Source organism: Phalacrocorax carbo, chromosome 1 (assembly GCF_963921805.1).
Source record: "Phalacrocorax carbo chromosome 1, bPhaCar2.1, whole genome shotgun sequence".
Taxonomy (NCBI): Eukaryota; Metazoa; Chordata; class Aves; order Suliformes; family Phalacrocoracidae; genus Phalacrocorax; species Phalacrocorax carbo.
In genome coordinates this window covers 93,132,962-93,421,319 of record NC_087513.1, presented here as the reverse complement: position 1 = coordinate 93,421,319, position 288,358 = coordinate 93,132,962, and the positions used below count along the sequence as shown (strand labels likewise).

The 288,358-nt window shown below is 41.2% G+C and overlaps 2 protein-coding genes and 1 long non-coding RNA gene across 12 annotated transcripts; 1 reads left to right on the top strand and 2 right to left on the bottom strand.

Moving 5' to 3' along the window:
- Positions 1-117,387: 117,387 nt before the first annotated feature.
- Positions 117,388-211,745, top strand: COL8A1 (collagen type VIII alpha 1 chain). 4 transcript variants are annotated; one of them, XM_064467130.1, is made up of 6 exons: positions 117,388-117,454; positions 133,925-134,055; positions 143,808-143,866; positions 176,594-176,709; positions 206,014-206,329; positions 208,212-211,745. In XM_064467130.1, the coding sequence occupies exons 5-6, from the start codon at positions 206,017-206,019 to the stop codon at positions 210,116-210,118; spliced, it is 2,220 nt and encodes a 739-aa protein (XP_064323200.1). In that variant the 5' UTR covers positions 117,388-117,454; positions 133,925-134,055; positions 143,808-143,866; positions 176,594-176,709; positions 206,014-206,016; the 3' UTR covers positions 210,119-211,745. The 4 variants fall into 4 exon arrangements, with proteins under 4 accessions (XP_064323200.1, XP_064323194.1, XP_064323216.1 ...); XM_064467124.1 differs by lacking the exon at positions 143,808-143,866; XM_064467146.1 differs by lacking the exon at positions 176,594-176,709.
- Positions 211,746-213,183: 1,438 nt separating this feature from the next.
- ST3GAL6 (ST3 beta-galactoside alpha-2,3-sialyltransferase 6) lies at positions 213,184-262,220 on the bottom strand. Of its 7 annotated transcripts, XM_064467185.1 has the most exons (13): positions 262,104-262,220; positions 261,844-262,011; positions 261,611-261,748; positions 240,893-240,992; positions 240,025-240,093; positions 238,682-238,759; positions 235,147-235,250; positions 233,738-233,801; positions 227,089-227,184; positions 224,705-224,891; positions 223,470-223,607; positions 219,703-219,855; positions 213,184-217,978 (listed from the first exon to the last, which is right to left on the bottom strand). In XM_064467185.1, exons 3-13 carry the CDS (start codon positions 261,675-261,677, stop codon positions 217,898-217,900), a joined length of 1,137 nt encoding a protein of 378 aa, XP_064323255.1. In that variant the 5' UTR covers positions 261,678-261,748; positions 261,844-262,011; positions 262,104-262,220; the 3' UTR covers positions 213,184-217,897. The 7 variants fall into 7 exon arrangements, with proteins under 7 accessions (XP_064323255.1, XP_064323248.1, XP_064323264.1 ...); XM_064467178.1 differs by having other exon boundaries at positions 261,844-262,215; XM_064467194.1 differs by lacking the exon at positions 261,611-261,748 and adding an exon at positions 261,356-261,554 and having other exon boundaries at positions 261,844-262,215.
- A 15,538-nt stretch (positions 262,221-277,758) lies between these two features.
- LOC135315966 (uncharacterized) lies at positions 277,759-286,916 on the bottom strand. The gene is made up of 2 exons (XR_010375456.1): positions 286,815-286,916; positions 277,759-278,816 (listed from the first exon to the last, which is right to left on the bottom strand). It is a non-coding gene; the product is annotated as an uncharacterized LOC135315966 (long non-coding RNA).
- Between the last annotated feature and the right edge of the window lie 1,442 nt (positions 286,917-288,358).

Genomic DNA, 288,358 nt, shown 5'->3' with positions numbered 1-288,358 from the left:
TTGTATATTAATTACACAAAGAAACTCGAGAGCCATTAAATATGGAAGTACAACACAGATTAAATTCAAATATATCGTATTAGAAACGCACATGCAATTTTGAAAATGCTTATATCTATATGGAGACTGAATCTCTCTGATTTTCAGTCACTTAGGCCCCCTGAAAAAGGGAGAAAAAAGCCATCCAATTTTATGCACCTAAAACAGCAGAACAAAGGCCTCCCTAGGTTCTCCCTCTGATGAGAGCAAACAGAGCAGCTCTTCCAAGAGCAATTGAGAGCACTGGTGCTCTGGATCAATCCCTCCAGGATCCTTTCTCTGAATACTGACAAGAAGTATTGGTGAAACTCAGGAAGCAGCTAATTAACTTGGATGATAAAAGATAAGTGGTGAAGATAACATATTAATACTTCCATGGCTTTTACCCAACACTAGCTACTGACTTTTTGTTTTATTTTCTCTTTAATGTTTAGGATATGTACTGACCTCCCAGTGGTCAAATACTACAACTGCTAAGTGGTGATGTGCAAATCAGTGCATTCCCAGACCAGTGTACAGAGAAAATACACTTTTTGTACTGGTTTTGGCTGGGATAGAGTTAATTTTTTCATAGCAGCTCCTATGATGCTATGTTTTGGATTTGTGATGAAAACTGTTGATAACACAGGGATGTTTTAGCTATTGCTGAGCAGTGCTTACACAGAGTCAAGGCCTTTTCTGCCTCTAATCCCACCCCACCAGCGAGCAGGCTGGGGGTGCACCAGGAGTTGGGAGGGGACACAGCCAGGACAGCTGGCCCCAACTGACCAAAGGGATATCCCACACCATATGGCGTCATGATCAGCATATAAAGCTGGGGGAAGAAGAAGGAGGGGCGAACTTTTGGGAGTTATGGTGTTTTGTCTTCCCAAGTAACTGTTACATGTGATGGAGCCCTGCTTTCCTGGAGATGGCTGAACACCTGCCTGCCAATGGGAAGCAGTGAATGAATTCCTTGGTTTGCTTTGCTTGCACACACACCTGTCTTTATTATTAAACTGTCTTTATCTCAACTCGGAAGTTTTCTCACTTTTGCCCTCCCAGTTCTCTCCCTTATCCCACTGGAGGGGAGTGAGCAAGCGTCTGGGTGGGGCTGAGCCACCTGACAGGGTTAACCCACAGCACCTTCTAATGTGCGTGTTACAGTACATGTTTCCTCTCTGGTACTCATTGTACATGCACATCTATCATGTCACAGCTCAGATGCACTTAGAAATCATCAGATTGTTATTTCTGAGCTTTCCCAGCTTCTGTCCTCCAGGGTGACATGTAGATTACTGCTGTTTTTCACAGTCATAGATACCTACTGTAAGAGAAAGCAAATGAGCCTCTGAAGGGCACAGTTTTGCTACTGTGAGCTAGGAATGGAGGTTGTGATGTGAATTTACCAAAAAGAAAGCTCGTACACATTCTGCCGAAAATGTACAACCAATATCTAGTAAACCAAATCAGCAACCAGAGAAATTGGAAGCTATCCAGTTAATAGTCATTGTTAGAAAGAGACAAATGCATCAGCATGAAGAATTTGTACAGCTTGTTTGCAACATGTGGTCAGCACAAAAGTTTGATGGATCCTTGGCAGAAATTAAGTTGGCAGGGCTTTAATCCAATAAGCAAAAATCAAACACTGAATTCTGGATATTGAAATATTTGGTCAATGACCAGAGAGCTCTGCCACTGTTTAGCTAATAAATGACTCATCATATGCCAATCTAAGCTATTCACTTTCTGATTTCGTGTTGATTATGCACGGAGTGAATTATTATCCATTGCTGATCAGTTCCCTTCCACAGAATACCCCCAGCAGCAAAAGCAGATGTCAGAAGCCAGTAGATGGCCACTTACAAAGCCAAGCTCAAATGCAGTTTGCTGGTTTGGAAGTCTGTAAAGATAAATCCATGCTCACCAGCTAAACGATCTGGTCTCTTAAATTCTTGAAGAGGCTACTCATGTACACATCGATTGGGTTACTTCTTCTGAATAAAAAGAGTTTTCTTTAATGTTTTGGAACTGTGGCAATCTCATCCACTCCTTTTGGTTCACCTGTTGTGGTGTGACTCCATGAGTGAGCTGCAGCTCATTTCCTCCAGGGAAGAGAAGCAAGGACTTGCTGCAATTACTACCTGAAGACATAAATAGTCTTTGGACATTGCAGGTACTAAAATTTTACATGGGTTCAAGGGGAAATCGAAATCCACTGAGGACTGCTGAATTCAACCACATGTAGCTCAGAAAGTCCCTGAGCTGCAAATGGCTGGCAGCAGGGAGGGTATCTGAGGAAAGTACTATGTATGCCTGCTTTCTTTGTACAATTTTGGCTTGTGTTGGAGGCAGGATACAGTGCTAATAAGAACATTGGTCTGATCCAGAATGGCTGCCCGTATATGTTGTATTAGTTAAATGCTCACATCTTCCACGCAGACAAACTGTCTGCAATTAAAGTCAATTTGTAGTTTCCTGGCTAGTCTAAAAACTTCAGCAAGTCATGACAGCCTTCTCTTTCCCTGACCCTGAATGAACTAATGCTATACGCTCCCAACTGGTGGTTACGTTGTTTAAATTGGTGTCCACAGCTTGTGTACTCCCCTCTCAGTGCTGCTTGTTCTTACCCTGTGCCACAGCCTGCATGAAACCAACACACACTTTCATATTTTGTGTCTGCATGGTGAACTGGGCTTGGAAACAGGTCTGGCTGTAACAGAGTGCAATGTTTGCTTGGCAGAGCATTTCATCAGCCAGGTGGACCCCTTGATCTGTTTCACAGTGGTGTGGCTCCATAGACACATAGTGGAGCCACCCAGAGGCTTATGTGCAGGAGACAAGCTCACAGCCGAGAGGAAGGACACGACAACTGTTGCACCATCACCACGGTCAAAGCAAAACCAGTGGAACCACAGCTGGGGCTGCTAGTGATTAACACCACTTCTACTGCGACTTCCGAACTACTCTTTGCTCCTTTCCACAGCCCTCAAGGCGACCATGACCTTCACTTCGAAAAACACTGCTGCAGCACAGCCAAGCTGAGAATGGAAGTCCACTGACAATATGCAGCTGTAAAGCTGGGTTAAATAACAAGTTATCCTGGATTAATGGCTGCTTGCTGTTCCTGGTGCACAGATTCGAATGTGACCCGTTAACAGCACATGTACATTTCTTTAAATTAGCCTGCTAAGGTAAAACCCAAATGTAAGCGAAACCAAAAACAAGCCCTCGGGCTTTAAAAGGATGTGAAAGAGAAGAGTGTAGACACAGAAACTCTACTGCAATAAGCCATTTTTTCCTTAGACAGAAACAAGCACAAAGGTTAATAATTTGACCAATCAATGCTAAAAATCAAGATGATAATTTTGTTTATACTAAATTTACTACTTTTTTTTTTTTTTTTAAATTAATAGCCACAGTCCTTTCCCCTGACTTTTTCCTCCTGGGTAACATAGAGCGTAGACCTTAGGGATATCAGCTCCTGAAATGGTACTGTTCACTGATAATTACTGTGTGCAGCCATTACTGTGTTGGCCACCTGATGCTCCTTGTAGTTTTTTCTGTTATACAACACAAAACACAATAAAATGGATACCATCCCTCTGCCATCAAAATTAGATCAGGTTGAAAATGACACTAAAATATTTCACAGAAAATGCAGCTTTCCAGCTGTGGGTGGAAAAAACCAACACTGACTGATATGCAGTACATATAGTCTTTTGTGAGGACATGTCCAATTGTAAAAACATAATAACCACAGTATAAATAAATCAGCAGATAATTAACATGTCTTTTCTGGAAGGTGGGTGAAATGTATTGTGTCATGTCTGGCTAGGTCAGTAGCACATCAACCTAGTGAAAACTAGCCCATTTTTTTGAAAGTTGTCTCTGTTGATAAATACTTCTTAGAGCATCATTGTGTCTCCCCCCAACATCTTGCATGCTAGACCATGTAGGATTCCAAGGGTCCGAGCCATTTACCAGGGAGTTTCTGAAGACATATCTTCCATGTCTGCTGCCCAACTAGAAAGCAATCTGGTTTTACCTCGTTCAATAAATGTGCACATTTAGAAAAGAAAATCTTGGCAAGTGGGAAAATATTATGATGCATTCCACTGTTCCATGTTAAAGAGACAGTATGAAATTAAATTAAGCCTTTTGGGGAAAAGTATATTGGAGGACAAATTAAGCCCAAACCTAGAGAAATATCCTCAGGGAATTAAATATAACTACATTCCTTTCTTTGGAATATGCTTTTCTACTCTTTTGTCAGGATGTTCTGCATTTGGCATACCACAAAGCTCCACTTTCATAAAGACTTTCAGACAGGCAATGTTGCCTAAAGGACTGTATCCTGTGTGGACTGGGAATTATTCCTTTCTAGTTCAACAGAAGAAAATATAATTTTTTCTATTGTTGTACATTCTAACTCATTACTGCTGAAAATGCTAGAAGTTGCACCAATGTCTATTCTGAGGTCCAACTGGATTTACAGCTGGTTGCACAGAGTCTTGGGTTACTGGTTTTTTTTTTTATTAAAATAAAGCTCTAGGACCTGGGGGAAAACCCATGGCATAGGATAAGGGAGCAAATTTGGCTGACAGAAAAGATTGGTTGGAAGGGACCAGCCTGAGTGGATACTCCCCTAAAGACATAAATAGCTCTTCCAAAAGCAGGTGAGAAATCAGGTGTACGGTTATTTTTTTCTACCCAAGAACTGCCTAATGAGAAGGCCAAAGTGTCTTATTTGTATGGATGTACATCCATATAAATCACCTGCACTGCAGATAAATAATAACAGGGACCAAGAATCTGTGTAGAGAGTTACCCCCGAATCCTAGTCAAGAGCAGGTCCCAAGAAACAGGGAAATTCAGTGGTTTTGGTAGGTTCGGGATTGAGATCCCCAAGTACTGTTGAACTTTCATAAGCCACAGTATGGCTATAGTATATACCACAACAGTAAATGGTTACCCCATCTTTGTTGCTAACGCACTTTGCTCCTCAGAAGGAAAGACTACCTGCCAGCTGGTAGACAAAGAATTTCAGCTGGAGTCTGTTCATCTTTGTGAATTCCTAGTTACTTTTTGCTCTGATGCAAAACTTGTTTTGGATATAAAAGAAAGGGAATCTGTTCTTCATGTTTCAGCAACAGAAAAGAGGACACATCCACTGTGGGTGAAATACATAGGTAAAGTAAGTGCAAGAGAGGGTTTCAGAAAACTTAATCTGTGCCATGGTGCAGAGTTAGAATCATAGAATCATTAAGGTTGGAAAAGACCCTTAAGATCATTGAGTCCAACCACTAACCTATTACTTTCAAGTCCACCACTAAACCATACCCTCAAGAACCATGTCTACCCTTCTAAATACATCCAGAGATGGTGACTCAACCACTTCCCTGGGCAGCCTGTTCTGATGCCTGACAACCCTTTTGGTGAAGAAGTTTTTCCTAATGTCCAACCTAAACTTCCCCTGATGCAGCTTGAGGCCATTTCCTCTTGTCCTGTCTCTTGTTACTAGGGAGAAGAGTCCAACCCCAACGTCGCTACAACCTCCTTTCAGGTAGTTGTAGAGGGCAATAAGGTCTCCCCTCAGCCTCCTCTTCTCCAGGCTAAACAACCCCAGTTCCCTCAGCTGCTCCTCATAAGACTTGTTCTCTAGACCCTTCACCAACTTCGTTACCCTTCTTTGGACACGCTCCAGCACCTCCATGTCCTTCTTGTAGTGAGGGGCCCAACACTGAACACAGTATTCGAGGTGCGGCCTCACCAGTGCCACAGGGGCACTATCACCTCCCTGCTCCTGCTGGCCACACTGTTCCTGATACAGGCCAGGGTGCCGTTGGCCTTCTTGGCCGCCTGAGCACACCGCTGGCTCATGTTCAGCTGACTGTCAACAACAACCCCAGATGCCTCTCCTCCAGGCAGCTCTCCAGCCACTCCTCCCCAAGCCTGTAGCATTGCATGGGGTTGTTGTGGCCCAAGTGCAGGACCCAGCACTTGGCCTTGTTGAATCTCATACCGTTGGCTCCAGCCCAATGATCCAGCCTGTCCAGGTCCCTCTGTAGGGCCTTCCTGCCATCCAACAGATCGACAATTCCACCCAGCTTGGTGTAGTCTGCAAACTTACTGAGGGTGCACTCAATCCCCTCATCCAGATCATCAGTGAAGATATTGAACAGGACCGACCCCAACACTGAGCCCTGGGGAGCGCCACTTGTGACCAGCCACCAACTTGATTTGACTCCATTCACCACCACTCTCTGGGCTTGGCCGTCCAGCCAGTTTTTAACCCAGTGCAGAGTGCACTTGCCCAAGACGTGAGCAGCCAGCTTCTCCAGAAGAATGCTGTGTGAGACTTTATCAAAGGCCTTGCTAAAGTCCAAGTTACACTAGTAGTGTCATCCATATCTAACAAACCATACATTACATCAGAAAGGTTGATTTACAAGTAGTTTTGTTTCCTGCAGTGGAGAGTTTTCTTTGCCATGGATGGCAGAAATAGAATCTTATACCAGTGCAATCGGAGTGGCTGCCACAGAGTTAACTGCTATACATTAGCCTGGTTTACAAAAATGTCAGACTGGAATGACAAAGTCAAAAGATCACCCAAGATGATATTCCTTACCCATGAAAAGCCTGGATGTTTGAAAGCATTCCTGACTTTGTCATCACTTTGAAACATTCCAGTGTGTTTTATATTTTTCTTACTGTAGGAAGGATGAGGTTAAAGGTTATTAAGTATGCCACTAACATTTCTTATGATTAGAAAATAATATATTAGGAAAAGCAGACTCTGAAGTGCTTTCTAAACTTTTCCACAACTCCTGTATCTTGTGTGTGCTACCTATTACTACCCACCATTCGTTTGTTTCCATTTAATCCTTCTGTGATGTTATTTGTTCCCTAATCAATCCTCCATAGAAATACTGGATTTGCTTTACCATTATCCTATTGTTATTAAGAGACTTTTTGACATTTCATGCTATAAGACACTGTTATAACTTAGTTAAACTTTTACAAGTTCAGCTGAAATTTTCCATGCCTGGTGTTTGCTCCAGGCTGTTGTTATACATGTGTTTTTAAATTTCAAGAGTCATGGTTCGGTTGTTTCTGAGAAGAAACTTAGGGAAAAATCAGTTTTGCCCACATATAAAAAATTGAGACCATTTCTTGTATGCATTTCTTGTTAGCAGGGGAAGGGGCACTCCTGCCAGAAGTCCTTTCTGCTGTCTTTGTGAAAGCTTTTTTAAAAAATGCACTTCACACATATTTACTAGAACCCTTGGTTTTCTAGTAGCTTTGATCTCTGAGGGCTCTTGCCCCACAGAGCATATTCAGACTGCTCCCAGCTCCTAGTGATAGCTAGCTGGGCTGTGCTGCCAAGCCAGGCTAGGTTTACTAGGGTCAGGACAGTAATGGCAACTCAAAATTATTGTAGACTATGTATAGGAACTTAAAGTAGGGAGCTTTTTTCTCTCTCTGTTAATAACTTAACTGCCAGTAACCAACAGTGTGGAAGAGGAAACCACCTGAAGCAAATTCAGAAGGGATATGTTCTGGACAGTATAGGATAAAAAGGAATAGCTGAGAGCAATGATTCTAATGACAGAATGAAATCAGTAATAGTTGCCTCTGAGAGACTGGATGAATTGAGAGCCAACTGGCTGAAGGGAAGGTCAGTGGGATCAGGCAGCAAGCAAAAGGCTTGTAATCTTCAAGGCTTTTTGTCATGGCCTTACTGTTAAAACTGAAAAATGTTATGTCTAGAAACCAATGCCTGATTTTTATATTAGTCCAGTATAACAATTTTGCTTCTTTTAAGTAGAGTTATGCTCACTTTTCATTGGCAGTATGAAGAGCAGAATCGGATCCTTCAGTTGCGCTGGAAAACTTTCTGCTTTCCAAATGCACCGGTTAGAGTTACGGCTTTGCATATGACTGTTATGAGTGCGCTTGGTTCTGGAATGCTTCAAGTTGTTCTACAAACCTACAACAGTTCTCAAATGTCATGTGTGTGCAGCAAACTAGTGGGGGTTTAGCAAGAACAGTCAAGCAGGGCAGAAATGCGTGACCCTTCAGAAGCTTTAAATCATGTTTCAAGTGAATGATGACATATTTGGTCTGCTACATTTTTCTTTATATTGAAGATCCCCTCATAGCAGATGAAGAAAAGAAGCAAACTGGTGGCTTATTGTACAGGTTAAGACATACAGAAATGTTTGAATTAGAAATGTCATGAAAACACTGACTTAGAAGCTTTGTTTCATTACGGATGGTATTAGTGTATTTAATCTACTCTGATGAGTGTTTGTATTCAGAGCTACATGAATAGGGTATCTATACCTAAGTAAAACAAATAAAACTGCCACATCTGGCCATAGTCTCAAGAATATATACAAAGCACTTGATGTGGTGCAAAGTTCACTCTGGGGTGGAGCTCTAGAGTAGTTGCTGAGAAGGACATAAGGCCTCCAAGCCCTGCCTCACAAAGACCCCACATTCTGCTCCCTAAGCATAGCTGGCTATCAAGCAGACCTTGCCCACAAAACTGGAAGCTGAATGGATTATTGAGCTCAGAGAGGCTCCATCACTCAGGTTTCTGTTAACACTGCCTTCCTCACCTGACCACCCATAGGGGAAAATGTTATGACTTCCCAAAAAAGGGAGACCATAAGGCCTGGGACTTGCATCCATTTTTAGTGAAAGAGATTTTTAAAAGAAAAAAACAATCCCCCCCAAACAAAACCATAAGACACATACAATAGAATTTGAAAACACATGCTGGGCCAAATTCTGATCTCAGTTGAACTCAGGAACTCTGCTAAAACAGAGGGAGCTGGAAGAGAGAGGAAGAAAACAGATGGGAGAAGCAGATGAAACTAAGAACAAATGTAGACAGGATGATTAATTCATTTCAGAATGGACAGAACCACTTATCTATAACTGCCTGTAATAGAGCACACACGTTTTTCCATGTACACAGTGTTTTGAGCTGGTACAGAGACATTATGTGATTGTGAATGGGAGGGCAAGAGGGAATAAGACAGTCAGTCTGGCCCTGGTTCAGAAAAGGATATGCTTTGTTTTCTGTGGGACTTAACAACATGCTGTAACATTTTCCTGAACTGGAGTTTCTATCAAGAGATGCTTCTTACTATTAAAATGTTCAGAAGTCTCTAGTTAGTTATCAGTGGTATTTTGCACTAATAACCAAATATTTTGAAACTTACTGGGTGCTGGTGTGTCACTCACTAACATGAAAATAGATTTGTTTATACAGTCTAGGCCCAATATATCACTTTATTGCTCCAGTTTTATGCTGTTATAATTCACATGAGTGGACTTAAGCTAGGAAAACATGGTGCAGTATGTATGTAGAACTTTTGATTAAAGAAAATATCCAGAAACAACACTATTAGGAAAATAAAATCAAGCACTAAAATGTGAGGGAATGTCAGAATCAAGTGCTGCTTGAGCAACATGAACCTGGCCCTCCTGCATGCGTGCATTCTTCTGCAACATTTAATCATAGATCATCCATTACATTTTCCACATGGAAACTTTATCTCCTTCCAATGGACAAAAAGGATGGTGACAACTTTATTTAAACAAAATACTGAATGGCTATCTTCATCTGATGTGCAACTGTCTCACTCCCAGAATACCTCCATTTCTCAGAGCAAATGACATTGATCTCTCAGCAAAGTACCGCAAGTCCTGCTGATTAAAGCACTATACACAAGCTAGGTATTGCTACTACCTTAAGATAAAGCTAGATGATAACAGAGAAAACAATCAGAAAGATATTATGGAGAACCCATTAATGACTGATAGAAGCAGCTAAAGCTAGTTAAGGAAAATACAGATTTTTAGCCATATTCTGGAATTTGTGTGGAATGGCACCAAGCCACAGGTTCTGCCCATAATCCCCTTGCTTAGCTGATATAAAACTATTAAGATGTCACTATCATGCTATTTGACATCTGTCAGATGAAAGTCACATGAAAAGTGCTGTCTATATTAAGGAAAGGAAAAGGGCCTACACAGATGACAGGAGCTCCTCTGGAAACAGCGTCGCTGACTGCCTCCCCTTCAGCAAAGCTGGATTTCAAGGATAGTGATTTTTGATAGCTGGCCTTTATAGCATTGGCTATAGGCAGACATGGCTTTTTTGATCAATGGATTTTAAGACACCTTCTTAGTAGCAGCAACAGAAGCAGTACTTCTGGTGGTGTTAGCTCTAATTTTAACATCATGTAAGTACACATTCTCATATTCAGAAGACACTCATTCCTGTACTCTTCAAAAGTGACAAACTGAAAGATGAAAACTTTTTGTGGATGGTTTTCAGAGACCAGCTGAGAACTCCTGTGCTTGAAAGGAGCAAGAAGAAAGTAATTGACAAGGGAGGATTCTTTCTTCCAGAACTGACTCAATAAGACATCAACTTAATCATCACCTTCTCTTAGTACAGACACTCTTCTAAGTATGTTTGGAGAAGTGATCGCCTGACCACCTTCTTTCTACTGAGTTTTCAAGTGCTCAATTATCAGCAAGGCAATAGCCAGAAGCCACTTACTAAAAATGCATAAGAGGATGTACAGTACAGGAGGTACAGTGTTGGCACAGGGATTGTGAGATCTGGATTTTACTTTTCGTTTTGGTATGGTCTTTCAGGATTATTTTGTCAAGATTTTCTCCAGATGAAAATCTTTGAAGGGCTAGGGCTTACATCTCTTTGTAAAACAACCTTCCTCTTTTCCTTCTCTGACATGTATTTTTGTCATGGCAGAGACGGTTTCATAGTTTTGGGGAGATCTATTACAAGTAGGATTCCTAAGTGGCCCTTTCAGCAGCACAAATGGTTAACAGAAGTGATTTCATGGATATTCTTCTTGAAGTCCTCTTATCAGTTACAATGTAAAAGTCATACCAATATGAACCATGTATCACATCATGACTGATTCTTTTATTATTACCTAGATATATCCAGATTTGTTGTATTTTTTTTTCCCTGTGGCATACTGTGAACCATTTGTGAGAAGTAAAAATGGATCTAACAGATAGTGTGATCATGCAGAATACAGCTGTGGAAATTATTTCAGAGATGAGTTTCTACTGAATGAGATCAAAATCATTTTGCCTGATCATGAAGTCATTCGGCATGGATTAAGATTTCACAGACTGTTATTAAGTTGGGAGCAATACCAACACAAAACTTGTGTACTGTTAACAGAGTAAGTGTGACCAGAGTCACTCCACATTCAAGGGTGTCTGACAAAATGAGGCTTTCTGATTTAAACCTGGAGCATCAAAAAGGAGTCCTACCTGCAGAGGGAGGGGAGGGGGTTTCAAACACCTGTTGCATCAACTTATCTTCCTGTCTATTATGCCTTGTCCTCAACTTGTACCACCCATTTCTTGAGCTGTCTTTGCTGTCCTCATGTCTTGGGATATATTCTACAAATTGATGGATACAGCACAGTTCAGTGTTGCCAGCTGTTGCACTGAAAAGTCTTTGTGGGTACGTATGTTGTGGCTGTTGGAGTACAGCTTCCCAGAGCTGTCATCCTTTCTTTTTCAAGGCTGAAATACATACATGGCCAAACTCTGTGCTGTGGAAGGTCCTAGAAATTCAATGCAGTGTCTTATGGAGAGCAAAATTTGCAAAGACCAATAATTCATAGTGTAAATCTAAAACATTAAGTCAATATGTACTGGGGAGCCTGTACTGCAGAGAATGCTGCAAAACCCGAAATATTTCTGGAAAACTTTCTGTTCAGCACATTGTCTGCATGGATCTACATTTTGTCTTGAAGGAATGTGTGGAATTATTTGCTTTCTCTGCCTCTCAAGCCTTTTTAGGCCCACTAGAAAAGAGTGCTTGTTTTTTATGTTTTCATCAATAAATGCACAAATTCCCCATTCCGTTAGGTGTCCATTCATGACCCTGCTTCGTACAGACAAAGGTCATCTCTAGGCACCTGGAAATTAATTGTATGGATGGAAAAACACATTCCACTTTCTCACATTTTTCTGAAAAGTGTTTTTAAAATCCTGAGATTGTTAGTCAACTAAATATTGCATTTTATGAGGAAGGCTGTCGGGAAAATTTCCAGCACATGTTTTCATGGATTTAGTAAGAAAGAAACATCAAAGTATTGGCTGTATTTCACTTTTATTGCAGGTTTGGGGAATAGTTAAAGACATGTTGCAAGACTTAGTGCAGAGCCCAATATCGCTGGGTACAGATGATGCAGAAAGGGAAGCAGGGAATGGAAGCACATCAAGCTACCAGTTACAGTTTCCACAAACTAGAGCCACTCCAGTGCTAAGCCCAGCAAGGATTAGTGATCCTGTTCTTGACTGGGAACAGTATCCAGGAGGCCTTCTACATGGCAGGGGCCATGAGAACGCAGTATCTTTATATCTATGCTCATTGTATCAGCACCTTCCCTTACTGCCTGCCTGAGAGAGACCTGAAGTTGATGGGGTGGGACAAGAGCTGGAAGAACAACTGTGGGAGGTTCAGCTACTGGGGTTCCATTGTGCCCTTCATGAAATGGCTTAAGAGAAAGTTAGTGGCTAAATCCATCAGTAATATTTGGCATGGCTCTAAGACAGACCAGGCATAGAGAACAAAAGTAACCTGGAATTGCAACAGAGTTTTAACAAGTTGTCTAATAAGATAAAAAGTTGATAATGGGAACCTGGAGATACCTGGAAAGATTTCAGTCAGAGACACTAGAAAAAGAAAGGTGATCAGAAGAGAAGACAATTCCAGGGGCTTAGCAAGGGCAAACTGTGCCAAGACACTTAGGAAAATAAAGTAGAAATAATGTAATTTCACCTTTTCTTGTCTTGTGGGGAAGTTCAGCTTAACACCAAAATGCTCTGAGGCAGGCTCCTTTTATGTCCAGCATGCTATGGTATATGAGGAATTGTGTTAATCATATACTTAATACTATATTGGATACAATATAATGGTGGGATATTCTGCAGGTATAACCTAAATGTAAGATAGTCTGTCACATCCATCCCCTTTATTCACTGCATTTTTGTCAAAGGGCTTGTGCTGGTTTTGCTGGGATAGAGTTAGTTCTCTTCACTGTAGCTGGTAAAGTGCGGATGGCACATTGATGCTTAGTTGTTGTTAAGTAGTAGCTAAATGTCGCTAAGTAGCCCTATAGCAGTTAGGTATCTTTCCAGCTTCCCATGCTCTGCCACATGGGCAAAAGGCTGGGAGGGGAGGGGCCATAGCCAAGACAGCTGACCCCAACTGGTCAATAGGACAGTTGAAGGGTGAGTGGGTCTTACTGATGACTCCTGGGCTCTCCAGTTGGTGAATAAGCTCATGGATGGTAATCAGGGGGTCTTGGTTGGCGCAATACTGCCGCCAGTGCACTGTTGTGGTGGCAATTCCCTTAGATACTGGATACCTTTCTCCATGGTTGACCATTTTCCAACTTCTTTGTCAATGCCCCCTTCCCCAGAAAGGGATCCCGTATCTAAGGGAATTAGCTGTGCTTGAGGTGATTTATGGTGACCTGGACAATCAACAGTCATCCAAAGATCCAGATGAAGCCCAGTGCACACAAGCCATGTGGCAGAAGTTTGTACAGAGCACACCATCCTGTATGCAAACTCATTGGCAGCAATGTCCTGAAAAGACAATGAAGCACCAACAGTGGCGGATGTGATTGATAAACTTTGGGATTACGAAGCAAATATCTCTTGCTCCCTCATCTCTACTGTGCAGAAACTGTCCCAAGAGGTCCAGCAACTCAAAGAAGGTACATCCCACTCCCCGTCTCTACAGCCTAGTGTCTCAGCCGTTAGGAATAAGCATCTTTTTGCTCAAAGGAGAGGATACACACCACGGGCCACCCTATGGTTCTACCTGCGTAACCACAGAGAGGAGGACATAAGGAGGTGGGACGGCAAGCCTACCTTGACCCTAGAGGCACGGGTATGTGAGCTGCAAGGAAGCACAATAACTCAGGGAGGTCCTTCCAGGAAAGCTGCTGCTCCAGTTTCCAGTGAGCAGGTCCCCAGACAGATGAGAGAAGCACTGATTTTATTTCTGAGCTTAATAGAGAGATTCTTGATTCACATTTACAGGAAGTGAGTCGTGAATGCCATGACTGGGACTAGAGGGGCCCTGCCTGCAGCCAGGTGGAGGAAAGGGGCAACAGTGTTTACTGGACTGCGTGGATCCAATGGTCTGGCACATCTGGCCCACAGGAGTATAAAGCCTTAGTGGACACCGGTGCACAGTGCACCTTAATGCCATCAAACTGTATAGGGGCAGAACCCATCAGTAATGCAGGAGTGACAGGGGGATCCCAAGAGCTAACTGTACTGGAGGCCAAAGTGAGCCTAACCGGGAATGAGTGGCAAAAGCACCCCATTGTGACTGGCCCAGAGGCTCCGTGCATCGTTGGCATAGACTACCTCAGGAAAGGGTATTTCAAGGACCCAAAAGGGTACTAGTGGGCTTTTGGTGTAGCTGTCTTGGAGATGGAGGAAATTAAACTACCTTGCCTGGCCTCTCGAAGGACCATTCTGTTGTGGCGTTGCTGAGGCTCAAAGAACAATAGGTGCCGATTGCCACCACAACAGTGCACCAGCAGCAATACTGCACCAACCGAGACTCCCTGATTCCCAACCATGAGCTCATTCACCAACTGGAGAGCCAAGGAGTGATCAGCAAGACCTGCTCACCCTTTAACAGGATTATTAAAGTACAAAGAGAAGGAAGTATGTAAATATTATATTGATATATTTTCATTATCTGACACCTGTTACCCAAACTAATAAGTTTTTCAAAATATTTCCATGGCTGATACCTTTTTATAATTGCATGTGCATAATACCCTTCATCTTTCCACATTCATCATGTAAGGCTCATGAATCTGCTGTGGAGTAAAGGCCCAACTCAGTGATGCTCCCACTGCTCGCAGCTTTACTCATGTCTCAACAGAGCAAGTGGATCCTGAGCCCCAAATGCGACAAAACTAGAAGAATGCTATACAACCCCTTCATCTTCTGCAGTGGTACAAATAAGCCAAGGTTTAACAGGTTTGGTGCTGCTGTCAACAGCATTTATGATGGTCATCTTCTGCCTTGGTTTCTCTGTGGACAGCTACCAGCTTAGCTCTCGCACTATTTCTGCTCAGGAAGTGGGCAGCTTTCTCAATGCCTGTGGGAAACCAGATCCAGCACACCTGTGGGCCTCAGCCATCATCACCATGCAATGCTTGCCCACCCAGTGTTCCTAGATCCTAACCCCATCATTTGCACAATCTGCAGCACTGATTCCCACCTTGAAGTCATACCCTTAAGAGTAAAAACTTACTGAGTAGTGGGTTTAATTAGCGCACTTTTCACCACATGCCTTCATGCTGTGCTGCCTTGCCTGTTTTGCTGAAATTACAATTACTGGGGCCAAACTCTCCCCTTGGCAAGAGGCCAGAGTAACCACCTATTTAACTGTAGTTCCTTCAGATTAACATAGGGGCAGCAGACAGGAGAATGTTGCTCAGCAGTGTAGTTCTAAGCAACTTTTAGTGTAGAAAAATAAAAGACAGGCATATTTCAATTTGTTTTTTTTTCCTCAGAAAGCAGAATTAAGGTCAATGTGATTTATGCCTCTTCCTGGCCTCATCTGCCCACCTTGCAGAAATGTAATTCCAATTTGTTTTCTTGAAGTCTTGCAAACACATTCTTTGTGCAGCTTTCCTCATCTACACACATCTTTTGAGTATAACCCATTAGACTTAAACACAACAGGTGAAACATTTCAGGAAAGAGATGTCAATAGCTAATAGGAATGGATAATGCCCTTTCACCTTACTTTCTTTTCTGTCACATTGATATGCAAACTGTGTCAACCTTGATTTCCTCATGTCCCCATTCTAGAAATATGGGGATTGTACCAGCATTCCTCAGCATCTCAATTTGACTCTGACACAGGACGTGGACAGATGAAGTATGCGTAATGGCTGCCTTTCCAGGTTACTAACAATTAAAAGGAGAAATGAAGCTCCATCTATAACACCAAATCAATAAATAGCAAATGGAAGCATCATCTCTAATAGGCTGTAAATTAGTTTTGAGAATAAAGTCTTATCAACTGAGATATTTGAGTATTACTGATAAGAAAAAAACCCAAATGTCCAAGAGCTCAGTAGTATGCACTGAGGATTTAAGAAGTGGCCTAGCTCTCCTTGACAAATGATCACATTTTGTCTAACACAAAAATATCCAAGGGAAGATCAGTGATTCCACAGGAATACCAGCAATCAACTTGATCAATCTAGTTAGCCAAAGAGGTAACATCATATCTCCTACTAGAAGGGGTCCTTCCCAGGGTTATGATCCTAAAACTGCCTTTGAGCTGGGGCAATTTTATCAGGAAAATATCACCTTTTGATCATTCAAAACTTGGATAGCCAATAAGAAAATAAGCACGCATCCCAGCTGGACCAAAATTGCGAATGCCAGATATATCAGTCACTAGGGTCATTACCCATGACTCCAAAGACTATCACAAGGCCATTTTTTTCTTTAAGCAGTAAGAATAATAATCTCTCCAGAATAATATATTTGGAGGTGGTTTTTTGCAGGCTGCTCACATTATACAATCCTTTTCATTGATTTTCATGCTGAAGAGAGATGGAAAGAGGGAGAGGAACTCAGCCAGGGGAGGAGTTGCAACATATCCTACCAAGGGCTGTCTTTCCCCAGTTGCCGTAGTGTAAAAGCCATGAAGAGATTTACTAAATTTTGTGGGAAGAAGCAAATTTTAGAAACACGTTTATTTGTGGTCTCTTCATACCAATTTGTCCTTCTACAATGTTCTAATTTAACTTAAACAACTCTTCCCCTTCCATAATATTCCATATGTGAAAAGAATCATATTCCACTCTCAAAATTAATCTCACTAAGCCAAACTAACCCAACTCTTCTAATCTTCCCTCCTAAAACGTGTTCCTCACTTCCCATTTTATTCACCAACTCTCCTCTACATGTCTTCCAGTATGAATTTATCTTCCTGGAGCGCAGACGACTTGAACTCTTCACTATTCCCTTGAACAATGTCATGCAAGAAGAGGTGCTGTGTTGATTGGAAATGCTTACCCAGCACCACTTTTTTAATGACTTTCACTGTGACAACTGACAGCCATCTTCAGGCTGGCAGGTCTGTCCTCCTTAGATATTTTGGACTAATGGGCTTCTTGCTTATAGCAGAAATTCCTGTCAGACCCTGGGGATGGAATTATAGCACTTGACTTTAAACCACCCAACAATTAGGTTTCTAATCCAATTTAGTCATCTAGGTTTCCTCTGCTGTCAGTGGTGGGAGTGTCACAGGATCTGCACTACAGGGGAATATAGTTACTGCCATGATTTTTAGGCATCAGGTTTTCAGAACAGGAATTTACGGCCCCAAGTGAGTTCTGTACTTGGGGAATGGTGAAAAGCTAAGCACACAGGAATACAAGCAAGAAAAAACAGTGTGCTGAGCAAGAGCTGCCTAAGCCAGATGAACAGAAATGATCAAAAGAGAGGAGCACCTATAGTCCCGCCACTTACATGATTATGTGAGAACAGCAGAAATCTCATGGTTTTAGCTACTTGATTGGCCCCTTTTGGAAAGTGGGGTTACTGCTGTTGGTTTTTTAGGGAAAAAAAAAGATACACAAAGGTGAGAACAGTGCTTTGTTTCCTATCGCAGCACAAGGAGTGGAACACAGGCTCAGAAACGAGAAGCCCCACAGGTCCAGGGGGTTTGACCCCACTTCTGTCTTCTCCCAAGGTAGCACTCTTGCCCCCAGGGATCTAGCTGTAATGTGGAAACTGCAATGCTGAGGAAAACCATACAAGGCTGGCAAGACCAGAAAGTGAGCAAATAGAGAGGACCTGCTTTTTATTTCTTTTCTTTTGCTTGCTTGTTTTTGTCTTCCTCCTGAACACAGGCACCCAGATTCCTGCTGTTTTTTCAGACCAGGGGCCTTGGTTTTTTCTGGATTTCAGCCCTCAGTTCCTTACTCAGCAAAGTTTTGAAGGATGTTCTCAGGCTTCCCTGGATTGCTGGGACTGCAACCCCATTCCTAAAGATCTAAAGAGGCTGCCAGTTTTTTAGAACAAATGAACAAATTTACAGACTCTGGAGAATTGGGTGGAAAACACAAGCTGTTCCACACCTCTCAAAAATCAGACCCCTGTTTATTTTGATGCCTAATGCAGATTTAAATGTTTAACTTCAGACTGTGTGCTTGAAAGCTCTGGCTTTATAACCCCTTTAAAATCATTTGCTTAGTGCTTTAGGGTCACCAACTCTCATCCAGTCTTCCCATAATGTGCAATTTTCCCCTTGATGGCTAACAAGCAGCAGAGTACTGGGACGGCCAAAGAGCCAGCAGCCAGGGAGGCGGCTGGCAGAGGGTGGCTGGGAAAGGCCAGTGGTGAGGCCTGGGGCAGTGGCGGTGGCGATAGCAGGGCCCAGGGCCCACTACCCTCACGTGTCCCCAGTGCTCTGCTGGCTCTCATCCGTGGCACAGGCCTGTGGGCAGCTGCGCGGTGACAGAAACAACCCAGAAGGGAGAAAGGACAATCTGCCTGTTCTGCGGTTTGTCATAGAAATAATCTGATTTGGATTAAATAAACCCTGTGACTTTTTTTTTTACGAAACACTGTGGTAAAGGCAACACGAGCCTTTTGAGGTGCAGTAACACTTTCCAGCAGCTGCAAAGCCCCCAGCCAGGCAATCTGTAACAATCCCCCATATAATTTGGTTTTGGGTTTGGTTTTGCTTTTATTGGGTGGCCTGATCCTGCCTGTGTGTGCCAGCCATGTGAGGAGAAGGAGGCTCAGTCCTGCCGGTTGGCCAGGGCAGGAGCATGGCAAGACCCTCCAATGCCTCCACTGCTGCATAGGTACCGATAGCTGTGCAAAGAGGAGTACAGGCTCTCAGCTCAGAGTAGCAGGGCCACAGAATCAGTCTGAAGGAGCACTAGTTCACTGGCTGGAAAAGGACTAGGCCACCTGGAACCAGATAAAAAATTTGCTTATACTCAACTTCCATAATTTTTCATGCACTCACCTTGCAGAAATTCATGGTGGCAGAAAAAAGGAGAGAGGTGGACACAGGATATCCATCTTGCTTTTGCTCAGAACACAGAGCATGTTACTGTTCTCTAGATGATGTTTTGGCAATAACTGCTTTTAACATTTTAAAGTAATGTCTTATTTTTTCTCAGCGAAATGTGCCAGGCTGATAGTCTTTAGGACTGAAGCCCGTAATTGAACACAGAGCACTTGCCAGGATGACACAGCCAGAAGTGACACTGTCCCCTCCCATTTTATACTGCACAAAATGAAGAGGCTGATGTACAACTAATGTAGGCTGTATCCAATTACAAATAAAAATACTATATTCCCACCACTAAAGCTGTTCCTGGAACCCCTCAGGGTTCCCTTATGTTCATGACCTGCCTGTAAGCAGTTACATGAACCCTCTGATGATATTTATAAACTGATATACAGCACTATAAAAGGTAGCCTTCCTTTACAATTCTGGACAATTGCACATGGGCTTGCAGTCCCTCCCTCACTACCCATCATATTATTCCCCTTCAAGTACAATATTCACTATGTAAAGCTTACTATTCAGAGCATGTTTGGATATCATTCACTGGAAATCACCAATATACTCCCTATCAATTCCTCCCTGGACTTCTTGGTGGGGTGGCTACATTACATTGAGCAAGGATTGAGAAAAAGTTTTCAGGCCTCAGGAAGAACTGGGTTGGTGCCAGAGCTCAGGAGTATCAGAGGCAGTTGGGCTTCTACCATACATAATCACAGAATCACAGAACGGTAGGGGTTGGAAGGGGCCTCTGGAGATCAGCTTGTCCAACCCCCCCTGCTTGAGCAGGCACACCTAGAGCAGGGGGCACAGGACCGTGTCCAGGTGAGTTTTGAATACACAAACCCAGAGAGCGCGCTCCTGACCTGATAAACCTTTTGGCTCAATGGGTATTTCATCTTCTTGTATCCATTCCCGCAAATTGTGGCTGGTCTGCCTAGCAGGGACTTCCCTAGAAGATCCAGTTCCTGAAACTCTCACTGACTACAGTTACACAGGATTTGCAGCACCTTCAAAGTCAAAGAATGAGTTTGGACGAAATATCCCAACCAAAGTCTGAACTTAGGGAACTTCTGGGCTTCAGTTATATTGTGGTATTCTTCTAAACAGGTGTCATTTCACTCCCCAGTTCTACAAATCTGAACTCATCCCTAAAACAGTCCCTCCTTGGGCTTCAGCTCTAAATATCCGGTAATTCTAAGCAATCATACTTGGAGTACTGGACCTGGCCTAGCTATAATCTTCACCAGCTTCCTGGAGTGTTTCTAGCAATATCAACAGGATCTTCTTCCTCCAGAGTCAGATTACCATAGCATCATATATCCTGTGAGATTCACTACTGAAGCAACAGCTCTCTTCCATTTTCCATATGCCTTCCATCCAGAACATTTTCTGGAGATGGAAGAGGTGGCCTGAACATGCAGCCCCTGCTTGGAACTAGCAAGGACAAACTCCTTAGGAAGCATGGGGTGGGGTGGTGGATCAGCATTTGTCTTGAATAAATTGGCAGGGGAAGGAATATAGGTAAGGAGTTTAAACCTTTTACTTGACCCAGAGCAGATCTTTTAAATATGAGGACCTGACACCTTATTTGGCATCTAGGTAAGATTATCCCTTTCCAGAAGTCAAGAGATGTTCAAGCCACAGGCTACAGCTTTAGTGAACAATGAACCAACTTGAAGGACCATTACATTGCCAAACTCCCAAACAGTCCCTTGCGGAGCCCTGTTCATGTAGCAGGTCATTCAGCTGTATTTTAATGAAGTTCTGCCTAGACTTCCTGGCCTAGTGAAATAACATTGCTTAAGCTCTCACAGCACTGGTTAGGAGGAAAAAACCCAGACTGGACTATGTTATCATCTGTAATACTATAACACACATTTTTCTTTTTTGGCAGTTTCAACAGCATTTGAAATCTTGCTGTAAAATCCAAGGAAATCAGAATATGAGACCTTTGTTGAGAACTTTTCTTCTGACATATATGTTTCTCAAAAGAGTGCTGACATGGAGCTCAGAGAATTGAGAAAATTGAAAATTACACAGTGTAAAGACACTGAGAATTGCTTTTTTGCTTTGGAGACCTGGGCAGGTTCAGGGAAATGTTAGTATAATAATGCAATAACTTTGCTGATGAAGACCTACTGGTAATGGCTGATCTGTACTTCATCAGTGGTTTAAGAGCACCAATCCCCCCAGGCCTAACTTCTGAGCTGGAAACAACATTACTTTTTTTTTTTTTTAAGCAATTTTGTCTCATAGAGGCCAGGCGTCATCTTCTGTGCCTTTGTTGTTACTTTGTTCCCATGAGTTAAGTTTGGACATTGAGCAATCAAATCGCCAGTGCTCATGAGCTATAGTTTTCAGTTTTCTAAGGAAGATACATGAAATGGAAATTGGCAAACTTGTGATTCCATTTCAGGGTGTCTGGTGAAAATATTTTGGATCGGTAACATATCTGAGAGAAGACTGGAGAATTGGCCAGACGTCCTGTATGTAACATGCCAGAAAAGCCAGAGCTGCATCCACTCACAATTCCAATGCTTTTTAAGGTTTTAGAAAAGTTTAATTAGAAGAGTATTCATTCTTTATGAAGTATTGCTTATAGAACAGGGTTATATAGGAAAGCTGAAATTATCCATTAATTGACAGCTCTATCCTGTGGATTTTTCCCCCTTCAGTATAAACATTTGTCTTGAACATTTTTTAAAAATTACAGTAGACTAGAAGGTTGCCAAATATTTAGTGGTTTTGTGAAGTTGTTTGGTATTCATGTCTACTGCAGTTCCACAGAAAACAGTTCTAAGAGCCATTTCTTTCACCATATGGCAATCTAGAGAGGGGTGCAGGATAACAAATTTAAAGATGTGATAAAGAAAAATGTGATTTGAATGGCTTTTATAATTATTAAAAAAAAAGAAGCCTTTGCAGAGGCTGGATTCATGTCCTGCCAATATTTATTACAGTGTTTATCATTAGGACAGTGATTTTGCACATGTTCAGTCAATTCCAAAAGACAATGCTGTAATGTTTTCGGCTCTCAGGCTTCCCGCCTTCCTGAGACTAGATTGGCAGCTGGCGGAAGCTCTCCCCTTCCCCACCCTTGTTTACATCCCCACCGTTCCATGGCAGAACCAGGACAGCAGAATGCCAGAGCTCCAGCTTTCTTTGGTTCCCCTCCAGACACATCCCACACAGAGCACAGGTCGGGCCACATCTGGCCTTTGAGGAGCGTGGGCAAGGGGACAGGGTGCGAAAGAGGCCTGTCCTGCATGTTGCCCTGTGGTGTAATTGGGTGTAAACACAGACAAACACAGGTTGCTTGCTTCTCATTCAGGCAATGCAGAGGTTAGTCACTTCGTAGCACAGTCACCAACTCAGAGCTGCACTGACCCACCTTCCCTTTTAACCAGACAAGTGACTCGATCCACCTTATTCACAGACCTCTAAATCATTGCTTTTGCCCTGTAACTTCCGAGCTGGTCAGAGCTGTAGTCTTAGTGCTGGTCACAGTGACCAGCCAGCTACCATTACATTTAAAGCAGCAGCCTAGATACAATGCCAAGGACATGTTCCTCATCAGCTAGTGCCTGTTGCTGGCTGGGCAGGACAGGGTATGTCACACTCCCACACCTGCACACTGCAGAGCTCTGAAAAACAGTTTCCTGCTGTTCTGTGATGGCTCTTTACAACCTTCTTATTTTACTTTTTTAAGTGCCAGAAAGGTGCATGACAACAGGCTCAGCTGGTAAGCTCTGGTACAATAATTTATTCCACTTGAGTGTAAAAGTTAAAATTGGAAGCATCAAGGACAGAACTGAATTTATTTTAAACTGTAGCTGGGCTCTCAAATTAGCTATTCTGTAATCCCAGTTCTGTTTCAGGAATGCCTGCCTAGGAAATCCTGCAGACCATCGGAGGACAGCTTTCAGTAACCACAGATTGCGTGGAACAGAGTTTGCCTGGAAAACCTGAAGAAAGGTCCCCAGGGACAGTGATATCTCAGGAAGAAGTAACAACCCATAAGAAGTGGTACAACTCATTACTGTCAGCGTAGTTTTTAATTCCCTGAGGGGCTCAAAGGAAGATTTCTGTTATGCCACTGTGAATCATCTCACTGGAGGCTCTTCATGAAGTGTCTTAGAGACTTACTATGGTCACAAATGAGCAAACTTGTTTCTTGCTACCTGCATTTTAAAAATCAGGTGCCAAGTTTTTGCATACATCCACTATAAACTCTGTCATATACAAAATACCCATAATGTTTTTGTGGAAGGAATGAATGAGAGCAGGCTTTGTTTATTTTTATCGAGTAGTGATGATATGCAAAAGCAGCTTTTCTATTTACAGGCCTGGCCTTTTGTTCTCACAGACTGTTTGGAAAGACCATGACAAGAGAGGCCAGATTGCAGAACAGACAGCAACATTTCCTCCACTGTCTCTACTGCGAAGAGACAAAGCATCGGCTACTTACCAAAGAATCACTACTAACTAAAGAATCACCAGTTCACTTTCAGGTCTTAAGCATTTGTCCTTAATTAGTATTTACTTGCACATTCAGGAACATGGGAGTGGCCATAGACAACAACCCTTACATTCACAGTCTTTGACATTTGGTGTTCACACTAGCAGGCAAAAAAAAAAAGAAAACCAACACTGACTTCTCTCAGTGCCAGACAGCTGTTCGCTTTTCTCCCTCTGTGTCTGACTTCAGCTTTTGATACACCATCATTCAGCTTCTGCTGTGTCCTCTCCTCCTGCTGTGCCCTCCCACCTCATCACAAGAGCTGACATGATACACAGGCTTCCAGCTTGGCTTGCAGAATTTAAGGGGTCATTCAAGACCATCTGAGAACTCCGTGTCCCATTCCCATCCTCTACTAAAGAGCTACCACACTACCACATCTCTCTGAGACATACAGATTAATTATTTAAACAACATGATTTTCCACTTGTTAGGTATTCAGATTATTATTTATTTCTCTCACCAGCATATGATTGCTGGGCTTTTTGTCTGGCTAACTCTTTACCATGCTGTGGTTTCAAACATACGTACTACCTTTCCAAAAATCCATTTCTGATTTGGGATCTCAGCAACTTGGTTTCACAGGAAAGATAAAGTATAGAACTACTGGTGGATTAACTGCATCCTAGCTAGGCCACAACCAAAGGGTTTTCATTAACACCTAAACATGTTTTGTCATTAGCTGACTAATTGCCAGTGCTTTAAATATGTTCTGTGCTACTCCCTGCCAGACTCCTAAAGCCTGGCATAGCTCTTTATACCTGGTATGTAATTCATACTTTGTGAGAGATGATTCTTGAAGACATGCAGCCAAACCTAGATTCAGAAGTCCTAACACCCTCTAGAGCTTTACTTCCTTCCACAAACAAAAGAAATATTTGCTGTCTGTCAGATGCCTGTATCTGACAGAACTTAAATCAGTATTTATGTTGGTGCAATTCCACATCCTTTACTAGGAATAGGACCAGATATGCAGCAAGCTTCCCTGCTGGAGGTGTTCCACAGTATCTGGAGCAATACACCATAACTACTATAAATGTCAGCAGTGATACTAGCTGCATTACATATATGGGGTAAAAAGAGCAAAAAGGGTAAAATTCAGGAATCTCATGTCTGTATATCCCAATCACTGCACTTCAGCTAACACAGGCTATTAAGTTAAAATATGTAGTGGAGATTAAAGGAATAATTTGCACTACTGTGAAGACATGTAAGGCCAGAAAGTAATCTAATATGTATACAATCAGATTATCATAAGATATATTTAATTCAGGGCTTGATGACAGGCGTATTCCTAAGAGTCTTCACCTAAGGAAAAACGAAACCTCATTTTGAATTCATAAGGACTTGCAAGACTTTGGAATGCAAGCCCCTCTGATAAATCTTAAGATTTCTCATTTTCTGTACAGTAAATCAGATCTCTTTTACTTCCTACCTGGTGCTGAGTATTTTCTTTTCTTACTGAAGATAGTGGAAATTCAGGATCTTCTTCAAGTCCAAGGGGCTTTCAGCACCTCTCAAGGGCAGTACCTTTGTCAACACAAACACAGTCCTAGGTTATACTTTAGAAAAAACATATTCTAGGAGATGCTTGATCAGACACCTTCTATGCATGCCTAAAGTCAGATCCAGATGCAATAAGATTCTTTTAATTACTTATGAATTTTGGTCCTTTATGTCCATGAACATCTTAATACTAAAGCAACTCCCTAGTCTTGCCACGGTCTCTGACACAAATTGGAGACAACTCCATTCTTCTCCTCCCCATAAACTCTATTCCAGGGTTCGTCTTAAAGTTGTGAGCTTGTTCATCTCTCCCTGAATTCAACAAGAGAGGAGGAGCAGCATGAATTAGAGCATTCTGCCTACTGTTGTACTTACTTCAGGATCTGGCGCTTCCATATTATAGATGAAGTTTTAAGCAACAACCTCCTTCTGTCGACGCTCTTTAAAATATCTGCAGACATAGGCTAGTCCCCAGAAAAGACACTGACATTTACAAGTGAGTCCTTGTACATGCATTTGCAGTGGTGGCAATAAATCTCCAATCCTTGCAGTACTGAAAATGTTTCATGTTTTACTGAGACTGCAGTAATGACTGCACAGAGAGATGTACATTAGATTTTTCATTCTTTCTAAACACAGGCAAAATTTTTCCTGGTTATGTACTTTCTCCCTTACATACTTTTAATGCATTTTCCTTCCCCCTCCTTGTAACATTGGTGATGGTAAATCAGTTTCCTAGGCTATGTGGAATCGAGGGGGAAATCACTGTCATTCTGAATTCTTTGAACATTATTTCATGTTTTGAGATAACCAGAATTACAAGAAATACAGTTGGATGATTTGTGACAAATCAATAATACACTGACACACCAAAGGGAGATATTAATATCTTCAGTCATCATCATTATTAGCATTGGGCAACTGGATAAATTTCAGAACCTGAATTCTCAGGGTTTTTTTGTTAACAGTTCTAAATTACATATACATGACGAGGGGAGTTAGATCTCAAGTTAGCTAGCTGATTCTAGATTTATCAGAACTGGATTTTGGCAGTTGTGTTCTGTCCTTAAAATCTCAGCTGTTATATCTTGCTTTTTGCTATGACAAAATTAAAAAAAGCTGATCACAGGACTTTTGTCCTATAAGAAAGAGAAACGCTATGCTCTTTCCAGTTTTGTCATCAAATAAAACATTAATTATTGCCTTTTAAAAATATTTTTCCATAATTCTAAGACAATGTCAGGCATTACATATGGATGCTACATGTACCTCACTAATACAAGTGTAGGTGCTCACATCTAAAAATAACCCCAAACACCATCAACCTAAATATAGGTGTGAGTGATTAATAAACTGGCTTATTGATCAAATACACAGAAAAAAAACCCACTGTTCAGTAAGGTTGCAGTTACAACAGCCTTCTGAAATCTGTCTCCTAAGTTTAACTTGGGTGAGATGTTATTCCTGTACTGTATTATTTACTATTCAAATTCCAGATTTGTTTCGTCTCATCCAGCCTGGATACTTCCTCACCCCAGATTCTGTATTTTCAGAACAATAGTGCCTGCTATACAGAAAACCTGAAGGACACATCTGCCAAGTAGCTATTTCTATATAAATATCCTAAGGACTACTTAATTACCAAGGTTTTTGTTTTCAGCATAATCTTCACTCTGCTAGGAGTTAGAAGAGTTTCTCTTAGATAATCCACAAGTTTTCTCTTATTTGTTTGCACATGTAAAAATTTGCTGCTCTGGGGCAGTGTCAGGCTCTGAGTAATTGACACTCAAATGCAGCAGATGGAGTTATCATTACAGTCTGTTCCCATGGTTATATAGAGCTATCAGTATATCTTTTCAAGTAACAAATTAAAGAAAAACTTTAGCAGAAAGGGGAAAAATAACAAAAATTGCATCCTGTAATTCCAGGAAGGTACAACTGCAACTTCCAATTCATTTTTAACAAGATTAATCCAAACAGAGAGAGATGCAGAATGCCCTTGCTGGTCCAACGGAAGGGCAGACTGGCTGGCTGCCTGCAGCTTCAGCCGGAGTAGGCATGCTAGGGGCTTCTGTGTGCCGTTACAGCAAAGGAGCTCCAGGTGTGTGCTGGCTCCTAGTCAGGAGGCATAAACAGAAGGGGAGCTCACCTGCGAGAAGTTGTGTTCAGCAGTCCTGGCTGAGCTCTTCTCAAATACTCCATATTCCTTTTTAAAACAGTTTTGGTTTTTTTTTTAAGGGAGAGATGGGATTTTCACATAGATTTTTTTCCCGGTGTTGTAAGGCATTGCCGTATGTATGTAGGTTGGAAATTATCAGGCAAGTCTTGGCAAAGATGTTGTATAAAGACTCCATGCGCTTTATATTTTGTGCTAGTTCTCCCATGCAACTGTCAGCCTTATGGTTAGCTAGTCCAGCACTGAGGAAAAACAACTGCAACAGCGGCAGTACTGGCAGGCTTGCTATTTCTGTGTATTGCAAGGAGTTCCCTCTCCCATCCATTCTGTCAGGGAATGGGAACAGTTTTGTGCTTTCTGCCCTTATAATCATATACAACAAGAGGTCATGGCTGCACTGTGCTTGTCTACACCCTGCAATAAGAGGGCTGACACTTAAAATGCCTGAGACTGGAGATGCTGAGTGTGCTGCTGCATTTGCCTTCTGCATAGTTTTGAATGGGGCATCCCTATAGTCTTTACTTCTGTCAACAAGACAGAAAAAATTGTAGCACATTGGCTAAGAGAAAGAATGAAATGCTAAGGGGTTTCATAATGTTAGTATTGAGCTTTTCTGCTGAATGTTTCAGGTTTGTGTGGTTAAATTTACAAGAATAAGGGAAGTTACTGAGTGGGTTCAGGTATGCTTGTTTCAGTACACACGCAGAGATGAAGTTTGCTGAATTAGCAAAAATTTAAATGTTTTGGCCCTTCTGAGGGCAAGAATAGGGACACAAAGCTGTTCATTTCAGTAGGCTAAAATAAAAATCTGCTTGTACCACAGCTTCAAAATTTTCACAGTAGCAAAATAGTTTCCATCCAAAACTTAATGAAATTAGAATACAAGTGGACACCAGGGAAATAACAGCTATTTGGCAACTGCTTTCTTGGCTATTACTTCTCAAGATCATCCCTTAGTTTCCATTTGTTTTCCTTTACTCACCTTAATCAATCACTAACCAACTAATTATCTGAGACGACCTTCTCAATTAATTCTTAGATCGTTACCAAAAAATCGTACTTGAGATAAGATTTGTTCCTTCTGTTTCAGAGACTGAAAACTGGGCTTGAAAATTTGGTATATAACTGACCTCAGCATGGAACAAGTCAGGTCCTCCACTAATGGGAACAATCCTGGTCTCCTGGGAGAGGAATGTATGAGACAGAAGTGCCCTTTTATCTCATGGCTGTATTTTCCTTAGACAGAGTAGAAAAATACTAAATGAGAGAGGTTAGGGCATAAATACAGATTCCACAATGCAAAAATAGAAAACAAAGTTAATAAGAAAAACCATAATAAATGAGTGGAAGTGACAAAAAGTGACTACAGACAAGAAACAAAGAGAACAGAAAGAAAGTACAGATGAAACCAGTAACTTGAGAAGGATCTAGACGTTATGGGAAACAAATCAGTAAAATATCAAGAGGAAAAATAAGCAAAAAATGAGATGCCCCTGTGAACTGCAGGTTGGGGGAAGGAAAACTACGAACAGGGAGCTAGTCAGGAGTAACAAAGATCAGAAAATGAAGCATGTATTTGAATTGGCACCAACAAGAGAAAATGACTACAAATATGGCAAAAATATTTAATGCCCTGTAAAATACCAGCTTTATGCGTATAACAGGCTGGCTGGTATTAAAATGTTTTTCTAGCTCCAGGCTTCACTTGACATTAAGAATTCTTGGAAAGATAGGCTAGAGCTCTGCTTTTTCTACTCCAGGCCTTTTCCAAACATGCTAGGAAGTACACGCTGCTTTTTCTGAGCAGTCTCATGTGGGTGCCTCACTTTGACCAGCTCGTTAAGCATGCTTCTTCCATAGTAACCTAGACTATAGAAAAGTTACGTAATCCTAGATGAGCTGACTGACCAAACACAGAATGTACCAGCCCAGTACATTGCTCCAGTAAATTACAGCATTTGTGAATACATGATGATGAGTTTTCCATATGTACTACAATCAAAATAAGAACCATGACCAAAGGAATACTCTCCTAGTGGGAACTCCTAGCTATTTCTATGCAGTCAAAAGTATTTTAAGACCACTTCATGATTCAATTGCCTATTAAATATGCAATACTTAGCACTTCTACTTTATCCTTAAAAACCCTAAGAGTTAGAGTAACCCCCATGAAAGCAAGGAAGTTAGTGAGAGGACTCAGCGTCAGGGTCAGGGGCAAATATCAAAGTCCACTTCAGCCTTCACCAAATATACTGACTCGGGCTTTTTATACGTGTTCCAGTTCTCTCTGTTGGAAAACAGTCCTCTTGAAAATGTCCTTAGAATACTGTGATAGAAGTCAGGAGTTTGTGTCGTTGTTTTTTGTTTGTTTGGGTTGGGTTATAAGGTTTTGAATACAGCGCCTGTACTCTGACATGACTCTCACATTCATGGTGTGAATTTTGGTGTTGTCCTGTGCAGGGACAGGAGTTGGACTCGATGACCCTTGTGGGTCCCTTCCAACTCAGAACATTCTGTGATTCTATGAGCCATTTTCTTGCTACATTAGTACAGTCAGGTTTGAGGGTATGGCATGGTGTCTGGTTACATGAGCTCCTCATTGAACAGAACATAAAGCACATAGGAAAGGGGAGCTTTCCAAAACCTCACTGAAGCATATGATGTTTTATGTTTTCCTGATGGGTAAGCCATTATCCAGCTTTGCCCTGAGTTATAGAACAGTAAGTTTTCTCAAGGAAGGCCTGAAAGATGAGGGCACTAACTTGCAGATGTGCCGTCACTGCACTCATGGTGAGTCATTCTGAGAAATAGCTTGGGTTTGGGTTGTTTTGGGTTTTTTTTTATAAACATTGTATAAACCATGGAAGAAACTACCCTGTAATTCACAGAACTGAGATGCATGTAGCTAGCCATGATTTTGTAAAGACAGGCTTTTACCTTTAACACCAGAAGTTGTCCTAAATTTACATGAAGAGAATTTGCTAATAAAATGCCACCTAAAATGACCAAAGTACAAAAATCCTTAGCATTCTTGTCACCACACATACAAGAGGCTGCAAATCAAGGGTCTTTTCTCATCTTTGCTACTACACCAAAACTCTGGGACAGGGTTTGCAGAAGTGATCAGAAACTGACAGTTTTTACCACGTTGTAGGCACCGAACTTCCAATGGGCACAGCACTTAAGCTAGCTACTGAAGTCAGATGGTGTTACAATTTGAAATAGTGCAACTTCCAGCAAATTAGCTCCCTGGTTTCTAAGCCCGTCTTCCTCCTTAGCGTTATCATACTACTCTTATAATGAGTACAGCACCCAAGAATCATGAATATCTGGATAATCTGAGCCACTGTATAAATGCCACCTATAAATGCCACCTATAAATGCTCCATATAAAATCAATTTTTTTCTTGTTGTTTTGTGGACACCCCATAGTTCAGACAATTCTGTCTCAGTGTGGAAATACAAGAAGGAAAACAGCATTTCCCTGGCAGCCTTTCTGATGTATGCTGCTGACCAATAAAATGTAAAGCAACTCTCTGATCATTTGCCAGGGTCACATCTGGGTGCAGAGAAAGCAGTAAGATCACAGAAAGATATTTTTACTTGTTCTTATTACCTGGGTGGATTATGACATGTGTTTTATATTGGATAGACAAATTGATTCACATAAAATAAAAGCTTAAATTTAGTCTGTTTTTTAAGCCATGCTTTCCTAAGGTTTGTTCAGATTCAGAGAGGTATGTCTTACTCTCCTTTTCAAGCCTTCCTGCTTGCTGCCTGGGCTTATCAAAATATTTTCCTAGGGGACTGAGTTGAGGAAAGTTTCACTATTTTTAGCTGTTTCTGCTTCTCTCCAAGTATAATGGGATATCATTATGAGCAAAGAAGCCCATGAGTTCTGTGACCTTGACCTTACAGGTTAGGAGAAGCAACTGTGAGAAAAGATTGTTTAAATGCTAGAAATAGATTAAACCCAATTAGGAAAGGCTCATACCTATGAAATACCTTTTTTAACTCTATCCCAGCTGAAACCAGGACAGCTACTTACTTAGCATTTTTTTAGAAGAATGTAAGGAGATATAGAGTCTTCCTAAAGGTAAATATTGCACTTGAACTTCAGAGCACTATTTCTATTTGTCTGTAGGTCACTGGCCCAAAGTCTATTGAATTTGCTTGGCATACTACCAGATGGCATAATGTGGACTCAGTGGCCTCAGACCAATTCCCTGCCACAAAACATTCCATGGCAAAATCCATTAACATATTGGGAATGCTGACAATTCCTCTGGCAACGTCGGTGGTAGAGCCAGAAAGTCACTTAACATTCCTTGCCTTCGATTTCTCTCTTTGCAAGTCAGACTTTGGGCACATGGAGTGCTTTTTAATGCAGGTTTGCCTGTGCAAATATAAGCTGCTGCTATAATACAAGCCACACAAGAAATATGAAGATCTCCTGTATTTGTGACTATATAAATGACTAACACTTATGTGTCAAGAAGGGGTAACCTGCACCAATGGAGTAAGGAGGGCTCCATACACACCCAGGCATCCTTGCACGGACACGCAACAGGGCTTACAAAACTGTTCTTTGCACTCATACGTAATTTTTCTTCTTTTTGGAACTTAAATATTTTTTATTAGGTTACTCAATAAAATTTAATGGGATTGGAGTTTCATGCTGCGCTGAAGAGTTTACAATGTACAAAATACTGGCACTGAGAGAAAAAAATGACAAACTCATTAAAATATTTGGACATTGTACTGATGTAGCCACTTTCATTCAAGAGTTTCAAAAAAACATTCTGATCATTAATCACCACTCCCAGATGCCATGTATTTAAAAGTATTACTGAACCAAATACAGATGAGACATAGGAAAGACGCTAATTGTCTTGGCTGAGCTCATTTGGGATCTAATCCAAATATTTTGTTCAAATATATGGGTATTGCTATTGCTATTGCCTTAAAAGGGATCCAGAGGATTGACTACAGCTCTGGAAAAGAATCGATGAATCCATACCCCCAGCTAGCCTGCTCTGGTCACCATAGCTGGCCTGATCCCAGAATTAACAAGGGGAATGGGTATTGCAGGTCTATGCTGAAAAAATTACTTAAAAGTCGTCACTGTGTGATTTTTTGTTTTTGATGGATCTCCCATTTCTAAGCAGATTTGCCATGTGCACATGCACAATCTTCTGTGGTTTCTTTCTTTTTTGTATATCATTCTGGGAATAATTCCCCAAGCCAGGTACCTTGAACCTGTTTGCAACCTGATGAAGGAAAAAAGAGTTGGCACATGTCTGTGAGGGCACAGTTCAGCCTGGAGCCCCACTAATGATGCAGGCTAAGACAAAGAGATTCTTAGCTCTAAGCCTGAACTAAGTCTGCATCTCTAGTAGTTAGGGACAGCAAGCTTTCTGTATAAAGTCTGATAAAGCACCACTGTCATGAAGTAAAATCTGCAAGCCATTTTGACCACCATCCTCTAGAGAGCTGTACTGGAGTGGAACAATGAGTCAGTTGTGAGCGTGTGCCATTTGTTCCAGGCAGGAAGAAGGTGGAGGCAGGTTTTTTGGTAATATAGATGACATCCCATTTTCTTGGTAGTAAGCTGCTGAGGTTCCTGTAGTCATCATGTGTTGCTCCCTATTGCTGATAGAGATGCAACAAGGTAGTAACTGACAGGTTGGATCCAGGAATATGGCTGCAGTGCTTCAGATGGATGCAGACTTCCCTGCATGGACCAGCAACAAACCTTTGGAGACCATCCTTTATGCTCACATTTCTGGGAGTTGTTTACAATTCTGTATGCAAAGCATTTCTGCTGGACCTCAAGCATAGGGCACTTATACATCCAAATGGCTTACTTTATTCTCAGGCTTGTTTGTGGTAAAGCTGTTATGGTCCAAGAAGACAAAGTCCAAGAAGCACTGCAATGACAGCTAAATGCCCTCTGGGGAACTGCACACCCCAGGGCGAGACCACAGGTACCATGTCACACACTGCTGCAGGTTCTTTCTGTGTCAAAACTCCCCAGGACAAGCATACATTCTTCACACAGATGCTGTGTATTTTGATTTCCATCCTACATAAATTCTCAATATAAAGTCAGGAAACCATGTACATGCATTACCCAAATTCTTATAGACCATTTCATTTCTTGGAAAAAACCCAACAGTCTGAAATGGTGATTATATTTTTTCTAACCTTCTCCCCCCATTCTCAGTGACTTCTGCTGGAACGAGGAAAACAGCTAGTCTTAGGAGGTCAAGATTTTATGGTAATCTGTCACACAAGGTGTAAAGCATGTAAAAGTTGTTCCACAGGACTCCTTCAGAAGCTGTTAATTCCAATAATGTCACTGTCTAAGATGTGTCAAAACTTACAGATGGCCACAGTGAAAACCCATGGGAAACTCATACCAGAAGAATGGCTGCTAGTACAGCAGTACTCCTTTCAAAACAGAAGTGGGAGCCAATAGGTTGACGGGATCTGTTCTTGACTGAAGACAAGTTTATTATTTCAAACTGCTTTTGAGAATTTGCCTGAGTTTTAGTTGGTAAAAATAGCAAACTCTGCAAAGACACAACATAAGAATTACAATAAATAACCCATTTTAAAATAATTGGTCTTATTGTTCCTTCACAAGTCTAAAACCCGAAGAGAAATTTGCTTAGGGCCATGGTATCATTCACACTAATATCCAAAGCATTAACAAAATAACTATGTTTGTGTGTTCATAAGTAATTTAGCCTTAGTCTGTGAAAGTAACTCTCAACTGCGAGAGGTTCAGGAAAAGGTGGTTAAGAAGTTACTGCCAAAGACTCAGGTGTTACAAATGCCCCTCTGTGTTGAAAGTGTATTAAGTAACAGCAAGACCTTTCTGTTTTGGAAACTGTAATTTTCATCTGGCTATCAGTTCCTAAGAGATTATTACAGATGATCTTTGGCCCACTCAGTGGGACTTATGGTATGTGCTTGTGCTGTCAGAAACAGGCCTCCATAATAAATGCTGGACCTTGAACTGAACTTCACAAGCAAACTGGGGTCTCTACAAAGTGCAAGGAAAGCACTGCTGTAGTTTTCACAGTCCCTCACACTGAACTCACGCAAAATATTGCTGCATCCAGAAGGATCCTATAAGAGGTTCACAAATCTCATTTGTACTGTGTATTAGCAATTGCTGTGTATGGTAAAGATGTCAGGTAATGAGGATCCTGCAATGAGATACTCTGCTGTTAGCTTGTTTTGTCAATCAGATAATGTTCTCCTAGCTCCTACACCAGAACACATAAGTCTTTCTCCAGCCTTGTCAAGGCTTGTCTGCTGCATAAATGCTGCAGAGGATTAGGAGTCAAGGACAGAAAAGGAAGTTACAATTTGAAAAAATATATGCTTAGGAGAAAGCATAGCTGATGTGCCTCCTTTTTGTTGTGACCTCAGCTGTATAACAACATCTGAATGTAATTGCCATGCCATTTCTGCATGCCAATAAAGAACTGCAATATGGACACAGGTGGGCAAAGGAAGCACTAATAGATCTACTGCTGTGGAGGTTATGCGTGCAAGAGCAAGGGATGCTCCTTTTGCCTTTTAGCAGGAGGAAAAAGCGCAGCTTCCACCTCTGCTTCACTGACAGCACTTAATGGGTGTTAGTCTCTGTAGATTGTTTTGCTGCCTAGACAAGACACCCATGCAGAGCTCCAAGGAGATCTTTTCTTTGATATTTCTTCATCTTCTTAGACATTGCATAACTTTGTGGCTGATGTAATGGAACAACCACAGGACAGGCAAACGCTGACAGCTCCACCATGCCATAAGGCATGAAGAGTCCCGGTCTACAGGTACAGCCAAGTATTATGGCCCATGACCAGTCAGAAACAAAGAACAAGGGAATCAGAGGTAAGTGGAGTTTAGCAGTGAGGACACTCCCCAGTGAGGGCAAAGACAATTATCATACTGCATTGCTGGGATTATCATATGATGTAGGAAGGCTTGGCTCAAGATCATGCTAGTTGAGCAGGACCAGTAGCACAGAGGACCAGGGAGAAACTGGCCAGAGACAGGATTCATTGCTTCACCTTACTGCGTGTCTTCCATATTTGTAACTACAAAACGGTGCCGATCAGACACCAGGGTCAGTAGTGGTACAGATGTGGCTGACTGCAGCCAGTTGCAGACCCACATGTAAGTGCAAGTTCTCATATTCTGCTACCATAAGCATCTTTACACAGCTGCACCCCCATTCTCCTTCAGGCAGAGAAAGCAGACAAATTACTTGATTCCTAAGAGCTACAAGGCACGTGAGCATCCAGTCCCAAAGTTTTTGATGATGCTCAGGCAATATGAAGAAGCCTTAAAATGAATTTAACTTACATTGATTCGCTGTGGCCCTTCACTCTACCAAAGAAGAATAAAGTCCCTGTAGATAAACTAGTAATTAGGCCCACAGTGGCTCTGAACTGCTTCTGGAGTACTGGTTTTTGAAATCTTCTTAGGAAAGCAAGGAAGGTCCATGGTCACTACTGGCAGGACTATAGGACAAAACAGACTGAACCACCCAGTGCTCAGCAAGATTGTGGATGAAGCTAGCCTTTGCTCCTACATCATACATCCAAGGCAAAAGGCAAACCTCTGAATGTATCAGCTGAAAAAAGGATGAGATTTAGGTCTGTATTATAAATAGTAAAAATATTTGCAAAATATGTAGATGAAATATTATTATTATTATGATGAAATATTATTATTGAAAAGTAGATCACACATTATTTTATGCATCACATAAAAAACTTCAGGTAAGAATACTTCTTATTCAGAGGTGGAGCATAGGTAGCAAGCAACAGCAGGCAGTCAATATTTGTATCCAGACTTCAAATATGAATTGCCAAATTAATGCTGGGTAAGCTTTCTTACTTCTTTCCTACCTCCTCTAAAAACACCAATATATTCTCAACCTAATGTCAATGTTACTTACATTAAGGACCTTGAATCAATTAGTATTTGAGATTTTAAGATCATCAGGTCCAACTGTCAATCCAACACCACCATGCCTCCTAAACTGTGTCCCGAAGTGCCACATCTACACGTTTTTTGAACACCTCCAGGGATGGTGACTCAACCACTTCCCTGGGCAGCCTGTTCCAATGCCTGACCACCACTCTTGCAGTAAAGAAGGTTTTCCTAATATCCAATCTAAACCTCCCCTGGTGCAACTTGAGGCCATTTCCTCTCATCCCGTCACTCATTATTTGGGAGAAGAGACCAACACCCACCTCGCTACAAACTCTTTTGAGGTAGTTGTAGAGAGCGATACGGTCTCCCCTCAGCCTCCTCTTCTCCAGGCTAAACAACCCCAGTTCCCTCAGCTGCTCTTCATAAGACCTGCTCTCCAGACCCTTCACCAGCTTCATTGCCTTTCTCTGGACACGCTCCAGCACCTCAATGTCTTCCTTGTAGTGAGGGACCCAACACTGGACACAGTACTCGAGGTGCGGCCTCACCAGTGCCAAGTACAGGAGCACCATCACTTTCCTACTCCTGCTGGCCGCACTATTCCTGATACAAGCCACGATGCCATTGGCCTTCTTGGCCACCTGGGCACACTGCCAGCTCATATTCAGCTGACTGTCAACCAGGACCCCCAGATCCTTCTTCACTGGCAGCTCTCCAGCCACTCCTCCCCAGGCCTGTAGCATTGCATTGGGTTGTTGTGACACAACTGTGACCTACTAGAATAGCGGTTTCATGGGAGTTGTTAGCTTTGCAAATACACTAGAAATGTGATGCACTGAAGTGTTGCCAGAGCTATAGCCTTTTGTATCATCGATTCATGTTAAAAGGACCTGGAAACAAACCTGCCTTTTGCCATTGTATCTCTGACACCATTAAAGCCAGGCAGAGAAAAAGTGAGAGTGAGTTTATTCACAGGTTACGTGAGCTGGATGATTAGCTCCTCTGCTGAAATCCCAAACCAGCTCTTTGACTGAAAGGCAACAGATTATTTGGAAGGGATCCTGGCTTGGAATCTGTTTTTTTTTTCTCCTGGAATTACATGATACTGAAGAGTCATTAAAAATGCTAAAATTCTTTATATTATATGGGAAGTCAACCCAAACATTTAGAAAACCTGAAGTACTTTTCAGTCTGAGCTTCAGAAAGAAATTGATAGGCAAAATCTTTCACAATTGCCCAGAATACCCATGGTTGATTAGAGACTACTTGATAAGTCTATGATTTAAAGGAAATTACAAACCTCTATAATTAATCAGCTGTGAAAGGCCACTTATACTCAGGCAAAAGCAGAGAAGATTCAGTGCCCTTCTATTAACCAAGAAAACAAAAGAAACCGTCATGATTTGGAGATGGATTTGGCTCTAGGTGCAAACAGCAAGGAGAAAAACAGAAAAAAGGAGACAAACAGCATAGCAGAGCACTGGCTTTTTAGATTGCAGCTTGCCAGAAGGACAGGCGTGGAGCTACAGGCCAAGTAACTGCTTTTGTTCAAATACAGTCACATGAACGTGACTTGTGTACATCCTTTACGCATAAGCAGGACTGCATCAAATGTGTACCCTACCATCATCAGGTCACTTTTTCCAAATGGAAATAACAGGAACTTTTTATTGCCTAATTACTGGCATTTAGAAAGGGATATCGGCTTTCCTTACAAAAGGAAATCACTTTCTTAATTCTAATTCTCCCTACAAGAAAACAATTGTAAGATTATACGGTTAGCTATTTGGTTAAATGCCTACATTAAAAAGGGGTATGAATTCCGACAGCTTCCAGGATAATATATTATAGTCTGTACTGAACATAGAATAAAATTACAAACCTTCTCAGAAACCTTCAGATTATAATCAGAGCAAGGCTGTTGAGCTCCACCCCCAAAACAGTTTGCAAAGAATAGTGATATCCATAGAGCTAGTAAAAGCTGTTAGCAATCATACTGGACATCGCTTAATTATCAATGCACCAGGAGGAAATAAAGTGAGAACATAATAACAAACCAAAATCAGCCAGTATATTTGACTGGAATACAAGTGAAAGGCATCACACTGCACAATTAGCAAAACACACAGTGAGGCTGAAGTGTTACGCATGCCACACAAAGCAAGCATTTGGAACTGAGTATGGGGAACACAGGAAAAATAACATATTCATATTCAGTAACTGGTCAGTTGGAGCTTTGACCTTGAAATTAACAAGACACAATAAAGGACACGCAGTGTCATTTTTGCTGTCAGTTTTTGGAGCAGGAGCTAGGAATTGCTAACCAAGAGAAAGCCTGCCCCTTCAGATAACCATTGGGTTTCTCAGAATATAGTGTAATTGTTTATAGGATAGCTTTCTTAGGTGTTTGCAGAGTTCAGTATAGACCATTAAGAAAGAGAGAATATTTTAATTGCTACAGTGGTAGCTCTACTATAAAAGGGGCCAACCACTCATCACTAATACAGTGCCAAAGGGTAAGGATAAAGGAAGGGTGGTTGTGGCCAATTTTTGTGAAACAGGGTTATTGATAATGCGGAAGTGAAATGATGAAACGGCTTTCCCTACTACTTCTTTACTTTCTTCTCAGTGCTTTGAGATGTCAAGCCTTCTTAGTTTCCTATATTATGCCATGAAGATGGCTATGGGTTTGTTGGGGTTTTTTTGTTTGTTTGTTTGTTTTTTATCCTGTTTCCATGTCCCCCAGGGAGAGCAGGCAGGTAAGCCTTCTCACGAGTATCAATGGATTCCCTTCCACCATAATACTTTAAACAGGTGTAATTTCTTTTGGATGTTGATTCTTCCTCATTTTTTCTGTTAACAAAAGGCATATCCCATTTTAAGTACGTTCTACTTATTCTGTGCATCTGAACTTTCCCTAAACCTTCCTTGCTAGGGAAACTTTTAAAAGTGTGTGTGGCAGGTTCTTTAATTCATTTTTAGCTGTAGCACAATATTGTATTTGGCTGCCTGATTAAGACTAACATTTATATGACATTTAGGGCACAGTATTTTCTAGACTGTCTGTCATGAGTTGATGGACGGCAAAAAAGCCTGGATGTGAAGTCTTGTATATTCATCTGGAAGCAGGGAGTGGGGACTGCTTGGATTGGAGGAGGAAGAATCTGGGGCTTGGAAAGCCCTATTCTCCTGAGTGCAAATGTGTGGGGAAAAACATCTGAACGGAACTGGTATTACTATCCTACACCCAGATCCTTTATCACTTGAGATGAATACATCTTTCTTAAAAACTTTGGAGTATCTTTTAACATTTTATAGACTAAACCAACATATTTAAGAACTGTGGCTGGGAATTTCAAATTGAGTTTAAGGTAATCAAATCTCACTAAAATGGGTGTTTGGCACCCATTTCCCTTTGCAAATTCCAGTTTTCATTCACTCACTAACAGTACCTGTATATTACAACAAACCAAATAAAAACTATTTGCTATAAACAAATTATTTCAGTCTCAAATTCTTCACACTGTTTTAACAACTTATCGCATTTGATAGATGCTAATGTTAAGACAAAAACATAAGAATTTATTTAAACACTAGACTCTGTGTGGACTGTTGCTCATTTGCAATCTGATTTTCCCATGAGAACTTGAGACCTGCTTCTGAAACGATGCACAGGAAGCTCTACCTGTTTGTCAACAGATACTGTCTGGTATTCATTTTAGCAAGTTTCAAAGAGAAAAAGAGACAGAAGGAAAAGGGAGGAGGGAGAGGGCCCTATGATTTTGAACTCCGTGATGAGTTAAATTCTTAGCCCGTCTAGCTAGTTAGTTAAGCCAATACAAAAACAGGCAAGAGAATTGATCTGGACATAAGCAGGAACACTCCTTACCTCTCTGCCTTTTCTCAGATACTCAACCAGAGCGAGAGCAGAGCACCAGCATGTTATGCAAGGCAGCTTTACAGGGTGTGCCTGTGTCTTACTTAGTACTTTGAGACTCAAAACTAGCTATGCTCCATGCCAGATGGACAAGACAGAAGTAGCAAACAGGGTGACCCTAATAGCTTGTCTTCTCCAGTTCAAAAAAATCCCCATTGTATTTTTTACCCAGGTATGTTCTCTTTCAGATGGTGAGTTATGCCTAACCATTGTGCTCAGAAACCTTTCCTGCTTGCCACACTACAGGGATTTTTTAACGTATCTTCAGTCTGTTTGGTCCTTCTGCTGAGCACAGAGAACATGCAGACATACAATAAAAGATACATTCCTGCTGAAATTCCAACAAATCACATTATCTTCCACCTCTGCCACTTTATGTCCATTCAAATCTTCCATTTGAAAATGCATATTAGAAACGACTTGCAAGTATAAGCATGTCAACCCAAAGCAACATACACCCTTCCACACACTCTATTAAAAGTTTGATTCATTCTATACATGCATGCACAGTTCCAAATTAAAAAACAAAACAAAACACAAACATCAACTTTTAAAACGAATAATAGAGTCAAACACTTAAAAACCGGGAAACATTAAAGGCAAGGTTAAGTTGGGCTAGTTCTGCACACGCATGATATGATCCTATCTTTTTTTCTTAGACCATTACAGTGTCTTTGCTATATCTCCTCAACCTTCTGCCTCATCTTTCCCGATAACCTTTCTTCCCAGACTTTTCCCTTTCCTTCTTTTGGGCTTTTCAGGCTTGTCCTTTTCATTGTATCCTGATAGTTTATCCTTAGGCTACTTCGGCAACTTTGAGAACAGCTGCTCTACTGCCATTGTGGGACACAACTGGTTTGGGTAGCAGTGTGATGTGGTTAGGGCTGCAGGTCCTGTCTCTGTATCTGACTTAGTAAAGTATGTTCAATGGATGTGAACTCTGGCCTCCATGTATTCCTGAACCTCTTCCAGACTCAGATATCTTCCTCACAGGAAATATAAGTTTTGCTGATCTTTGGTTATGCTTTGTGGCAATGCAGATCTGTGAAATATGCTGGACTACATCAAGGGGAAATGTTTTCTAAGTGCCAGTTTTCTTCCCCGCAGTCATGTGGGACTAAGTAAGCCAAGGATGCAGAAAGTGGTATCAGAGGTGATAACAACAATAAAGTTCCTGGCCTTAAAAAAAATAGAAAAAAGAAAAAAAGTACCCTGAGTTGTCTTTGTATTATTGATCTGTTTAGAACTGTGAAACAATTTTCTTTGACAAATTTCTTTTCCATTACATTATTTGTCCTAAAAATTGAACTACAGAACAAGGTTTCCCCCTGCCAATATGCAGCATCTTCTTTTCTTCCTGGCTAATGCTTTGACATTTATTTTGGTGGGAGATTCTAATTAGCGAACAATGCAAGACTGAAACATGTGTGTCACTCAGAGTTGCCAGGGAAAAATACCAAGCTCTGCAGACATAGTGGTATTCTGTTGACTACAGTATGAGATATGTTGCAAGATACAAAGGTTCTGCCTGCAAAGGAATAATGACTCTTTATGTGTTGTGTAAAGACTGAAAACTCAATGTGAGAAAATGTCCCCTATGAAAATAATACATGCTGAGGTTTGTTATCTTAGCATAAGTCAGCATAAGTCAAAGCTTAAAAAAGAAATCGAAATATTTTATCAGAGATGGATGCAGGAATTAGAAAGTTTTATTTACACGTGACATTACAATCTCTTATGCTGGTAAGAGCCATCTGAAAACAAGTCCTCATATGAGCCCTATTTCCAGTCTTTCATTTTTCCTAGACAGAGTCTATAGCTATGAAATAGCTTTATATTAAAAAACCTAACAATTATTTTATATACCTCCTTTGTTTAGCTTTATATTGCCCTTGTGACCTTCTGCTCTACTATTCTCCCTGTTGCATCAGCCCTTGCACTAAAATATGGGCTCTCTATGGAAGTGCATTTCTTCAACTTTGCATTGCATTAACTGCATTTGGAATACCCTCATGATATAAACTACATGCATACCCATACAAAAGGAAAAAACGGTTAAAATCATCTTAGTTATAAACCAAAGCATTAAAAAAAAAAACCAAAGAGGAAATGCCAGAATGAAGACTGCCCAAGTGACGTCAGCATGCCCCTAAAAGAAGGTAATAATGATTTTCCAAAACATCTCATAACTAATGGTGGAGAGCAAAGGAAAGGAAACACTTGGGACTCATGGGTTCAAAACAACATTCTGAAGAGGATTGTTTAGATAGACCGTTTGATCCCTTAGGGCTTGTTTCCATCTCATTTCTTCTTGCACCTCGTCCTCATGGCTTTCCTCTTATCCTAGTGCTTCAAGTCTTTGCTCCAGAGAATGAAAGACTCTAGAGATTCCTGATGCACTTACGAAAAAAATCAACAATGGAGAAAAACAATGCAGTTTTCCCAAATCTTTTTCTTGGAAACATCTGTACCATTTAATCTGAAACATTAAAACAAAAAATTCAGGCTAAGACAGACATGGAAAATATCAGTATAAACAGTTCAAATCTGGCAAAGTTAATTCAAATGAAAATAGAGCCTTATAAAGGGATCTCTTAGGAAACCTTGAATTTAAAGAGGGGGGCATTTAACAGCTTTACATGTAATAAAAGACCATATAAAAACAGTGTAATGATTCTACATAACAAGCATCACAGCAATGCATTAGTCATTTTTTGTAGACGGTGTGGCCCCGAAGTTCAATTTACATGCAAGTAAGAAATAAAAGATTGTCCAGACTTAGAAAATACCCAGATTAATAATGACAAAATAAAGACAAATCTGATGAAAACCTCAGAAATCCCAAGCCAACCATTACTTTAAAAAGCAAAGAAATTCAAGGAGTGAGTCAGTTTTTAATTGCTGGCAGTAATCTGCACGAGTAAGAATTTCAGTCTAAAAGAAAATAATGCCACAAATTGGCAATGCACCAGCTGTGTTTGTCAGTTTAGAAGCACTTTTTTTGAAAATGTGCAAGTAGGACTCTCCAGCTTAAATGTTATTTTCATCTTAACAGATGAACATGCAACCTGGAAATCTATCAGATACACAAACAACTAAAAATCTTCACAGGCAAATCACTTTAAAAAGTATTAGGTATTAAGTGGAATGCATTTGCAACAAATGCTAGTATCTGTCAGAGCTAAATGTTTCCTTATCTTTTTGTTTAATGCACAAAAGATGATAAAAGTATTCAGACCAGACAGAAGTATGAGCCCAGAATATGTGCCATGGGAAACCTAAACCCAGCTGAAGGATCATCCAAAAGGGACCAACCCAAAGAATCCCTCCATCACACAGCAACTGAAGAGTAAAAACGGATGGGACTTGCAGACATAAAAGAAGCATACTGAGTCCTGGGAGACGCAGAGAACGGTGACAGATGTTAAGAAAACCCCTGTGTTACAGGAATATTCCAGAAAAAAGCTATTTGATTTCTAACACAGCCTCTGTTCTGGTACCCAGGACATACCCTAAGCAGTGGGACATGCAGTCCAGTAACTAGCACTGGGGAATTAAACCACTGGGGAGATGCTTTTCATTCTTAGGACTGTAAAACCCCCTGCATATTGGGCATGGTGAGGGGGTCGTCTGAGAAACTTGATTTCTCCCTCTGTAGTTGTATGCAGGAAGCTATCATGGAACTTCATTCTTACAGAGGAAGTCAGCAGCAACAAAAATGAAGTAGTCTCTGAGTACTGTCTGGTTACCCTAGAATAGCAAAACTGCACTGATCCACTTCTCTCAAGAAAACAGTGAATCCCTAAATCCTACCCCTGAAAATTACCAGAGTGGTTACATTGCAGGAGAGGCATTTTAGCCAAGGCACTATGATTCCTCTCACTACAGCTAATGCAGATATATAAAAATCAGATCAGTCTCAGCTGAAGCCAGCAAGAAGCTATTGGTCCCAGTTTCAGTAGTTCGGAAGAATAATTCTTATAAGAGCTACATGCGCAGCACTTGGCCAACATCAAATACTGCATCATCACCTGCGCCTAGTGTGAACAGAGGTCCCTGAAAAACCACAGCGCTGACCTGCTAAGTGATACCAGAGTATGAGATACGTCTTGTGATGAGTGAATCTTGTGGAAAAGAATGAAGCTCAGATGGACTTCTCTCTCCCCTAAAATCTGAAGGGCTGTCACCTCAGGTCAGAAAAGGAAAGGATAGAAAAGTCTGCATTTTACAACCATGAAATTACAGTCCCTTCTTACTCTGTGTGCCTAATAATAATGTATGTGTCTGCTTCTTGGCTGGCTGAACAAAACTTAGAATCTAAATCAGGGGAAATACATCTGCCAGTATAAGCCCCACAACAAACAGGTAAGTACAGACACTTAAACCTGCTAGCCAGAGTTCCCCACTATTCTTCAGTATTTATTAAATTTTCCTGTTTCCATACACTAGGAAATTAATTTATAACAAGGAGGGTAAATTCACCTTCCTCTGTAAACTGCTCATTTGTTAATTTGTGCTGGCATCCAGGCATTTGTCCAGCTCTCATGGGTAAGCATTGAATCTCTTGGCATTGGATCTATAAGTAGGTCCCGTGTTGGACCAGGCAAGAGCCAGCGCTCCCATTTATTCAACAAAAGGCGGTCTCTCTGTCAGAGCGTGGAAGTCCTACAGATCCAGTGGAATATACTTCCTTCAAATGGGTTCTTGAAAGTCTGTTTTTGTCATAAGTCTCTGGCAGTTCAACTTGGAAAATCCAAATCAAATTTCCTCTTACTTAATTAATTACAAAAGCAAAAATCAATGCCGCCGTAAAGTCCAATAGAAAGTCGTCTTAATTCTAGTCAAGTGACAGGCTTTCTCCTCACCTTTTCAAGTGCGTTAAGTTTCTTTTTCATGCGATTCTTTTTCATCCTCACAGAAAAAAAACACGTCTTGAAGTTATTACTCATTTAATCACAGTACTTGGTTTACAATAAGGTCATATACAGTGTCTTTCTTACAATTCCTGGAGAACCACACAGCTCTGAAGCAGAGACTGAAACAGTGTTAGTGTCTGTTTTCACTTATCCGATTCTAAAGTTCCTTTTTACTTAAGCTGCGGCTGGCTCGCTTGGCATAAAACTTCCTACTCGCAGTGCTCATCAGTGTTTTCAGCCAAATACTGAAGGTGGGGTACAGTTAGCAGGCTTGGTATTCTAGGGTAAAAGCAAAATTTAGCTACTAATTTGGGGTCCATCTTTTTTTTTCCTCTTATGTAAGACCAGACATTAGTCACTTTGCATGAAAAACTATTCATGTATTCAAGGCTACGCGTGGTTTCAAAGAACTTGCTGTTTGGCACACCATTTTTTCTGCAATATAACATTAGAAGACACAGTTACACTATAGTACCTCTAGTTTTCCCTCAGCAACTCCTCCTCTCAGATCTCACAGAACAAAATGCATGTGGAAGTTACCCAGGCAACAAAAACAATGAATCCAAATTCATACGCTCTATGTGTGAACCAAAGAACATGTACGTGCGGTTGGATACTGTGTTTGTGTGGATCTCCACTGGAAATGCAGTGGATGCACGCCTCTAAAATCTTTACAGAAAAGGGGGATTCAGATGAAAATACTGGGTACATGAAACTACAGTCTAGGTCATTATATTGTGCTAGTTGTAGCACTTTTATTTCTATCTCATAAGAGTGTCTTCAGGGAGACTATATAGCGTCAATACTGCGCATGCTAAATTGAGTACCATAATGAATATTACTCTTAGTACCTGTTTATTTTTAGACTGTGAACTTAGGGCCACTGAACTGCTTCACTGGTGCCTGCAAAAGGTGAAAAGGGAACTTACAGACAGTGTAAACTACACCACGATCTCGATACAAAAGGGTCAAAAAATCAGAGTGTTGAAAGCAATTGCTTGAAATTAATAAATGGTAGCAGATCACAAAAGCTAGACATCCACCCTCACCATGGTGTTTTGCGAGAAGGCTCTTCACACAAGGCAAAATTAAAAGTTTACATTCCTACTGAGATATAAGCATTCTAACATTTTATTTTTAAAATAAAACCATACCTTTCTATCCTAAAATTTATATTCTTAGTTTCACTGTTTTAAAAAGTACAAACCAGATTAGCTGAAAAGCAATTTGTGTTTAGTTTTGTGGACAATTAGACCTCACCAAAATTAACTAATTTCTAACATACCAAGCTACTCTCTCCTGGATATGCTGCTGTCAAATTCCATTTTTCTTGAAAGACTTTTGGGAGAATATTAATTTTTGCAAATATTAAACACAATTGCAAAAAAAGACTTTTTTTTACAGTTTGCAGGAAACAAAACAAACAGAAAAAAAATAAAACAAGACCTGAAGCACTGTCAACTTTGCAAGATTTTATTTTTAAAGAATTAAATTACATTTCCAAATATATGTTGTCACTTTGAGTTAAAAGAATATTAAACTTTTTATTTCAAAATTTCAAAATTATTCTCTTATTCTACTATAGAACACAATCTGATTAATTTGGATGGCCTTAATTAGCATTTTTTTTTCAATAATAATATATATTTTTAAAGCAATATCCTGAACATTTTTTTAGTCCACCTCGAGTTGTGCATGTGTGTGCAGGCATGTTCTGCACAGCTGGTGTAAAGTGAATAACTTCTTTGGTGTAAGGTAGGACTTTTCCAACACTTCAATAGGTACTGCAAGCCAAAGCTCTTTAACAAGCTTCATATACAGTATGAAATCTATATATCCCCATCTGCAGTTCACACATAGCACTAATATCAGATTTAACCAGGGCAAATTGGAAAAGCCATTAAGCAATATAAAACACTGACGACAATTTGAATTAGAGCTTCATAAGTCCCTAAAAAAGCACATACAATTATCAGGTTGTAAAAGAGGCTGAAATGCAATTGGTGTTGATACTTCTTGTGAGACGGTAGGTTTATAGAAGTGCTTAAACGTGTGTCTGCTGGAAGGATCCCAAAAGGAGATAGCAGTGGAACAGAAGTCCTCCTTCTTTCCAATTTTTTTCTTATGCTCATCTACTCAATAGTGGTTGATCCCTACCTTGTAGATGAGATGCATACCATTTGATTGTAAATATTAAAAATTTGATAAGAAGAAAATGCAAGTTCTTTACCATATACAAACTGATTTTCCATTATAAAACTGATTAATATATCAGCCAAGCTTCTTGGCAGATAAATATAATGGGATGATATACAGAGAGGCCTTCAGTGATCCACTGGTTTAATGAAAGGCATGAGGTCATTCAGAGATATTAGATTATCACTTAATTTAGCTCATCTAGTACATAAATCTCCACTGTATCCCTTTCTGTGAATGCTGAAAAGGGATATAAAAGGTGAATTAGGAGTTTCTGCTGTTAGCACATAGCTTTTTGGCCTTATATAGTATTTCTGTAAAGACTGTAGTCTGGATCTTGTGCTCTGACCTCTCCTGTTGCAAGTGGTAATATATATTGCTATTTCCAAGCAGTGTAATATGGGAAGGATAGTGCAGCACCAGTGCCTGTTCTATCTTTTGATTATCATTCCTTGAATCCCTACCAGTGGACATACATAAGGCAAAATCAATCACACATACGGAAAGAAATAAAGGAAAACATTAGAAAAGCAGAGCACTTAGGTTTCAGATCTTGGTCTTGCTGTCTGATCCCTGGTTGAAACCGTAAAGGATTCAAGCTACGATATTGGCCTCTGCGCTCTAATTCACTGCATGTCTGAAGATGTTTGAAGCCAATAGCCCAGTGTGGATGAGGTGTTGGTTATGGTTTTGTGTGTTTGGTTGTTTTTTTAAGGGGATTGACTGTTAAAACCGTGGTTTCAGATCTACCTCAAACTGAAGAATATTAACTTGTATCTACCTTTCTCAGGATTCCCAAACCAGAAACACAAAGGCTGCAGAAACAACAGATAATTTTATGTTTTCTACAAAATGAGATGTAAGGGTAGAATAGTGAGTCCAAGCATTCAGAGAGGAGAACGGCAGAGCTGAATTTTGAATCCGTCAGTTTTTCTGGCTGCCAATATAATGCTCCTACATTGTACAGGTACCTCTGTCTTTCTGCTTTTTCAAAGGATGCCACTGTTATACTCAGCACCTTCAGGTCTCTTTCCTCTGTGCATATATTGTCCCACACACCTATAGCCATGCCCATCACGATGGTATTGGGTAGATTCATGTATGTTGATGCCTGTACTTGTAGTCAATTGCCCATTTCAGGACATGTTTTAGGAGACGTGTTGGGTTGACGGTTGGACTTGATGATCCTAGAGGTCTTTTCCAACCTTAATGATTCTATGATTCTATGATTTTTATCAAGGTAAGAAGGCAACAGCAGTTAAGATATACAAACTGCATCATAGTGTATCTGTGATTTCTCCTACAGGATCTGAAGTGAATTCAGAGGATTATTTTTTTTTGCTGGGGACAGCAGTGCTGCAAAGGCCAGACTTGTTCAGGTCTCCCTGTCCTTATCTATAGTGCCTTGACTACTATGTGGAGACTAGTGAAACTATAGCTTGTCTGTGTATCCAGCAGGCATGTCTTTATGGATCATAGACATGAAAAATTTAATGTGGCTTTGATAAATTCCTGACCTATATACCCTTTTCAGCAATTCTCATTTGCAAGTGAAAAAGAACATATCCTAAATTGATATGCCACCGTTCTTGATGTTCTCAGCAGGCCACCCAATGGAAATCAAGGAAGGTGGTTAAATAGTGAAGCTCATTATTCCATTTTGTTCCTAGTTTGTATGTGAACCGTTCTCCCATATCCCCTTCCCTGACTGCGGCCCTTTCTCAGGATCACTTTCCACTGAGCGGGGAGGATGATAAGATGCCAACTTTCCAAATGCTTGCAACAGCTCTTGCACATGGTCCTGGGAATGACAACATGGAAATGGATTTGGTGATTTGTCAATACTGAGAGAGAAGATGGGGCTATGCAGAGTACTGATGTGCAATCTTCTTGGGAGGATTTAATAAGAGACCAAGGAGACAATGTCACCTGACTTAACAGTCTACAAGGATTGAAAGTAATATTTCCTAAACCCAGGATATATGAACAAAAGTGCTTTTTGTGTCTCCAAGGCACGTATCTTCTTCCACCTTCACTTCAGGTCTGGCTCCTTTGGGCCAACAGCTACGAACATCAGTTGGCCATCCAAATCTGTTTTCTTTTGTTTGGTCCATCTCTCTGATACCAACACTTTGTGAAACAACACACTTAAAAACTCAAACATAGACTTAGCTATTAATTTTTTTTCTGGTACAGTGGGACCTTCCACTGTCACTAGTCAATACAAAGATCAAACATACCATGTCCCTCAAAAGCCTAGTCTTTCCTCTTATACGAGACCTTTTTCTCCAAATTATCTGAACCTAGTTTCTGTTTCCTCTGAAACTCCTCCTCCCTGGGCCACCCACTGCCCTTTAGACAGTGGCACTTATCCAATAACATGCTGAGAAAACTTTTCAAGTGCTGGCTTTTCCTCATCTATAGGCTCCCAGATCCTGTTCTTCTACCTACTAGAGCCATTGGCAAAACTCCATATGACTTAATGGAAGCAGAACTTGGTTGCTGATGGATAACTGCACTTCTTCCATCAAATACCAAAAACAGGTATAGAGTTGGTAACTGTGTGGGCCAGTTATTTTTCTCTATTATATTATAAGAATACTGCAAAAGTATTGTAACTGAAAAATTCTGTACGTGTCTCTAACACTATTTTTTGAATCTTACATGAAGTACTTGGCTTCTTCCATTTTATTTCTTTTGATTTCAGGTTCACATGCCAACAACCACTTGCAGAAGAAAAAAGGACTGACCCTCCTGGCCAAATGAAAAAGTACATTCCTGATACTGGCATCCAGCTGAGAACTTGAATAGGAAGCGATATACTCAACAGGCATCCTGTGTCTTCCTCCAACACGTCAACAATTTTCTGTTCTCTCAACACTCTCAGAGACCAAGCATCAGCAGTTCCTTTACAGGATGAGCCTACTCCAAGATATTTTATTACCTTAACCATTTGTTTGTACCGGTGGTTGCCGAATGCAACCCTACAAAGGCATGGAAAGAGAGAGGAAAAGCTTTGAATACAATAAGCTGGCCTGTATGTCAGCCTAGAATGTGTGCTGAACTGGTTGAGTTACATGTTTAGGAAGTGCCACTGCATCCTCCTTTCTCAGTGCATTGCTTGGTTGCTTTTGTTCACCTAGTTCTGCATGGTTAATGTCAGGTACTGGTCTGCCCAACAGAACTTCCCTGCTCTTGGCCTTTCCAGTAACAGCCCTTTTCTGCAGTTCCTATCCCTTGTCCTGCTGCAACAGCACACATTCCTGATGAGACCAAATAGCACATTCCTTGCAGGAATGTGTGTCCATGATACACCTACAAGCTCTAGCAAGACTTACAGGCCCTTCTGAATAGTCAGACATTTATTTTGCAGTGATTGGCAAACTTTGCTGAAAGGGGGCGTAAAAAGAGTCATATAAGCTCCATATTGGGTATCATCAAAATGGCCATCAAAGTAAACTCTAGAAGTGAGCATAAGCTGTGATAGTTAAGACTTGTGCTGTGAGCCTCCACCAGAACAGAAAGACCCTGGATGTGGGAGTTCTCCTCAATCTGTTACGGAGCTGATCAGTTAAACAGGGGAAGTTTGACTGGTCCCATCAGAGATTTTGGTATGCCTTTAATCATCCCAAAGTGCATTAATTATGGAGACAAAAATCAAGTTTAATTGCCAAAATGTCATTATGGAAAATCTAAAATGTGATGAAAGGTAGACTGACATTCCTGTAGGCTTCCTTAATCACATATAAGTGTTTTATTTACCAGTGAATTCCAATGAATGTGTTATGATGTCAAGGGCACATTTTAATGGGAACTAAGATTATCCAACCAATATCTGTGAATTTGCCATGTTGAGTAATTCTCACTGCTGGTTTTTGTTAGTAACATCCTGTTGCAGAAGAGTCAACAGATCAGTCTATGCTCTACCCATTTTCAATTTTGGCCAAAACTGTTTTCAATTATTCCATATCCAAATGAAGTGAACTGTTTAGTTAGAGTCAGACAAGATACCATTACCACCCCCTGCACTTCTGCCCCATTTAAGCATAGTTGCATAAAGATGAATGTGGTTTTTATATATTGTCATAAGTCAAAAAGAATTAAAAGTACTTGGGTTTTATTATTTTTACTATAATTTTATTTTATTGTAACTATTAACTAATATGGCTTTTATCTTGCAAAATAATCACTGTAAGGCATAGTTTGGATTTTGGAAGTAAGAGCTATGAACTCTGTCTGGAGTTCTAATAAAGCTCAGAACTAAATAAACCCCAAATTAAAACAAACAAAAAAGGTCTTCAAGTTTTTAAGAAAATTCCAATTGTGACAGACATTTTGTGTCTGGGGTCCATTTTGGTACAATACTCCATGGAAGCCCTAGCAGACCTAGAGTTAGTGACCCTAGAGCTTTTACACACAAGAACTCAGTAACGTGCCACAAAGAATTCAAGAAAACGCATGTCTTTCTGCTTCTGGTCAGCTTCACAGGCAGCCAACTTGGCATCTCTAAACTTGGCACTTACCAAAAAAGTCTTGGGGATATAACAGATACGGCAGGTCACAGGCCATCAGAGATGTGGCACTGTCACAAGAGCAGCAAAATGTTACATGTGCCAGACCCACAACCTCTGCAAGATGCTGTGCAGGTATCAGACCTCAGTTTCTTTTCTTCAGTAGCCTTAATAATTCAAGCACAAACCTCCACAGGTTGACCACATATCTATTTTGGCCTCCTCAACATTAATAGAGCAAGATTTTTTAAAAAAATCTCACCATAATTCTCCTTTGTTCTTCCCATTGCACTATCTCAGTCCCACAGGAGACCCAGAAAGAATCTTACCCTACAGTCATAACAGCAACAAAATTATTGCACTTTATCAGGACTTCTCCCTGTGGGAAAAATCCTCTTTCACGCATGCTTTGACATCTAAGCAAAACTTCTAGCTGCTTCAATCCGCTCGAGACCTCACTCTTGTTTTTGTAGAGAATACCAGTTTTACTGAGAGGTTACAAAGAAAGCCCAAACAACAAATACAAAAGAGAGAGTGAGAGAGAAAGAGTAGTTTGACCACTGAGAAAACATGTGATACAGCATTTGAAACCAGAACTGTTTTCCCTCCTGATAGAAGGGCACCAGCCACACTGTGGCACTCAAGCAATATCAATACCAATGCCAAAGGATATGCAATAATGAGGAACAGGAATATGAGTTTTTCTGTGCTTCACAATGGGGCAAGAGTTTCCAAAACAAATGTTTCAACGTCAGAAATGGCCATGTGAACCACTGATGTATAACTCAGCATGCTGAGTGATAAATAACCATCTGGGAATTTGCTCTACAGTGGCTATTTCTCTACAAGCAGTGCACTTTTTTTTTTTCCTTTTTTTTTTTTTTTAATATTAGTATCAAAACCTAAATTCAGATGCCCCAAATTTCCTTTAGAGCTAAATAACTCTTTTAATACAGCTGATTCCACAACACTGCACTGGGTATGCCTCAGGAACTGTGATGGCAACTTCAGCATCCTCACAGACTCCAAGTGAATCAGGACTGGAAGTGTCATTTGACTTTAGTCCTCTGATTCCCTCTGCATGCTGTCTTTCTCTCCTTAACCCCCAGAAAGTCAGAAAAAATGGCACAGATTGCTATTCAAGCAGAAAGGCAAAGATTCTGAACAGTGCAGTAATTAGTGCAGCGAAATCCCACTGTAATATTTGCACATTTCTAAAGCATTTTACATCAGGGCTGCTCTCTCTGACCTACAACAGCAGTGTGATTTTGCAGAGCCATGGCTATATAAAGAAATTTTTGCTCATACAAGTGTCACTCCATTAGATCACAAAGGGAAAATGAATGGGATATGTGAACGGCGGGGTAAGGGAAAGAAACAGCCGGACATCATATGGTGACATGCAAAACAGCTGGACCACACTACTGAAGGCATAAAGTCATTTCAACAGGACTATGTCCTATCAACCTCTAAACCTCTGCCAGACACCCCAAAGGAAATTAATAACATTATAAACCAAAAAAGTGAAAAACACAAACCACACCCCTTGCAGCTTTTTGATATTCAAGAAGTTAATGACAGACTATTTAATGTAAAACGGGGTCCCCATTAGTGACGTGAATGTGACTCTTGTACAGTATGATGATGGGCTGCAAGCAAAACAAAAAAATAGACACTAGCACTCAGGAAAGCATGGGAGGAGTATAAATACTAGCTAGTCCTGGAACGCTAAGAAATTGGAAACTGAGTTTCAGTAGTTCACAAAGTAACTGCAACACCTCATTAGGGAGGTGTGTGAGAGAGGAAAATCAGAACTACACAAAGGACCTATGTTTATTAACAGTGAGTAAGCAGCAATGGTTTCCAGCATGATTTTATCAGCCTGCACAGGTGAGGCCAAATATTGGTCTTCATTCAGATGTATTAACTATTGACAGTGGGGTATGAATTCAACTAAGTTAGCACTTTTTGTCTGTTCACAGGTTATAGAGACCTTCAATGTCAAGAAATAGGTTAGGCAAACTAATGTTGACCTGTAACCTGGTCACTGTATATTTAAAATACCTACTGCTTTACATTTTCATTCCTCCTAATGTGATGGTTGCCTCAGTCACATGGTTTTACCTTATTGCTTAAACAGATAACCCTCCCAAACAAACACAGGTGAAAGGGGAATCTGAATACTTCTGATGAGAATTTTAAAATACAGGTATGTTCGCAATCCATGATGCTGTTCAACAGTCCCTGCTAAATTTCTTGGTTTGTACAAATAGTGGTGGAAAACTAGTAAAGGGCATCAAAACATCTCTGTAACATTTTGTATTTTTGTAAACAGAAATTAAAAATATTTTTTTGCACACAATCTGCCTATTTCTATTTCTAATGAAATGTGGTTCCAAAGAAATTAGTAGGAATCACCAGATTAGAATTCCACTTACAAACTGTTTAAATGCTCTCTAATCTGTCTTTTCTAAATTTTTCTGTGATGTGCTTTCATCTTTCAGGACATGACAAACCTACACAACCATGTCGCTAAAACAGATTTATGAGCAGAGTTGCTATGTGAAAGAAATTGTTTGTCCTTTTACTTAACAGAATGACCTTAGAGGAGCAAAATGCATTATTTTTCAACATCATAAGAAATAACTCAACTTTTTTTTTAAAATAGCCTGCTTAATTTCACTGTGACTACTCAGTATTAAAGTATTTGGGAAAAAGAAATACATTCTTATAAAATATAGCACCACATACTATAATAATGATATAAAACATTAATAGGAATGATGCTGCATAATTATACAGCATAGTGTAACTTTTTTTTTTCAGAGAAAAAAGAAATAAGTTAATCAGACATGGGGTATTTTATGGGATCAATGGGCTTCTTCAAATCAACCCAAAATGAAGTATTAGTTCTCAATACATAGTTGGCAAATTACTACTGCCTGCTGTTGCTTGGTGGATCTTCTTACTTCCACTCAAATTTTAAAAAGCTAGGCAGTAGGAATGAGCAAGTAATTGCTTCTCCTTTGACAGGAAATTTTTTAAATATTAGACTGAACCAATTTTTTGTTTTGTTTACTTTCTTTACTTTAGAGGAGAAACTGGGGAAATAAGAATCTCCTGCACACAGAACATTTCACTTGAGCATTAACAGAATGCTGCATTCTGTGACAGTTGTATAAAAAGCAAAGGAAAACCTAAAGAGCAAATACTCTTTTTTTATCTCAGAGCCCCAAAGCCTCCTCACTGGTTTAGTCCACATTCCTCAAGTCTAGTCATTCATCTCCACTTATCTGTTCTTTTTAAATGCCAAAATATTAATTTTATGTACAAAAACCTGTCATTTATTCACATTGGGCAGAAAATTCAATTTAGATCTGACTTTTTAAATATTCAGCTATTGACCCAAAAATCAGTTGTTAGCACAGTCCTCTATGGAGGAAATCTGGGCTGAAGTTAGTATTTTTATTTGACGGAAGACCTAACTTTGTGAGCATTTATTTTGGGAATATATATGTACTACAAATGCATACACACTATACTTGGAGAAGGGTGGAAAGACCATCTATCTGCAAAGAATAACAAAATATTTCCATTTTCAACTATGAAGTTATACACTTGAATCTTAATCTAAGAGAAATGTTTCCCATTTAGGCAAGAAAATGTTTTTGGAATGATAAAGACAAAAGTTCGTTTCCTGAGTGACCAAAGCTGAACTCACAGCAGGACTCTGTTCAAAGTTTATATTTTCTTTAATTGTAATTTTATAATCTCACAGATTATAAATCACTATTAATTTGACAATCTGGCTTTATATAGGTTTAGTTTAATACACTGGCATGCTGTATTTGATTCAGGAGTTAAAATAAATTATAACAAAGATCGAAATTCAAACAAGCTTCCTTCATATCATCAAATCCTAGCATGTTTTTAAAAATCTGCTTACCAGATTTAAAAGGTCAGCTGACCTGACTTCCCTTATTACTGTCTCCTCTGGAGTTCACACTCCTGGCATGAGTATTAGCAGGATATGATTTAAAGGTTTCACTCTTATGGACTTACAAAGTCTTTGGAAAGGGCAAATAACTCTTATATCTTAAGACTGGAGACTAGCTTGACAAGAGAAAATGAAATGCCGAAATATGCTATAGCAATGGATGTAAAGCTAAACCCAAACTTTGCAGCTTGGTGTTTGACACCCTTGATGCACCAATGTGTTCTGCACCCTGTAATGCCACTTTTTACCAAAGTCCTGTTATCAAAGCTCCTTCCATTTTCTGTCAGCGTAGGAGTATTTTCTAGGATCTGGATACTATTCTCCCTGTGTCCCCCAAATGAACTTCAAGTTTCTGCCACCATCCAGATAGCTGCAGTAACCTACTCTAAGTAAACAACAACCCACACCCCATTCTTCTCTCAATCAAGAAATAAGAAGATGCTTGACCCTATTCCCCTCTAAGCTATTTGTCTTTCTTTCTAAAGCTCCTTTTCTCCAGAGAAGACTGTTTTCTGGCACCGCTTCCCTTTCTCCAGCTTCAAGCCAATACTGAGCTGAACACTAAGTTCAACTCCCTGTCACCACCGGCAAAGAAGTCCAGGAGAAAGCTCCTGCCCATGCTCAGCCTATTTCCTCCCCTGACAATACCCCTCTGCCTTGGGGCACTTGTCTCCCAAGCACCGGCAGTCTTATGACTCCAGGCACTCTTATCTTGTAGTCAGCCAGTACTACTTAGGGCTTTTTCATTGCACTGGCCCTCTCGCTGTCTAACATCTGATATAATAAGCAACTGAGGGAATAAAAAAGGCAGAGGAGGGTCTTATCAAAGGAAAGGGGGAATTTTATCAATATGTGTAAATACCTGAGGGGAGAGAGTAAAAAAGATGGAGCTTCTCAGAGGTATCCACTGACAGAACAAGAGGCAATGGGCACAAAATGAAATACAGAAACTTCCATTAAAGTGTAGAAAAAATCTCTTTTTACTCTAAGGGTGGTCAGACATTGGACCAGGTGCCCAGAGAGACTGCAGAGTCTCCATCCTTGGGTATACTCAAAACCCGACTGGACCCGGCCCTAAGGAGCCTCTTCTAGCTGTACTCGCTTTGAAAATGCAGGGTTCAAAGAGAGGTTCAACCTCAGCTACTTGGTGCAACTCTGTGATTCAGTTGCAAAGATGGGTAGGAGTGGATGCAGGTGGAAGGAAGAGGAGACGAGATACGGAATGAGAGTGAATGAAAATACAGATTTAAATGATGCAGGGTGAAGGATAAAAATACACTTTAGGAAGCTGGAGAAAGAAAAGGAGTGGCAATATAGAGGGAAAAAAAGTGGATAGAAGGATGGTAAGAGATGCTACCAGGCAAATCTAGAACCTCAAGGTACCAATACTTATTTAAACATCTTAGCCAGCATTCTCACTGAACTGGCATCTCAACCTGGTGGGACTGTAAAATTTTGTTTGGGCACTTCTCAAGCTACCAGTCAGTGGGTGACAACCTAAACATCAGCTAGATAGATGCTAAAGAATACATTGAACTAGTTTATTCATGTGGAAAGTCTAGAAACATGGAAGAAACGCCTAATTCCAGGAAGTAGAGGTCTGAATGAGGTCTGAAAAAGACTGCACATATTCTGGCTCTTGCTTCCACCTGCTCTAAGCCATATTTCCCCATCCATTACTCCTCTCCCTGCCAACTCTGACAAGTTGCTGTCCTGTAGGGATAATGGTCCATTCAGAGGGAAAGGAATGCTCTGATCCTACACAGCTGCTCTCTGCCTGCTACAGAGATGCTGACCTTTCCCTCTCAAGTTCCTTCCCTGAGAATGCATTCATTACCTTGTTACGTTACTGAAGCTTCATCTAAGTTTTGAAGCTTTAACGCAGAGCTCCCCTTAGCCATCACCAAAGAAGCCTTCAGCAACTTCTCTTCCCTCCCTAGCAGTTTCTGAAATCCCCAGTTTGTGAAAGCTCAGCCCAATCCAGGGAAAAGGTGGCATGTAAACAGATGAGGAATGTGTGGTTCCAAATGGGAAAGGGGGTAATGCAGACAGCAAAATTAGCAGAGCTAGGCCTGAGCTGGCAGCTGTGGTAACAAGGAGTGGGAGGGTTGCCAAGGCATTAGAGGGAGCTGACAAAGGAGCAGGAGGTAAAAACTCAGATACTAGATGCTCGCTTTATTTCCCAGACCCAGGCAGGCCTGGATTTTTATTTTACTTCTCTTTGGTGCAGCTAATGTGGATTTTTCTGCCTTTTGGTGGGTAATCATTTAACTCAAAAAGCAGTCGTATGGGAATGATTTCCCCTCTGTTCACAACCAGCAGGACCAGAATGGCAGGTAGTTGCAGCAATGGGCTAAGAAGCATGGGAAGAATCAATGGCAGCACCTGCCTGGGTAAAATATAATTTCTACTTTTTCATTTCCATCCATATTGAAACTATTTTTAAGGGCACGCTCATGGTACACATGCTTTAGTCATTCAAAAAATCAGGCTAAAGCATAATCAATTTGTTTCTGAGGGGCTAATATCAGTACAGTCCTCTAAACCTCTCTTAGACATTATTTTCCTCTCTGAGCACGTGCACTGTGAAACAAGCATGGAACATACTATTTTCAGATACAAACACCCTTTTAGCAATATAGCTGGCCCTAAAGGAGTGCTCACTCAGTGACTGTTTAACATCTGACTACAGCATACAACCTTACAGTCTGTGGTTTCAGCTTAGAAAATGGCCAGATAAATTATATACCACATAGGAGAGAAAGACCTAGCACTTGCTTCATAGCATTTTTCCTCTCTTGAGCTTCTGGAGGGAGAGTAATGTCACAACCCCACAGTGAGGAAAAATGAGGCAGAGATAAGCTGAGCTATTGACGCACCTAAAATCAAAGAGCAAGCCAGGGGTAGAATAAGCAGGAGGACCCAGATCTCCTGACTCCCAGGCTGCACCCTCCCACACTTCCTTTGGCAGCTTAAATCTGCTAACTTCCCTACATATGTTGCCGAGCGCCACTCAGGGTTTGTAAGCTTTTGATGGGTTAATTAGCACCAAAGCATTTTTTCTTCTGTGGTCTAGACATAGAAATATCCAGATTTTGTTTCCCTTGAAAGGCAGCCCATCCTGGAAACTCTACTCGATCACCCATTTCCATGTTTTTCTAGGGCCAGATGGGGCTAAACATGATTTGAAGAATTTTTTTTCCTTTCCTTTCTTTAATGTTTCTTTTCCTTTCTTTCACTGACTAGCTGCTTGTTTGTTTTCTTTTGAGGATGATGCCAACTATAAAATAAAAAATGCAGTTTCCAAGGTGGGGAAATTAGAGAATGATGGATTTGCTGTTGCCAAGAAGAAATAATAATTCCTGGACCTAGCAAATAAGTCTGAAAATAAAGAAGGGATTATTAAACGTTATATAATTTCAATAGTATAAAAGCAGAGAGAACTTTCAAGAGACTGCCCTCATTTTTTTTTTCTAACACTCTGGAGACCATGGACCATATTGTTCACTTAGTCATGCAGCTGTAAATACATAGTTCCTCCTATTCCACTTGAATTACCCCAGCTATCTCTGCTGTAAGAAAACAGGATCTCCCTTTCACCTTTCTCTCCTATGTGGACGTGCTTGCAGGCAAATACTGTACAATAGGCCTGGGCCTCAGCCAGACACTATGGAATTAGATTTTAATTTTCCCAGAGAGTAGGGGCTTCATGTTTGGTGTTTTTTTGCCTCTAAATTGAGTGGTCCAAACCCACATAATTCAAAATCTGATTAAGTACCAACTCAATCTAATTCTGAATTTTACTGTCACTTTTATTCTACTTATTTCTTAATATTTTTATTTTAAATTGCAAATACAATTTTTAAACCTATTCCTGAAGTAGTTTTGCTAGCATACATACAATAAACAGAAAGCAGTAAGTTTGAAAAAAGGTGTCACTGGCACTCATTTGGAACTAGTTGTGCAATTCTTTCCTGGTGTTCCCATTAGATAAGATGTTCCACATCTGTACTTACAAACTGTGTATGCCACACCACACAACTTCATATTCTCTTCTTCATTTATTACAAGGCACCACCAGCTATAAACTTCTGTACTCCACTAGTTTCATTTCTTTTAATTACAGACGCACTGTCAAATACATCCTACCCACCTAAGCAGTCATTTTGCCAGTACTCAGAAAAGCACTGGCGATCTGAATGTCAAAGCTGGTTGATCAAGACAATAGCGTATAGAAGAGGTGTACTGGTTTGTTGTTTTTTTTAAATCGGCTATGCACTTGTTGACACAAACTGTGCTCTGGATTTATTAATAATATTTTATCTTTTTATGTCAAACCTGGTTTACTGCATAAATTAAATCCCTAATGTACTGCCAGAAACAAATGACTTTCATGCACTACAATGTGAATGTGCAATATTAGGATTCACTCCAGACACTAATGCCTTGGGCACTCCGCTCATATTTATTGGAGATAAACACTGTATTGTGTTTCTACTGAAATCAAGTTTATGAATGCTGACATACAGTAGTGACATTTACATTCCTGCTTCAATGGTAAAGCGAGTGTCAACATGATAAATTTTTATGAAAACATAGTATTTTACCCCTAAAATAGTAGGATAAATGTTCAGAGATGTAGTTAATTTTAGCCACATTCAGAACACTCCTTCCTGATCTGCCAAGGCTTAATTCCAGCTCTTTTCTAATGTTACTGCCACGACTACAGTGGTGTAAAACTATAGTAATGAAGTGTCAAATCAAGCCAAAGGGTTACCCAAGAGTGAAAAGCATGTGGTTTTACAGTTCTGCATTCTGATCTCATTTGTAAAGACACCCCCAACCCCTTCCCTTCCAATTCCTCTAAAGACAGACCCCTAGTCTGTCCTATCAAAAAATAACTAACAATGTAAAGGTAGAAGACCACCTGGAAATGGTGGATATTTCAAAGTATGATATTTTTCATGTCTTTGTTGTCAGTGTGATGCATATGTGAACCAGAAAACCTGGATTATAATCTGGTTTTTCAGATGGCTTGGTGTTGTTGATTTCACATCTTTGAACCTCCCAGTCATCTTTTACCCTCCTATCTTTTGTTTGATTTACCGATATTGCAATTCCATAGGTGAGAACACACAGCACTTAGCATACTGGGCTCCAACCTCATGTGTGAGCTTTAGCTGCTGGATTGGTACAAACTATATTAAGACTTTACTTACAGGTTCATTTTCCTACCCTATTTAAATTGGTGTGTTTTTTATATTTCTAGTTCAGAGGTGTTGTTGTATAGGTACCTGAACAGCATTTTTCCCACTGTGGATAACTAGCATGCAACAATAAAATAACAACTTACTTCAGTATATATCTGTAGAGTGTTATAAACATTAATTCTCCACAGGAAAGTAAATATTTGCATTTCTGCCAGGATTTCCATTTCATGGTAAAAAAAAAAATAATCAGAAAAGTTAGTGCATTTCACAGGTAGTTGCTGACAGTGGAGGAGTATTGAGACTCCAGTATGAGTACCACCTCAGGCTCTCAAAGAGCCTACGTCCAGGCACAGCCTCTGCCTATCTTCCCTGAATGTGTTTACATAAGTCCTATTTCCTCTAACATCCTCCATGATGTCCAGAGACATCTGAAGATTTCTCAAAACAGTTAGGGAGTAACAAGGATGGTGCTGCTCCATAAAAGAAGGGGAGGCAGGAGCTGGAGTGATAGAAAGGCAAGCAAGCATAGTGCCTTCACCATGAAATGGGGCAGTCCTACAGCATCCAAACAGGAGCAGAACAGGTCTGGTGATGGTGGCCAGGTTCTGTCAAGAGCCCTGACTGCCATACAAGTCCATAGTGATGAGGCAGGTCTGAGGCCAAGCCATAATGTCAAGTGTGCAGGTGTAGATGAGCAAGAGACATGGTCAGGCATGGGCATAACTGCAACAAAGCTCAGGCAAGAACCAAGGGCAAAACCCTCAGTTTAAAAGTACTTCCTGAGGAAAGTGAGCACGATGTCATCAAGGCTTCTCTTTGATCCAAGGCCAGCTGCAGACACTGCACTAGCAAAGCGCGGTACCCACAGATCCTAAGCCCAGGCAGCCAAACCCACAGAAAAGAGGAAGACATGCTTAAGGCCCTGACAAAACCTGCCTGTTGCTACCCTAGGGATAATGCCAGTGCTTGTTCAGGGATGTCCTGGGAAGAAAAGATGTGACCCATGACAAATTGCCAAAGTGAGTCCTGAAGAGTAGGACACCCTGCTCCTGCAGAAACTGGGAGATTAGAGATTTGGGAGAAGCACATGCTGCCTTGCATATCCCATCTCCTCCTTCATCACCCTCAGATGCCTGTTCACCTTTCAGGGCTTTGTCATAGGCAAAATAAGCAGCAAGTAAATTAACTTTTCTCTCCTAAGTATTTTGCTTATGTCTAGGTTAAGGTCTGCAGAGTTTCTCTTCCTTCTCTAGTCCATTCCCTGAAGGCACTCCTCAGAACTCCAAACCTAGCACCCATCTTCTGGTTCAGGAATTCATAGTTCCATTCCTTTAGATCTTCTTTCCTTATTCCTGTCTCCTTGACTAGCCACAGATAATTCCTTCATCCCAGCTCTATATCTGAATATCACTTACATTTGTCTCCTTGTTCAGCTCCCTATCTACTCCCGTCTCCTGTCATGGGCCCCAGTTTTAGTGTCTTTTTCCCCTCTTCATATCCATTAGCCTTATTCATTCCCCTTTTCTCAGCAATCCCAGTTCACATCTCGAAGATCTTGCCACCACATCTGCCTCCTCATTTCCAGCAGTTCTCTGTTCCAGCCTCCTTCCCCACCAGTGCCAATTTCTCCCTTTGTATTTCACATAACTGTTAGATATTGCTTCTCTGTCCCCTTCCCTGTTTCTGCCCTTGTCTGAGTCACAAGCTCAACCAGTTCTGTTCTCTCTGCTATACTTTTCTTCCCCTCCTTCCTCTGAATCTTTTCCTCTTGTCCCCATACAGGTTCAACTCTGTTTTCCTTGTCCTTACCTAGATCAGACATAGCACACAGCTGTAACTGCAAAGAAAGTTTTGCCAAATCCCAAAGCGCAAAATGGCCTGTACAGACATAGATTTTGGGAATATTAAACTGTTATATTCAAGTAGGTCTTTTCAGAGCCCTTGCAAAAAGTGCTCTGTGAGAGGCTTATAACTTGACCATATGTGCTCAGCATTGAGTGGAACAATGGAAGTTACATTACCGACATGAAGCTTTTCCTCTCTGCTTTCAGCCTCATCACCTCAGAAAATTCTACATCTGTGCCTTAAGGCATTGGACTTCTAGAGGTTTTCAAGGAAAAGTTTGCCACAGCTTTTTAGACATGGTCAGAACAAACATATTTTCCTCTAGTCTTATTTTTGGAAATGGCTGAACTGAGTTTTCCAAAATAATCAGCCTTGGGCAGACACCTGACATGGAAATTTTCAGCCCAAACTGTAAGTTTGACGAAGTTATAAAGCAAGGAAAAGCAAGGTCTTATTATGGGAAGAGTAGGGTCAGATAGTGCTACCACAACTGTGATACTGACATGTTATAGTTGACATTAGTATCTATCTTAGCATAGGTTATCAAGTAATTTCCACAATAATCCCTTAACTTCATAAAATATTAGGGGTTTTGGTCAAAATCTTCCATCCTTGGTATTTGACCAAAGGCGATTTTGAACATTTGGTGGGGGGAAAAAAAAAATCTACTGAGACATTTCTGAGTTATGTGTGTGCAAAAGAAATGTACAGAACATTTTGCCCATTGTTAGAAAGTTTTTCCAGGACAACTATTCAAGGATGGATAAACAACAAAACATGAAACTTGGCATTTGAATAGCCTGTAGTGAGCAGTACTTGTCCGGACAAACTGGGAAGGAGGGGAAGGAGAGGGAGGGAAGATCACTACATATGGGTTGTCCTACCAAAACCTGAAGACTAAGGTGAGGGAATTCTCTGCAGTTTCAGAACCTCTCGCTGTGTGTGAATCCACATTTGCCTCTCCTCCGCCACGAAGTGAGAAAAAACTCACACCATGTGTTGCTGTTCTGAGCTTCAACTGAATCTCCACTGTCCAGCAATCCACTGTCCTGGATCCTGTGTTTATAAATGGGTGATGGTTATGAGTTACCATAGGCTGCTGTCCCTGAGGTGATGATTACATCTGGAGGACAGACTCACCAGATAGCCCCTCAACTGGCAACTGAGAAGAGTATTATCTATACAGAAACAAACCAGTGCCTCACTCTCTGCTTGGCATGCTGCGAGCACTGTGGGACCTTAGCCATTCCTTCAAACTGCTGTCTTTGTCTTACTTTCTAACTACTTGTGGGTTTCATAAGCCAGTGTTACTGTTTTTCCTTTATGTTTAAATCTTGCCCCTGAGCCTTCTTTGGAAATGCCCATTTTACATAAATTAAAACCAAGTCTTATAAAATCCACTGTTTCACCCCCTTTGGACTGGCACCTCTTGCTGCCCCGACATTATTTCAAACATGATCTGGTGCCATTTTGAAGCATGAAATTGGGGTTGCTAAGCCTGTCATATTGTTTCACCTTTAGTGAGAACAAAAATACCAGATAACTGGATGCCATTTCTCTTTGTTCTGCAAAAAAAACCACGCTGCCTGCATCTTCAGTGTTTCCCCCCCATTCTTTTAGCTAGCAGATATTGTCTAACAATATGCTTTTTGTTCAATCTAGAAGAAATTTTGAGGGAGGGTACAAAATACAGTGGAAAAGGAATCTAGAGGACCAGGCTATATTCACGTGGCTAGGACTAACTATAGCATAGCTTGGACATTACTCTTTTCATGGGGAGATACAGTTTGGGTTTCTCACTAAATATACAATGCAGGTAATAGTGGGGTAAAAATACTGGAGCCTGTGGCACAGTGAGACCTAAACAGTCCACTTCCCCTCTCTGCCCCTGTCCATCCTTTCCTTTTTGTTTCCTCCACAGTGTACAACATATACCTTTACCTGTATTCAGCCCTATGCAAAATGCTTGTCTTGGAGCATAAATGGAGATCAAACAAATCTGCAAGGAAAATTGCCTAGAGAGAGACCTGTAACTTTTTTTAGGTAGTGATCGCTCTGCCTGCCAGATACAGCCTGTTCTCCTTAGCATTTGCCACCCACACAGAATCACACAGAATTGTATAGGTTGGAAAAGATCTTTAAGATCTTCGAGTGCAACTGCAAACCTAACACTGCCAGTTCAACACTAACCCATGTCCCTAAGCTCCACATCCAAACACCTTTTAAATACCTCCAGGTCAGGTGACTCAACCACTTCCCTGGACAGCCTGTTCCAACGTTTGACAACCCTTTCGGTGAAGTAATATTTCCTAATATCCAGTTTAAACCTCCCCTGGAGCAACTTCAGGCCATTTCATATCGTTCTCTCTCTAGTAACTTGGGAGAAGAGATTAACACGCACTCCACTACAATCTCCTTTCAGGTAGTTGTAGAGAGCGATAAGGTCTCCCCTCAGCCTCCTCTTCTCCAGGCTAAACAACCCCAGTTCCCTCAACCTCTCCTCATAAGACTTGTGCTCCAGACCCTCCACCAGCTTCATTGCTTTTCTTTGCACACACTCCAGCACCTCCGTGTCTTCCCTGTAGTGAGGGGCCCAACACTGAACACAGTATTTGAGGTGTGGCCTCACCAGTGCCGAATACAGGGGGCATGATCACTTCCCTGCTCCTGCTGGCTACACTCTTCCTGTAGCATTGCATGGGGTTGTTGTGACCGAACTGCAGGACTGGGCACTTGGCCTTGTTAAACCTCACACAATTGGCCTTAGCCCATCGCTGCAGCCTGTTCAGGTCCTTCTGCAGGGCTTTCCTTCCCTCAGGCAGAACAACACTCCCACACAACTTGGTGTCATCTGCAAACTTACTCATCCAGATCATTGATAAGGTATTAAACAGAACTGGGACCAACATTTAGCCCCAGGGAACACCACTTGTGACAGGCCACCAACTGGATTTAACTCCATTCACCACAACTCTTTGGGCCTGGCTATGTAGCCAGTTTTTACCCAGCAAAGAGTACACCCCTCCAAGCCATGAGCAGCCAGTGTCTCCAGGAGGATGATGTGGGAAACGCTATCAAAGGCTTTACTAAAGTCTGGGTAGACAACATCCACAGCCTTTCCCTCATCTTCTTAGCAGGTCACCTTGTCATAGAAGGAGATCAGGTTAGTTAAGCAGGACCTGCCTTTCCTAAACCCATGCTGACTGGGCCCGATCACCTGGTTACCCTGTACATGCCATATGATGGCACTCAAGATAATCTGCTCCATAACATTCCCCAGAGCCAATGTCAGGCGGACAGGCCTGTTGTTCCCCAGGTCCTCCTTCTGGTCTTTTTGTAGATGGGTGACACATTTGCTAACCTCCCGTTAACTGGGACCTCCCCAGTTAGCCAGGACTGCTGATAAATGATGGAAAGCAGCTTGGTGAGCACTTCCACCCATTCCTCCACTACTCTCGGGTGGATCTCATCCAGCTCCATAGACTTGTGTGTGTCTAGGTGGTGTAGCAGATCACTAACCATTTCCCCTTGGATTATGGGGGCTCCATTCTGCTCCCCCTCCCTGTCTTCCAACTCAGGGGGCTGGGTGGGTACCCGGAGAACAACTGGTCTTAGTATTAAAGACTGAGGTTAAGTACTTCAGCCTTTCTCCCCCTGCACCCAATAAAGGCTGGAGAGTCTCCTTAGCCCTCCTTTTGTTGCTAACATATTTACAGAAATAATTTTTAATATCTTTATGGCAGTAGCCAGATTAAGTTCTAGCTGGGCTTTGGTCCTTCTCATTTTCTCCCTGCATAACCTCACTACACCTTTGTAGTCCTCTTGACTTGCCTGCCCCTTCTTCCAAAGGTCATGAGGTGTCCTTTTTTCTCCTGAGTTCCAGCCTAAGCGCTCTGTTCAGCCAGGCTGGTCTTCTTCCCAATCGTCTCATCTTTTCAGCACGTGGGAACAGCCTGCTCTTGTGCCTTTAAGACTTCCTCCTTGGAGAATGTCCAGGCTTCCTGGACTCCTTTGCCCTTCAGGGCTGCTTCCCAGGGGACTCTGTTGATCAGTCCCCTAAACAGGCCAAAGTCTGCCCTCTGGAAGTCCAAGGTGGCAGTTCTGCTGACACCTGTCCTTACTTCACTGAAGTTCTTAAGGGCCACAGTCTACCATACTTCATTTAAGTGGAACTGAGCACTGTGTTCTAGGAAAGTCAGAGATGCAATTCAGATTTTGACATTTTACAGATATAAGCTTAATTTTTCATCATTTTGGCTTGGTTTTATTTCAGAAGGAATTTCTCCGCTACCTCAGAATTCCGTGCAACTGACTTTGTACCTGCAAAAGCAGCCAGCATTTCAGCAGACTACCCAAAACAGTCTGTGGAAAACTGTGACTTTCCAAGAACATGTTTTTTGAAATAGATGCAGTGTGAACAAAGAGTAATTCAGCATGAATGTGGGGCATAACTGGTAATGTCTGAGCATACATACCTACAAATGTTCTACATCACACAGCAGATGAAACAACTGTCACTAACATGTAAGGGTGTGTATGGGGTTAAAGGATTATCCTCCACTTCGGGAGGCAAGGTTCTAGGATGCAGAAATGGGACAAATTTGGGATAAGTCACAGTTGACAAGAAGTTGTCTGTGTGCTGTGTGTAACAATAAATCATCTATGCCACAGCATATCACCACTTTGCATTCTCTGTGCTCTCCAAGTTTTCTGTGCTGCATATGTACACATACTTACAGTACCAGGTGCATTTATCATAGATAACGGTAGTCACTTAAGTCACTTAGGCGTCTAGACTTGGCTGATTGTATAACCTTCCTCTTTAGTCAATGAAGGGAGACAGGCACCTCAGGGACATTCAACAGATCCCAGCACAGATGTCAAAGGTAAGTAGAAAAATTGCCTTCTGGAACTGTTGACCTTCTGCTGACCACACAAAAAGCCTACATAAGGAGCTAGACTAATTGCCTATATATTGTAAGATAGCTCATATTACCTGAAATAAAAACTCCCCATCATGTTGGCATCTACATACACACACTGTAGAAAACTTCTTGATCTAATTTCACTTAAATCCTCTATCCCTGATGGTCAGAATACATCCAGCTTTCTAATACATTCTGAAAGATGACCACCAGCTAATGATTTCTTTTTCCAGGAACATCTTTACTGTAGCTTAGAGTGGAATCAGACTAACACTGAGCAGTAAGTGGCAAAAATATTTATTTTGGCTCCTAAATACGAAATTTAGCTCATTCAGCATTCAAAGATGTTGGCAGGAGAAATGGCATAGTGAAAGCTTTGATTTTTAGACAGTGTCTGCCCCACCTGACACAATGGAAAATATTAAGGATTTTCCTTGTACCTATGAGCTTAGAGCAAGAACGCTGCAAAGTTTAGAAATGATTTAACAGAATCTGAGCTGTGAATGTATGCAGTGCCTTTAAAATGAGCAAGGTTGATAAAGAACACTATGGAGTAAGTACAATCAATTGCTTTTGCAGGAAAAAAAAACATGGTAAATGACAGGATAGTACCTATGTGTCTGCCAGTGTGTTTCTGAAATTCACTGAGTCTTTTGCTGAACCTATGGGTTCACTAAGTATTCCTTTCTTAAATCTTACCTAGCAAATACCAAAATAATATGAATACTCCCTATGAGACAAGCTCCCATATTATAGTTGAATAATCAGATACAAGGAAAACATTCTGTCATGGTCCCTCAGCCAGCAGTAGAAGTCAGGTGTTCTCAATTTCACAGCTGTGCATATTGCACAGAGCCCTCTCCCCTTCCCTGCAGTGTTCCTATCCATGTCATTCACATGTTTGGTTCAAAAATCTCATGGTATTTTTTAATCTGCTACCACCTTCCCTCACTACCCACTCTATATGGTCCCCTTTAGCCTGAGCACCTTCACTTTGTCTTTTGGACCTTTCCCAGAGCTTCACTGCAACTTTTTTCTCCCTTCCTCACACAAAGGCTGCTTGCAGCAGCTTTGTCCCTCCACTGGGCTGAGCAGGTGGAGTGCTCTGTTCCTGAGGTTGCTTCCAGACTGCTGTGGAGGGCTAAAGCTTTATTATTGTGCTCAGCCTCGCTTGCAGAAGGCCTTCAGTTCTTCATTATCCTGAATACCACCAGTCACGAACCTCTGCCCTCTCAAACTGTGAAGACTTTGGAGGTTTCTTTTGCCCTTGGTAAGTGTCTTCCTATCTTTGAGACACCTAAACCACCTTGCTTACAATGACATGAAGATATTTTTTCAAATGTTTGCCTTTGAAAAGCATCAAGTTTCTGCTGGGTAGCAGACAACATTTTCAAAAGGAGGATACTGCTCTCAGCACTATTTTGCAAAACAGTATACATGGTACACTTTGTAATATTATATCATACTGTTTCAGGAATAGAGACTGTACCATTTCTGGAATATCATAATATAAGGTAATTGCTTAGTGGAAGAACAAAAAACATTTTCCGATTCATTACCTACTCCTGCCTCCTAAGGTTGATCACACAGAACCGGATCAGGCTCCAGAAACAGAAGGTATATTACTGAAGCAGCAGAGGATCAAGTAAGCTGGACTCCGGGACAGCTAAATGGCTTAAAGAGCATCCTTAAAGTCTTAAGTTGATAACAGACAATTTTTTTATTTTTTTTTTTTTGCCAGATGTTTTCATTAAATAGGAGCTACACTGCAAGTTCTGTTGGGCAGTGGGAAGGCAAGAAGCATAGCTTGTGTAACAAGGAGCAGGAGCAGCACATGTTTTGTATTCAGCTCTTTGCCTGACTCAACAGCAGCACTGAATGGCCCTGCTGGGAGCCACATCCAGAACGTTTTGGCCAGAAAGAATAGTTAGCAGAGTGCCAAGGTCTGCAAAGGTAAAGTAAGAGGGAACAGAGGGGGCTCTCAGAGACCTGAGAGTTTGCAAAGAAATATCCTGTGAAGGGAGAGGGTAAATTACCCCCTTCCAGAGAACTGTACCAAGCGTTCAGCCTGAGGCAGGCTCAGAGAAGTAATGTAAACAGAACAGTGGAACTCTTGTGGATGGAAAATTAAGCTAAAATCTCTCGCTTTAGATTGAACCACATCCTATTTTCAGGATCGTTGAGCTTAGCCACATTAGACATGAATCTGGCCTGTTGTGCTTTTCTGAGCCCAGCAGCACCAAAACAGACATACAGTTTAGCTCACAGAAGCTGTTACATTCCACTTTTCTACCATTAGAAACTGAAGAAATTAGCACAACAGGATAGCCCAAAGTGTCCAGAGAAGACTTAAACCCACAGAATCCCTTTAAGTCTCAAAACAGGCTTGATCTTTAATCACTTAGATACTCTAAATACCATGCTCAGCCTGAAAAGTATCAGGGAGGCAGATCACAGACTAAGCAATTGCAAACTGTTTCTACATAAGTATTTACGCCTTCCTCACTTTGATTTATTTTTGAGAGTGAATGCTAATAATATTTTGCTTTCTTCATTTACTTTTTCTGACTCAAAGCAAAGAACAAGCACTTCTCTGTAACAGATTTGGAGCTGCCCATAATAATTCCCATATCCTATGTACTGACTTATTGTGTTGCTAACTGTATACAGATCCTGAACTAATATAATAGCAGGACAGTCAGGCTGGAAAATGAAGTTTAGGCTAGATTAATGCTCTCCACCATATGCCTGAGACATAAGGCAAGAGTCTTTTTTCTTTTTTCTGTTTTTTTTAACAGGACCTGTAATAGACAAACTGGAGTGTTTTTTCCAAGAGATAAGCAGTCCCTGCAGGGAGAGCCAGAATCCAGAGATTCAAGAATTTTTCAAGAAGTATGCTTGAGAGAAAGTAAGCAAGATTACGTCTGAAGACTAAGAAATCAGACTCTTCTATATGAGAAATTAGGGAAAGATTGACCTATTAGGAACGCTGGGAAGAGGAAAGTCAGGCCCTTGGAAAGGTGAACTATGTACAAACCTGGTATAATTTTAATATCCTGTTTCTCTAATGTTACACTTTGCCCCTGTTGTTAGAATTAAACAGCAGTTTAGCTTAAACAGACTGGATTCTTTATTCACACACAGTCACAAATTTGCTAGTCCCAGAGAACAACAACAGTTACCAGAAACACGTGCGAGCCAAACTGACTGACAGGTTGCTGTTCTGTGAGAAAACTCCAAAAAAGATAAAGGTATGAGGCCTTGTACATGCCTAGGGGGGTACTTGCAGGGATACAGAAGGGAACAGCAATGTCCCATTTCCTTGAACTTACCAAGCTTTTGATGCTAAAAGCAAACTGATGACAAACTAGGTAGGAAGCACATGAAAGCTGATTCTTCATCAACTGTAACATCAGTTGTTAAATGATCAAACTACTACTTCCAAGAAGTAGGAAGAACTAATGGGGAAAGGTATATTTAAACACTCAGCTACTTAAATCCCTCTTCCTGTTACCCTACCAACTCTCTTTGGAGGTCACTGTTGCTTGCATGAGTGAATCATGCTTGTGCTACTGAACTAGCAACTTTTTTTGTCTTACATCAGACAAGTCCCTCCACAATCTAGTACTGCAGATTTTGACTGATTGTTGTTGTCCTGATATAAATCCCCACATGTGCAAACATAGAACTGCAAAAATGTACATCTGCAAACAGCAGTCACTGCAGTTAGTTTTGCAAAATGGACCCTAGCAGCTCCAAGAAGCTCCCTGCTTACTGCATTCAGTGACTCACAATTAAACATAATCATTCACAGAGTGTGCAAACACAGCCCATGCTATGCAAATTATGTGAAGTATCTGCTTTCTCATATATTGGTGACAGTATCAGGGAGCCTGGGCAGACAAACCAATACTCCTAGTGTGACTCAGTGACACTTGCAAAGTCTCTAGCAGCGGGTTTTCTGTTTGCTTCTGTATTGTAAATGCTAAAAATTTACTAAACAGCTTTGGTGCTGCATGTGACACAACATAAGTTGAGTCCTTCTTTCAGAGCAGCGTTAGTTCTAAACAATAACAGAAGTGAAAGGCAGTAAAAGTTTATTTTTTTCTACTATGCCTTTGATAAACACAAGCTACAGCTCTGTTGAATAAAATGAAGCTAATGTTTTTGTGTTTCAAAGCAGAATCACAGTTGAGAAGGTTTCTACGGAAATGAAGGAAAGAGGCCAGAAGAAAATTGTGTTTTCTTTTTTCCTTCAAATGGACAAGTTTTGAAGTGGTTATATAATATTTAAGTTACTGAATACTGAACGTTACTCTGTTCAAGAATAAACGATTCACATATGCAGAATGATTCAGCCAAATTTACATTCTGCGAATAAATGTTTATTTATTAAATTACACATGCAGCACAACCAAAATGAAACAGGGACAGGCTATGACAGCTCTCCTAGGATACGTGTGATACCAAATCTTTCATGGAGCTACTAAACTTGAATATACATATTCAACTCATAGCTAAATTCCCAAGAAGCGGACTGACTGACAGACCAGAAACAAGTTTCTCACCACAGTGTTCCTGCTTCATCTTTTGCAGGCCATGGACAAACTAGGTGGACCTGCAGAGATGCTATACTAGAAAAGATTTTTTGAGACACTGGAGAGACAGCAGAAGGAAAATAAAGAAGTAGGATACATGTTCAAGAGTCACCTTCCACTCAGCAGTTAGTAATCTGCAGGGTCTTAGATGCAGCATTCTAATTCAGACCAGAAGGAAAAGCAATGATTAACAGCTTTAATAATGTCAATACAAGTGGAACCTACATAAAAACTTCCAAAAGCATGGCTTTCTAAGCTGCTGGAAAGGCTGAATAAGTTTCTCAGTGTGAAGGCTCCAAAAACAATTTCTTCAAATTTGGCTTGCCTGTGTATTTCTTTGAAACTTGAGGACAGAGCCACATATGAAAAATACATGGACTATACTGAACTTGACTGCACTTGAACTTTGTGTTATATAATGCGTTAACTTATAATTTACCACAGTGCCTTCCTTAGGCATCTTCATATAGTCAACAAATAAAAGGGCTAATACACAAAGGAAAAGCTTTATATTAAACAACTAAGTGTTATTATCTTTCAATCATTTCTTTTTTTCTTTCCATTTTCAGGTAAGAAAGCAGAGACTGATGAAGTCATTTGCCTGGAGGTAAAGAAACAGCTGACATATGGGGGTTAAAACTTTGCTTTACGGTGGAGCCGCATCCTGTTTCAGCTGCCAATTCCTTCCTTACCCATATCCCTGTGAACCCATATCCTTTCCTGGAACTTCAGTTCTCCCATCTGTGAAATGGTTGTAATAACCAGCCCAAAGGAATGCCTATTTATTTGTGTAACAGAAATATTTGTATGGCCAGATGATAACCAAGTGGGAAACAGAACTTGTGAGCCTTCATGCCAACACTTCTTCTGAGTACATCAGCAGAAGCACCAAAACTCACACCTTTCCTAAAGTGTTTGTGAAAACATGTCAGAGTTTTAAAGAACCTGTAACCTTTGAATTTCACAAAAGTATTTCTCTGCACTCTGAAAATCAGAGCTAAATATTACAGAAGGAAGACCAACACCAAAACACATAGGAGGTGGAGAATGTATTTTAAAAGAACTGTATTTGTTCCTTCCCTTTTGCAGTTTTCCAACCATGCCCAGGTAAAGTAAGTACCGAGACGCTGCTAAAGCACAGTATTTCCTGTGTCCTTGACAATACTTGCAAATAATAAGGTACTGAAAAATCTAGGCAAGTGCTCATAACTTAAAACCTGTTCTTCAAAGTTTGGGACTCAGCGACAGCAACAAAAAAAGTCAAATTATAGCACGTGCAGCTAAATTACTGTCAAGATAAGCATGTGCGCATTTATGTTTTGGTAGGAGCAGTAGAAGCGCTCTTCATTGAGGCTGCAGTTTCTAATACTTGGCACCAGTGTGACTTAAAAAGGGTGGATATGTTCTGCTGAAAATTTCCTGATAAATTTTTTGATTGTCTGTGAGCAAGAATGTAATAATTCTGCCTGAAAGCTGTGAATGTTATGAGTAGCTGAAAGACGAAGCTTGGTAAGTTACAAAAATAATTGTATTTTTAAGTGAAAACCATAATCACCACCCTTGTTCTCATTATAAAAATCCCATGGAAATGACAAGAGTCTATTTAATGTACTGCTGTAGAAATTACTGTTAGCCAAATAACTTGGTCATGACCACAGATGTTCTTACATGGTGTTTCGATTAGAGGATATTCACCGGGTATAAGCTGAATGCTTCAATGGTAAAAATTAGTGTGTATAGATAAAGTTAATCTTTCTTTTTGGAGTAGTGAGAGGAAGGAAATAATTTTTAGAAGTGCCATACAGTAATAATTTAATGCATGATAAACATTTTTATGCAGGGATATGTAAATTTCAGTGTTGCCAGTGGAAGGAAAATAAGAATTTTCCAAAGTGCTTTTTGGAATCTTGCACATATTTAGCGAGCTTGGCCCATCTGACACTTTACAGTCTTGGATAGCCTTTGTGTAGATTTCTGTACATGCAAAATACTTTACTTCTATTCCAAAGTGCTTCAGAGAAACAGGATCAGTCACCATAGAAGGGTGGGGTTTTCATTCTATTGCTCTAGACCTCATAACGCCAATTCATCTGTTCCTAAAGGTTTGCATTTACAGTCACATTTTTCACCTCGTAGTCTTGATCTCTCTCATACGTAGCTATCATGATTCCCATTTCACTGCTGAGCCCACTATAAGGCACAGAGAAGCAACCTCCTCACAGTGCTATGGGGAGTCATTGTGACGGGTCCCCAGGAATTTGTTCAATCCTCTAGCCTTGAAAGAAAAGAACATGTATTAATAGTGCAAAGTACTAACAAGCCTCCTACCTATGAATGGTTACAGGAAAGATAATCGCAGCAATGAAGAGCGTTTTGCAAAAACGTATGAGAGGAATCAACTAAACTGTATTAGACATTATACTACACATTTGCATCTGTGTTTGTCATCAAGTTCAAAATCAGCAAAAGTCTGCAAAGCTGAGTTGTTTTGCCACTGTAATACCTCAGACATTTCTGGGAAGTTCAGATTTTTCTAGGAAATACAGTAGAGTGCTTAAGAGTCCCTGTAAAATTATTGCAAACTGAGACAAGAGCCTGCAACATTCAGCAATGCTTGTGTCTCTCAGGGCCTTAGACCCAAAGAGTAAAATGAAACTTACACGCTTTATACATTCATAACATTTGTTAAAAATTATGAAAAGTGTATCCCATCTGCACATAAGCAACTGTCAAGTAACCAAGCTTTATTTACTTCAGCTTTTATAATAACTAGCAAATAAAACAGATGTAGAACATACATAAATATTGCAGCCTGATAAGAAACCAGAGCCCTCTCACCACAATTAGGAAAAAAAGCAACCCATTGCCATGAGAGCCGACAGAAGGACAATGATTCCATTTCATGGCAGCCCTCTAGATTACCAAAGTAAAATTTGCTTCAGATATAATTAAAGCCAACTGATGCTTCATATAAACAGAAGTTATCAAAATCTCTGAAACTCTGATAGGATTTTAAATTTTATTGTATATTTTTTATATTTGGCATTTCAGTTTTGTGCTCCTGCTCTGATTCTGAGCAGACCCAACTCAGACAGAACAAGGATCTGAACCTGGTCTCGCATCCTCAAGTGACTGTACATAAAGTGACTCTTCCCTCCTCTTCAAAGCTTTCCAAGGAAAAAGCTTTGTTGAAATACTCATATTTCGGTGGTACATCTCTTCCTGAATGACAGAGCCACGTTTTGTTTAGCTGAAAATTTTTTCACTGGCTCCTATGACACAGCTGGAGCAAAAGACACGCAGCCCCATCCTTCTGTCACTCTGCAACCCGCTCCGACTGCCCCACAGGACTTTAAATCAGGAAGAGCGCTAGGAGATTAGACGTAATCGTGGTGAATAGCTACCGCAGTCATTCTCCCCATCTCCCCCCGTATTATGAACTTGTCTAGACACGGAACAATTCTCCCGCGGGCAGACCTTCCCTCTCGGCCCTTCCTCCCCCGGGGCCGGACTCACCGGCCGGGGGAAGGCGAAGCGGGAGGCGGGCCCCGCAGCTCCCCCGCCACCCGCCGGGCGCCTCTGCCCCAGGGCACGCCCCCGGCGCAGGAACCTGCGGCTGAGCCCGAACCGCCGCCGCTCCGGACGGGAGAGGGCGGCGGCGACCGAGACACCCCCACCCCACCCCCCGCCGGCCGGCTCCCTCCGCACCGCCCCGCGCCACCTGCGGGCGGGGGAGGGCGCCACCTGGCGCGGCGGGGCGGCGCTGCCGCCTGGCGCGGGGCGCCGCGGGGGGCCACACCTGGCCCCCGCCGCGTCCCCGCACACACACACCCCCCCCCCAAGCGGAGCTCTCAGCATGTCACCGCGCGTTCTTTGGCCCCATTTCGGCACCTTTGGCACGGGAAGGTACTTCTGGCCTCCGCCTCTCCGCGGGCGGCTTCCGAGCGGCCCGTGTCGGTAGCAGGCGGGGCTGGTTACATAAATGCCTCCCACCTCTACGAAAGGCAACTTTTGCAGTGTGACTAATAGTTGTGCAACAACAGGGGAAGCAACAGCTTAAGCCTCCCTCATTTACATAGCCCCACAGTACCACCCCCCCCACCCACCCCCACCCCCAGTGTCTGTGCACTTCCTAAAGAACACGCATGAACATGTCCGTGTGGAAGCCTCCTTGAACCCCACTGGTGACCCAGCCAGTGCTGGCTGGCACCAGAGATTTGTGAGCCACTGGCATGCCAACTGTTTCTAGGCCAGCCAGGCCTTCCTCTGCAACTCCTCTGCTCCCAAATGCCACTCTGGTGCAGTGGAACAGATGTTGCGCTACTGCATCTTCTGAAATTAAAGGTTTCTATTCAGTGGCAATAGTTAACTCCACGGCACTGCGTGTCGGTACTCCGCAGCACAGCCTCCTTTTACAGCCCTTCGCGGCCAAGCACTGTTAATAAGCCGGCGAGCCCGCCCGCAGTTAATGTTCAGTGAAAATTAAGTCAGTGTGCTTTGATTCCCCTAAAAGCATTTGCAAACTCTTCATGATGAGCTGCTACGCTCCACCAAAACCGGAACATTTTGAGGCTATTAAAGCATCGGAGGGGATGTTTACGCACTCAGGTGCAGACAAGTGTGAATTAGCTCTGCCTGTGTTTGCAGACGCCTGGGATGTGCGCTGCTCTAGAAGCTGCCCAGACGCCCAACGTGGGATTGGTGCCCAAGCTACCAGACCACAGCCATGCATCCAAATGGCTGCCAGTCTGAGCTGTCACCAGCCCCTGTGGCTTGGAGCTTGGGTGGAGCTACCATCACTATGCAGATACACCCAAAAAACACTGTAACTCAGTTGGGTTTTTAAAACATTAGGCAAAAAATGCACATTTGGGTTAAAAACCAGAACAATTTTCATTTTTTGGTTACTGAAACAGCTGCTAACACGTGGGTGGAGTGGGGACAAAGAACAACACTTGACCAAGTAACTACACTTGTTTACACCACAAGAACTCTACAGGCTTCATGGGATCTATTCAGTTTGCACTCATAACAAGAGGATTGGTCCCCAAGTTCTAATTTTACAGAAACCTGCAGGTATGTTTGCATGGATTACTGCTTTTTTAATCTCCTCTCTTTTTCCCTGTGTTCAACTTTGACTGCATGAGTAATGTTTTAATCTTTTTAACATTACTTTTGTCATGAAGCAAAAATTGTTGCTTACCATGCAACATAGTTGTATTAAGAATACCTAAGCTGTCAGGAGAGGTAACCTTCTTTAATTAATTCATTTATCAGAATCAATTAAGGAAAGCCTTTTGTCTTACTTTAGTGGGTCTGGGAATCAGGGCCTAAACCATTAATACACCCAGAAATTAGTAAATTTTAAGTCTGATTCTCACCCTAGTCAGGCCTTTGAGGGGTGGGTAAGGAAAGGTTAGACTTGGTCAATACGGAATAGACACCCTCAACACCTCCCTTAAGTTTGGTTTGTTTTTTTCGCCCTTTTGAAAAGCTCTCGGAGAGCACAGTTCTAAGGGAGAGGAAAAGGAAGACTAGAAAAAGATGCACTTTGCTTATGCATTCCTGATAATGGCCTAAGTCCATGTGTGAAGGATGTGGGTCGAGGTTTTCTGTTCTCATGGTTCAGGCTTTGCTGCTCTTTCAAAGGATGATGCATCCCCTTGTTTTAGGTAACAGCGTATACATTCCCATGCTAAAGGAGCTGTAGTTGCCAGAAGACAGCATTCTTTGGGAAACATGGTGCACACGACAGCATGGGAACCAGGCTTTGCTTTCTCTGAGGATTCAGGACAGCTCTAACTTTGTTGCTGATGGAAGAATAAAATAATTTATCTCTTTTTAATGCGTACAAGGTAATCTTTGCTTCATCCCAAGTAGCATCTGTAAACTGTAATTAGACAATAATCTGGTTTTTTTTTGTCTAAGTGGGACCATCACTCTAAAATAAAAACAATTGAAGTGGTTTTAAAATGTACAGTAGCCCTGAGGTCTGCGAAACATAAGTCTATCTGGACCATAAGATTTCAAAGAATACAGTTCAGAAAACATATCTGAAAAAGGATAGGGTATAAGAATTAAGGGGAAGAGAAATTAATTAAGGAGAGTGGGATATTCAGTATTTGTTTGCAACCGTACATTTACTTCAAAGTTATGGCTTCAGTCAATTCACTACCTAGTAAGTATCAAACTTTTCCACTGTAGTGTCAGCTTTGGAGAGAGGAGCTTTCTGCCTGCCTGCCTTGCCATTCCCAGTGACACAGCAGCTTGTAACATTCCAGGAACTTCTCACTTGCTCTCTATGCTTTTATTTTTTTTGGTCTCCCCAGTCTGAATGTGCTCACCAGATGCAGTGATAGTTTAAAAAAAACACCACCAAAAAAAAAAAGACCAAAGAAAGGTCTAGCTAGATGCAGTATTTCCCAGTTGCTTGTTTTCTAGTGAGTTAGCCTTGCTGAAATGAGTATGTAATGAACTCTGCTAACCAGTGGAAATTCCAGAGATAAATTCATACCAGAGATACTCAGCAGCATGTAGGTCAGGGCAACGTTTGTGCAACACTTTGTGCAATCTAAGCATTCCCTTGAATAAAAGACTACTAAATTTACTTAGTGTCTTTTTTTGTGTGTGTCTCATTTTGCTTGCAATATGAAAGTTCATAGAAATAAATGTGTGTGCAAAAGAACGTTGTGATGGCAAGGTTTTGTAGATGTTTATGAGAAGGTCTATCTACAATGGCAACATTTGCACACCCACGCTGAAAAATCATTATAAGCCTGAGAGTTATCGAGTCAAGACCAAGAATCCATATTGTCTGGCAATTAACCTTATAGCAGACTCAAGAAACAAACTTTCACAGCTCTCAGGAAATTAATTGGAAGCAACTCATAGACCAGAAAGTACGTGCCCATTTAACCATTCCCTGAACCCTTCAGAATAACTCATTCATCCTAAACTGTATTTCTGTATTGCTAAATTTGAGCAATACTGGGGTTGCATTGTGAAGGGTGTCTGCCTGGAGGGCTTCTAGCAGCAGGTAATGTATGTGAAGGGAGGATGCAGCTGAAGGATGCCCCCGGACTCACCCTTTACTAAAAATCTGAGTAGGGGCAGTGTCACCAGCCATGCCCTGCTAAAGGAAACCCCTGAAGGTGTGGTAGGAGAAACAGACTGAAGACCACAATAGCAACAAAAGCTGGACTACAAAACTGGAACAGGTAAGAACTGTCACGTAACTACTTTTCTGTAACTCCTCCAAGGCTCAGAAGTACCTCTGTTGTGCTCCCGTATGATGTATTTAACACCAGCTCTGCAGAATTGCCAAATCATATGATGAAACCACAGAAAACATGACCTAAGGGAATAAATCTCACATCACTCTGAGCTGCATTTCAGGCTGGTTCCCTGCTCCCCTCCCTTTCTAGCATGGTTCTTTTTGAACGGTTGTTTCACACTCTAAACCCCTAGGGCCTTGATATGCAGGAACTGATACAGTGGGCATCTGTAAGACGCATGCCTTGTAGCCCCTTATTCAAAGGGTGGTATTTCATTAGCAACAGCTTAAAAATTGATTTAAACTTTATGTTCATTGCACACAAACACTTCTCACAAAGCCTTCTGTTCCCATTGAGGCTAAAAAATTTCCATTGTATGCGTAATCTTTTATGAGTGCATTCTTTGAATACTTTATTTCTTAGAACTGTAACAGTTCTGTTTATAAAAAGGAATGATACTGATAGCAATGTTAGGAACTTTCAGAAGGGACCACTTAGATCTTTAAATTTCCATATTAGTCCTGTTTCAAGAAAAATACAAAACAAAACAAAAAGCCTCAATTACATAGTTTAAATTCTTCAAGAAACAGCTTCACATGCCAAGCTAAGAGGATAGAAAACCTGATCTTTACCCTCTCAATCAGATCTTGCAGCCTTCTGAGGACAGCTTCACATTGGAGCCTTTAATTGAGCACAGCTGCAAACTGGATTACAACTACCAAATCAGATGTCCCAGGTTATCATGCTGGACTCAGATATTTAGAGAAGATGTCAAGCTGAGGGGTGAGAGGCCTGAGGAGACACAGGGCTGACTGCTTTTTGAGTTGCAAAGGGAGTTGGGGTGAAAAAACCCAGGGATGCTCTGAATGTCAGCCAGGATCTGTGTCCAAGCAGACACAGATGAATGGTGTGCCCCCTGTCCTCTTCTTCATATCCAGACACCTCTTAACATCAGTTGCTGCTACTGTAACAACTGCAGTGCAGTACTTCAGGACAGGACCTTAGAGACTATTCTGACCACCTGAGTGCTGTTCAAAAACTCTTCCCACAGAATCCCCTCACTTCCAGCACAGCAGCTATAAGAGTCTAGCAGGCAAGCAGTTGGTCTGATTTACAATTTCTTCTAATTTAGAAGAAATATTCCTCTTTTTAATGAACATCCTGTCTCTCAGTTTAATGAAGAACAATGTTAAATGTATATTGGTTTAACAGTTACAGTTACCAACTAATCAAGCTCAAGTAAATATTCCCTCAGGAAATTCTTCACACTGCCACAATGCCATGTGTTGGAAACAGGGCAGTCAGCAGTGCCGTGGGTGACCCATTTTAGTGGGCTTCACTGTACTCCTGGTAATGGCTTTAGTCTTCTACAAATCTGCTGAGAAAGGAGGACACACAGGAGCACGGGGATAATGTTCTGCTCTCCTCTTTCTGCAGAGGTAATTATCCAGTGACTGAAAAGTATCATATCACTGGACACGTAGACAACTAATTTCAGAATTCAGTAACTCAATAACCAGGGCAAAGAAACAGACCTGTCTGACATCCTTCTTTACAAAAATCTCTTCAATGCCTCAGTACAGCTTGTCAGAATTAAGTGCAGATTTAAGAGTTCACTTCCCACAGAGGCACTGCACTAGATTAGAAGTAAGGACATTAAAAGTTTTCAGTGCTCAAAGCCTCAGTTGTTACAGATCAGCACTTCATGGCCATATTAAGAGATTTCCCTGCTCTACCTGAGCTCCTTTTATAGCTTTTATTTTTTAATACTTTCATCATATTTGCTGAGACACTGTTTTGAAGGAAAGCAGCAAAATATGCTGCCGCAGTAAACTCTTGGGAAGAGCATAATGAACAAAAGTACCCACAGTGACCCTGTAGCATAACATCTGAAGAGCTTTGCTACAGTTGCAGCATGGATAGTACAGGGGCCCCTTTTCAGCTAAAATGCAAATGTAGAAGTCATTGCAAAATGAATATACCTTCCATAACAGAAAAGAAAAATAAGTCCTTTTGACCACTTGGTTCCCTTGCTCTTCTTCAGCTCCTTCTTTAATCCTCACTCTACTCCCTGCTTCTTTCCACAGCAAGCCGGCCAAAACAGGTTTACTAATCACTGCACAGTTAAACGGTGATACTTAAGAGAGATTGCCTCCAGGTAGCCTGATCTGAATACAGGCAGTCATGGTACGGTCACTCTCTAGATACAGAAGGGGATTGCATGCCTCTGTTACCTCCTAATCCAAGTTAGAAAACACCCTGTCTCAATGAACAGTTGTATGATGCATATGAGTCTCATGCTAGAGGAAACAGCAGCATTGTAGCTCTAACAGCAAGGCACAACCTTCTTAATCTGAAGCTGCTTGATCTTTCTGTTGCCTTTAGCTGAGAGAATCTCACTTTTACTTTGCTGCTCTTTCTCTTGTCATTTTCCTGATTATCTTCTTACATTGCTTCTCTGGGAGGAAATCACTCCTTATTCCCAGCTCCTGCTAAGCCCAGAAGCAGCCCAAGTCTAGCCCATTTCCCCCCTTTCACACTAAGTCTTAGTCTGAACTTGAATAAGTTGGGTTTATTTGCAAAAGCACTTGCTTCTTTTCCCTCACATTAAAACTAGTGCAAATAAAAACCATACCAGAATATATAAAGTACTTAGGATACACGAAGTAGCCCTTCAGCCTCTAGGTGAGGTACAACTAAATCCTCAAGTGCAGTGCATGAATGAGATATGAACTTGGTGGGAAACAGTCTGGAAGAGAGCAACAGGAACAACTGGAGATCTACGCAGCAAGATGTACGAGGAAAAACTGAGTAAGCTGAAACTGTCTTCTCCAGTGAAGAGAAAACCAAAGGGAGAGGAATAGCAATATTTCAATATGTAAGGAAATGTTGCAGAGTGGAGAGGATTCCACTGATTTTTCTGTTCATTGGAAACAGCACAGGTAGAAGGACAGGCTATTTGTTGAGGGAAGGGAAAGGAACCATCTGGTTCAGCTGGTTTTCTGTGATTCCACGAGAACCTCATTCAACCTTGGCATGTTCTATCCTTTTCACTACACTCTCTCAGTAGAGTGAGTGCAGGTTCTTTTATTCTATACTAGCAGTCGTCACTATTTTGAAACATCCATGTTGCTGTATGCAGAACAGTGAGCCAGCTGACCTCATTTTACTGTGTTAACTTTAACTGTAGTTAAGCTTTTCCTTCACTTTCAGACCTCTTCTCCACTCACTTCTTCCTTCCCAACATACTGGCTAGGAGTACTCTTCTGCAAGTTGGAAACCCAATTAAAAGGTTCAGTGAAGATAAGTATTTCAAATCCCTTGCAATCCTCACCCAGGAACTTTTGTATTTAATGTCTACACTGTACGTTCTGGCTGGCTGCAAGCCTGCTGTGCTGGCACTCCTAGCGGTAGCCAGGTTACTGTGCACCATAAGTGACTGTTAGGACAGTGTTACGTCTTGGAAAATGAGGCTTATTAACTCAGACTCATCTCTATGGCAATGTAACCACCTAACTTCGAACGGGCTTGAAGAACTGGAAGAGTAAGCTCACTGCTGCCACAACATATCACAGAGAGGTTATCAGAGTTTCAGCACCTTCACTGCCATTCTTAAGCCACTTCCCTGAACGACTGCTTTTATGAACTTGCAAGTTCAGCAATAAAAAGTATTGTTTAGCACTTGCAGTGGCATGGCACCTATTACCTGATGGTTTCAACGGTAAGACATGGCTTGTAGCAAGCCTATGTCCATAGAGAGCACAGATACTGACACATAAGAGATTCCACTAAGGCCACATACTCATTCTTTAGCAGACCTAGGACTAAAACACACAACTCTCACCTTTACAGAACAGCTTGCACAAAGCTGCACAAAACCTCAGTTCCTTAAGATTTCTGAAGACTTGCAAAATATTTTGTAACTGCAGTTTTTATAGGAGAACTTAAAATTTCACTTTTATTTAGCATTTCTGTTTTTTCTTTTTTCCAGTCATTTGAAATTCAGGCAGCAATCAGCAATGTCTGAAATATAGCTTAGAAAATAGAGAGTATGTGGTACCAGCAAACAGCTCTTTGCCCGTATAGGGGAAAAAAACAACCAAAAAACCAGACATCCTGCCACCTTTGTAGTGGTAAAGGCTGACCATATGGTGACCAGGGTGCTCAGATCTTTCAAGAAGGTATTCGTTAACTCAGAAGTAATGAGAGGCATGAAGGGTCAGTGAACTGACAAATATCAGGAGGTCAGGAAACACAGTCAGGAAAAAGAAAAAGCTTATTTTTCACCCAAGAAATATATGCTCAAAAGTAAATTCAATTTAGAAAGTGAAAAGAAATGGGGGGGGGGGGGGGATAGGAGGGAGGAGAAAAGCTGTATTTTATATTCAAATTATTAAGTTCTTTGGAGAACACTGCCAAAAATCACTGCAGTTTCCCTAAGCACTGTGGAAACTACAAATCTTTGTATAGGAAAAACAGCTAACACTAGCAACCCAGTTTGTCAATGAGAGCACAGCTGACTGTAACTACTACATTTTTACCCTTGTAAAACTTGTGCCACCCTTGCACAAGGCATTCCTACCCAGTGAATTTAATCAGCTGAGCTGTAACTATTCTGTTACAGCTATTTCTGCATAACTCCCTCCTGTGGACACTCTATTCCAGAACAATTAGTAAGAGTAATTATTTCAAAATGAAGTCAGTTCTATTCAAGAGTGCAACGTCCACATGGGGGAGTTACACTGAAGTAAAGCTATTCTGCTGTAGCAATGCTGGTTAATTTCCCCATGTAAACAAGTCCTATGACTCTGATATTAAATTACTTTAATACAGATGTCTCTTGAGATTAACGTTCTGGAGTCCAAGAGAATCAATCTTTCAACATAAGTGTATGACTTCAAAAACCTGACCCTAGAAGGACCCAGAAGCACATTAATTCACTGGTTTATGCATCATAACTCAAATTCTAAGTTGCATGAAATGTAATAGAAATAACTCTGGTATTAAGGAGCCACCCACACACACTTTGGAGTGTCCTTGCTAGCCCAAGTTACTAGAAAGCTCAGAGGACCATCGCCATATATGTTCCTCAGGAAGATTTAATATCACCCTTGATGGGTGACAGGAGGGAAGGCCAACAAAGGATAGATAAATGCTACACGAAGATGTATTAAAGGTTTAATAGCTGATACACTGTGCTATAGAGGTGTAGGGCCAAGAAGCTAATGCCATAACATGTTGTAGTCAATCAAAATTGTCATAAAATCCTAAGAAGAAATGAGGAAGCATTAATGCTTGTTTCTATAATTCTACTCATTTTGTAGGATGAGAATGGGGAGGAAGTAAGAAGAACCATCTGTCCTACAGCTCAGCCAAAGAGTAAAAAGCACTTTTCTCTCCAAACTCAGGGGAGTACCACAGCAGTTTTCTAATTCTTTTCATGGAAGCTTGCCCTACCATAAAAACGGCAGAGAGCAGGCTGTTGGAGTGTAAGTCCCATGCGCAACAATAGGGTGAAGGAGAGTTTCTGTGGAGCTCTCTTCACGTGTTAGGCTCCTCCTGAGGGCATCATGAGTCCAGAAAGAGAACAGCCTCTGTTTTTCCTGCAAAGGCATGTTAGCTTTGCACTGTTCAGAGACCTGAATCATGCCAAAGTGACAGCATTTAGCTTATGAGGAAAATAACCTATTCAAAATATTCTCCTTTAGCCACCACTACACCCCCTAAAAATACCCCCCAAACCTCAGAGCTATTTTTTTCTAAGCACATTCAAACACACAAAACCCTTTCTGGCAACTTCCCCACCAAGCTTCAACATTCTAGCTACACCCACTTCAGCAGTACAGCTGTTCAAAAAGACTGCAAACTTTTTCTTAAATAAGGGAAAATTTATTTTCTTTCATTCTCAAAATTGATTTGGTTACTTGAGCTGAACCTTATCAAATGGATTCATAGCTAAGCAGAGGAGAGAAAAAGTTTTCCTTCTTTACCTAGCCGCAAACAGCAGAAATTTGGGAAAATCTGAGGCCCTACGAGATGACACTACAGCAGAGATGGTTTAGCCAAGGTACGTATAGCTGTCTGTAGTTTTCCACCTATAAAAGAATTTTAAATGACAGCTGGCACAAACTTACACATGCAGGAAAATGGCATTCAGTTTAAAATCACATACAGTAAAACACATGATGTAGTGACATATCATATGCAGACTTACTTTGTACAGATCCATTTAATCGAATTCCTGCAGTTTTTCTCTGGTTTGAAGAAAAGATGCACCCTTACCCTAAGTAAAAGTGTGATGGTATAAAGGATACTTTATTTGCAGAAGCTGCAGTAGTGCTGCTGGTAAGTCTTATCGCTGTTCTCTAATACTGAAGAGAAACTTAACATCTACAGACACTGAGTGAAGCTTTCACTAGAGCCAAATGGCTTCATAAGAGATCCTCATAAACAGGTTGTGAAATCGAAGAGATTTACATGAAAACATTTGAAAAGTGTTCAAGGACTGTACATATGAAGTCAATCCTGATTTATTCAACAAAGCTGTCAAAATTATTTATGCAGTGGAAGATACATACAAGAATATTTGCCAAGACTTTCATTTTACATAACACAAACATATACACACTTAAAAACACCACACAGAACATGTCTACCCCAGTGGGTGCAGACTGACCCAATATCATTCTGCTTGTGCTCTGAACAGGCTGGACAGAAGCCAGTCCCAGTCTGAAATCCACACACCCTTCAAAAATCGTGCTGTGTCTACCATCATTTGGACGGGTTTTTGCCCGTCAAAAATAAATACAGAACAGTATAAAGCAAATTATCTTAAAAGAAGAATATCCTTTCTCTCATCATTGCCTACATAAGCCTATCACCCAACCCCACATTTCTAGCTTATGAATGCATCCACAGAAATACTAAGTAAGGCAACATTTTATCAGTAATTCTTACAAATCTCTGTGCAGCTTTCTGACTTTTTCTGGTACTACTGTTTGATAGACCATTTCCCACCTTGTCTCCCGGTAGGGATGACAAAATGGCTGCAAAGCAAAATAGATCAACAGCTGAAAGTCTATTTTTCTGTGGGATCTTTGGCTTCTTTTTATTTTACTTTAAATACAGAATTCTGGTTTTGGTCAGCATTGTCAGTTGTTTTGACATATCTGTCCTGAAGAATATTGCTGGCATGTTTTGGATCATACAGAGAGAGCAGATCAGACAACACATTTCTGACATGATTCAAACATATGCTATCAGCCTCAGATACAAAATACTAACCTATGAAAGCCTTTGCTGACAGGTATTCTATTTGGCTTCGTGTGGGGGATGAAATTACAGGTATCTCAAGATAAGGAGTGATGACCTCCTGATCTGCTATCTTAATTCTAACCATAATTACAGTGAACCCTGATGTAAGTCATTCAATATCTTTCCTTTTTCCAAAATGTGTTCATTTATCTTGGGGGTCCCCGCTCTGAGACATCTTAGTCCCTGTCTTCAGTACAACTAAGAGAGGGAGCATGGATCCTCAAAGGGCAGGTACTCAGCGCTTTGGATTACAATGCATTATAAAATGGCTTGCTTTGAGACCCTAACATGGGGATATCCAGCATATAAATAATTATAAAATTTTGGGCCTGATAAGCATAAGGTGTACATCACTGTTAATACTAACTTTAACTGGAGGTGTCACTCTTCAGTACTTCTGAATATCGGTCTGAAAATTTTGGAATTGAACAGATTGAACAGGTAGTGGTACAGTCTCTTTGGTGTGGTTTTCCATACCAGTGAAATAGGGGTAACACTCTTTACCTAATGAGTTTACCATCTTAAATTGGAATTATCATTTTGTGACATTCTCAGATTATGCTACCTGTACAAGTAATAGGAAATAATTTTAAATTCCCCACCCTTAATTTTGTACTGTTCATAAGGTCGCTCATAGAATCAAAGTTTATGTTAATTGGCAAATAAATAGGGCCTCAGCTCAAGAGGAACAGTAGCAATCAAAGATCCTCAGGAACTATTAATATGTTTGCAAGATGCTTGAATAACTCACAGATTAAATGAATAGGCTTTTTTTCCAAAAAGGAAATAATACAGGCAGAGAACATCCCTGATTGTCTCCCTTTACCTTTAACTTGACACTCAAGATAGTTCTACATGGATATTCAGACTCTCTTAACCTCTGTGATGTTGAGCCCCTGTGGTAAGAATGTAAGGACACTGAGGTAAAGTTGACTTCTTGCTTACTGGGGACTTTGTAATCAAAGTTACTAACCCTGTCAAACTGTTTTAAATGGGTTGAACATCCTACAAGTAATGCAATGAAAATCCAGATGACATAGAGAAAGCAGAAGGAGCAGAGTAGCAATTTCATCCCTTAGGGTTGCCAACCTAAGACTGCTTCGGGTGCTAACATAAGAGATGAAAGTGGAGCTAATGATTTTAACTCCTCATTTCAGATTGTCCAAATCCAAATCAAAATATCTCACAATCACCCAATTCCATCAAATAATAAAGCTGTGTGACCTCTGCGAGATGTAAACTCTAAAGCCAAAAGAAGTAAACTCAAAGTGCTTTCCAAGACAACAGATTTGATTTCTTTGACAAATGGTTACACTTTATATGTTTCCATTATGGCTTTGCATGCATTTCCTTATATGGGCAGATTTGAATTCCTCCAAAACTTCATTTCAGTGAATACATCCTGCAAGTTAAAAGGAAGAGAAAAAAAAGCCAGAAAATTTTGGAATCTAGGACTCCCACAGACACAAAGCACTTGCTACCTTAAATGTGAAGAATAAGACAATTGTTCAGTGAAATTCAAAATTACTTGCACTGGCAAAGGGACCAAGGCAGAGCTATTATATATGTATAAAGACAAAGTGAAAGAAAATCAAATTGCCCAAAATATCCACTGAAATATCCACTGGACAAAATGACAGCATTTAACACATATACTGTATTTTCCATTTCCCTATGCTGTTTAAAAAGATTACCTACTTAGATCTCCTGACAGTCCCATGAAGATAAAGAAACAGCAGTATAGATTATAATGCATTTTTAAATGGCAAATAAGAGTACAAGCAACATGAAGCATGGAGGCTGTCCTGACACCTCTCTCGGGTAGACAGTCTTGCCTTTTCTCATGTTCTCTGCATAAACAAAGATGATCTGACATTTATGAGTTCAGTTCTTCTACTTGCTAGTAAATGAAGACAGTATGCATTTCCAAAATATTTAACTGCCTAAATTTAAGCCACTTGCAATTGCTGCTGCTTGTAATGTACCGAGAAATTGCAGGTTGTCACCTGTACAAACAATATTGAGAAAAAGGCCAAGTAGAAGAGCAGCATGTCAGGTGCTGCATGATAATGAAAGACACTGCAGCTTCCACTTTACAGCTAAAAGGCAGCAGAGGTTCCAGGCTAACTCACTTTGGATAAAATTTCTCTTTCTTTTCCATTCACAGGCTACAAGGTTCTGAGTAGAGAGGCGTTTGCAGAGGTTTGTAAACCTGTGGCTACAGAAACCTCTGTTTGACAGGAGCTGCAGCTTTTTTCTTGTAAGCTTGTTCTTGGTCCGTGCTTGTCACAGATTAGTGGCTGTGCCTTAGACCCCCAGAGACAAGATACCCAGCTCCCTTCTGCAGTGCAAAGTGGAATAGTGGTATGGATTTTTCATTGGTTTAGTAATCAGGATTGAATTTGACAACCTTTTTAACAATGGTACAAACCACGTCAAAGGCAGAGGTTTGCTTCAATAATGTATTTTTTAAAATGCAATGAAAATCTAAGATTACTGATTACAGTGTCCGAAATATGCAGAAATGCACTGTTTTCAGTACAAAGTCAAAGATAAAACACTGCCACAGGAAAACGCCAGAATACAATCCTTTCCCCTCAGGATGAAGAGAGAAGAAAAATTCAGTCATCTTTATTCAGCATTTGATGCTGGTTTGTATTCCTTTCAGGAATCCTGTCAGGCAGAGGGTACCCAGCAATCAAACTTAGTATGGGTGCTGGTATAAGCAAATGGTCCTGGGATTGTTTCAGAAATTTTGGAGGTCATGGCTTTCATAAAGCAAGCCAGTAAACAGTAAGAACTGCTGGGGTTATTGTCATTGGTGAACTTCCCCGGGAAAACAGCACGTTGGAGAATCAGTGAACAACTCGAAGCAATAACTCAAGTTGTCAGGCTTTGTTACCAGCCATCCCAAATTAGCAGGAATCGTTCTGTTCCCATCTGTCATCATCATAAGTAAGAACTTCCAACACAATCTTTAGTTTCTAGGAAAGACCTTTATCATCATAATAATTTACAAGTAGGACTTTCTATCAGAGACTCCAGACATCCTTTGCAAATCTGTTCAGTCCTCAGCACACTGCACTAATTTATAGGTGAAGCAACAGAGGCAGAAATGGCCAGATTATCTTGTGTAAAGGAAAGACTTTAGCAAGTATTTTGGATTGATCACAAGTGGTAAGAGAAGGATCCAGTCTCAAAAATTACAGCATTATGGAGCACCATAAAAGGCATGAAAAATCTGTATGATGCTACCGGATCAAGAACTCTGTTTTCACAGTTCTACAATTTTTTTTCCCCAAAGATTTTGGAAGCTTAGGCTACCTTAACATTTACCCACTGGTCTTATGACAAGTATGTGTTTAAAGTTTCATGGCACAAGACCTGACCTGTGGTGACAAAAGGTATAACGTTGGTTCAAGGGACAGGAAAACCACTGAATGCTCCACTTCTGCTGATTTCAGTGACAAGGGCACTCAGGCCTTGGCAAAAGGTATTCTGCATGTAAAAGTATTTCCAGCCATATGGATTTTAATCATAAATGTATGATTTATTAGTATTTACATCATTCTTCAAGAAGAAAAGTTATCTTCACAAGGAAAATTAAGCAATGAAAAGAAGCTGGCAGCATCCTCCTAGACACTGGCTGCTCACGGCTTGGACGGGTGTACTCTTTGTTGGATAAAAAACAGGCTGGATGGGCAGGCTCAGACAGTTGTGGTGAATGGAGTTAAATCCAGTTGGTGGCCATTCACAAGTTGTCTTCCCCAGGGCTCAGCATTGGGGCCAGTCTTGTTTAATATCTTTATCAATGAGCTGGACAGGGTATCGAGTGTACCCTCAGTAAGTTTGTAGATGACACCAAGCTGGGTGGGAATGTTGTTCTGCTTGAGGGTAAGAAGGCCCTGCAGAGGCACCTGGACAGGCTGGATCAATGGGCTGAGGCCAATTGTATGAGGTTCAACAAGGCCAAGTGCCGGGTCCTGCACTTTGGTCACAACAACCCCATGCAACGCTACAGGCTTAGGGAAGAGTGGGTGGAGAGCTGCCCAGCGGAGAAGGACCCTAGGGGCGCTGGTTGACAGCCGGCTGAACATGAGCCAGCAGCGTACCCAGGCAGCCAAGAAGCATCATGGCATATATCAGGAATAGTGTGGCCAGCAGGAGTAGGGAAGTGATTGTGCCCCTGCACTTGGCACCAGTGAGGCTGCACCTCCAGTCCTGTTTTAGTGTTCGATCCCTCACTACAAGAAGGACACTGAGGTGCTGGAGCATGTCCGGAGACGAGCAGTGAAGCTGGTGAAGGGTCTGGAGCACAAGTCTTATGAGGAGGGGCTGAGGGAGCTGGGGTTGTTTAGCCTGGAGAAGAGGAGGCTGAAGGGAGACCTTATCGCTCTCTACAACTACCTGAAAGGAGGTTGTAGCAAGGTGGGGGCTGGTCTCTTTTTTCAAGTTACTAGAGATAGAACGAGATGAAATAGCCTCAAGCCGCATCAGGGGAGGTTTAGATTGGATATTAGGAAAAATGTCTTTACTGCAAGAGTGGTCACGCATTGGAATAGGCCGCCCAGGGAGGTGGCAGAGCCACCGTCCCTGGAGGTGTTCAAAGAACATGTAGACGTGGACCTTCAGGGCATGGTTTAGGAGGCATGGTGGCATTGGGTTGACAGTTGGACTTGATAATCCTAGAGGTCTTTTCCAACCCTAATGATTCTATGATTCTAAGGGACTTTTGGGAATGGAAAATGAAGCTGTATGCAAAACCAAAAGGAAACCAGAAGCCAGATATAGAATTTTCTTCTGGGATCATGAACCCTCCCTGGAATTTGATCCAAGAATCCCTATCACCTACATGTCAGTGAGGATCTGCAGATTTGCAGGGATTTCAGTGGGAAGTTACATAAATTAAAGGATCCTCTTGCAGGAACAGGCTGGAGGCTAGAAGAGCTCCCATGATGCTCATACATCTAATTAAGAACAGCAGATTGGAAGTGACTTTTGGGTCATTGAGTTCAGTCCCTTGTTTTTGCAGGCAACCATGCCATATAATCTTTTTCATATGCCGCTCAGGGTCTGCTTATAATCAATTAGAGTTTTTTGGTTTGGGGGTTGGGTTTTTTTGGTGGGGTTTTTTTTTTTTGCTCCTGGTATTCTTAGTGGAAAGTTGTCATAGATTCTCATTTCTTTTAGAATTAGAAACGTTCTAAAATCCGGAATTACTGTACACAGATTATACACATCTGTTCTTCTGTCAGCATTTCCCTTAGCTTAAATAGCACTTCTTTTTCTAATATATTTATAGACTACAATCATATCCCTCCTCTTGTTTTGCCTGAGCATGCTGGCTAAGCTTTCTTATTCTCCCTTACAGGATCCTTCCAACTCTGGACAATCTAAGCACTTTTTTTACACCTGTTTATTTTTGAATTAAGCTGTCTTAAGTAACAGTTAATCTGGCTGTACCCAGTATTCCTGATTAAAAACACCAGCAACAATATTACCCCAACAATGTTTTTGGAAATATCTTGACTGAAGCAGGATGATGCATTTAAGCCCATTTCTGTCAGACACACTAAATGGAAGTTTCGGGAAGAGTTCCACTGACTTCAGTGGGTGAGCCCTGTCTGCTTTCTGTTTTCCAATATCCAGATGTCATTTTCCAGTAAAAATATTGTTTTCACGACTATTAAAAATTTGGATAATAACAAAAGCTAGCAACATGTATTTGTAAATAATTACAAAATAAAATGCAGTAGTACTTGTAACCAGAATTGGTAAGAGAGCTTTCTGAGAATGCATGTTAATTTGATTGAATTAAAAAGCAACAGCAGTATTTACAAATTATTTGAGGAATAAATTATTTCACCAGCTTTGATAACAATATATACAGAAGATTTATCACAAAAAAGAATAAAAAACTCCCACTGTAGCTCACATGAAAGAATTCAGATTTATCTCACTGCTGGATGCTATATTTGGCATTAATTCCAAATTTGCAACAGGGTGGAGATTTTGATCAAAAGATCCAGAAAATTTATGTGAGTAGCCAAAGCCAATCTGTTTGGCAAAACATACAGATGATGTTTCTCTCACATTGCTTTGGTATTTTGGAAAACTTGCAATATCAAATTAGAAGTTTGCATTCTGTACACTGGATGCAGCAAGTCATAAAAAGGTGTTTTCTGTAGGAATAAGTAGGCACAGAATATGTAGGATTTGAGGCTGCAAAGAATCCGTTTTAGTATACTCATAGTACAAATTCTGGAATCTAAAAATTCCATCTGCTACACTGCCTGCTCTTTCAAAAGTGACAGCTGATACTTCACGCCAACTTGATACATCCTGAAATGGTACGGTACCTTTCCGATTCTACTGAAAACTATGCTCTTTGAGATGCCTCAGTTTACAACATGCTCCAAAGCACTAACAGCACCTGAAAAAAGTGGTAAGCATGTTTAATACCTTCATAGAGGAGCAAATACCTTCATACATTAACCAAACAATTTCCCAGTCAGCTAGGAACAATCCAGCTACAGAATGTTGGTAACCATGACTTCTTATTCATGAGAATTTTTCTTTTTTAACCAGCAGCAACCTACAGGGTTAGAACATGGACTTAACTGATTTGTAACATTTTTAAGGCCAACTCATGCTTTTGAGTAATGCCACTAATCGTACTGTAAATCAGAATTAGTCCTGTGTTTACTAGATATGCTTGCAAAAAGGTTTGAACACTTTTTAAAGACAGATTCTCTAAGCTGGAAGTCTCCCCACATTCTCTTCTCATACAGTCATCATATCTAATCAATAGGCAGGATTAAAGTCTTCACACTTTCTTCTAAAATCAAGCTGGTATTTTGTATTGGTCCAATTTCCAATGCTAACTAACATTTCTGTCAGCTGGGGGTAGTCTCCATTTAACTGGTGTGATGCCCTCTTGAACCTGGAAAAGTGCTGAGGTAAATTAGCTCTCAAGAAAAAATAGACATGCTTCCAACAAAGGGGTTGACAGTTTCTGATCTTATAACATGCTTTCACTGCAATTACCAATATTGTAAGACACCAATTTTGTGTTTTGTTTTCCAACATGAAAAAAGAAGAATATGTAGACATATGACTACTGTCAAGTATCAGACAATAAAAACAATAATACAAAGAAACTCATTTTAATGTAATTACTGAAGGCCTTGTGGAATTCCCGATATTGTCTGCAACTAAGTCTATTCCTTCTCTAAAGACTTTCTCTGAAGTGTGGCTGAACTGTGAGGATTGGGAAAGAGGCAGCCTACTGCCTTGTCCTCGCTGTCGGTGTGTCTCAGCACAGCTTTGATTTAAAGCAAACCAGCTCTAACCCCAGCTTTCAGGCACTGGGCAGTAAAAGCAGAACAAACAGCTTCAGCTACGGCTTATCCAGGAACTCAAAAGGAATGAGCTATGCTGTCAGTGAAAACTGTTTGAGCCAAACAAATTTAATTTTTCATCTGTATTTGAATGCAGACACGCACAAACTTGGCACGCACAAGGCACAGGAGGTGTATGTTATTTTACAAATTTATCACCAGCAGTAGCAGCAAGATACCCCTAAATGTAATTTGTGGGTACATTGAATACACTCCAGCACTTGGTCAGAACTGATCTGGAAAGGCAGGATGATATAAAAGCAATGAGTAGTAGCCTAAGCCTTCTGCCCTTCCCTGAGCTGATTTCAGTGGGATCAGAGTTAAGCCAGTGCATGGCATAGTTGAAATCTGTCCTAAGATTCAGATCTGTCTGGACTACTGCTGCATTAGTCATGGATCTCTCTGGCTCCCTTCTTTCCTCTTCTTTGATGTCGACCCTGTCAGAGCTTCTGTACTGTTCCAAAGGTGCTCCTGCTTTTATAAATGTCCTCTGAGGACAGGCATGCTTTTCCACAGGCATGGTTCTTACTGTAATCAAATCCTCCAAATCCAGTAGAACAGAATTGAATTTCTGGGAAGCCAAAGAATACTCCTGAATTTCCATAGTACCCTGAAGTAAGCACCAGAGCCCAGCAAAGAAACGATTCTTTTCCCAAAAGAACTGGCCAGGGAAGGAAGACCCAAGTACCACAACATGTGAGAAGAATCAAGAGTCTGTAGTAACTGTATTAGAGGAAGGAAGAGAGGAAAGAGGGAAAGAGGAACAAACTACTTCCTAGCATGGCAGGATGATGAGAGGTATGCACTAGGGAGAAGAGAGGGCTTGATACTCAGAAAAAGTGAATAAGATGAGATTAAAATCTTGGATGTGCAGGCAAATTAAGTCTCTGAGTGGGTCTATCCATTTTTATATTCATCTCTGCATTAAAGTAGCATCAGTTTAGCATAGCTATCCAGCAGAAACTATGCTGCACTGCAACAATAAAGCAAGCAAGCCACTTATCTTTATAGTCAGTTGGGCCAACTGTGCCAGTTCCAACTCAGAAATAAATAGGCCTATTTTGCATGTTCACAAATTTTGCATATTAACAGGTCATATCTCACACTTCGTATGGTTGTAAAATAATGTTATTAATTTCTTCCCTTTAGGCTGCTATGTTATTTGATTAAAGAAAAGATAATTTTAAATCTATTTATATCTAATTTTTGTTTGCTGGTAGACTGAGTAGCATTAACCAAAGAACCAAACTATCCTCAGACCAAAAATAATGAAATAGGGCTTCCTTTTTGATGAAAATGATCTCTTGTTGCCAAATGCTTCACATCTGAAATAATGGCTTAAATCTTGGCTGCATTTACTAGATAAGTCTTTTCTCATAACCTCTTCACAAAGTATTTTTAATCAACCCATTTACCCTATTAAAACTTCACATGTAATTGTAAGCCCAGATATTTGATGTTGGGTTATGGACAAACTGGAGCATAATTAAAGCCACAAAAATAAAGTAAAACTCTTTTGTGGGTGCATTTGAATTCAGGGTTTTTGTTTGGCACCCCCTTCTTTCTTGTGGTTTTTTTTTTTTTTTTTTAATCAGTTGTCTTGCCTGTTTATTTTAAAGTCACTTTGCTCCTTTTATTTTTGTAGGCTCAGGGTAAAGTAAAAAGGAAATTAGATACTGTCAGGAATAATGAAGGATGCAATCAAATACTGTCATGATTTAAAAATGAAGAAACTATGTTTCAGCATCAGAAAGCCAGGCTTTCTCTTTTCTTTCATATTTTAACAGAAAATATTTGTTGGTTAGATAATTTTGTTCATGTCAGTTACCAGAAACAGCTGAGTACTGCATGCAATAAAATAATTAATGTAGGGTAAAGCTGACTTCCATGTAAGACAGCTGGCAAAACCCATATTCCACACTTAAGCTCTTAAAACAGGACTTATGTAAAATTCAAAGGGTACATGGGTTTGTGGGAATCTTTCAACAGATGTCTACTTCATTAAAAAAAAACCCAAACAAAAAAAAAAACGGGAAAAAACATCAAAATCCTATTTTATTTCCTTTCCCATTTATAAGCTGACAACCATATTAGCTTGAACTTCAGAGAAACAGATGAACAGCCAAGCTAAAGTCAGCAACTCTAGGTAGCATCATTGCAGTAATAAAAACATAGTATATCATAGAGGTATTAACCTGAGTGATCATTGTGTCAGTGAGCTCTCATACTGATCTAAGAATTGCTGATCAAGTCTGTACAGACACCTTCTGCAATTACTGACAATTGCAAAAGTTACAGCATGACAATCTAAAACAATGTACGTCTTCAGTTTTTAGCAAACAAAAAGGGATGATGTATTTAATTCTAGTTTTGTTTTGGTCTAATGAAAGGGGCTTTTTAAATTACAATGGTTTTGGAAACATACTTCCAAATATTTAGTTGGGGTTTTTTTTCCTATCTGAAATGTTTTGTTTCAAAGTGTTTCATTTACAAAACTTCAGAAAAAAGAGGCTACCATATTTATGCCACTTATGCTTAGGGATTTCTTTTGACTAGAAAACTTTACCTATCCTAGCATATAGCTATGAAATCTTTTCTTTCATGGTTTTTGTGAGCAAAGTTCTGACCAAGATGTTTGCCCCGTTCTGTTTCAGTTTCACTTACTCCTTTCTGTAGATGCACAGTATCAAAGCATCAGCACTTAGACCCAAAAGTCATTCAAAAGTGCTGAGTTGAAAGGATTCCACTCTATAACTTGGCAAGTCACTTGCCTCTCACAACTTCTATTTAATGGGGCAAATATTTGTTCTCTTTCATCACACCCAGGGTTTGAATAGGCACTTTGGGTCTGAAGCACCAGACTGAGAAGTTGAAAGCTGTCAGAGAAGTTAGATGCCTTTAGCAGATTTTAAAGTCTCTGCTACCAGAGAAAGCATACATGGTGGTGGCACACACTGAAGGAGAAATTTTGAAAGACAGCAAGGATTAGGTTTCTATGTGTCATGTATGTGTTTAAAAAAACTACTTAATTCACACCATGCCCTGCTGCATTTCTAATACTGGGATTAAACAGTTAATTGCATAATATTATGTAACTGTAACCATCTCACAGCAAAAATGAAATATAGTTACACTCGTTGTTACCATATGCCTTTTACTTTCTTGGACAAAATTGTTTTGTCTAATAAAAAAAAGACACATGTATTACTTTTTTGTTTGTTTCAATTAGCTGCTGCTTCTCTCCATGGCTACCAGTGTTTAGCTGAATACACACGACTCTTTTATCTTCGGCTTCATTCATTCAACAGACACTGAAGTGAAAAATACCAATTACTTTTGCTGTAACTGACATGACCCCTACTCCAAGCTAGATATCGAAAAATATTTTGTCCTCCCCCTGGAATGAAGAGACAATTTGTGTGCGGGCTCTGTAAATGTTACCCAGTAAAACCAAGCCAATAATTTGTTTTCATTAGGTAGGGTTTTTAAAATAAATTAACTAGTTTTGGAGCAGAAAGCCCATTGACTTTCACTGGGCTTTAGACAAAAAGGCATTTTGGGGGAATTCCATGTAGAATAATTTTTCTGCTATGCTATAGAGTAATTATTAATCCTTCTTTTTTTGGGGGGGGGGAAAGGTGGACATTCAAGAAAACAAACAAATGAACAAAAGCCCCAGAAGATTTTTAAAGAAAGCAAGCTACTTTTGGAATAGCTATTGTGAACAATTAGTTATTTATTTGAAAGTTTTTTAATAACACGTTCAAAAGATATCATTTAAATGTATCTCCTTCCAGTTCTAAGACAACAAAAGCCTGCATCACAACACCCACCAAAATTAGCCCACCAGGGGCTGCATGAGCTGCAGACATTTTCCCTTCCTGGAGAGGGTGTTGCACAATTGGGGGAATGCATACAGAAAGCATTTCTTCTTCCAGTGTCTGCCTCTTTGCTGGCAGAAAACCCCAATGCCCTACTGCTGCTTTCAGCTGAGGCTGGTTCTTCTGTAGCATAATGCCATAGCGATGCCTTACAACTGCTAAAAACTCCCCAGGGAAGATACTCAGATCTGTGAAATGTGTCATCATGCCTGCTTCAGTCTGTAACCAGTTTTCAGGTAAGTGACAGGCTGTGATCCACTTCATTACCTCTTAAAAAAAAAAAAACAACCACCAGAAGACCAACAAACTTAGAAATTAATGCCACTAGCATCAGTTGCCATCCATGTTTTGTGAAGTTTTGATGCACCTTGCAAGCTACCAACATTTTATGGCTGGCCCAGGCAGAGCAAAAGAATACCCTAACTCTGGCTTGTTTAACATTTTAATTTCTTTGTTAAAAAGGGAAAAGATATTTATGCCCAAATTAGGACATTGCTGAATCTAAAGATAACATCTGTGGGAAATTTAAGTGGAAAGTAGCATGTGTCTATCAGAAAATGGGTGACTTGTAATAAATTTTTTTGGCAGGAGCTCAGACAGACACACATGTTACACATTTTAATAGAACATTTATTTAAACATGGAATAAATTACTCTAAGCCACAATGTATGTACACCCCTTCTTAGATAATGGAATCTCCTTTGTAATCAGCAGGTTTAAGTCCTCTCTACCCCATTCGCACTATAATTTTCATTAATCAAGTCTACTGATTGCTTGCATATGTGAGAAAACTGTTGTGAGAGCCACGTTACTCATTTCCATGTTTTACACTCTACATATGCAACAGTCTGACACTGAAATGTTGCTGCTGAATATTTACTTGTGCAGTTTCTCAAAATAGCGGGCTCTGACAGACAGGGAGGGCTTGTCTTTCACAAGTGGAAATGGGCTACAGATGCCATTCCTGCAAAGCTACAGGTCATAGGAAATCTAACCCTAAAAGGCAAAGAGAACCCAAGCAAAGCAGCTTTGTGCCCACTGCTCACCCTCAGATCTTTCAAAAAAAAGCTTCTACGCAAGACACAGCAACTGACCCAAAGGATAGTTCTGTTCCTATTTTTAAGGTTAACGTAGCTGATATGCAGGGACTGCACATAGTCCAGTGACATGAGCTTCATCACCATCCAGTATTTTGTTATGACAAATCTCTAAATGTGGGCTCTCTTCTTATTTCAATCAATAGCTAGCAATAAGTTCCTCCTTCTGTCTGCCTAATGAGATCCTTCCCCTCATCCTTCCCCAGCTGCAAGAAAATAGTGTCTGGGAGGCGGGTTTTTTATTGCCTTCTCTAGCAAGTCTCTAAAGAAGAGTGCAATTGGTGTGCTCTTAGATATTTAGATTACTAAATATGTCAAGGTTTTAAACTTCCATGGGGATGGCTTGTTTCATATTACATTTTTTTATACAAGGCAAAGACTGAAGAGGACTCCATCTAGCTTAAGGAATCTAGACAATATTGTAATATAAAAAAACCCCAAAACATAGATCTTGCCTCTGCCGCTGGCACATGTCTATTCTGAGGATGCAGCTGTTGTGGAAGCTTGTGGAATAGGCAACTGCTGCTAACTATGCCCACCAAGGGCTTCGAGTTTGCCATTTTGATAGACAACCAAAGTAGTGGTCAAAACACTGGAACGAAAGGGTTACACACCCTATGCTGTTTACTGGACCAGCTGCTGTTCCCATGTGTGTAACAGCAATGAGGCCAGCCAGCCCTAAGCAGTGCCACTTCCTTCCACCAGAGACCTTGGGAAGGAGTCCTGCGAATGCTGAGGGGACAGAGCACTGCCAGAATTTGTTTGGGAAGAAGTCTGACATATCACTGAGGTCTCTCTATCTGATGTTCCCTATGTACTCTATGTATACAGACAACTATACAGAAGAAAGTCTACAGCAGCCATACAAAAATCAGAATTTGGGGTTAATGCGTAATTATTAGCCCCAAGTGCTAAATAAGCATTAATATATATAATTCCATTTTTGTCATGATAAGCCTGAAAATCTTTTCCCTCTCTCAACAGATACCCTTTCAGTCTTTTTTTAAAGAAACATTTTTTTTGCCTGAAGTTCTTGTGCTTGGTCTAGAGCCAGAGGAAATTATTTTGGGAAAGTGTGAGGCCCCTTGGACAAGACATCCCTGGGAAACTGGACTTAAAAAAAAGAGGTGTTGTCACTTGCCACTTCAGAAAAAAATTTGCTTCCCCTCCCTCTTTTCTTGAACACAGGCATACCTTCAAAATCTGGGCTGGAAGACAAACTCTAATAATTACCTTTTTTATTACATAAGACTGTACAGGATTTTCCGTCATAAGACAAAGCACAACTTTTGGAGATAATCACTAAACAATTGAGACTACAATTTATCCATCATGGAGAGCTTAGCACCCACCATGTCACTCCTGCATATATAATTCAGTATTAACATCACAGATGTTTTCACTCACAGGGCATTTACTATGCATGGGAACAGCCTGCACTAATATCAAGCTATCAAGATGACAGAAACTGCCCAGAGAAAAGACCTCATCCACATCCATCACTATATTGCAATTCTATCACATAAGAGAAGGAAGTTCCACAATCTGTCCAACTCGTCTTAGAGAAAGGGGGGTGAGAGGAATCATATGTCCCTGAAAAGTTTTGTAATTCCGCAGACTGAACACCCAGGCCTTACATCACCTCTTTGCCCCTAGCATATGCAGCATAGGGTTTCAGCTACAGTCACATACAGTGTAACTCAAATTTACCTTGACTATGCAAGATACCAGCTTTCAAGGACCATCAAAAGATTTAAGTGCCATTCAATCTTCTCCAGGGTTTTATATACACTGTGCCTGGAAAAACTTCCTTTGTTGGCTATTTTAGACCATCAAGGAAAAAAAGTGCAGAATAATTATATATCTTAACTAAAAGACACAAAGTGGCTAGTAAGTCTTTCTGCAAGAGGATCATCTTGACACCTTCTGTTGGTGGCAACTCTGGTGTTCAGACACAAAGAAAAGGTCATCTTTTCCCTCTAGCCATTTACAGCAACTGGTTGTACTGGAGCTAGGAAATTGCAGCCCAGTGTAAATGAGGGAATCAGGCTTGCAGAGATTTAAACAGACAGGAAAAAGCATGTCAAACCACATCATCTCTGCCATAAAAGGGATTTACAGTGCAGGCAAGGAAGGTACAAGATAGACACAGACATATGAGCATCTTGCTCTTTCTACCCTTTTTCCTATGCATGTCAAAAGGATAAAGTAAAGACCATGTCCAAGTCCCCTGAGGTGGTTCCTTAGTTACAGGCCTGCATCCTTCCACAGTGAAGGGGCTCACAGTTGCCAAACTGAACGAGCCAATACAGCTGGGTAATGAGAAGGGAAAGGCTGTCCTGTTATTCCCAGCTCTCCAGCAACTGGAACACATGGTTCTGTCCAGAGCAAAGCTCAGTGAGAAGCCAGGGTACACTCAAAGAGGTGTAAAGCACTATTTATGTTGTAACTGTGCCACAATATTACACCATCCCCCTTACTAACAATATTATTTTGCCCTGAAATATCATTCCCCTACATGCTCAATTTTGTTGTTCAGACTCAACAGTGAGCATCCATGTCTAGGTGTAACCACACTACATCTGTGATAGAAGCTCTGCAAAGGCCCAAAATGAACAGAAGCCCATGTAATTTTTCTTTCTCATAAATACTCATTGGTTTAACTGTATTTTCAGTGACATTTTCATTACTGTAACGATTCCATAAACACATTTTTAAGATTCTTGCCAGGGCTTTTCTTACACTAAGTGCTTGCATGTGTGTATTTTTGTTTATGTTTCTTTTTATAATAAACTTTCCAGTGTACTATTCTTTCTGACTGCCTGATGGTCAGGAATGACTATTCAGTACAGAGTTTTTCCTCTTTTCAGTAACACACAAAATTATATCCAGATGAATTAATTCACTCAGTGCTTGTTTTGCTAGCTAGTACCCTACCTTAAGTCAGGCCTTCACTGTGTACAAACACAAACTTCAGAGTACATGTCAGAGTACATGGCACAGGCCATTTCACAAGCCTGCAATTATGGATGGATCAGGTACTCTGCACTTTGGTTCACAGACCAGGAAATTTCACCCAGACAGCAGTGGGTATTGGGTGAGGCCCGCAGACTTTGTCTAGAAAAAAGACAGCTGAGAGAGGATATAGTAGCAGTCTATAAAGTCACAACAGTTACAGGGGAATTATGACTGCTCTTCATTGTCTCTTCCACATAAGAACTGTGGGGTATAGTCGTTCAAATTCAAATTGAGTGGCTCTGACAGTAATCAAGAAAAGTTAAAAGTATTTGGGGAAACCAAAATCTGTTTCAGAAATATATGCACAGTGTGCTAGAAGCTTTCTGGAGAAAACTGATAAAGTTTTGCCAGTCATAACAGTAGAAATGCTTCCTTACAGCTTTTTTTCCTTAGGGGGATAAGTGGGACTCCAAGCAACAAGGTGGCATTACAGAATTAGACTTGAGTCTTTAACAGGTGCAAACAGAACTTGATTTTCAAGACAACATTTAAAAATAGTTAATCAGGTAGGAAGACTGTGCACAGCACAGAAAAATGTATGAGAAAGTTATGAGAGCAAGCTGCAGGAAGATAGCCATATTGCAAGAGCCATATTTGGGATCTTAAAAACAAGAATGCCAAAAAACATCTTATTCTCTAATTTACATCTGGAAAATAGTTGGACAAAAACCCACCAGATTCTGATGAGCAAGCATTGAGTCCACAAAAAAAAGCCAGCAGGCCCCCTGATCCCAGATGTCCTGCTCATTGACAGACTTAGCAGGTAGTCCAGTAAGATGTTTTGGAGGTCTCCACAGCAATTAAAGCCCTCTTGTACACCTGGGCATGTATGAGCAGATCTGGCCCACATCTCCACAGTGCTTTTTAAAGAGAATTTTTTTTTCCTTCTTCTCACCCATTTAACCACTGTTTCAGACATTTTGGGAATGTAGTTCAGATTGTACTCTATTGTTGTCCAAAAATAATTCAAACACAATGCAAAACACTAACAAAACCTTTAGAACATTCACTGCAGTCACTAGCAAGGGATCATTCTCAAAATACTTGAAAGTAGGTTGCATCATAATGGCAAGCACGACATTTTGTTTGTGTTCTCAGGTAGCACAAAGTATCTGAGTGATGCGTGCAAGAGAGAAAATAACAGCAATGACAATGGGGAGGGGAAGAGACAGAAGGAGGGAAGAGGATACAGAAAGAACAAGAAAAAAACCAAATGAATGGACCATTGGAATTGCCAGCCTTTTCCCTAACATCTATTCAGTTCTCTCTTAACTACAGATTCTAGACTTAGCATTGCTTCCATTTCTGTTTGTTTACGCCCCATCTTCCTCTCCCTGTATTTTGTAAGAAAAATTCTACCACTGTGGGAAGAATTGTTGAAGAAACTAACTGCCCTTCTAGCCTTTTAAACTATCCCAAACTGTTACTTTCAGTTATGGTCTCCGTCACATGGTCAGTAATAAGCTAAATTTGTACTTTGCCCATTGTTGGCCCTGAAAAGGCTACAGCATGCAATGTTCTCCCTTTTGCCTCCCTTTATACCCTTTGTAGCGGCACAGTCTGGGTGCTGTGGCACAGTGTTAATCTCATAGAACCTGATATGCAGCACCCTCTGCATGCCTCCCTTAGCCCACAGTGATTCTTCTGAGCCTCTGCATCACAGAATACTACTACACAAACACCATGGAGAGGAAACAGAAAACACGCATTTGGCCCAAATATCTCTTCTCAATGATTCTTCATTGCTTATTTAACTGTATTTACACTAATTTCAATCGCTACCCGTTTTCCTGTGAGTAGGTACCACCTCTCCCTAATGGCAAAGAATCAATAATAAGTCAATAGAAAATGAATTGCAGATACAATTAAAAAGTCTAATATATTTCCAAATATCCTAAGTTTGAATGCATATTGAGATGCATATTCCAGAGTCATGTCTAAATTTATGAAATAAAGGCACAAGTTTTACTTTTTAAAAAATGCTTCCCTTGCTAATATTTGATTACCTTGCTACTGAGCAAGCAAGAACCAACCATCAGCTAGTTCATTTAAACAGGAAAATTCAACTAACTTACACTGTTCTGCTAAGAGATCGCTACAAGCAGTCACACACATGCACACAATAGCTCTGAGCTGTGGCAGTTTATCACTTTATTGTACAAAACGAGAGAGTATCAGATGATGTTTCAGAAACAAATGCAGGGATTTTTTTATTTTCTTAATTGTTTACTACCTTCTGATACTGCTCTTGAACCCCCATTCTACACCTGGATTCCTCACAATCTGAGTATTAATGTCACACATGAAAACCCTAGCTTTGCAGTATCCCACACATCTACTGAATGTCTTCATTTTAGTTAAGATGACACAGGACTCACACCAAGCCTGCTTTCTTCTCATATTAAAAGCAGCAACGTGCTATCATTAAATGAAACTTATTATCTAGAAGTCTAGTAATTTTCTACCATAATATCTATTTGATTAATTTACTAGGGATATTAATCAGCTTTTAGGGGGGTGCGAGTTGAAATTGTTTCAGAAAGAGGAAGGAAACTGAAAGGTAGGGGAGAAAGTAATTTAGAAATTGCAACAGTATTTCATTTGGTCCCCAGTTTTCTGGGATTTAGCTGATTTCTGCCACACAAATAGTTTTAAGTGGGCCAATGTTTCTGAAATACCTTAAATATAATTTGGAAAAGATCTTTAGCATATGTTTTCTTTTTCCAAGCAACATGCAAATATTAACAGCTCTACCAATAAGGAGCTAGAAATATATAGACATGGGAGATGAAACATCAGCAGAAAATAACCATATAATTTTTAACAAAATTAATGCAAGCTGGTACTAGTATGGGAAATAATCTGAAACAGAAGGCTTGAATACAGGGGGAAACCTGGAAATAGTAATCCTAAATGATTCAGAAGTGAAAATAAGTACTGAGTGTGGCTGGACAGTTCATGGGAATAACTTAGCCCCTTTTAGTTCAGAATCAATCGCAGAACAGACTTTCAGCACTGAAAATTATTTAAGTAACTTTTTATATTAACATATTCCACTTTATGGGCTGCACACAAAGTTTTCACAGTCACAATGACCTTAAGTACTTGCTATTCAGAGCATGCAATCAGTAATTTAAAGTGCTTGATACTGATTCTCACACTGTCTGGATAACTCCCAATGCAACACAGAAGTCTTTAAAGTTGGCTGTACATATGTTCCAATGTAAACAAACAGACTAGCTGAGATCCTTCTGCAAATAAAAAATTTATATGGTAGCAAACTCTGCTCTTTGCTGATCAAAATTTTGACTTTTTGTTTGCCTTTTCCTCTTTGCAATGTCCTTTTACATACTTCTGAAGGCCGTTCTCCCTAAATTTTCTTTTTCAGCTAAATGACCCAAGCTCTCCTACACTTCCTTGTAAGTAAGAAGTCACAGATCTCTGATCATTCTTCTGGCTGTATTCTGAATTCTCTGCTATTAATGCCCATCTTTTTAGAAGCAGGGTGCCTGAAGCGGGCCATTGTCAGCACAGTGGAGAATGTGAATATTTGCATATGTAGGACGACACCTTTTTGCAGAAATTGTCATACTCTAAAAGTACTACGTGTTATGTGAACAAACAAATGTGAAAAAACAAATGTGAACAGAGAGAAGGTGGTACCCCAAATATTCTGATGGTGAAGAATTGCTCTTTCTTTAGTTTAAAGAAAAGACTTTTCTGTTCTCTGAATATCCATATTGTATGCTTTTGTTTTATTCAATCTGTATCTTTAAGAACAAGTTGAATGGCAATTAATGAATAATTGATCAAAAGGAATGCACTAGACCCATTTAACTACTGTGCACATATCAGTCAATGCCAGTTTCATTACAAGTTGTTGAGCAAAAATTCAAATGCTTCACCTAAAGAGTAGCAGGGTGTTTAATACTTGGGAAGGTACATTATGAGCTATGGGCCACCTCTCTAATGACTTGCTATTAAGCCATTCTGCATCAATGCAGTATAGGACAGCTACATATGTATATGCATACACAAAAGACACACACAGAACTCCCAGTGCTATATGAAATAATTACATGGAAACAACACTCAAAAACTCATATTCATTCTTTTAAAAAAGTCATAGATTCCTTTCTCATACATACTACAATTTATTCACAATTGTCTTTAGGAATGTGGAAAATATTATGCCATGAAATGTTATTTGGGAGCATTGAGAAAGTTAAATACTTATGTTCAGTAAATGCCCTTGATCCTCCTTCTGTAGCAAGCATGTGCAGTGCATATATTTTAAAATGACAGGTTTAAATATAACTGCATTCCCATTTTACTTACTAACCAATCTACAGATCATGACTGGTTCCCAACTCTCATTTTTAAGTAAATAAATCAATATGTATGCTAGAAGTACCTCCACCAGTCAGTCACACTTGGGATACACTGTTCCTTTTCCTAGAGATCCAAAGTTCAGTCAAACAAGAAAAAAAAACATCTCTTGAGGACCCTCCTATTTCCTGCTTCTCACAAGTCTAGAAGAAAATATGCTGAACTAACAGGAGCTCAGATTTGCACATGAGGACTTCTGTTTTGACTGAGAAGAAACAGATATATTGATGGTAGGGTTTTTTGACAGAATTACTACAGAACTTAAATATTATACAGCAATTCTGACTAGATCTGTCTTACTCACAGAGAATATATTGGTACTGCATGCTGCCTCTCCAAGAATTGCCCTTTTACTAGTTTGTCGGGGGTTTTTTTTAATGTGGGAGGGGCATAAATTTGTTTGCAAAGTTCACAAAACACAAAACATTTACCAACTTCGGCATCCAGGCTAAGACCCATTGTAGGGACCTTATTTCCAAAAAAAAAAAAAGGCACAAGGTGCTGTCTAAAAAGAAAAAAAAATTAATAAAATCTGCAAAGCGGCCATCTGAAGTAGAGCCATATTTGAATCCTTGATTTGTCATCTTGGAAAGCTGTGAACTTTTAAAAAGTTATGACAAAAATAACAGGATCAGAAAATTTCTGGAGTGCAATCTGACATTGGCTCTGTCTTGTCTCTCTCTGTAGATTATTCCATAGTCAGAAGCCTTGATCAGAAACAACTTCTCTAGTTCTCATGAACTTTACCCTGAAATTGGCTGTTCCAGAATAATAAAGTTGGCCTACAGAGACATGGTTAGAAAGGCCTGATGCAAACTGGTCCTCATCACAATGAGGCCTTGAATTGAACACCAGGAGAAAGCACAATAAAATCACTTTTTGCTAAGTGTTACCACATAGTGGTGACTGCTGTTACTGTACTGCTTCACTACCTGCAGTATAGAGGGACAAAAAAATAAAATGTTTTTGCTGGACAGAGGAAATAATTTTGTAGAAAATGCAAGACAAAAAAGCTGTAACAAATTTTAAAAGAACCTTAAGCAAATTGTGGAAAACCTAAACTCCGTTTTATTTTTTTTTTAAAAAAGGTGCATTACCTACCCTTCAAGTTCCCTGCAACTTCATCCCAGCTTCACTTCTTTTGTTTACCATAATTACAGAAACACTAAAAAATGTATTTGCTTCAGACAACCTGACTGTTGTTTCAAAATATGTCCTAATTCTCCAGCATGGAAACAGTATGACAATGTCTGTATAGTTTTCCAGCAGTGCAGCTTATCTTCTGAGATGCAAATATCAGAACAGCTCAGCACATGACTACTCTGTCATGATTTTCTTCCTTTCATAAGACTAAGCAAAAAAATTAATATGAAAATGTTCTTAAAGAAAAATTATGGAGGAAACCAGCTGATGGTTCCAAATCATAAACAAAGTACATGTGACAAGGGCCTCCTCATCCAAAACCACACATCATAAAAGCCTGAGAAAGGCTGCAGTCATGGTTTTTCCTCTGCCACCGGAAAAGTACAGAGAATCCTGTGAGAAAGCTATTCCCATTGTTCCTGAATCAGATAGTATAAATAAGCATCTTTAACTTCTGTTGACTATCCAAACCAAAAACTGAAGTCATACCTCCAGAATTTCTCTGGACTGGTTAGACAAGGTTTATCAGGCAAAATTGTGATAATGGCAGACACACGAATGGAGGATAACACGGTTGGCAGCATTTTACACCAAATTCCTCTTCCCTGAACGATTCCCTGTTCAGAGTTACCTCACCTTTGCTGCATAGTAAGAATATGTAGATAGGAGTTGCCAAACAGCAGATGACTTGCTGAACAGTCTACTTCCTTCCATAGTCAACCATGTACATCTGATAGTTCATTTCTAAAAATCTCTGGGAATAATTGTTCTAGAATTGTTGCCGAGAAGCCTAACAGAGCTACAGACAGCTGACTCCATTTATTTAGAAAAACAAACCAAAACACAACACACAAATAAACAACCAAAAAGGAACAAATAAAAAGCTGCTTTAAATCACATAACTTCACCTGAGGTCTGTGGAACAAAATTATTTTGGCTTAGCGCTTATTCAAATATTAACAGTAACATACAAACATTGAACTGTTTGAGAAAAAGTAACACTTGGACACTTCATCCTGTCCAACGTAAATAGAAATAAATGCTTTAAGATATGAAGTGCCTTTGCATTTGGATGGAGCAGAAAGGCTTTCACATAACATGCTATGCTGAGAGTTGAAGCTTCAGTAGTTCAGCCTGCCTTTTCTTGTTGCAACTGCATGAATGACAGATTCCTAGCTAGAGGAGTTCTTGTACTTTTGTGAAATAAACAACCCTGAACTGAGCACTCACAAAAATAAAACAATGTCAAGCTCTCTATAATTTTAAAAATTTATAACACTGAGTTCTGACATGGAAATGGGACTATAAGCAGTTTGATAAACAGTCTAAAAGTATTCTAGTCCAAGAAAGCCACATTGTTAGTGACTCACAGCAAAGCTCTACACATCTCCCATAGGAGAATGTAGGCTCTGTACTAGATGCACTACTGTCCTTCTTCTCTGGCAGTGGAATTGCACTGCTATTACAAAGATAAGACAGAATGCTTCATCCCCCTGACACTAATATAACTGGTCTGCACTAGGAGAAGACTTCTCCCACTAATCACATGCAATATCCTTTTCTTTTATAAAAGCTCCTCTTAATATCTAGGCCAAAGGGGGATCAGAGATGACGAAATCAGGAAAGCCTTTCTGCAGGTTGGTTTGTAGGTTGCCACTGAATTCTCTCCAAGAGACAAATACAAGTGAAAAACAAGCTTACCGTTATCATCTGCAATAAAAAAGGTCTTGGTTAAGTAAGTGGTGAACTTACTCTCTCGTCATTGGTTCATCTAGCATTACTGCATGCATTACAGAGCATTAATGAAGGCTACCTAAAGCTTCGGATAGAATACAGAAAAAAATAAGTTAACATTGATCTAACTCCTACCTTTTTAATATGAGCAGGGGGACACCCTGAGAATGTATCCATTATACAAAATGAGACAAGTTAATAAACGCAAAGAAATTATTATAAACTTCAGAGAGTTGTCTTAAGTGAATTTCTACAGTTTAGAAAACTGCCTTTGTTCAGAATATAATACATAGAAATAATCATTTTCTACTCATTCTTTCAAGGTAATGTTTTGAATGTTCACAAGAAAAGAGCTTTTTCCAGATGAAACACCATGGGAAAAAAAAGATCAAAGTATCAATTTGGGAACGCATGTAGAATTGTTGATGTGTCATGAAGTGCTCGTTTTGTATTCCTTTTCTCCTCCTGGTGAACATGGTGGCAAGCAAATTTCTTTCTTGATTATAAACCAATACTTCAAAAAAGCTTAACACTGCTGGTGAACAGATATAACACTCAAGTAAATCTCAGAGAAAAGGAATGCATTCCCAAATTGATACTTTCTGTTCACCAGCAATGTCAGAAAAAACTTTTCATCCATACCAGAACTTTTAATCTAGCTGCTGCCTGGTAGTAATGATTTCAGTGGTTTTCTATGAAAGGTCAGAGACACAAGCTGGACAGAGCACACGAATGTCTTCTTAATCATCATGCTAATGTGAACTCAGAGGTCTTGTTTCCAGAGCTGACTGCTACGCTAGAAGAGAGTAATGGAAACACTGAACTGTGAACCAAAGTCAATAAAAGTAAGACTGATTACAAGCTAATTTATAATAAAAATAATGGAACCGATGAAACACTTGCAAACGGCATTGAGCTGACAGGCTCTCTCTGCTAAACACTCCATAGGTCATGCTCTGATTTATTATAGCAAAGAAGACTTAAAAAGACAGAAGGATTGAAATGCGACTCCACTGAAATCTGTGAAAGCATTGACAATTACATCTGTGCTCACACTCCTATTTTGCCACGGTACAACCGAGAGCAGAAGCTGGCCTGCCTCCTTCACACTGTATTCTCAGGAAGTAGGATAAATAGTGCTGTGTCTCCCCCAACACTAAAATTTGATGCAATTTGAGGAAAGTATGCGTTGTTACTACAAGGTGTGGTTTAGGTGTTCTCTGCAAAGTTTCCACGTGTCCATTTCCAGAAAAATTTATGCCCATTTTGAGCTTCAAAAAAATCCTCAGTCATTAGACTTTAAAAATAGTTTTGCCAATGACCAAATAGACAATAAAACTTACTTTTTCCCCAGTCCTGAAGAAAAAATTGTTATGATGTTTGGGATCAAATTCTGATGGTTTAGCCATTTTCTTGTAATACTAGGCTGTTTTAACATTAATGAAGATAAACAATTTAATTCTGTCTGTATATGGCATTTTTGTGCAGAGGGGGAAAGAATTTATTAATGATGTAAGTAAGGTAGCAAAAAATGTGCATTATTTCAAAACTGATTGTGTAGTCACAAAGTGAGCAATATCTGTGAAATAAAGCATAAGACCTGTGTGGTAGAGATGGATTAGAAAACACGAATATTTTTTTTTTCAAATTCTGTTTCACTCCCTTTTTAACTTCAGTGTCACTGGGCCAAATATTTCCTTTGATCAGAAATATATTTTCCCAAGGATGCTATATTTCATTTGAAACAGAGCACAAATTATCTTTCTAAACTAAAAAACACAATATAATCTTTTGGCAGAGAGATTTAAAAGAATATATATTACAGCCAAAATGTGTGCCACTTGGCTTCATTAAATAAACCTTCAGGAAACTTATTTAAAAGAAAAATACTCAAAACGCACACACAGAATGCATAATACTGCCACCAAGCATGTTCTGGTGGAACTGAAGACAAGTCTTATTTAATCCTCAATCATACATTAAAAGTTAAGACTTCCATGTGTTATCTTTGTTATTTTTCAGAAATGCACAAACACTAGATTTGAATACAGGTATCAACTTGGATCATCCCCTGGGCCAATGCCCCAGTCTCCTAAATGCAGGTGAATTGAAACCCAACTAATCTGAACTCTCGTACAGTATCACTTGAGTGAAAACTTCTTCAATAATTTTGTACAATAACATAGGACCACAGGATAATAAGGGATCTCAGAAGATCTCTAATTGAATCAGTTCCCTGCCTTGAGGGAGGGTCAGCCATGAGGTCAGACCAGGCTACTCAGGGCTTTACCCACTCAGGGCTTCTTGAAAGCCTCCAAGGATGGAGCCTGCACGGCCTCACCAGACAACCAGCTCCACAACCTGATTGCTCTTGCAGGGAAAAAGTTTTTCCTTATATCCAGACACAATCGCCGTTCTTTCAACTTAGGCCTGTTGTCTGTTGTTCTCTCACCACTGTGAAGAGGCCAGCTCCACCTTCTTAATAACCTCCCCATAGGTACTGGAGGCTGCTGTTTGTTAGGTCACCCCAAACCAACTGTCATCCAGGATGGACAAGTCCAGTTCCTGCAGCCTCTCACAAAGTACAAGTGCTGCAGACTCAAAAATGATCTTGGTGACCCTCCACTGAGCTCGCTCCAGTTCATTGATATCTTTCTTGCACTGGAAGGCTCAACATTGGGCATAGTCTTCTAAATATGGCCTAGTAAGTGCTGAGTAGCGGGGGATAATGACTTTCCTCAAGCTACTGGCTATGCTTCTATTACGACAGACCAAGATACTGTTGTCCTCCTTTGCTGCCACAGCCTACTACTGGCTCATGTATGCCATCAAGACTCTCCCACTGTTTTTAACAGAACTGCTTCCCCAACCACTGAGTTCTCAGCCTTTATACGTTCAATTTGGCTTACACTATATCATACACCTAGAACGACAGTCTTTAAGTTAACACGGCCAAGAGTCCCTCTGTTAAAAATAAAAAAAGTATCTTTTTTCTGTTTTGATATGTAAACATCAAGATCAGATAGTGAATCCCAGTGGAAGTTCCAGAGCTGACACACAGATATAGGATTCAGTAAATATAGGAAATAAATAATGTAACTGTAGGCTGGATTGATTGATCTAATACTAGCAGCTTTGGACTGCACTCCCTTTACCTTGGTGGACACAACACTAAACAGAATCAGCACAACCAAGATGCACACAAAATGGCATTAGCTATGGCTACAGTATGTTCTGTCTCAATTGTTTTCAGTTACTTTTTGTCAATTCTGCCTTTACGACTTTATGTGCTAAAGAATGAACCTTGTCATACAGGAGGAAACACTGGTTGAGGTAGGTGTGTTTGAAGTAGGAATATGCTCCCTCCACACGCACATTCAGGCCTTGGTGTATGCTTATCTAGAATGCAAGATCTGCACTTTCAAAATGCATCCTGATTTTGTATCCTACATTGGATTGGCATACAGTGGTTTTGCATGCAGATCATCTGACTGGCCCTAATCTATGGATGAAAATCTGAAAAGCAGTATCAGACAGATTCTCGGTATCATGCAGAGAAATCAAATTTAATTGAGCTGGCACTTTGAAAACTCTTCACTCTCCCCTCTAGATTTGTGAATCTTTACTGTAAAAAAAAAAAAAAAAATCAAACAAAACCCTAAACTAAAAAAACCCACAATGCTCTATTAAAACTGCAACACTCTCACATTTAATTCTTTAAAAGGCAAATTTGCTGGAAAGATTTTGGATAGAAGTTACGACGATCGGAAGCATGAGAGAAGACAGAATGTTCCCTGAAGCCATAGGTTAATAAAATATACTACTGGTTGAATGGAGAAATTGTCTGCCATTGGTCCTACAGTCAAATAAGATGAAAAGAAGAATATATTGACGTGAGGGTTGTGTAGGTTAACAGAAATTTACCTGTAGGATGTTCAGAATATTTTTCTATCAACAAATGTCACAACAAAACTCTGAAATGTCTTCCTCTTTCTTTAATTATGGCATTTTAAAAATTATAGCTGAAATTTGGAAGAGTTAACTTTTACCTCATGGGGTTACTATTACCTGTATTATTCGGCTTTACATTAGGAGGTCTCCCTCTAATTCTGTCCGGTTTGCATTTAAAAAAATGTTGACACCTTGATCTTGATAGCTAATCGTCTTCCATCACCATGCTATCTAACTGTTGGGGACCCATCTCCTTTGATAATACTGCCAAACAGCAAGTAGCCACCCACCTGACCTGTTGCTGTGATGCTACATAAATCGTCAATTATTTGCAAAGGTTCAACCTCCCAGTCTATTCAGGGTGATTCTTTCCGCATCCACCACCAACACATTCAGCCACATTATTTTAGCTCAGTTACATTCAGGGCAAACCAGGAATAATCACTTAATTCCTTTATAGAACAAATGCAGGAATTTTGACTTATCTCCTTTTAAAAAACATAGAGTGAAATGCTTGTCATTTGTACAGCTATAGTTTCAACCTGTGTTTTAAGGATGATGCCACCTCTGTTAATGATTGTTCTTTGCTTTAAACTTTGTATGCTGGAACAAATTTAATTTAATAGAAGACTCACTGAAAAGCAAATATGCATGGTTCACAAAAGTGTGGTAAAACGACCTTATCCAAGGTACTTTAATGAAGTGGATTCCCTTACTAACAGTTCTATTCTGCACCACAGGTGTAGGCCTACCATCAAGTAATGCAAATACCCGATATGGATTTTGGAAAGCACAGGCTGCCTCAAACAATTCTTGGAAGCTCATGGCAAACCAGTCTGGACATTTTGGGGCAAGAATGGAGCAAGAGGGTTAGACCACTGAAGTGTCTTTTGAAAGAATAACTTTATTTTTAAAAGGCAGATGGAAGCTGAAAGGTTGGATATTGCTCGTAGTCATAGGAACATGATGACCCTTCCTGTTCACACTGAATTTAATGTCCAGCCTGGCAGTGTGCTCTAAAATCCAGTCAGTCATGTGACGACCTAAATAAAATTTCCCATGTATATTTTGGTAAAGTTTTCATTTACTAAAAATCTCAATAGGGAAGATAAGTGATGCAGTAATGAGAAAATCACAGGTCTATGCCTAATGTTCTGGTCTCATCAGGCAATCTTCCATGTAATTGCATCATGGTGGTGCTTTAATAATCATTAACATAGGTCTAATAATTTTTAATTATTTTATGTGTTGGTAGGTTTCTTTAAAACTTGTAAAGTGATTTAAGATTTTCTGAAGGAAAGAGCTAAAGAAAATCTTCTTTAATTCTTCTTTTCCAGAAGTATTAAAAGGCAAGGCTACCCCTGAGTCTGCAGTACAGTAGGACACATCATCAGTGTGCACAACCAACGGAGTATGAGCAGGCATAAGTATTGCCTCACTTCTGAGAAGTGAAGTGGCACTTAGCACCTGAAGTTTAGGGTCAAGAGCTTAAAAAAAGAAAAGAAAAAGAAAAAAAAAAATAAACATACAGCTAGTCCTCTACATTTAAATTTTTGTTCCCAAGAAAAAAAGAGCTTGATCTTTAGAAGGTACTGAGTTTATAGAAGTATCCACTGATTTTAAAAGGGACCTACAGAAGCTCAGCAATTTTGAGAGAGTAAGAAACATTTAATCATCAGATAAGGACATGGGTACCTCTTCACTCTGTAATTTCTTAAAATCTTGGCCTAGATTTCTCTAAGTGCAAAACCATCTGATCATTCATATGTTAGCTGAGTAGAATTCCAGTTCATGTACGTCATTTAATCAATTGAACCCATTACAAGGTGCTATACCTGAACTAATTACATAAACTTATTGCAGTAACTTGTACCCTTGCTTTCCCTGTTCCCATGTTATCATTACTTTGTGTAGCCTTCCTAAAAGCACACTGTAATCCCTTTGGAGCAGAGACTCATTTCTTAATAAGAACTGTAAAAATACATTGAGTGCTGCAGAAATAACAAAATAACATGACTTTTTTCCCCAATTACTTGCAATAACGTAGAAAATTCCCTACCCAACAGCAATCTGATACATGGAAAAAATATTAGTAATTTAACCAGTCCTTTTGAGCTTGACAGTTCTAAATCTCACAGACGCTACATCACCAAGGTTATGCAGCTACTTCTGCCACATAACAGTGACATCCAAGTTGATGGGTGCTTGATTGGTTAAGCCTTTTTCTCAAAAGTCAAAACCAAAGTTGCATGCAACTAAATATGTTCTTATCAAGGCACTCAGTACTATTGCACTCTACTATTTTCTTTTAAATGCTCATTATAATCAAGAGAAAAGGAGAAGAAAGATAAGAGAAGAAAGATAAGAAGAAAGATAATGTTACTCTGAGTCCATCTTAAGACTTAATATGCATTCCCAACATAAATATCTTAGGACTTGAGACCTATTTGCACTGATCATAGTATATATATTCAGATCTCAAAATACAGACACAAGAGTCTAACACTGAGAGCAAATTCAGGATATTGATGAAAGTTCCCATGTTCTATAAGCATCTTATACCTCCTTATCCAGTGACCAGTTTAGCCCTTTAGTGCAAGCAGTGGTATATATTATAACTCATCTCCATCACCTTTGCTCCAAACCTGCTTAACTCTGTAAACTCAGGCTCTCATTAATTTTTCTGCCTGGTCTGCCCTGGATTTTGAATCAGGATGCACCTAGCCTTTCCCTTGATTCCACATCACTGTCCTCCCTTTCCTGTTCTATTTTTCCAGATTTCTCCACACACTAATGTTCTGATACGACACAGGTGTTACTCGTGTATTATGATAAATAATACAGGCCCAGATGCCCCATGCAGGGACATGTGCAAATGCAGAATTGGTATATTCCAGCTGGGTACAACTGTCTGGTTCACCTGCAGAAGCCAGTGTCTGGACACTATGCCACCCACTTCTCTGTGCAATGAATGAGTTAAAAAGAACAATGAATAATTTTTATACAGAAACCACCAGGAATGTGTATTCTTACTGGTTTGTCTTTTTGGCTACATTTGCCTTTTGAGAATACCAGTTGGGAAAATTGTTTAGAACTCAGACACAGGAAACAATAAAACAGCTCTAAACTAAACTGTTAGAAAGTCAGTGTGTAGATGGAACATGTTACAGCTGCATTAAGGAGAAGCTGAGTAGCTCAGCACAACAGAAACTTAGGAGGATTCTGGAGCTGAGATCTAATAGACATCTGGAATACAAAAGAAGTTCAATCCGTGAGTAAACAGGCAACTTCAAGGATCAAGGGGCTGCTTCTTCATAGCTATTCCTTCTTAGAAAGGGAACCACCAGCCTTTCTGATAACTACTTTGCATTATCTCACTGCTGTTAAAACCCTTCCAAAAGTCAAAGTGAGACCTAGTAGCATTATAACTGTAACTAGAATAATTCAGAGATTCAGAGAAACAAATACAGTAGAAAATCTTCAGTTAACTAAATATTTAAAGAAAAAAACAACAACAAATATATCCAACACTATTTGTACGGTAAATGCCATCCAGCATGTTTTTTCTCCCTCTCTCTGTCCCCAAAGAGCAAAAACCTACTCTACATTGTCTTCTGAAGGCTGTCTGCCTGCTATCCTCACTGCCCACCTACCGTAGGGAGCAGCTCCTCCCACCTGCACATAAAAGCCAAGTGCATGCTACCAGCAGCAGATCAGAGCACTTTCTCAGTCCTCCACTGTTTTGAGCCAGTGATCTTCTCTCCTTGGATCTTGTATACTCAAGGTAAGATTACTGCTACTTCAGGTTTCTGTTCTAACCAGCTATTGTAAGGAAGTCTTAATGTGAACTCTAGCACTGCCTTGCTGGGTGGTGCTGGCTTCCCCCCTGCCTTTTTTTTTTTTCCCCCAGATGTAGTGTCATCTGACATTTAAGTTAGTAACAGTCTGTTGTTTTAGCAATGAAATAAAAACAGATCTTGCTGGGAAACACTGTGTGGCTGGGAAAAGGTCTTCTGTCCCTTTGTGACTGATTTTGAAGAGATTAGTATAATCGGACCCATTTTAACAATTATTATCCCTCTTAGTAGTCTCCCTTTCAGACCAAAGTTATCAAAAAAACCCTACACTCTAAAGCTTCCTTAAATTCTGTTTGAGAAAAATGCTTAGTGCTAATTTAAGGAAGAAGTTGGTTTTTTATTACTGTTATTATTTACTAGCCAGATTGATTGAGCCAATCTTGGGACTGAAGTGCACCTTCACAGGTTTTGCTGCCTTTAAAAAAAGTGTGATGGGACTTAAGCCCTCACAGAAGCACAGTAATAAGGCTGATGGAATTCACTATTGGGTACCAAATATGCTTAAAGTACACTTTTCACAAGCAAAGTTCTGTTTCTTGGAACAACAGACCTCGTGTCTCTATGAAATTTCTAGATCAGCTTGAATTATATTGTATCTACAGTTTGCCTACATAGGCATTTCTAATGCTAAAGGAAGGAATAGTTAAAGTGCCTCAGAGACAGGTACTGAACAGTTAACAGTAAAAAGTGGTTTCACAACTGTATTTGCCCCCCCTTCATCTATCCATCCTCACAGAGATTAATCTATTAGTGACTAGTACCAGTTTCTCATGTTGTGTGAGTCAGTGCACTTTTAACACAGTCACCTGTTTAAAGAAATTCCATCATGAAAATCCTAATCCTAGAATGCCTCTCTCCTGTGCTTAGAGAGGAGTGAAAGCATGAACTACCAAAAGCAAGCAGTGAATGCTGTCTGTAAATTGTTTGTTTGTAGTCTATGTAATACATTCTGCAGTTGGAGAGCAATATTTTCTTCTTGATAGCCAAACAATTCTCTTTTTAAATCGACTCCTTTTTGTTCTTACCCCAAATAAAAAGTCTTTTCTAAAAAAGAATTATGCCCACATACAGCTGTACTTATATTAGCTGCAACATTTCAAGCAATAGCACTGTATAACAGCAGAACTCTGCTCAAAGTGCTCTTTTCTGCATACTGGATTTAAGATTTTTTTCTCTGTTTTACATGTTATCTATTGTAACTAATGGGGAAAAGAAAACACTGCCTTCAGCTATTTGCCTGGAAGATTACATAAGTATATTTAAAAACAAACAAACAAACCCAAACAAAAACCCGAAAACCAAACAAATGGAACTATTCAAAACCAAAGTACAGTGCTTTCTATATCAGGCTTAGAGTAAAACTATTTTTGCATACAGGTAATCCATATAAATTGCCCATAGAAGGCAGGAATAGAGACCAATGGTTTTCCTCATAATTGGCATTCTATCTCTGAGCTACAAAATTTTATTCCTTAGATAACATCTGATTTTTATAGCAAAAACTCCCCTCCCTCTCCAAAAATACCTCTTTTGTAAAACACAGATACATGATTTTAAGTATAGTACACACAGAATTTAGGTCTACAATCTGGCAGTAAAGCCTCATTATTCACACAGAACTTTACTTGATCAGATAAATCAAAATTTCTAACAGAGCAATTTTCAAAGGAAAAAAATTTTTAAAAATGCATTTGCCATAGGAAATGTGCATGTAGCAAAATACCTTTTATTAAAGCCTGCTGTGAAATGTAATGTTTTGGCATTTGAAAAATGGATTGCAGGGCATACTAAGAAAACTTTATTCAAAGGAATGCATCTAATTTTGATCAGAATCTCCTCTGAGCAATTTCTCTCTTAGGCTGAGTAGACAATTCAGCTTAGCATCACTTTGCAGCAGGGGATGAAGGGAAACTGCACCCAGGAGGTCCCCAAGAGAACTTAAATGTCTAGGAATGCGTTTAGTTCTATGCTGATCAGAAACTCCTTTTTGTAAGACCAAAGCATATTGATATTAAGATAAAAACACTGTCATTTTAAAATAGTGCTACAACCACTGTAAAAAAAAAAAAAAAAGTGTATCCATGAGAGAACAAGGCATTCAGATTTTTTGAGTAATGACTGTAAGATTTTAAAATAACAAAATAAAGGTAAAGAGACTATAATAATTTTTCAGCCCCAGACCAGTTAAGTGTTAAGCAGGCATGCTCAGCCATTTCTCCTGGCAGTTGCACTTAAGATTTTAGGGCACTAATGCCCACTTAAGCCACTACTATAACTCCCACTGCTGTCAAAAGTATTAGACCAGATACTTAGAAACACAGGATAAACATATCACTGTCTCCTTATCTATGCATAGGCCTGCCACTACCACTGCTTGTGAGACATTCTGATCTTCATTAATTTATTTTCACGTACCTCTGTGTGAGGCAGAGATATGCTTTCCTCTAGGCATGCTGATAATATATGGACTGTTTTGCCTATGGTCAACAGTGAAAATTCATGGTAGAGTCAGGTTTAGCTCTTCTGGGTTCCAGCCCAGCACTTTAATTCCATGCTTCATTTAGTCTTCAGCCTTATAAAGTCCACCCCTTTGCAGCTGATCTGTCTTTGCATGACTCTCTAGGGATGAAAGCAGAGAGAATTCCAGTGACAAATCTTGAAAGAGGTCACTTACTCTTAACACTTCCAAACTTCCTGTGAAACCCTTTACAAATCCCTTAACAGGGTCTGCAAATCATTCTTGAAGGGGGTAAATAAATAAATAACCAAATGACCACCTCTTTCTTACCCTCTGTGGTTAAAGGAGACCAACAAGATGAGCAAGCAAAGAGCCACTGTCATGGACCAGAAATGATGGGCAACATCTGACTAAGAATTCAGCCTTAGTAACTCAGTTAGCAATTAAGAGCTCAAAGAGAAGCACATAGTGCTTAAGTAAAATTATTCACATGGATCTTATATGGCACATAAACATATTCTTCCTTTCTTTTATACATTTGCTATCATATGCCACCTCTATAAGGGCAGAGGATATAAATTCATACCCAACCCCCCACCCCCAAAAAAAAAAAACCAAACAAAAACAAACAACCACCAGCTTTGCCCTACCCGTTTAGTTTTTAACCCTAGAGCTAATTTATGAGAGTAGAGACTCCTAATCACTCCTGTGGCCTGCAAATACTGCATTAAAAAAACCCCAACACATTCCAATGCTCGATTTCTAGAGTAATTTCCCTAGCAATGGAGGTCTTGTCTCTTATTCTTTTAAACTGAAAATCACCACTGAGCATGCATTGCTCACAGATAAAATAGTGAATGTGCGAGAAGTAACTGGAGGACAAGCAGGACCGATAAAGAGTAGAAAGAGAACCATTAATGGCTGTGTCGCTACCTGCTGTAGAAGGTAGGACAATTTTCATACATCCAGGAGCATATCTACAAGGCAGAATTTTCTGCCCACTTATTCTATGTCTTGCTCTATATCTCAGGGGAGGTAAGATTAGGCTTTATTCCTGAAGCTTAAATATATCCCTATATTTTCACTTAATTTTTTTGGCTTTCCAATTATTCTAAGCTGTATGTTCTTTTCTTCTACAGGGAGATAATTTTTAATTTTCAGTGGTGTCATCTTTCTAAAAGAGTAATGGTTCAATGGAGTTACTATAGTGAGGAACAAGAAAAGACAGAAACTTTAGAGGTGGCTTGTTCTGTCTGATCAAAACCAACAAATATCTGTATTTAACTGTACAAAAGTTTCTTACTTTTGCCACTTACACTTTCTAGAATTTTGTGTAAGTGATATTGCCTTTTTGTGGCTTTTCCCTCCAGAAAGTGAGATCTATTATTTGTGCTAACGGAATTCTCCTTCAGCGAAAGTTGTGGAGCTCTGTGTGTTTAAAAAGATAATGTTGAGTCCTGGTTCTGAAGCCTTTTGTGGGTCTTGTGCAATAACTATGCCTATTCTCTGTACACATCAGTAAACAATTGTGCTTGGTCTCCCTGTACTCCTGAAATGTTGGATGTGTTTCTGTAATTGTCTTGATGTGTAATGAATTTAATGTCTCATAATTGCACTGCAGGGGATTAATACCACTGTGCAGTCTAGGGACATCTTTTGATGATTAAAACTTCTTCATGCAAGTCCGTATTTCACAGCAAAAGCAAGATGGATCTAAGTCTCTTGCTTTTTGAATGGCAGGTGAAACTGTTGAGGGGTGACATGTAATGGACCCTTTTCAAAAGGAAGTGAGAATCAGTGCCCTCTTTTGGTTAGAGAAAAATATAAAGCAGCCCTATGAGAGTGTTTATCAGTTCCCTCTGCTGGCTACAAAGCCCACAGCCAGATGAGCAGCTGTGTTTGCGGAGGCGAAGGTCTTAAGTTCTATTCCCAGTGCTGTGTGCATGCAGTAAACTGATGACTGTGGTGTCTGTGCACGTATGTGGACATCATTCTTAATAGGGTCTCATCAACTATGCTGAGTTCAACATGAGGGCGCTCAAAAATAATATGGAGTTACTGGGAGGTAAGAAACTTTCCACTTAGGATTTGAGAAAGATGCCAGCGGCTATGCCATTCATAATACTATGAAGCTAGAGCATCCTTGTTATGCATCATATGCACACCTTGCTTCTTCCACCTCTTCAAGAAAAGAATGCGTGTGTTTTCATTATACTCAGTTTAGAGACATCTGGCCAGTTATCACAAATACTCTCGGCAATCCCCAGTTGTAGCACTGCAGAATGTCAGCTTCTGAGAACTCCATATTTGCAAAGAAGAAATAAACGATAGCAACAAGAACACTCTAACCTTAAAAAAAAAAAACAAAAACAAAAAAAAAAACAACAAAACAAAACAAAAACAAAACAAAACAAAAAAAAAACAACAAACCCACAAACCAAAATAAAATAGAAAAAGAACCTAACTAGTTCTTTTCCATTCTTGTAGGGAAAGGCCTATATAATCTGGTTATGCAACTGGAGAAACAGGTGATACAATTTATGCAGTCACTTTGAAATAAAGTTGAGGATAAAAAAATTCACTGCAAACTTAAGGAAGAGTGTCTATTCTAAATAACTATCTATAGCATTAAAAATCACAAACTCCTGGGTCAGGTATGCCATTTCACTTCAGCTCCCAGGAATCTATCACAGCAACATCAAGATAGGCATAACCTATCCTATTAAAGGGAGAATGAGTCAAAACTAGCAGCCTGACATACTAGATATCGAAGGTACATTAAAAGCCAGATTTTTGAAACATCTGCAGCATATGTTTCCTGCTAACTAAAAAAGCAACGACTCTTTCCAGACCAACATACTGCTGCATTATTCTCCCTGAAAGGAAAGTAAGAAGTGGACAGTAGCACACTGTAGACTTGCATAAGGAACTTCAAGCAAAGCATTTGACCATTTTTGCAATTGAAAATTCCAGAGAGCAAAACAAGTTTCTAACAAAAGCCAGTGTTTTGAGGTGAAGCAACAACATATATATAATACACTACAGTCCCTGAAATGGAGATGCTTAAATTGCCTCTCATTTACTCAACATAATTTTCAAAGGGACAGAATGGAAGATGGCACAGCCCCAGGGACACTCAAACCAAATACAATCAGCTTACCACTGAAGAAATCTAGCAGTCAAGCCTGCTTATGCCAGCACACAACTTACCTCTGTTCTGCCCTTCCATTCTTTGCACCGTGTGTAGAGCTCCAGTAAATGCAGAGTATCAGAACAAGGGTCTTTTATGTGGCTCAGAGACCAGAATTTCTCTTTCAGCCTGCCTTTAAAAAAAAAAAAAAGCAGCAAAGAAAGTGTTCAGATATTTCACAGTATTTCTTTGTAAATGAATTAGGTGATCTTAGTCCAGCTCTCAGCTGATGGACGTTAATATAAAACACACAACTGGGACCCTTGTTGGCAAATCCCAGCCAAAAGTCAAGAGGTATTTACTTTAGGTCAAAGTTGAGCAATAAAAGCAGACTTGTGAGAAAATTTTATGTTGCCAGCATTGCTATATCTGTCACCTGCACTATAGATAAAAAGTGAATAAGTGAAGAGTAGTTAAGCAAGTACATTCCACAAGCACTAGCATTCACACAAAACGTATTTTAGAAAATGAAGGAAAAAAGACAACAGTCAGTACTTATTTCCTTTCAGTCAGTGGCTTGAATTGAATTTACCATAGTAGCACATCACATTGTTCGCTGCAGAAAAATGCAAAGCTTAGGCCTTTAGGAGTAAGTCTCTCGTGCTTTACTGGTTCCAAAAATGTCAGTGCTTGTCAAAGTATTTTTGAAATAAAACCAAAAGCATGTTAATGAAATGAACTTTCCAAGACAATGCTGGCCAAAACTGATTCTTAGATTTCTTTTCAGTAATAAACTGCCTCTGTGGTTGCTGAGCTGATAGGGAGGAGGATTTAAAGGTCCAAAGCCAAGTTCTGGTTAACTCAAAGAGGGTGAAAAAAGAGGTCTCAAACAGAGCACAAGCCCTCCAATGAATGGAAAGATTTTGCTGAGGGTGGGCAGAGCTTCGCAAAATCCAGCTGTGCTTTCAAAAACGGCTGTAATCATTCTTAGGCTCCACCTGAATGTATTCCAAGACTGGAATACTTGTTGTGGGTACAATTTGTGATGTGCTGCTGTAGATTATGGAACAAGAGTCAGTACTTGGATAATGCAGAATTCAGAGGCTAAATGTCAGAGCTACCCTGCCTATTTATTAAGTAGGATTTCTCTACCTGAATTAAAAAGGCAATACCTCGAAGGATTCTGTCCCATTCTATCCCAGCCTTCTGGATGAATAGCTCAAAAAATATGTTCCAGCGAGTATGAAGGTGTTCGTGATGAACTGAGTTCCTACTGTGCACATAAGTCACATACAAGTCTGGGCAGTGAGATCTCTGAACTATTTTGCTGTATTGCACATAGGTGCAGACGCAGCAACAGTTTGTCTTCCACAGAAGAAATTGTTGCAGTAGTTGCATGTTCTGTGCCTGTTACAGGAATTCCCACTCTCCTCTAGTTCCAACCAGCACAGCCCAGTTTAGGAGGTCTATGCAGTACAGTCCAAGGTACTTCAAGGTACTTTGCTGCCATTGCAAGGGTGTTTTCTTAGTTCTTATGCTTAGGAACTCCTACAGACTATTATTATCTTCTGGAGATTTGGGCATAATTTATTATGTCAGGAAACATAAAATATTTTAGGATTTTTCCCTAAGCTGGCATTAGTAGCGTCAGCTAAAAACACTGTTCATACTATACTGGAAATAAATAAAACTGTATGTTTAACATCCAAAACTGATACTTGCTTAGAGTCATTTGCAGCAGTATTTTTTTTTAATTTTTGTATTGTTATAAAATTATCAAATGGCTTTTAAGTTGTAGTTTAAAGGAAATTTTCTCAGCCATCTTTTGTAATGTCACCTTCATTGCACTTTGATTTTAGATTGCTTGTAAACAACTAGTTGCAAACACTCAATATGTAAAATTCAAGCTACCAATTAGTTTTGCCATGTGATTCTTATGGTATATCTCTGTTCCATAGTCAGGGCAAGATTGCTCATAGATTCAAATTTCAAGCACAAATCCAATTGCCTTTCACTGAGTTCAGAATTCACTTGCAATGAATATTTTATATTATTCTTTTGAAACACCCTATTTTCAACATCACATCTGTCATTTGTGAGCTGAATGCTCTCAAGAACTCCATACAAAAGGTCTATGAAACAAGCAAAACAAATTAAATTTGTGACTGCTCAGAGACATTTTCTCTGCTACATGTGCTTTCAACTTTCAACTAAATGCTCATCTCATGAAAACAAGTATTTCAAAAATAAGCGAACAGAAACCTATTATATTTTCAACACTCCATTCATCAAGCATATTTTGAGAGCTGGAATTTTAGCCTGATGGACACTCACAACATACAGCCTTATCCTTCAAAATAATGATTGCATCCATAAGACTGAGAGCCGCTCCCTCAACTGCCACCGAAGCTGGAGCTAACTGAAGAAAGTAACTTGGCGCTCCCTGGGGGCACTCAGCACTACAGACCCCAGCTCAGGGCACAGCAACCCTTAGAATAACAGAATGTTTTGGGCTGGAAGGGACCTTTAGAGGTCATCTTGTCCAACCCCCCTGCAGTGAGCAGGGACATCTTCAGCTAGATCAGGTTGCTCACAGCCCCATCCGACCTGACCTTGAATGTTTCTAGGGATGGGGCCTCCTCAGCCTCTCAGGGCAACCTGTTCCAGTGTTTCACCACCCTCATGTAAAACATTTTTTCCTTATATCCAGCCTAAATCTACCCTTCTTTCATTTAAACCCATTACCCCTTGTCCTGTCACAACAGGCCTTGCCAAAGAGATTGTCCCCATCCTTCCTATAGCCCCCTTTAACTACTGAAAGGCTACCTTCAGTACTGCCTTCAGTACTCCAGCCTGCCTTCTTTCCCAGCTTCTTCTCCCCCACTGCCAAAGATGGTGAGGAGAAATATTTTGGCTTGCTCAACTTCTTATACCTCCTTGAAACTTCAGGAAAACATAAAACATACCTGACACCCAAAAGCTGTCAAGATAGCATGGGTTTCTGTCAGTGGATTCAATTTAGTGACACTGAGTTGTAATAATTTCACTTAAAAAAAAAAAACCTCAACAAAATAAAAAAACAAACAACAAACAAAACCCAAACCAACAAACCCCTCACTTGTGTTTAAAATACTGGTGACAGAAACAGCCATTAAGCACCTGCGTCCAACAAAGCCTGCACTGAGTTCAATGCTGAAGAGGCTGCACCACACCCTCTCAGCCACAAGGCACCCTCGGCACAGCCAGTAACAGTCACGCCGCAGGCCCGTGTTAGCCCGACGCCAGCCAGGCCGCGCTATCGCCAGCAGCCCTGAAGGAAGGCGCCGTTGCCCGGCAGGGCGGTGGCAGCTTGCCCTCGCCAGGAAGCCAGCAGGGCCAGGGCCAGCCTGGGCCACGGGGCAGCTGAGGTTAGGGGCCCTCATCAGCCAGGCCCAGCCCCTCACATTTGTTTACCACCTCCCACCTCCTGTTGTGGCTCTGAGTTTCCAGTCTGCTCTAAGGTTAATGCCATTACTGCACATTGGCAGTCAGAGAATTTATTTAAAACCTGCGCCTCCCATTCCCAAAGGAGAGGCAAGGGTTGAGGAGAGCAGAAACTCCCCACAGCCCAGTCAGCTGAGGAGCATTCATGGAAACACAATGCATTTGAGGTTTCTTGGGTTTCAGAGATACAGCCTGGGGCCATCACTTCTGCATGCCAACCCTCGGTACCCCTTTGAGAAGGATCTGGGTAGCATTAGCTCACACAGATGCGGACTGTGCTGGAAGGCCAAATATGAGGGGGGCAGAGGGAGGGCTTCACTCTCAGCTGGAAAGAAAATGTCGCATCCTGTGAGGGGAGGCTGCTTGGAGAAAGAAGGAAGGCTGCGCCAGCATGCACCACAGGAGGCTCAGGACCTTTCAGATTTTCCCATCTGGAGGGAAAATTGAGGCCACTCTGAGTTAAAAAAAAAAAAAAAAAAAAAGGAAAGAAAGAAAGAAAAAAAATGTTTATTCTGAAGTTAAGGTTCTTTACTCTTAAAACCAAAAAAAACTCACCTCCAAAAAATACTACTGTATATAGGTATCTAGTATAAAGGGACCAGTCTTGTAAAGTTCAAATTTTAAAACCCCAAAACTCCCCCCAAAATAGCAAATGCTTTGGTGAGATACGAGGAAAGAAATACCATGTGAGGAAAGGAAATGATAAAACTACTGTACTCAACAGGCTGGGAGTTCAGAAGGCAAACAGCTGAAAGGAACAGCTTTATTATTTCTTTTCAATGTATTCTCCCTGCCCCGCTTTGTTCAGCACAAAGGTTTTTCAGAGTGGATCTTTTTGATCTATTTGTTACGTCCCCTAGGATGGTGGATCCCTGACTCATGATCAAGGATTTAAGACAGAGAGCAGCAGCTCCTGAACCTGAAGGCTTGTAAATTGTACATAGAGCAAAGCTGATTCCTGGACCCCTGCTCCAGACCCTTTAACACACTCTTGTTTACACAGATCATTGGTATGTCTGGAAAGATATTACAGTACAAACGCTTCACATCTCTCTCCTGGCTGCAGATGCATCCAAGAACATCACATACAGTAGATTAATGAATTTATCCTTACAAGCACCTTGGCAACATCACTCTCATTTTAGAGGAAATTGAGGCACAGAGAAAGTTGCTGGTGTAGCATTTCAAGAGGTTGCTCCTGGCCAGATTCTCAAATGTCTTCCCATCACAATGGGGGCTAGTTGGACAGCTTGGTTCTCATCCGGGCACCTCAATGAGAAGCAGATTTTCATGAGTGCTCAGCACCCAGTATCTCTCTCAATGAACTTGAAGCCAAATTTTCTGAAAAGTTCCTTTGATCATGCGGCTGCTGCCTCAGTGGAAGAGAAGAGCTTTTGAAAAGTCTGATCCTGTTTGTGGGTGCTGAGCACTTTTCAAAATTCTTGCTTAAGTGACCTGGCCAAGGATGCAGACTAAAATCTGAGCAGAACCCACTTTGCCTAATCCCTAGGCCACTGATTTAACCACAGGCATATCCTTCCATCTTCGGCAAAGAAAGAAAAGACACTAGTTAGGGCAGGAATCAAAATGCCAAATAACTGCCAGTACCCACGCCTGCCAAGAAAAATGCCCGGATACTTGTGGGCAAACCAGACAGCCACATTTTGGTACTTTCCTGAGAAAGGATTATTCCTAGTAGCAGTGCCAGAGTCTGGCAACCTGGATTATGCTCTTTCCAGATGTACCTATTTCTTTCTGGGCTAAAACTCTTGTGAACATGCCCTCACACAGGCACACCCTCCCCGCTCTTCAGAAAAAAAGCAGCAGCTATCCAAACACTGTAGTGTCTTCCATTATCCTTAGAGAGCCAGGCATGCTTGGGCAAGACAACATTATTTTGTGTAATGATTAAGAAGCAGTGGTCGCGTCAGTGAAGATTCTTGTTTTCATTGAATATTTCATTCATTTCTGAACATAAGCAACCACTTAGCTGCAGTTGTGCTACATACAGAGGAGGAAACACATGCTATTCTTGGCTGGACTTTACCCCTGTGGGAAGCAGCAGCCTCTTTACAGCAGCCTCTGTAGGCTGCACAATTTAGTTACATTCGAGATTGTCCTGAACCTCAAGCAAGGACCTGCCTTCAGATTCTGAGTACCTCACAGTGCGAATGCATGCAAAACTCCCAAAACCCAGCCTGGATTCTGTATTTTATGCTCTCTTTGTGTGAGGTCCATTTGCAAACAACAGTTTCCAAAGCCATGTGTTCAAGGCTAGCTTAGAAGTTCCTCTCCAAGCTAACCATATCCACTCAGCTGCCACTCAGGATGCCGTTCTCTGTGTCACTTTGCATCAGCTTGTTGGACTGTCTATCACAGGACTCCATTCTGGAGTCCAGCTTTCATTAAGTGCTTTCTGTCTCACCTCTGTCCCCAGCTTTCAGACCACCTCTGGGGTCAGTATCTGACCAGTCGGAAAATAGGAAGATAAGGCAGCCAGTTACTAGTGTGTTTTAAGGGAGAGTAGATAACACATGATAACTATTGAATGAAAATGTTTACAGAAAAATAGTTTTGTAAAACAGCTCAGACTAGGCTGTTGCTGAGGGTTGAGCTCAAGCTATATAAGCCAAAAAATGCAGCTGTATCTTTTCTAGCTACAGCTAGAGATGGCTAAGTGTACTGGAAAAACCTTTGATGGGAGGGGATGGGGGGGAAGATATTCTCCTAACAGAGGAGTACATTTAGAAGCAAGTGTGAACATTTGTTTTCTGCTCTGTTAGGTCTGTACCTGTAAGAACACAAGGAAAGTGATGGCTGTGGTTTGTGCTTTAATCGTTGAATGACAGTGCTTTCACTAGATTCTGACTTCTGCTGCAGTAATTATGGTAATAGCAACTCCAGTCAGAAGCTGGACTTCAGAGCAATACCCCAGTCAAATATTACAGCCTCAGCTTTACAAACAGAAAAACTGAGGCAGAAAAGGGATGAGCTCATGCAGCTGTTTATGCAGACAGTTAATTGCACGTGTTTTAATGACCTTGCGACCTAAAAGGTTATAGGTAGTATCACTTGAGAAACTTGGATTATGATTAGTAATTTTGTGAGCCTTCATGTTTTTGTCAGCAAATTTGTAACTACAACTTTTCACTTTTTCTGGCTTTCAGATTGTTGTTAATTTATTTTTAATTCTCTTGTCCTGTCCTTGGAAGAAGCCAAGCCATTTCTGTGGAAAAGCTGGGGTCTATTGAGGCCCCAGGTCAAGAAGTCTGTTGCAGGTGTCATCTCCTCTGAGCTCAAAAATGAGCAACAGTTCAGAAAATGTCATAGTTTGGAGAGTAGCAAGGTGATCATGGCACAGCCTGCTGGTAAAGGACTAGAAGATGTGATGCTGGAGCAGAGGTATTAGAAAGGTCCCATGGAAAGGGCTGGCAGGCTTGACAGTCAACCCTGATGTGACTTTGAAGCAAAGCAAACAGTGTTCCAGTGCTGGCAGGAAAGGGTGCCAACATCAATAAAGGTTGATGTACAGATCAACCTTTCTGTGCAACTGGCTCACTCCAGAGCCAAGGTCTCCTACTGTGGGGCTCTTGCATTTTCCTTCTAGGCCTAGAAACCCTGGAACTAACTTTCCCACCTGGTCTTAAATGTAGTGTGGGGCTTGTGTCTTCAGTATTGAGAAGATAGCACAGAGACTCCCAGGTAATCAATCTCATTATGAGATACTGTTATTCTGGGAAGGTTATTAGATACCTGAGAAGGTCTCTAATTTTCTCTAGAAACGCACTCCAGGAAATGAGTGATGTTTCCTTTTACAACTAATCCATGTGTTTCCAAAGAGCTATAGCTTTGAATTGACATATTCTGAAAAGCAGTTTTGGTCAGAAATTCCTGCTTAGTTCTTTGAGAAACAATTGGAATAACTTACTAAGTATTCTCTTAAAAGTGGAAAAAAATTCCACTTTCAGGAGAGGACAGTCAGCATTTCCCATTCTTCTTTTTGTGCCCCTGAAGATGATCACTTGAAATGACTGCCTGCTGTCTTTTAAGAACTCGGGTCTCATTCTTAACCCAGATAAGTATTAGAGAAAACTGTACTTCTGGAAACCACACAATTCAGCATCCCTAAACAGAGAAGTTTTCCAGCCTTTACAGATTCACCCATGACAAAGCAAAACACCCGCCAAGCCCAACTGAATTTACACAGCTAAATAAATCTCTTTTAAAGCTTTTAAATGTCATTGAGAGAGTGAAAAGATGAAACATGCTGTATATCATCTCTACAAAACCAGAAGTAGTTATATTATAAATAAACAGAGTTTGCTTAGCATTAGGGACATAGGAAATTCCATTCAAGAACAGACAAATGGCACATCTTGTCTGGTATCCTACATCTGGCACAGTACTATAACAGATGCTTAAAATACTTGGCGCTCTTGGTCCCACAGTATCTCCTGTTCCACCTACCACCAATGTTATAAATCACACAGTTTTTCTAACCTCTGGTGAGAGCCTCTTTCCTGCTCACTTGTATAATGCGGGAGGTGGAAGCACAGGCCCGGGGAACACATCTTTGCCCTGTGTGATACTTATTACAGTGGCTGGTACAGAATTTGGCTGAACTGTAGTTCTGACTTTTTCAGAACATATACGATATTGCTGCCTGCATTGCCAATGTAGCCGAATGAAGCAGTGCGTAGGTGAGGACTACGCTTTGCTCCAGAGAAAGGGGGAAGCAAACCTCTTCTCACCTTGGTTTGCACAAAATTAGCAAGTGTACTTACCACTAGCCTATTATTAATCAGCTGCCCTCTTTCTGTCAAGGCACTGCCACCTAGTTGCTCCCTGCTACTCAACAACACATATATCCTGCTGTGGCTCTCTTAGTAACTTTTATAGTTTAATGCATGATGACTGAAAATTAAATGAGTTTATTGTCCATCAAGCAGAATTGACTTATGTCCTTATTCCAGAGGTTCCAAAGCATAGTTCATCTACCCAGTAGGTCACATAACAAAGTTTCCCCTCTTTAGTTGCCTGATTCTTCTAGCCATTGTCACTAGTGTCATGTGCCTGCACCCAGCAAAATTGACTGTGGCGCTCTCCCTTACTAGAAATGTACTTCCCACAGACCATGACCCTTTATTTCCTACAATCTCATCCATAACCAACATTAAATTCAATGGCACAATTGGTTAAGGGCCTCCCAAAACAGACAAATAAAAAATCCAAACCTTTCTGCTTGAAAAGCTGAAGTTTAAAAAACCCTTTATATGAATTACATTACACCCTCTTTGTGTTTCCCGGCGAAATATAACAGGATTTTTAAAAAACTAAAGAGAACTTATGACTGTAGGTAACTACCACGTAAGGTCCTTTCACACATCTTACAGAAACAACAGAAGGAGAGGGGCAGCTATAGAAATTCTGACACCTCATGTTAAGCTATACCGTTAAAAAATTGAATTTGAAGGGAAAAAAATTAAGTGTCCCTCAGTTTGAGCATATCATCTCTAGAGTTGCTGAACAATGCTCTTAGGGAATAACCTAATAAATCTTTACATATTAATAAGGGAAAATAAAATCCTGATGGTCTGCCTAGGCTGTTGGATATAGTTTCAGGTGTCAGCTTTCTCCATGCTCTAGAATTTTCTGATTTTGGTTTCATCCTACCGAATATAACATTTAGTGTCAAAGGTCCGGTCCGAATCTAGAGCAGAGCTTTGATCTAGCTACCCCAAATTTCTACCCACAAAGAACAAGACTGCAGTATCAACCTCCTTGAAAGAATGGACACATTAAAGCTACTACAGTACCTAGTAGAAGTTTGCATCCTTTAACATATTCCAAATCGACCATACATTCAGGGATGGCGAGGCTCAATATAAGCAGGAGCTCTATGACTTTCTGCACTTCTCTCCTGTTGTACAAGAGAAATCACTTTCAGAATATCCATCTTATTTCAGTCAGGAACAGAAGTAGAGGTTTCCAAGGCAGACAAATGAGTCAGCCACTTGTTCCAAATAAATGGAAATGGTGTTCCAAGTTTCCTAGACAGCTTTAAAAAATACATAGAGCAATTCATCTGCTTAAGATACTGTGTTCTACACCTCATATTTAAGAAGACACAAAATCACATGCTCGTTATTCCAAATATGTTTTACCCACAGCAGTCCAAAGCCATCTCATTTTGTCTCTGTAACTGACATACATGCTAGTCACCTTGCCTGTGCCATCCCCAGAACAAAAGTACCACTCTTCAGAGTAAAGAGCAGCAGCTGAGGTTCCCAGACTGCCACGGGTATCCTGAATAATACTGAACTAAGTGTCTTAATGTCCATGATTGCATTTGCCCATTTGTATAAGGAGGATGTTAATAATTTGCTTTCTGAGGAGGAATGTTGTAAACCTTAATTAATACATCAGTGACAAAAAAGGCATGAGTTAAAGTTGTAAATTTAACAGTGCAGTAAAACAGAACATCTATGTGGATAAATAATTACAAGAGGATATATAAAACTACAAAAATAATTTCTTTACTGCAAACCTTGCCTTAACAAGAATCATAACTCCTTCCTCCCTCAAGAAAGCTGAATACACTGACTCATGTCTTTGTTTAAGTGTCATGGTAAATTTGTTCTTTTATAACGTGCAGTAGTTTAGCTTTGAACTTCTGATTTTTGGAAAAGGCAGAGCGGAAAAATGTTTTCATGGAGAGGAGTGCACGTTCCAGAGCTGTCGGCTGTTACTTGTTGATGGGGGGCAGAAACTACTTCGGTTTCAGGCTTTGGTTGATGCCATTTGTTGTCGTCTGGTATTTTGAGATAAACAAAAGAGTTTACACTGTATGGTGAAATATTTCAATTTTGTCAGTCATTTTTCCAGCTTTTGTATGTTCAAAACTCAGAACAAGCTTGAAACTGACTGCCGTTGAGGAGAGAAAAATTAGCTTTGTACGAATAGAAACAGTGATCCTTTGTAATACACAAAGTAGTCCAAAGAGAAAATAACTCAAGGTTTACTGTGAATTAGAGAGCTACACACAAGCATAATGTGGGAATAGAGACAATATTACTCAAAAATAAAACAAAACAAAATGTGAGCCCTTCATAGTGTCTTTGGAACCTGAGCAACAGTTTTAAACACAATTTTCCTGTGCTGTTTCATGTTTATTTAATGTATTAACATTTGATTACATTAAAAAAAAGGAAAATAAAATAAACTTCACATACTTTATTGTTTCAAGGAAAGTAAAAAATATTTCTTTGCTGTCCTGCATATTTTTAAAAGTATTAACATACATACTTTCTTCCCTTCTCTTTCTAGAAAGAGAAGAAAATGCAGATTGTCAGAATACTTCAAATTTGATACTCAGCACTGTTATGATCTCTTCGTTACTGGATGTTGAGTCTGGATATCAGAACCAGTACAGTGAAGTACTCTCCTAATAAGTTGAGGTAATTTTTCTTCCTAACTATTTAATTGTTTAAAGCTTTACAAAAGATGCCCTCCCATCCTGCTATTCCCTGCCAATAAAAACATTTCTGGGCAGAACATAATACTGTGCAATATAACATCAGTTTACATGAAAGACATGAGGACTGATACTTTTGCTAACAAGCAGGGAGATTCAGGCCCCATTTATTAGTACAAATTTAGCAAGAATGCATTATTTAAGGTGACCACTGAATTGGGTTTGGAAAGCAATTGCAAGTGTCAGCTCCTTTCCCTTCACAGAGGGCCTAGTGACATGATAGATGCAACATCCTGGATTCATGGCCTGTTAAAAGGCTACTGGTACAACCATTACGGATGTGTCAGAGACTGCATTCTTTGCTGCATTGGCATTAAGAGCTAAAGTCACTGAGGACAGAGCATAATTAATGAAAAAGTCTAATGCTTAAACAATGCAATTAAGTCTTTCAAAGTTTCATTTCCTGGGGAAAATCATTACCACTGAAAAGGATCTATCTTGTCAAAAATCTTAACAGACAAAGACTAGAAACTACATGAAAATAGCAGCCCCAAGCCAGAGATGAGGAGAGAATTTCTCCATTCACAAAGCCAGAAGATGTCAGAGTATTATTCTGAGAGAGTCAGGCTTTGCCAAGGACATCAACTGCTTTTCAGACACACATCGAGATAAGTTTCTACTTAGTGGGATGGGCATCTATACAGTAGATTATTTCATAAGTATTATTCACTCAGCATGAAAAATTGCATTTATGAAAGCCTACCAGTCACTGGTTAATAGCTTCACATTTTCCCTCAAGGCTGGAACTGCACACAGTGCAGGCCTGATGTAGTCACAGTATGTTAAAGGAACATGCAACTTAGGATGCAGACTGGAAGGCAGTCAGTTGCAGAATTGTATTAAAAAAAGAAAAAAAAGTGGCTCTGAGGCTGGCCACCAGCCCATCAGGATGTGGAGATGCAATTAACTTCGGAACTAAGGTACATAGAAAACGTTTTCAGAAAGATTTCTACCCTTGCACGGATTTAATGTATCCCCCTCCTTCACTGGTATATCAGTAAACAAAATACCGTCAGTTTTCTGTCCATTGCCCTAATAGAATTTCACACTTTTCACAGTATATTAACATGAATCTTAAAGAAGCTGCATTTTCACTTTGTAGCTTCCTTTTCTCCCCAGTTTAAAAAAAAAAATACACCCAATACAGCTGAATCAGAACAGTTAGTGTAAAGAATTAATTGCTTTAGATAAGAATTATAAGTAGGTTATTATATGATCACCATTGCAGACAAGAGGAAAAGAAAAAAAATACAGAGATAGCTACACTGGAAGATCAGCTGGAGGATAGATATATTTGTATTACTACATCTAACAAAGCTGCCTCAGGCTCCACATTTGCTTTCGAAGTAATGGAATTCTGTTACAAGACAGTAACCAACGTGGCACATAATTCTTTGAGGTTATTTAAAGCCTGCCTGTTAAACAAACATTAGTCTATTTTTTTTTTCCAAGGATTCATAATATTTCCTGTATACTTTCAGCAATTTTTCCTATCAGTCCTATCTGTCTCCTAAACTATAATTTTGAATCACTGAGAAATTGTTTACCTAAAACCAGAACTCTGTTTTCAATAGCTTTATGTTATCAATATTCCTTAAGTTACATTTCAGCTTCCAATCAAGGTTTGCTGCAACATTTTCTCTTTTGATGCAAGTCCACTGTGCTTCACCTTGGATCTCAGCTAGAATGCACAGCATGTCGTGTGGACTGTAAAAAACAATATAGCTCAACCTTCCCAAAGTAGGTTGAATCAGGAGTTTTGAGGATAATCAAAACCATATTTTTACTAGCAAGCAGAGCCAATAAGTCATTGAAGCTATATAAATATATTCATGCCCACATTGCACTCCATTATAAAAAGAATCTCACACCCGGGAACACAGAAATTCTTGCTGTGGAATATTGAATAATAGTGGAACAAAAAAAAGGAAGAATACACTGATCTTTGCATCATAAAAGGGATCCCAGTAAAACAAGCTGAATCTTCAGACTTATAAACTTTTTATTACTTCCTTAGCAGATATTAGAGACTTGAAGGACTTTGTATAGAGCAGTATTATTTACGGGAGAAGTATTTATTGCGTATATTCTTTAAGTGAAACTTATGTATGATTTTATATACAAACACATGCAAGAGTGCAGGTACATATAGGTTTTTAGCAAAGTCTGTCACTTGCAGCCTTCAGCAATGCCAATAGGTAGGTCCTAATCAATTTAGTACATCTGTGTAAACACAACAGTATATTTCTTATATGTTATTTATGTGCATGTGTCTTTACAGGACTTGCATCTAGACTCAGTCTGGATCTAGACTGCTGCACTGACAGCAGAATATAAATCTTTGTATGTTTCTTCTCTTAGAAATAATATTCTTTTCCTTTTTTTTTTTTAATATTGGCTTTCTTTTCACTCCTAACGGCAAAAGCTGATTTATCAATATAAGTAGAAGTTATCCGGACAGCAGCCAACATAGAACACAGAGTCAATAGCAATTATTTATGTAATCTTTTACAGTGTGTTGGTTTTTGTTTTATTTTGTTTTGGTTTTCATGCTCAGAGTCCATATAGGCAAGAAACTATTTCCCATACTGTGAGATGGAAATATTGCTCACCGCTTTGTAGAATATAAAGTTGAGAAATGAATTTGAAGTGACTTAGTCAAAACTAAATGCTTTGTTCATCTCAGAAAGGTACCACTGCGCAGTTCAGCCAAATTGTGGCTACCTGAAAAGGGGAAAAATTTGATCGCCTATGCCTGAAATCACACATTTTAAAGTTGTTCTAACCACAGCGTAGGCACAGCTAAACTGAATTATTTCACCATGCCAAGTTATTTCCCACGTTCCTTTGTTACTCCAGTAATGTCAAAAAATGCAGGAACTGGGAAGTCATATGATCTGTAGGAACGAGAATATTGTGGTTTCTAAGAAAAATATTTATTACCACGCAAGCTATTTTGATTTATTAAATGATAGCTTCCCATCATAGCGTTTTTTGATATGGTGCTTGAAACCACATTGGTTGTATAAAGCCAGGACCTGATTTGTTTTAAGACATCCACTAGTGTTTTTCTTAATAGATATATCAGTTCATGAGAATGCCAGGTTCCTAGAAGATCATCCAGGAATAAACTCTTGAAAAATTGTTTTTTTCCTAGAGTGTCCATTAAGCTCATGCAGGCACCGTGTCTCACTGCTAGTCCTCTAATGTTAGATTTATAGGATGTTATAATTAACAACAGGTGATGGGCAGCACTACATGCACAACAAGCAAAGTGAAAAGACTGGCAGCTCAAGACCCACTTGTGAATCATCAAAACTTTTTTCTGGATAAACTCAGTAGTAATCCTGGTAGGCTTTCTGGCAATTTCCCCACCCCCACCCCCCCAAATTCCAGCACGCACACACCCCCCTTCTCCTTTTTCATAACAAAGGTTAGGGACTATCTGTCTGGTTTTACAGTTACGCAGCTTTTCCACTTCTATGTTTGCCTATCTATGAAGTGAAATAAATTCTGCTTTCCTACTCACAGAGGACTTCTTGGAGGATTACAGACAAGTCCAGACACAAAATTTCAAAATTATGCAGATTTTTAAGAGACACTTGTGTCTCCATTAGTCCAGCTCTCTCAAACTCATATTCTGTACAACTAACACAAAGGAAAAGAGAAGGTTCAAAACACATACAGCCTCCACATCAATTTTAAGAAAAGCAGTTCTTCAGCTTAGGACTGAAGAGGGGAGGACACTGAAAAACATGAATCAGCACAACAAAAGTATGTCCCAAATGAATTTTCATAATTAAACAAATACCCTTTTTTTAGTTTTTTCTTCTATTGTGAGACTATAAGTGAGGCAAAGTATGTTGGGAAAGGCAATGACTTTGTTTAACCAAGCAAAGAAGGACTTATCCCAAATCTACCAGCAGATCTAACTTTTATGAATCATTTCCAATGTACTAATCTGATGCAATCATGATATTCACGAGTTAATTACACGTCCATAGCATAACGATTATAACATAGGACTACTTTAAAAAAAGAAAAAAAACCACTCTTTTTTGATAATTGGCATCATATCCTCACTGACAGTAGTAAATATTTTAAATGCAAGAACTGGTAGGAAGATTTAAATAGGAATGTTCAAAAAATTTGAGATTTTCTATTGATACATTCCGCATATTGACATCTATGAATACTTGTCAATATAATTCCCTGCCTTCCCCTACAGACAAATCTGATACATGAAATTAATTTCTACTAAAGCCCTTTTAGGGTGTTTCTTCCCTCCTTTTACCCTCTCCACCCCAAAATACACTTGAATGAGTAACCTTAAAGTTCTTAGCATTACTAAATATAGTAATGCAGCAGAGAGCAGTGACTATTATTCTAGCTTTATGTTACCAAGCTGCTCACGGGTACACATGGTGCTAAAAGTTCGAGTTCTTTACAAGGTAGTGAGCTAACATTCTCTGAGAACTCTTTTCACATTGACTGTGGAGAAACGTGTTCATTTTTTTCTTGAGCTTTAGGCACGGACTGGATATTAGTACCTGAGAGAACCTAGGTAATAATCACACTACACAGGTTTGCATATTTAACACATATACATGCACTTCCATAATGGAAAGTGATCAGTTTACTGCCTGTCCTTTACCTGTGATTCTACCATTGGACTAGCCTTGAATCCACCAGCAAACATTAAGTTGTATGTTTACTCAGCACAACCCAAGCCAGTACTAACTTTTTAGGTAACACTGTGTTAACTTCGTTGTGCATTGGAGTCTCAATTGATTTTATTAAAGGGCTTTATTGTATAGGGGTGACTGTAAAGTGAAATGGTTGCAATGGTGAATTTATCCTGCTTGTTGCAGAGTTTGCACCATTAAAATTCACATAGCAGTGCTTATCTATAACAGAGACACCAAGTTGCCCAGGGGAACACTTGTTACTCTGGGTAATTAATCAGAGGTGATGGGAATTTTTTCTTAGTGTTCTTGATAATCTCTAGGGCATCATCCAACTGTGAAATTTTGGCCTCACTGAAGTGGAAAGCAAGTTTCATCAGTAACTAGAATAGGCCAAGACATTTCTCACAAAGCACTTAACGACCTGGTGCCATCTGGCAAAGTTTCTCTGTGCAGTCGTTTTTCAGAGCTGGAGAAATAGTTCATTTCTGTTAAATATTTCATATGCATACATAAATCCCTTGTTTTGTTAATCATAGGCACATTTTAAGGAAGGTTCTACACATTCTTTAGGGTAAATATATTTTTAAAGCGCTTGAATCTATACTCAAAGATTCGTAGCTCAGTGACCTTGAAATCACATCCTCAATAGGAAATCGGTGGTTTTGCATGGACAGGGAGAAAATACATATGACTGTCAAAATGCTTGGAGATTCGAGCACATAGCTTGAAACAGCCTGAAGACTTTCAATTTGTAGAGTGAGGCTAACCTCCAAGATTTTTTTTATTTAAAAAAAAAACAAACACCAAAAAAAACCCACAAAACCACTCCCTTCATCAGATGCCCAAATTTAAAGATGTGTTGCTTAAAATAATCATCACTTTTTAAAAAAATCTTCATCCAATAACATGTTATTTTCATGATGGCTAGGTGTAGATTTTAAAGTTTGTATATGTAGAGACCAAACGGAGGTGATTTTTCTTATTGAAGTGCTTCAGGATAGTTAAATTTTGCTTCACAAAAGTAGCAGGAATTTTAAAAGGACTGAAAATATTTTCAATTCAAAAGAAGAATCCTCCCCAACCCAAAGAACTATTCAAATATCCAAGCACAAAATAGAGCCAGGTTCCTTAGAAAAAGTTCAATGATTTAGACATGTTAAACTGAGTTGAAACTAACACCCATTTTATTTCCTCTAGTCAGCTTTCAAGTGACTTTACTAATACTGAGTCTAATAGATGAATTAACGCTTATTTCACGTTTTTATCAATTCTTCATTAGCTTAGCCATCCTTGTCCTAGAAACAGTATTTTTCCCAGCTACGTCTATTTAAAACAACATTATTTTAAGAGACATAAAATATACAAAATAATTTAATCATTAAAAGTTATGGACAGAAGCTTACAGGCTAAATTAAAATTTGACTGATATTTCATTTAAGTGTTGCTACAACATGTAAAACATTTCAAAACAGTAACTGCTGAACACAGATATTGATGGACAGGTTTACCCAAGCTCACAGACAGCGCTGCAACCTTCCTATTCCTTTTTTTTTGATTGACCCCTGGCTCACAGTAAATTTGTCTTAAGAACATACTATGTTATTGCCGAATGCTCTTGTTCTGAGTGCAGCATACTAATTTCACTGTAGCAAGACATAACTGAATTATTATTTTCTCAAATTACTTAAAAGCATGATGAATTCTAGCATGGACATTTCAAAAGGTTTCTCTCTTATTGTGATGACTAACTCAAGTTCTCCGTAATAGATTCACAAAAGGATTAGCTATTTTATGAATTTAGCAGATGTAACTGGCTCTCAGCATTAATTGCAGCCTTGAAAGTCTGTCATAAACAAGTCATTGTAATATCTGAGATCTGAAAGAAAACCCTTCTTTACAAGTAGATACTTAGATGGATGTGGTTTTTTAATACTGTTTCTTCTGAATGAAAGTTAATGCTGGTATTTTGCTTTTAGGCTGAGCTATCTTACTTATTGAAGAATTTTTAAAATAAGACATTTCTGGGGTCAAGTTACCACATGTGCCAAGAAGGTCTACATTTCCATGCAGGACTTGGATGCAGGATTTGTACCCACATTATTCAGGCACATAACTTCCACTGAATAGTTCCACTGAACAGGGGTCAGACCATCCACTGCTTGTGTAAGTCCGTGTACAAATTTTGTGTGCCTCAGTTCCTGTTTGTGAAAACATGCTGATGATACACCCCTTAACATAGGAGTTAGGATGATGAACTGATGCTGTTTGTGAAGTAATGGCATGCTAAATATTGCTTAGAAATGTTCATTGAACTCAAGAATAGAGCTATATGAATTCTGTCTTTAAGAACTTCCAGTCTTGCTATTTAACTGTAAGAGACATTCACACCACTTACCTGATCTGTTTACATGTCCTGTGATGCCGATTCAAAGCAGCTACAGGTACCTCAGTCAGGGGAATAGCTGTAGTAAAAGTGAATCTTTTATGTAATAAGTTTCACACTTATGACAGAATTAATTATCTGTTGATATTTCACCTTTGTCAAAATGAATCTTGTATTTATGCAGGTGTACAAATGTACATGTACATATGCTTATATATAAAATAAAAATTTTCTTTTTAGATTTTAAGTAAAATCAAAAGTCATATAGAAACAATATAAACTATACTGTATTTGAGCTATAGGAATAAGGGATGGGAAAGATTAAGGCTCTTTGCACAAGTAAATTATCTTAAACCTTGTAGGTGAACGGCACAACACAAAACCCATAAATCTACAATTCAGCAAAAATATCCTCTATGCTTCTGTTCCCTTACTAAATGCATGGATACTACCAACACTGCTAAATACATATAGGTGGTGTATGCTTGTCTTTAATAATCTCTGCTTGCACTAACTCACATCTGTAGAGACATTGCGACACTTAACGTCATTGTATCAGGAAAAAATCTGTAGTAGCAAGGAAATGAAGGAATTTACAACAACAAGGCTTTTCAAAGAGTATTATCCAAACCTTACAGGTTTACTCGCAGAGCACTGGTAATACCAGACCACCAGAAACTTAAGTATGACTGCCCCCAAAACTCTGCAGACACACATTGTAGAAACCAGCTGTAACTCTTTACGCTTGCCTGAGCTTAGCTCTACACCGAGCATGTCACAGTTCTGGAAAGTAGAATAAGTGACAGGAAAGGTCAGAATTTGTTGAGCCTCAGCACTGATGGATTTAAAGTAATAATTTTTTTTTAAAGAAATCATTCCCAATTTACAATATTTTGGAAATTAATAAGCAAAAAAAAAGCAGCTAGAGAGATTTGGATTATTCAAAGACTTAGACAAGTTAAAGATGGAAAATAATTAGATCATCCAGCCCATTTTCCTGCCAATGCAGTATTGTTCCCTGCAGTACATTTTCTAGTGCTTAGTTTTTTAAGTCCCTTGAGAAGGGAGATTCCAGCATTTCCTTTGGACACATCCAGGCACACTGTCAGGGAGGTTTTTCCTCTCTCTGTTCGGCCAAGCATTTCCTGCCTCTTCTTATTTCTTCTTCCACTCAATAATTCTTCCTCCTCCTTGGTGCCAGGGCCCTTCAGGAATCCAGAGGGGACACTCCATCATCAGGAACAGATCTTCCCAGAATAGGATATTGCACAGTATGGAAATCTATAGCAGATGATTTTAGGAGAACATTCTAGTAGCCTTCTTTTGTTTACTGCTCTTTGTGTGCCAGATGGGAAAAATGCATCTGAAAGGTGCTTGGCCACCTTTGAACATTTCTAATATGATAATTCCTCAATATGAAGTATCTATTAAAACCAAAGCTGGCTGCATCCTGCAATGAACAGTAAGTTCACCATATACCGTGCCACTAGCGATTTGTCCCTTTAAATAAGTGGACATAAGAAAGAAGCCTAAAGAAAGAGCAGAAAAATATGGAGGTGTTCTTGACCCAGCGGTGACTGAATACAAAACTAACCATCTGTGGTGTATGAATGTACTCAGGAGAGTATCACACATAGGTACAATATTCACATGCAACAATTACAGTCATGCTATAGACGCAGTACTTCACACCAGCTCATTCCAAGCAGTCTGCTATTGACAGAGTGGTTGTAGGAAAAGATCTATCACCATTCAGCAGGCTGTGTGCAAAATCAGCATCCTGAAATCCTTATGTGTGTTTGTGAAGAGATCCCTCTGCTGTTCCCGCAAAAGCTGTGGTTCAGGAGGAACCACAAGCCAAATATGGCCTAAGTGTTTTTAAACATTTAGAGTCAGATCAAGACAGGAATTTAAGTGTGGTTTTCTGAGTGGAAGTGTTAACCTTGTTAGATTGAGTTCTATAGCCTTCTAACATAAGCGGTCCAAGTCTGCTACCTTGATGAAAACACTGTATGATAGGTCATGATAAATATCATTCTTGAACTAGAGGTTTAGCTTTGCCTTCAAGGGGCCTAGCCAGAGCACTTAGGAATATTTTCTTAGCAGAACAACAAATGTTAAATTTCTTTTTATTCTTCAGATTTGAGCAGGTGGACCTCTTAGTCGTTGGTCTTGCAAAATATTTTGCAGCAGGGAAGGATTGAGTTTCCATTAGCTAACTCAAAAGACTGGCCAAATATAAAACAAAAATGATGAAAGAATTTGGTTGCAATTCTTTCTGTCTCTTTGAAGGGGTAGAAACATTCTTGGAAGTGTCCTTTGTTTTGACACATTTATACTGATTACAAATGGAAGGGCAAAGTTGGAGTATTACTTCCTCCAAACCGCCTCAGCCCCAATTTATTCTAGTACTGTCTCTGACAGAATCCCATTGACAGCAGAGGAACTTTCTCTTTTAATGTAATTGTCCTTGAAGGTGTTTAACGCATCCAGAAGGAAAAGGAAATAGTTCTACAACTAATTTGTGTAAATCTGAAAAGTATCTGTAACTTGCAACTTATACAAGGCAATGTAATTTTAATAAATCTTTTGCTTCTCCTTTAGAAAAAAAGTGCAGCAAGAAGAGGTGCATCAGTACCTTATTTCAATTAAAATTCAGAAAGGTAAAGCAGTATCTTCCTTTTCCTTTGTATTTTACTGTCACTGTCTTGGGTGCTGCTTACTTCAGCATCATTGATTTGATGAGTAAAAGCTAATAAGTGAAAGGAAAGACAAGCAAACCTGGAGTGAAAAGCCATGCTAAAGATTAGATCTTTATATGCTTTAATTAAAAGAACTTTACAAATATTCAAAAAGGAGAAAAGCAGAACAAGTGTCTTGTGAAATGCAAGATGTTTGTCCTGAACTACAGAAAAGTGGATGAGTATCAATTGACAGCCAATTTATATTTTTAAAGGTACGTGAGCCTTTAAAAAAGGGCTTTTTTAATTGCTACTTAAGTCAAAAAATAAATACTTTGTGCTTTTAAGAGAGGGAAGAATCATTCCGAATATTTGGCATTGCTGAACATAGGAGCATTCACAAATTAGCAACACTGTAATCATTGGTCACACCAGTACACAACGCTTCCTGCTTTCAGCAAGGCACTCTCTGGGAAGGGGCAGTAAAGGCCCATTAGGCACATCCATGCTGCTTCACCTGGCAGTAAGTTTAGGCCATGAATGAATTCCATGAATTCTTTCCCACTAAACTGTGGAAAGATAGTGCCTGGAAAGGCACTGGAAGACTTGTTCTTCTTGTTGAGTGGGGCAAGATTCATCCATGCCACAGCGTGTTTCTGAGAGCAAATGATAAGGTATCCTAAATGAAGTTTTAATCTATGCCCTGATAGGCAGCCAAGTAAAGAATAATGACACACTTCCATTGAAGGTTGTGTTTATGGATAGGACTGCAGTTTGAGCAAGCCTTCCTGTTAGAGCATGAGGTAGCTTCAGGGTGAAGACAGCGCAATAATACTGCAAGGTCTTTTAAGATCTACTCAGTATTCTCTATCAGCAATGCTTTATCACAAGTTTAAAAGGAAAAATACTTTCTATTGAAAGTATTTCTTCCTTAGAGCAATGAAGGTACGTTACTTTCTGGAATACTTCTATCTATTCAGTCAAATGCACAGTCAACCAGAAAACTTACTAAGAGAAGCACAATTCCCCTGAAAACTCAGAGGGAAGAAAAATTATATTTGGGGGCTTTTTCTCCTCTATAAGCACCAAAACAGTCAGATATTTGTCTGAGCTTGTATGAGGTGCATAAAATCAGAAATAGGAGGGGTTTTAGGCACTTACACCACTTCCACTCCCATCCACAAAAAGCAAAAGCTTCTTTTTTTCCTAATTCTAGTCCCATCTGCTCACAAAAGTCAAATAAGTCCTGTATCTGCTCATTTAGGAATCCGTCATCAGAAAAAAAGGATAAAATGAAAGCCAAAAAAACAGACACCACACACCCCCACACGCACCATGATCAGAATTTGGCAGGTATAAAACAGAGATATGAGTGAGCAGTATAAAACTGCTTGAAGTCAGCTGATTTGCACTCTAGCACAACCAAAATAGATGAAGCCTGTTTAATGAGCCAACCCATCACCTCTTAGAACACAGGAGGAACATTTCCTTGAGGTACATTTCCTGGTTTGCTCTCATTATAGAATCACAGAATCATTAAGGTTGGAAAAGACCTCTAGGATCATCAAGTCCAACCATCAACCCAACACCCCCATGTCTCCTAAACCATGCCCTGAAGGGCCACGTCTACACATTTTTTAAACACTTCCAGGGATGGTGACTTCACCACCTCTCTGGGCAGCCTGTTCCAATGCCTGACCACTCTTGCAGTAAAGAAAGTTTTCCTAATAACCAATATAAACCTCCCCTGACGGAGCTTGTAGCCACTTTGTCTCGTTCTCTCTCTAGTAACTTGGGAGAAAAGACCAACACTCACCTCACTACAACCTCCTTTCAGGTAGTTGTAGAGAGTGATGAGGTCTCCCGTCAGCCTCCTCTTCTTCAGATTAAAGATCCCTCAATTATCCTTCCGACTGGAGAGGGGTGGCACTACCTCCTCTAGTTGGGGCAGATAATTCCACAGCCTAAGCTACTGCTTTGATAAAAGCAGAGGAAAAAAAGGCTTCCTAAGTACAAATTCCTATGAATAAGTACATCAGGCATCTTAACATATACTTTACAACAGCTTCCAGGCTCATTGATGGTATTGCCTTGAAACAGTCCAGCGAAGAGGATGAAATCAAGTAAATATAACAAACTGCAATTTGTTTTTAATCTTTTTTTTTTTTAACATCTAAAATAACTTCTTTATAATGCAATTATGTTGTTCCTGGAAAGACTTACCGCAGAGGCAGATTACGAGCTGGTTCATTCCTTTTCCAGAGAGCAAAAGAATCTGTTTACCAGCCAGAACACTTGCAAGGCAAGTGCCCTCTAATTCAGTTGTGAGCAACTTCAGGAATTTCATGATTCTGTATTAACACGTATGCAAACCACCTTCTTTAATAAGCCTTGGGGGTTTTATATTGAACAGAGAAACTGAAAACTTCTGTGGCTCAGCAGTCATAAGTATGTGTCTGCCAGCAGAAGCTGGCTTGATATAAACCATTTCCATTTAAGCTTCAGTTGATATTCCATGCCATTTATTTCTTAGCTGCTGCCTCATCCCAGCTCCTTTAGCTACATCCTAGAAACCAACTCACTAGAAGTACAATTTGTAGCAGGCAGGAGAGACTATGAAAGCTGATTAAAACCTCACTGTTGTTTGTGCTGCCCATTGCAGTATCAGCTCAGCCCAAACTGTTTCCTCAGGTATTTTAGTAACACTACTAAGACCACAGCTCTCCCAGCTCTATCCTCAGCAACACAAACCACTGTCACTCTTTGGGTGTAAAATGATTGATGACGGCACCTAACTGTGAGGAGAAGGGGGCAGCTTTTGATTGTGGAGGTCATAGCCAAGTCCTCTAACAACAAATTCCAGTGACTTTTTAAGTTCCACACACAGCAAACATAGTATTACTTGGTAATAATGCCTGGTCTACCTTCTCTGTCAGATCTGACACTTAAGCTCTGCCAGCCACATAACCGTTGCTAAAATAAATATGCAGTATAGCTAGCAAGTACTGTTTCCATTTCTGCTCCACCCCCCCTCCCCATTCATGCTGCCAAGACAGAGTTTCTCCAAAAGAAAGAGGAAAAGGAACCCTGTAGCTTTTTTGACAGAGAAGGAAGACCTCAATTTTATATCTGCTTTCATTACTTTACCAAAGCTTACACAGTATGTAGTAATATTGTCCAATAATTTTGACGAGTGATAGTCTTTAAATAGTATTGAAATAGTATTAAATCGGTCTCTGCAGAATAAAGTAATTTCCCCAGATACCAGTGTGATTGCATGATGTTCTGACTCCCTCTTTGTGCTGACACAAACACTCCAGTTGAATATTTGTCAGGAGGACACATTTATCAGATACACTGCTTTCTCTTCTTTAAGAATATTTTGAGATGTGGATTCTCTAAAGAGCATAAAGAAATAAAAGCATATTGACCTGAACTCCAAACCTGTTCTCACACAACTAAGTTGTCATCTTTCTTTCTTTCCTTTTTAAACTATCTTGGATTTATCCTATGATTTCATGACAAAGTTTTATACTTGTCATGTATTTTGGAGATGGGATATATGGCTTCTTAAAGCAGGTTCCCACTTCCATGATAAGGTCTACTGAACATTTCAAATGAAGGTTTTCTTTTCAACTATGTGTAAATTCATATGTGATAGTCCACCTTTTTTTTATCGGTTTGGTAGGGGTACTCAGGTTCTGCTTTTCTTATGAGCATCTAGTGGAAAGATTCCAATGCAGAAACACAGCTAAAGCACCAAAGAGAAGGCTTTATTATTTTGTAATTTGTTTCCTGCAGTTAATTCCTTAGCTGATTTATCTGATTTCTGACTGATTGCACAGGTCACTGGACTTGACAACAAATTTTTGTTTTCAGTTACTTCCTTGCCAGACAGGAGAGAGAATGAAGAAAAAAGAAAAGCGGGGGGGGGGGGGGGGGGGGGGGGAAGAAGCTTGTATTTTTGCCTTCACTGCTGAATACAAGACAGCGCAGAAAATAATTACAAGAGGCAACAAAAGGAGCATATGTACTTTTTGTGCATATGCACACATATACTATATTCCATGAAGGAGATAATTTAATGCATGAAATTCTGGGAAATATTTCAAAACTGATACTACTGGACTTTAGAGTCATGGATCAATGCTGCTTTATGGCATTTTAAATGTATAATAAGAAAGCAGCCTCTGAGCTGAATGGCTTTATATTCCAAACTAGATACTCTAGTCCTCCATCAGATGCCAATGTGATTCACACACCTGTCTATGTTACAACCCACCCTTGAAAGTGAGGACAAGTGTTTTTGCATTTAAAACAAACTACTCTGTTACCCATCACTCAGGTAATTTCCTATTTATAATTGTAGCCACAGATAGGACAGCACAGCTCCCACTTTGACAAGTGCAGCACTCTCCTGGAGAAGCTGGCTGCTCACGCCTTGGGCAAGCGCACTCTGCACTGGGTTAAAAACTGGCTGGCTGGCTGGGCCCAAAGAGTGGTGGTGAATGGAGTCAAATCCAGTTGGCAGCCAGTCACAAGTGGTGCTCCCCAGGCCTCAGTGCTGGGGCCGGTCCTGTTCAATATCTTCATTGATGATCTGGATGAGGGGAATGAGTGCACCCTCAGTAAGTTTGCAGACTACACCAAGCTGGGTGGAATTGTCGATCTGCTGGAGGGCAGGAAGGCCCTACAGAGGGACCTGGACAGGCTGGATCATTGGGCTGGAGCCAACGGTATGAGATTCAACAAGGCCAAGTGCTGAGTCCTGCACTTGGGTCACAACAACCCCATGCAATGCTACAGGCTTGGGGAAGAGTGGCTGGAGAGCTGCCTGGCAGAGAAGGGCCTGGGGGTGTTGGTTGACAGTCAGCTGAACATGAGCCAGCAGTGTGCCCAGGTGGCCAAGAAGGCCAATGCCATCCTGGCATGTATCAGGAATAGTGAGGACAGCAGAAGTAGGGAAGTGATTGTGCCCCTGTACTCAGCCCTGGTGAGGCCGCACCTCAAGTACTGTGTGCAGTTTTGGGCCCCCCTCTCTGCAAGAAGACATCGAGGTGCTGAAGCGCATCCAGAGAACGACAACAAAGCTCGTGAAAGGTCTGGCGAACAAGTCTGATGAAGAGCGGCTGAGGGAACTGGGGTTGTTTAGCCTGGAGAAGAGGAGGCTGAGGGGAGACCTTGTTGCTCTCTACAACTATCTAAAAGGAGGTTGTAGCGAGGCGGGGGTCAGTCTCTGCTCCCTAATAACAAGAGATAGGACGAGAGGAAATGGCCTCAAGCTGCACCAGGAAAAACTTCTTCACCAAAAGGGTTGTCAAACATTGGAACAGGCTGCCCAGGGAGGTGATGGAGTCTCCATCCCTGGAGATATTTAAAAGAAGGGTAGACGTGGTGCTTGAGGATATGGTTTAGTGGTGGACTTGGCAGCGATAGGTTAGTGGTTGGACTCAATGATCTTAAGGGTCTTTTCCAACCTTAATGATTCTATGATTCTGTAAGTGCTCCTGAGAGAATCATAGGATCATTAAGGTTGGAAAAGACCTCTAGGATCATCAAGTCCAACCACCAGCCCAACACCCCCACGTCTCCTAAACCATACCCTGAAAGGCCACATCTACGTGTCTTTTAAATACCTCCAGGGATGGTGGCTCCACCACCTCTCTGGGCAGCCTGTTGCAATGCGTGACCACTCTTGCAGTAAAGACATTTTTCCTAATATCCAATCTAAACCTCCCCTGACGGACCTTGAAGCTGTTTCCTCTCGTTCTCTCTCTAGTAACTTGGGAGAAAAGACCAACACTCACCTCACTACAACCTCCTTTCAGGTAGTTGTAGAGAGTGATGAGGTCTCCCTCAGCCTCCTCTTCTCCAGGCTAAACAACCCCAGTTCCCTCAGCCACTCTTCATCAGACTTGTTCTCCAGACCTTTCACAAGCTTTGTTGTCGTTCTCTGGACACGCTTCAGCACCTCGATGTCTTCTTGATCATGTGATAGGTACAGGCTAGACAGTGGTTTTAATATCATTTGTTGGGACACCATTCACAGTTTTCTATGGATATGAACCTTTGAAAATTTTAGCATTTATTTATTTTTACCCAGCCTTCATTTTGCTCTGCTCATGAAACATACTGGTTTATTGACATCTGTAAGATCTTAAATTTATTAAAGGATAAATCTATGGTGAGTTTAAATGCTAACTCAATTAGGGTGTTTCATGGGGTCTTTGCACAATGTTTATGAGATGAAGTTTGAAGTAAAACCCAGACACGTTCTGTTTCTGTTTTGTGCCACAAAGATTGCAGTGCAGCTAGGAAACATACTTCAGTGAGTCACATCTTGGAAAAGAAAAAGATAAATGGCTAAAAACACAATAATAGTAGGATATCGGGAAATAAACAGTAACATCTAGCAGACTTGTTTGTAGTTCTGCTCACAATCACTTCTAGTGCACATTCAGGGTGTTTAGTCCCAACTAAAATAAAAAAATAAAAAAAAATAATCACTTCTCATAATGACATTACATACATAACAAAGGCAAAAAGCAACAGAATTAATGTGTTGCTATCCTGTATTCAGCTGAGTAAGGCTATAGAGGTTGAGACTCCAGAAAGGAAGGAATTTGCCATTTCAGCCTTTAGCTAATCAATAGCCCTTAACATTTACTTTATTTCAGATCTTAGAGTTCCTTGCAAACATAATGAACACCCACCAGTGCTTTAGTCTTGCAAGATAGGTAGCATTATACCAGCCTCTCCTGGTATGAAACTGGAATTGAAAGGATCTAATTCCCTACAGCGTGCTCATGCTTATGTACTTACAGTAGAAGTGGAGAGGATAAGGACCAACAATTCTACTGGTATCATTATACATCTACATTGGTTTTATTTTCCCAGATGTAATCATTCCACATTCATATATAAAAACCAAAGGAAAAGGATAAAAGGTTGCAATAAGTCATGAAAAGCAATTCATTTGTCAAAAATAAGGTCTTTCATAGGTTCAAAATCTTTTCCATGTGATTCTAACTTTTCACTTCATCCCTGCTTTTTGGCCAGGAAAGAATGGTGTAGGAAGTCACAGTCCAGTGCCTCTGTAAAGCAGGGGAGTAGGCTAGGTCCTACAAGTAACTTACTGGCAGTGTTTGGCTCTGAATGTCTCTTGTTCCCCTAAATACATTCCCACAGTTGGAAGATTTTGAGTTAGGGCTTAATCTTTTGTCACAAGAAACACTGTTTTTACTCATCTCCTCTACCTCAAGGCAGGTGTTTCCTACCTTGTAGAGGTTGAATCAGAAACAGGACCAAAATAATCCTTACCTGAAGCAACCTTTTTAAAAATTTATTAATAGAACAGCCGTTTGCTCCATTTATTGCATTTGCAAGCATATACTGTCACCTTTTCAAAGTCACTAAGAATTTATTTTGAAGCAGAAGCAAAGGGAAAGATATCCAGCAAGCCATCTGATTTATTGCAGTAGCCTCTTACAGATACAGTGTTAAAGTGATCATATGGTTGGCTGTAGAAATGCTAAGTATTTCAATTCAGTGGAAAGGTTTAAAGGAACAAGTGATACACATATGCTTTTGTAATTACATCAATATGTTAAAAAAAACGCAGTTCTTTTAAAAAGTGCTATATCACTGTACAGACTCTGCAAGCTAAACCAAGGGCTTACTTTGGAGAGAAAAGTGAAAAGATATTTCCTCCAGGCTAGATAGCAAAAGTTTTGGCATCTCTGAAGATCTGGAATGTTTCTACATGTAGGTGCGATTCAAAACAGTATACACACATTTCCAACAGCAAGATCTGTAATTCCTCACCATCCTAGCAAAAATGCTAAAGGAGGCTGATAGCTCATATACTACCTTGGCTGATCCTATGTGTTTACTGGTGCCAAATACCATTCCTAGTGTTTTCAGCCTTCTACATGGATTGCAGGACTTTATATCCAAGAAGTCCCTAATGCTGTCGTAGAGAATGTTATTCTTGAGAAGTACCGCATGCAGAGCTTACATTTCTTTTTCTTTTTTTTTTTTAATAGAAATCAGTGTTTATCTCAGTATAATGTTTCCTTGTCTACCCATCTATTCCTCCTCCTCCCCCCAGTAACTCTGATCTTGCTGGGCAATTTGAAACTTATTTGAGAGAGGTCTAAAGTCTAAAAGAAAATTATATCCTAGCACTAGTTCCTGAAAATCAGTGGGCAAGCAGTGGGTAGAGACACAACTTGGCACCCTCACTGAGGGAAAGGCAGACAAGGTTCATCTGTTAGTCATTCAATTTGGCCTCAGGAAAGTAAAGAATGCAAATCCAGAAGAAATCAAAATTCATTGGTTTTGTTGCTCACATAGCAACTTGGACAACCCAGTTGGGCGATACAGTAAAGGAACTATTTGGGACCCAATCCTGCTCCCTCATTATTAATTGAGGTAGGAAGAGAACCTCAGTGGAAATACAATGAGACAATACAGTTTAGGAACTTACTTTTATATTCTTCTCTAACAACCACATCTACCAAACATTTTGGTTGGGTTTTTTTGGTTTTGGTGTTGTTTTTTAAAGTGTCACAGAACAGTTACATGTTCCAGAATAATCAATTGTTCTTTAGGGAATATCTGCTTTATGAAGCTGTCCCTCAAGGACCCAGTTTTGACTAATGATAATGAATAGCAATGGTAAACACGTAATTCAAGTTTAGCAAGCATTCCACTCCGGGTCATCTGCAGCATCCTTATGGCATACATTTATTTCAAAGATATTTCTCAGTAAGGGAATGCTTAGCCTGTCATTTGAAGCACCAGAAGCTGCCATTACAGGTTTAAAAGACTGCTTTCAGCTGGAACTGACTACTACAAAGAACATGCCCACCAAACACATTTGTTGTTAGAACAAAGAAGCCTAAAGACAGTCAAAGAATTGAGATGAACATTTCTGGAATGTTTGGAGTCTCCCCCTCCAGTATTTGACTATTCTGTCAATGAGTGCAAGTCAGATATGGGAAGGGGGAGAAAAGACAAACAAACCTATTCAGAGAAACAGATTTAGCAGGGTAGCTGAATGAAAAAAACAGGTTGCCATGTTTAGAATACCACTGAACAAGGCATATCCAACATATACACCACACACTTGCTATTATGCTGAAATAGCCACATTCCTGTCTAGCTTCCCTTCCTATGCACTGTTTGCATCCAGCATCCTGCCTCAGTGGCTCACGTGCTACACTGTGTTTCTTAGGGGGAAGGGTAATTATTCAGATCCTCCTAATTATCTGTTCTTCCACAGTGCACATACTGGAACCTGGTCCCTCCACTGCTCACTCATCTTCAGCAACGAGATTCAGCTAGTTTTCCATACACAAAGTCCTCTGAATATTGACCCCATCCATACCACAGTAAGTCAGGCGCACATGTTGCCTGGGTACAAGTCCGATGTTAAGACAAACAGAATTTGTGGAAGGAGAATAGGCTGATATTTTGCCTTTTTAAAAGCAGAATGAATTCTTTCCACTGCTCATTCAGTCTTCCTCCTGCACAACCTTCAGTTTAGTATCATGTTCTAATCTGCAAGACAATTTAAGGCGCTTTGGATTTGGAATGAACCAGATGACAGAAAAACAAAGCAACCACCATTCTGGGCTACACATATCCCACTGAAAGGAAAATAGATGCCCGTATCATGCCATTGTACAGCAAGATGACTGTGTAGTAAATTTACTTGAAAGAACGAGTGAAGGCATCACTGCTCTGTTGCCAAAGAAAGAGTTGCCAAAAAGAGTGCTATATAGGCAGTAGAAATCTGAAAGCTCATCATGCAATTACTACTACTAAAATACCAGATTCTACGATTTTTTCTTTTATTATTATTATTCAGTTCCACTCGTACACATTCAGGATTAAGCCAAATGAGTTAGTAACAGAATGCCTTCTAAAATAGTAAAACATTCTTTAAAATGTTGTAGTCCACGACATTGAAAATAAACAAATAATCATGAGAGAGTTTAGCCAGCCTGCAGGAAAAAAATGAAGTGTTCTTCAGACTATCATAAGCAGTATTGCCTCTAACATGAATATGCACCTTTTCTTTTAACACAGTCTCTTCTGTTTTACCTTTGTGGCTTAGAATCTAAACTACATCCACTGCAGGCATATTTCAGGCTTCATAATTTTCAAACATTTGTATTAAGCCCTTATGCTTTTACTAAAATACGAAAACCATCCACATAGGGCCCAGTTTACCACTTTGCCTTCAGATAACACTCCTACTTAAAAAAGCAGCTTTGCCTAACATCAACAGAGTCAGGCACAGACACCTTTCACAGAATCCACGAGTGCTTTCCCACCTGAGGTTATTTTCAAGAAGACAATCTCAGTCCATACAGCAATATTAAGAGGATGAGAAACAGGGAACTATGCTTTTCAAACTAACTCTTTAAAAATAGAGACATCATAATGATGAATGTTTTATTCCTCATCACTGTGTATGTTATTAAACCCAAATGAGATAAGAAAGAGGGCAGATGGCAACAAGTCAGGACATTTCAAGAGTCTTTGCTGCAACATGGCTCTTCATGCTTTGTAAATCCACCACTGCCCAGAAAAATACGGGGAACATCAGGGAGATTACTTTGCCCTTAGGCTGGCAAAAGAGACCCCTTGGAGTAGGAACACAAGCTACTTCTCTTGTGTAGACAGACAGGCATCGCAAGTAAGCGCAATAGGTTTAGCTCCCTGTGCTCCATCTTCTACAGTCAGCTGCTGAGGTGGCACTGGTAATGTTTATGAAGTTGGTATGCCATCAAAAATTATAAAGCCATTCATAATTTTCAAAAATATTGTTTTAACCTCTTCAAGAACTACTGCATTTGGGTTATATTTAGTTAATATTTTTCAGGGTTATTTCAAGCCTTCCTGAAATATGAGGGTCATAAACAGATTTGCTAAATAAGATGTACAATTCTAATGTAATCCCCCAATTCCAAGAGATGGGGAGCTAAGCAATACCTTCATAACACCTCTGCCTTCATTTTATTAGCAGGTACAGGGTGGGGGAAAATTGTATGTATGTATACATGCACAGTATAGAGAACAGGAAAGTTGGCAAATCAATTCAGAAATGGTTAAATGCTTTCCCTGCCTTCCCCCCAGAAAAAGAATTCCAAAACTTTTTAGGGGCCTAAAGATACAGAAAAAAGCAGAGGATGTTACCTATCAACAACTTTAAAAGCAGAAAATAATTTCAGATAACTTTGAAGACATTTGTAAACTAAAGCAAATAAACGTTACTTTTCATTCTCTTTTATTCATCCACATCCAAGTCCCTAGTAACTAAAGACATTCATTTCATAGGCACAGAGATAAAGTATGTATCTCCGAGTATTTAAAGAAAATCTTTCCTCAGGTATTGGGGCTTTTTTCCAAACTGTGGTATGGCAAAAAATGTTATCAGCATAAATCTTTAAAACCATTTTTAATATATCTATAAAATAATAAGTGCATATGTATACAAACTCATTATTACTTTCCCCCAACAACAAATACAAACCCACTTCAAAAGCCTTAGTATTCCTTCTGGTTCAGAAACTCATATTTCCATTCTCACTGTCTCCTTGACAGTAACACAGAAAAAAAAAAAAAAGGTATAAAAATATAGCAGGAATCAAGAACACTTACCACTTGGAAAAAGGAGGTATAGCAAGCTGCAGCCAGCTCCAAAATGGCCCCTCTAGGGCTGTAGCTGCTTGGCTCTACCAATAATGAAGAGAAAGCCACAAAAAAGCATAGTGGGAGGGAAAAAAAGTTCTTGTTACAGCATTGCCAATTTTCAGATATGGTATTTTTCATTAAGAGCTGGATATCCTCAAGAGACTGTATTATTTTTGCATTTAGAACCAGAAAAGAAACAAAAAGAACCCAAATCTTTTAGCTAAAACATATTTACATAGAAACGCAAGCACAAAGTATCAAACAATCCCACTGCATCAGACTCCTGAATCGCTTTAACGACAGGGAGATGGCAATAACCTACCTCAGAAAATCAGCTGTGGGAAGGGTTAAGTGAGACCAGGTGCACCTCGTTACAAAGGATTAGGTTTGCACGGAAGGAGTCAGCAAGTGTTTTCTATCATCACATACTATAAGTTTCTTCCTGCATGTTTGTTTTTCATGGGCTGTTTTTGTTATTACATTCAGTATCAACAGCAATTTTTTAGTGTTTTTCAAATGCTGTACAAGTTTCCAGTCATTAAATACTTTTAAAGCTAGTTAATAACTAGACAAGCTTCTACAAAATCTTGGAAAGTAGCTGAAAAATATCTCTTAAGGCAAAACCGAGTGAAGTTAGGCCTAATTCCATGGAGGAGTCAGGGTACGTGCACACAGAGAAATGACTGGCAGGTTAGCTAGGAAATGAACTTCCAGTCCTTTGGCTGGTTTGTAGTATCTGCCCATACGCAAACACTGTACTAAACTTAAGATGATGCTTCTCTGAGCAAAAGTAAGTATTAATTACCCTTGATTTTATTTTTGAAAGATAGGAGTATATAAGTGTATTTGCATGGACATTGTGAACAAAAGTCTCAGGATATCTTACGAAAAGTGTTCATTTGCCTGTCAGAGAATAAAATGAGGCTTAGCTGCAACATGCACGCTTTTGACTGAAAGTACAATCCTGAAAACCACCACTGAGCTGCTACCTTAGCATGGGAGGACCTGAACTTCATAGATGTCTCTCTGCTAGAACTTTTTCCTGTGATGGGGCCACTTGACTGGTAGAACATGAAAGACACATTTATTAGGAGACTAGTGATGCTTGAAGTTTGAAGATGAATGAAAATAAGAACCTATGAAAATAAAAACCTTTGTCTCAAGAAAGGTTGTTCCAAGGTGCTTATTCCTACTTTGTGCCTTTGAAAGGGGTAATAAAAGTAAGACAATTTTGCAGGCAAATAGCGAAAAAGAAATCAAAACCTGTCGAAGAAGAGAGGCAAACTCTGAAATCTGAATGAAATAACATTTTGTAATGCATGTTTTCCTATCCTCATACTCCTACGCTAAGAATGTGCTTGAATCCTGGAAGTTAGTCACACTTATATGAACTCTACATTTCTTGTGTTGAAAAATCCTGACCTCTGATGGCTTCAGACATGAAATCTGAAGTCAAGGCTCCTCTTCCACTTAGCATCACTTATTCCATAATGACTCAACATCAAAGTTTGTTGCTTAATGCTGTTCCATAAAACAGTTAATGCAGAACTGACCTTATAAAAACTGACCCCTGTATGCCCTACTTCTGGCACAGTTTGATTGGTGAGGAGCTGATCCTACGCACATATGGGTATTAATGATTTGCTTTGGGTTTCCATGGAATCACTGCAGACAAGGATTTTTTTTTTTAATTAGCCAGTCAGGGGAGAGTAAGGTGAAGAAAAATCATATAACTCTGAGGCTGATCCCTGCACCAACCTCATTCACACAGCAGCTGTGGTCCTAAAACATGAACTCTTCCAAGTCAGCAGGTCTAGGGCAGGGGCACTGCCAGTCTCTCCTTCTGCCACCACAGATGAACTCATGCACGGAGGACTCATGTCCTTATGCATGCACTCATTCCACTCTATGGATTAAATATCCAAAGTCCTTTTAAGCATAGATCAGGGCTCAAATAATACATTTCCCAACATGACAGGCAGCACTGTGAATAATAGAAGAATTTTTAGAAGACTTCTTAGAAAAGCAAGGGGCCCAGGCATTGTAACTAGCTTATTTTCTTGAGATTTGACCCTTCTCTTTCTCTTTTGCAGCACATGGTTCTTTCCCTCCAAAATCTTTTAGGCATCGTTCTGGCAAAAAGCAGAGATACCCCTTTACCCATCATAGCTTTCACTAATTTTTAAACTCAAGACAGTATTTTTCTGTTGGCTAATCTCCATAGTTCATGAGCATTTGCCACAGTCTTGGTAACAGTGGTAATAAAACTGAATGCATTTGTTAAACACAGAATTATGTTTACAGAGTTCCTTAACAATCTTTTGTTTAGGTTGGTTTCAGATCTGAAATTGTAACTTATTTTTCATTTGAACAATCAGTGATAATTTATAAAAGGGATTTCCATTTTTGTCCTTGCACTCAGTCATTCACAGTTTGTGGGCACATATTTAGCTGTTTCAAATTCCACCCATATCAGATGACTGGAATACACATTCAAAGGAGAGGGTGATTTCTGGATATTTGGCTTTCCAAGTGCCCAACTGCAGACAGCGCAGCAAGGCCAACCTTCACCAAGTGCTGAACACCCATTTCTGAGAACAAGATTGCCTTAAAGTGCCTCAACTTGAGGATTAGACACTTTTCAAAACTTAGGCACACTGTCGTCATTTGTATCAGGTATAATACTAGAGTTAGTGTTAAAAAAACAGTAAGGAAGGTGAGACAAATGTTCACTACTTTTAAAAACCATGTTGCAATTTTCTGTTTGTGACAGCATCATTGATTACTCTGGAAGTTACAGCACTCTAGAGCCAGTAATAAAAGACTGAAATCTTAAATCAGACAAAGTCCTTTTTTTCCTGCTGACTGAAGTTGGAGAAAGAGGAATAGAAGAAATCCATAACATGAGAAAAATTATCTCTAAATAGAGTGTTTTAAAATGTTTCCATCAGGCATCAGCAGATGGGTCTTTAAATGAAAGCCAAGTATTAATATGGCATCTATTTTAAGTCTTGCATGCCAAGAGAGAAAATACGAGCCAGATAAGTAAGTCTGTGTTTACATGTAAAATACATCACTCACATTAGAAGGGCTGATGCAGATCTAAATGACCCAAAAGATGCTCTGTGGCTCAACTGAACACCGGAGAATGGAAGCGTAAATGAATTTAAACATTGGTAATTCAACTGTAGTCATTGCACCTCTGAGTCATCCAGTATGTAAATTTCCGCTAGACAGAAAACACCTGGAAAAGCTCTGCTAAGAGGGCTTTATTCTTTGACAGCTTTGGATGACAGCCTACATAAGCAGAGGGGCAAGAAAGAGAGACATTGTCCTTTTTTTTTCTCACTACAGCATTGTTTCTATGATCACTTCCAAAAGCCCAAATTTACAATTAGAGAGCCCTTTCTACAAGCACAGCATATAATTACATGCTTGGTGTTTTCAATATATGGTTGATATTTTCAGCACTCTTCACTCCAAGTCATGCTGGTTTTATGTCATTATTTATACCTCATACTTCCCTGAAAGCTCTAAAATTAAAGTTTTTGCACACACACAAACTTCACTCCTCGGCTATTAATCTCACGTATGATATCACTTCCTTTTGTTGTTTATAAGCAAAAAGTTTGTTCAGAAATGTCCTGGATTTGTGTAATCTAAGTGAATTTAAAAAAATGTAATTCTTATTTAGACAAAATAATTAGAAAATCAACATGATGATGATTAGAAATCAACATGAGACTGAGTTCAGTAGTAATGACAGTAACTGATTAACTTCAGTCTGCTTAACAACGCTATTTACATTCTTCCTGCCTCTCCCTAAAGTAAATTATTTCAAAACTCAAGGGATTTCTCTTATGCACATCTGCAAATTCAATGTCAGTTCCAGCTTCACGTTTTGGTGGTGAATCAAGCTGGCCTCAGTTCACCCAGTGAGAGGCCAGATTTGCCAGACAAACAAATTGAGGTGACTTAATACTTGTGGGGTTTAACTGACATATTTACTTGTTTTCACCATCCTTTTTTCTCTTCTAATGAATCAAGCATATTACTACACACTGTTGACAAATTGAAGATGATAGGAGAGAGCAGATGAGATAGACATTAATAACTTTAAACCAAGGACGCCCAGCTTAACTCCCTAATATCTGATACCACCAGCTCCTCAAAGGGAGGCTCTCATTTTTTTGAAAGGATTGGGAAAGACAACTAAGGTTTAAGGATTTTCTTTTAATTTAAACTAAATTCATGGGGAACTAGACATAATACTATAAATATTCCAAATTACTGCACCTTCAAAATTATATGTCTTGGTAGCATACCTATCATTACTTAGTGATACAGGTTATCTATATGTATTCTATTTATATAAATGTTGGTAGTGAAAGACTGATCAGCATATCAACAAATAAGGAATTTACTCAAATTCTTGGAAAATTAAAAAGCTGAGACCTTTTTGTGTGTATGCTAATCTGATATATATACGCAGTTGTTTACCCACACTTCATATTAAAGTTTGAGTCAGCTTTTTAGTACAGAACTGAATACCAAAAAAAGGGTAATTTATTATTTAAAAAGGTAATTTATTTCTTAGTGTCTCGTTGTGACCTAAGCCAAGTTACAAAATTAAATATGAATTGTCATGAATTGGACTTTTTCCACTGAGTAGGAATGAGACTGAGCTGCTAGCATCTCTGCACAAAGAAATACTTGCCTCTACACAGAGCTGAGCAACAAGTCATGAGACCTAAAGCTTGGCGCTGCCAGTGACTTGCTGGGAACCTTCAGGCAAACAATTATTTCCATTTTCCTTTGTTTTCCTAACTCTAAAATGGTAGTAACAAAATATATTCATACTTATCCTAGAAAGTCGTGTGGCTGTAAGCTAATGGTTCTTCAGCTCTAAACAGCAAACAAAGCCAAGTCTCTCAGCCTTTCCTCATAAGGGAGATGCTCCAGTCCCCTGATCGTCTTGGTAGCTCTCCGCTGGACTTGCTCGAGGAGTTCCCTGTCCTTTTGTTCAGAACAGAGACACCATTTCATTTTCTCCAGCTGTAGCACCTCAGGATGCTCCCAAATGAAGCAATACCCGCCTCCATCTGTTTTTAAACCCTGACCGGAAAACAACAGTCTTACCTGCTAATGCTCCTTCCAGTGGGCTCTTTCCACCTTTATATGCATTTGTTGTTGTACTGTCGATTCACTGACTGGGTGGGAATGAGATTGGGCTGCTAATATCTCTGAGCAAAGAGATACTTGTCTCCACACAGAGCTGAGCAATAACAACTCATGAGACCTTGTCCTGGTTTTGGCTGGGATAGAGTTAATTTTCTTCCTGGTAACTGGTATAGCGCTGTGGTTTGGATTTAGTATGAGAATAATGTTGATAACACACTGATGGTTTAGTTGTTGCTAAGTAGCGCTTACACTGGTCAAGGACTTTTTCAGCCTCCCACGCTCTGCTGGGTGCACAAGAAGCCGGGAGAGGACACAGCCAGGACAGCTGACCCAAACTGGCCAAGGGGATAGTCCATATAATGTGACATCATGCTCAGTATATAAACTGGGGGGAGTTGGCTCAGGGGAACTGCTGCTCAGGAACAGGCTGGGCATTGGTCAGTGGGTGGTGAGCAACTGCATTGTACATCACTTATTTTGTATATTCTCTTATCACTATCATCATCATCATTACTGTTGTTGTTATTGTTATTATTTTCCCTTCCTTTTCTGTGCTATTAAACTGTCTTTATCTCAGCCCATGATTTTTACTTTTTTCTCCCGTTTCTCATTGGGGTGGGGGCGTGAGCAAACAGCTGTGTCGTGTTTGGCTGCCTGCCAGGTTAAACCACAGCAGACCTAAAGACTGATCTTGTGCCTCTTGCTCACACTGGCTTGTACTGGTCAGTCCCCAGGTTCTTTCATGAAAAGCACTGAGATTAATTGATAATCAAAGAATTGCTCAGGCTGGGAAGAGCAAGAGCATCCATTTGTAGGATGCAGAAATGCAAAACACTAAGCAGATCGCTTAGGCCAAATAATCTCCCCATGTCACTTTCTAATACTATTTGCAGAAATGGCTCTCTTTACCTTCAGGCATGAGGCTTCCAATATTTTCCTTGAGAGATTCCAAATTTTGTCTTCTTGCCCCATTACTCTATCCCTTTCTTTTCTTTTTCTCTTAGGCTGGTGCAGATGTTTTTTGCAGCATTTCTCTACATTGCTTCTTAGCCAACTGTGTCCTTTAGCTTCTATTATAATCTTTTGGCTTGGTAAGTGTCCTTCTTGTTCATCTTTGACTGCCTGTGGATCTACCTTCACTTCCACTGCATAGGCCACAGAATCCTATACATGTCCTTACCTTTACTACCTTTACAAAGACCATATTGCCTTTTTCCTTGGTGATCTGACACTTTGTTGTTGCAACATAACAAGATACTGGGGATGGATGGGAGAACAGACCATGCCAAGTTACCCTACAGGACAGTTACCTTGCATGCTGTAAAATACACTGTGCATATCCTTTGAGTCTCCTGACCAAACATCTTGAAGATGTGTTTTTGTAAAATTGCATTGTCACCGGTACCAAGAGCGAATGCTGCAGCATGTCAGTTCAAAGAAATATCTCAGAAGATTAGAGTAGATTCTGGGAGCTCTAATCCCAAGAATTATCACAGCATGGGAAAATCAATAGATTTTTTGAATGGCTTCCTAAAAGATGGCTGCGATGAGATGGCTGGCTTGTCCCTTCTAAAAGCCCTGTTTACCAAAGATTTTCAGCTTAGTAGGCTGCAGTTCAGTGTAAGTCCCAATATCTGCCATAAAAACACAGTGTAAGCAAGCATTACTGATATCTCTCTGCTGTAAAAAAGACACTTAAAAAGTTGTAGAATGCTTTCTTGGTCATGTAGACCACAGAGCATTCTGCTGATGTCATTTTATGCAGTGAAAAAAAGTCAGAGGACTAGTTCAAACTGAATCACAAGTATTTCTGCTGAGAAAGCAAAAACTGCCTCAGAGCCATTGAACAATGAGGTCTGCTTTGAAGACCTAATGCAGTTTATTTGCTCTGCAACAGAGCAAACCTTCAGTTCCGATTTTTTTTTAAACATTCTTTCAATAGTTTAGCCTGGGTTTTGCACAACCTTTTCAGAATTAAGCACCCTACCAGACTGCTGCCAACAAAGGTTGCTTAATTCCTCAGTAAAGGGGGAGTCTTGTTATTTAAATAAAGTAGCTACTGTAGCAGATTTGCAGATATGTTAAGAGTATTACAGGATCTAGAGGTTGATTCAGGAAGAAAGTACTATAAAGCAGGAAAAAATTAAACAGTGTACTTACTGAAACTTAAAAGACATTATGACAAGTGATGTGATTGCATCAGGTAAGAGCAGGTGGAACTGTGTTACCTGTACATGCAGTGTAATGCATATCGCAAAGTGACACTTGATTATAGTTACACTTTCCTTTAAAACACGGTCGCCTTTTAAACCTGACTGTCCTCCACCACCAATTACATTGGCGAAGAAACAGAATCCACAGGGTTCTTCTGTTCCTTTTTATGGACTGCAAAACACCATCTCATATTTTCCTAAGCACCAGTAGATTACACACAACTTTTTCTCTGAAACTGGGCTGGTGAATTCATCCGCCATGCGTTCACTGTGATGGGACAGCAGCTGCTGCATTTCCTGAGGAATCACAGCAACACAGATTATCTAGTCTAGCGCCTTGGTTGTGGTGATGGGATCACTTCCAACAGTCATTCTGGAGGAAATTTTCAGAGTTAACTCAGTTTCCATTCCTCCTGTGAACACAAGCTGTCATTCTGCTGTAGTCACCAAAATGGAAGTACCTTGTAAGTGCTGTGGTACTGCCTGGTCACTGTGAGTTCCTCTAAACCCAGGATGTCAGCAGAAGCAGATCACATACTGTAGTTTCTCCAACATCTCTCTGTCTTCGACCAGAGAGAGAGAACCTAAAGGCCAAAGTCATGCACAGAAGGTATCAACAGTTTTAACTGAGTCCTGAAGCACTCGGAGGGGGAATCCTTGCTGCTGGCCCTTCCACAGGAAGGGAGTTGCACGGCTCCTCCACCTGAATTCCCAGGAGTAGACAATTATATTTTGCCAGAGTGTAAGTTACACCACACCAAAGCAACCAGACGCTCTTCTGCGAGGAGCATAATTAGGAACAGCTCAACAGTGCTTTCTCATTGGTTTTCTCATCTGGTCCACAGTATGCTGTGGTGGGTTGGCTGCCTGTTGTAGACTAATGGCTGACTGTGCATGGTTTGAAACAAGGCGTCAGGCTCTTGTCCAGGCTTTGCATAAAAGCCTCACTTGTGTCTGTGTGTTGAGCTAGTGATATATACAATGGAAGCACACAACCAGTCTAAATTTTCTCAGCTTGTGAAAGCTCATCTGTCAGACCAGGCTCTTGAACAAGCACTCTGGGATTTTACTGGAAAAAATTACTTCAGCAGAAACATTCTCTCAGCATACTCAAAAACCTGCATGCAAATTTTCTCCCTTTAGAGAATAAACGGGGGTGTTTTAGCAGACTCAGCTGCAGAGGCTTTATTGGCAGGTTATTAAAAGCTTCACATTTTTTTATATAATTTCAAGGAAAAAAGTTGACACAGGAGACTGATAATACTAAAATACAGAGGAAGAAAGAGACGCTGGGGAAAACACACAAGTAAAAAACAAAGCTGGTCCCCCTCAGAGCTTGCTTTGGATAAATTATTTCTGACCTCCATCAAAGCCCATGGATTTGCATAAATTTAAAGAGGATTCAGGCAATTTATTTACTGCATAAAGTGAATGCACAGGAATTCTTTCTACCCTGCAGATTCTTGGACAGTGTCCTGCCACTAGAAGTTACAAACCATCTAAGCATTGAAAAATGCTTCTCACCAACCACCAGTGCCACTGAATGATCTGTTTTATGACTTTTGTAAGGGATGATATCAAACTCTGGAATCAATCAACTTTTAATACAGGTGTGATGTGTCTTTTTTTTTTTGACTAGGTATTTATTATTCTAATTATATTCCTCTGGTATCTCAGCATCCCCATTATTTGACATTATGGACACCTGCCTGTGTATAAAAGCTTCATAAACTACCCATAACCTTGTGGATACACTTATAAATCAATAATCACTGTAAGAGAAATTCTGGCATGTTTGAAGTCAATGGCAAAACTTCCCTTGACTTCAGCAAGGATCAGATTTCGCCTCTCCCCCTGCAACGTGTCTAGCAGGTGCCATTCCCTTAAATGTCAACTGTCAGCAAGTTGTCTTTGCTAGTAGTTCCAAATAACAGCATTTGCCTTATTATCCAGCATATTAAAAACGTATTTTCTGCTGGCTCTCACTGAGGTTTCAGTCCAAGGTGGAGGTTGTGACATCTGCCCAAATGAGACTGCATGCTGCTGGAATGAATTCCCGGCTCCGTTCCAGACTCTAGGTCTCTGTTCTTTAGTGCCTTTGGAGCTAATAGAATCATAAATCAAAGCTGATTTCAATTCTGTATGGCCAAAAGTTGCAATAAAGCCTTAAGATGGGTGGATCTTCCAAAGCACCATGCCAATTAGAACTATTGTTTATGCCATTGAGCTTCTCATTTGGTGAAATGTCCAATACTGCATTTCATCCAGTAGATTTCTATGCTGGCATGTTACAAATATGTAAGCAAATCATCTGGGTATAGAAATAATAACATTAAAAATATTTTGGACCTCTAGCGCAGCTTTCAACCCAAGAGCTTTAAATAACTACACATGTTAATTAAGATCTTCCAGCTTCCACTGTGGGGTAGGTGAATGTTAATATAATAGTTTTGCAGATGGAGAGATATTAGCACAGAGCTGTTAAAAGACTTACTGATATGACTTCTGTGGAAGATGGATCTTTTATCTAACAAGACTGGTTGTCACGTGGTCTTGAGCTGCTGAAGATAAGCTGACTACATACCTTTACATGTTCTGCCCTCCTATCTTTTTTTTCAGTATCAGAATAGGATCTACTATGAGGTAATACATGGATCCTTTAAACCATCACATTTCACATCCTCTGCTAGAGACATTTATGTTCACTAAACTGGTGAGCTCTGCAAGAATGAGTTCATACATCTAAATAATTAAGAGTTTGTCTTTGGGAAAAAACAACCCACAGGGATATCTTTCTATCTTTCTTCAAATGAGTGCTCGTTTTAGAGGAATTAAAGATTTTCTCTTTTCATTTTTAGGAGACAAAGCATATCTCATTTTCCCCATTCATTGTCAGAGTCATCCCATGATACTCAGAATTTTTATGCTTCTTTCCACAGTAAAAATTCACCTGGAAATAGTGATAAAAAAATAGGATGTTAATAGCTGTGGAATTCTGTTGATAGTTTTGAACTCTAACAGAGTTATACCTATCAGTCAGATTTGCAATTTGACCCATCCTCCTCCATCAGACCTCATCCTATTCAAGTCCAATTTTAAATTAAAGTAACCATATCTTTTTTTCCTACTGTTATCATAACCAAATATAGTATCTACTAAACCTGCCAGCCAGCCTGCTAAGATATGAAATATCTTTTTAATGTTTGCCAGACCTAAAACTTATCCCAGTCAACCTTGTACTATTATTGCCTAAGAAATTAAAGGCATTAACCAGCTGCTGTCGAAGAGAAGTCATTTTATGTTTTCGTTTGCATTCATCAGTTTTTGAGGGAATAAAGGGCTGATATTCTTCCAGTTTCCAGAAGCCAAAGATTCTGTTTAACTCCATACTCCCATGTAGGTCTAGACTACCACTTCTGAGCATGGTATCTGAGGCCATCCCACCATAAATCAATAATAATATTTAAGTCCCTAGGAACTCCCCATTTCCACATGACTTGGACAACAGTGAAGGTATTAAATCTGTTAAATTCTCAATAGTTTAAGCCATGGAAACAGAGGAGAGATTTATTTTCTACCACACGTAACATCTAAATTATCCACAGGTCATGGTAAATCCATCTTGGAAGTTACAACTGTATAGATCACTTTGACTGTGGTGTCAATCTGATGTCATCTGGCAGAAAGATGGAACTTACCTAGAAAATGGTTTTATAACTGAAGCAGCGTACAATTTCAAATTAATTCAGATTAAAATACCCGGATAAAAGAAAGAGGGGCTAACTCCTGGAGTTCTCCCATATACAAGCAAATTTGATTTTAGTACTAATTGCTGTGTGAACTCCAGAAAAGAGAAGTTCTATTGCCACATCCAGATAGCTATAGTATGGAGAACAGTTTGGGTGCAGCCAATCCATCCCACTCTATCAAAATCCTTCTTGCTACTTCTAGAAAAGGCTGATATTAGACTCAGTTCTACATTTATGAAAACGTAAAATGAAATCAATGAAGTAACATAATTATGAACTTGTTCTTAATTAATCGGAAGTGATATATCTGATTTATATTTGAGAAGATTATTTCCAATCTGCTGACCAGAATGTTGCCAGCATCTTACAATCCATATTTATTCAGGATCCGTACTTTCTACACACCTTCATAATTTCAGAAGTTTTAGGATTATGATTAGAAACACTCTTATCATCAAAATCTTTCTGTCCAACTCAGAAGAGGTAACTTCCCTTAGAATTAGCATTAGTACATCTTTTTATTCTCTATAGTATGGTCTCAGGAATTTATCAATGCCTGGACTCCAGTGGCTTTTTACAACTAAATTATTTCCAGAATCTCTGCTTAGCTGTATTTCCATCCAAATGTTCTTTCTGTTTCTAGACTGTCTGTAGGACTTCAGCTAAGTCAAAGTACTTACTGTATTTTGCAGTGCTTGTGCTGTCTTTTACTGCATACATTTAAGATCTTTAAATGCTTCTTTTGAAGTAATTAGTTAATGTTCTTATTTTTACCAGCCCGTTTTATTAAATAAATACATTCCATAGCATTTGACATGTTTATTTCATTACTCATGTGTGACATCTGAGTGTCATTTCTGTCTTGTCACACACCTCACCTTATAACTGCTGTCTCTTTAAAGCCTTTAGTTTGCATAGCAGTACAACTATGAGGCTAGTACAGTCACAAGTAGAAATACTACCTATATAATCACATCAAGTGATGAAATATTGCAATAGAAATTCCAAGCATGGTAGAAACATGGTGTGTACTGTAAGTTTTAGTTAGCTAATGACATTCATAAGATAAAAATAATTCAGTGCATGGAAAAGTGCGGCTATGCTTTTTGGGGTTAGGGAGGCAAGGGGCAGGAGAACATGAGATCTGGCTGAGACCACAGGATATATCCCAAGTAAAACACAGTTCAAGAGCTGGGATGTGTCATAATTTCTTCAAACACATGAGCAGTGTTTGTGCTGCTGGTCCCGGACAAGGCTTCATATTCCTGTAGAAAGGAAGGCTGACCCACTGTCTAAGGCACTACCCTGAGGCAAGGGGTACCTCCTTCCTACGCCCCGCATCTCTAACACACCTCCTGACCAACTCTGGGGAGAGGATTTGGCCTCTTTCCAGCCATGAAATGGAAGCAGTACCTCTTCCCCACCTCCCAAGGTACTGTGAAAATAAATATGTGAATATTTAGGTACTACTGTAACGATGACCAAATAAGCCACTGGCATAAGCTTATAGGGTACTATATTAGCAATGGAGAGGAATTTTATCGCTCGCCTGTAATGGGAAACTCCTAAAATCTTGCCTTAAAAGGAATGGACAACAAACAGCATGAATCCCTAAGGGAGATGAAGGAGAGATCATACTTTACAGTCCACAGAGGCTTTTTACTTCCAAGGGTGGCATTTTGAACATATTCTCAGTACTTTTTCCTCTATAAACCTGAAAGCATTTTACTTCATGATGAAATATACAAATATAACATTTCTACATTTTTAGTAATAACAGTAGACCATGTTCCTTTTCATTTCCTCATTCCGACCTGAGTAGAAAACACACATCTCCTTGAGTATGTCTAATTGCTTTGATTTTACTTAAAAGTATCACTAAAAAAAAAAAAAAGATGCTTTGCTGTAATTGATATTTTGCTCTTTGCTAAGTATGGGGGCATTTCCACAAGTTTCATTTAAGCCCCTGATTCAACAAAGAAACTAATCATGTACATAACTCGATGTATAACACTTAATTACTCTCAAAAATAAATGAGATATCTGTTTAATTACTTTATCAACTCACTGCTCTAAAGACTTGAACAGAAAAGTTTTGCCTTTTCTGTATGATGTGAGATTTTATAATCCTAACTTAGAAACTGTTTGGCAATTTGGTCTCCTTTAAGCTTTTTTCATTTGCCAAAGATCAAAGATGTAGAGTGTCCAATATTCAGTTATCTGGGTATCAGCGATACAGGATAGAATTTACTTTTGTTTGTTTGCATGTTTCTCCCCTTGCAGAGTATGCGGATGACAGTCAAGGTTGTTCTCTGCTCTGATATTTCATTATTATTATATTGATGGTGTTTAGAACAGTTCTTACAAATATATTATCCAGAAGTTAGCATAGTCCTTACAGCTATTGCTTACCCTTTAAGGTAAATTACATAAAAGGATGTGGTGTGGTTCAGGGAGTTTAGCCAAACAAATAAACAAAGCAGCAAGAACTGGCTGGTGCCAGTCAGGGTAAGGAACACTACCTATGCCTGCAGTAAGAAGAGCATTTTGGTCATTGCACACTGTATTAGCAAGTTATGCTTTCTGACTTTTTATTAGATTATATCAAAAACATGCATTTCACTTCATTTTTCCTTATAACGTGAAACTAAGCTGATAAAAATTCCAGGATGGATAAAGAATTGGTTTGTTGAATTGGCAGCGGTAAGGAACTGGAGTTTACTTTTCTATTTTTGGGGGTTCTGTTTTTTGGTTTTTTTTAAGAGGCACACATAAATAACCTGACTAAAATTACCATGCCCTTTATACCAACTGTTTCCTATTACAGGTACCTTTCCCAGAAATAGCTAGTCTTGGCTGGCGCTAGCAAATCTTTTTATGTATTAGAATCAGGAAAAATTTCAAGACAGAAATTCAGTATTCTTAACAGAGCTTATCTTTCATCATGAATTTGAAATTCTGTCCAAGTTCATGGTATAGAAACATACCGGAGAGAACCATGCAGTGATACATAATACTTTCCTGAAGGCCTGGCAAAATTTCTGTCTGCACCAATAATAACTCCCTATAATCTTCTTGGCACTCAGAGGCCTACTCTTTCATTGCAGTTCTGCATGCTCCTACCAACCTTTTCTGAGGAGGTGGCTTTGTAGGAATTGCTTTGGCTGAAAAGCCTGAGAAGCTTATCACAGTTATAAGTAACTGTTAAAAGAAACGCATCTTGTGATACTTCCAGTATCACTAAAGAAATTGCCTGCCATTACTCAGGGTCTATGTTTACCTCAAGGCAAGTATCTCACATTGCCTGGCAAACAACTAAGTCACTGAATTTTCATGGACTAAACAAAGTGCAACAACTATATGTATTTGCAAGCAAGTTGCAGTTACACCCCAATAGCCTCCCATAGCCTAATCATAAAGTATCGAGTTACTGACACTCAACGGATGATAGGAAACGTGTTTTATACCTATAGAACAAGTCCAAAATTTGCATAAATTAAGAAGGTAGAAAAATTCCTCAGGCATGAGGAGGCAAATTAAAAATGGAGAAAAAGGATAACTTGCTTTTATTGGCTTAAGGGAACACCTTTGCAGCTAGATATTCAAAGCACTGTGCCGGTTCCTAATTATTTAGCCATGTATTTCTCTGAATGAACTCCAGAAGAATTGTCTGGTTAAAACCGCCCATTTAGTTCTTAAATTTTCATCCTTAATCTCTCGTGCTGGTTCTCCGTAAGTTGTCTGTTCACTTTCCATGTTAAAACTCTCCTACACAGCATGAAAAGGTGTCATAAAACCAGTCCAGCCCAGCATGATATGCACTGTGAGCAGCTACTTTTGTTATCATATGAGGAAATGACAGATTTCAATGGGGAATGGGTAGGAATAAGCCCCTGCTAGTAGCTGGAAGAACAAACAAGTGGCATTAAGCAGACCTAATACTTACCTACCTGATTCACTCTCATGACAAGAAACACAGCTCAACTCCAAACCTATACAGTAATTGTACAGAGTTTACAGCACACGTACAGTTACACTGACACTATAGTTGGGGAAACACGTCTCCACATGCATGCTTAAAACCCTCCCCTCTTAAGTATTTTGCCGATCTGCGGCCTGGCACGTTAAAAGTGCCTGTCAGGTCTCTACTGAAACACTTGTTGTGCATCCAGGGAGGAAATCTCATGGTGTGTTTTGACAGAGGTCCCTGCCTGCCTCCATCAGGTACCAAAAAGGAGCACATCCTTTCCCAAGGCTTGAGGGTGCTGACGAGCTCGTGTGAGATGCTTACCCTCTTGCCGACTTGAGCTTCCTGTTGGATACTAGGTTAAGAAGAGGGAATGAATACAGACAACACTTTGGCAACAGAATATCTGCTTCACCCAGTGGTGACCCAAATTACAGACAATATTACCTGATCACATCAGATGGAGTGATTGATGTTTCTTCCTAAGTCTAATAGTGAGTGGTAACCTACTGAAAACTTAGCCAGTGTGACCAATCGTATTTGCTGCCCTCTAAATAGGATGCAAGATAATGCTTCATATCCAGACTAAGTTAGCCACATGCACTGCAATAGTAAAGTACCTGTAAAAGGCAAAAAGCAGCACAGAAATCTGGTAACACTAACAGGAGTACTATCTGAATGATTCTGAATTTACTATGCTGGAAAAAAGAAAAAAAGGCAAGAGGGTGTCATGATATCCCTCCCTTCTATTTATATTATCAGTCACCTGTAGAAACTTGGCACACCATTTCTGAAGCAACTGTGACAAACTCTTTTTTTTTTTTTTTTTTTGTGAAGGAACATAAAAATGCTTTTACCTCAGTGTTGCTTAAAGTTTTGGTTACAATTCAAGCATCTCAAAATATTGAGAATAATTCAACATTGTGTGCTGCCAGCATTTGCAGCACAAAACTCCCTGTGTTTTTCTCACACTTTATTTGAAAAAAAGAACATCTTGCACCTCAATAGATAGTTGTGGTTTTGGATCATAAAGTACTAAGGGTTTTGATCTGTTCTGATTCCTACCCGTTGTGTCTCATTTTTCTCATGGCTTAGAACAAAATATTAATGTGACTCATCTGTCATAAGTAATTTTCCTCTACCCACTATTTTGGTGTCTGACTAGAGGAAAGCTGTATCTATGTAAAAGTATTTGTGTATTTTGCATAAGGGAGGATGGGAATCATAGGTACTTTAAGCAAAAAAGAACAATGTCAGGAGAGAAGAGTGAATTATAAATGAAAGCAACTTATATATATTGTAATTAAATGTAATAAATACTTTAAAACATGCTATTTCAATTTACTATTTCTTAGCTTTAAATATCTCAGCTGTCATCCCTGGAACATTGGAAAAGGAAATCATAAATGGGGAAAAAAATGTAGGGTTTATGGACTGGCTTGTCCAAAATGAGTCCCAAATTTGATACTGGAACATTTACAAATACACTAATTATGCTTGGAAAGCTGGTACTTGAAATTGCAAATGTCAGTTCCAGGACGACAATGTTTTCTGGTACAGTTTAGGAAATCTTGGGTAGCGTGCTACTTTCAAAAAATGTAATTATGTGCACACATGCCTGTGACTTTTCTCCAAACCAGCCTTCTATTCTACAGTACTTCTCTCTCACAAAAATTCTAAAAATTCACTAGAAAATAGCACAAACAATGAGTACAGCAGGGATTTTGCTACAGAGGCATTTGTAGCAATTGACCAGATTCCTCTTTTCTCCCTCAAACAGCAGATTGAAATATTTTACTAACTAGATCCTGTTCAATGCAAACCTCATTCCACAAAATTCATTTGCATTTGGACTGAATATTGAATCAGCAGGACTCAAGTATATGCTTAAAATAGAAGTTATATTTATTTGACTACTTAAATTAACCAGTGGTCATGCTGTTTCTTTGTTAAGAGAGAAAATACAGTGATTTTCTGCACTTGAATAGCAAATGCAAAATGATGTTTTCCACACCCGGTTATTACCTGCAGGCAGCAGAGTGGGAAGGAGAGGAAAGTGCAATCCACCTTACTATATTAGATTTCTGAGCACACAGAAAATAAATTCTCCCATCTCCTTTCAGTTACAACTTTGCACTAATTCTTAAAAGCAAAGCAATGAAACGAAACTCTACCAATCAGGAAATCTAATGCTTAAGTTTCCTCTTAGGAATGGTTTCTTTCATTCTCCTCTCTCTTTCATACCCCTCCCTCCCTCACTTCTCCAGAAGCCTTCTTGGGACTTATTTTCTCCATAACAAAAAAGACTGTCTTGTGTTGCTTCATGTTCCCCAACATTACAGCTTTAGACTTGGAACTTCTCCAAATAGTCCTAATGTATGTATCAGGACGTCCATGTGATTGAATAATACAGGGGAGACAGGGATTGTATCAGTAGGAAATTTTTCATGAGGTTATTTTTTCAGGTTAAAAAAAAAATATTGCACCATCACAGGTTTTCAGTTCTGAAAGTAGTTAAGTGGAAGAGTGCACATGAAGTGATCGGTCTCAGGCCATGAGGAGCTGGATGATAAATAATAATAATAATAATAATAATATTAGATAAGTTTCGAAGAGAACAACATCTCAAAGTGGCCAGGAGTTCCTGTCAGAAAAATCAGTGGGAGCCTGTTGAGTGATTTACTGGAGCCAGAATCTGGCTTTTTATTGGTTACACTGTGTTAGCAAAACCAAACTGTCCTGGCCAAGGATGGCCATCTCCTTGGCACTGGACAAGGGCATCCTTGCAGCAGGCAAGGCAGGCAGGGGTAGCAGTGGTGTTGTGGGATGGGGAAAGGCACATGAGAGGGAAAGGCAGGGGCTGTGTCAGTGATGTTGTGGGGGCTTTCTGAGGACTGAGAGGGCTGTGTGTGAGGTGGTTGTGAGGGTACAGGGCATTTTATCTGCTCCCAGAGTTGCTGCTTCTCCTTGGGACCACTTCTTTTCCTTCCTTCCCCTCCTTCCTGGAGGCAGGACACCCAGAGACCTTCCCTTCACTTCCAGTATCTCCACTATCACCACCTACACATTTTTCTGTACCCTCTTGACTGTCAAGAAGGGGGCGGTCCTGGTTTGGAGGGACAGGAAATAGGACAGGAGCAGGGCAGAAAGTCACAGAAATCTTGCTGCCACTGGAGGTGGATTGCTGCTGCTGCTGTACTGGGGCCCTCTGGTACACACTGGCACTCCTTTACCCTCTCTCTAATCCCACAAAGGCAGTAACAGCAGCATGGATGGTACAAACAGGAGGCAGGAATGAGGGTTTTGGCTGATATGCCTAATCCCTCTCTCCTCAGGCACAAGCAAAGTAGCTTGCCAACCCCTTCAGTCTGGCAGCTCTCCATTTTGCTAACTATTCATAGCTACTTCTGACTTTGCGACTTACTTTCATCCACACAAGAAGCCAAAGCCCCAAACCTAAACACCTGCAAGCTACAGAGAAGTTTGTATCCAGAGGTGAACTGTGGAGCCCAGAGCTGACTCTAAAAGTGATGAATATGTGTAGATGTGTTCTGAATTATTGACTCATTGTTTGAAGGAGAAGGCCTGTTTGGCAGGATAAACAATAAAAAACTACTCTTCATAAAACTAGGAAGCAAAAGGCAATGAGGTTGTGCATAATGCATTGGCAATTTCTGCTCTCCAGGCTCTAGAGTCCTCTCAGAAAGGTGCCAAATGCACATTTCTTTGGATGGCTCAGATGAATTGGATCAAACCAATTGCAAATAATCCATAGTACTTGAGCATTATCTCCTACCAGTTCCCCAGGTTGCAGTGCAACTGCTAAACTGCAGACAAACTGAACAGGGGTCTGCTTGCAAGAGATGGAAGGAGTCAGGAGAAAATCACCACAGATTATCTACCAAAGCAAGGGTGGAATTGGGGCCAGTGCTAGATCTGGTACTGCCAGAGAACTGATCTGGCAATCATTACAGAGATTTTGTAAAATAAATATGACACCAGAGGCCAGAAAGCTTTGTCATCACTAATCTAATCCCTAATCTAAACCAAAGGGCCTGGAAAGCAGCCCGTTACTTTCTGCAAGGGTTCTGGGCTTTGGGAGGAAGGCACCCACCTGGCTGCCATCACGCAGCAGCATTCAGAGCCGGTGCTGAGGCTGGATGGCAGCTGGAGCCACCTGCAATGGGGAAGGAGATTCCAGCCGGCAACCACAAGCTCAAGGGCTGGTTGGCAACAAGGTACTCTGGAGGTACCTGTGCTGATGTTCTAAGATCTCCTTTCTGGCAGAAAATGCTTCTTTGCCTACAAGATTCAAGCTGCTTTTGTGAAAGTGTACTGTTTTGACCAAAATTTAATTAATTCTTTTCTCAGATTTGAAAGAGAGAGCCCTTACAACAGACCAGGTGTGGCATTCAGATGTAAGAGGGGGTAGCGGGCATGTTGCAAAAAGGCTGGAATAAATCTGAGGTAAAACAGTCAAGCTACCTGCAGGTTTCCCTTGTGAAATCAGTACTCCTTTTTGGCTCTCCTCCCTCTCCAAATGCTTTCTCCCTCTAAGGTTAGCATATTCTGGTGGCAGCTGGGACACCCAGGGCACAGGTCCCTGGGGCCCACTGCGTCCTGGGGTACATGGCAGTGCTGAAGCTCAGCTGTGCTGGTTAGGAGCCGCTACTCTTGAGTTTTCATTTTGCCTTGGCTTATAAAATGCTTAAAGTAAATGGAGAGATACCTTTGGGTGTGTTTGGTTCCCTGGAGTTACTCTGACTGCCGGGAAACCAGTGTGTTTGGAGAGTAAAAACACAGGCAAGGACTATCTTAGGCCAAATACCTCAGTTTTCAATGGCAAAGCCACATGAAGAGCATCACCCTGCTTATCAAAGAGCTGTTTTTCTATCAGCCTGTGGTTTCATGCAGGGTGGACACTGAGAAGCAAAAAGAGCGTGTTTTCAGCAGCTGAGGGCAGGGGCTATGCAGAGAGGTGCTGGGACCTCCCTAGCTCTGATCCAGCAAAGCACTCAAGTATGTGCTCTCACTCCAGCTGGGGCACAGGTCTCCAGAATTCACTGTCCAGGACTTTATCTCACTAAACCCTAAATATCTTGATGGCAGCTGAGCCCAACAAATTACAGAGACTCTTCCCAGTCATGTCAGTGGGATTTGGATCAGGTGGAGCACATCTGACTTGGTAGCAGCTGCATGAGAGCGATTAGCCTGTAAAACAAATATGCATATTTTATATTTACAGAAGGCATCAGTATTGCCTGATAACAAGGCTCCCCTTGTTAGCATCCTCACATTACAAGTGCAGTCATGCCTGGGACTTTGTACGGCGTTTCCAAGCACATCGTATCAATCCAAGCCTCTTGGGAGCTGATGACTTTATGTGGCACATTGCATGAAAGGGTTTGTATGTACATTTTCATGGGGGGAACAAACATGGAGAAAGATGAGATTAAGTAAAAGTTTTTCAGCTGTCCTTCAAAACTGATAATTTTACACCTAGTAATCTGGAAAAGCTATCCGGTAGCTCTGCAGAAGGGTAGGAAAAAAGGATCTAGGCGCTTTTCTTGAAATACAAACCCAGATTTTGATTTACAGCAAAATTATTACAGGATTGCCAACAAAAATACCAAACATTGGGATTTTTAGTCTGTATTCAAACAGCTACATCAGTTTTCACAAGCATTGAGTAACTAAAAAGGCTACTGAAAGTGAATGAGTTGCCAGGTTTTCCTACTTCTGAACAGTAGACCTTGAATAAGAAGGCTGAATATGGAGTTAGAAGACTATGTAAAGCCACCATGTTTGAAAATCTTGGTCAATATTCCTTAATATATCTGCAGAAAAGGATAGTGCGCTCATACATTTCTTATAAGCTTTCTTTTTCCCCTAGGGACCAACTTAAAATCAACAAAGTAACAACGGGCCTAACACAATCGGGAAATCTAGGTCTCTTAAAGTGAAAAGCAAACAACCTGTCCTCCTTCTGCCTTTTCCCGAAATCTAAATGTAAGTATATCCAGCTTTGAAATCCTAAATGAGTTATACATAATGCCAAAAACAAAGGGCAAAGGCTTAAAACTGGTGTTGTCTTAAAGCTATCCCCCACACAGGATTTGATAAGTAATTCAAGTGTTTGCTATACACCAAAGCTTTTGAATTTTGAGCAGAAAAATACATGGTACATAAATTCTGTTCATCATCCTCAGCATCATTTTTTTTCCTAGATAATTAAAGAAATATACCCTTTCAGTCATTCTCCACTCTCTAATAGGAAAGAGCATGTAATTTTGGCATTTCACGTTTGTTTAAAAATTCTTGTTTTAAATGTATTTTATGGTCAGGAAAGAGTAAGGACAGGTTTCATTAAAAAAAGAAATGTCAAAAAGCATTATATTCTGGGAATAGTGAACCATGCTACTGATGCACTTTTGATACCCAAAATGCGTATGTACACATCTGCTTCCATATGTATGCACATGTAGAAATAAACAGCAGTAACATCCATTGGGAAATCCATGTTTAATACAATGTTTAGTTTAGCTCAATAATGGGAAGAATATGTTAAACATCATTCTGAGCCTAAATGGAAAAGTTTCTGACAACTAGACATTAGCTCATAGTATCCACAGTCATCTTATGCCTATGACTATTGTTTGTTATCAAGTGTGACTTTTGGAAGAAAAAATGCATTATTGCTTAACAAACTGCACTGCAGTAGTGTCCTGCACTCCGTTCTGTTTTCTGCATAGCTAATTAAAAGAATCCACATGTTAAGAATTAATCACGTAAATTCCTCAGACTGTCTGAACATCTTTAAGGAAGATGAGCACCACATTTGATCATGTTTCTCTCTTGCTGAGAAACCCTATACAATTTGTCCGAAATGAAACCAGTAGAGTCACATAAACATGACTCTACAAACATGCGGCTCTAGAGCATCAGCCCTGGCAGAGACCCTGCTCTGTGAACCCACTGAACTTCTCCAGGCACCGGGGCGGAATGGCGCAGCGCCAGGGTATTAGGATCTCTGGCAGTGTCTGCCGCTGGAGCTGTCCCTGGTAACCATTTCACCCGGCATCGGCTGCTGTGACCCGCCCTATGTCGTGTGCTATAAAAGTCTAACAAGAAAAAAAAAAAAGAAAATGAGAAGAAAAAAAAAGTAGTTGTATAGCCCAAGGCTCCATCCCACAAAATATGAATAGAGAATAAAACACTTCCCAGCTAGTATTTACATTCTCCCAGAGCATCCGTAAGAAAGTTTTAGAGCCCAATCTAACAATAAAACATCCCTCCAAGAATGGCAGTGGACGCTGATAACTTGGCTGCAAAGTTTCCATTGCCATTGATGAAAAGACTGCGTAAGGACAAATGGTTTTTTTATTAGGAATTTCTTCAAACCTTTCGATAAAGATCTGGTGTTATATAATAATACAGATCACTTTTTAAAAAGTATCATGTGTTCAGTATTTTAGAGTCTTTCACCTACAGCGGGTGAAGCAGTAATACAAGCTATTAAATATTCTTACTAGACAGTAAAAAACAACAGTTAAGCTAAGCATTACAAGTTAGCACCTGCTACTTTTCATGTGTGGCAGAATTGCTTTGAGAAAAACAAACACTGTCCTCAACAATTCACAGATATCAAGGAAACAGAGAATTAAGGGGAAAAAAGCCTTTAAAAAGGGTTGAAAGTTCTGGAAAATGTTATTGATTCCTTTTTATTTTCATTTATTCCAGTGAATATAAAAGAATTGCAGCAAAACATCCAGATCTGAATAGAAATACCCCTCAAATTAAAAGGAAACAAAGCCCATTATCTGTAGCAAGAGTACAGAAAAATTTCAGACTTGAGCATCAACTGGCAGACAGACTTGAAAGGCATTTGGGTCCAATAGAAGTCCTGAGCTGCTACCAAAATCAACAATCTAATTGTCTCAGCTGAAACTGGGGCTTAGCTTTCGGGTTTCCTGTAACTAAACCTTGCCACAAACAGCTCTGCTAAGTTTTTCCTCTAATAAAATAAAATACAGCAAAATTAAGATAAATACAAGAGACAATGAAGATGAGTATGTAGTCCCCAACATAAGGCAGGGAGCAGATGTTAGAGAAGACTTGTGAAGATATCAAAATATTTCTTGTCAGTTCTAAATGGTTGATATGACGGTTCTTTAAAAATAAACAATCAAACATCTGAAAGTAATTGCTAGACGAAGGGATTTAAGTTTATTTTATTTCAGCAATAAGGTATTTTAAAAATGTACTCAATGTCTAGCTTGCTTCAAATTGCTTCGGTTTTCTACACAGTGTCATGGTAGCCTCTACCCACCCAAATGTGGTATTTTAATAACATTTTTAAATTGAAAAGGACAATTGAAATGAAGAAAGCAAAACCCTTCAGAAAGGTTACCAGAATGCACGGTTTAACTTCAGACACTTCCTAATCCGATCAGGAAGCAGAATGAAAAAAATGTTGTGCTGAATTCAGAGGCACTGAGTCAGGTGATAAAGTTACACAATTTTATGTGGGTTTACTGAGGTCATATCTCAAAATCAAAAGAAAACCTAAGCAACTGAAAGTAATGTTTCAGTTTATATAGTCTGATATTCTTTCTGTCTGTCCTTTTTCCTGTTGGACTGTTTTTTATGCCTCTCAGTGTACGAACTTCTTGAACACAGTTGTCTTCTCTGTCCCCAGCTTCCTCCTCATTTTCTCGTGCTTTATGTTCCCCCATTCAATCCTTGCTTATCTGGTAATAAGGTTTAGTTTACCGGTCTGCCTTTTCCCTGTCTGCCTTGGGGACCTGGAAGTATTGGATGATTTACAGTGGAACTTGAACCTCGAACTACTCCTGCGTTTATGGAAATGTTACCTTACATTTCCAGGACCATTGATTTTAAACAGGAGTCAGTTGCTGGGCTCCTTTATTCACTCATGAAAACCTAGCTTCGGATTCCTCTCAGCAGCTCTGGATGGGAGGAAATTAAAGGGGAATTACAAAAGAAAAATCCTTTCCAAACATAGCAGTGTTATTCAATAGCTTAGAAATTTACTTCTTTTTTCCTGTTGGTGAATGTGGTTTCTTTAACTAATCCAAGCATTATTGTGAATAAACCCAATGGTTGCTTTTGTCTGTGTTTTGAAGAAGAGGGGCTTGTTTCAGGCTTGAGTAGTGATAACTGACACATAAAGCTGTAGTACAGAGGAACACGGAAAAATAACACAATAAACTTGCCTCCACAAATTATTAGGATTGGGGCTATTCCACGGATACCTCCAGCTTGCTGCTAGTAACCACAATGACAAGTTTACGATCCCAGGCTGTGCAAAGCAGAGACCTGAAGGACCCGCTGCTCATTAAATTCTCTGCTTCTCTAGTCCCCTGCTCCCCAGACAATCTCATATCTGCACACACGTACATACTTCTGGTCTTTGGCAGCAAGTTCATTGGTAGTACTTTGACTGGCGATACGCAGTGACTGCCCCTTTGCAAAGTGGGGAGAAGCGGCTAACTTAACGTTGCTCAGGCTGAAAAGGGACTTCAAGCCAGTAGGCGGCAGGTTTTTATACTCAGAACAGGAAGTTCATGGAAGTCTAGAGCAATGTACCTGCTTGATTTGGGAAACAGTTGTACCAAAGAGTAAGTCTTTTAATGAGTTTTGCATTAGGCGTACATCCCTCTGTTTACATGCTGAAGCACATGGTTTGTTAAAGAGATAGCTCATTAACGGCAGCATTTAGAGCATATAGCTGCAGTTGCCAGTTTGCAAACATTTTCCACACATTTTCCATAGCTTCCACGTTCAGGGAGAAGTGACGCTAAGTGAGCAGTCTTCCTTCAAAAGTCTCATTGACATAATTTATCAGTATAATGATTCCTTGGTGAACGCACTGAATTTCTTTATGAAACTCCAATGTTCTTTCTGTGCAGGAGTCTCTGGAAATGTCACCTTTTAAGACAGTTTTCCAGATCCCAGAGAGTTCAGATACAGAACTCTATTAATAGTTTTGTCTTGTAAAGTTTAGGGGATGCTACCACAGAATGAAATTAAATTTGAAATACAGTCAGAAGAATTATCCAGCTAATATTGATAGTTCAGCTAAAATATTTGTTATATAATTCAACCTTTTATTTAGTTTCAAATGAGTTCAATGTAGTTGTTGGGTTTAAGTAACAGGTTAAGGATATCCTTTTTCAATTGCAAAAGTTGTGCAAATACTGTCAAATATTACAGGTCATAGTAGTCTTGCATAGGAACAATTTCACAGAATCACAGAACAGCTAAGGTTGGAAGGCACCTCTGGAGGTCATCTTGTCCCTGCTCAAGCAGGGACACCTAGACCAGATGCCTGCAACCATGTCCATATGGCTTTTGAATTATCTCCAAGGATGAAGACTCCACAACCTCCCTGGGCAACCTATGCCCATGCTCAGTCACCCTCACTCTTCTACTCACTCTGCTGAGTCTATCAGTTTCTACTTTATACATCTGAAATTTCCTCAGTTCTTGTTCATTGCAGCCGTCCAGCTCATGATTTACAAGGGGTGGATGAATGTTGGAGCACGATGCTGAAATCAGGGATATTTTAGTTGAGAAGCTGACACAGTAGTTTACTGAATGCATTTTTGGACCATTTACTCTGTAGTCGCCTGTGTATTCCTGGTGTAAACGGGAGATGGTGTAAATGGGGTCAGCTATGCAGCAGCATGGCGTCAGCACACAACGTGGGAATGTGAGCCATGCCAGCTGATGGCAAGGCTAATGCTTTCTGTAGAACACTTGCTTTGTGTGCAAACAGCATATTTCATGCTACTTTGCTTGAATTACAGCCATTTTTAAGCAATCCACAACATGGAGGCTTAGTATTTTGAACCTGCAAAAGGTCTGGAATGTGCTCAGGTCCCCCCTCCTGTGCAGTGTTTGTGAAGCTGTCCCTTGATACATGACAAACTGGAAGACAAAGAAAAGGCAACAGCATGGAGCCTGTGCTGACAGTGTAAATAGAAATTTGAGTTTAGCAGACAAAGTTCACAGTTTGCAGTGAAAGGTCATAAGGATTTCAGGCATTTTTGGTATTTTGTCTCTGCTGTCTGCACAGTATCAAGCAACTAAAAAAACCCTGATATACAGCTTCCAATTCTGTATACTTGGCATCCCTGCTCAGCCTGAAGGAACACGGGAAGCTCCGTGTTTGGCATTCTGCAATTATTTGAGGACACACCAGCCTAGCAAATCTTTAACACTTACTCAGCTCCAACTTGCCTGGTATTTTTTCATGTGACTTTTGATAATCTAAAAGGCTTACCCAGCTTCAGTTAAGCCAAGTGGCCTGCAGTTTTCTTGCTGAAAATGCAGTATCAAATTTAGCATTATGGCAAAGAGTCCTAAAATGTTAACTCTCAACAGGTTACGTTCCTCTTTTCCCAACCAATGTACATTCACATTAAAATATCAAATGCTTTTATGAGAAATCTCCTAGTCTGTAGTTGAACCGAAGGAGACTTGGGGGAGTCTGATTTTTTATTATTCTTCTTTTCATAATTTTTGCCTGCAGTGAGTTCATTCCCTCCTCTGGATATTATTATAATGTATCCTTTAGGAAAAGTGTAGCTCTGGCCTGTGAAACACTGACAATGACATTTTTATTTCATGGACTCAACTACATTTAAACCAAGTGAGGGCTGTTTTCCTGGAGTTATATAACCTCAGAAATCTAAAGAAGAGTCTTATTACCTATGTACCTAAGAAATGAGTGCAACCACTGCTTTTTGTGAAATCACTACTTCCAATATTCATGCCTGTACTGCTGAAGCAACAAATGAGAAAAAACTTTCCATATTAATCTTGTCTTTGGGTAAGTCTCTCCTGGGCTTGGAATAATCGGAGGTATCTTAGGCGTGTGAATGGGATTAAACAGTAAGAATACGACAGTAGGTGAGCCAGGTATTGGCTAAATCTTTTTGCAAATCTTCCAAATGAGCTTTTTCTTTGTGTTCCTAGCTTTGCAACCCCTGGTGTATCTCAGTGTGATCATACATTAGGAGTTTGTTGTGCACACTACAAGTGCCAAAAGCTCAAGCCTGTGTTGTGTCTATACGTGCTGAGAGGGTCCTGGTGGGTTTTCCCTGTAACTCTCACTGGCATACCTGACAATATCATGAGGGACCTATTTCTAATCTTAGATGCTTGGATACTTTGCACACCTTGTCCTTCAAGGTCAGGCAGAACACCTGTTCTAGCTGCCATGAAACATATTCCTTCATACCTTTCTTGAGACAGGTATTTTTGTATCTTGAAAGACAAAACAGTTTTGTTGTTGGGTCCCTTCATTAAATTTTCTTTACTGTACCTGAAACCTGATGTCCATTCTACCTGGCTTAAAAATATAGTAGTTGCCTACACAAGTATTCAGTGGTTGTGAGGAGCCAAAGATAGGTCTCTCCAGGCAATCCTCCTTTTAATTTTGTCTCCCCCTCACTTTTTACCTAGATAGGGATGATTTTGCTCTGAGGTGTAGTAGTACCAAATGGAGCGGAACAGGTACCTGAACATATGCGTTACCTCCTCCTACCACGGTAAGGTGTGGAATACAAACACCATTTCACATGCAATTTAACCTAGGCAGGAATATGATCCCTAAATGGGAGGTATAACTGCATAGGAACTGCAGGCACACTCAAAATTCATTCCCTTTCTTCCCTAAAAATAGAAAGATTAAGGTCAAAGGACTGGTGCTCACCATTTTCTACATGCCAGCAGAAAAATCCTTGGGTTTTGATGTGCTCAGAGCAAAGCACATTCCAACATGATACACTTCTAGGACCGCTGGAAAACAAACTCCCTTGCTTTTTGACAAACAGGAGACTGTGCTTGAAAAACTAAAAACAGACTAAAAGACAGGAAGCCAGAAAGGACTAAAAGGAAAGGTATTTGTTAACCTCAGGTTCTATCATATTTGCCTTGGCCAATACCAGGAATACACTGTTTGTAATGAGCTGTCTGCAAGGTGACTGAAGTAACTGGGAGAAGAGAGGACACTCCTGTCTCAAAGACACAGGTGAACACTGTGTCTTAAGATAAGATTTTACCTTTACCAGAAAGAAATATCTTTATAATTTATTATTACATGATAGTTGTGACTCGAAGGCAGTGTAGCATAACTGTCCCCCAGCCAACACAGGCAGTAGCACCTATATAAAGGACAATTATGTGAACATGTTTTTGCTATTTTGCCTTTTTTTTTAAAATGCAAGCAGAGTGTTAGACCTGTGTCTGTGCTTGAGTGGATGGCTCACGCCACCTACGGGACAGCTTCAGTAGGAAGACGTGTCCATGCTCAAGGACTTCCCGTGAAAACCCAATAGTTTCCATACTGATCAAAAATTGCTCCAACAGACATTTGAACTGTCTGTAGTACCTGTCAGTATTTAAATACCTACACATCGATAAGAAACATTTGATCTTCAAATGCACTGCTACAACGCTTGACATTCAGCGTGCTTGATTTTAGAAATATATTTGCTAACAATCCATTTTTTTATTCTGGCTACAAATAAGGATACACAAACACCTAATTCTCTTTTCATTATTGCCACAAATTAGTTACAGTGGCTGTATATGTAATTAGAAAAATTATACAAGATGGTATTTATTAAAATTATACAAGATGCATGGGCCCCCCCCATGCCTTTTACCCAAATCATGCCATTTTGTTTTCTTTCTTCCTTCAGCAAACTAGGCTTCTTACAGCATGACAAGGACTTATGTGATTAAACCTGAACTTAAACAATTACTCCAGTCCTTATTACACTCTTTTCTCTTTTTAATGGACTAATCCACACCAGGCTAGTGCAATTTCAGTCAGTGCTTCTTGTGACTCTTCACCTCCTTCTCCCCAAGACTTTTACAGTCTCACTGCATGCCATACTGGAAAGTTGGCAGTAAGGAAGGTTCCTCCGCTGTTTCTCAGGAGATGAACTAGCTACAAACAAGAAGCAGTTGTTGTTTCTGCTCAGACACGTTATCCCAATTTTTACACAGGGACAATGCCATCAATACAAAGGAAGATTCTTCTAAAATCACTACTCAGAGATTAGTATCGGGGCCTAAAACTTCATTCCTCACTCACAATGTGCAGGGTTGTTCTATAGTTTCCTTCCAGTAAGACCCATTTCTTCTTATAGTTTTTAGTCTTGTTTTAAGTAAAGCACACATTTTTCTAGGACTGAAGCATTTCTGGAAAAGACTCTGAAAAAGGTTGCCCTGGTGGTTTTAAAACTGGAGTGAAATAGATGCCTTACAGAAGCAAGCTAATTTCAGGTGGCTCCAAAACATACAAAACAGTGATCTAATCCAGTATAAACAATAATGTCAAGACAAAGAAATATGTCCCTTTAATTGTAAAGTACTATTCCACCTCTTAATGGCATCATAGACTGAGAAGGCAAATATTCTTTAGAAGTGTTGTAATTAAAGGCAGGATGCTTTTGTGGGAGTGAAGATAGAGTTAATGAATTGCATTTACTCAGACCAAGCAATGAATTCATCAGAAGCAATAGCATGTAGAATTTAAGTAATACAGCGTGGATTTAAGAAAAACTGGGGATAGCACCTATGGTTTCATACTAACTGCAACTACAATTCTAATTTGCATGGATGAAGTAGAATAACTGATGTGAATAATTGCTTTAGACACTGTAATATATACAAAAGCAAGGCCGGAAAAAAAGAGCAGGCAAAATACGGTACCCAGCATGAAAGAAAAAGCAGCTCTAGTCCTGGGGTCCCCAGAGAAAAATCCATCTGATTTTGCTTAAGCAAACAATGATTGGGGGATGCCCTGTTTTAATTTGGGTTTTGGCCTCTACTATATTATCTTGAGTGCTCACCTTGTTGACAAATATATTTTCAGGAAACTATTCTTTCAGGTCTCATTGCCCTGAAGAGAACCCGAATAAAACGTGCCTGCTCATCAAGACTGACTTGTGGACTCTGTGTGGCTTTATTTAAAGTTAGAGGTTCACAGAGAACTGTAAACAGTCAACTACAGGGACTGGAGACTGTGAGAAACAATGTAGTACATAAAAGAGCTTACTGCCACCAAAAGTTTCTTCGCTCTGTAAATTAGTGCATCACACATTCATGAGCATGAGAAAGATAAGAGAAGACTGGTGGCTTAGTATAGCCCTCATTAAAATGCTCAACGCACTTCTTACAGCATCACTCAGAGCCAAGTAAGGCGTTTCAGACACAAGGACATTGGCAAAATGTAGCAATACCTATACAGCAGTCCCAGAAGCATCTGCAATGTTTTGCAGATGTATCAAAGATTTAACTTTAAACCACGTAACGTGGGTAACCCTAGCCAGGCAGGCCGCACCATCTTGATGCTCACCACAGGTTGGCTTGCCAAGTTATTTCTGTTCCTGCACTGTAGAGCCCACCTTGAGTCCTGACCTCCAGATATGTCTTAAATGAGATGTGTGAGCTGAGGGACCTTAAGACGCTACAAGAAAACCCACTGCCTGTTGGTTTGCTTCTCTTCATGGCTCCTTCCCTACTCCACTACAAACTGTAATGCTCGAGGTGGAAGAAGCTTGTGAGCAGGGGTTAGAACATGCCAAAAAGTAGGACCTGGGGAGTGACAGCAAGCAATACATACACGTGCAGAGAGGGGGTAGGTGCTGGGGGATCAGGCCTGCCTTTTCCATAGGAGCAAAAAAGAATGGTGCTGAAACTAACTTGCCCAAAGTCATAGAGGTAGTTTCAAACAACCTTACACACATGCTTAAAAATCTTTAGTTCTTTTAAAACTAGAGTGATAGTGTCCAGACATACCTGATCAGGACTCACAACCAGAATTCTGCCACCCCCTACCGTAGTCCTGTGATGTGAGTAAGCAGGCAGGATTCAAGGCCAACATAAGAGTTTTTCTCAGAGCCGGGGCCAATCTGTTATTTAACTCAGCAATACCAGACAGTTTATAATCTGCCTTTGCTCTTTTTCAGAGATACTAGCATGTCTAAGCCTATCCTTAGGAATTCATTGGGAAAAAGAATAAGCCAGATATTTCCTTAGTTGTCTAGGGGCAGTGTGTCCTCATAGGAGGCAGGAACAGAATTTCACAATTACCATTTTCTAACCTCCTCCCCTCCAGCACTGTAGGAAAGAAAGAACATCTTATGAGAACAGTAAACATTCAGCATGTGCCTGTTTCACCATTCTGATTCAGAGCATCAGGCCCACATTCAGAGATAGCAACTGTGGGAGTCTGCGTTATATCTGCAGTAAAAAATGTTGGCTTTTCTGGATCTGGACACTGCCACCTCAGTTCATTTCCAATGAGCGTGCTTTGGCAGCAGATAGCCGAGCAAGGCCACAGATGTGCATTTTAAGATGTGGTAACCTTCAAATTGTGTTTTTCTTGAGAATCATCTATATTTTAACTATAAGGAAAAAAGATGGCACCACTGTATTTCTTTACAAAACAATTCAATTTAGGATTATTACTTTTAGTCAGTGAGGCATCATCACCAAGAGTGAACAAGACTGAACAATGAGTAAGTTTCAAGTGTCATGTAATGAGTTTAACACATTTGGAAGCCCTGGCTCCTCCCATGCTCTTTTTTTTTTTTTTTCACCAATTTTCTGTGGTTGGACAAAGATCAAACACAATAGTGTGTGCAGCCAGCACACAATATATGTGATTGCTTTGGTTAAATTATAAAACAAGGCTAACATCTAACTTGTCCATGTCATGTTATTTGGCAAAACTAATTAATGGGTTCAAATATCAAAAACATATGTATCTGCTTACATTTAAACTTTTTTTCCATTTACAGAATAATGCTTTTGTTAGAGAATAAAATTCAATGAGCTTCATATGTACTGGTGCAGATCTGCAACTCAGTTATTTCTTCATCACAATGGCAAGAGAAACTCCAGCACACAAATAATCTGGGAGATTTATAGACCTGATCGCAGTGCTGACACTTGGCCTGCAGAGCTCCTCAACAGGCCAAAGAGAAGTAGTCTTTTCCTCAGGTATGAGGCGGGTTGGCTGATAGCATCAGCTAAGCCATGGTGAAGGGTATGAGCAAAACATTTACGGCCCTACTTCTAGCTAAACTAAGAAATCTTTGAAGTATGATATGTTGATTTCAAGAAGCAAACTTCTGCAGGAAATGGGATCCACATGCATGTTTTCTTGGGAGTTCCTTGTAAAAAGATAGTCAAGTCTGAACATAAGTATGTATTTTTAATTTAATAGATAGGTTTACTTTACAGGTTCTTCCCTCATTCTCCTACTGCCTGTAGGACTGTACATCAACCGAGACATCCAAAGTCTGCTTTCATTTAATTAAATGGGATCTTTGTCGCCAGTCAAAAGAAAAAAAAGATATCAGATATATGAAATAATGTCTTTTCTCATGACATCTCCAGCCCAATTTCCAGGAAGAATTTGGGATAACTTTGAATAGATGAAAAGAATGATAATAAAAACATTTCCTTCAAAAAAATTAAAGGAAAGCAACACTCCCACTTGGCTTCCAACTCTTCCATCTTTGGAAATTTTCCTTTTAGCTGAGAGGGGCTAGGCAAGTAAAGCTGTTCATCCGTGACAACCCATTAAATGTCATCATTAGCAAGGTAAGATGCAGTGAAATGGATTCAATAACAATCACTGCTTTCCACTTCAAACCAGATACATTTAACCACTGTGATCATTTCTACAAGCAGAAGAATTTCAATGTCGATAAATTGAGCACATGGAAAAGTTAGGACTTGGTGATACTGGTTATTCTGTTTATAAACAGGGATTACCTCCACTGCAGTCAAAATGCTGCTATAACTGAGGACAGAACCTGGGCCAGTAGCGGATACCTGTTTACTTAGCTACACAACAGTAGCCCAGGGTTTGGATATTTTTAAGCTAATACAAACCAGAGTGATTCTAATTTTACTGCCTGAAAATGGGAATTTCATAGATCTAAATTGACATTTGTTCCTTGTCAAAATATTTTGCACTGGCACTTACTGTTGGAAAGACCAGTTTTTCCTACTGGCAAGAACTGAATAAAACTCAGCCAAATTCTTCAGTTCTTAATTGAGCAGAATTCTCATTGTAGTTTTGCCTGATTAAGAAAAACAGGTCATAGTCTACTGCGTGGATAGCTGTCAATATTTAACAACTAGCAAACGTTATACAGGTTATAGTTCTCATTAAAAATTGATGGGGTTACCGATGTATGTCAAATTGCCTGTCTGCACAAGTGACGAGTTCCCCGACTGTTGAATTTCACAAACTTCTGATGTTGCTAATTGTCACATGGAATCAATTAATTGAGTCACTTGAGAAAAATCTGCTCCAGATCATGTAGGGTTTTTCTTTACAGTTGTGGTGGCCTGAATAACTGAAGTCTAGGAAATGCTTATTTTTTTACCTTAAAAAACAGATATTTACCAGTGTAATTGATGCAGAGGAACTGATGGGACACAAGTTTCTCAAAGTTACAGTCACTACTGCGTACAGTTTTCCATCACGTCTGTTCAGATTTCTGCATTTTATCTGTGTCACGGATCCTCCCACAGAGAATAACTAGACCTTCATAGTCAGGAGGATTCATAAAATATTAAACTTCAGCAGTCATTTTTAGCCTGAGGCAGCCAAGGGAAAACTAGCCAGGAAAATTCCTCAACAATATTTTGTTAATAATTTTGCATTTCCAAATGAAAAATAAGTAGGTTTGTCTTCTCTTCCATAACAGTTACCACTACATTATGAATGCCCCACCAATGTTGCATGGTCACAATATACTGATGACAGCAAGTGGAGGAAAACACAAGTCTCTCCCCTTCCTCTGGACGATTTGTCATGGCTTAGTCCTTTGAAGACAAGTTCATTTCAGGTGTCACATTTAATCAAGATGAGGGCTTCATTCCAAACCAAAGGCATAATGGCATGTAATCATTATTACAATATCAAAAAAAGTAAATAATTTTACACTGACCACTGTTAAGAGACTCTGCATCATTTGGGGAATAAATAGAAGTACGAGAAAGGAAAAAACAAGGTATAGCTATTAGTCATAAAAAGAGATCAAATAAGAAGGAATTCAGGAAGAGGGGAGGCATGGGTAGAATTTAACAGCAGTTTTCAAAGGTGATTTATGAGATTTGTACACACGTTAGGAAATAATCCGGTCTAGAGCCTAAATAGGCAAAAGAAAACTTCCAAAAAATGAAAGGTACTAAGTTGTTATTGGGTTTTGTTTTCGGTTTTTGTTTTTGGGTTTTTTTTTTAATTTCTTAGTGATTTTGATTACTGGTGCCACCTTTTAGGTTGAAAAGAAAAAAAAGAGGAGGGTGATGTTTTATTTCTATAGATACTGTTTGAAACTGATACATCCCAATCTGCATTTAAAAGCAATGGCATTGTCATGCAGCAGTAGTTTGTACATTTTGCCCACTATGTCTTAGAAGAGACGAAAACTCTCTATAAGTTTGCCTTACTTCCCCTCTCTGAAACGGTACTTTTAAAAAACTATAATGAAAACAGTATCTAACAAAAGAGCAAACATGGATGCCATATAATCCCACATATTATAAAAGCTTTTAGATTTTTTTCAGTACAGTCACTGCTGATTTATTATCAAAGCCTAAATCAGTGAAGAAATTGGATTGCTCCTCAATTCCAAGCAGGGAGCTGCTAAATCTCTGGTACCTCTGTTAATTCCTTCACACATTCCCCTCCGTTCATAACCCAGCTTTCCTCCAGGCACTTCTTCCTTTGCATGCCATGAAGATGCTGTGCTCTGGGGTCCTGTCTGCCAGTGGCATGAAACAGTTACGCCATCACAAGCTACTCGTATAGATGCAGTAATACGAGCAAAGCTGACTTAGGGGGTTTTTATTTATTTATTTTAATTCTTACTGATTGTTTCATTTGTGTGCGTATGCTTACGTGTGCGTCTATGGGCAGGGCTTACCATCCCAGCACGTTGCTCAGCGTTGCTGGTATGGCTGTTCATCAGCTAGGACTTCGCCATTTAGTATTCCTTTAGTATTTCCTCCTACTCTAAACATAGCCTAAATTGCACCCTGCGTCCACTACTGGCACTTGCCAAGGTATCCCTCAAAGGTTTTTGGAGCTCACAAAGCTGCAAACACATCTTTTGGAAACATTAGTCCCTGGTTGACTTTACTAGCACAACTTGGGAGTACGGTCCTTTAAGGAGCTCATTCCTGCAGGATCTAATCAGCCTTGTTATTTAATTTATCGAGAATTTTGCAACAATTTTCAGGGAATACAGCTCAGGTCTAAAAACACTCTCAAACTCTGAGCCTGTGGGCTATAATTACGTACTCCAGATTATCTCTTTCCTTAGCATTATTAAACAAGCCTTCCACAAAGCACATTAGAAATATTTCTATTAAGAATACATTATTTCCGCTAATATCTGGAAATCTGAGCAGGTTTCTTGACCTAACACAAAATTAACCCAGATTTAACATAGGTGCCCCATCTCACAGTCAAACAAAAGAAAATCATTGTAAGCATTGCTGATAACCATTCTGCTGTTTGGAGAAGCAAGGCTCCTTTTTCCTTGACAGAGAAATATCAGCCTAGTGGATCTATTTTTATTTACTTAAGCCACAGCCTGTAGGTAGCCATGAACCTTTGGTTCTGATGTTCAGCAGTAAGAATCTGGTGGACAATGTTTGTGGGGAAGAATATGATTTCATTTAAGTGCATTGATTTTTCTAATGCCAGATTTTGTGAAGTTAGTCATTGTTGTCTTAACTGCATCATCCTGGGAATAGCTAGCACATGCCTTAACTATTCCTTTGCATAGATACAAGAGGAATTTAAAAAAAAAAAACAAACATATCTGCTTCAAAAAACTCCAGATTTTGAAACAAAAATGGAAGACTGGGCAGGGGAAACAGAGTCCTTAGTTGATTGACAATACAGCATATAGAACCTTTCAGATCCTAATCCATGATGGGATGTTTGCATCTGGCCCCATAATGGAGTCCACATGCCTGAATTAGATGCCTGGACTCCATGCGTGTGCGTAAAGGGAGTTAAGCGCCTCAGAGGGGGATTCACAAAAGCCACTGTTTGGGGAGCTGCCTAACCCAGCCAAATAGGAAAAGCTGAAGATTGCAGTTCATCCTAAATCCTAGCTCTCTCTGGGGTTTAAGTGCCTTCTGGTGATTAAGTACACAGGCGCAAGTCCCTCCACTCTCAGCCCATAGCCCACAATCCTCTTTTGAAGGCAGGTGCCAAATTTTTCCTCCACACTCTGAGCAGCCGTCAGCAGCTCAAGCATAACCTTATTCAGGCTGTAGAAATGGGGTCTAATTCCTTCCTTTAGCAAAGGGCGTTGAAGTGTGCATTTCCTACGTCCAGGCGTGGCCCAGCCAGCAGGCTACAGGCATCAGCTCCCGGGAGGTAGATGGGAGCTGGCACAGGCCACAGCAGACCCGACGAGGCCTGGGGAGGAGGAAAGCCACAAGAGACTGTCTGAAAGCTTGGGAGGCGTCAGCAGGCAAAGGGAGCCTGAGGACCACACCCTGCACTAAGGAAGGTTTGTGCACTGGGACCAAGCAGCCCTCGAGGAGGCGGTTGGTGGCCTGCCAGCTCAGGCAACAGCTAATCAGTCCCTGATCAGGGACTTGGATTTCAATTACTGACTGAAGTGCTTTAGTGTCCCCCTCCAATCCTATTTCCTCGTGTGCTTCCAGCCCCACCTCCGCCTCCCAGTGCTGCAGGCAGCTGAAGGGAGGCTGGCATCCCCCTTTGACCCAGTTTAGCACCTGGGTAGCAACAGGTTTGTCAGCCTATCACCACTGGCATAGCCCTTCATCCTGGCTGCAGTACTGGTGAAAGGCAAGCGCCAGCTCCCACTGCAGATGTTTTATAACAGTTAGACAGGAGAGCTGAGCACTGACCAGCTTTATAGCTTGTACATTTGCTAGTCTCACAGTTACCCAGTGATCAGGGGTCCAAATGGCCGCACTGAACATTTCACATTGTTTCTCTTGGAATAGAGTTGAGAGACTTAAGTGAGTGAGAGCTTTTCAGGACTTGGCTTTGCTTTCCTTTGGCCTTGGTTGGGTTATGCCAGGGTGACAGATATGGTAATTTCAAGTCTTTTAAACCATAGCATGTTGGATCACATATAGGAAATTAATTCTGCCTTATGGGATCTTTGGAGTTAAAATGACTATATATTTTCACGGATCCAGGATAGTCTGTGTGAGTAGGGCAGGGGGACACACACAGGGGGGTGGGTGTGTGTTTCAGAAGTATTTTTTTAATTTACTGAGCTTTTGAAAGACATGGCAAACCTTTACTATAAGTATTCACCAAACCAAACCTACAGGGAGTATTTCACAACTCAGGCTGAAAGTTTGATGGTGTCATGCTACCCTTATTTCTGCACTTGTAGAGTGGGAAGAGAGTGGCATCTGTGTGGGCCTGTACATGTTGCTTGTTAACAAGTAACAATGATTTCAATCTTTGTCTCTCTGCCTGTTGACTAGTCAAGTGGCTCTATGTTGACGTAGACTTGAATAAGAAGCAGTTCTTACCTGCTGCACAAGAGGAAGAGACAGGTCTTTATGGGCAGATCTGTCTAGCATGACACAGGGATGTATGTGTGCAGTTCAGCCATGGGGGCAGTGTAGAGCAGCACACTAGAGTTTTTGGAGGTGATTGCACCCAAGTGCCAGACTATGAAGAGATGTACATTGGAAGATCCACTGTCAACCATCTACCAACTTCCAACTTCATGTCTGCCCATAGATATGGCCCAGAGAACAAAGGGTCTTTTATAAAAATTAAAAGCCCACTTTTGAAACCATTTTAACCAAATGAGTATTTAGTTGTGGTTATTGTCATCTTTGTCTTTATCAAGAAAAGTAGCATAAAAATAAAATTTACCTATTTAGGAAATATGATTGTGAGATAATATCTGCTTGATTCTCATGAATGGAATGGTGTCAGGTCATGACTAAGATGAGCACATCCTAACAAATATGACCGTATCTGCAGTGTTTTATAAAATAGGAAAATAACTGTTGCTAAATAATTTTCAAACACCCTCCTGATTTCTATCTGGGTGGGGTAGTCTAGTACGTTTTACCTCCTAAGGCAAGATCATTTCTTCCACTGTTTGAGCAAAGGTAGGAAGAGTATGCAAAGGGCAGAAATCTTTTTAATGGCAAATAACCTTCCAATAGAAGTTATCTGAGAGACAGGAGGTTTTTACAAGAAAGATATTTATGGGTGTTTATTACTGTTTTCATATCTCCCTTGGACTGGGCCACTGGCGTTCTGAGTAGCTCCAGAGTTAGAACACAGCAAATAAAAATCAGGGAGAGAGAAGACGCTCTTTCTCTTGACAGGCTCATCAAAGCACAGTGAATGGAAATATTGCAAGTGGTAACAATTCATCCCCAAAATAGAGCCTCCAGAGCCTTTTGCCTTGAAAAAATAGTCACAAAGCAGCACAAGGGCGAGAGCCAACACACATTTTTGTACACCATCAAAGTGAGAAAAGGAACAGAAAAGCTATGCTGTGCCAATTTCAGAAAGAGGCAATCAAGCAAATTTTATGGCAAGAAGGCAACGTGTAAGGCCACAGGATTGCAACAGGAGTCACAGAGAACAATAAATTGTTTCAAATTAAGATCAGGCCAAGTACTTGAGAGTCCCACACAGATTTCTAGCTTTATAGGTCAAGAACTCCCAGGACTGTTAAAGTAAACACTCTCCGGGTTGCAAAGGCTAGGGTATGATTACTACGAAGGGGTACAGGAAATAAAGTTTCTCTATAACCAAAATACTTCAACCAAAAAAACAGCACACCCAGAATTAGACTCTCTTTCTTAATGAGATTTCATTATCTTGATGCCTTGCTAGGGGTTAGAGACTCCCACGTAGATTGCTATAAAGCATTTAAATTTAATCACTATGTGTGCAGTGCTAAAAAGAAAAGTGAAGAGCAGAGGAAATATAGTTCTAAACCTCAGAGAAGTCCCTGCTTCATCACTGACAATAACAAGAAATAACTTGCCCCTTTGCAAAAAGCCAGCCCTCCTGCCTGCCTCAGGCACCCAAGAGGTGCCAAGAGCTCTTGCCTCCCAAAATGCCCCACTGCAGAGCACCGGCCAGGCCTCGGTGGTAGCGGAGACAGATACCTGCCTTTGCCTAAGCTGCAGCTGGGCTCTGTCCATGCAGGACACAGTGCAGCCTTTTTACCCCCAAAATGAAGATACAGTGACGGTGGCCGTCAAGTGGCAGAACATCACACCACGACAGGGTGCCTGTGGGTGACCCACAGGCCATACAAGGCAAGTCAGACCTCAAGCAGCACCAGCAACTGAAATGGCACTTGCTACAGCCTCAGCATCACAACAAGCAGAAGAGCAGTTTCTGGCCACTTTTCCCTTGCCTCCTCAGGTCTGGCACCAAGCATAGCTTAGCTAGTCTGAAAGGTCAAGCCTACGCAAATATTACATCTGCAGACACCTGTACTGCTTTGCATAATGTGTAATCTAATAAGAAGACATACAAATTTCCCTGCAACATCTGTTACAATCAGTCATTATCATTACCAAGAGCACTTTTATAATCAGGATTTTCCTTTCTATTGCCACTTCTTGAGAAGAGTTTGAGAAAAATATGTACTTTATCACCTATTTGTGTCTTGCAGCTGTTAATGAATGGGATTTTTGCATAAACAACTAAGCTTTCCTAAAGGTATTGAGATATACTAATTCACACAAGGGTCCCCCTCTAAGCAGTCTCCCCAGACACATGGAAGAAAACCCTAAACCAGACTGTATTAGAATAAAATATATATAGCCCAGGTTGATCTTTTGTGTCTCTTTAGGACTCAATGCAGCTTCACAAAGAATATATTTTAATTTTTCTGGTTTTAGTACAATACTTTGATTAATCAAATGAGGAGCTAAGAGCTCTCTAAGCAGTAAGACTGGTAGATATCCTTCAGAATAAGACTCTCTGCCACTTGTGAGTATTTGGGTGAAGATTCAGGATACATTTGATTTTATTAATTGCCACAGAAAGAGACAGTCTTCTTCCATCGCTTCTATCTATCCCCATGCATCTGATAAAATGGAGTATTCCACTGATTAACAAGTTTAGTGTTAAACCATGCAGATTATTCACTTGTCATTTAGAGCCAATTGCTAGCATGTGGCTTGTTCACAAAGCTGTAGCTAGCTGAACCAAGAGGCAGTGAAATGCAAACTTTTTACACTTTTACCAGTGAGTATAATTCATAGCAGCATCGCTAAGAGGCACTGCTTTGGATTAAAATTGTACAAGGATGTGATACCCTTTGCAAACCATTGTACCATAATAACATGCAAACAATTGTACCATGAAAATCTGGGAGGCTTCTACCGCACGTAGGTTGTGCTGGCTATCTCAGAGCAGAGTGAGGCCAAGAGTGATGAGTGACAGCTGGGAAGGGAGGTTTCCAAAGAAAGCCTGTAGCTCCCTGTCCACACTGTTTTGCAACCAGTAATCACCATAGTTCATTATCAACACCTCGCGGTTCAGCCTGCTGGATCAAGCACTTCAGTCTGAAGCACATCTCCAGTTGTGTTTACTTTGGGGTAGAGGACTGGCAGTAGATGTGAAGCATTTTCGCCAAAACAATCCCCAAACTAACAATGACCCCAGGATATGGTCGGCTGACTGTAAAAGCACTTCCACAAAAACCAGCCTTGTTGCCAGTGGGCTGCGCACAGAGAACCTGTTACATCTGATAAGGCAAATTCCTTGGATGGTGTCAGTGCCTGTGCCCCACGGGGAGCTCCTTCTGCAGCCCCCTGGTAGCACCACTGCTTCAGAGGAGGAGTCCTCAGTTCAGTTCCCACATTGAATAAACAGTCTGTGCTCGGACACATGGGCTGCCAGCCCTGGGCTTTGTGCCAGGAGGGCGATTATGTGCCGATAAGACGGCAGGCAGCTCTACACTTTGATCGCTTTGTGTGTTCCACATTATCGGGTCTGGGTTTACGTTCCTCGTGCAGCTGATCGCCAAACAGGGAACTAGTGGCAGTCACTTCAGTGTCTCCATCAAAGCCGCCTGCCACCAAGACTGTAGGCAAACTGCCCAGAAGAGAGCATTAGGCAGAGGATTCAAGTGAATGCTGTATGGCAGAGAACAGGAAAATGTATTGAAAGCCAGGTATTTGCTAAATCCTACCTGTAATTAGTTCTAATCCCATAATTAAAGTTGCATGCTTTTCTGCAAACATTCCCCCACATTGGTCTTTCCTCCCCACCCCAAGGTCAGACTCTGATTTGTGCAAACTAGTACACGCCACCACACAAGAGAGCTGCATCCCCAGGGACTGTGGTCACCCAGCCAGCGATGCCCAGCTTGCTGATCCTTGTCACGGCTCCCTGCTGTCTGACTGCAAGTAGCTTTCAGGCATTTTCCAGCAAACAGCTTCTGGGCCAGATCCTCAAAGACATGCGAGAGAGAGACTAACTCCCCTGGAAATCAATTACTAGCGCCAGGCATCTGAATACCATCGTAAATTGTGAGCTTTGTTTGCACTGAGTCGGCAGAGTTCTGCACCTAGAACTTAGGGCTTGTGGAGAGGCCAATCTAATCATGCCCAGATTTGCAGAGAGAGATGGAGATGCCTACCTGGGCCCACGTAGGTAGGCTCACAGCAGCCTAGACATGGAGAGAAGACTAAAGGCAACATAATTATGTCTGCATGGCCTAATTTCTCTCCTCATCATGGCTGCTTCCAGCCCCAGGATGTGTGTTTTCACATATACGCACATATAAATACCTGCACATAGACAATGATTTTCATATATATATGTATGTAGATAAAGACACGCATGCAAATATACACTGGAAGTAAGAAACAGGGGAAGTCCAAGAGTGCCATTTTCATACAGATAGCTGGGTGGCCATCCAGACTGAGCACACGCACCAATGTATTTGCAAATGATTGGAGCAGAGGCAGCTGCTTTACCTTTGGAATGGATTTACAAGTGCTTAAACAGAGATCTCCCCAGGCATTGCAAGAAAAGATCATATAATTACCACTGAAGCTAAAGATAGCTTATAGATGATTATCAGTTTAAGATGAAGCTGTTTATTTAGATGTTTTCACACTTCTCTAAGAAAGCAACTGTAGGCACAATTTTGAATTAAAAAAAAAAATAGAACGAGGCACCCATCGCATGTTGACTATTCCCCATTAGCAGCAGGTTTATGCATGTGTGCATTTTAAAATGTTTGTTATAATGCTTGTTATGACTGTCTTAGATTTAGTAAATACCACATGATAATCAGACACAGTTGTTAGACCTTGAGCAAAATGTGATTTAATTTATTTTTTAACATACCGAACAATAGCTGTTTCTTGGTAATCTAAACTGAATACAGACACTCAACACTACTTTCTTTCCTTGGAGGGACAGTGAAAAGCAGGGGGACACCAACAAAACCTGATCTCTGTGAGAGAGTTTCACAAGAGGCAAAAAGCATAATTACATTTACCGTAAATCCTACTTCCCTCCCTACTGAATGCACAGGCTCTTATAGATCCTTTAGCCAGGTAAACTCTTCACCTACTCAAGAAAGAGGTGTCACCTTCAATGAAGCTGTAGGCACCATTAAAAGTAAAATTATGTGGGACTCCAAACCTTCTTGAGCTGAAGTCAGGCACAGAGCAACCATCTCCTGCCAATGGCATGGCCGAGCCCTTGCACAGGGGCTGTGCTCTGCCTTACCGTCCTCCTGCTCCTTACTGCTGAAAATAAGATTAAGTCAGCGTAGCTAGTCTTAACTTCTGTTATGAAACTGGTTAGATTTTAGAGGAAATTTGTGCCAAGTTGCATTTGGTTGCCTTCACTCCCTGTTTTTATGTGAAGGATGACCAAACTTTCCAAAAGAAACCCCCCAAACTGAGTTTAATTAGTTTGATTGCAAATTTGAAAACATCTGTCCAAATGACATAAAAACTTGTCTGGCACAGAAAGGCAGAAGAGTGCTTTATATTCAAGTGGTAATGTGTGTATTAAATGGGACCCTAAGCTCTGAGCAAATAAGAAAGTTATTTGGCAAGCAGAAGGTGGTTGTTTTTTCCTGCCCCTGAAAATACAAGTTCCCACTAAAATTCAGTCTCCATGCAGCACAGAGTATCCTCAGATCCCTTCAGAAAGTACTTACTGACTGACAAGTTAGTCCTCAAAGGGATTTAATGATCCAGAGATTAATTTTAGCTGGGATTACATTTTGAAATAGCGTCTTTGAAAACTGTGGACAACAACGTGCTGGGAAGATCACTGTGCAAGTCACCTACGCGTCATGGCACTGCTGCTGAGAACGACGACCAACACTTGCTTGACTTTTCGCATCTAAAGACATTCCCTACTTGAAGTCACCCCAACTATTCACTGGTGCTGAGCGACTACAGGAACTAAAGGCTCAATAGCTGCTTTTCTCATTCTGTGCTAAAATTTCTTAGAAGAAAGGTAGCTGGCTAACAGAATTAGTTTACAAATGCCAAAAAAAGTTATATGTCCAATGATGAATCTAATGCTTTTCAGGCGGCAGGGACCTTAACAAAAATGTGCATGGGGTGGGGCTGTGCACACGCTTGCACGTATAACCCAGCAGTTTAAGGGAACCATTTTGTACAAACCAGGAACGGTATCGGTTATTTGTTGCCAAAGTAACACTAAAAAAGAAAACAGAAAAAAAAATGGTTATCCCTTGTGAAGGCTTTGTAGCTTTCTCTTACAAACTCTTCTTTGACTCCGCATGAGCTGCCACATACCTCTGCCTGCGAGCTGGGGGACAGCCAGGGAACTCCCCACGGAGGGCTACTGTGCCTCTAACCCACCAGCTCTCTGCAACACGATGTTACTCCTTAGGCATGGTAACAAGTTATTTGCCATTTCCATTGTCATACAGAGGCACGCAGGGACAGCATAATGCAAAGAGAGGCTTTAGTGAAGTTTATAACATTCCTGTGGGATTGGACACCCCCTGTCCCGAAGAGCAGAGCCATCCCTGGATAGACCACTGTAGATACTTGGTAATACTGTCAGTTATCCAGGTTACTCCAAAAGTATCCATGTTGCTAACCACTTTTGATCTCAAGTCAAAAGCATCCTAGACAATTTAGCATCAAATATTTTTAGTAGCCCTCTTCTGGGCACATCATCTCCAGAGGGACTCGGATTTTTGTTTTGTGGGTTTTGCAGCAGGCATTTTTCCATGTGGAAACCTGAGCGCCGGCAAGTCCGTCCCCTCAGTGCAGTGGGGAACGGGTCCCTACAGCTTTAGGCAGCCCCTGTGGAAAGGATGCCAGGGCAGAAGAGTTCAGATCACTGAGATCTACTCATGCCTTATGTCTCTTTGGGAAATCCAGCAGTTCAAAAGCAACACGTAGTAAATTAAGCCCATAGGGCTAGTCTCGGGGGGAGTATCTTAGAAGTTCCGAGCCATAGGTAAATTTCAGTTCATGCCAAAATTGGTTGCAGAGCGATTGCTTCCCTGTAAGAACCGATAAATCAAGGTCTGGCTTCCACCCTTTGCAAAACCACCTTTGATTTCAAGTCCCGCATAGACAGGCATCACTCTTTCCATACATTCTTTACCCAATTAGGCTCAACCAGCCATTATTTCTTCACACCAATTTAAGAATTACGACTGCTGGTACATATTGTTTTGTCTTCAGCTTCTACTGACAAACGCAAATAGCCAGAGGAAGGTCCTTTCTAGTTTTCTCAGGAGAACAGCTCTACCAAAGAGATTATTGAGAAATGTTCTCACTTGAGCTTTGCCCATAAAAATGTGTTTTTTCAGGGGCTCTCTTCTCACCCACAGAGCCAACCACATGCGTTCACACACAAGCAGCTGAACACTGTGGTTTAGGATAACGTTCCTTCACCCTCGAGTGGCTTGCCTCACCCTAGGTAAAGCAAAACGCTTATTGTGTCTTAGTCTGAATGACTAGTGCAAAATAACACGTCACAGGCTGTGAAGGCACAGTTGCTTCTCCTCCATCTTCCTTCAGACATTCAAACAGTTAAAGTTTTGCTTTCTGCAAGCCTTTGGCTTCTCTAAAGGTGCACGCATGCACTGATTTACCTGCCATAAATACATAGACACATTCCCATTGCTTTCTGACAGAAACCCAGGAAAATCCCACGCCAAAGCCAGTTCATTGCTCCTCCAACAGACACCTTCGAAAGCACGTCAGATCGCATTACGTGAACGTGTTTGGAGATGATCCCTAAATTGCTGGGATTTCAGTGAAGGGTGTGGGAAGTCTTACATGTTGGCTGCGTCTTCAGCACAGATTTTTTTCCTCCTCACTGGCATTTTCCTTAAGTCCTGTCACTGCTGGAAAAATCTCCCTTTGCTGTTCATAGGCTCTGGAGGACCTGTCCAACATTTAGGGTCTACATGCTTCTTTTAAAAACCAAGAACAAAATTTTCAGTAGCTTTTAGGCATTTGAAGAGGCTCATGGTTTCCTAGCAAGGTCTTCAAATGATGAGTGCTGTGTACCCAGGCGTTCAGAAACAAACTGCAGAGCAGAAAAAAAGACCTTCAACTTCTCTCTCTCAGTACATAAATAACTTTTTAGAGAAGCCGAGTAGGATGAGACAGGCAATGAGCTGCCACACTGAAGGACTATCCCAGGCATGCTTCATGCTTCAGGGAAAGCTTGCCTTAAAGTGACAGTATTCAAAAGTGATAATCCAGCTGGACCTACTGCCGGCAGGCGGCGAGCGGTAGCAGTCACACACAACCCTACCACATTTCTCATCAAAACTAATTTTGTCTGATCCCTCCTTTCTTTGGGAGCCAGGGGAGAGATGAGCCACACAGCCGGTGCCGAACACGGACCGCTTCCCAGGTACCTGCGGCAAATCCCAAGGTCCGGATAGCTCACGTGAGGCCACCAGGGAGGCTCTGACCTCCACAAAGACGTCAGCCAAGTCCTATCCAGTCTGAGGTTGTTCAGTAAATAAACCCCCACCTTCCACCTCAGCTAGTTACAGGCACCAGCCCCAGCCAAAATCAATAGATGAGAAGCAATTTGTCATTTCCAGGCCACACTGTTTTGGTTATGATGAGTCAAAACACAGTAAAGGAAACACAGATGTAGTGAGATCACCTCATTTTCTGGAGCCTTCCTACCTCTAGAAGCCTTGCCTGATCTCCCTCAAAATTTCCACATGCAGTACGCACAAAAACATCTCATGTGCTGCATGGTCATGCCTGTTAAACCGCAGGTGCGCTGTGTGACACTTGGCGGGGCTGAGGGAGCTTGGCATAAGCAGCGGGAGGTCAAGTTCACCCTGAGCTGTGGGCAGGCTGGTGTCTCCCCATAGGAAGTTTTTTTCATTATTTCAGATAGCTCCCACTCGCACACAAAGCCTGTATTTTGTAATAAAAACAAGGAGAAAAATCACATCCAAAAGGAATTTTACCTATTTCTTTCTCTACTTATTCCAGTGAAGTTATCTTTTTTTAAAAAAAAAAAAGAAAACAAACCCTAAAAAGCTGGCCACCAGAACAAAGTAGCCAAGAAGCTAATTTAATAACCTCATTCTTCAAAATCCACCCTGCACTTCATACTTGTAGGTTTCAACAACAGTCTTAAACCATCCAGTGTCTTCTAATGTTTTGGGTTTTTTTTAAAAAAAAGGCTTCACTGCATTTCTCTCTTCATACAGGCAATGCTTTTCATTTGGAGAGATGCACAGAATGCTGCAAATTTTCCAGTAGCTGGGATTCTCCCTGCAAACTGAGGCAGGCATTACCCATCTCAGCTACAGAGAGCCAAAGCTGCCGCCAGTTACTTGTTATGGTACAGAAAGGCCAACAGAGACAAGCGTGAAGATAACTGCCCCGCTTCTGCCCCCCATCCCCCCAAAAAAAAGGTCCCTTGGGGTCCATTACTCCATCCCAGCTGAGCCCCAGTAACTGATCACGCACAGGCTGTCCTCACAGTCCAGAGCCATTAAGCTTTAAGCAAAACAGTGCATCTCAAGGCCCTAATCCTTTCGCTCACAGCAAAGCAGCCAGCTGTGGGCTAGGAGCCACGTTAAACTCACTGGAGATGAAGTGTTTGCTGAAATGCTTTGCTGAACAAGGATGAGCAACTGCACTTGGGCTTTAGCTATACTTACTAACTCCTGTACATCTTGGCTCTGGTTTTCTTTGCCACATGGCAGCTGGTTACATCCAAGACCTTAAATTCCTGAGAGAGAAAGTGACTGTTGAAACTCAGCTGTGCAACATATGCTCCATCTAGTGTTTACTCTCTAATATTTCATTTTCTTAAATGTTTTGCTGTTAACACATACTTCTGTCTTTTCTGTAGTTTATCTGTCTATTTAGGAACATTACTGAAAATATTAACCTTCTCCTGGTTGTTTTAACTACACAATTTTGATTTAGCCTCCACTTACGCCTTCAGTAATAACAGTACACTGATTTCCATTGAAAGATTAGATCTCATAGAGCAAAATGAAGGATAAGTGTTTTAAAAAGAGCAGTGACCATTTCTCCAGCTGTTTAGCTAATGCAAAGTGAACAGAGAACTTTGAACAGGAGTAAAACATAAAAAATTAAAAACACTCCAAAGTCACCCCCCCCCCCCGCCATTATGGTTTAACCCCAGCCAGCAACTCAGCACGACACAGCCACTCGCTCACCCCCCCATCCCAATGGGATGGGGGAGAGAATCAGAAACGTAAAAGGGAGAAAACTTGTGGGTTGAGATAAAGACAGTTTAATAGGTAAAGCAAAAGCTGCGCACACAAGCAAAGCAACACAAGGAATTCATTCACTCTTCCCATGGGCAGGCAGGTGTTCAGCCATCTCCAGGAAAGCAGGGCTCCATCATGTGTAACGGTTACTGGGGAAAACGCCATCACTCCAAACATCCCCCCCTCCCCTTCCTCCCCCAGCTTTATATGCTGAGCATGATGCTATGTGGTGTGGGATATCCCTTTGGTCAGTTGAGGTCAGCTGTCCCAGCTGTGCCCCCTCCCAACTCCTGGTGCACCCGCAGCCTGCTCGCTGGTAGGGTAGGGTGAGACGCAGAAAAGGCCTTGACTCTGTGTAAGTGCTGCTCAGCAGCAACGAAAACATCCCTGTGTTATCAACACTGTTTTAATCACAAATCCAAACTAGAGCCCCATACTAGCTACTATGAAGAAAATTAACTATCCCAGCTAAAGCTATCTCTCTACCTGATGCATAACCTTCACCACAGCACAAAGCAGCTAGAGAAGCTGTTTCCTAGGCCTCCCAGCACTCGAGCCAAGCCATACTGCAGCGACCTGGGAAAACACAAGTCACAACTCCAGGGCTCCAAACCTACGGCACCCACTGACCCACTCCCTAAGCTCGGCAAGCCTTGCAGCCACCTTACAGCCCGCTCACACCTCTTCCCACTGGGCACAAGCCCCTCATGGATTGTTGCAAAGTCGTGTCATCCCACCCCCCATTACTTTGAGGCCCTTTTTAGAGGCCCACTGTAGACAGCACAGTGTTAGAGGAGGCAAGCGGAACAGCTTCCCATTCCCTCCTCTGGAAACACATTTCCTCTCCCCAACTGCCTCTCAGCTTTCCCCCAGCTCTCCACCACAGCAGCCTTACCTGCCCACAGCCGCAGCCTTACAGCTCCTGGGAGGACACATCCTGGCCTATATTGGGTCATGCTGCCCTCAAGTGAGGGGGGTCCTCCTGCCTGCTGCAGCATCACCCTGCACAGGTGAGCTGAGGCTGCAGCCCCACAAGCAGCTGGATTTGAGTGGAGACCAGTCCCAGCAGGAAAAGAGAAAAGCTTCACCCTGCAAAAGATACCTCCCAAGGCACAGAAAACCCACTGAAGGGGACTTGGTGCTGAGCTGCTTTACTATAGATGAGGGGCTTTTTTATCCTCTGTCAAGCCAGGCTGTGGGAGGACAGGAAAATAGGCAGGCAGCACAAAGCCCCGACTGCCTCCTCAGGCCACCCTCGTCACACCTGGGCTCAGCAGAGCCCAGCAGCTGCTGTGAGTGAGTTCTAATGATCGGTTTGGCAAAGCTCTGCTGGTGTGCCTGCATGGCTGGGGCTTCTCCAGCAGCTTGGGCTGGGTGCAAGGAATCTTTGCGCTATGGAAAAGCAGGGAGTCGGGGACAGCATCAAGCCTGGCAATTGCCATGTGCATTTCAAAAGTGCTAGGCTTGGTAGTGGGACAAACTGCAAAATGCTCAAACTGTAACAGTCTCCTTGTTACCTCAGGCTGCCCCCAAATTTGCACTGCTTTAGGGAGTTCCTGGTTGGCCATTTGCTGCTCACCTGCTAGTAATGATGCTACTGCAGAAAGGAAAGCCAACAGCAGGTGGGACAAGAGGTCCCAAGCTTAGTTTTTGATAAGGAAGAAAAAGAAAGGAAAAACAACCCTGTTCTGTTGCATTAGCAGGGCTGGTGAGGCGCTGGGATGGGCTGCCTAGGGAGAGGACAGGGTCTGCAGTGGGGGAAACCTTTAGAAAATAGTTGAACATCCCCAGAGAACGGCTTGGGTTGGCTGATCCTGCCCGGAGGCCGTGATGGCCCAGACAGCCTCTAGATGGCCCTGTTCTTCTGGGTGAAGGCTGAGGGGATCGGAGCCCAGCTCAGAAGGGGAGCTAGCAAGGAGCTGCGGTAGAAGCGGAGAGCCCCAAAACTCTGCAGCCACGGGGCATGAACCTAGCCACAGATTTAAGCTGCAGAAATTGAGATTTCATTGCCATGGAAAGCATAGCAGAAGGTGAGCAGAAGCTAAGATAACTTAGCTTCCTTGGGCAGAAAGTGTTTAAGAGATCCATGCCCCTGCCTGCTCTCCCCCTGTGCCAGAGCTTGCAGCAGAGCTCCCCAAACCTTGTGTCGTGGTACTGACTAAAGCAAGAAAGCAGCAAACTGCAGCTTGGGGATGGGAGGTAGCAGGTCCCCATATGGAGAAACCACAGAGGGCACTGCCGGGGATGTGAAAGGTAGTATAAAACTAAATGCATATAAGGACATTTGCTGTAATAGTATTATTTGAGGAAGAGCCTCCAGTAAACCTGATCCAGGCCCGCAGCAGGAAGTCCTCCAGGGCAACACACAAACCAGAGCCAGTTTGCAGAGGTTCAGGTCCAGTTTGCTTTAGAAAACGAGAGCAGGTCGACCCCGATGGGAAACACATGACACAAAAAAGACACATTTTCTGCCAACTGTGGGTTTTGGTGTGTTTTTTTGCAGGTGATGGCTGTGCTGCTCTTCCCTGTGCAGCTGCTGGCAGTGGCTGTCACCATTTACCTAGAGCTGGTGAGGTCTGCTCAAGGCGGTGTCTACTATGGAATCAAGCAGCTGCCACCCCAGGTGCCACAGTACCAACCCCTCGGACAACAAGTACCTCACATGCCACTGGGCAAAGAAGGCATCCCGATGCAGCACATGGGAAAGGAGGTGCCCCACATGCAGTACGGGAAAGAGTACCCCCATCTGCCTCAGTACATGAAGGAGGTCCCGCAGATGCCTCTGCTCGGCAAGGACATGGCTCCCAAGAAAGAGAAAGGTAGGCTTGGTGCATCCCTCGCCACCCCTGCACAGTCCTTCCTGGTGCCCCTCGGCACCGTCTGCCTGGGGGTATCTGAGGATGGGGAGCTGGCTTCTGCAGGCTGGGCGCAGCACCCAGGCACTCTGAGGGCTGGCCAAGTTGGTACCTGGCCACAGGTGGACAAAAACAGGCTCACGTGAGCTGTGGGGCAGCTCAGGGCCACCAGAGCAAGGCCACAGTCATCCTCCAGGCTGTAGCACAGCCTCTGAGCAGCCTTACCTGTGACAAGCCTCCAGCACCCAGGGCTGGCCCCAGGTTTGTTTGGGTGCTTGCTCAAGACTAGCAGAAATCTTGTAATCTCATCCACCTGCAGAAAAACGTCTGATGGGGTTTCAAATAATGGCCCAGGTAGATGGGCCAGGGTCCTGCCTGGAGATGCTCCTACTCTTGCTGCAGTGACTGGACATGAAATAACAGCTAAGAGCTCCAAGATGTGAATTTATGGGAATATCATGAATTTGTCTGGATTTGTCCAGACCCTGTGATTTAGAGGTTTGCAGATAAAAACATACAATTGGTCTTCTGACTCTGCAGTCCTCTTTCGGTATGTTATTTACAGGAGTAACGGGGGCATTGTAGGTATGGGGCATTACTGCATGAGTCTGCACATACAAGTACTTTCAGTATTCAGTAAAGCAAGTTTGGACAATGTTAGGATATTTAAGAAAACAACAAAAAATGGCCAAAATACAAAGGGCAACCAGGAAAACACAGTGTCATAAAATCATTGTGGGGACAGCGAGCGTCTGTGTGACCAGACCAGCTAGTTAACTCTTTGTCTTGTTGAGGGCTCAGCATAACCACAGCCTCCACTGGCTTCAGAGGGAAATGGGAGATTTCAGGGCCTATTTTTGGAGTGTCTGAACAAACACGAGTGGCTGTAGTAAAACCAACCCGTCTTGTGAGCAAAGGTTTTCTACGTGCATAAAACACAACATGTGCAGAGAGGGAAGGCTTCTGTCTCCCAAAGAACAGTTAATTCCCTTGCCTTGAAACCTCATCTGTCCCCTTCCCCCAAACCTCGTGCTTCTTTATCCACTTCAGAGCAGGACAGAGGCAGACTCTCCACTTAACACAAAAAGCCTGCAGTTTAAAAAGCAACCAGCCCCAGCAGAACCGCTCCCACTCAACAACTCCCTCATCCTGACCTGCAATGCTAAGTGGTTACATACACAAAAATGTGGGTTTGGACAACAAAAACATTTTGTGAAGCGTTTAGAAGAGCTCTAACTAGATGTGGCTATGCCAAAAACCTGTGGGAGCTTAGCAATGCTGGGTAGGGCTGTACGTTTCCAGTAATACCTTAATGTGAACCAAAGCAGTCATACCTATGTACAAACTTCTTACTGATACAATCTTTTTCAACTGATCCTGCTACTGTAAGCCTCTCCAGCAAAAGCACTTTTATGCCAGAACTCCTACAGCATGGGATTACCGAGCAGCTTCTACGTCCTGCAAAAACTCTCAAAAGTAGATTAGTCTACAGCAATATGGGACAAAAAGCAGACTTAGCTGCTTAAGATTGTGGTAGAAAACACTAGTAAAGTGCAAAGGGCTTTTTCATGGCAAAACATAAGCAAACACAAAGCAAAATAATTGTTTTCTGGAAACAGAAACATGCATGGAAGTGTGGGGTATGGAAAACGGTAGGAACATCCTATTTTTTTCCAAACACCAGCCTGTAACTCATTGGCCAGCTCTGCCTCCCCACCTACCACAAAACCAAGAGGTATCAAAACAAGCACATTCAATTCAAAACTGCCTTTGTGTTTCTTGAAGGATGCAATTGCAATCACCTCTTGTCTCTCCCCCTTCCTTTTTTTTTTTCTCCACAACCCAGAAATACCCATGCGCAGTCTGAGGGGCGAGCAAGGTCCCCCTGGTGAGCCTGGACCAAGAGGGCCGCCGGGGCCACCAGGATTACCGGGTCACGGTGTGCCAGGAGCCAAAGGAAAACCAGGCCCACAAGGATATCCAGGAATTGGGAAGCCGGGTTTGCCGGGGATGCCAGGGAAACCAGGGGTCATGGGGCCCCCGGGGCCGAGAGGGGAGATGGGGCCGAAGGGGGAGATGGGGCCTATGGGGATACCCGGGCCGCAAGGACCGCCGGGGCCTCACGGGCTTCCCGGCATAGGGAAAGCAGGTGCTCCAGGGCTGCAGGGACAGCCAGGGCCGAAGGGCGAGCCCGGGATGAAAGGGCCCCCAGGAATCCCTGGGATCCCGGGGCCAAAAGGGGAGAAGGGCGTCGGGATCCCGGGTTTGCCAGGGCTGAAGGGCCCCCCCGGGCTGCCCGGCCCCCCCGGCCCCGTGGGGCTGCCAGGGGTCGGCAAGCCGGGCATGGTTGGCTTCCCTGGACCGCAGGGACCTGTGGGCAAACCCGGACCCCCGGGAGAGCTGGGGCTGCAGGGGCCCCCAGGGGCCCCCGGGATCCAAGGTCCTCCCGGCTTGCCTGGTGTTGGCAAACCCGGCCAGGATGGTGTCCCTGGCCAGCCGGGCTTCCCGGGCGGCAAAGGGGAGCAAGGCCTGCCAGGCCTGCCAGGGCCCCCTGGCCTCCCTGGCGTTGGGAAGCCAGGCTTCCCAGGGCCCAAAGGTGAGCGTGGCGTGGCGGGTCTGCCTGGCCCCCTGGGGCCGAAGGGGGAGAAGGGGCACGCAGGGCCGCCCGGCATGGCAGGGCCGCCAGGGGAGCCAGGCCAGCCGGGACTGCCGGGCATCATGGGCCCTCCGGGGGCCGCTGGCTTCCCGGGACCCAAAGGAGAAGGGGGAGCTGTGGGGCCACCGGGACCTGTTGGTCCCAAGGGTGAACCTGGCCTGCAGGGGTTTCCAGGAAAGCCAGGCTTTCCTGGGGAAGTGGGGGCCCCTGGGCTGCGGGGTCTGCCAGGCCCTACAGGGCCCAAGGGGGAAGCTGGACAGAAAGGCTTGCCGGGGCTGCCGGGCGTCCCAGGGCTCGTGGGGCCAAAGGGTGAGCCGGGGCTCCCCGGTGCCCAGGGCCTCCAGGGCCCCTCAGGCATCCCAGGCATTGCAGGACCCAGTGGTCCCATTGGCCCCCCAGGGCTGCCGGGGGCGAAGGGGGAGCCCGGCCTGCCCGGACCCCCCGGCTTCCCTGGCGTGGGCAAACCTGGTGCCGCAGGGCTGCAGGGACCCCCAGGGAAGCCTGGGGCGCTTGGTCCCCCCGGCCAGCCAGGGCTCCAGGGGCCACCCGGCCCCCCCGGGCCCCCAGGTCCCCCGGTCATCATCCCACCCACTCCGCCGGCCGTGGGACAGTACCTGCCCGAGGTGGGGCCCGGGATAGATGGCGTCAAGCCCCCCTATGGCTACATGGGCAAGAAAGGCAAGGCTGCCGGTGCCGTCTACGAGATGCCCGCATTCACGGCAGAGCTCCTCACCCCCTTCCCCCGGGTCGGGGTGCCTGTGAAGTTCGACAAGCTCCTCTACAATGGCCGCCAGAACTACAACCCCCAGACAGGGATCTTCACCTGTGAGATACCCGGCGTCTACTACTTTGCCTACCACGTCCACTGTAAAGGTGCCAGCGTCTGGGTGGCATTGTTCAAGAACAATGAGCCGCTGATGTACACCTACGACGAGTACAAGAAGGGCTTCCTCGACCAGGCTTCGGGCAGCGCCGTTGTCCAGCTGATGCACGGAGACAAGGTTTATGTTCAAATGCCATCCGAGCAGGCGGCAGGACTCTATGCCGGGCAATACGTTCACTCATCTTTTTCAGGATATTTATTGTATCCCATGTAAAACAAAAACCAGACACACACACATACAAACAAAATCAAAACCTTTCTTCTCTGCTTCAAACTTTTATACCATGAAAGATGCATTTTATGACCGTTTCTGACCATCTTGTACAAAAAAAAAAAAAGTTTAACATTATGCACAGCTACTTATAAAAAACAAAAAGGTGTGGTGAACATATCTAAAGATGTGTATCAGATTCATAAACAGCTGTTTTGCACCTGAGGGGGACATATTAGTTGTACATTATATATTTCTGTGATGCCATGCTTACTTCATTTCACTCACAATAACTCAGTACTAGGGTTCAAGTCAGTGTACATCACTCACTCCTGTTGCATTGATCATAGTTATGAGATGAAAACCAGCAACTTAAACCAGAGAGTAGGTCTGTCTCAAATTATATGGAAAAATTTGAGTGGCTTTTTATTTGTTTGGGGACGGGAGGGTTGTTTTTTTGACAGCAGGTCTTCCTGACAAGCAAAGGTTCTTTTAGCTAGAGACCTTTATTCCCCTTCCCCCATATAAACCTTTCCTGCAGGTGTGTTTTTTTCCTGAACAATTTATTTATGATGGAAAAGGAGTATTGATGGTGTAACTATTCCCCACGAGCCTTCTCCAGCAGCCACTGGACCCAGAATGCTGCCACTGACTCCAGCAGCCACTGGGTTCAGCTCCAAATTCCACAGCACTAGAAAAGCCTCCACCAGCATTTGCGCAGCTGAAGTAGATGAGGTAGATCAGACACAAAAGCGAAGGGTTCCCTGTTTGCTTTGTGCCACCCGATTGAGGCATTTTAGCCAACACACAGCACTACAGCAGGGTGGTATAAGTTGGCTGGGATTTCTGTGCTCGTGCTAAGAACCTGTGTCTGTCTGGCTACTCAGAAGAGATGCCCCTTCTGCCACTCGGTGAAAGTTAAATCAGTTTAGTCTTCAATGACTAGGCAAAGCAGGAGTAGCTCTGTTTGCTAATTAACTAGTTTGTTGTTTGAGATCAACCAAAAATTTACCAGCAATACTGATGGCGCAGATTTGTCTGAGAACTTCATTTTATATAAAAACTGATTTCCAATCCTTATTTATATGTTACCAATTGTCAAGGAGAACCTGCAGGTCTTGATCTTTTCTGTACGTGAGGAGAGCAGCTTCTCTGCAAGAGCTGTCTGTTCATCAATGGTGCTAATCTCACCTCAAAAGTATCCGCTTCCAAAGGGCAGTGTACTTTGCTGTGGTTCCCTGTACAGTGCTGCACATCACACACTGTTATGCTAGTTGAAAGAGTTAAATACTCATCACTTCTTCAATGTCTTTAGCTAATGCTACCGCTTTTGATTCAAAAATGAACTAGATTTTTCATGCAGAACTAAGATTGGATTTAACTGGCATTACCATTATTTAAATGCAGACTTTAATGCAGTCTAACATTGACTAAGGACTCCAGTGATATAATGTGGTGCTTTATCTCAGAAATTTTACGGAACGGTGGCAGGAACTGATGGACAGTTTACCAGTTATTGGTGACTTTGGTATGTTCCCAGAATATAGGAGATATGTCAAAAGCAAATAATTTTGTATTTAAAATTTTTGTACTGATTTGAAAAAAATATCTTATTAAATACCTTTAAAGAAAAAAATCCTGTCTTCATTCAGCAGAACTGTTAGAAGGAACTTTCAACCCACAGAATTCACAGAGCACAAGGGTGCTCTGAAACCACTGACAGCCCCATATGAAAAAAAGAGAGATACCCTTTTCTTCAGTTCCCCTCTACAGGCAAAACCTGCCCTAAATTGCTGGGGGGGAAGCGTGCTGTCCCGGCACCACATTCAGTGAGAGCGAGCAGCTGGTACCAGGAGGAACACGCAGAGTGAGGGGCTCCCGCAGGCGGCCTGCGGGGAAGCCAGGAGATCAGGTTGCAGAGGTGCGCTGTTAAGGGTTTGTGCTCACCTAAGAAGCCAGAGCTGGCTGCCCAGGCTGGGAGATGCACACCACGTCCCCGGCTCTCCCTGTGACTTCACAGAATCATAGAATGGTTTGGGCTGGAAGGGAGCTTTAGAAGTCATCTGGTCCAACCCCCCTGCAGTGAGTAGGGACATCTTAAACTAGATCAGGTTGCTCAGAGCCCCGTCCAACCTGACCTTGAATGTCTCTAGGGACGGGGCTTCCACAGCCTCTCAGGGTAACCTGTGCCAGTGTTTCACTACCCTTATGTAAAACATTTTTTCCCTTATATCCAGCCTAAATCTACCCTCCTTTAGTTTAAAACCATTACCCCTTGTCCTGTCATAACAGGCCTTGCTTTGGAAACAGCTTTTCCCATTCCTCCCCATTTTTTCACCTGCAGCAGAAACCTAGTGTGAGGGCTGCAACATATTTGTCACTGATCTACGTCGCTATACAACGATGGCTCCATTGTGGGGAGTAAATGAGAACCCACGGTGCGGCTCCCCCCATCTCACATCAAAGATGGGCATCTCCTCCGAGCTGGCGAACTCCTAAACCGTCAATACTAAAACGAACGCACTGAGGACCCCTGACTTGTGCCAGGTAACCGTTTGCTACATCTCCCTTAGATTCCCTGAAGCCGCTGGCTAGCTAAGCAGCTCCCCACCCTCCAGCATCTCACTTTCACTGCACAAAGAGAAAACAAAGTATGAGCCAAGTATCGTAATCAGTGTCTATCTAAAGTCTTTCGTCACACACCATCTTCGTTAAGATCTTTTATTTTGGCATGCCCCTGAAAGTCCCCAATAAGACAGGCAAGGTTAAAAAAAACATGAAAAATTAAAATCAGGAGGATGCTGCTCCTGATCTTACTCACAGAAACTACATCCCAGCTTTGCTTTTACTCAGCCTGGAGTGAGATCTCTGCCCACAGTACAGCTCAGCCTACCTAGGTTCAAAAATTTTCAGCTTTCTTTGCTCTACTAAGCATCAAAGTTTGTCCTGAAACTTGATACTGGATCTGACAACACTGTATGTACTTTACACAGCGTTAATAATGGGGCTGGGCACGCGCGCACATCCGCACACACACAGAGCAATGACCTTGCAAAAACAAGCCTGAGGGCACCATCTTTAACACAGTTTATTCACAGGAAAATAGTCTCTCTGCATTTGTAGCATTCAAAATGCCACTTGAAATAACTGTAAGAACGTCTTCGAAATACAGCTGGCACTTCAAACACATCTAAAACTTAAGACAAATGGCAAATAAAATAAGTATGTACTGATACCGAAAACAGGCGTTGAGATTCACATGTTCTTAAAAAAATCAGGCCCCACTTAAAAGTTAAGGTATTTATATCACCTCCCCAGGCATTGTTAAAAAGGAAAGTGTGGCACAGGAAACGAGGTATCACACACCAATTATTAAACGCCAAAGTTGAGATTCTGTATTATCACCACCAACACAGTCACTGGAAATGTCATTTACTACTATCTTTTAGGCACTCTCAGATTCATATTTAGTGCAATAGTTTGTGACCTTCCTTCGTAAGTCATGTCGCCATACTTCCCTCAATTATTCCAGCAGAGGAAAAAATACTTTCCTGACAGAAAATGAACAAACACACACACACAGCCCCTAAAAGTCTGAGCCAAACAGAACTTTCAGCTGATGCCTGTCATCCTGCCTCTTTTGTGTGTACTTCGGTACCTTAGAGCTGGGTCTTTCTGACGGTGCAGCATTTTGAGGAGGTGGTGGATAAAATGCAGGAGCACCTTTGCTGTAAGATGTTGCCTCCTCGAAATTCAGCAGGCTGCTGGAGAACAGGACAGAGGAAGAATGGGCGAGACTGTCTCACTCTGCAATTCCTACTTCTCCTAACAGAGGGAAAATTGGTGGGAGACACTGGGTACCTACAGAGTTACACCATTACCAAACATGGAAATTAAGCTATCAGCACCCTGGGATTCAAAACTGGCAGCTTTGCTGCAGCTGATGTGATAAAAAAAATTGGGTAGCTTTTAAAGCAAAGTTTCAGTGCAGAGATTTTACTTTCAGGAATGGCAAAAACGGAAAAAGAAAATAGCAGCTCACGCTCAGAAAAGATCTAAGTATTTGGAGTTAGTGTTATTGCTTTCTTCAAAAAAGTCGCAAGGCAAGTCTTTGGTATGGCAACATGCCTGTGAAAATGCGTACCCGGGTAGAAGCGACACTGTTATCTGTGGGCATTACTGAGAAACACACTACAGAGAGGTATTCTTGCCCGCATGAAGTCAGTGTAAAAGCGATACCTGTCCTCAAGGCAGAGTAGGGGAAACGACTGTGTGAAGCGGGTGATGAAGCAGGGTTGGTCTACACAGAATCCTACCAAAGCATCTTACGGGGTGGGGGAGAAATGAATCACTGGGGTCACTGCTTATTTCTGAAGGAAAAAGCTACTGGCCTGAAAGCTGTGCTTTCGATAAAAAACCAAACCAAACCAGCAACAGAAAAAACCACACTAGTACCCTGTGGTTTATCAACAGTATCAGCTCTTGGCTCAGTCCTGAAGGAACAGGCCTGGCTCTAAATGTTACTGTCACCCTGGGACAGCAACCCTGGTGTACATGGACTCAACATCCCTGCAAGAGAACAGAAGTGGGGGAAAAATATCCCTGGGAGTACTGCTTAATTTCAAAAATAAGTCAGCCATATTAATGGGGAGGCTCATTAAGAAGAAATAAAAAGGAGTAGTAGCTAATAAGGATAAATGCTTGTAGACAGCATATTAAATGCACTGAGAATACCAAACATTATTTTAAAAATAACCTTAGGGAGACAAAAGCTGATGTAGTAAAAAGAACAATAATAAAGGAGTCTATCTTAAGTAAAAGAGCTTGGGGGGACACCGTTTGCTTGCCATGAAGCCTTTTTTCCAATTATTGTTGGGGGATTGTAACTATAGCAGAACAAAACCCCAAAAAAGCAGAAAACCTCCTAGGAAAATCAGGAGAATGGATCAGTTTAGATTAGTGGGAAGAATGTCTCCGGAGAGGAAATAAAGTGGAGAAAATAACTGCATCCTCAGAACCATAGCTCCCTACCCACCTCCAGCCAGGGGGGACGGCGGGGAGAAGCAGAGGGAAGCAGCCTGCACCACCAGGAGAACCAGGCACTGCCAGGAGAGGGCAAATTCAACAGCTCCCCTGGGAAAAAATCCCCTCAGTCAGCGTACTGCATGAAGGTACCTGGATGCGGCTAGATCTGTGGCGGCAGCCTGTGGGAGAGCTGGGGGACCTGGCTCTAGGAGCAACCATGGGTTTTGAGAGGCAAGAGGCAGCCCTCCGCTCCTGCCCGGCTCCGCTCTCAACAGAGTCTGAGATCTACCAAGGACTTCTACACAAAGAGGGCTCAGACAACAGCACGACCTTTGCAAAAAGCCTTACCTTGGCATTTTTTTCATGTGGAATTGCTATCGTCAGTAGTCTAAATCACTGCAGTTCTGGGGCTGCAGAGTCACATACAAACCTTTTTAATTAACAGCAATAATCATGAGAAATAAATGCTGGTAGAGGCAAAGACAGTAGCATCACTGCTTTCTGATGCAAAAGCCCACCTGTTTGTATTCAGATTTATACACAAAGAACTCAAAGCTTCAGAAATGTTAACATTTAAAAAACAAAACAAAAAGGAACCACAAATCACTAAGAGCCCTTCTGCCACCTGATAAAGAAATTCTGGTTTCCTCCATTTCTGCCACCACAGTCAGCTGCTCCCATGCCCCAGGACCTCCTGTGCTCCCCTCCCCTCCGCACAGCCGGGCAAGGGGCCACCCCTTGCAGCAGCATCACCTGCAGCAGCTGGGCCCAAGGGACAGACATCCAGCTGGCAGGACACCACGGCACAGTCTGTCCCTTGCCGGGACACATCTGGGTCCTTCCCCGCGCCCTGCCACAGATTTTTATGCCATCTAGAGTTATTTCAGATATGTCCAATTTGTTTGAAAATGACCAAAGCTCAGGAGTCGTGAGATGAAAATACAAGCCTCTTCCCCTTCCGTTGTAGCCCCCCTCCAAATCACACTGCCCTCACTAATTCCCAAATGGCAGAGCCAAGGAGCTAAGGAGGGAGATGAGAACTACTGGAAGGGGATTGTTTCTTTTTTTAAATACCTATTGCACTCTGCAAGAGAAACAGGGAAGAGAAAAGGATGACTCTTCGCTCACTTCAATGCTTATTCCTCTACATCGCTGCAGCAAAGAACTTTTGTTCAGTACCCTTGTAATCCTCAGCTTCTGAAAACATAAATAACGTGCTCTTGACCTGCTAGAGGTTTGTATTCATATTGTAATTCTTTGCACTGCTCCTAAACATACTAAAACCCTCTATACAATTTTATTAAAAAGCAGCAAAGGTTTTTCTACCAACTTCAAAGACTTTTTTAAAGTGGACTTCTTTGTGCTTTCTTTAGGTGTGACTGATCAAGATAACCACAAGGTCTTCAAGCAAATCTGCCAGAATTAAAACACAAACATATATATACACACACACTATGAGAGAATTGGAACGGCATATTACTTGATCGTCTTCAACAGTTGTCAAGAGCATTCCCAGTCAGATTTAACTTATTCAGCAGGCTTGTCCAAGACAAACCAATACAGGAAACGAAACGTTTAATGGGACGTTTATAATTAAAATCCCGAGTAAGTTCCCACCGCTAAATGATTTAGCCCTAATATTGAGGGCAGAAGAGGTAAACAGAAGCCAAATGATAATTCAGCTGAGGTACATCCTGGATATTCCCTAGCACGCTCTGCTGCCAAAAATGGCAACATTAACTGCTCGTATTGATGCACTTCAAAGGTGGAAACCCGTTACAGGATCTGAGAAAGGAGATTGTGCTGGTTTGGAAAAATACACCTCAATTCTTGGGGAACGAACAGAAGGATACATGAGATCCTGTCCTGGAGATCTAGGAATCCAACAAGCGTTGGCTCTAAATTTGAACTCAGGCGTGAACATTTCTGTCCAGCTTATGTTTCTGTTGTGGCCTGAGGGAAGCAGCTGACACGCAGGTAGTTAGGACAACTCTTCAGTCTTCATACTCCCCCTTTTCTAAGTCAAGTCACGAACCATAAAATTTATTGGACGCAGAGCACAGAGTATGGTTTTCTATAAACTGGGTACAACACAAGCATTGTCAACACCAACGTCTCCACAAATCAAACCAAAGGATCTTCACCTTTGGCAAAGGCAGACAGCCGTTCAGAGTCAATGGCCAGTGCAGAAGCTGTGACTTCTTTGCTGAAGATGGATGTCCCCTCCTCAGGAGGATGGCAGACCAAAACCTGTATGCTCTGCCTGTTCACCCTTCTCCCAAACACACAGTAATGATTTATAGGCATTGTTTTAAAGCCACTTTCATACTACAAGACAGAGACATTCAAGACTTTACATCCACCAATTAAACACTGGTCATCTCAGCCTCTTGACAGTGTAACTTTTTTGGAGGACAACATTGGAAACAAAAGTATTCCAGAGAAGTAATCATTTGGAAAGAGTTCTTGCTGATAAATAAGTGATGTGCACCGCATTTTTATATATCCCTGATAGTTTCAGCTGAAGGTATCATGGTTTTCCTGTTATTAAATAGCTTCACAGAAATTCAGTTAACTGTTTGCAATAGTCCATTAGCCTCAGGCTTAGAAGAAGCTTCTGCCTTGGTAAGGTTTCTGTGCTCCTTTTAAACAGTAAACAGTTATGCTGCACTTAAAAAATAAAAAATGTCATACAAAAAATACAAATCTTTCAAATCTTGAAAATAGTAGTTGTTCATTGTATTTTCCATTCAGCTTTCACGTCAAATTGACCACAAAGTTCTTGTCTATAAGCTTCTTCAAAAATTTCTGCTCAGCGTTGATGTTGTGGTATTCATTCTAAAGAGATGTGAGGGAACAATAAAAAAAAAATTAAATTCAAATTATTACCAGAAGCATCACTTTGCTGTTCTTTTCTTTTCATTACCTGGGATACTTTGAACGTGCAAGGAGTAAGACGACTTTTCCCAAGAGCTTTCCTAGCAAAGGCTGTAGCACAGCCTCCCAGGAAAATAGGTGACTGTTGCTCAAAACTAGATTAGATTTTCCATTAGGACACAAGCCAAAAGGGATGATCCTTCAGTGGCAAGAATGGGTGAGACGTGGTCTCACTGAAGTCCTTTCATTACTAACTCTCCCAACTCCTCCCCATGCTTAGGGGGAACAGCTGCATAGCCACATTTACAGCACAAGCGGTCAGAAAATGAATACTTCTCAAAGCTTAATGCAGGTTCTTGAAAAGCAAACATTGGGCACTTGTAAATCAGATGCATCCTGCCAATCAGTTTCAACAAGCCAAAACCAACCCATCTTCTGTGCTGTATCCACATCCTGGATATACAAAAGACCACTAAGGTTAGTGGAGGACAGCACAAGGGAAGTAAGCTTACTGACAATCTTAGACACTGAATCCAGTAAATTGAAATTAATCTGGTACAAACACTGCATAAGAGATTATACAGATATATAATAAAATATTTACAACTTAATGCCATTACAGGATTAATGATATGGTTTTTGTTTAGTTTTTTTTGTTTTTTAGAGTTTCAAGATTTTAGGAAAATTACGGATGTCTATTCAGCTAGTGATCAACCTTACCCAAGCTTGGTATACATTACAAAAAAGCACCTGCAGAGAGGAGCCCCAAAATGAAGGTGAGTTCAGTGTCAAAGAAAAGTTATGTCAGAGCAGCTGGCACATAGGAATCCTCAGAGAGACACAAGAGGCCCCTATGAGCACTGCCCCTATCCTTCCTCTTCAGGAAAAGGAGGAGAGAAAATGGTCCCCACGTACACTGAGCACACACATGCGAGAGAAAACTGTTCCCATTGAGTTAAAGGGCTGAGATGGAGTTGGTCAGGGTACAGAGCTGAAGGAAAGCGCAGAGACATAAAAGAAGATAGAGGCATGACCATAGCAAAGCAGGAGGGAGGCGAAGGCATCCTTGATGCCTTCAGAAGGCCAGCCTCCTGCTGCTCCCTCTCCAGGTAAGTAGTGGCTTCCCCCTCCTGGAAGCAGTTCCTTCTCTTCCTGTCCCCCTCCAAGACCTGCTTTCTTTTCTGCTTTCAGTGTTTGGAATTCAGTTCTTTTCCTAACTGCAAGTTCGTAGGTCTTTACTCCTTCCATTTCCTTTTGCTCTTCTTTCTCTTTTTTAAGAACTTTGGCAACTATGACAAATTTTGCAAGTAGGTGCCAAGGAAAAAGAGAATGCAAACAGAAACAACACGATTCATGTTCTGACAGTGCTGGCAAATACACCTCTACGAACAAGAGCTGCATAGCCTAAGGATAATGCCAGCAAAGCAAAACAGAACCTACAAATGGATGTATGTCATGCAGATGTGCTATACCATATTCTGCAACAACAGACACAAATATCATTACCCACATTTTTCAGAAGCAAAAGTATAGATTAAGAGATTCAAGCAATGTTAACCCATGAGCAGCTGAACCAGGAGAAGGCAGGAGGCCTTTCTGGCCCACAGTCCACACTCCCATCGATACTGAGTTGTCTCCCCCAGTTACCAGCTATATTTCTCTCAGCATAAACAAGTGTTTGTTACCTGCATCATCTGAGACATTGTTTCATTGCCGTAGTAGTGCAAAGAACTGTTTCTGTCAGTGAAGTCATACTTGAAGCCTGCCAGGTGAACTTCATGGCATATGTGAAATGCTAGCGTAATGGCAATTAGCCCTGTTGTTGGATGCTTGGGTTTCTAAAACAAAACACAAAGAGCACACGTACATAAATAACTGGCAGCTTGACAGGAATAGCAAACTGGAGAACACAGCGGAAATGAGGCAGCCTGGCTCTCCTACAGATGTTTGGGTTTGTAGTTTGATCCCCTTGTGTCTCATAAGGAGTAAGGTACTGCCTGCAGGTTCTCCATGACTGGGGTGCCTGCCATGTTGGCCTTTCCTGGCATTCTCTGGTTCCTAGTGAGGGCTGAGACCATACCGTAGCCTTCCCCTCCGCACAGGCAGCAGGAAGGTCTCCCCATCCCTCTGCTCAGCAGCCTGCTTTCATGAAACTGGTTGGCCTTCATTATATCGGAGACCATTTCACCCCATCAAATTTGACTGAATCAGCAGATGTGTTCAGAATTTTCCAAATGATGGAGATCCAGACGAACAGAACAATATGATGTGTCTCAAATCTTCATTACACCAAACTAAAAAAGCATGAATGCTACTGCTATATAAATTTGGCTGCATTTGAACTTTTTCAAAGCAGGGAAATTCCAGAAGAACACAACTTTAGACCTTCCCCTACTATTTCCATTAGAAGAAAAGAAACTGTAAATAAAATTGTTTATTTCTCCCTAAAGTGATATAGCTCAGAAATAAATGCAATGTAAAATATCAAAAGCAGGTCCTAAACAGTTTTTAGCTGTGCAAAATTAAGAACACCTAACCAAAAATCAGCATTTCTGACAAGAGCATAGAACAACTCATTGTAACCACCTATCCTATGTTGTGATCAAGTACATGACTGTTTTAGCAGCAGCAGTGGCTAAAATGACCAGGGGAAGTAAATGAGGCAAGGTTTGTAGAGAAGAGTGAACTTTCATTAGACCAACAGATGAAGCTGAGGGGAAAAAGCGTCCCAGAAATGGACAAAACTTTCAGGCATTAATGCCCTTCTTCGCTAAAATAACAATTTTCTCAGAGACCAAATGAGCTACACACTTTTGGTAGCTGCAATCAAACTTCAAACTGAGCACAAAATCATGTGCTTTTTTGAGCTCTTACCCAAGGCTCAGTTCATTTGCCTCTGAAAACAAAGCAGGCAAACCTGAACAACTGCAGTACTGGACAGCTCTGTGCAGGGAGAAGGCTGATGCACTCGCTGATACAGAAAAAGACTTTTTGTATCACATGATAAAATAACAAATCCCCAGGAGAAAGTTACTGACAGCAGCTCTGTAAGCCTGATTTAAGTCACAGAATTGAACAATCACCTTTTATGCAGAATTTTTTTTGTATCTTCATTCAACTCTTGGAGTAATCCAGAAATAACATCAACTTAAAATGCACACTATTGCCCAGGGCTCCTCCCAGTTAGCAAAACGACTTTCTGCCCTGGGGGCCCAATATCATAAACTTCGTGGTGACTCTGTTGCAATGTCCATACTAAACAGGACCCCAAAATTATGGCAGGAATGCTACATGTCAGCATTAGTGCTATTTGGAAATACCAGGAATATCACAGGCTGCAACTAGCTCCGTTTACCTTTGGCTATCATAAAGTTCACCTCAAAAGAATACACTAAAAAAAGCAACACTACTTCTAAAATGTATTATCACACTAGCACCCTAGCAATATCCTGCTATCCTTGGCCTGTAGTGAAATTTGTTCAGCCAGTCACATTTAACAGGAACAGGCACAGCCCTGGAATGACTCTGCAACACTGACTTCAGCACTGCTGGGGCAGCACATCCGATTTTACAGTTCTTCCCAGCTCTGCTAACACCATCGCAGCTGCTAACAAAAACAGAAACGCTTCTGGACCACGCACAAATGTGCACTCAGGGAACACGAGATTGGCTTACAGCAGGGAAGTTCCACCAGGAACAGTGGTCTTCAGCATCTCTTGCAGGCAGAGGGGGCTGAAGCACAGGACAGCAAAGGCAGCACCAGCCCTTCTCAGGGACGCAATATGGGACGGGGGACTCCAAAGTGGGTCCTGCAACAGGCCGTCCTGCCAGAGGGAGCCCCCAAGGCATGGCCTGCAGCTTACCCAAGCTGTGTCAGGGCGACTGCAGACGCGCAGGCTCCCAGCCTCTGAGATAGGAGGAAAAGTGAGGAAAAGCATGCCTGAGCTTGACCATTGCTGCCACCAGCAACGAGGCGCTGCAAAACCCCTCCGATGGAGCAAGTGGGATGTGGATGTGGTGGAAAGGGGCTCCAAGCACAGATGCACTCTGCCCCAGCTCTGAGCAGGGCTGCTCAGCAAGCAGGAGAGGAGCAGAGGGCATACATGCTACCGAAAGAGACTGAGGGGCCTCTGCCTCTGTACCAGCTCCAGGACACCATGCACATCTCTCTGGCTCACTCATAGTGCTGGTCTTACTTTTACTCCCACTGAGAGGGGAGCACAGGAAGAGACAGGAGGGATTTCTGGAGCTATGGAGGCCACAGATGTTCTGTGGCTCTTCAGGAGATAGTTAGGCCCAACTACTATGCTGCTTGCTTCCCACCCTTGGCTGAAGAGCTGAAATGCCACACAGTCCCAGCAAGCACACAGCCAAACTAGGTATTCCAGTTTGAGGGTTAACAGGGGAGCAAAAAGCCACTAGTAGGCTCAAAAAAGGAATGACATTTTAAAAAGAAGAAAAAAAACCCCAAAACACAAAACCTCCCAACAGCAAAAAACCTCACTTTCCTCAAATATTAGAAAGATTAAACCAGAAAAAAGTTGTGGTAGGTACTCCACAGTGACAGCCTGTCAAAAGTTTCCACACACGTCAGTTGGCTGAGCCCGATGAAGCAGCTCTGTGCAACGATGTGACCCCAGGGAACCATATTTGTGCAAAACAGCATGTGGTCAGTCCTGACTGAGCAAGGAAAGTCTCCAGCTTGAAGCCTTACCTTTCATCAGAAACATTCTTCAGTCATGAACTGACAGTTAAAATGTATTTTTATGTCCAAATTGTCGGTTAACTCACTACAACGCTTGGCATCAAAATCAGTAAGCACAAGAATGCTGCTAGACATGTGTCATTAGCATCGGATTGGAATATCCTCTATGCTCCCTAGTCCCTACCCACCCCCAGCAGCATGAAATTGCAGCAGTGTTAGAATTACTGGGTTGTTGGGTTTTTGGGAGGTTTTGTTTGTTTGGTGTGGGGTTTGGTTTTTGGTTGTTTTTTTTTGTTTTCGGGGGGGGGGGGGGCAGGCGTTGGGGTTGGTTTTGGTTTTTTTTGTTTTGTGGGTTTGAGGTTTTTGTTTGTTTGTTTAAGAAAAACTATAAAACACCCTACATTTAATAATTCAAGACTCCTTAATATTTCTAGAGGCTCCTTGGATCTGCCATGTTCCAATGCCTGTCTGCTTTTCCCAATTTTGTAAAAGGCATTATGTCTGTCCACAAAATTGGTCTCATTTAATATTAATTACAGAATCCATAAAAAGATTTTTGGCGTACAAGGCTACCCACTCTCTTTCCGGATAACATTTCCCCACCTTTTCTGAGGACCATCTAAATGCAAACTAATGCAATGTGAACCTAAAAGATGTTCTAACATAGTCCACTATAATAAACAGATAACTACCCCTGAGTACACATTTGGCTGCACAGAACTGAAGGCATGGAAGAAAAAAGCCTACCTCCTTTCTGGGAAACCTTGTTGGGAAATGAAGCCATTCATAAGCCGTTTTTCTGGTGATGCTGGGATCAAGAATCCTAATTTGACTAGATTTGTATATCATGTTCAGAGCCGGTTTCTTCCAAAAGCCTTTAGCACTCTGTAACAGGCAAGCAAATACACATTTTAGTGGCTATAAACAGTTCGTTTGGGTTTTGTAGCAACTCTAACCAGAGTAAAATCCAAGGACAGGAGGTTGAGGAAGAAAAGGAGTGCTGAACCTCCCAGAGTTCAACAGAAATACATGCCAAATCATGCTTCTGCTGTAGGATAATCCACTGCAGCAGCAGAGGCTGGGGCCGGCTGGCTGGAAGAGAGCTTTGCCGAAAGATCCCTGATGGACAACGCACACCAGCAGCATGCCTTGGGAGGCAGTAAATGCTTATTGTGTCCTTGGCTGCATTAATAAAACCGTAGAGAACACACAGAGAGAAGTCATCATTCTCAAGTACTTTGTACTAAGCCTTTCTGCAGTCTCACAAATGCTGTTTTGGGCTCCTCCCTCTGCAAGACAGAACGTCAAACTACGGCAAGCTCAGCAGAAGGCCTCTAAAACGGCCAAGGGGCCAGAGCACAGAGCAAACAAGAGGGGTCTGAGAAGGCTAGGTTTGTTCAGCCCATCTGCAACTATCTGGTAGGGGTTTTACAAAAAGAAACAGGATAAGAGTCTTCTCAGAGGCCCACAGTGAAAGGATGAGGAAAAATTCTTTCCTGTGAGGGTGGTGCAGTACTGAAACAGAGATTGTGACAATATCCCTGGAAGTACTCAAAACGTACCTGATTAATGCCCTGAGAACCTGGTATGGCTTTGAACTTGGCCCTGCTCTCTTTCAACAGGGCTTTGGATAAAGACTTGCAGAGAGAGGGCCCTTCCAATATTATTTTGTAATTTCACCAAGTGCGCAGGATAAATTAATCTGGGAAATGGCTGGAACATGCATATCAGAATATGAAACAGTGCTAGGAAGAGTATAAAAAGGTATTTCCAAGAGGAAAACTGCTTTGGGGTGAGGAACTGATCAAATATGTCAGTGAGAAAGAGGACAGAAGCATCTATGGGAAAGGGATATTGAGCAGACTGACTGGGAGATCTAGTGCTCCCCCCAGCTAGGAGGACTAAGGTTAAAAACAAAACAGGTATTTCACATGAGAGGTGTGTAGCAAGCTGAGCCAAAGTGCATTAATAATTAAACTCACTATTTTCTGACCACTTAGTATCTCCCAAAGCCACTTCAAGTCACGTGGTTTGAAAACGATGAGAACAACCGTCGTATTAGGGTCATAGTGGATCGGATCTGAGAAGATGGATTCTGGGTAAGAAAGGCGGAAAGTCGTTCTCCTCCCAACATCGTCTTCATACCCTATAACAGGGCCATTATTCATTCTGCAGAGGACAGAGACACAGAGATGGCAATGACTACCCCACCCAAGTCCCTACTGTGCAGTGGCTGGCACGTGCATTAGTATGTGGGACAGACAGCGTGTCCAGGTACAGGAGGGTTTAGTGGCTCAGCATTTACTTATCACATTATGTGGTACATGAGCAATTATCAGATGCACTCACCCTCTAACTCAGAGGGATCAAGCACATAAGGGAACTTCGCCAAGGTGGTTTAGAATACAATCACACAATTGCTTATCATGTGTCACTCGAGCAGAAGGCTGCCTGATTTGGCTCAAACACAGAAACTGGAGAAGACCAAAGAATATCTGGCTTGGAGAATGATCCCATAGCTCCATTCATGCTACTAGATGATCCAAGTCATACAGGAGGCAATTCAAGAATGTTTTAATACTCTTCACTGTCTACAGCATATAGGAGCAGGAATTACGACTGTACCTGATGCTAATACATCTTTATGTTTGCTTTTTTGTTTGGGTTTTCTTTTTTGTGGGTTTTTTTGGTGTTTTTTTTTTGGTTTTTTTTTTTTTAATATTACCTGTACAGCTGCCACTGCTTTGGGATATAACATTGATAAGCAGCGAGAAGGTGGGTCAGGTCTCACTGCTCTGAGATGTTAGAGGGGCTGTGTTTAAGTCTCCAGCTTGCAGTTTTTGCTTGGTGGCTGTGTTGCATATTCTTTGGAGAATTCAGGCAGTCTGTATGCTCCATTCCTGCCCGTGTGACTGACTGCTCAGAACAGGAGGCACACTGCTTAGGAGCAGACGTTTGCAAAACTAGGTATACAGGCAAGGGAACATTTCAAAATTTTAACAGAAGTCGTCATTAAATACAGAATGTAAACACCAACTCTTTGTTCACTCACAGTAAACAAACGTGTACTACATTTCTGAAACAGTTTTGAATTTAGAGCTGTTTTTAAATGTGTGACACCAGCCTACACAAAGATCTCCATTTTAAGAAGAGCGGATAGATCTACAAGGAGCCCAAATACTTGAAATAGTTTAAAAATAATCCATGGAGCTTCCTTGCATCATTATACTAGTGAAAATAAGTGCAAGGTGGGCTTTTTCCATAAACACAAAGTTGTCAGGCAAGGAAAGTTTCCTAAGAACAGGAATATTATCTGGATCACCTTCTATAGTTTTAAGTTTATAAGAGGAGCTACAACTGAAGAATTGCATGTATTCATATATACCTTACCAGTACATTTTTAAAGGCATGTCAAACTCCAGGCTTTGTATACAAAACTTTTTAGGGTAGTGCCTGAAGACTGAAACACTATCACTAAAATTGATGGAAAAGTAACAAAAATGAGATATTGTTCAATGCTCAACACAATGTTGAAGCAGAAAAACCGGCAGCTCAGAGGTTTTAGTGAAAGAGGGTTCAGGCACACTATATGACAGGGTATCTACAGGCAGAATGGCTGTTTAGTTAGTTACCATCTCAGTTCCTGCAAAGGAGAAACCAATTAATCTTTTCCTTAATGTGAAGAAAAATCTGTTATAATTAGCCCAATAGTCCATTTTCAGTTTGCTTGGCGTTTGAACTCTGCGGTCCCCAGCCCTTGCCGGCTCCTCTCTGAGCACTTCCCCAGTTTCCTAGTCCAGACGCCTTCTCTTCAGACCCCAGCATCCTCTGGTAGGTCAAGGCGTCTGATAAAACTTCCAACATGAATTAACATGCTTGAGAAAAAGGGGCAGACATCAGCATCATCCTTCAGTTGGCACATGCCTCGAGATGGACTTCCCAGCATAAACACTAGGTCTCATCCACTCCGAGCAATGCACGTGCCAGCACAGCAGCAAGACAGGCGTGGTATGGAAAGAGGCAGGGCTGCCCAGGATGCCAGCTCACAGCGAGGGGCACATGCAGGGCTTCAGGCTGTTAGATGCTTGGACCCCTCGCTGACGGCAGCACCTTCACATGTGTACCTGTACATGAGCTAGACTGGCCACTGAGTCATCCCTCCTCCCCTGTATCAATCAGTCTCTTAATAAAACACCCATCCATTTTCTCCTAAAATTTTTTAAATTAAGGCTGTGACAGAATAAGTAAAACAGGAAGTTTTATGCATTTTTGTTTGTATAATAACTGAAATCCAAAGCTACTGCCTGACAGCAAAAGTTCGTTAATTCTTTGCATGTACACAAAATGAAAAGGAGATACCATTTACCTTATTATCACATCATACGAGTCAATTTTCTCCCCTAATGTCTTATTTCGAAGTACTCCTCCATTACCGACCACAACACACCGTCGACAGGCAATGCTGTGGAACAAACAGAGCTTTTATTATGCACCACTTCCCTTGCTTCATATTGTTATTAATGATATATTTGCATTTAGCTGACTTATTTACTAACTGAGGTCCTGTATCTTTTACTCTCCTTGGTCCCTGCAGAGCAGTCTCAAGCCTGTATCACATGCTAAGGCTGCTTTCAAATAATGCAGCTGCATTATTTCAGGGACCGCCAAAGTCAGGAAAAGGCTTCTCTCATGTAAAACTGTTTTTATACATGTCCTAGTGGTTTGCTGTTTTAAGATCATCTAACCAGTTGGTGATATAGATGCCATTAGATAAATTATCTTTCACAATGCTTCAAACTTGTGCCAGACTGGGGATATACCAATGAGGATAGAGTATGTCTGGAAAAACTAACTCAAATTGAGGTGCTTCTGCAATATTGTACAACTCCACAACCCTAGAGATCTCCAGCATAAGCTACAGCAGCAAGATTTATGTTCACAATTTATCCTACAGGCCTCTGAACTGTACATGCGAAAACCATTAGCCCAACACGTGATGCCTCTTCAACTGAATATAATAAAAAAATATTCATTTTTCTCCTTCTACTTAGAAGTACGGTCTAAACCTGTTTAAACACGTGCTGAAGTGCATGCAGTTGTGACATAGAGGGATACGTTGATTAGAAGTTGCATTCTCACATGACTAGATTCAAATTAGACAGCATTACTACGTATATAAAACACTGAGCTACAAATTAGATCTTATACTACATCCAATCAAAACAGTAATTCCTTTTGAATTTAGAATACATTCAGAGTTAAAATGCACCCAAAAAAAAGATATTATGCAAATGCTAAACTTAAAGTAAATTCTAATGGTAAGATTTTCCAAGTTATCCAAGGTTTTCTAAGTGTATCTTTTGTTCTCTAGTGTCTTATTACTATGCTAGTAAAATGTGTGCTTTCCTAAAAAATAATTTTAAAAAACAAGCGCACAGACAGGCTTGCTGGCTTTTTACTCAAGAAATTTTGCCTCTTTAGGGAAGGTTACATCCAATGTAGAAGATTGCAAAGTCCTCTTTACAGAACAAGTACATAATTTTTTGTTGTAAAAATGCTTCTTTTTTTAGAGCAAAACAACCTGGCTGCAGTAGGAACAACGGCAAAATAAAAATATTGCTATTTTCTTCAGACACAAACAGGCTCACAGTTTACTGAGGATAAGCCACCTCCCGACTTTCAGCTCTCTCAGTTCTTCAAATAAGAAAAAGCCTCTATGCCATTTCTTACTGTAGGGGGCCCCAGGACTGTGTCCCAAGGAACAGTATAAATGTATTATATGCCCAGTCTGGCACTTTATGTGGTCTAATTAACACCTTTCTCCTTAGATAGTCCAACCTGGTTTTTCAGCTGAGGACAATATTATTCAACCAAGTCTGTTCCAGCCAAGACTGACTGACACCTCAATGTACAAAGCAGTTCCCTGTATTTCCTACAGAATTGTTAATGCAGTTATGCAGTACTGCATGTGAGCGAGGGAGAAGAAACTGGGCCTCAAAGCAATGCTGACAACCTGAAGCTTACAGAAAAAGTGCAATGAAAATAAACGCCAACTGTAGAAAGCACTGTATTTCAAAAGAAATGCTGGGATCGCACCTTCTCACCTGCTGCTTTAGGGCCACATCTGCAGAGGGAGTTACCTTTAAAATTTTATATGTGTATATATATAAATAGTGCTGCTAAATGCAGCTCTCAGGGTGGGGTGACACAGAAAAAGCAGTGTTTCCTGAGCAGCTTAGTAGAAGCCAAGCATTCATAAAAAGATTTCCAGCTAATGCCACAAGTCCACGTGACTCTGTGCCTCAGAAATCAGAGGGGTGAAAACCTGTTACACCATCCTGTCCTTGGTACGCTCATTCCCTCTACACCCACAAAGCCCTTCCCTCTCAACTCCAGGACTGCTTAAACCCATTCATTTTCAAATTAGTTTTTCAATCTAGTTTTAAGACATCCTGAGAAAGCAGACTGATGAGCATATGCCTCTTGCGGAGTTCACAGTGTGAAGAAAGGAGGAGTTATCCTTTTCCTGAATTACACTTTGTTACTTGCAGCAGTATCAGAAGAGCTAAAAGCAAGATCCTGGGCTGCAGAGAAGCAACAGCGAGGAGAAACAGAAAGGAAAAAGGAAAACTGGACAAAACAATGTGATCAGTAAGTAATGAAGGTCGAATGATGGAGAGGGGAGAAAAGTGCAGAATTAGCATATGGTTGTATCACATTTTCCTGTCATTTACAGCATGCTTCTGTAAATCACTGAAGGTTTCAATCATCTCAAACCTCTGAATTCAGTGCCACCAAAAGTTATGTGGCCACAGCTGGGTAACTGACATACAAACCTCATCACCACAATGCAAATCCTAAACTGCAACTCATACTCCAACTCTTAGTGATACCTCCTGGTGAAAGCATCCATCCCCGATGCTTGATGGACACCCTGGTTTGGGAGTGACAGATCACGCATTAACTCACCTTCAGGTCTCAATAAAAAGCCAGAAAAATTGCTCCTAATCTTGCTGAATATTTTCTTTTATACTCTCTGACTACTTGGTGTGAATGCACAACTACTATGTCAACTCCATTACAAGCGATTTGCATTATTCTGACCATGATAAGCAGCCAAAAAGTTACTTTGAGGAGGCACCGCTTGTTCTGCCCCTTGTAGATGAACTTTAAGTGACTCCTTATCACATACCTGCCAGTTTTTGGCAGAGGCCACGATTTAAGAAGCTTCTTCGCTATGTCAATCCCCATCTATTGAAATAATGCCTTCTACTGGTGTAAAACTGAAGAGCTCAGCAGGACACACTCAGGGCAGGGAGGGTAAAATAAGACCTAACTTTAGAGCTCAGCAACTGAGGTTCATGCCGCTGCAGAAACTGGGTAGCTGCCTCAAAGTCAAATCCAAACTCTCCTCCCTCTTACTGACAGATGCAGACCAGATCTTGTTCATGGCTAAGTGCTGACTAATACTACTTGGATGAAAAACTGAGTGAAATCTGAAGTTTGATTAAGTTTTTGAACTCCAGTGCCCTTCCAATAACCAATAAAGTATCTAACATTGGTATGTGAACTTTTGAAATGGATTAAGTCAACAAGCAGATCAAATACTCCTGATAAGTCGTACATACATACAGTTATAAATACAGGCAGATTAAAAAGACCAGCTTTTAATCTCTCTTAAGCTCAGGAAGTCTAAGTGGGCCAACTCAGACAGGAAGTGTGGCACAAATGTGCTATTTCTTAATTGCCTCCTCCCCTTAGCTCCCCCAAGTATTCAAGCGTCTCCAGTTACGATCATAGGTCTGTGTCCATAGTACAGATTCAACTGACAACAATAAGCAGGGATGGAAATGGTTTATGCTAGAGTGAAAAACCAGAACATAAACCAACATATGAAATGGAGATAAAGAATATGTAGCAAGGCTGGGCTGTATTCAAATATCAGTTAAATAAACTGATCTGTACTTACTGTAGATCGCAGAAACCAACACATTGATTTGATTTCCCAGCAGACTGTTACTTCCAGATATTTTACCAACCCACTTCTTAAAGTTTCCTTTTTCATAATGTTTTCATATTAAAAAAACCCGAACACTTATCCCAAAGGGTGAATGACGCTCACCCTTCTCCAAGTCAATAAATTGGCAAGAAGATAAAGAAAGTCAAGCGTCAAACAACATCAGGTGTCCTACAAGTGAAATATAACACACCCAAATGTCTGGAGGTCCAGCTTACAACTACCAGCACAATACTGATGAAAGTCAAAAATATTAAGACCCCAGCTGTAACAATTGCTATAGCAATGGCTTGAGTGACTGAGGGATTGCATTTAAGTGTTAGAGATCTGCTTAGAGTATAAATGGATCCTGATACAAATTGCATGGTAACTGATCTCCAACATCTAAATGCAATCCCTTTAGTCACTAAACCATTGCCCTATTCACACAGTGTACAAGAGCCTCTTAATCTCAGGTCTGGGCATTAGTTTACATATTTTGTTTATGTGGTGAAATGCTAAAAGGAACATTTTTCCTAGTCTGTAAAAGAAAAATGTTGTTAAATCGAAATGTAGCCTTTGAAGGTCAAAAGGCTTGCATCCTCCACATTCCACTGAAATACTGTTTCTCTGGAAAAGGAAAAAGATCTCAACTTCATCTCCTTTAACAGAAACCCCCATGGTCAGTTGAGGAATGCAATTTATTTCCTTTGAGGTTATTTAGTAAAAAGAAGATGCAGAGGTCACATTATGTTGACTCAGGATTCTGTAAATGCATTTGTAAGAATTTAACGCTGTTGAGCTTAGAGTCCTGAGAGTGCCCAGCGAGTAATTTTGAGGAAATGGGTAGAGTGGGTGTTGAGAGGTTACTCTGTGGATATGCCCCTAGGCTGGAAAACCCTTCTCCTATGGGCTGCTCCACTGAAGTCAGTGACACTGTTCTCTTCCAAAAAGTTTTGGAGAACTAGGCCTTTACACAGTGAGAATTCACCTATGTTTGGAAAAATGGCACTGTTAGGGAAAAAAAAATCCTTTGTAGCTCACTATGTACACAGTTTTACCTAAGTTGCACACAAATACAGCTACGTGAGCACCATAGATTTGGTGCTCACATAGCCTAATATTTGTCAGAATACTTTATAGCAGGTTCCCCCACTCTGCCCCAAGAAAAGTTTATAGGGAAATTGGGTTTGCATCCTGCCGAGAAGGCTGAATTAGGCAGCAACACTACAGAGCTGCCTAATAATTCTGTATTACCGGAGAATGTTGTTCGGATTCATTCACAGAGTGTTTCATGTTTAAAAGTCACTCTGTCTCGGTTAAATGTATATATAAAATCTCTTCCTTACTACAGTGGCTCATACCCTAACTGTGCTACACACAAACGCTGATGGATCTAGAAAGAATATATTGTATGAAGTCATTGTACATTTGATTTGTTTATACTACTGCCTATTAAATAGTCATAGTTCCATTCTGCTTCAGTACTACTGAAGTATATTACTTTTATTAAAATGAAGCATACTTCCCAGAACCTCTAAACATGCCTGTATCTCAGAGAACCTAACATTCAAAGGATAAATACCAATTACCTTACTTTTGATCTATAGGACAGACACCTGCATTTAAAAGGTACTATGCTGTAACTCCAAGCGTCTCTACTCTGCAGCCAAGACAATTATTGTGCTGAACTTGTGATTTCAGGAAATTTCTAATACAACATTTGGCACTCTCCTTTGAACTCCAGACAAAAGACTAGCCTTTGTCAGCCAATTCTGTATAAATTTCCCCAATTATGATACTCCTAATAGAAAATATGGGGTTCCCCGCCCCTTTCTTTTTTTCCTGTCCTTAACTTAAGAGTAAACCTGAACATCCTAGAAATAGATACTAAATACAGGGAAAGGAAGGAGGATAGTAGGTGAAGGAAAGGAAAACTGGGTATTAAAATCAAGATAATTGGTGTTCAAGCCTAAGAATTATTTTGTTCATATTCCACCCAAGTTTAATAAAAATGTGATCCTGGCATTTGGCTTGAAGCGACAATCTTCTGTTTGATCTCGATTAAAAAACAAACCAAGTACAGGCAACCTCAGCATTATTTGCATGCAAGTCTATTAAGAAGTCTGCATATTAGCATGATATATGGCAGGCTATCAGCCCATTTGCTAGACTCCAAATCTAAGAAGTCATTTGCATCACTTGGTAAACACAGGATTTTAGTATACTTGCCAACCTTACTACATTACCTTCAAAAAAAACCCCGAACCCAAACAAAAAACCTAAACCAAAACAAAACCCAACAACAACAGGAACACACACACACACACACAGAAAGCCCCTCCAAAACCAAACAAAAATCCCCGGCAGAAGTTGCTTCCAATGAAAAGATTTAAACAGGGCAATCTAATGCACCGAGTTATCTAAGGCATGCTCCACTCTGTACCACACCCTGGTTACTCCCAAAATTCCAGGAACAGCCTTTCCTAGCTGCCTGTGTCTCCCTCATTCACAGGAAAAGAAAGCTAAGCATACAAAGGAACAAGAGTACGTAGCAGGCTAGCAGATGCAGTAGCGCGGGATATGCGTAATATTTCTTTTGTGCAGAAGCAGTAGTTCGTTTGCATCTGCTTATCTCAAATGTTCTCTAGTGTGTGCTAACAATGACTTCAGAAGAGGAAGTCACATTCAATTTTTAAGGGCTGGTTTCACCTTCCTCAAGTATAAAAACATACTACAGGAAGGTGGGACTGCATTCAGCTAGCAAATTCCTAACGCACTTGTAAAAGGAAATCTGTATGTTTAAGCTCCCTCACAGAAAAATTATTCTTGAATGCTGGTGCTACACGTTTAAAACTGAACTTAAATCTTGGAATCAGTTACATATTGCTTGGATACTGCCAGTCAGATCTGCAGCTTGGCTAACTTAAGCAATTTCAGGATAACCCCACTGACATTCCTTTTCAGATAAATATTAAAAAGGCAATGAACAGAAGCAGTAGCAAACAAACCATCTCACCTGTCATTTTCATTCGAAAGTCCACAGTTCTGCAGTCTTGAAAGGGCTAAACGAAAAAATTGCTCTAGAAAGCAAACAAAGATTAATGAAAATGTTCAGTGCTTTCCAATATAAAATTAAGCATGCCACCCTGACTACAGCATTTTCAGACACAGTAGTTTTTATGTACTGTGCATAAAAACTCAGAATAACACCACTTATAATTTAGGGCCACAGGTCAATCAATGATGCCAAAGAAACTCAGGTTTATCAGAGCTCCTCTCTGGGAAGCTTTTCCTGCCCCAACACTCTTCTGTTGGAAAACAGCATGGGGTTTGTATAAAAATAAAAAAAATCTTAGTTACAGTAAAAAAAAAATCATCAGAAGAGTTTCCAAGACCTGCATCCTAATTGACTCTCTTTTTCCTTCTACCCACCTTCAGCTGAAACAGAAACTGCCTTGACCCAAGAGGAGGGGCTGCACAGCCAGGGACAGTAACATCGTTACGTGTCTCGGGAGAGACATCGAAACAGCCTCCGCTCACTGGCGAAGCTGGGCAGAGGCACCTTCCCAGGCCTCCCTTGGTGGGCAGGTGCCTGCTGGACACTCAACGTGCCTCTGAGAGGGGGCCTCAACTCATTCCCAGACATACTTTTCCTCACCACAACCCCAGAGGTGTGGGAAAATGCACCATCCTTGTTACACTGATAGAGGGCAAATCGAGCACGTAAAGCCCAGATCTGCAGTGTGCTAGGAAGGTATGCTGCTCAGTGTTAAAAACTCTGAGACTTGACACTTTACAACCCTTTCCAAAAGGGTGACTAAGACCCTTAGGGTCTCTGGCCCTGCTTACTCTGCCCTGACCAATGTGGACAGCAGACATGAACAGGCAAACACTTTGTGTGGGTACAGCAGCCATGCAACAGCAGGAACACCCTCTGTAGCCCCAGTAACACCTTCCCTGGTGGGAGGAACTAGCCCAGTAAAAGGAAAATTTTGCTGATGTAACTACCCCAACCTGGGGACTCTTGCCTCAGCAGGACTCTGGATCCCGATCAGCTTACATGTGTTGATTGAACCCCATCACACTGACCCAGCTAATATTTCACCTAGCAAAGCACTAGCTAAATATCTTTAGCACTCCAGCCCACGTAAAATGAAATTAAGCTGAATAAGCTCCACTTTTCCTCACTCCCACCTTTCTGGAGCTTTCTCTGCTAAGAGGGGCAACCACCACACGATATTTTATTTGCTAAAAACAGAAAGGTGCCAGGTCAGAGGGACGAAATGAAACCATTAAGTCTCTGCTAGCTACCCCCAAAAGGATTGGCATCGGTGAACAGGAAAAGACCAAGGCCAGAGATTCAGGTGGCTTTACATGCCATTTAGATATTTCTGTTTAAAAAAAAGGTACGTGGGGAACACAAACCTGCTCTCTTTATTCCATAAGGTAGTTCAAACTTATCACTTCCGTGGAACTCTGCCACTCTGATAAAATCATTAGCGCACAGGAACGGATATATTTTGTCAACACTAATGAAGGGAAAAAGTAAGAACTTTCAAATATCCATATGATGTATTTGAATAAGCCAATAATTAATGCAATTGCTTTTAAAAAAAGCTTTCTTTATCCTACTTCAAGTATTATCAATTTTGAAAAGAAGAAAACTCGAACACAGTGAAAGAAATAGGTGACAGAAAAGGGGAAGATTTTATAATGGAAAATATAGGTAGAGAGTGAGATAAAATGATTTCTCTGCTACTGTAAGTTATATAGTCATTAAAATCACATGACTGAAAGCTTACACCATGAGACAGAATGTTTAAGGGAACACATAACCCAGGAAGACAACTAATAATTTCAGGTTTGAAAAGTATGTAACAGAGGCAGCAAGGAAAATTAAGAGTTATCATATATGACAATTTAATAAATAAAAATGGGATTTGAAACAAGGTGTTTTAACTTGAAAATACCACCTCCTGAAGACATCAGCTTATTTGCTATGTGCTCCCATTCCAAACAAGTAGCACCTAATGGCTGTGTTGACATTAGTAAGTAGTTTGGGGCAACAGGAGCATATCCATACAGCAAAAAAGTATGGAGTTCTCATATCCATATTACACACACCTTGGCTTTTGTTTTTTTTTTACCCTGGAGTAACTCTAGTAGGGTCCCACAGATTTAACACCCCTTAACAGCTGCAGCACATCGGGTGTGCTCTGGCAGTGCACCTTCTGGCTTAGCCAGAAGTTGGATGTCTGAAAGAAGCCCAGGGCACATGTGCCAGGGCCACCCTGCAATGAGAAGCATGGCATGTGGAGATCATGAGAAGGTTTGCCTCAAAAGTGAATTCCTCCTGCAAACTAGAACATGACAGCATCATACCTTATAAGCATCAAGATAGAAAGAATGGGTCACTTCTTTCTTCAAAAGACAGTATCCACAGACAAGGGTTATCTCATAGCAGGGAAGGGACTCTTATACCATATCTGCCAAGTCAAGCCAAATGAATGAACAGTAGACTCAATCCTGCAAAATGCTACCATGCACTTGGCTTCACCGTGGAGTTAAGTGGACACGCACTCACTGAACTGGTTGACTCTGTAGCGATCCTGCATACTAGGTCTTATATTAAAATGTTATCACAGAAGTATACAGTCGCAGTGAGAAAACCTAGTGTTGATCATAAATACCCACAGACAGCTCATGACTTGTTTCTCAATTAAGAATATTAATAGCTGCTAAAAAAACCCCTCCCTCTCAGTTTCACAAATCAAGTATCTCACTCTTTAAGCCCTACATTTTCAGAAAATCCAGTAAAAAGGAAAAGCCAAAACAAAAAAAAACAACAAAACACCACAGCCCACACACCAAGAACTGAGCCATAGGTTAACTAAGCAAGACCAGCTAACTTTGAGACATCATGTACTAAACACCCATATTAAATTTAATAGCTTGCCTTGCTGTTCAGAAGCAGCTGGTAAGCTTAGACATAATAAATAATTTACCTACTGCAAAGAGATTCTTAATTCTAGCCCTTTTAGCTCTGGTTCCTTTCCAGTAAATAATTCTGCCACGTTAGAAATCCCTTCAGCCTCCCAAGGCTATTACCAAAGTGCACAGACCAGATCTTCAGCTCCTGCAAACTATCTCTGTAAAGCAGCTATGGAAATGTGCAAGAGACACTGTTCTAGATCTGCACCAACCTTCTTCTCACTGTGCATCTCTGAGTCCATTCCTGCCCCCTTCCTCAGCACCAGAGCTATACTGCTGTGCCTGACACAGAGACAGCCAAGGCACACTCCATGGGCGAGGGACCTAGGACCACCTCTCTGGGCCAGGCAGTTAACCAAAACTGAAAGACTACAGGACTGCTTTGGGGAGGACAAACCAGAGATCCTTCTGTGTTCTTTAAAATAATAACAGCACTGAATTAAAGCCATGTTTTCTTGTACACAAAGAGGACCAAGAACCCAGAAGCAATGGTGTCTTTGCTCAGAGGTTTAAGACTCCTTCAGCCAGGACTTGGTCTAAACATCTTCCCAAGCTTTCCCAGGGCCATACTCAATGTTTGCTCATGTAAAACATAAGACCAAAATTATAGCCTGTCTGCTGCTGGTCTTGTAGCACCTCCTTGATCTCTCATTTAAGACTTGTGCTTCTAGTAACAAAAACTCCCAGTATTTCCTCACAAACCTCTTGGATGCACTTTTGTGACCAGATACCTTCTTTGGTTTGGGTTGAGGCTCCTCCTTTTTTCATCTGACTGCTTCTTTACAAAGGAAACTTCCTATGAGTACCTTAGCGGAGGATACCTGCGGCAGATGTACCCACCTTGATAAAAAACAGGGCTTTCTGACTGTTGAAAAAAAGCAGCAGCTGAATCTTTTCACACCCTTACTGCAGCTGTTGGCATGTACCCAGTCACCAGCAGACGGAGGCCTGGGCCAACAGGAACTGACACAGCCATCTATGACCACAGGTCGGAGTTGACTAGGGTATAAATGGGGTCCTGCCAGAGGCCAAATTGAGTCCGTCCCCCTCAGAGCAGCGGGTCTGCAGTCAGGGACCCTCCCCTGGCATCGGGACACCACCCAAGGTAACTCCTCAAGGTTGAGAGCCCTGGTCTTATTAGGTAAGTGATTGCACGTCTTGAGTCATCGTTCTAAAACTTAGGAATTCTGAAGTCGGCTGTGTAGTATTAATTCCCGTTGGCTCCCTGAATGTGTGGTTTACTAATGTTCACTGGAGTAACAAAACATTTTTTATTAGAATAAATATTATTTTGAGTTACCTCACCTGCCTAATTTGACTTTGTGCATCTCCATGGCAATACCTACACACAATTCAACAATACTATCAGAGGAACAAAAAAACCATGAAAAATCCCAAATTTCATTAAAATTAAAATTCCATTGAAGGGGAAGAATCTTATATCATTAAAGACTGGACGAACTTCTGCACATTTCGTACTCCTCTTTCCAAATAAAATGAAGAGGTTTTCAAAACTACCCTGGTCCCTGTCTGCTACACTTGGCTACCAAAAATTCCTAATCTTTTAAGTCTACGTTCTTAATAGCAGAATGACTGAGTTTCGGTCTTGGACATGAAGGCTTCTTTTACAGGAAAAGTATAGGGGAAAAGAAAATCAAGGCTTGTATTTCAATCATTAAAATATTTTCACTGGTACTAGCTACAGTATCTGAAGAGGAAGTATTTATTTATTCAGTACATACACCAGCATGTTGAGCTAGTTGTGTGGTATTGCTCAGATACTAATCAGTGACAAGCTAAACAATATGTGTTGCCACAACCAGGAAAAGCACCAATGAACACAAGCCCAAAAGCTTCACCTTCCAGAGGTGAAACAAAATGTGAATCTGTCCAGAATATGTAAACAGCCCATTTCTACCTCAGTCAGCACAGCCTTTCCCTTCCCCCTCACTTCCCACAGAAGACTCACCCCAGTAAAGATTCAAATGCTGGTTTCAGTAGACAAGTGTCCAGCACGTTACTTCTCTCCACAGCCGTAGGTGGCAGCCTGCAAAAGAAGAATTTCAAAGAAACAGCAAGAACATGAACAGGTAGCAGCAACAAGGCAGGGAAACTTGGACAAGCCAAATTAGTAAAAGCTGATTACTGAGTTAACACCACACCAAATTTTCATGATTGGCTCTGTCAGTATTATAAAGAGGGATCTTTTTCATGGTGGTACGATTACTTTTACTAGTAAAGGCTTTCATCTCACGGTGATGCTCCAAGGGGTCTGCAACCTCCCTTGCTCATCCATAACCAGAGGTGAGATCTCAGGCCCACCTGCAGAGAAGGAGGACACCTGGGCTGAATCACCCCTGCAGCCATACTAGATGGCATCACCAGCACTCCTCAGAGAGGAGAGGGGAGTCTTGTTTGGAGAGGGGAACAGACAGCACCACATAGGGTACTTCAAGGAAAATTAAATTCTTTAGGGATAAGTCATTCCTCTCATAATAAGCCTAAGACTTACACTTCTAAGCATATTCCCACCTTGGTGATTTAGCCCAATTAATAATAAATACAAAGCCCAGAAAGGAGAGTAAGCAATGCTTGCATCTGGGCTGCATTAAGACCAGAAGGATGAAACCACCACATTAGAACCACAAGCCAAACAGACCATTAAGGTTAATTGCTTTTGGTAACCTCAAGTTGTCATGTGAACACTGACACTGAGATAGCACCCTATGAAATGTATCAGCTGGCCAGCTCGCTGCTCTCCAGTATCAGTCTCACAGATGGTGTTTTGCAGGATGGCTTCAGAGAGAGCAGAGGCCTGCTTTTAAGTTTAAGCACAGGCACTAATTAGTCCCACAAACCTAATTGAAGGAATTTACTAGCACAAGATCTGCTTATACATACACTTGCATGTCACAAGTGAACCACATCTCTGATTTATTAAATTTTAGGCACAAAAGTTGCCCTTGTAGCTCTGCTAATTTTATTCGGGCATAACTCAGAATTGCAGAAATTTGGAAGTTGTAAACAAATGTTCTTCCAGGAATTCATTGCTTGTTAGACAGTCACTGTAAGTGGCCATAAATATTAACCCAACACTGGAAACATGACATGGACAAATTCCTTTCTGCCAGACATATTACAATTGTGTTCATAACAGAAACTGCCAATGGACACAGCTGTACAATAACCAATTGAACAGTGAGCCTACAGACAAAGGCTACAGATTTTAGTCTCAATCCCTCCCACCTGCCCCAAACCCAACCAACTAGCCAACAAAACCTCACCACAAGAATATTTAACTGCTGAACTTACTGGGTAACTCCACTGGTCTCATAGGAAGGACGAGCCCTCACAGAGGAAGTCTGTCCATAAAAGCTAATCCTGCAAAAAGGGAAATGTCACAACACTGTGGTTTGCTATAAACACAAACCACAACACAAAGCCATTCATATCAATTGTATGCTATAAACAAGACAGATAGAGGCACATCCATCACTACTTTTAAAAGCTATCACTATTATCTTCATAACACAAACACACTGGTCAGTCCTGGTCACACAACGCCAAGGCCAATGGAAACTCAACATCTTCGATAAGCACCCTGCATTTTAGGTCCCAGGCCACCTGTCCCACGCAGCCTGGAGACGGTGAAAGATCACTTCCCACAGGGTTGCCACTGGGACTTGACAGATTTCAGCTTTTCAAAAGGTGCCCACTACACCTGCAGTTATTTCCATGTGTGGAGCAGGTCTCTCCCACATCGTTTATCAGACTTCTAAAGGAACAAGCAAACACTCAACATACGTGGGGTGGGAGGAGATATGGATACATGACACGCACAAATAAGCTGTCACTCCTCACCTAAACACCTGTTTTCATGAAACTCAGAGGGGCTTCCCTGTCTCTGAGGTCCTGACCTCTCCACGCCACCAGGCTCAAGTGGACTAGTAGGTTTAAAAGTGACATGAGAGAAGAAGTGACAGGACAAAACGATCAAATTCATTCCCTCACAGTACCAAAAAAAAAAAAAGCCAACCACAAAACAAACACTCACACAGAGTATTAACCAATTCTGTTGATTAGCAGTGAACAGCTGTTCAGCAACACGGCAACTCACAGCTACAGCTCTCATACAGCCATGAGGGAGTTTGCACTATAAGTGAGCAAAGCATCACCGTACCAGTAGAGGTTATTTCTCCACAGATTTCCATGCAGTATAACATACATAACAGCAGCAGCCAGGATAAAGAACAGAAGAATTCGCTTCATGACTGGTAGACCTGAAATGTAAGAAAAACAAAACAAGAAATTTAATACAAGTTATGCTATTAACACGAACTTTTATACAGCATCTTGAAACCTACAAAAGGAAATCATCATTATTACAGCCATTCTCCACCACCACAAATTTGATGGGGGATCAGTCTGGCTTCATTTCTCACACAAAGTCCCAGTGACAGGAGCTGAATGCTGCTTTGCACCTGCCACACATGCATACTCTGCACAGAAGTATCGAGAGAGGCTCACTCTAGGTTCTCTCTGGAGACATAGGAGGAAGATGGACTCTTCCAGAAGCATGTCAGAGTAGGAGCTCCTTTCTGTCCACTCACAGCCCAAAGAATCCAGCCTCCTGGGTCAGAAGTTGCTCTTTACAGGTACCTGCACTTTTTCCCTTTCTTGTGCCACTCACTATCAGTTTCCATAATTACACAGTTCAACAAGCATTGGTACTTAGCAGGAGGCAGACAGGCTGATGCCAATGAAGCAGAACAGGGTATGAGCTGCCACAGATTGCTACTGGCTGTTTTAGGATCACTCTATATTCATAAAGTCTTGGACACTTAAAGATACACTGAAGCTGTCTGCTTATGCCCTTGTGTCCTGCACAGTCTCCAGCTCCTGACACAGGCCAGACTTCATTGCTCAAGTGACAGAAAAATGCTATTTTCGCACATCACAAAGTGAGGAAGAGAAGTTAGGACACAATTTGTAGAAACCCATAAGTTATGGAGAAATTTCAGAGAAAGTGTTCATTTTTCAAATGGAGTTCCCACCTTGTCGCACAATCTATTAAAATAAAACCAGAGAAATATCAGAAGCTCATGTATCTGGCAAGACACGCTGGAGGAAAAGCAAGCTCTGCATTGCTCACATCTAACACTGAGCTTCCCTTTCAGTAGGTATGAATGAACTCTTGTTGCTTAATCTTCTGAAAGTCAAAAATAGCCATTCTGACCACAAATTACTGTGGAAATTTAATAAGGAGCTATATCCTTCTATTATTTTTATTTCTCTCCTACCATGGTAAGCAGGTTCGATGCACACAATGCATAAACACCTGCGTGCATATATGTATTTTACAGTGAAGGTAACAAACAGCTGTCCAGCAAAAACAAGCCATATCCAAACATATTGCTGCATTTTCCAAGAGCAGAGCCTCTGGCTTTATGGGTTTTTTTTGTTTGTTTGGTTTTTATTTTTATTTTCTTTTTTTAAATTCCATGTTGCTTTTTAGAATATTTAAAGTTACAGTTATTTTAAACCTCTGTTAAACAGCCCTAAGGCAATAAAACTCAAGGCAGATATAGTCCAACTGATTTACAGCAATATGCTTTATGCTAGTAACATCTTAACATCATACCTTGTATTAAAGGCCAAGGAACTACTATAGAAAGCTGCATGTTGTTATTGGAAAACGGGAAGTAAACTACTGCCACTCACATAGCTTCACCCCTGAAGAAATACCTGACAGTGAACTATTTATTACAATGACTTGAGATCAACAAGCTACCAGTTCCTTATTCCTACCCTGCCCCTCACCATATCCTTCACAGGAGTTTAACTGTGGGATCAGAGAGGGGTTTTTGTAACAGCATCTACCAGTTACAAGGTCATGCAATGAACAAGATAAAATCTATCAACCTTAAGTATATCCTCCAGGCTGTCCTACTGTGATCTGTATGAAACACTCACAGGCTGCATCTGTTGCAATGTCAACCTTTCATCCCACTCTTTGGGAACATAATGAACCAGCTCTTCAGATAAAGTTGCTAAATTAACAATTGATCGAATTGCTGATTTTGCCAACTTCAGTGTAAAAAAAGAATCTTGCTGAAGAGGCAGACCAAGCTACAAAACAGAGAAAAGACAGGGATAAGCTACCCATAAAGGGTCTTCCAAAAACAAAAATATTATTCAAAACAGTATTATTCACAGAGACAAAAATTGTTCTGTTCATAAAGTATTTACAAAGATATTCACACTGCCTGCAAATGATTCATTAAAACAAGAGGATATAAGTCAATATCATTCTTCAAATACGAGCATAAGGAATCTGTAACAACTTTCAGTATCCTATGTAGGACATCCAGCCTGGCACACACTTGAGTATGTAGCATCATTTAGGCCAGTACCTAACTCAGCTCTTAGGAACATAAAATGGTCTCTAATTATACAAGTGTCTCCTCACTATTGCATCCCCCAGTGCTTGGCTTCATTCAGTGCTTTGAAGACAAAGTTCTGTAGTCAAGAAAGGCAGTCTTAATAGTGAAGACTTTCTTAACCTGGTTTAGTAAACAGAACCATTGCCTTGTTTATGGAAGAAATTTTTCTGGGTGTATTTTTAATGGTGACAGCATTTTCCAGCTCTCCCTTCCTATTTTAAAAGAGCTGAGCGTTGCAGAAAGTTAATCAAAGGAAAACAAACTCCTACGATACAAATATTGCACTAGAAAATTCCCACAGTCAGAGATTGAAGAAAATAGGCAATTGAGAAGACACAGTTCAGATGTAAAATGACAATCACTCATTTCCAGCTTGTTTATCACAACACAAGATGTGGCATCTTGATTTAAGCCCATCAACCTGACTGACAGAGGTCATGGTACCCTTAGGTCAAGGTCAGTCAGGGTTAAGCAAAACAAGGAGGACAAAGATGGAACTCAACTATTTAATTCCCTCCTCTTTCTACAAAGCCTATAGTGATCCACACAATGAAAGGGGTGAGGAACCCAGCATGCCAGCACCTGAGGTTCAGGATGTTAGCTGGTCAACCTTCTGAAAGCAAGCAAGCAACGGGATGCATAAGTGTTGTAAAAAGATTGATGGTGATTTTTTAAGAGGAATCTAAGCTAACTTCCACTGTTTAACTTCCCACCCCGGCCAAGGCAGAGCTACAATTACAGAATTAGACAAGACAGACTGTGTTATGGTATAGGAGATCTCAAGATCAGCCTGTCTCTCCTGTAGACAGATGGTTCCACCCCAGCTCCCACCAACCCACCACAGAGACACATTTGGGTATACGACAAACTCGCTTTATAAGCCCAGAGGCTAATTTTTTCTTCCCTTGGTGGAAGTAGGGAACCAACATCCTTGTCAGAGCTTCAGCTTTACTTACAATTAGTCTTTATTCTGCTGCTTCAGTTAAGCGTGGTATCTGATATAAGCCACTATCTCATAGCCTCTGTTTATCTTTCAACTTACATATGCAGCTGATGCATGTATGACCCTGGGACCGGACTAATGTTGGGGGTCTGCTAGGACGAGACTGAGGTGACAGGTGGAGATTTGGTGGACACCCCTTGCTTAGCCAACAGCCCCAGCTGTGCAGACTCCAATCACATGCTTCTGCCACTCCCTACACTGCTTATCAGCTGCCAGAAAATTAGGCCTAAACTTATGTCAAGAGCCTAGAGAGTTTCTAACAGAAGTCCCTTGGGGAAGTATTTAAACCAAATCAAGAAGCTGTTACTCACTTGCAACTAAACACTAATGACAAGCACAACTTGTGGTTGAGGGCTTAGTTATGTGGCTCCTTTAAATTATAGAAGCATGAACATTTTCGCTGAACCATGAGGCCTTCCTCCCTCCTTGCCCCTCATTTATCTACCCAAACAGCCCCTGTTCAGCTCCAAGAGTCATAGCAGCATGTGCTGCGGCAATTAAGACTCTGGATACAAAGATATGTGGGGACTAGGGGCTTCACTCCAGCTATAAAGTCGGAGCATGGGAGTAACTCGTTGGAGCTCCCTCTCAGCTGATCTGAGACCCCCACCACCTTTGATCTTGCTGCAGACTACTGGAACACCGAACAGGACATATTCCCCTTCCCTCGATTTCACGTATCTTGGTGTACCAATTTCTGTCTTATTATGTATTGGGCTCACTATATAGGTTAAAATAACTTGCTTAAGGACAGTGGAAAATATAATAAAATTGTAGTATATGTTGACTGCCTGGCATCCTGCCAGTGAAGCACATTAACATACAAAATCTGTCTCACTGCGGATAGCAATCTGGGAGCAGTGCATGACAACACAGCCTTGCCCCAGAATAAAATAATCCCACAGGAAACTACAGTGGTTGGACTTGGCAATCACAGGACCACACTACAACTGAATTTTTTTCATAACACTTGTAAGCCTTCCTTTTGCTTTCTTGCTTAAAATGAGGTTAATTACACAATGCAGGAGGCTTTTCCATCTGTCCTACTTATTTTGTAAAGCACTTTTGACTGTTACTAAAGGTAAACTGTTAATAAGTATTTAACTAAAAAGCTGCTACTGCTAAATTAAATACTACTCATCTTAAACCAATCTTAGCTCTGTACCTAGTCCTGTGACAGTTTAACTTTTTGCTGCTGCAATTAACTAACAGCATGAAAATTTCAGCTCACTCGGACCTCAAATTACTAGCCCTTGTAGTTTTGGAGAAGGAAGGGAAGTGAGCTTGAAAATGTGCTTTGAGTGAAACTTGAAATTTAAAAGCAAAAAAGCACATAAAAACTTACTAAAAAGTTTAAAAAGAAACATCAGGATTTTTCAGATGTAGTCAGTATCTTGCTTGTGATCACCAGTCCTGCAGCACTGCTTCCTTTTGGTCAGGATGTAGTGCATGGCCGGTGGAACAACTACACAGCAAAACGACAACCAAGGAGGGAGTTTTCTCATGTAGTCATTTGCCTCAAGTTAAGCTGCCAAAACGTGAGCACATTATGGCACATATCTCTATATTTCTTCTGCCAAATCCATACATTATTCATCATTAACTCTTCCAGTTCTTGCTCTAAGTATGTGCATAGTTCATTAATTCTCACCCTCTTCAGGAAGGAAATGCTGTAGCAGACAATACAATAGCACTGCAGCAGAGTCTTAAAGGTACTGAAGCGGCTGAGTCAGTCTAGTGCCTTCCCTCACACACTCCTCACATTTTTTCATGTTTCCCAATGCTCCTTTCCATTTTAGTTTATTAAGAAATAGAAGTCTTCAGAAATATTAAGTTTAAATGAGCAAGGTAAATAAATTGCATTATTCTAGCAAAGGGTCTCTGACAACAGTGACTTATTTTTTAAGTGGTAAGTTTAACAGCATCTTAGCTAGAAAAGATTCTTGCTAACCTGCCCTGCCCCACACAAAACCAAAGCAGTTATTCCCGTTCCTGAAGGCCTGCACAAACCACACCACCAAAAAGCTAAGGTTTTACTGTGTTAAAATGTCATTGGGAACTCCACGATCACACCACACGTACAATCTTTATCAGCTGTTAAAGATTTTTCCTGCACTGGAAGGTATGATGGTTTCAGGCTCTTTCTGCCCTAATCCCTCTCAATGGTGAGGGGATAAGCAGCAGAGGAACAGTTTGCTATGAAAACTGGAGCCTTCTTCCCCTCCAACAGCATACCGAACTAGCCATTTACTTCCACAGCATCCTGATAACTGTGAAAAAAAAGACAGCCTTCCTCCAGAGGCAGGTTCTCTTTGTTAAGGAGAGTTTCTGATGTATCCCCTAACATTTCCCCTTTCTCCAACTACTGCAGAAAACCTAAAAAGAGATAGCAAGACAATCTTTTCTCCAAGTACTCAACAGCAAGCAATGATGTCCAGTAGATTTAGTATTACAGTAGTAGTGATGTTTAGTAGATTTAGTCAACCCTTGTTTTTTATCAGCTACTACAGCCCAAAATGTAGCCTCTGCTGATATTAATCTACTGGGAAGAGATGCAGACTAGAGCTGTGCCCAGCTCTGACCTTTTGTGCAGCTGCACACTAATTCAGGACAGGCTGCAAGAGTTAATAGACTGCATTTAGAGCCTAAGTCCTGCCTCCCTCCCTTTCCTTGTCCTGCTAATACAAGAGACAGCAATAGATTTATCATTTTGTGGACAATTCGTGATTATTTTATTCCATTTTTGTCTTTCAAGTATAGAAACCAGTATTTTGCTCTTCACCAGAACATGCCCAACAGCTGGACCAAGCAAGGAGGAAAACAACTTAGTATTTTTCACTGACAATCACCATTTCAGTTTGCTTCTGTGCAAAATCTTCAAGGAAAACTCTGCATCACTTGCCCTCTTGTGTGACTCTCTAGTCCTACTTGTAAGGTCAGAAACTCTTCCCTCATAGGCATATCCTCCAGCTAAAATGTATTGATAAAGAATCCAAGTCCAGTCAAATCTACTGTATTTTCACCCCCTGCAATCCTAATTTACCTACACGGGACAGTTAGTGGAAGAGGGAGGTTAGCTCCCTTCCAGAAGGCTGCAGGCAAGCCTGGGAACAAGCAATTTGTCTCTGTGTCTTGGGCATAACAGGCAACACAGCACCTACACCCACTCCAAACCTTCATCTCCAGCCTCACACTCTCACCTCATTCCCATTACCACGTTTAAATGCAAGAAATCAAGTGTGGTGGTTTATTCTAGCAAAATCTAAGCCCTTCAACATCTCAGGCAAGATCTGAAAACACATGAGTTTGTAGCCTTCTAGGAAGACATGCCATCACTAGGTGGTGTTTGGCAAAAGCTACGAAAGGCCTGCAGGTCCTAACTTACTCTTAAAGTCTTATCACCATGCTCAGCCGCGATAGTTCTTTTTATCCAGTGCAGTATTGTCTATTCAGTGGTATAACTCCTTTTTCACCCCTCTTCCTGAGCACCCAGGAGCTTTTCACATGTGCCCAACAGTGGGGGCAGGAACAGAAAAAATTAAAAGGCCAGAGAAAAAGAGAGGTTGCACGCACTCATCAGACTGTTGGGTAGCAAGATGACATGTACAAGCCTACGGCAAGTTACTAAAAGCTTTTTAAAGCTTACTGAAACAGTCCCCCCTTTCGGCTGAAAAAACTGCTGTGATCCTGTTCTCAGAGGTACCGCCGTCATGTGCGTTGTTTCAGAGATATACCACTTTGAAGCCCTCCAATGCAAAATTTAATGTCACTTACACTGACACCAAATACTAGCTCCACGGGTGAAAAACATGAGTACAAAGCATCAGCCAGTGCATCCTGCCAGAAAACCGCGATGAGCAAAACACAACGGAGCACAGGCATCAGGTATCACTGGAATGGCCCCCACATAGGAGCAGCATTCGGTGCAACTGTCTGATGCTGAGTTAATTAGCCCTACCGAGAGGCAGAACATGTTGCCTCCAGCCTGGGGCTATCACAGGGTTGCTACGCCACTCTTGAGATCTGAACTAATATTTTGGCTCAGATTATCACAGTGCAATGTGGATCCCTGGCACCAGCTCAGGTGACAGCATGCTCCACTGCATGGTGTAGACACACAATTAAAACTGCAAGACACACAATTAAAAGAGCTGGTTTGATATTTCTCAGCTGGTGAACGTCGGGTTTAATTATTTTTCCCCCTCAAGATAGAAAACAATATTCCCTGATGTTCCAAAATGGCTTGGGGCTCATTCCAACAATGGACACACTTTCTGTAGCACATTTAAACACTGCTAACTTGAGTTTAAAAGTCAGCCTTGGGTAGGTCCAAGTCCAACTTGTGGCTTTGAGGGAAAAAGGAAGAATAACAACTACTGGATTCTCATCTAACTGGTGCTTTCTAAGCACCACAGATTTCCAGAAACCTTGCCTATAGTTACAACACTAATAAGATGAAGTCCACAGCCTCAGCTTCTTCCTTGCTTTTGTTCCTTGAGATGAGGTCTAGAAGGAAGTGGTCAATTTATGCAAAGGTGCACAGGTCCACAGAAGTTGGGAACAGACATTTCAATATGCTTCCCGTCCTGTACCTCCACAGGCCTCCCCCAACACACTTTACACTTTTTTTTTCTTCTTTCTTGCTCCAGTGCACTTGAACACAGACCAGCAGTTAATGCCGTGCCCAGCAGCCCAAGAGATGCAGCACAGTACAAAAACAACTAGTTTGGATTCAGTCAAAAGCTAACCTGTGCATGCAGAGTCCAAAATAGGTATGAGCTGAGCACAGATAGCTCTGCTTCCTCAACTCCCAAAGCTTTAATCAAAGCAAACACCACAAATCCAGCTCTAACTACAGCTTTTAAAAAATGATATTAAAAAATAAAATCACAAATGCAGTAGCACAGCCTTAGATGAAATATTTCTTCCAGCCCTGTTGTACTCTCCCAGATTAACCTTCAAAGCTTTCGCCAGCCTAAGCTAGGCAGCTATTTATATATTACACATCATAGGTGTCAGTATATAGAACAAAATACACAGAGAATGGGTGCTACAAATCCATGCAGCTCCTCCTGCATACTGTGGTGACAACATTGTTCCTTCTCAACCTATGTTTCCCCTCTGCCTTCAGCTCTTCTTCCAGAAAGACTGGAATACAAACAAGGCATGCAACATGTTCTGGGTGTCAGAGTTCAAGTCATTTTCTCCTCATATCTTGACTTGCGTAACTGAAAAGGTTTCTGTCAACTTCAGAGAGCTGCTCTTCCTGAAGGAATAGAGCATCATGGTTTTGAGCTGTTTTTCTTCTTCACCTCCTTTCAAACAACAAAGACAACAGACATACTACACAATGCTTGAGAAAACAGAAAATGATTAACAGAAAGATAACATCCCACTACACCACCAGTTACACATTCACACCCACTGTTATTTGTCCATGAGTGCCTGCAGAGTCAGAAGCTAGCCATCGAACGAACACACATCCTTAGGTTTCCCAGAGAGAAAAGATGGAAAAAAGTGGAAGGAGAAAAGTCTGGAAATAGCCAAATTAGTCAGGTTTCAAAACAGCTCAGTTACAAACCATATCAGCTTACCAGTTTTTTTCCCCCCAGAAATGATCAATCTAAATAAATAAAGGTCCAAACAGAGAATTTTATCTGCATTACACGGGCACATTCACTACAGCATTAAGTTCACCTTAAAACAAGGCACACTTTGTCTTCTAATAATCCCTAGTATATCTAAAACATCCAGCTCTGGTGGATTTGGAGCTAGTGATTTAACCTCAGCTTTCACAAAAATGGCTGGGAATTACAAAACTTGGGGAAAATAAATAATCACCTCAACCCTAGACTAAAAAAAAGAAAAAATCACACATCCAAAAAAACCCACTCACAAGCAAAACTGGGGCTCTCAAGGGCAGCGGTGAAGAGAATAATGGTTGAAAAAAAAAACCCAGACAAACAAAAAACCCAATAGAAAACAAAAACTGAAGAGGCTAATTTACTTGCTTCACCATCAGCACCTGGAGAATGAAATGCTCCTACTCCCCATCTGTATCAACAGTAAGTCCCAAGTAAATCAGACTAATTTCTCACTTAGTCATAACAGTATAAATCCTGATCGGTACTGGTGTCAGAATCTGTCCCTAAAGAGACACAGGTGCCTTCTGCATGACTAGTTTTCACAGTAGCGTTTGCAAGCCTCAGTCATGATTAAGTACAAATTTGCCATCATCTGATCCCACAGCTCTTTTTACCGGAATTTTAGTCCCCGTATTTTAAACAGCGACAAGGTACATTATATGCAGGTTTGTGTGGATTAAGAGGCCCAGAAAATAGGTGTGAATGTGCTACTACCAGCATACAAACTGAGCAGTTTAATTTTCATTTAAATAACATGCAAAGCATGTCGGTAGTCAGAGCCCCGAACATATTGTGTTCGCTGCTGTGTTGCTCCCTATCTTGGCTCAACTGCTAATAAAAAACAAACGAAAAACCAACCCAAAAACTCCCCACCAAAAAACCCAAAACTCCCCAGCTGTTTGAGATGGAATTTACCCCAACAGCAGGTTCTGCAATTCAGTGTGCTGTGCCGCGCTGCGATGCGTGTGTGCCAACAGAGAGCTCTGGGACTCTCAGGAATGCAGCAAAACAAGTCAATGAAAAGTGTAAAGCTAAATTAATTCAGGGAGGGAGGAAAATTGAGATAAGCGGTAGCACTTACCCCGCTAAGTCTTGGAAGACTAAGCTAAGTCTTGCCCGTACTACTACTACGTCTTGGAAGGTTCCCAGGGCAGTGATCCTGCCAGCTCAGGAGAAAGTTGCAGAACACAAAGAGTTTGAGCAGCTTCTCTGATAACATTAATGCCTTACATTTCCAGTGCTCTCAATTCAGCATTGCAATGAATACATTCACATTGCCTTTGGATCTTGAGAAGGATTCAGAATACCCACCTTAATTGCTAACTACTATAAGAAAGCTAAACCCAAACCCACAGTGCCAAACTGGAAACGCTCCAATATTGTAAATATTAAGGCTGTTTTCAAAAGCCTCCTTTATAAGTAGTTGTTTTCTTAGCACTGAAGCTCAAAAAATATTATTTACAACAACAACAAAAAAAAACCCTCAAGAAGAAAAGCTCTAATGAACAACTTCATACCTATAAGAATGCCTTGCGGACATAAAGTGTTTTTGAGCTAACGAAGAAGTGTTGTACAGGTACAGGTTGCAGCAGAGCCTGTATCTGATCCCCTAAAGGCTTTCAATGCTTTGTTTCATTTCTTAAATGGGAATAGAGGAAAAACTACTGCATACAATATCCAAACAATACTTATCCTGAGGATTTTGAGAACCATGAGATACATAACATACTTGAAAAATGTAGACCTGAAGACCATTTAATGCAGCATCTAAAGACCTAACTGACATATTTTCTGAACGGAAAGGTTGCCAGTAAATCTACATGTGTTAAAAAGAAAAAGGATTTATTTGTAAAGTAATGAGCTTTCCAAGGGGAACAAAGATGTAGGTGTATCTGGCTCCAGCATTCACAGTATCATTAACTGGGTTTCCTGGGCAAAGCTGAAATCAAAATCACAATAAAAACCCAGAACAAAGGAGCACGCTAAAACACATAATACCAGAACCGGAATTTTTCACGGAGCAACAGTTAGCTGCTCTAAGTGAACTCAGCTCCTTACAGAAAAGTTTGCCTAAGTTCATTTATACATTCTATGTATACAGAGCTATAACATGACACAACAGCCCGTATTACAGTGCTAACTTTTAGGGGTTATTCATCCTGTAACGGAGTTCATAGCCCTGAATTATGCACCTTAGTTTCCCTACATATACACAACGAAAGCTAATTATCTCTGATGGTAATCTTCAATAGCCATCTGTCTGGGAGGAAAGCTGCCTAAATTAGTCAGTAGGGAATGCTGGGAAAGCTTATACGCTTTTCTCAGTGTGACACAGAGACACCCATTTAGGACTTTCAGACCTCAAACCTCGCTGAAGGTTAAACACGACCCATTTCTTCTCCCAGACTGAAAATTGATGTATCACTTTTTGGTGGGGGGAAGGGGAGAAGTTTGTTTGTTTTCTTGAAAAGGACAGTCATCCCTAAAACTGAGGGGAGTCAAAGGTACATTTCACCTCACCCACACATCCTCTTTCACAGTGTCACAGACCTCCTGGTGGGGTTGCCCTTTGCAGCTAAAATGCCTATGAGTCCAGCTGAGAGCCAAGAGGCTGCGGGCAGCCTTCCTGCTGGGGTAGACTGCTGCAATGGCTTCAACAGTACTTTCTGCTGCCTATCATCAGCTCCCTCCATCAGTTACTTTCTAAGCCGACTCTGGTATACTGCAGGTGAAACAGTGTCTATTTTTGCTGCTTGATTCTCAGGTTCAACAATCATTAAATGCTACAGCAAAATGAAGAGGACTTCCTTCAGGACTCTAGTATTTTTAAACAGATTAGCTGTCCTCCCCTACCCGATCTTTGCTGAGCTTTGGATTTGCCCAGGGCTGTATGTGCAAGTACCTCCTCTGAAGATAAGAGAGTTAACAGGTAAGCCCTGAGACAACGCAGGGCTCACCTCCCTGTTCTTCCACAACCAATCTGGCCCATGCTGCAGCACGAAATCTGATATTTGCTTCAGCATAAAACTGGAAGTCCTCTAGAGCATGACACACTGGAAGTGGGACCCGGTGTGTTGCCTGTTGATATCTCTTCCTTGCTAGCCTGACCACACCAAATCCAGCTGAGCCTCCGGCACCGTGCCCTATCAGATTACCATTCATGCCACAGACAACACAGAACTCTATTAGAGCATGAAATGCAGTACAGTAAAAGGCTTTTTGTTCTGTTATATCACATGTGTTCTTAGCATGAAATGAGATTTATGCAGTCATACCCTGTATATGCATCTGTGCGCGTCTTTCCTTCCCTGTAGAACTTTTGAACCCTTTTGGCTAATTTCAGTCAAATTTTACAGGAGATTAGGAACTTAATGCGCTTGAGACCTCTACAAGTATTGCAAAAATAAACAGGCAGCTGGGTAGAACAAAGAAAGCCTATAAGCTTATCTTTCATTAAAGATCAAAAAATCTACATGCAGAAAGACATCACAAACCTGGTTTCATTGTATCTGCTTGTCACACAATTACACGGCAGAGATATTATAAGAGCCTCTGGCCATTAAAAAAAAAAGCGATAGTGCTAAAATTTTGAAAAGCCTTTTACACACATATACTTGAGTGTCCAAATTTCACAAAACCGTTGCCTTAAGTTAAATATTTTAAATATCCTTTCCAGTCACTTAATAGATAGTGTTAGCTGTCTTGAGTCACCCAGCTTCAAAAAAAGTCACTGACACCAGCCTGTATTTGTTACAGGAAATATTCTCTGTGAAATCTGAAGAATGAGATGCATGTTCTATTTCACTTCACCATTCTTTCCAAGAAGCTCTGAACAACATTCTCAATTTAATTCGAAATCTTTAAACTAATAAAAAACCTAAGGTTTGACGCTAAGCCATCTAAGAACCAGTGGCCCAAGTTCAAAACAAATTATGGCATGCCATTAGCACAAAAGAAAGAAGGAATGAAAACAGCTATCCCATTTAAATAGCTTCAGTGAAAATGAAGTAATAGTATTTCCTTAACATGCTTTGCAAGAAAAGGCAGTCAATCTTGAGAAACTGTACACATGGTATTTACACTGACCAGTATTTTAACCATTTGGCTACTCAAAACCCAGTTTACACACCTGGCCTGTGCCCCACTGCACACAGTGAGCAATACAGGCACAAGAAATGCTCAGCTATGTCAGGCCAATGTCCACTAGAAGCTAGCGGACACTAGCTTCTAGAAGCCCACTAGTCTGTCTCCAGCAGTGACAGAGGGAGATGCTATTTAGGGACAGCACACTGTGGACATTTTGTGGTTCATTCCCTTGTCCACATATTCCCCTTGCAGCACCTACAATTGTTTAGTTCAGGAGATGGAGGATAACATCCCTTCCTGCTCCTTCTAGCATCCTTTTATGGACCTGCCAATACCTATTCATGGGAACCAGGGCAGAAAAAAAGACAGGAAACCCACCAAAGGAGACTGAAGTGGTACTGCTACATCAGAGCTGCTGAACCATGCAGCACCTTACCACATACACAGTCCTGGGGCCCTCAACTTTTTGAGAACAGGGAATTAAAACTTCCAATTAAAATTGGATGGGGAAGGATAGGCTCATATAGCCTTCCAGATTCTCAGCTGAGTCAAGTAACAGTCACCCCATCTCATTAAATATTGCAAAACATTTGGGCAAGCAAAGCTAGCTGTAGTTTTTCCCTTAACTGTTTCCAGCAAAAACCAGGCTTTTCACAGCTAACTGAATGAGAAGACAGTAACTTGCCTACACAAAGGGCACAATCAAGACTAGCTACCACATGCTAGCAAGCCTTGTACGCATGCACCAATGTGGACAAATCCTAACTTGCTCTGGCGCTTTGTCAAGTGAATTTAATATTATGCCTCCATTTAATCTTGTGCAAATGTTATGTTCAGTCAAACCCTACAAGGTATCCCCTATCTATACCACTAACCCTCCTCCTGGTCTCAATCCCACAGATCAACTTCAGATTACCTGAAGCACTGTGAAGATCGAGGTGATAATGTTCCCAGGGTATGCAGAGATGACACTGGTGGAGGACGTAGACAGGCAGGTTCAAGAACTTCAAAGGAATAGGAAATACCTATTTTTGACTACCAAAAGAGGAATAAGGTTGTGGCTTCATTCAACAACAGCTCTTAAGCAGCAAATACCCTCCCCTCTCACTGCAGAGGGGGGAAACCCACAAGTTCCTTCCCCTCACCGTCCCTTGTGTTATGCTCTGGTGCTTGTATGCTCCTTTCCCTAAAGTGATCATTTCCCCCACACAGGTCATTGTGTAGCCAAAAAACTCTGTCAGCACAATATACCTGCAAAAATTAGCTGCCCAGGAGGGAGCTACATAAACCAACAATTACATTGGAAAAACGAAAAACGATAATGACAAAAACACAACTTCAGTTCCTTTCCTACCCTGGGAAAGGGACCACTCTTCCCCCATCCCATATGTGATATCATTTCTGTTTTATACACACACACATGTATTATATTTACTATTAAATGGCCTTTACATATACATATTTCCACTGCCTACCTCTGCTAATGCTCCAGGTAAGCCGATGACATACACCTCACACTGCTCTCATTTCACTGCTGGCCACAGGACTCTCAGAAGCAGTGGTGAAAGAAAGCAGCAGCCGGCTACCGCTGTGCTGCAAAAGTGTCAGCCTGCAGATCCAGCCTAACAAAGAGCTTTTCTGAGCTCTGCAGCAGCTGATCCTTATTTTAGTATTTCCTGTACTCACAAGGGCTAGAAACTGTTGTTTTAAAAGTGAGTTGAATAGTCTGTGGAAATCTAAGACTGGTAGCTACCCACCTCACAAATACAGTTTCATACTGGCTGGTGGCCCAAAAGAAAGCAATATTCCAGCTAGGGGAATGGAAACTTGCACTGTAAACCAACAGATGTTAAGAAGAGCTTCACTGATTAAGTCTGAACTTCATTTCATTCCTGTCTGCTCTTAAAAACAGTTCCTTGATTATGCCATTCCTGTCCTAACAAGAGGGAGGATCAGCTTTGTGGCTCCTCAAGTTTTCCAGCCTTCCCTTCCCATCCAGGGCAAGTGGGGGCTATTGAAGTTTTTGCCTTGCTCCTCCTGGCTACCCATGAATGCTGGAATATAAAGAACAGCTCTAGGACAATGTACTCCAGTTTTACTGCTGCTGCCGCTGGGGCTGGAAGCAGAGGCAACGCAGAACAGTTAGAGGCAAACTCTGGGTATTTTCTGGGGATGCTTAAAACTCGCTCACTCTGTCACACTTCTGTAAAGGATCTTCCTCTCAAGATATCAAGGCTTCGCTTTTGCCTTCAAGACCAAAGAATGACCATCTTTGAACACTGAAGAGCCACCCCACCCTAACAAAATGAACTTTAAAAGGACATGATATTTTAAGATTATAGGTACAGAACATAGCAAGAAACACTACTGCAAAGTATTTTACCACATTCTGCACCTGCATTTGTTCAACAATTATATCATCAATTAATACACTGAACTGCAACGCAAGAGCGGATTCATTTCCACACACTACTCAAAGGTGACTTGTACATGAAACAACAACTTAGACATCACGTTTTCTTCCCGACCTCAATACACATCAAGAAAAGCTGAGGTTTCAGGTTTTCCTGTAGCAGGAGGATAAAAGATTTAACATTGCAGGACGTTCACATGCCAAATAATAAAACAAATAGATAAAAGAAGTTTTATATTCATTTCCCATTAAGACTCTGAATAGGTACAGAAGTAGTCATACGTAACGTAGCAAAAATGGAAATAGAAGAAACTGAATAATGGGGAAGTTCGGAGGGGGTTTCTTCTGCTACAGAACTCTTGGTCTTTTGAGTAAATAGATGGTAGAAAATAGAAACTCTGAAAATGAAAAAACCCTGTACATTCAGTTATGCCATAAATTAATTTCCTCAGTATTATTTACTAGCTTCTCTGTAAGGCTAGAGAAACTGATGAACAAATTATTCAACTGAATTACAAATGAGTTGTCATAAGCTTGATAAATTAAACTCCTCTTAAATGCACAGTGCATATTTCAACCGTGCAAGAATCTGTAAGGAAAGATGTCTGTAAAGAGAGGCATTTCAAGTAATCTTGAGCTCATTCCTAAAATGCACTCAACTAGGGAGCCACAGCACGCACACAGTAAAAACAACCCTTCATGCTTGTAAGTAAAACAACCTTAATCTTGAGGTATAAAGACAAACAAACCAAGACCCTGAGCTACAGCTCAAGCTATACTGTGGAGGAAAAAAAAAACCAGAGCTTTTCCTTACAAGCCTCTTTGAGTCACTGCCTCATGGAGACTCATGGCAGTCTTCAAGTTACATTTTCAAATGACCCATCTGACTGCACCTTCTTCCAGGCCAAAATACTTGAAGCAAACCCTCCAGCAGCACACAAAACACGCAAGCAGCGTAAAAACATCAAATCGCTGTGAATGAGACCTGTCACCACGTTAGCTGCTTTATTTCCTTTCTCAGAGAGGCAACTCCCCTGAGTAATTGCTAAAGGCGTTACTTAGCAACGCACACAGTACATATCAAAATAACATCTCACCAATCGGCTTATCTAGCCATAAGTCACTTTTTTCCCCACTTCTTTACAACTTAGGACTTGGGCACTTGTGATCATCTTGCCGGCTTTCAGGTTTTGCTGTCCTGCCTACACGCTCTGCAGCTGCTCCCATGGGCACTTCCCATGGGGCAATTACTTCCACTGAGAAACTTCCCTCCTGCTTTTGAACAGGGAGTCTCAGGGGATGATTCATGCATCCCACAGGCAGGAGAGGTCTCCCACAGCCGAGACTCTCAGGCAGACCATGGGACTTACCCACCTGTATACTGCTGCTTTAATAAACAGCTGTAAGCTTGAAGAGTAACTTAATTGACCCTGCTTCAGTTCCGCAGAGAGATCAACATGCTAAAGAAGCAGGTGCTGCATCAAGCTGGAAAGAAAGATCCATAGATTTATTTCACATAGGCAGGAAGAAAAACAAGGATATGGCTGGTGCAGTCTCACATAGGGAAGGAAAGTTATTTTAGTTGCAGAAGTATCACTTCTGCCACCTAATCCAATAGGAATATACATCCCAGTCAGAAACAGACGGGTAGGAAGCCTCACTCCATACATATTCCCTCTTCCTTTAAGCTGTTCCTGAATTCAGTTTTTTAAGTTTAGGAGTGACCAGTCTAATACCATGGCATTCCCCACAATAGAAGTTATATATTTTTATATTTTATGCAGGGAGGAAATTAGAAGGGCCAAAGCCCAGCTAGAGCTTAATCTAGCTACTGCTAAAAAAAGACAAAAAGTGTTTCTATAAATACATTAGCAACAAAAGGAGGGCTAAGGAGAACCTCCAGCCATTATTGGGTACAGGGGGAGACGTAGGGAGAAAGGATGAGGAAAAGGCTGAGGTACTTAATACCTTCTTGGCCTTGGTCTTTAATAGTAAGACCAGTTGTCCTCTGGGTACCCACCCAGCCCCCTGAGCTGGAAGACAGAGATGGGGAGCAGAATGAAGGCCCCATAATCCAAGGGGAAATGGTTAGTAATCTGCTACACCACCTAGACACACACAAGTCTATGGAGCCGGATGGGATCCAGCCAAGGGTACTGAGGGAGCTGGTGGAAGTGCCCACCAAGCCACTTCCAATCATTTATCAGCAATCCTGGCTAACCAAGGAGGTCCCAGTTAACTGGAAATCAGCAAATGTGATGCCCATCTACAAGAAGGCCAGAAGGAAGATCTGGGGAACTACAGGGCTGTAAGCCTGCCCTCAGTGCTGGGGAAGGTTATGGAGATAATCTTCAGTGCCATCACATGGCACATACAGAGTAACCAGGTGATCAGGCCCAGTCAGCATGGGTTTAGGAAAGGCAGGTCCTGCTTATCTAACCTGATCTCCTTTATGATAAGGTGACCTGCTTAGTAGATAAGGGAAAGGCTGTGGATGTTATCTATCTAGGCTTTAGTAAAGCATTTGATAGCATTTCCCACAGCATTCTCCTGGAGACACTGGCTGCTCATGGCTTGGAGGGGTGTACTTTTTGTTGGGTAAAAACTGGCTGGATGGCCAGGCCCAAAGAGTTGTGGTGAACAGAGTTAAATCCCATTGGCAGCCATTCACAAGTGGTATTCCCTGGGGCTTAGTGTTGGTCCCAGTTCTGTTTAATATATTTATCTACGGTCTGGATGAGAGGATTGAGTGCACCCTCAATAAGTCTGCAGATGACACCAAGTTGGGTGGGAACATTGATCTGCTCAAGGGTAGGAAGGCTCTGCAGGGAGATCTGGACAGACTGGATAAATGGGCCAAGGCCAACTGTATTACATTCAACAAGGCCAAGTGCTGGGTCTGCACTTGGGTCACAATAACCCGATGCAACCACTACAGGCTTGGGGAAGAATGGCTGGAGAGCTGCCCAGTGGAAAAAGGATCTGGGGGTGCTGGTTGACAGCCAGCTGAACATGATCCAGCAGTGTGCCCAGGTGGCCAAAAAGGCCAACAGCATCCTGGCTTGTATCAGGACTAGCGTGGCCAGCACGAGTAGGGGAGTGATCGTACTTGGCACTGGTGAGGCCACACCTCAAATATTATGCTCAGTTTTGAGCCCCTCACTGCAAGAAAGACATCGAGGTGCTGGAGTGTGTCCAGAGGACGGCAATGAAGCTGGTGAAGGGTCTGGAGCACAAGTCTTATGAGGAGAGGCTGAGGGAGCTGGGGTTGTTTAGCCTGGAGAAGAGGAGGCTGAGGGGAGACCTTGTCGCTCTCTACAACTACCTGAAAGGAGGTTGTAGCGAGGTGGGGGTTGGTCTCTTCTCCCAAATAAGAAGTGATAGGACAAGAGAAAAATCAACTCAAGTTGCACCAGGGGAGGTTTAGATTGGATATTAGGAAAAATTTCTTCACCGAAGAGGTTGTCAAGCATTGGAACAGGCTGCCCAGGGAAGTGGTTGAGTCACCATCCCTGGGGGTATTTAAAAGACATTTGGATGTGGTGCTTAGTGACATGGTTTAGGGGTCAACTGGCAGTGTTAGGTTTACAGTTGGACTTGATGAACTTGGAGATCTTTTCCAACCTAAACAAAAAATAGAAAAGATCCTATGATTCTGTTCAATGATTCTACGTATAGCATTTTTAGTGTTCAGCTGCAACAGAATTGCCAGGTTAAAACAACTAATCTCATTCCACCATAAGGTTCATCCTTTCTAAATAGTTTTGGAACCCCATTGTGTTTGAGAACAGCTTAGCATAAAGAGGGTAAAGGAGACAAGTACTGAAGAAACCTGGACAGAAAGTTTCAGTTGGGTAACAGGAGTGCAAGAGCCACAAATCCCAACAGATCAAGTGGTTCATCTCACTGAAAGTTTTAATCTGAGAAAGGACAGCAAGACTGATCTCGTAGCTCGCAATAACTAAAATAGAAACACCATCCCCACTGCCAAATAATAATCCAAAGACTCTAAAAAAAAAAAACAAAACCAGAGAATGTAAAACTATAGGGTTTGTTCCTTCCCTAAACTACAAGGACTAAATTTGCACAGCTTAAGGCAGAGTCTACCCACAGAGCCATTGTTCCTTCTCCTAGGCCTTCGGCACTTCCAAGGGGCAGTCTTTCCCTTTCGGTACCCCCTCTAAAAAGTCCTTTATCGGAACCTGCCTGACCGGCAGCCATGGCAACACGGCGGGATTACCAGAACCAAGCAGTTTAGCGGAAACCACGAACCTCCCCATAAATTTTACTTACGGACGGCCGCCAGCCCTGCCGGCAGGCTCCCCCTGCGCGGGGCTGCCTCGCTCGCATGAGCCCGCTTTCCCCCCCGCCTTGCCATGCCATACCCCGCCCGGCCCCGGAGCCCCTTTTCTCCCCAGCCTCGGCAGGGCTCGCTGCCTGCAAGCCACGCCAGCCGCGGGGCAGCCCCAAGGCGGCTCTGGGCGGCGGCAGCGTGCAGCCCCGGGGGCGGCCCGGCGCGGCGGCTGCCTGCGAGGCTGGGGCCAGCCCCGGCAGCCGCTCCACGAGAGGCGAGCCGCCCCCCTTCTCCCCCCGGCCCGGCAGGGGCCGCCGGGGGACGACCCCTTCCCTTCCCCCCCACCCTCCCCGCATACCTGGCCAGGCGGCGGCACCCGGCAGCCCGCCGGACCCCCTCCACACCGCGGCACGGCGGGGGCGCTTCCTCCCGCCCTCCCCGGCGGCGGCAGGCTGAGAGAGGCCCCGGTCCCCGCGGCTGCCCCCGCCGCGGAGCCTCGCCCCGACCCCGGGGAAGGGGGGGGGGGGGGGGGGGGGCGGGGGTGCCTTCTCCGGCCGGGGGCGAGACCCGGCCCCGCGTGGGGCCCCGAGCGGCGCCTCAGCACGCCCGTCCCCCGCCCCGGCGGCCCCCGGTGCTGGGCGCGGCGTCAGGCGCATCCAAACGCCGCCTGCAAGGCGGGAGGCGGCGGCGCTTCGGCTTCTGTCGGGTTCATCCTCACGGGTAAGCGGGTACCTGCTACGCCGCGGTCTTAATTTTTACCTGGAAACTCCCAGGAACCTCTGGGAAAACTCTGGGACATCTCATCTCACCAGCTCCCAAGCCGATTAAAGTCGTATTATTTTCAGAAGGAGGCTTGTAGAGGCAGGCTTCGTTCCTCGGGAAGTTCAATTAATTCCTTGAATGCTTTCACCGAGGAACACGCTGATGTATCGGAATAGCCGGCTCTGCCTTTGAGTACCTGGCAATTTACGTTGAACAGCAGTGTTGTTGGCAGCTGCTGCCATCGGCACTTACCTAAAGGGGGTTTTAAAGTTGGAGGCACGCACGGACCGTACCCGCGGTTAGCTAGAAGCCTTCCCATCTGAAACAACGCAAGAGCGCGGTGAGACTTCCCACGGCAGAAAGGCCGGCGAACTCGGGAACAAGCACTTCCTACGGGTTCAGGCACGATCCACAAGATCCTCTTAGCCTATGCAACAGTTTACAGAGCTAGCTACACTTTATGCACAGCAGGAGCGTTCACTTACCAGCTGGCAGCAGCGCGGGTATTTTATCTTTAAATCAACCGAGGCAAGAGAACAGAACTTGCCGGTTCTTCTCAGGGCCCCCCGGCAGCCTCTCTTCAGCCCTATCCCCCCGTACGGCGGCGCTTACGGCAAGGATGAAGGAGGAGGGCTTGTTTCAGCCGACCCCATCTGCGAGAGAAAACATAAAAGGAAGCACGCTGTATTTTTAGGCAGGGATATTACTTGGCTCGAGCGCGTTGAAATTCCTCCTCGATTTGTACCAAAGCCTTCCAGGGGCAGGAGAGACGCAGAGAAGGCTAAAGCGCTACTCCCCCACCCCCCCGGTACTGAGTGTATCTTCTCCGACTGACTTCCAGCTGGAGCCACAGCCTCTGTCTGTCCCTCCCTCCCTCCCTCCCTCCCTCCCTCCCTCCTCCTCCTCCTCCTCCTCCTCCCCCTCCTCCCCTGGGCCGGCAGTTCTGCGGCGCCCGGAGCCTTCCCCGTCCGCGCCCGCCCCGGCAGCCCGGGGGCAGGAGACCCGCAGAGTTTGGGGGGGAGGAGACAGCCATCCACCAGCCCCCTCTCAGGCCACCAGGAATTAATAGCTCATTAACAAACTGAATGTCACCTGGGTGGGAGGTATAGTGGGAGAGCCAAGCAAGCCGAAAGCCGCAGCAGTTATTTCAGGCGTAGGATTCCCCCTTTCCAAGTACCCTGCCCCCTTCCAGCCGGCCCCAGTGCAAGGCATTAGGGGAGGACCTACACCCCTGAGGAGCTGCTGCCAGGGGCAAAATGAAGCCTCACCCATGTACCAGCAGCCCAGGAGAGAGTGTCTTGGAGCTCCTGGAAAAATCTACAGCACCCGAACAGCACGGGGCTGGGCGTTACTGTTTGAAAAGAAAGATAATAAATATTTCTGCCACTGTTAAAGGGGATGCAAAAAAAAAAAACCAAACAAATCAATCTGTCTGGAATCACGTCCTGCATCAACGTTGTATTTTGCCTAGAGTAGTGTATCATGCTAGAAGAAATCTGAGGAGTTGCTAATAATTTAATTGTCCTCTCCTGTTTCAAACGTTATGATCCTGACCGCTTCTGATCTGAAACTTTTCTATATGATGCTTCAGAGAGCTTGCAGTATGATTTTGGCATTGGACCAGAACAAGATGCTTCCTTTACTGGAAGAGCAGCTCCTGGTTTTTTTGGTGGCTACCACTGAGAATGACCAGAGGTGGAGCCTATTCTCAGCAGCAGTTTTACACAGCCTATATGTATGGACATGTAATAAAAGATTAAAAGCAGGGAAATTCTGTCTTTTCTTAAGGGACTATCCCACTCTGTAGCCTGCTGAGATGGCTTTCAACGTGTTCTGGGCTGGGAACCAAAGTTCAGTCCTTTGTAATTTGTCTTGCCTTGAGCTGAAAATACCTTCGTAATTTTGCCCCTTCTCCCACAAGGTTCCTGAGGTCTTCACCCTTTACATTCTGGCCTGTACAAAACCAAGCTGCTTCAAAGTATATAGCCAAATGATCTGCCTTCTAAAATTAGTTTATTTAACCCTGCTATATCTTTTTCCTATTAGCTCTCATTTCTTCTGTCCCTACCCTTCAATTCACCCAAGTAGTACAGGCACAAAACCAACTGGAAAAAATCATTTTGCTGCACAATGAAGGAGTCAGAAGTTAGGAAATACCAGAAGGTGGGCTTTGTGACTTCACTTCCATCCCCTTGCTTGTACCTTTTATGGCAGGCTCAAATTATGTAGTCCAGTATTCTTTTATTTTGCAAGGCCTCGTCTGTGTTTAGGATACAGGATGAACTCTCAGGATGTGCCAGATTTTTGCAGAACAAGATGCTGGGGCTATTCACTGCAGGGGAGTGTAGGAAACCTTGAGGAAATGGATGCTATTCCTGCCTCTGTTCCAGACAGGATGTGTGTGCTGCAGCTGCATCTTTTGTGCATGAGTTCATGGGCATGAGCTAATTTCACACAGGGTAACCTGGGTATCGGTAACGGTCTAGCAGGGACCTTTGGGCAGGCTGAAAAACACAGGGGTGAAGAACACAATGTGCTGTTGGCAGGACTGAGCCACTGGCTCAGAGGCCAACTTGATTTACCGATGCGCCTTGGAAGCTAGTTAGACATACGCAACGTTCCTACAGTGATACTATGTGATGACTTAGAAGAAGCCATTTGATTTCACAGCTGGCTGTAAGTTATATGTTTGTCTGTTTTCTGGGAGTCCTGCACAAGGCATCTAACCCTAGGAAGAGCTAAGCATTCACATTTGGAGCCAAAGTCCGTAGGAGATGTGATGCTGTAAACAGAGGACCTGTTGCTCACAGTTTTATTCCCTTGCATTAAAGGCAGCGTGTGTAGTAAATACAAAGAATTTTATCTAAGATACCTGAATTCATATATTCTCTATTGGGAATAAGCTGCAAAATCCCAAATTCTAACTACATTGGTCAGATAATGTAATGATCTAATTTGTAATAACGTAATTTCACTTCAGTTTCTTCTGGCACTGTAACTGTCCAAGACCAGGAACAGAATGAAAGCTGGTGTCTGTTGTCATCTAAATATATTGAACCAAATTCAAGGATTTAAATGGCAATTTAAACAATTAATAGAGTGCAAAAAAGTTTAGTTCCTAGGTGTTTTCAAAATGATCTGTACAAGCAAGGTGTTGATAATTAATCTGCAACAGCAATTAATTTTTTTGGCAGAAAGTATAAGGAATCGCTTCTCTGGGATATATTCTATTGCGCACAAATAGTATCAGCAATGATTTGACAACAATGAGTAGCCTTCAAAATGCTTTGGAAAAGGATGACTAGCAGGAAGTCAAATGAATGCTCCTGCAAGGAAAAACAATGCACGTGACCAAAAAGTTAATGGATTTTTTTTTTCTATTTCAGTTCAAAATCAACTCTCCTGAAACACAAACGTCTCCCTAAACCAAATACAAAAACCACAGAAACCTTTAAATGCAAAGCAATAGCTAAAATAAATCAAAATAAAATGGAGTCTTATTTAAGTTCCAGGAAAAACTACGTACCTCCTAAGTCACTACTAAACTAAGAAAATGTTGCAGCCAGACTCTGCCCCAGATTGCAAAACCAGAGAAAACCAAAGATAAAAATTACAGGAAATGGGAGGAAAAAAAAAAAAACAAACTGTTGAACATGGGAAAAGCGAAACTGTTGAGAACATGGAATTAACAGAATGGAAAGTTGCAGCATTATGAAAGTGATTTCCTCCCCAGCAATCCAATAAGCAAGATGACTAATCAGGCTCTGTGTATGCAACGCACCATGCAGTCTATCACACTCTGGTCCTAGAATTAAAATGCAACAAAACTGTCCCCCTTTATGCATTACTTCAGGACATGAACGCATTTATAGAAATACAGACTGTCACAACATCCTTTCTCTGCTCATTTTCTAGCTTTGCTACCTACCATCATAGTCTGATTCTAATCTTCTTTATATTGCAACATGAGAAAGCCCCAAGTCCCATACGTGCCCCAATCTCTGCTACTGAGCTCCAAAACCTGTCCCAACACAACTCTCTTTCCTAGAGTTTCTCTCAGTCCCCCTGCCCCAGATGCTAGAGGACTGCTCTCCACTGCACTGACCACTCAAGCTGCAGAAAGCACCAGTCCTCACGTAGTTTTAGTCACTGACTTGTGAGCGCATGGTATTTCTTCCAGAGGCTCTTTGCCAGGAGACAACTTGCTAAAGGCTGTCCCAGGAGCTTTAAAGAATCTGCTTAGTTGCTGTAGGTCATCTCATCAGAACCCACAGCATTTGTCATCATGAGTTTTCACAGCACACAACCCCCACCTAGTCTGAGGTCAATTTTTCAAGGCCTGGTCAATCAAGGAGGTACATTAGGCTGTGACTGCTCTCATGGTCCCTAGGGACTGCTTTTTCTGGGAAATATGCAGAGTGCTTTCTCCTGCCCCAAGCTGTGCAGTGCTCCTGTATACCACCTGGGAGACAGGATACGAACAAACAAAACATATGACGGCAAGAAATGTCGTGGAGGTAACCCAGGTGGGCTGAGACAGCCTCCCTGCCGGCCAATCCAATGCAATCTGAAGTGGTAAGCACCTCAGTAAGCACCATTTGCCAAACAAAATTAAGCCCTCAAGGCACATATCTATACATAAAAGTATTTGTAAACCCATAAAGAAATACATTACCCAACACATCCTTGTGCTCACTAGGCATGTGCAGGGAAAAACATAGGTCAAAACATACCCACTTGAAGAGCATTGCTAGCAAAACAAGGGAAGGAGAAGGGGAAAGGGTTTGCAAAATTGTGGAAAAATGCATCCTGAGCATCCAGTCGTTTTCACCAGGTCAAGAACAACATTAAACCACAGATTGTCCCCTTCCACTTGTTCCCTTATTTCCATTAAACTATACTGTCATGTGGAACTCAAGTTTCCCACTTGTCCCCTCCATTCTTCCTTGTTGCCAATACACTGGCATGACTCCACCTCTACATGCACCCAAGGGTAACCCAAACTGAAGCTTCATGGTACTGAAAGCAGCCGTTTCCTCAGGGAAAGTGGGCAAGAGCTGATGCTTCCTACCCTGGCAGGAGACAAACCCCTCAAGATCCATCTCTCCCACCCATCTGACGGGGACATGGCAGTCACCTTCCCACCCTGTGGCTCACGGGCGCACAGTGGACTGTTGTTCACAGAGGGTGTTGGCTGTGGCATCAGGCACAGGGGAAGACCGGGAGAAGGAGAGAGGTGAAGTGGTGCACAGGAGGGAGTAACCAGCCAAGGGGTAGTGGGAGACCCTCATTTGCAGTCTGCTGCTAGGTCACAGCCTTGGTGCCAAATGCAGACAGGCTCAGAGGGAACAAGAAGTCTTTGAGCCTGTGGCTCTGAGTCCCTACCCACTCAGCCTCATGTGCTGGGCTGACTGACGTAGACTGCTTTTGGAAGATGAAACACCTGTCCTTTTATGATAGCTCTGTCATTCCTACAGTACCATGCCAGGACTCACTGCTCCCTCTCTCCTTTCCAAGAAGAGGCCAGCATGTGAGATGCCTTTGCCATTTTAAGCACAGCTTCATGCCCAGTTTCTTTCTCTGTGCGTTTTATAAAATAAGACCTCCTGGTTTTCCTTCTAGCTCCCCATTGTACAGTCTATCATTCTGGCCTCCAGATCCCCAATTTCTGTCCTCTGTCCTGCTGGCTTCACCTGTACAACCAAGTCATTATTACAAGTGCTAAGGCAGCTACTGTAGCTCTCAGATACATAACCTTTCAACTTCAAACTTTTGGCCCACTTCTTTGGCCAGTGTTAACTGGCCTGGATTCCTTTTCTGGTTTGCAGCAGCCAAAAGTCTGGGAACAGGTGCAGAGTTTTCCCTCCAGATACTCTTCAGATTTGGTCTGTGCTTGGAAACATGATGTAGCATGACAGGACACAAAAAAGGGCTATAAAAGTGATACAAATAGCTATGATTAGACTCCAAGAAGGAGGAAGGCGAGAAGGCTAGGTGAGCCACTTTAAGTCAGGAATGGTCGACAGAAGCTGCTAGAAGCCTTGTCATACGTGACAGCAGGCTAATTTCAATGAGACAGACATGGGCTAAGGAGGAGAAGAGTGCTTTCAACGTTTCTTACATTTAAGAGTTCAAGCTGCACTCAAAGCCTTGGATGTAGGTACAACAACTGGGAAAATTTTAAATGCATTTCTTCCCATGACTGACTTATCCGCTTATAACTTCTTCCAGGGAATGACCATTGCTACAGGCCAAATGGTCACTTGCAACAGGTCAGAAGAATCCAGTAGGCACCCACAAAGAATAGGGCTGGTGGCATGGGAGAGGGAATCCTTCCTTCACAGCAGTCCAGCTGAGCAGATCAGCCCTATGGCAGAAAAGGCTGGCTTGGTCTCCATAGCTTGAGAGAGCAATAGCTCATGGAGTGGACTTTTTTACTGCTCCGCTCCTGTTCCAAATAGGAGCCAGACCTGACCCATGTGAATATGATCAATAGGCCAATATCCAAGACATTTGAAATCTTAGTACAATACTCTTATTTCAGTGTTTAGGCATTTCATCTGGACAACACCAAGTGATCTTTGCAATTTATTAAAAAATAAGCCATCTGTCATTTAACTCATCATCAAATTCCCCATTGTATGCGAACAGGAAGCTCCACTTCCCAGCAGCCCAGACCACCTGCTCACAGCCTTTGTTTTTTGGGGGCTGGTTGTTTTTGATTTGGACACCTCATTGAAGCCTGGCCTTTCTTGTCTGCAGCTAAAATATAATGGTGCAAGAAGAGGTCTGTCACTACAATGTTATTATAGAAACACTACTGGGAATTGTGCCATGGCCAACTTTAACTTCCCAGGTACATTTGTTTGGGAAACAAATGCTTCTGATAATAAACTTGGGCCCAGCTAGCTGTGTGTATGATAGCTGCTAGATTTCTTCTCAATAGTCACTTAGACAAAAAGAGACAACCCCAAATCAGTGAGTAATGAAGAGACTCAAAGAAACCCGGTCATAGAAGACAGCATGAGGCTGAATACTCAGCAACTGTTTCTGTTTACGTTGAACAGAATAACAAAGACAAGCAGGTTTTGAAAATTATATTTTTCAACTTCAGAAGGGCGAAGTGTCAAATTAAGGAAACTCATTAGTGAATTTACCTGGACTGAAGGGCTGAAAGACTTGAATGTGGAGGGAGACTGGAATACATCTAGATCAAAGGTATGAAAACTATCCCATGTATATATTCCAAGCAAGAGAAAAGTTTTCTTGGGAAGCACTTTATGCCTGAATAAGTGGGGAAAAAACCACTATAGAGAGGTTCTTAGGAGTCACAAATAGCAAACAATCCTCATCAGCAAAGATAGCTATGGTGCAGAGATAGAGATGCATAGGATTAAAGCCAGATTTGTCAAAAGTCAAATGAGCTAGGACATGCAAGAGACGACTGAGGTAAACAACAAATACATCTTCAGCCATTGACAGAAAATGAGAACATGCCTTAGGTAAGATAATATTTCTCTACTAGAGGTAGGGAAGCACTGATGCAGGTGTACAAAACTCTCTTGTTTCCCCTATAACACAGTTATGATTTGGGTTCTCACACTCGAGAAGAAAACAGTTCTGGAGAAGATGCAGAGAATGGTTGCACAGAAAATGGACAGCCTGTCTTGTGAGAGCAGCTGAACAATGCTGGCACGAGAACAAAGGGGTACAAAGGGGTACAGACTGGCTACAAATTTAATGAATTCCTTGCCATAGCAGAAACCTGGAGACTTGTTGGTGCCCTTGCTCTGCCTTCTGCCACTCTGTCTGTGGCACATTATCCTTTGGCTCTTTGGCCTTTTCCTACCAGCCTCAAGCTCGTTGCAAAGCATTGGAAAGGACTCTTGGCACAATATAAATTGGTGGGGTATGAAGGAAACCTTTTATGGACATTTTTGAATAAGAAACTTGCTGCGCAAAGTTGCATGTCCACGCCTCAGACTTTCCAAATCCCTGAGTACTATGGCTCTTCTGGTGCTAAAATCTGTCTTCCTGCTCTTCACATCCACACCCGTAAAGAACTCCACCCCATTAACATCACCCTCAGGTCTGGCAGCCATTGCCTTCTGTCTTGCTAGAGAAAATGTCACCTCTTTCTTGGGAACCCACTTGTACCCAGCTTTTTTTGGGAACTCCCTCACCTAAAAGGCACAGATATACCTCTAGCCTTTTCCCACTTTGTGAAATAAAGCCTACTTAAGCCTGCCAGCCAGGAAACAGAGCCTGGGGCTCGTTTCCATTCTTGCACCTATAAAAACCAAGACAACTGTCCTTCTGGGTACTTAAAATGCCCACATGCCTTACATGTAGTTGCCTATGATAGTGGGAGGATTGATTTGGATGACACCAGTGGTCTTTTGAGTCCTGGTGAGCACTCATTAGCAGTGAGACTGGAAATTACAGGAAATTGTAAGGATAATCTTAAGCAGTTCGGGCCATCCCCCTTGCAGCACAAGGCAGGGCAAGAAGCCCTGCTCATTTCCCGTTGATTGGCATAAATAAGCCTAAAGCAGGTACCTGCACTCTTGGCTGATGGGAGTCAGTATGCCTCTCCTCCTCTGTTTACCTCCATGGTATTTTTGTCCATGCTCTGGATCTGTGTTATCAGCAGGAAAATTATGGTGATCCACTTGAAATTAATGAAAACAAAAATTTTACAGTAGTACAGTGTATAATAACAGGGTGATGTCCTCAATCCAGACTCTTGGTGGTGCTTAGCCGAAAGGTGCTGTACAAATAATTCAAATGAGCCTTTAGCTCAGCAGAGGAGTCCTGCCTGTTCAGTCAGCTCTCACTGGGTAAAGGCTAAAAGCACTGGCAGCAGCTTTTAGGCAGCTCAGGCAGTCCCTTCCCCCTGCGCTGACCTTGGAACAGGCTTGAACTACTCTCTACCAGCTATACGCTACTGCAGACATATTTAACCTTGATCCTTAACTAAATGTGGGCTCTTCTGGCAGAAGAGGTGAATCCAGAATGCTTGGAACTGGATTCCAATCTCCATGGAGCTACCCGTTTGGAAAGCACAACAATGGGATCGGAAGCAAGACCGCTGCTGTCATTAACGGTCATCTTCAACTAACAGAGGTGCAGTGAGCAGCTCTCCTCCCTTGCAGCTGGCTCTGTGGGGAGCACAGGGTCAGGTTAGGTCATTGGTGCCTATTTTAGGAGCTATCTTGGAAGCAGCCCCACCAGCATACATTTCGTATGACTCCAGCACAACGATGCCACTGAGGTTTCACAGCCTTGTTACAGAAATCATGATTTGCTACTTGGTTTTCTTTAGCTGGAAGTGAGATTTAGAAAGCAGACACATTTATCTGCCTCAACATACTATTAAAGTGTACATGTAAGTGGCTGAAAACTCATCAGTGTGAGATTCTCCCCACATAATGGGCATCATTTGAAGCCCTATGTTCTTCCACCTCTCCCCTTCTTCCCTTATAAGCACAGAAGGCTAAGTCAGAATACCTCCAAACAAGAGTGCTTTGTAACTGGCCAGTGTTCGTAGTCACCTAGCTGAGAAGAAGCTGCAGACTCACACCTTATCTTACAGAATTATGACCAGAATGAAGCAACTTTCAGTTATGTTACTCTCTCCCTAGCACAGCTGATGCTTGCATTGTTACTCATGCTTTTGAGCTGGTCATTGAACTTGCTATGACCATGTGGAAGTGTCTGTTACCTCCAGCAAGCAGAAATGAAGCCCAGCTGTCACTGCAACACAAGCAGTGAACCAGACGTTGCCCTCCAGTTATACTTATATAAATCTAGATTTTATGTCACTGAAACAACTTTTATTTAAATTAATACAGCTAAGAGCAGAATCCACCCTATTGTTCATTTTAACAAACATTTTCTTCTTTTTTTTTTTCTCCCGAGGATTCTCTTTTTTTCTTCTTTTCTATTTTATTAATTGGGAAGCTCAGTTTTCCAAAAGGCCTTTTCATTTTCTTGTAAATATATCTGAACCAGAGCCAATTCTTACCCTGCAAGCATGTAGGAAGAGGGAAAAGCTAATTACATAATTAAATTACCTGGGACAAACAGGCTCACTTTGCCAGTTTAGCCAGCTATCCCATGAGCTAAAGCAATTTGGGTAACACAGTATCTGGGATGGTCAGAAGTCTCTATTCAAATCAACTCTAATATATATACATAATAGTTTTTTCAAAATAATTCCACTTAAAGAAATAGCTCTGTTAACGATTACCCAATACAGTCCTTAGCAGGAGCTGCTAGGAAGTGGCCTTGTATCCCCACAGCAAAGAAAGACAATCTTGATGGACTATTGCCTGTAAGTTTTGCTTAAACATACAGCTAGAGCTGAATTAAGAAACCAGAGGATCCTTTATAAAGTGAACAGCTACCTTTAGGTGACAGAAAGATTGAGCTACAATCAACAGTAGAGTCCACATCCTACAGGTGGATATGTTCTTGTAATGTTAAGCATCATGAACACGTGGAACAAATGTGACAATTACCCCAGCCCTATCGTGCTACTGTTGCTGACAAGCAATCATGAACAGTGATTTACAATAGAGAACAGAGAAACAACGATAGAGCAATTTGAGAGCAGAATCTGAAACATTGATGCTGCAAATCAAAAGGTCCACTTTATCAGAAAGAAGGATCCTGTGACCGTTCCAGAAGAGGCAAATAGCATGGGATGCTAACCGTTGCAGTAGTTATGTGCCCTTCATCTCTTAACAGAAGCAGAGGTGGTCTCTGCAGAAGTCATGTCAAAGATAAAAGAAGTATTTTCAGAAAGAAGAGGACTCATAAGACTTTACCTTTTCCAGATGGAGCTTCTTTGCCTTTACTCTTTCCAGCATTTCCAGTTTTCTACTCTAATGTGAGGCTGTTCTTCCAAAAGGGATTCATCCGCTGCTGTGTCTGCTTGTGAAGAGACAGTGTTTCAGCGTGTGTGGTAGGTAACACAGCCTACTCTCTGAACATGTTTTCTTCCATCTAAAATGCCTGCAAAGTGGGCAGTTACTAAAACTCTCATACCAACTGAACTATCACTTGATATTAGAGCTTACCTGATATTTTTCAAGTGCTCTCTTAAAACATATCAAACTGTCTTTCAGTGTGAAGAAGCTTCCACAAAATAAATGCAACTGAATGCTGCAATGTGCCACTCTTTTGAGTGGAAACTCTTTGCTATCTAAGAACAAAAAAGGTGATTTGTTTCCCCTCTTCAAAACACGTGCCCAGTTGTGTCTTGAACCAAGACACCAAACTGCTGCCACATAAACGATGACATGTATCTTGATTTTTCAGATCTTTCTCACCAGTAGGCAAACAGAGAGGAAGAAGACTAGGCTACACGAAGGGAAAGAAAAAGGGTAGCTTAAAAACAAACAGAAAATTGTTGAAAAGGTTTTTTTGATACTATGCAGGTTTATTTAATTTTTTCAAAAAATATTATCTGGTTTTGGACAATAACTTCTGCCTTTGCCCAAAGTGCCTGATAAAAGAGAGTTTGAGCCAACACTGCAGTTCAGTTCAGACGTGCCATGGTCCAGATCCGTCTTAGGTTGCTGGGATCTCCAGGTTCTGTGGACAACTGTCAGATGACTCTGAAAGCATTTCAAAGCTTAGGAATAAGATCATCAGGGCAAGCTGTAGCTATAAAACTGAGGAAGGGAATCAGTTTTCTTTTAAACCAGTGCAGATCTGATGGCACCATGAGGCACCAAGAGGCAGAAGTACTGTGAAGATGATTTGTAATAGCTGCATCTGACTCTGCAGCCAGTCACTCTTGGCAACGTTCCCTGGGATGTTCAGCCATCGTTATGCAGATCTCTTGCTTTTCTTCTTCTGCAATTACAGTTGTTAGTGAACTTTCAGGGAATACTTTTGAAATCAAAGACAAGAGGCACTCTTCCCTTGGGATCCTGCTTGAACTCTTGCTGGTTTACTCACTGAGCTCCTCAGAAGTTCAGCAGACAGACTTTGGGGAGCAATTCTGGTGTCTTGGCCTGCAGACAGCCTACTAAGCAGATTCTACACACACACGCACACACATCCTGCCCCCCAAAGTCGGGAGTATCAGGAGCGCTTCAGATCCTGGCCACCCTCTCAGGAAGGACTGTCTAGGATGTTCAGATTCCTCGCCCTAGTAGTCTAGAAATCAGAGAATCACAGATGCTCCCCTCCCTCTCCTGCTATCCCACTATGTGGGTTGAAAGGGAACAAACAAGCCCCAGCTTCTATGGCAAACCCAGGGGCTTTTGAAATTGGAAGCCTGTGCTTTCTTAATCTTCCTCAGTCCTAGTTTGTTGAAATTAGCAAGCCAACCTTTTTCAGATTGCTCTTCTGTGGAGAGTTTAGCAATTATCTTTCACTGCAGTTTGGAATGAAAACAGAATGGCTGATTTTCAAAGTCAACTGCAATGTGAATTTACTGTTCTCTTTTCCTGCCTCTGGTTTGGGAAGTGTCAGAATTGTGTTTTGGAAAGACAGACAGGCAAATACAAGTCTGAACAAGAGGTAGTTAATAATTGTCTGCAGATATTACAGTGGCTAGTTTGAAGAGGAAAAGCCTCTAACAGACTAATATGCATTTCCAAAAATGGCTCTAACCTTTGCCATGAGAATAGAAAATATTTAAAGGAAAACAATATTAAAACTACAGTGAAAAAACTGTATGTGGAGATTTGCAAAACTATATCTAGTATGACCACTGCTACAGCTGGTTTCACTGTACTGAAGTGCTAATGTACTAAAAAAAGTGCTACTACTTTACCACTTTTTTGGGGATCGGTTTTACTGAAAATGCTGAAGATGCAATGTTTGGCTGTTGAGCTGATTAAAATGAACAAAACCAGCTTTTCCTAAACAACAGGAGGGAAAACAAACAACCTGCCCCATACCTTTGACTAGGAAATAATTTCTTAAACTTGAATACCATAAATGAGAACTCAGAGAGCCTGAATCAGATTGTTTTATCTATCAGCATATTTAAGATGAAGTGTATCCACAGTCCTCAGAGGCAACAGAGAGGCAGCCAAGCTGATTTAAATACTGAGCAAACAAACAGAATGCAGATCTGACCATCCCAATGTTTGTCTATGGTCTAAAACAATTCTACTCCCATGAATGTGCTTAAATTCTACACTATGAACTTTAAACAACCTTTTTTTTTTCTTCATCAAAGTGATGGCCCACTTTGGACTAAGCAAGCACTCATTTAATTAGTACATTTGATAGTTATGCCTGCTGAAAAGGAACAGAAAATGCAATTGCCAATGTAAAAAAGAGAAATAAGCAATGATTGGTATACAGTCCGTGGACCTTTCTTCCCCAGCTAGTTGATAAGAACTAAGAACAATCACAATTGCTTTATTTTCAGCAAGCTATTTTTTTTTGGCAAAATTGATACAGGCTTCTTTGCAGGTTTCACCTATGCAGGACGGTCAGACTCGCATTTACTAATACTTGGGCCGATGGGTGTGCATTATCAACTGTTGGAAAAAACCAGCCATGATATACCAGTGTTAAAAAAAACCTAAACCAATCAACAAAAAACAAACGCCAAAAACTTATACAGACTTACAATACAAGTTTTCTGCTGTTTCCTTATATGCCTGGAGGCTTAGCTGCGACTAATGTTTTATCGCATTTCATGTTTTATCCCTCAACACAATACGGTCAATTGTCAATATCAAATCTGCCAATAATTTATTTTGTAAAAAGCAAAAGACCCAAACCTAATTATTACAAATAACAGGGCATTTGTAGACTAATGAAATATGTTTGATAAGTTTGTTTGTCCTGTTCTTCAGTTGCCTCCAAGCAAATCTTGATACTGTAAATTTGTTCATTTATAATTACTGCTGTAATTTTGTAGGGAAAAGTCACAGGTGGATTTGCAGCATCTTGGTTCAAAATTCGTTTTAGTTGTCTCATATGAATGTAATCACTAAAAAACAACAAAAAAAAAAAAACCCAAATTCAAGGGAGACAAGCTCAGTATTTAGTTTTGTTCAAAAATGGACCTTGACTGTTTATGATACTGTAACAGTTACAGAGATAGGTCACTTGGGATAACATGAGGAACATTTGAAGTGGGTACAGGTTGAGGTAGGGAGGTGACAAGTAGCAAGAAGGAGATCACCAGTGAAACTGAAGCAGGAAACATGACTCAGATTTTCAAGAACTGCCAAACGATTGTAGAAATGTGCTCCTGGGGTGACCTAACAACTATTTGTCACGCTCAAAGTCCTGTTCACTCCATGAGAAGGAGGTAACTGGAATACATTGTTAATGTAGAGTAGCTACAAAAACAGTCAAGTTTTCATTGCCTGAATTACTCAATGAGTGTAAAGTTGCACTAATGATTCGTAAAAATGAAAACGCCTTCAGGAACCCAGAGTGGTCTGGTCTGTGCCACTTAACCCAGCTGGCTTCTAAAACCAATGGTGAGAGTCCATAAAGTTTTGAACACCATCTCCATAACACTAGCGGCTTTTAGTGTGCTGCTTAACAAGTGCCCCCACACCCCTCCTCAGGAAAGGAGGAACTGCAAGGAACTGAAAGAGAGTGTGTCTAATGCAGCCTTGGTGCACCAGCTAGCCAACATAGCTTCACAACCCAGGTATTTCTGTTTGCACTTGGATCTCCCAGTAACATCCACAGCAGATGGCCAATCAACACTACGCTCTTCCTGATCTGCCTTACTTACCGGATGATGCTGTAGCTCTCTGTAATAAAACCACCAGGCATAATCATGGGACAAAGTCAACTACACATACTTAAGGAATCACAAGCATACACCCACTATTCCCCCTCCTCCCTTCATTGTGGCCATCTGGAGTTTTAAGCCAAGTCTCTTGATTAAGGTATGGCAGGTATGCCACAAATTTCTTAGCAGGTGAAGATAAAACCAAGAGAGAAGTCTAGTCAAGATATTCTAGGCCAGCATTTCCACAAATGAAGAGGTATACTCACTATGACACTGATTTGTTCCCAGTTTGTGGTGTCTGCATTTACTCATACATGAGCTGCAACCTACCTCTTGTCTTGGGTGACTTTTCCATGTGGATGGCCTTTCAGTAGTCCTGTTCTCTTTCACATCCTCTCACGAAGCTCCTTCCTTTCTGTTCTGCTCTAAAACATGCCTATTCCCATACTTCAGTTTTTCTCCTCAGACATCTTATCTTTCAGTATCCCCTTTTTTCCCTCCCTATGAAAAGAATAACACATGCACAAAAGGCTTGTCTCTCTCCTCCTTTCACCACCTATGTCCACAATTTCTGTCCAATTCTTCAGCCACTTGGAAAGAGACTCCCTTGATCCCAGGATTTGTCCTCCCAGGATCTGAAAAGCCAGCCCTGTATGGTGCTATATCCACTGCTCTCTGTTCTGAGCCTGGTGCATCAGTTTGTCCAGAGTCTTTTAGCTCCAATCTTGGAAAATCTTTGAAGAAAACAAAAAACTTTCAAGAAAACTCTTCTACTACTATCAGTTGCGTTTTAAAAAGATGTATTTTACTTGAACTTTGCTATTCCTGTACTGAATCGATTACATATTTATGCTTTGTCTCTACTTAGGCTAAAAAGGGATAGCATTACTGGTGTGATGGATACACCTTTTGTAATGACAGTCAGTGGCAGACCTACAGTACAATATTTTTAGCAACTGTGTCTCCAGCTCTAGCTATTTTCAAAACAGTTTAACTGAACTGCTTTTAAAACTAGCTAGGAGTTTCAGAAATTTTTCTTATTCATGTACATGACCTCCCTGTTCCTGCAACAATTGTCAGCACTTTATGCACTTCAACTGTGTTATATATAAACTAAATAAAGTCCTGGAAGATGGTATTTATGCCTCCATCGGAAGGTACCACTGCTGTAGCACCAGGGCAGCCAAAACAGTGTTCACGCTAATGATTAGTGTTCATAAAAGACTTCTTGCACAGAATTTAAAGACAAGTTTTCCACTTGTTATACAGACACACGTGAAACTGAAAATACAGCCACACCTAAAGGCTATTCTTCCAGTATCAGTCAACAAATTGTGGAATGTAACCATTTTCTTCTGGTCCTCTACTCAGTGTAGTTGGAAATGAGTATGCAGTTTTTCATAAATAGCTCCAACATCTTCCTTGACAATGATCCAACCTGTCATCATAGTTAGGAACAATGTTACATGCATAAAGGTGTCTGCTAGCAGTCTCTGAAAGTCAAATGAGAAATATAAAAGAGGATACAAAAGAGAAAAATATCATAAAGAATTCTGAAAATGCCTTTTTTTGTATGGAGTAGAACATATGAGCCTGGTCTAAACCACTGAAAGCCTCAAGTACACTAAGCATTAGGCTTTACAAAGCGGAACAAAAGAAGACACAAAGGTAGAAAGCATAAAGCCTTTAATACATCTTTAAAGAACATTTCATCTGGGCTGAAAGATGGCAGAACAGAAGACAACGAAGCCCTTGGCATTAATCACAAACAGCAATTCCACCCAATGCTCCTGTGATGACCTTGATGAATGTGCCTTGGAATAAAAAGGAAGCATCAATACTGCATTATGATTTTACCTCAGTGTAGTTGAGGGAGGGTGCCTAATTAGCATTCCTGTTAAAATCAGGAAGGTGCTTTTCAGACAGTGTCCCAATATTTCCCACATTCAGCACTTGGGTTCGTGTTGCAGAACAGCCTCAGAACACATGGATTGAATTTCTCAGGGACAAAACAAAATTGGAAGATGTGCTTTACAGAATCACAGAATCTCAGGTTGGAAGGGACCTCAGGCATCATCTAGTCCAACCTTTCTAGGAAGAGCACAGTCTAGACAAGATGGCCCAGCACCCTGGCCAGCCAAATCTTAACAGTGTCCGGTGTGGCGGAGTCAACCAGTTCCATGGGGAGATTATTGCAATGGTTGACTGTCCTCACTGTGAAAAATTTTCCTTTCCTGCTTGGTAAGGTCACGTTGGGTGCTCCAGCTGCTAAAGGGCAATCAGTCTATGGGACCTGACTAGAGCCAGTCCAAATTAGCCGCCTTAAAAAAAAAAGCATATAGTGTAGACACTGGGTCTTCAGCACTGTTCGGCTCCACAAATCAATTGTTACTGCACTGTGCTACTTACTAAGGTAGACAGAACCATAGTCACCTTGAGGTAAGATAGATCCATATATGCACAAGTATACAAGTGCTGCCTCCACAACTTCCTCTTAGTGAAGAGGACAACGCCTCATTGCCAAGAAGTATTTGGAGTTTTTCCAGTCTTTTGTAAATTAATGCTTCAAGAATTGGCAATGCATTTAACTCCCTTTTACCTGGAAGGTGATTTTCACTGAAACAGTATTTGAAAATTTGCGACCAGCAAGGCTTGTACGGACTAGCACTTCTGTGAGTCAGTGAGTAGAAACCTTGGATTGCTGCACCCCTCTGTAGACACTTCTTACTGAAAGAGAAAAGAAGCATGTTATTGTACCATGCTCTTGTTTTACTGTCCTTGTTTCAGCTGAGATAGAGTTAATTTTCTTCATAGTAGCTAGTATGGGGCTTTGTTTTGAATTTGTGCTAAACACACTGTTGATAGTGTGGAGATGTTTTAGTTGTCGCTAAGCAGTGCTTACACTAGTCAAGGACTTTTTCAGCTTCCCATGCTCTGCCAGGTGCACAAGAAGCTGGGAGGGGACACAGCCAGGACAGCTGACCCAAACTGGCCAAAGGGATATTCCCTACCATATGGCATCATGCTCAGCATATAAAGGTGGGGGAAGGAAGGAAGGGGGGGACACATTTGGAGTGGTGGCATTTGTCTTCCCAAGTAACCATTATGCTTAATGGAGCCCTGCTTTCCTGGAGATGGCTGAACACCTGCCTGCCCATGGGTATTAGGGAATGAATTCCTTGTGTTGCTTTGCTTGTGTGCGCAGTTTGTGCTTTCCCTGTTAAACTGTCATTATCTCAACCCACGAGTTTTCTCACTCTTACTTTTCTGATTCTGTCCTCCATCCCACTGAGGGGGAGTGAGTGATTGGATATGTGGTGCTCGGTTGCTGGCTGGGGCTAAACCATGACATTTTCTTACCATATGAAGTTTCCTATTGATTTCATAAGCATCTCTTTCCTCTGCTTTGTAGGCTTTGTTTTAAAACTGTGGAGGTAAATGCCCTTTTCAGAGTTAAAGTGCAAATAGAGGGCAGCATGAAAATAAGGCTTTTAGTGTTCAAACATAATTATCACATGCAACTTTGAGAAATATGGTTAAGTATCACATAAGAAAATCCTCTATAGCTGTATCTTTCTTATTTGGTGGGATTTTTAAAAGTTATTATTATTTTGCTGTTATATTTCTCATTGTTCCTCACAAAGTTTCATTAAAGTTAGCAGTCAAGGGAATTTTCCACAAGGTTACTTCCAGCTACAGGTGTTATTCCTGCAGCATCCTATAATACTGCCCAGAACATTCCCAATCAATGAAACACAAGTACCTATAAGTCATTTTATGCACACAATATTCCCAAAGATACTTTGCCATTATGAAATATTTCATTATAACATTAGACATTCTACAGTAGACACTGAATAAGTCAGGAAGATTCCCAGCTCCTGAATCAGTGGCACAAACACATCACCTCTAACGGTAACATTTAAGTCTTATAAAAAGTACCAAATAAGGCATTGCTACTGCAAAAACTGTAAAACTTCCCTTTAGACAGTAAGCTGTTCCCAAAGCCAATGACTGAGAAGGAGATCTGTCTTTGCATAATTATTCCAATCCATTATTATTTTTCTAGCATTCTTTCCATTTTGATCACTGTAACTTTCCTCATGGCCTGAATGGGAAAGGATGAATTCTTTACAACAGATGCTCATTTCTTCACCTTCAGAATCTCAACGATGATCCTCATGCTCAATGGAAGAGGACAGCTGGCCAAGATTTGGGTCTACCCACTCACTTGGTTGCACTAATGTAGCTGAAGTAGCTACCTATGTAGACTGACAATCTGAAACTGAATTAACAACAGATAATAGATGAATCAGCTTCAGTTGTTTATGACTTAGGAAGAGCTCACAAAAGGTACCTTCACTGATTAAAGTAAATTGATTGAGTCAAACTGATGCAACCGTCTTGATCATCTTCCTCTCGGTTTTTCAACCCTACAAAATTTAAGGGAGACAGTGACATAGGATTTTTCCTGGAAAACGCAGATAAAACAATTATCTTCATCTACTCAGAAGACTTTTCTAATTATAGTGCATGTGGTGACCACCTGGAAAAGATCACAACAAGGTAAAATGAACAAAGGTAGGCTTTAAGTATAACAGTCTTTATGCCTTCTAACACTTCTTGGGAAACCTGCTTTTGTATGATTTCATTAATCGTGGTTACGCACCTTGGTACTATGTCAGCCAGACTGCTGGTGAAAATATTTAGTGATGTTCCCTTCAGATCTAGGCACTTTCCAGCCTGTCTGAGTCAATAAAAACTGAATAACGGCAGAGCTAGAAGAAGGATAACTAGAAGAATCCAACATGTCTGGGTTAAAGTAGTTTTTTGCTTGAGACCTCACAGTATTATAATAAACACACATGCAACAAAGATAAATGTATTGTTCTACACATTTCCTCTATCAAACCATATTGTTTCACATATTGCCATATATTATGCTATGATCACATAAATGCAGTATGTACCAACATACTAGGGTTAGTGGACACTAGTGAGAAAACCGATCTGGTAGAGAGTAGAAAAAAGAACAGAGTGAAATGAGGCGAGCTAGAGGAAAAAGATGGGAAGTGATACAGGAAAGGAGGAAAAAGACTATAAAGGGGAGGAAATTGTGTGTGAAATGAAGATGTATTAGAAAAATAAGACTGAAATAAGAGAAAAAAAACCACAAGATACTCCAGAATTTCTCTGATAATAGTACTTCCTCCTTGAATGGCTAGGAGAATAATAAACACATCACCAAAACAATTGCTGGGGCCAGAACTGCCAGTCCGATTTGTACACCTAAGCAAATAACTTTTCGCTTGTGAAAAACTTAGCTGGGATACAGGCTGTTTTCTACTGGCATTAGAAATAAAATGGCTACCTGTTGTTTACTCTTCCCATTGCAGGGGACAGATTACACCACATGGGCTCAGCAGTCAGGAAGGTCCCTATGTCACTTCAGATTGCTTGCGTGATCTAGCATTATGTATCAACAAACGGTCCAAGATTACGATATGTCTAGGAGTGTGTACATCCCCACACTTGGACCTGAATTCTGCTTACCAAAAGGGAGAACTGAGCCCTACGTACCTGAAGACTTGCAGACAGCCACAGACTGGTTGTGAAATAGTCACACAGGCTCAAGAATAAACCAGCCTCCTCTCTCTCTCCCTCACACACATTTTTTCCTGACCTATACAAATACATAGGCACGAATAAACTGAAAAGTGGCCAGGAGATCTTACATTGTAATCCCTGCTTTGCCAGGGGCTCTGATGGGACCTCAAGAAAGTTATGTCAGCCTGATTTCAAGTGTCCCCTTCCATAAAATTGTAGCCTTCTCTATCTTGTTAGCTGCTAATTACTATTTATTTCCTTTTGTCCAAAAGGAATTAAAGCAATTTAGACCCTTTAACATACCTGTCAAAGAAAAAAAAAAAAACAAACTAAACAAAACAAACACCAAACCCCCACACCCAAACCCAAGGCAGATCTTAACTGAAGGTAAGACAGCCATCAGGCCAGTGTCACTTGGGCTGGCTGCAGTAGTTAAAGTTTATAGGCAAGACCATAGTTGAACAAAAGAGGCTTACCCCAAATTCTACCTGGAATCGCTCTGTCTTCACTGTTATTTTAGCTGAGTACCAACATAAGTTCATCACATGCCACTTTCCAATGTATAAATGTATCTTTTATCTTTTGGGCAACAATAAGAAGGGATAGATCATATGGGCACAAAAATTTCAGTTCAGTAAGGAGACATAAGTTAAAGTGTATTAGTCTAATTAATCTAATGTCATATGATTTGGTTTTACCTGCACACTGGGGAATGGAAATAAAGTGTAGATACAGTCATGATACTCCTTCCCTACATTAGGCTCACATGCCTTCAAGTCCCAACCTTGAACTCAGTGCTGTTGAGTATGTAGCCACTGGCATGACAGGCTGTAGACCTGCTGTGACGTCCACATGTGCCAACTGCCAGTTACCTCTGCAAGGTCCAGTGGAGAGGAGAGGCTGACAGAGGTTGTGCGTTTCGCTGTTTAGAAATGTGTGGCTTTTAGGCTACACTGAGGCCACCATAGAAGTCTGGAATCAATTCACTCAGACCCCATTTTTAATGTCATGAATGTTGCTGCTCACAGAGGATAAGCCATCAAGATCAGATTAAAAAGAGGATGGTTACACACTGTAGTTCTTTACAATTCTCAGGAACATTCACTTTTATTCTTCTGGTGTCATGAGAGTGCCTGAATCATGGCTGGTATTTTGCAAGCCCTGCTTTGATACACATGTAGCCCCCACAAGGAAATGTGGGCATTCCATTGACAAAGCATTCATTCGCACACAAGCATGCTATTCTAAGAAGTGTTTTACCCCCACATGCTGCAAAATGTGATCTCCCTATGGCTATAAAGACGACTTACTATCATTTCTTGATAATACAGCAACAAGAGGGTTTATTCATATTCTTTGAAAGAATTACTAGAAATACTCTTTCCCTGGTGCTGAAGAGCAATTTAAAAGGACAATAAAGCTACTCCATGCTGCTAAATAATGTGATATCTGGTGTTTCTTTCCAAAGGCTAACTCATGCAATCACATGACAACACATGACCTTCAACTCCCTTGATAAAAGTAGTCTTTCATCAGCCTGGTTAAAGATCTCAAGCTGAAAAACTCTGAAGCCCTGGGCAAGACAGCAAATAGAGAAGAACCCCATGTTATTACATATTTTAAACAAATCTTGTGACTTTGAATCATCCTTGAATGGATGACTTGGGCAACATTGCATCTCCTACTCTCTCCTTATGCTTTGCTGATAATCTCCGTGCCCAAGTAAAATTTTACTTAACAGGCAATATAATTTTCAGAGAATTGTGTGGAAAGTATTGTACCTTCCAGCATGTTTGCATAGGACACAAAAGTAGGAGGCCTCATTTCCAGTCCTACACTGCAGAGCTATAAATGCCATTTGAGCAAACAAAACATCAGACACTGCATCAAGTATCTTTTTTCCAGTCTCACTGGTTTTAGTTTACTTCATGCAGAACTGCTGTGTATAGAACAGAATAACTACTGTAGTGGATAGCCTGCTGCTCAAATAATGAGGGATGAGGTCTAGAGACTCTGGATTTATACATTCAGCTCTGGAAGATTTGAAATGTGGCTCTGATTAGATCAGAAGCAGCCAAACTGTTTACCTTAGTTATGACTACTATCAATATCTAGTGTATTGCATAGCTCATAAGACACTTAGATCCAGACCCCGATAATATTACACACTGCATAATCACAGAACAGGAAGACTGGCTGAGCCCCGAGAGTGCTTACTACCTAATGACTCATACAGTCATTTTTGGATACTCATCTTGAAACATACTATGCTAGTTTTCAGAAGTCCTAAGGGGAAGTAACTCTCAGCAGTAAGAACAGGGCTGCAGGTCCCCAGCATCCTTCAAGGTGAAGCTCAAAAAGTGAACAAATTCTACCTAAGACCCTGCGGCCAGTGTTTCTGGTTGGCAATGTTGTTTTTTTAAAGGCATATGGTCTGACAGCAGGAAACTAAGCTATTTTAATAGGGCCCAGCACATAGCAAAATGTCCAGAGACTGAAACTCACAACATTAGCAAACATTCTGAAAATGTTGGTAGTTGTCCTTCTGCTCATCAGAATATGAAGCAGGATTCACCTACATTCTCCAAAGGGTTCATTAACCATTGCTCAGTGTTCTACAGTTAGTATGGTTTGACTGGCATGCCCCAAGCATGGTAATAAAAAAATACAGATGACCAATTTCTTTTCAACTAAAGCACCCCATAATAAAAATAAATAATAAAACAACAGTAAACATGAACAACACAAAAAAATACTAAAAAAAGCAGCAAAGCAGCATGAGTCCCAAACTTTTGCTATTTAATTTCATGCCAGCACTAAGCAATGCAACAATATGCGAAAAGCTGGAGGGGGAGGGTTTTTTACCAAATTTGCACAACAATGTAAGAAGGAGAGAGTATCATTACAGAGTCACTTCTTAAGTTGAAGACAGATGATGACCACAATTTCCCAAGGGTCTATAAAGCACATCAATGAACCTCAAGCCCCGAAATCCTATTCAGTGCCTAACGCAGTTCTATTTTGGCAAAACTCCACTGAAGTCAACTAGAGCTTCTGTTCAGTTGAAGACAAGTTTAGCACAAGCAAACCAGCTCTGTTATCCCTTTCTTCCTTCAGTAAGGCTCTCCCCTTATTTGCAAAAAGGGGTTTGGGCTCCACTCTCCCTGAATCTTCCCATGCTGAGTCTGGAACCTACTGGAGGCTTTGAAATCAGTTATTGAGTTTGTGTCCTTTTTCTTTCTTCTTTCCATTTAGGACTCCAAGCCTAATCTGATATTGTGTTCCAAGGCTTAATTTTGTTTCATTTTTCACCTTGTATACAGCACACTGAAAAGAGGCTAGCATTTCTTGTTTAAGTGCTGGGTATTTTGCTTCTGATTTCAGTGAAGCTAATTATTCAGTATGTTTAGTGGGTCTACTTGAGCTTCAGATATCCCATGTAATGTACTCAACTATTTATGCATTTTAATCACTCGCGTTACGCTGCCAACATAATGTGGTTTGCAGTACGGGCATATGAAATGGCTGTCGCCTGCAGTTGATGCTCCTTCACAGGTGCTCAGAAAACATGGCAACTGAAGAACTGGAGTTTACATGATGGTTTAAATGTCTTGCCAGAGAGTCTTTGAAAGGTATGCTTTTTCAAACATACGTAACTTGCTTTCATGTACTTTAAGTTAAGCATCCAAGGTTTTGAAAACAGAGGTCACAAAGCAAAAAACCTGCTGTATAGGATTAGCTGACTAGGCTGTTACTTAGTCACATACATTTTTGACAGTAACAAGTAGGAAGCCTCGATTTTCTTCCCTCTGCGAACACTACTGCTTTGCCACTTCTTCTTAACACTCTAACTAGTTACCCTGTGATATTGTTTTAAGAAAAGGTCAAGTTGATCTTCAACAGAAGAAAAAAGATATCATTAGGTATACGGTTAACAAGAAAAATGTATCTCAGTTTCCTTTGATGAAAATAATTAGTGACTTATAACTAAAAGAAAGAGGAGCTTATGTTTAGAAAGCAGGTGCTGTTATTTCTTTTAAGCAACTTTAATGTTGCCAGTGACATTTCCCTGAATATGCATATCTGGCTTCCTCTGAAAAACGTGCAGTGGTGGGTTTAACAAGCCTTGTGCCCCCCAAAACTTTCCAGAACCTATATCCACCTTTTTCACAAGAAAGAAGCAGAGCATGCATTGCTTCTCCATGTATTTGAACTCTCTGATACCTCTAGTTTCAGTGTCCTTTCAAGCCCTTTTATTTAAACAGAGCTGCAAAAAACCATCAAGATAACAAGCCAGATGCTGTCTCACATTTAGATTTACCCAAACTTGAATAACAAGTGGAAAATGCATCCTATTTTCTGCTGATGGCTGCAATTGCATATGTGATACGGGATGTGGCTTCTAACACATCTGGTACAAATACAACAGCATATATGGGTCTTTTAAACACCCTAAAAAGTCAATCTCCTTTGCAAAGACACACAGCTGCAGGCAAGTTCCAGATGGCAGATATAAATATGCCCCTGACCAAAAGAAGGCAAGATAGATAAAAATGAAAGCAGTCCTGAAGTCAACTCTTCCTCCTCTCCACCCCTTCCTGCCACCGCAGAAAAGAACAACTTTCTGATACAAAGCAGAGAAGTGTTTTTCAGCCACCCTATTCTTGACAGAAAATAAGAGACTGAGCCTGTGATGTTTGTGCCTGAGTTAGGACACTTGTTGAATGGAAGGCACCAGCAAAGTACAGCACCATCCATGAAGACTTTTTGGCATTGGTGCTAAACAGCATGGCAGTAAAATACTGTTAGCAGCTCTATGCAACTACATTATTTTTTGTTTGCATCATTATAGCACCCACAGACCCAAATGGGGTAAACACTGAAAAAACTCCAGAGACTTAAGCTCAGACTCCTTTTATTTTAAAAGAATAGCCAATAAAGGGACATATATCCCTTGATATCCTGTAGGATGAGTATTTTGGCACGGTACAACTGGAATTTCTAAATTAAATCTCAAGCTCATCTTAAGGAAAGCTCTTCAGTAAAGCATGAGGAAGAGAATACAAATAGAGTGACAAAATTCAAATGTATTACTAAATAAATCATTGGCGTTTCTACCTCTTGCAGAAGCAACCAGAGTGTTGCCTAGAAGGGATGAGAAAGTCAGACACTCCTCTGCAGATCCTGGAAAAGCAGTCATGTGGGACAGAGATCAGGAAAAGAAAGAAGGAAAATGTGTCAAAGTCAACATGTCTGATGTAAGATGAAAATTTTCCAGTATCAGCTAAATAAACAAACAGTTTATCATTTGCCCTTTTCTCTAGTGGAGAACTTATACCCATGAAAGTACCCTAGCATAACAATTTCATCAGCAATGGCTAAAGATTCACTCTCTGAAGACAAACGGGACTTTCACCTCAAGAAATAAAGCAAGTATTGAGTTGTATGTAATTCTCAAAGGAGGCTTGACATACAACAAGACTTGCCGTTCTCCATCTCTTCCTCCTTGGAACTCTTTGTATAGTTGAGGATTTATTTTACAAAGGTGTGAGGACCTTCGTATGGTAAATTAAACAAAAATGGCAATCTTTTAACTCTGGCCTTGGTTGTATCAGAGTGAATCTGAAGCAACCCCATTGTATCCTGCAAGTTCCTTCTGATACACGGACAAAACAGAAGTCAGGCTCTGGAGCTCAGGTCCCAGCCTGAGTTGGAAATGAGACAGATAAGTATTTTTAGCTCCATAAAGGAGAAGTTTGATGTAGTGACAAGATAGTCACCTTCACTTACTTCCTTGAATTGTCATCAGGCACCGAACAGTGCATATTTTAGTACAGGGAGCTAATTGGAATGGATTGATATAAAACACTTATGAGAAATTGCCCTTTTAATTTGTTTTTTCAAAGCAATCACCCATATTAACATGCCATTTTGCTCCTGCAGAAGCACTGAGCAGGGGCACTGCTTTTACTGTGAACCTTATTTTTTCTGTTTCTGGCAAGCATCCTAGATTTTGTTATTTAATATTCCTGCCAAAAGCACTAGAAACATTTGAGATGATCCTCATGGGATTAAGGACAAACTGTGGATTACATTCTTGGCATAGGACTACACTGAAAGCCTGCATTTTTCTTGCTCTTCCTGAATATTTGTGAGCTAACCAAGTAAGACCACATCAGAATTACGAGTAACTTGGTGTTGTTTTACTTTTTCTTCTCAAACCATCCCAGGATCTAATGCACTCCTGCTCTTAGTCCAGGGAATGTGTTCAGGTCAAGTGGACATGTTTATGCTCAATAACCCTGCATATTAAGGAAGTGAGAACAGGTGGTGATGTGGCTGAGGACATGACTTTTACTTTTTTCCGTGCACACTAGAAAATGCATACTCGGCCATGAATCCTACTTCTGTTTCACTGATGGAGGCGGTCAGTAACATAAGGACAGCCACAGTGAATCAGACCAAATCTATAAAAAGCCAGGTGCCTTCCTCTGACAATGGCCAATAATGGTTACGTTGGGAAAGAGTACCAAAAACAGGGCAAGATTGACTCTTCCTCTAATATACCCTAGTGAGACCTGGTAATTTGCTGTTCAGGGACAGCCAGAGCCAGAGGCTGGTTTACATCTGTGTATTTAAAAGCCTTTCTATGATATTCTTCA

Bases quoted from the DNA above. Each gene is read 5' to 3' on its own strand.
- COL8A1 (XM_064467140.1), top strand. From the start codon at position 206,017: ATGGCTGTGCTGCTCTTCCCTGTGCAGCTGCTGGCAGTGGCTGTCACC. The intron at 206,330-208,211 runs GTAGGCTTGGTG...TCCACAACCCAG, and splicing joins GGCTCCCAAGAAAGAGAAAG to AAATACCCATGCGCAGTCTG.
- ST3GAL6 (XM_064467159.1), bottom strand. From the start codon at position 261,252: ATGCGCCTGACGCCGCGCCCAGCACCGGGGGCCGCCGGGGCGGGGGAC. The intron at 238,760-240,024 runs GTAAGTTCAGCA...CTTCTTTTGCAG, and splicing joins GAGACCAGTGGAGTTACCCA to GCTGCCACCTACGGCTGTGG. The intron at 233,802-235,146 runs GTTTGTGTTCCC...TTTGCTTTCTAG, and splicing joins TTATGGAATAAAGAGAGCAG to AGCAATTTTTTCGTTTAGCC.